Raw genomic sequence first — 288,358 nt, forward strand, 5'->3', positions numbered from 1 at the left:
AAGGGATCCTAAAATCAAAACACCAAGGAATATAGTGGCCAAATGCCAAAACCCTCAGATGAAGGAAAAAATATTGCAAGCGGCTAGAAAAACCCAATTCAAGTACCAAGGAGCCACAATAAGGATCACCCAGGATCTGGCAGCATCCACATTAAAAGATCGAAGGTCCTGGAATATGATATTCCGAAAGGCTAAGGAACTTGGTATGCAACCAAAAATAACTTACCCAGCGAGAATGAGCATCTTTTTCCAGGGAAGAAGATGGACATTCAACGAAGTAAGCGAATTTCATCTATTTCTGAAGAAAAAGCCAGAACTTAACAAAAAGTTTGATCTACAAATATAGAACTCAAGAGAAATCTAAAAAGGTAAAGATTAATCTTGGGAACTATATTTTGACTATATAGATGTATAAAGAATACATGTATACCTTGTTCTAGAAATTGATGTGGAAAGGACATTGTACCAGAAAAAGGGTAAAGTGGGGGTAGTACATCTCATGAAGAGGCATAGGAAACCTATTATATCTGAGAGAAAGAAGGGAGGGAGATGAATATAGTGGGTATCTTACTGCCTTCAGAATTGGCTTTAAGTGAAAAATCTTAAGACATATTCAATCTATGGTGAAACTTCTCCCACCTCATTGAAAAGTGAGAAGGGAAAAGTGAAAAGGGAAAGAATAAGCTAAGCAGAAGGGAATATGGGAACTGGGAGGGAAAAGGGGTAAGATAGGGGGAGGAACTCTAAGGCGGGGGGAGGGATACTAAAAAGGGAAGGCTGTGAGAAGCAAGTGGTGCTCACAAGCTTAATACTGGGAAGGGGGGGAAAGGGGAAAGAAGGGAGAAAAGCATAAACCGGGGTTAACAAGATGGCAAGCAATACAGAATTGGTCATTCTAACCATAAATGTGAACGGGGTAAACTCCCCCATAAAGAGGAAGCAGTTAGCAGAATGGATTAAAAGCCAGAATCCTACAATATGTTGTTTACAGGAAACACACCTGAAGCGGGGAGATACATGCAGGTTAAAGGTAAAAGGTTGGAGCAAAATCTACTATGCTTCAGGTGAAGTCAAAAAAGCAGGGGTAGCCATCCTGATCTCAGATCAAGCTAAAGCAAAAATTGATCTAATTAAAAGAGATAAGGAAGGGCACTATATCTTGCTAAAGGGTAGCATGGATAATGAAGCACTATCTATATTAAACATATATGCACCAAGTGGGGTAGCATCTAAATTCTTAAAAGAGAAACTAAGAGAGCTGCAAGAAGAAATAGACAGTAAAACTATAATAGTGGGAGATCTTAACCTTGCACTCTCAGAATTAGATAAATCAAACCACAAAATCAATAAGAAAGAAGTCAAAGAGGTAAATAGAATACTAGAAAAGTTAGATATGATAGATCTATGGAGAAAATGTAATGGAGACAGAAAGGAATACACTTTCTTTTCAGCAGTTCATGGAACCTATACAAAAATTGACCACATATTAGGACATAAAAACCTCAAACTCAAATGCAGTAAGGCAGAAATAGTAAATGCATCCTTTTCAGACCACGATGCAATGAAAATTACATTCAACAAAAAACCAGGGGGAAGTAGACCAAAAAATAATTGGAAACTAAATAATCTCATACTAAAGAATGATTGGGTGAAACAGCAAATCATAGACATAATTAATAACTTCACACAAGAAAACGATAATAATGAGACATCATACCAAAATGTATGGGATGCAGCCAAAGCGGTAATAAGGGGAAATCTCATATCTCTAGAGGCCTATTTGTATAAAATAGAGAAAGAGAAGATCAATGAATTGGGTTTGCAACTAAAAATGCTAGAAAAGGAACAAATTAAAAACCCCCAGTCAAACACTAAACTTGAAATTCAAAAAATAAAAGGAGAGATCAATAAAATTGAAAGTAAAAAAACTATTGAATTGATTAATAAAACTAAGAGTTGGTTCTATGAAAAAACCAACAAAATAGACAAACCCTTAGTAAATCTGATTTTAAAAAGGAAAGAGGAAAATCAAATTGTTAGTCTTAAAAATGAAAAGGGAGAATTCACCAGTAACGAAGAGGAAATTAGAGCAATAATTAGGAGTTACTTTGCTCAACTTTATGCCAATAAATTCGACAACTTAAATGAAATAGAAAAATACCTCCAAAAATATAGCTTGCCCAAACTAACAGAGGAAGAAGTAAATATCCTAAACAGTCCCATCTCAGAAAAAGAAATAGAACAAACTATCAATCAACTCCCTAAGAAAAAATCCCCAGGACCAGATGGATTTACATGTGAATTCTACCAAACATTTAAAGAACAATTAACTCCAATGCTAAATAAACTATTTGAAAAAATAGGGATTGAAGGAGTCCTACCAAACTCCTTTTATGACACAGACATGGTACTGATACCTAAACCAGGTAGGCTGAAAACAGAGAAAGAAAATTATAGACCAATCTCCCTAATGAATATTGATGCTAAAATCTTAAATAAAATATTAGCAAAAAGATTACAGAAAATCATCCCCAGGATAATACACTATGACCAAGTAGGATTTATACCAGGAATGCAGGGCTGGTTCAATATTAGGAAAACTATTAGCATAATTGACTATATCAATAACCAAACAAACAAAAACCATATGATCATCTCAATAGATGCAGAAAAAAGCATTTGATAAAATCATTTTGCAGATGAGGAATGGAGCAAACAGGGTTAAATGACTTGCTGAGGATCACAGAGCTATTAAGTGTTTGAGGTCAGATTAGTATTCAGGAAAAGGAGTCTTCTTGACTCCAAGTCCAGCACTCTGTGCACTATGGCACCACCTAACTGCCCATATGAGAAATAAATTTCTGCAGCTTGGAGCAATGAACAATATACTAGGGGACAACTCTTTCTCCAGGTTACTTTATATACTAACATTATAGGGTGTATCCATGAGTGGTTGGGCAAATATGTAATTATAATATAGTTATCTGGAATCCTGCCATTTTTACAACTGTTTTCTTTGCTCATTCTATAATTTCTTTTCAAGTTTGTTGATTAGACGTCTGGTTTCCTTAGTGTAGGAATTCCCTCTGCCAGACACAATTTCAATAAATACTCTGTATTCTTGAGGTGTTTATGATTATGTGACTTTGAAAAAGTCACCTAACTTCTGGCTTGTAAAACAAGGGATTTGGACTAATTGATATCTTAGATGTCTTACAGTTCTAAACCAAGTAAGGGCTTTGGCTGTCTGGGAACTGGGATAGAGGTTATCACCATTTGGAGAGAATCAGTCAGGATCTCATTGTTGTGTGCTGCTTTCTAGAGCCCCCAAGTTGGGGTGCCAAAACAGATCGTGTTTTCTAAAGCCCCCACATGAGAGAGATTAAAATATATTGTCCTAGTGAAGAAGTGATGAGGCAGGACTCGAGAATGGTGGGAAATTGGAGTCCGTTTATTCCAAGGACCTTCCCTTTTTATACTCTCATGCCCTTATGTAACAAAAACAACACTGGGCATGCACCAAGTATATACTGTGCACGTAGGACCACATAAACAACTTGCTATTGAATGTAGTTTGCCATCTGGTATCACTTCCACCTAATATCATTGCTTCAATCACAACACAGGTTGTCACTACTCCCTGACTTGTCAGAAAGTCCGAGAGCCCTTAGGGGAGATGAGGAGCTGAACCAAACATTGTTAGAAGGTTTCCTCTAGGCTGAAGGGTCTTATACCTCACTCAGAGTTTCCCCACTGACTGTGATCCTCTACATCTCGCCCTTTCTTTTGTTTTAATTGAAACAGGTATATACCAGTGGTTAAATCCATCACCATGGGAGGAACCACACAGGCAAGTTGTAGCATCATATAAGCAAATAGTAACATAACAAACAATATGAATAAGCAAAATACTATAAAAGATTTCCATGAGTCCCAGAAGGAAGGTGTAGAAAATAATATCAATTCATAACCACACATACACTTCCTTCAGCAACCTAGAGATAGTTCCAAACCAATTTATTGTCCATTACTTCAGGTGTCAAGGAATCCAATGATTCCTGCAGATTCTGAAGTCCTGCATCACTCTTATGTCTCAGGGAATCTAATGATTCCTGCAGATTTTGAAGTGCTGCATCAGTCTCATTGAGAATTATTTTTGATATTCATGAGTCAATTGCCATATACAAAGGGTTAACTGCCAGGCGGTGGGCACAGTCAGCAATGGAACCACTTGATGTTTCTTGGGTCTTCTCTTTTTCCATCTCTCTGGGATGGACAAGATAGATATGGCTCATTGGCACCCATCGGATTCCTTCTCCATCTGTTGAGATACATTTTAACCCTTCTATTCACCACTCTCCAGATCTCTTCACATGACCTGGTGATTATCTAAAGATATTGGAGCTGCTTGCACTTGACATTGCCCTTCCAGAGATTTATAAAACCTGTTTTCCAGAGCCAGTGTATCTCCATCAAAAATCAAATTAAAAAAAAATATATAGTGTTAAGTTTAGAAGTTCTCTAGGGTTACCTGTGGTTCCCCCTCTTTTTTGTTTTTTGGAGGAGAATCTAGATGTCTTTGTTCCTCCTCTCTATTATTGCCTATCCTTGAGGATTATAAAGTTTGTGAAATTTGACACTGTGGCAAATGCAGGGGAATTCCAAGAATTTAGAGAAGATTGTAGATGTCTTTGCTCAAGTTGCTCCTGTACTATATCTAATAAGGCTTGAATTTTTTCACTGGTTAAGGAACACTTTCCACCCACACTGGTGTATCATTTTTCCATTGGAAACAGGGAAGAGTTCTAGCAGGCCTTCAACAGCAGCCTTGCCTAAAAAGATGAAGTATTTAATTGTAATCCTAACTGTTGTAAGATATCTCTTACCCACAGATTGATGGGGATTTTTTTTTTTTTTTTTTACTAAAAAAGGAGTAAAAACTCAAATTTCCATCTCAAAGGGGTAGCACTAAATTCAGCTGCTATTGATCCTCTTATGCCAGACATATGGGTGTTTGCCATAATCTTTGGCTAGTGACTGGGAAATTGGCTACACATTCTCCAGCTTCCTAAATCAGTATATGGATAGACACTGTTTTGTAAATACTCTCAGGAGGTGAAATGGTGAAGCCTACTGTGTGTAGAAGAAAGGGGTGTATAGGCTGGAGAGGGACAGGTTTCAGCTCTCCAGGTGATATTTCAATACTCCCAGCAGCAAACAGCTCTATTCTCCCTAATTGCAATCCCCTTTCACCACCGTTTGCTTAAAACTTTAACAGAAGTTAAGTGACTTGCCCAGTTATACAGCTAAATGTCTGAATCCAGGTTCAAGTTCAGGGCTTCCTAGTTCAGTCTTAGAACTCTACTGCATCATATAGCTATATATCATATTGTATTGTAGTATAGTTATTATTTTAAAGTATTTTATTTATGCCTTTTATTTTTCTATCACCTTTATTTCAAAATACATTGCTTTTTCTACCTACCTAGTAAACCATCTCTTGTCACAAAGAATAAAGAAGAAAGATATTTTTATAAAGAAGTTCAACAAAACCAACTAACACACTCATCCTGACAGTATATTCAATATGCCACATCCATAGTCCCCTACCTCTACAAAGAAAGGAGGAAAGTATGGCTTTTTTTTTTTTTTCAATTTCTCCAAGGCCAATAGTTTTTTCTGTCCTGTTAAGTTTTATTTTTTATTATGAATGCAACAAACATCAGTATTTAGATGAATAAAAATAGAAATGAGTACTGAAATATGCAATTTAAAAATATATATTCATGCATACATACGTATGTATGTATGTATGTATATATGTGTCTCTCTGTCTCTCTCTCTAACATAATAACAAAATAGTTCTGCTTATCTGTGTACCCTTCTAAATCTCCTTCTGTTCTCTTGTGTTTTTAAAACATTTCATTGATATTTATTTCTTTTCTCCCTTTTTTTTTTTGTATCAACATCATTATCATCATTATTATTTTTGCAGAGGCAATTGGGTTTAAGTGACTTGCCCAGGATCACACAGCTAGGAAGTGTTAAGTGTCTGAGGTCAAATTTGAACTCAAGTCCTCCTGATTTCAGGCTGAGGATCTATCCACTGCACCAACTAGCTGTCCCTCAACATCATTTACCAATTTCCATTCACTCTCTAATAGACCTTCTTTTAACATTTTGTTTTAAACCAAGTAAGCCAACTCCTTCACTTATCTGAAAACGTATGCTTAATTTTGCACCTCTAGCCCATCACCAACAACACTTATTTTGTCAGGCAATATGCTAAACAATACACAAATATTTTGATTTTCACAATAAACCAGAAAGAGTAATGCTATTGTTATTCCCATTTTATAATTGAAGAAACTGAGATAATAAAAGGTAAAGTGACTTGCCCAAGATCATAAATAGGAAGTGTCTGAGGTTGGATTTTAATTTTAACTCCAGGTCTAGCATTCTATTTTATTGTATTGATCTTTCCACAGCTCTACCAGCATTGAATATTATCATCTTTTGAAATCTCTGCTAATTTGCAGAGTCCAGTGAAACCTTAGAATTGCTTTCATTTTTTCATTTCTCTTATTATTAGTGATTGGTAGCAATAGTTCATGTGATTGTTAATAGTCTGTAGTACTTTTGTGAACCATCATTTATTCATAATCCTTTGTCCACTTATCTAGTGGAGAATGACTTGTTTTGGATTCCAAATTTTTGTCTGGGAAACTTGATACTCAAATTATATGTAGATGTATGTGTGTGTGTATGTATGTATATTCCATTTTTATCCTGGATACATTGTGTTTGTGTAGAAACTTTTCATTTTTGATTGAAAAGTTTAACTTTAATCCAAGTTATCTTTTGTGATTGCCTCTATCCCTTGTTTGGTTAAGAATACATTTTTTTAAACTGAAAACTTTGAGAGGTATATGATTTGTTTTTTCTTCTAATTTTTTTAATGCTATAATCTATAAGATTAGACATGTATCCATTTTGAATTTGATTTGTAATATGATATAAAATATTGATATGAATCTAATTCGTGTGAAGACTAAGGTCTTAAATTTTTACATTGATATTGCAGTAACTATACTGGTGTATGACTCTTATGTTATAAATATTACAAAATGGTACAATGAAATCAAGTTCCTAATTTGTGAAATGGATATAGGCTAGGAGGTTAGGACATTTGGTGGACACAAGCTCAGTGAGAGTCAACATTATGCTGTGACAACTAATAAAGACAATATGATATTGAGTTGAATTAATCAAAAGATAAGAGTTAACAGCTCTGTTAACTGCCCATTCAGTTCTCTGAGCCACACCTCAGGAAGAATGTTGACCAACTGAAGCATGGTTAAATGAGTGAAGTCAAGAAATATCCTGAATAAGAAAATCTGGAGAGGTTGCATTCTGCACTGGTGGAAGGAACTCCTAAACTGATGAAGTTATGACAACATCAAACTGTTCATATCTCAGCCAGTATCCAGAACTGATTTATTTCTAGGCAGGGTGAAAAGCTTGAGGTCAATGACTCCAGAGAGGTATTGAAGATTCTTATTCTTATTCTTTTTTTACTCTTCAGCATAGAGAGCTAGTAATCTTACTTTTCCTCTGGAAACGTAATGAGTTGGAAAAAAAAATCATGGAATTCTAGAATCAAAAAACCTACATTCTTTGTATATTCCCACACTTTGTATATTCAACACTTGGCATAATGCTTTGCATTTTCTTTGCATACTAAGTGTTTATTGTTGTTGTTGTTAGTCCTTTGTTTTTGAAGATCACCCTGACGTAAGAGAGGTGATGATATGACATGCACATGAATTGAGTTTAAGTTAGGGAAGGCTGTGCAACCTGCCTCACTTTCCCTTTCAGAGCCTTCTGGGTCTAGTGGCAATATATGGATCAAGACGACTAGAGATGACCCTGGATGCAACGGGAGGCTTTGGCCTTTTTAAACTGAAGTCTTTAATAGATCTCAGTTTGACTGAGGCCCCACCCATTTAGTGATTAAGGCTAGGTAGTAATTGAGGGTAAGAATCTCTTCTTTCACTTAGTCCAAAACCTTTCCTCCTTCCCCCCCAACCCCTCCCCCCACACCCTCCCTCGCTCCCCCGCAAAAAATAAAAAACAAAAAAATCAAAACTAACTAAATAAATAAATCATGTTGACTGACTACAGAAATATCTGAGCCTCAATTTCCTTGAAAAAGAAGGAAAGTCATACATATATCACCAACTTTTACAGAGTTGTGAAGGGTATTTTTGAACTTTTTCTTTAAGATTTAATTTCAAACACACAGATTTAGTTTCTTTTTTTTTAATTTTTATTTAATAATTACTTTATATTGACAGAATCCATGCCAGGGTAATTTTTTTTTTTTTTACAACATTATCCCCTGCACTCGTTTCTGTTCCGATTTTTTTCCCCTCCCTCCCTCCACCCCCTCCCCTAGATGGCAAGCAGTCCTTTACATGTTAAATAGGTTACAGTATATCCTAGATACAATATATGTTTGCAGAACCGAACAGTTCTCTTGTTGCATAGGGAGAATTGGATTCAGAAGGTAAAAATAACCCGGGAAGAAAAACAAAAATGCAGATAGTTCACATTCGTTTCCCAGTGTTCTTTTTTTGGGTGTAGCTGCTTTTGTCCGTCATTTATCAATTGAAACTCAGTTAGGTCTCTTTGTCAAAGAAATCCACTTCCATCAAAATATGTCCTCATACAATATCGTTGTCGAAGTGTATAATGATCTCCTGGTTCTGCTCATTTCACTTAGCATCAGTTCATGTAAGTCTCGCCAGTCCTCTCTGTATTCATCCTGCTGGTCATTTCTTACAGAACAATAATATTCCATAACATTCATATACCACAATTAGATTTAGTTTCAAATAAGGGGACCAGAGACGTTGTTTTTGGAGGACCAATCTAGTTGGTCAGCCTGTATTTGTAGCAGGAAGTTGTTCAAATTCATCCTTAGATACTTACTGGCTATATAATATGGAGCAAGACACTTAAACCCATTGCTTCAGTTTTCTCATCTGTAAAATGGGGATAATAAAAGCATTTATCTTGCAGGATGTTTTGAAGCTCAAAGGAGATGATATCGGTAAAGCACCTGGCACATTGTAGAAACTATTTAAATGGGGGCTCCCTTTCCTGTTCTTCTACTGCTCTTTTCCTGAAGCTTGGCTATCATTTGATGAATGCAAACCTTAAAAGGACATATAAATGTGCTTGAATAACAATGACATGACACTTTACAACATTACCTCATTTAAACTTCCCAAGGACCCTGGGAGGTCCGATGGTATCTCCATTTTCTGATTAGGAAATTGACTTCCTCTTATCATTTTATAATACTTATGATAATATGAGAATTTTAATTGCAGTTGCTTCCAATCTTGACTAGCTTAAAGGAATTTAACTTAATATTTCATTTAATTCTCATAATAGCTTTATATGTTGCTTGGAATTGTGGACATAGTTCTGGGTTTAGAGTTAGGAAATCTCAGGTTTAAAGCTGGCATATCTGATACTTGTAGCTCACTTATTCACCCAATAAATATTTCTTAAGTCCTTATTAAATGCCAGGCACTCTGCTAAGCTCTAGGAAATGACAGTTCCTGACCTCAAGGAGGTTAGTCTAATGGGAAAACAACATACAAATATATATACAAGAAAATGGGAATTAATAATTAAGAGGGGTTGAAAAAGGTTTCTTGTAGAAGGTTGGATTTTAGTCGAAACTTACATGAACCTCAGACAATTTTCTAGGATCAATTAGGGTTAGGTTTCAGGACAGCTAGTTGGTACAATAAATAGAACTCTGAGCATGGAGTCCGAATTATCTTCCCGAGTTCAAATCTGGTTTCAGATACTTACTAGCTATGTGACCCTAGGCAAGTCACTTAGAGCTGTTTGCCTCAATTTCCTTATCTGTAAAATGAGCTGGACAAAGAAGTAGCAAAACCAATCTACTACTTATGTCGCCAAATGAAGTAATGAAGAGTTGGACACGACTGAACAGCAGCAACATGGCTTACAATCGGCTTGTGTGGAAGGGATTCAGGTTTGTGGAGTCCTGGTAAATGATCAGATCACACAACCTTTGCGTAATCCTGATTCAATTCACTAAAGTAGGCAGGATTGTGGTCCACATGAAATTAAGTGACATCACTAATAGGGCTTTGCCCTGGAAGGAGACCGAGAGAGCATCTAACCAGTCCACTGATTTTACAGCATCCGTAATTTCCTTCTATGTGAAAGCTGGAGCATTTTCTGGGAGACACGGAATACCAGAGCCTTTCTTTGCCCAGTTCACGTCACTGCCTGGCCGAGGGTAAGCAGCGGGCGTGGGAGAACATGGCGCCTCCGCCTACATCAGGCTCTAGCCCAGCCCCCCAAGTTTCTGGTACAGTTTTCCCAAAGCCGTGCCCGGATTATCTCCTTCTCAGGGGACTGGGAGAGGCTGCGGAGCAGGGAAAGGTAGTACTGGCGTGGCTTCGCGGCCTGGAGCCGTGGCGAATATAGGAGGTGGAGCCACAGCTTGGAGCATTTCTGGGTACCTTAAATCGAAAATAGAAGGAGGAGGAAGAGGAATAACCGGAACAAAGTGCAAAACACCCTGCTCATGAACCCTTGGGCAAAACCGAGGGCCTCTTGAAAGATGCCAGTTTTCCATCTTCCTTTTCCTAATTGCAAGGACCTCACCCTTTAGTTGTTTACGGTGACTGGCACCCGCCTCCTAAAGGGACCTAATTGCTGAGTCACAGTGAGCTAGTGAATCAGGGTTCCCTTGCTATATAGCCCCGAGAGCAGTTCCAGTTCTCTGGCAATAACATTTTCTCAGGTGTGAGGGAAACTCTGAGGAGCACTGACACCAAGCCTCCGGGCACATCTTTGCGGTGACCTCCTCTAGGCCAGCTGTCTCTGAGGGTCCGCGTAAGTACAAGTCCCTGCCTAGTCAGTCTGGGGGAAAAAATCACTGAGTTTTCCAACTGGCTTTTCATGGTTTGAGCTGCTCCTTAGCCAAAAGTGGATAAGCCACTTTTTTCCTAATTCATATGAGAAACCTCAGTAAGAAAGTAGTGAGTGTGTCTACACAAGTTTGTGGGGGAGGATGGGAGTGAGGATTTGCCTTGGGAATGAGGAGGTAATGTTTGCAACTACTTCGTAGTTACTTGCACTGAAGAGAATTTTGAATTGGAATATAGCCCAGATATAATCTAGGTTTATTGTCTGCTCGTACACGTGTCTTAACAGTTATCTTTTTAGCTTCCCAGGAAAAGGCAAGTTTAGCTTTTCTTAGATTTCCTTACCTGACTGAATACTATCTACTCTGCTAGTGTTTTAAGTTTCTTCCTCTTCAGGAATGCAATGAATTGGATAGGACGGTCTAAGTTTTTTCTCATCTCTTAAAGTTCTTTGGTTCAGACATACTCGATTGATTTAAAAGTTAATAGATATGCCCTCTTTAATGACTTTGTTTTCCTTTTTTCTTCTCCCCTTATCTCCAGGGAAAAAAAAGGCTGAAGAATTCTCTCTTCACACTTAACAATGGGAAAATCCAAGAAAGTTACCCTCACTGTTCTCAGCCGGGAGCAGGCGGAAGGTGTGGGAGCTCGAGTTCGGAGAAGCATTGGCAGACCTGAGGTATGGTGGTGATACTTATTGCTCCTTGGGCTCTTGGAGAGGAGCCCTTGGAGAGGGATCAGTGTGAAAATGAAATGTAGGTAGAGACACTATCCCTGTGTGATATGTGATTTGGGGCAAAAACAAACTTAGAGTGGGCCATTACTCATTTGGAAGAAGTTTACAATAATGTAAGTTTAGGATTTGGGAGGAAAGAATTATATCTAGACAGAAAAGCATGGGAGGGAAGGATCTGTGCTAAAAAAATACATGAGTATTTCTTTCATGAGTAAATCACTCAGTAAACATTTATTAAGGGTACCTACTAAGCACTAGGGATTCAAAGAAATGAAAAAAAAAAAAAAAACCAGTTCCTGATATCAAGGAACTCACGGTCTAATAAAGGAGATAACATCCAAATAGACCTGAACAAACATGTCTATAAATAGGCTGAATGGAAGATAATCAGGAAAGGGAAGGCATTAGAATTAAGGGTAGGTGAGACGGGCTTCTTATAATTGGCACTTGAAGTAATCCAGTGAAACCAGGAGTCACAGATAAAGAGAGACAGCTTTCCAGGTATAGGAGACAGTGAGGGAAAATGCTGGAACTGAAGAACTGGATTGTAGAATTTGCAGAATGTTTGATGGAGAATAAAATAGAAGAAGACCATCAAGGTAAGAATGAGCCAGATTGTAGAGTTTTAAACGCCAAACAGAAGATTGATAGATCCAGAAGGTAATGGGGCAATTGGAATTTATTGAGTATTAGTAAGATAGTCAGATCTGTGCTATAGACAAACTGAAGTTGGCCAGCTGAGTGAAATATAAATTGGAGTGGGGAGAGACTTGAGGCTGGGAGAACAATTTGAAAGTTATTTCATATCTTAACCAGTATCAAACAGTTTTGCTAAGTACTGTCTTATAATATAGTTTAAGATCTGGTACTGCTAATCCTCCTCCCTCTGGATAATTTCCCCTTTAGTTCTTCTGATTATTCTTGACTTTTCATTCTCACAAATGAATTTTGTTACTATTTTTTCTAATTCAATAAAAAGAGTTTTTAGGTAATTTAATTGTGATGATTTTGAACATACAAATTAGTTTAGATAAAATTGTCATTTTCATTATATTGGCCTTGCCTATGCTTGAACAATTAATATTTCTCCAATTACTTAATGATTTTATTTGTATAAAAAATTTTGGGGGATAATTTTATTTCTATACTTCCTGGATTTGTTTTGGTAGGTGTACTCTCAGTTATTTTATATTGTTTAGAGTTATTTTAAATATGGTATCTTTTACTGTCTCTTCTTGCAAATAGTAAATAATCCAGATGAGGATGATGACTGTAGAACTGGAGGGAAGAAGGCAATATGTACAAAGATCTGGAGAAAATAGAAACTACAAGATTTGACAACAGATTGGCTATGTGGGAACTTCAAATGAGGGATCAAAGGATGTCCCTGAGTTTTTGAGACTGAATGATTGGAAGGATGGTGCTAATGGGAAAGTTGGGAAGGGAGGAGTATTTGAAGGAAAAATAGTGAATTCTGCTTTGAGCATTTTTGAGTTTGAGATGCCTCCCAGACACCTTGAAATATCCAAAAGATGATATGGGACTGGAGTTAAGGTGAGAGATTAAAGTTTCATTTATAGGTCTGGGAATCATTTATATAGAGATGATAGTTGAGTTCCTGGATGTGAACTATCAACTAAGAGAGTAGAGAAAGCCTTGGGGGACACCATAGTTAGTGGATATACCCTGGATGAAGAGGTAGCAAAGAAGATTGAGAAGTAGGAAAACTGGGAAAGAATAGTCTTGAAACTTTAGACAGGAAAAATTATACATGAGAGAGGGATTGAAAATATCAAAAATTGCAGAGAGGTCAAGAAGTATAAAAATTGAGAAAATACTGTTATATTTAGCAATTAAGAGGTCATTGGTAATTTTGGAGAGAACAAATTAATTTAATGATGAGGTCAGAAACCAAAGAAGTTTAATTGAGGAGTGATAGAAATATAAAAGACATAGATATAGGATATAGGCAGCAGCTTGGTGGGTAGATCATTGGATATGGAATCAAGAAGAGTTCAAATCCAGCCCTAGACACAGCCAGTTTGGTTCAGTTTCCTTATATGTAAAATGGGATGGAGAAGAAAATGGCAAACTGTGTCAGTATCTCTGTCTAGAAAATCCAAAATGGAGTCTTGAAGAGTTAGAGATGACTGAAAAATGACTTAACAGTGTATGACATGCATTATAGGGAGATACAGGACAATTGCTATCAGGAATAATTGGATTAGATAGAGGTTTTTTTTTTTTTTTAAGGATTGGGGAGATAATGGCATGTTTATAGAGTTTGGAGAAATATTTGAATTTTGTTAAATGAGGAGTGAGAGAGAAAAGGAAATGCTCAGAAATGGCCTTCGTTTTGTTTTTTTTTTCCTTTTAGTGAAATATGACATAAGATCCTTAGCTAAGAGTATGGGATGGATGGTACCTTGGAAGGCTTAATGGAGGGTGGAAAAGATTGCATATAACTTTTCATATAACTTTCACGTAAGTTATATGAAAGTGAGAGGGATAGTGTTGTTGATGTTTGTCCTTCATTCTCAAAGAGGACCATGACATCAGGGAAGTGATACCATGACATGTAAGTAAGTGAATTAGATTTGAGAGAGGGAGAATTGTGCTAGGTCATCTGCCTCACTTTCCCCTCCAGAGCCATCTGGGTCCAGTGGTCAAATATAGATCAGGACAACTGGAGATGGCCCTGGATGAAATGGGAAACCCTAGACTTTTTAAAATTAAGGGTTTTAACAGACCTTAGTTTTACTGAGGACATACTGTAGAAGTAACCTCAAAGCTCATCTAATCCATAGCTTTCACTTAACTGCCTTATATTACTTAGTTTATAAACCCAGCCATGACCACTATACCTTCTTTCAATAATAATAGCTGATGTTTACTATGTGCTAAGCACTTTGAGATCATAATCTCATTTGAATCTCACAACAATCCTGGGAGATAGGTGCTTCCAGTTTACAGATGAAGAAACTGAGGCAAATAGATTAAGTGACTTGCCTGGGATCACATCAATGATCAGTAAGTAAAATGTTTGTTAAAAATGAAAAAAAGGTGTGGGCCAGTTAGATAGCACAGAGGATCAAGTGCAAGTCACTTAATCCTAATTGCTTCACTTCCAAAAAAATTTGTTGTTGAGTCTTGACCCCTTTTGGGGTTTTCTTACCAAAGATATTGGAGTAATTTGCCTTTTTCTTCTCCAGTTCATTTTACAGAGGAGGAAACTGAGGTAAATCAGGGTAAAGAACTTGCTCAAGTTCTGTCTGACAGATTTGAATTTAGGTCTTCTTTGCTCCATTCCCAGCATGCTATCCACTGACACATCTGATTAACCAGGGCATATTGACTTTGAAGAAAATTTATATATATTTTTATCATGGTCTATTTTATTAGCACGAAGACAGAGGTATGATACATTTGAATATGCATCCTGTGATTTTCACTTTCTGGTATCGTGTGATACCACTACATTTGATCTGAATGCATCTATATTGGAATTGAAACTCTGTTATATACCACACACTTGGCTCTAGGCAAATCGTTTCAAACTTCTTAAGGCTCTTAAGTTTTCTCTTCTCCATTAGACATTATATTGGCCAATATATTAGACAAATAAACTCTACAATTTCTTCTTCCTTCTTCCTTCATCAATTGGTGATTGAGATACAAATATGTGTGGGGAGAAGAGACTTTAGCTCAAAATGTTCTTTGTTTACAATGGTTTGCTTACTTTCCTTAATTCTAGAATTAAACTGTAGGCACACACTTTTTCTTTGATATGTCTATCTCCAATGAAAGGAGAAATCGAGGAAGAAATGGGAATGAGCCTCTGACTAAGATGGATTTAAATTGCTCTTACCAAAAGACAAGTTTCTTCTTTCCCAAAGAATTGCTTTTGAAGCCTGGTACTTACCACATGTGGGAAGCTAAAGATAGATGCTATTCCAAGATTATGTTAAGCACCTACTATACTTATTTTAACCAACTGCCCAGCTGTCCTTTCTTCACTGTAGTATGTTAATGTCCTGAGGAATAGTAGCTGTTGATCAGATTGTGGGCCTCATCTTCCCCAAAGATCAGTCAATCAATTGATTTATTTATTAAATGGCTGCTATATACCAGGCATTGTGCTAGGCACATCCTTGATCATACTAATCTTTATTTATGTTTAACAGTTAAACAATGATGAGCTGTTCCATAAAAATATAATTTTCACATGACTTTCTTTTTTTTGCTGAGGCAATTGGGGTTAAGTAACTTGTCCAGGGTCATACAGCTAGGAAGTGTTAAATGTCTGAGGTCAGATTTGATCCCAGGTGCTCCTGACTTAAGGACTGGTGCTCTATCCACTGCACCACCTAGTTGCTCCAGTTCATAAGTTTTAAAAGATGAGACATTTAGACAATTATAAAGAAAAATCCCGAGATTGAGGAAGATGCTAGTGACTTAGAATATGTTAAATTCTGAAGTTTAATAGTCAGAGACTTTTTTTTTTGTCATTAAGTGTCCCTTAATATTTGTTAAATGCCTACAATTTATTAAGAAGCCAAAGTTATTTATTCCGCCTCCCTCCCCCAATACATGGAAATGACTTTATAGTGTGGAGAATTCTTGGATAAAGGATAAGGATGGGGAGTCTTCTCGCAGTCATCCATCTCCTTCCTCACGCAGCCAGAGCAGTAACCAGTTGGTTCATCAGCAGTCACAATAGATGTCAAGAATAGTCAGAATAAACGTCAAGTTCTGCTAACATGATTACTTTTTGAGGGATTTGCTTGCTGGCCTTATATATATATATAGATGTGATTGACTTTCACAGACAATAGGAAGGATGTATTGAATTTGTGGTTAATATGGGGATGAATGGATGCATGATTAATAGTTTTTTCCAGAACAGCAAATTTGCTCTGTTTTTTTTTTTTTGGGGGGGGTGCATAGGGGTGAGATAAGAAGTGTTTCTAGCCTTTTCTCTTCCACTTAGTAAAGATGATGATGATGATGATGATAGTAATAATAATAATTCATATGGCACCTACCATATGCTAGGGAATCTGCTAGAAATTTTTGCTTCACAAATATTTTATTGGTCCTCAATAACTAAAAACCCTCTGAGGTGAGTGGTATTATTATTCCCAATCTACAATTGAGAGACAGATAGAAGTTAAGTGATTTGCCTTATGTCACACATCTAGTCTGAGGTCAGCTTTAAATTTTCTTGAATGCAGGGCCAGCACTCTAGTCACTGGTGTAACTAACTGCCTAACTGATCTTTGAAGTGAATGTGATATCTTTGCTCAATTTAAGCTATTTGTAAGCTGAATAAAGACAAGGGACAACAATTCCTTCTCTATTCTTCTTATTTCATCCTTCTAAGCATTTTGGAAATGAAATTTGGAGTGTAAGACTGTGTCATTGATAAGAGGAAGATGACTCATGAGTGTAATGACTTGATGATAATGAGGTACCAAACAAATAGATCTTTTCTCTTTTTCAGTGATATGCCTAACAGGAGTATGAGGCAGTAATGGATAGTTCTTTTTAATTTATCATATTTGTGTATCTGGTCTCTGCTGATCAGGATTAATAAACCTAAAGGTATCTCTAACCACTTAATTTTTCTTTTAGTTGAAAAATCTGGATCCATTTTTGCTATTTGATGAATTTAAAGTGGCCAGACCAGCAGGATTTCCTGATCACCCACATCGAGGTTTTGAAACAGTGAGTACAATGGTTCTATAATATGTTCCTATGTGTAAAAACTCCTGTGTGCAGATCAACTATAATTATCACTTCCATATAACAATACCGTAAAAAAAAAACAAATAATAGGCCAAAAATTAACCAGCAACTTGATAGTTACAGACAGGTATTTGTGTTATTTGGAAATGCCAAGTCCATTTGAAGTAAATAATATTTTGAATGTAGGTATTTACCATGTGTTGGGTATACCTTTAAATTTGTGTAATTGTAAACATTCGTGTTTTCATATTTAAAATGTGAACTGCTTTCTTCAAAACAATAAAAATAACTTTCTAGAATAAAATTAAATGAATACAAATGTGACATTAAAATGTAATTACAATCTATTTATATGGAAACCATTAAATGATTATTTATGTTTATTATTATATTTAAAAGAACATTTTAAAGTAAAAAAAATTACGTATAAACAACTGTTTATTAGAAGGGATGTGTGGGTGATAGACACAGTAAAATAAAGGGACAAAGTAAAACTGTGTAGAACTGTGCTCATACAGATGAATTTTTAATCTAGAAAAAGAATTTAGAAGTTTTGCACATTCATATATCTCTCTAATAATAAGACTTTCTTAGAATATTTGTGCATTGCTATTGTTAATTAGCATTTCAAATGTGGAATCTAAGAGGGAAATGTCAATCATAAGCATATCAATGAAACTTGACTTTGACTCCTCATTTGAAAGAATAATCAAAAGCAACATTACATGTTGTGTAATAGGCCCATGTTGTGGATGAGGCTTGACTTAGGTTTGATATTTTAATAAAATGAAATACTGATATTTAACAAGAGGAAGCTATAGCACAAAAAAGGTGCAGTAATGGTTCAGATAGACACAATCTCCCTCATGTTCATATAGAAATATTTCTGGTTTCTGGTCAATGAGATATGGTGACTTACATCTCACTATGATATCTGCCAAATCTAAATGGCATCTGGGTCCTGAGTTAATTAATCCCCTATATTAAAGAGGTGAGCATTTAGCTGAAATGATGGAAAAGACAACTTTTCAGTTTGCTTTAGTCTACCCTAAGCTTCCTGGTGCCATCTATCTTCTTTATCGCCCATACAGCCTTATTGTAAGAGAATTTGATATAGTGAAATGTTCTTAATTTCATCACTAAAGGGGAAATATTTTTCATCTCTACCATATGACTCGATTTTATTTGGTATTAATTATAGTTAGCTTGGGATTTGACTTTGTCTCTACCCACAATAACCAATCTAAGAAGCCTCAGAAAGGGCCTTTACAGGTCCCCATTTTTAAGAGTTCGTAATATCCTTTCTCACAACATATCCATGTTTATTAGCCACAACTCTGACCCAAGCATGGTGACTTGGACCTAAGACCTACTGTGATGACCCTAAGAGCAACTTCAGCTTTGACCTAAAGGAGATTCCTTCTCAGACTTGGGTGGCTTAGCACTTCCAAACTGATTGCTTAAAGTTTAGTTAGATTTACTGGCACAGTCCATAATGCAAATTTTAACATTCCTATAGGCTGATGATCAAGTATTTCTTTATCAGCATTTTGTTTCAGGAGCCTTACCCAAAACTCCTTCTGGAACAGAAAGTCTTATCCTCCACTCAGTAGCAAGGCTGGCGCCTATTCTTTCCACCATCCCCTCCTATTTTCACTGAGGGCTGTAATTACCTACATGGTTTCTGCTGTTTGAACATCCCTTTGGAATTTCACCAGTTTATCTCTTATACCTGTATGATTTATTGGAAAGGAAGACCCATAGCTAAATCCTTACACCATTCAGAAGCACCCTATAGATTGTTAAACATCTCCTGCAACTCATTCTCTCTCCCCAATTCTTTCTTGGTGAAAGCCTACCTATCCTTCCAACCACACTGTGGAAGAAATCATGCTCCAGTGGAAAGTAATAGAATAAGCCCCAAATCTTTCTTTCCATCAGTGATAACTCCAAATTTTCTTCTTCATATCTACTCCCATTCTGCTCCTTTAAAGACCCATCCTAAATGGGATTTAACACATTTCCAATAAAACCTCTGGATGAAAGACCATACTTTCTATGTATCGTCTGTTAAATCTTTGGCAGTATTGCTCTTTATTTTTGCTTTTCCACTGGTTGCCCCTCTGCCAACATGGCAATGAATCAAAAGCTCTGTGGCTTGTTGAATGTGCTGAAAAAAATTATTTTTGTTTTTTCCTCCCATTGGTAACCTAATTTACCTAGGACCTTTGAAAATTACCAGGGAATGCTCCCCTGGTATTATCTTAATCCTCCTTGTCAATCTCCTTTAGCATGTATTGAATTAATAACATCAGGGTACTGGTGGCCTTCTCTTTGTTTCACTGAGAGGACTTTCAATGTACCATTAGAAGGGGGCCCCACCATAGTATACCATATCTGACCATCCAGCCAACTCATGTCTTGAATGTACATTGTCTGTGTCCCCCACTTCAGCCATAATGTGAACCATATTGCTATGGTGATCCAGTCTTGGTTTTCTGCCAAAATGTTGTAGGCCAGGCCTATCTCAGGCCTGTAAGGTAGATCAGATTCCAGATTAGAACAAAATTAAACCCTTGAAAGTCCATCAAATAGTTAACAAAAAAGTGTTTATTTAGCCATAGTGTGGTAGAGATGCTCCACAAGGATATAGGTATAACACTAAATCAGGTACATACAACTTTCATCTCCATCATATATCTGGTCCCCAGAATGTGCTGGCTGCCATAGCAACAGGATCCTCTCTCAATTATGAGGGGCACTGATTCCTTTGTGCACCAACTTCTTTATGCCTTTTACGAGTAGGAACAACTTCTTTGCCTTTGGGGAATAAAAAAATCCAACTCTACTATATTCAGTGTGTTTACTGCAAGTATTGATTACTCTTTGTTTCTTGTGTTTACATGAAAACTAGTTGAAATTATTTACCCCTTTCTGCCAACTAATATTTTCAATAAAAAGGCCACTAGCATCTAAACAGCTCTGTGGCATCTAGTATCTTAGATAAATGTCTTGATAGCTCTTGATAGCTCTTGCAAGCTAGTAAATCATTTAATATTTCTTTTATATATTCTTAAAACCTACAACTAATTATTGTTCTCAAAATTCATCTTCTTTTCAAATGAGGGATCACATCTAAAATCTGGCAGAAACAATATTTTTTTTCTTTTTTTTATTATAACTTTTTTATTTACAAGTTATATGCATGGGTAATTTTATAGCATTGACAATTGCCAAACCTTTTGTTCCAATTTTTCTCCTTCTTCCCCTCCCCCCCTCCCCTAGATGGTAGGATGACCAGTACGTGTTAAATATATTAAAGTATACATTAAATACAAAATAAGTTTACATTTCCAAACCATTATTTTGCTGTACAACAAGAATCAGACTCTGAAATATTGTACAATTAGCCTGTGAAGGAAATTAAAAAATATGCAGGCAGGCAAAAATATAGGGATTGGAAATTCAATATAATGGTTCTTGGTCATCTCCCAGAGTTCTTTTTCTGGGTGTATCTGGTTCAGTTCATTACTGCTCCCTTGGAACTGATTTGGTTCATCTCATTGCTGAAGATGGCCAGGTCCATCAGAATTAATCATCATATAGTATTGTTGTTGAAGTATATAATGATCTCCTGGTCCTGCTCATTTCACTCAGCATGAGTTTGTGTAAGTCTCTCCAGGCCTTTCTGAAATCATCCTATTGGTCATTTCTTTTCAAACAATAATATTCCATAATATTCATATACCATTATTTATTCAGCCATTCTCCAATTGATGGACATCTACTCAGTTTCCAGTTTCTGGCCACTACAAAGAGGGCTGCCACAAACATTCTTGCACATACAGGTCCCTTTCTCTTCTTTAAGATCTCTTTGGGATATAAGCCCAGTAGTAACACTCCTGGATCAAAGAGTATGCACAGAGAAACAGTACTTTAAAAATATTTATTTATTGTTATATGAATTTATAATCTGCTCTCCTCCTGCTCTATCCTTTTACTGAACAGCGATAACCATCAGTTTTTTAAAAGTCCTCATTATAAATATGTCTAATCCAGAAAAAACTTTGTCCAGTTCCAAAAATATATGTCCCTGTATGTATTTAAGTTTGTCTCTCTGGCAGGAAGGGTTTCATCTATAGTCTCCTGGATTTGTCTGTCATTGCATTAATTAGAATTCTAAACACTCAAAATTGTTTTTCCTCTTTAATGCTGTGTCATATAAATCTTTCTCACTTTTTTCTGAATCAGTTCATGTCTTCCTCTACTCTGAAACTTTCCACATCATTATTTTCTAGAGCATACTAATATTCCATTATATTTAGTTAGCATAATTTGTTAAACGTTCCCTAAGGATGGGAGAATTCTCTAATGTCTGATTTTTAGATACTGTGAAAAGCTGCTATAAATATTTTTGTCAATATGTATCCTCTTCTCTTTCATCAATTTCTTTGGAGTCTAATAGTGACATTGCTGGGTTAAAAATATGCAGAATTTAGTAAATTTGGAGGCATTGCTTCAGATTGCTTTTCTGAATGGCTGGACCAACAGTACAAGTGATGGTATTTTTACTATTAAAAAAATAGAAAACTGGGAAACCATATTTGGGACTACCTTATCATTGCTGTCTGGGAAGCTATCAAATTTTTGTCCTAATTTGGATGCAGATGTGTGTCCATTGTGTATCTCATTCCCATCTCAAATCAACTAGGAAGAATATTTAATGAAGCTCCTCTGAACATAGGATTGTCACATAATAACTCATTTGAAGAGGCGTTTGCTGTCGGTTGAAGGAATTGGAATGAGTTGGAAAAAAAACATCAGAGAGTAGCTGATTGGGCAGTGTAGAGCATTAAATTTAGAATCAGAAAGATCTGAATTTATACCCTATCTCACACTTAACCTTACTAGTTGTGTGAGTCTGGACAAGTGACTTAATTTTTTCCATCCTCAGGACTTGGATTTAATAATCTTTTAAGGTTCTTTCTAACTCTAGATATCTGATCCTATGATATTCCTCATTTTTAAATTCACTGAAAGCGGAGAATGCTCAAACCAAATGTTTTAGGTGGTAGTCTTAATTTAGTAGAGGAGACAGTACAGTGAGAGGAAAATTCATCTCTACGTCAGATACTGTGCATTTAAATCCTTGTTCCTGTATGATCTTTTAGTTAAACTTTAATTTTTATTTTCTAATTAATTTATTTTAAATTCATTTTTATTAAAGTTTTAGTTTTTTTCAATCAAACCCACTTATCTCTCTCCCATTTCTTTCTCTCTCTCCTCCCATGAGAAGAAAAGAAAAAAATTCCTGTTACAAACATGTATAGTCAAACAAAAAAAATTTGGCTACGTAAAAAAAAAAAAAAGTTTCATCTGCATTCTTGAATCCATCACTGCTCTGACAAGATATGGGTAACATGTTTCATCATGAGTCCTTTGTAATCATCATTCTAAAGTTTTTCAAAAGTTACCATGATATGCAAATTGTCTGGTCTGTTTATTTTATTCATATCACCTGACTTTCAAATTTGATTCCTTCTTGTCATATTTAATCTGTCATCAAGGTCTGTCAACTCTTTTTTTACATTGTGCAATATTTCTTGAATACATTCCTTCTGTTCTCACTATCACTAAACTAACTCATTTCCTTATTACTTCAAAACTAAACTATAAGCCTCCTAACTGGTTTCTTTTCTTCAATCTTCATTCTATATGCCAACATCAGATTAATCTTCCTGAAAAGTTACTTTGATCATGCCATTCCTCGCTTAAACAAACAAACAAACAACTTTCATGGTTCCTCATTATTTACTCAAAATTTACTCAGTAAATTCAAAACTCCTTAGCTTGGCATTCAGCTACAATCTGGTCCCAATGTACCTTGTTTCTTAACACTACTCTATACAGATTCTGTGCTATAGATATCCTCACTGGCTCTAGAATATTCTGCATATTAAGCCATATTTTCATTTTTGCTCAACTTTGGCCCACATGGACTTCCCTTTAGAACTTTATCAGCTCAAGAACTTTTAGTAGCATTTTATTACTTCTAGCATAAAATGCAAGCTTCTTAGTTTGGGGTTCAAAATTCTCACAGATATACTGTGGCCAGTCTTTTGAGGATTGTTGCATATTATATTCCCTTTTACATACTTTATAGTCTAGTCATATTGGCCTGTTGGCTGTTCCCTGACTGAGGCATTTGGTTACTCACTTGCATATCTTTCCATAGGCTATTTTCAGTATCTGAAATGTACCTTAATATTCCCTGATCAAATTAGTTTTTGGTGTTCTTGCATTCTTCCTCAAATGATCATATACCTTTATTACACATTATATTCTTCCCAAAGAATGTAAATTCCTTGAAGACAGAGACTGACATTTCTTATATTTGTAACCATATCCTAGTACAATACCTTGAATATAGTAGGCACTAAATGAATTTTGGATTTAACTGCATTCTCTTACCAGTGACTTATGATTTCTTTTCTCTTCTGGCAAGAAAGAGCTAAGTAGTAAAATGACTGTACCACTAGATCTAGAATCAGCCTGCATTCAAATTCAGGCTTGAACATTCACTGTCTTTATGACCCATGATTTCTGTGCCTCAATTATGAAGTGAGGATAATAATAGCACTTACCTTATAGAATTGTAATAAAGATTAAATGAAATAATATTTATAAAGCTTTTAGCTCAGTACTTGGTACTTATTATTGAATGAAGCATTATTGAATGCTTATTTCTGCCTGTCTTTCTTCTGAACTCTAATAGTTTTAATGGAAATTGCAATTAATTATGTACTGTGTCCTGCCAATTTTTTTAACCATGATTAATATTTTTGTTGTTAATTATGAAAGCAAATGAACCTAGTAGCCTAGTGTTCAATAAAAACAAAGATCCTAGCTACTGATTTAAGGATATTTGATATTTGGTAAGAACTAGCAGAAAAATTAGATAGCAATAGGAAAGAAATCAGATTTAGATTACTTTTTTTCATACCTCATATCGAGATAAGTTCTAAATGGATATAAACCTAGGTGTAAAAGATCACATAAACAAACTAGAATAAAAAGCAAGAAATTACCTTTCTTATCCATGGATAAAAGAAAAGTTCAAGACCAAACAAGGGATAAAAAGGATAGAAAGAAGATAAAAGATATCATTTAATTAGATAAAATTAAAACATTTTGTACAAACAAGTCCAATAGAGCTAAGACTAAAAATCATTGTTAGTTTCTGGTACTAATGTCTCATTTCCAAGATAAGGAACTGATTCAAATTTATAAAATTAAGATCCTTTCTACCAGTCATGAGTGGTTTAAGAATATGAACATGCAATTCACAAGGGAAGAAATCCGGCCTATTTATAGCCATATAAAAAAATGCTCCAAATCACTAATTAGAGAAATGCAAATTAAAGCACTTTAAAATTCCATTTCATAGCCATCAGATTGATAATGAACTTTTAAACTTTTTTTTTCTTTTCAAAGTAGAATATAAGTTTCTTGAGGTCTATGACCATATTTCACATTCTTTACATCTTCCCGAAGGCTTACTGCCTTATGGACACTAAAATTTTCTCAATGGAGGTCTTCAGATAGGGTTGATATAGCATCTTGTAAGGACATTGTAGAAGAAGCTCCTGTTCAGAAAGGAATTGGGCCAGATGTCTTCTGACATCTTTTGATTCTTACATTTTATAACTTTGTAAAATGAGCAATGAAAGCATATCATTTTTCTAACACTTTACACTACTTTATAAGTTATATTTCACATTCATCTTTAAACCATTTAGACCCTTAAGGGAACTATAAAAATTAACATATATTGTCCCCTGCTCATCTCCCATGTTCATGGTTAGATAGAAACTAAGATGAGGCTAAATAGCTAGCCTGTGAATAAGAATTTTCATATCCATAAAAAATGTAAAATATAACTATCTTTTCCACTAGTGGAAGTATAGCAATGGGTGATCCAAAGCTGTTTTTATTGAGCTACATTACAAAATCAAATACAATTATATGATTCTTCTTCTGCTTTCCTGATCTGTTTCTTTCATAGGACAAAGTAGAAATGTCTTGGTTTTTCTGTGTGTGGATAATATGTGCATAGATAATAAAAAGGTGACTATCTAAGCCCCAGGTCATCAAATCAAAGTATTTTAAAGTCAAAAGAGCCCTTAGAAATAATCTAGTCTAACTTTTTCATTTTGCAAAATAACTGAAGTCCAAAGACTTATCCTTATATGAGATTAAATATTTGATTTACCCAAGATCATAATCATTCAAAGATAGCCAGGAGAAAGGAAATGCTTCACGAGGTGGGAATATGCCATTGACTGGCAGGCTAATTCCATAGAGAAGTTTAGCATCCTAAAAAGAATTTGTTAGCTATAAGAAGGCAAACCATGGAGCATGGAGGAGAGGAGAGGAAGAAAAATACCACAAGGTAAAACGTGTGGGAGATTAAGCAAAGATGGCATGGGCCACAGACAGATGTATAGGGGAAATTTAACCTCAGGGATTTGGTATAACTTGGCTTTCTGATTGGATACAGTAAGGTGGGGTTATCCAGGACCTCTACAGGGTGTTAGTCTGTCAGATTGAGCTGATCCTTATCAGTGCCCCTTTACTACTTGTTTCAAGGAGCAGTCTTAGCAGTACTTCAGGTTCTCACATAGAGACCCAGACCTCACCACCATACTTTCTTTTAGCCAAAAGGTACGTTTATTTAGGAGAAAAGGTTTCAGAAAAAAATGAAGAGATATAAAATAGCCACTAGGAGTAGTAAATTTGAAATAAGTTCGGGAAAGCAATAGAATTAGCAAGGGAAAAGGTATGGAAGAAGCTATTAAAGAAATGTACCATGATGTGTGAGTTTGCCATTGATTAGCAGGTTAAATCCACAGAGGAATTTGACAGACTAACCAGAGTTAGCTATAGTAAGGAAAAAGATGTCATTAAAGGGAAGATGCTATGAGGCAGGAGAGAGTAACTTTGGGGGTTTCTCAGGTCGGGAGGGGAAATAAAAACAAGGATGTATATTGAGATGTTGAAACTGCCTTGAAAATATTAACAAAGGCCGTCTAGATACATTGTGATTGTTTTAACTATGATAATAAGATAATAATAATAATAAAACTAATAATAGGAATAAAACTTTGTTCCCATAACATTTTTTTTTTTTTTAGCATTTCCTGAAAAGGAAGAAAATAAGAAAAAACTAAAAAAAAAATCTTTCAGATCTGGACTTGAAATTTCAAACCACAATTAATTTTCTCTTAGGTAGAAAAACTTCTTAAGGGCAGTTTTTTTGTAACTGTATGTATGATAAGTATTATTTGGTGATAATATCATGAGGATTAAAATTTAAGAAAAAAACTGAATCATTTTGGCCTCCTACTAAACAAATGATTTATTCTGCTAAACAAATGATTATCATTTGTGTAGTGTATACTTCCTCCTCTTCTCTCCTGTTCTGGAATCATGAGAGCCAAGATCAAATCAATTGGACATAGCTCCTGGATGGGGCCTGTCAATTCATTGCCAAATGCTTTTCCCCTTCCTTGCCAGGTTCCAGAGCAAAAAGTCTCTCCCTCCCTACCTTTCTCCTCTTTATGCAGTCTCCCCCAGTTAAATAGTCTCTGCCAAGGTAGAAGACTTTCTTTTTTGTGTGTGTTGATATGCTCAGCTTTATAACAGGTAAGCATAAACATACAAAGTGCTTAATTAAACTTTTTTCATCTATCCATTCATTCATTCTTAATTAGTACACTAGTTTGGGTTACTTTCTAACAATTAAATATTGTATATCTTAGTGAAACTGGATTTCCTTCTATTTGAAAATCCTGAATCTGAAATATGTTTGTGTATGTTCCCACACAGAAATATATGTATAGATATATGATATAGATTTTGAATTTATTCCCTTGTTAGGAAGAAGCCCATCTGGCTATAATCAGGCATAACCAAGTCTCAGACTATCCTATTTGTATAGAATGATTTGTAAGAATCGAACTCTTTATCAACCTCCATTTTCTATCCTTCAGATCTCTGGGCATCTTTAAACTGTAGCTGATCAGATCAGTGTCAGCTTGGAATGTTCTGCCATATGCCAGACACAAATAGTCCCTATGAACTTTTGGGTAGACTCCCTAACTTTGCACATTACTCATTTCTTCTGAGCTAACTCAATTTTGCTTTGTTCATAGAGCCCAGCATCTTCTCAAATGAGGGCATGCCATAATGGGTGGTCCTGTACCAGTGTCTTCCATGCCATACAATTAATTCTTAATTCTTAAGTTCTTAAGAGAGACCATGAGAGTGTCCTTGTATCGTTTTTTCTGACTACTTTGTGAGCACTTGCCCTGTGTGAGTTTTCCATAAAATAATCTTTTTGACAAACATATACTTGGCATTTCAGCAATATGGCCAGTTGAATGGAGTTGTGCTCTCTGCTCTTTGGTTAGTCTGCTTATATATAGTCTGGATTTAAGCTGCCAGTCAATAGCATACTTAGGCATATTCCTTTAATGGATTCTTCCAAATGCTTTTTCTTGGTAACTCATTGCTCTCCCAAATCTATTTTATATTTACCATTCCTGGTGCCTATTTTACCTTTTCATTTTGTCTATAACTTCTTCTCCTAAATAAACCTACTTTTTGGAAGAGTCATTATGAATTTGTCATATGTTAATTTTGAATTAGGGATTGCTACCTTGACCTCTTCATATATCTGTTTTTAAATTCATAATTCTTTAAAGATTTGTTTATGATGAATAATACTTAGCTCAACACATACAGTTTGCCCTGTAACATTTTGTGATTATGAAATCTATTAGTCAGAAAGCATTTTTTAAGCACTAACTATGCAGTAAGTCTATGTATTTGTCGTATTTGAAATTTGAAAAGGAATGGGAGTGAGGATAGGGAGGCATTTGAATTGAAAATATAGATATAGAAAAGATTATATTTAAGCTTGTTTTTCTAATAATATTATTTTGTTTTCTAAATATGTATACACCTCTATTTGTAATACTCAGATTATGTAGAAGCTTTGACATTTGCATCTAGCTAAAAGTCTAAAACTTGAAAGAGTGGTATTGCGTGTATTCCTCCTCTGAGTCAACATTGCATGCAAAGTTTGCTGGGATTAAATAAATAAATATGATTGTAATTTTCCTACTGGGCACCCTTGGGGAACAGACTAACTTTGTAGTGAACAAAACATGTTTAAGCTTGTACTAAGAAGCTGAAAAAAAAAAAACCTGTTTTAGCTTAAACAATGGGTAAAGAATAAGGTCAGTAGTAAAATGCACTTAAGATATATACATAGTTGTTTGGCTATAATCCTATTTTGACTTGAATAACCCAAACATTTTTAATTTAAAGGATAATTTCCAGATGCAAGCTTCTCCACTTCCCCTCCCATGTGAGAAACAGTATTAATTAATTTCTGGCTCTTGAAGTGCAGCTACTTAAGGAACTATTCCCTTCCTAAGCTTCCCTCTCACACAAAATGTGCAGGTCCATTGGTAGTATTTGGAAGGGTGTTGTCAGATTTTCAAATCTTTCTTTGTTCCTAAAACTTTGTTACATTGATAAAGAAATCCAGATATCTTATATGAACAGAAATAGGTAACTAGGTATTTATTGCGCTCTTTACCACTTCTGCCTCTTGGAAACAATCCTACTGAGATGGAATGCTCAACCAATTATCAGAATGCTTAATGCACATCCTGATGTTCAGCTGTGCCTGCTAGGTTACGAATTAGCTAACTCCTTAGGGAACTAGGCTTTGGGATACTCCCTATGTATTCTCAGCCAAATTTTTGAAATAATTAATATGAATAGACACTCTTTTTAAAATCCAACATTTGAACAATACAAGTTACTAGCTCATAGTTAATAGCCAAGTAATAAAGGTACTTAAAATTGCTTATCTTTTGCAGCTTTGTCCTTTAAATTGTAACATGGCCAATGGGGGGGGGGAGGATTACTTTCACCCTACCCCCAAAAAAGCCCCTCAACAAACTTTGTGACTCTTCTTGATCTATCCTTTGCATTTTTGATTAAAGGTATCAGAATCTATTAACCCAGCCATCTATAACTAGCAATTTGGGTGCTCTGGTAAACAGCAGGAAACATGTTCTTAAGGCTACATCTGAAGACAAATTTAGTTGAGTAAAAAGATGAGAGACCCCAATAGGCCATGTTCCCTTTCCCCTTCTCCCACAGAAAAATGGCTTCCTTTTTAATTAGCTAGGAATCAAATTATTTAACGAATTATTTTTGTTAACTTGTCATGAAACTGGTTTTTCTGTTGAGCTAAAGGAAGTCAGTGTTGTATGTCAAAGTCTGTTTATCTGTCCCTAGACCATTATTAGGAAATAGACATGTTTTGACCTAGGAAACTACATTTTTTATTCCTTTCACCTGAACTACCAGCCCTTTAAATTACATTGCCCACCCCCCCACACCCCTCATTAAATGCTATCTATAGGGCATTTTTTTTGGGCCATATTGTTTTTCAGTCATTTCAATGGTACTCAACTCTTTGTGATCCCATTTGAGATTTTCTTGGAAAAAATACTGAACTGCTTTACCATTTCCTTCTTCAGCTTATTTTACAGATGAAGAAACTGAGGCAAGCAGGATCAATGACTTACCCAGGATCACAAGCTAGTGTTTCAGACCAGATTTGAATTTAGGAAATTGTGTCCTTTCTGCCTCCAGCCCGAGAATTCTATTCTCTGTGCCATCTAGCTGTCCCATTTATTGGGCTATATTTCCTATCCATTGATCTAGACTAGGGGGTTTTAAACGCAGGTTCACTAACTAGCAAATCATTGGACAGATTTCAGGAGAGTCCATGAGCTTGAATGAAAAAAGACAAAACAAATGACATCTTAATTTTTAATAGTCTTTAATTGAAATTTAGCATTTCCTTCAATTATGAATCAAAATAAACACATTTTAAGAAGGGGTACATAGGTTTCACCCTGTCAAAGGGATCCATTATACAAACAACCTCTGCCCCCCAAAAAAACTCATTGAAAAGCCCTTGGCCTGGTAATTGTCTATTAGTCCATATTAACATAGATTAGGTGGTAATACAATAAGAATAGTTTTCTAAAATTTTAATTTTAAATAAAAGAAATTCTGTGAAGAAGAGGGGGAATAGTCCCATAGAACAGAGAAGAAAGCATGATTTTATGGAAAACATCCTTGATTTGAGTCAAGAGGAACTGGGGTCAAGTCCAAAATCTGCTATTTATGACTTTGTGACTTTGAATACCTCATTTCACTATTTCTGAATCTTAGTGGCCTTAACCATAAAATGAGGGGACCTTTACTAGATTACAGGGGTTGTTAATCTATTTTTGGGTCATGTTAGGCAGCAAGATGGTACAATATATCATATTGGGTTTAGAGTCAAGAAGATTTGAGTCCAAATATGGCTTTAGACACTACTTCTACAACCCTGGACAAGTCATTTAACTTCTGTCTGTCTTAGTTTCCCCATAAAATAAAGATAATAATAACTTGAACTTCACAGTATTGTGAGCCTTGATCAGAGCAGGAGTTCCTAACCTAAGGTCCATGGAATTCTTTTTGTTTTTAAAATATCTTGATAACTGTATTTCAAGATAGCTGGTTTCTTTTGTAAATCTATGTATTTTATTTCATATGTTTTATTTCTTGTTTTTAAAAACATCCTGAGAAGGGGTTCATAAGTTTACATATACATATACACACACATACATACACACATACAGAAAAAAGTTAAAAATTTCTGAACTTCACCTTTTTGTTGTTGTTTATTTGTTTGTTTTCTTTCCTTTTTCATGTTTTTTTTCCCCTTCTGATTTTTCTTGTTTGTTATGATGAATATGGAAACATGTTTAGAAGAGTCATATATGTTTATACTATATCAGACTGCCTGCTGTCTTGGGGGTGGAGTGGAGAGGAGAAGGAGAAAAATTTGGAGCACAAAAGTTTTTCAAAGGTGAATGTTGAAAACTATAAAATACTATTAAAAATATTTAAAACTCTGAACTAGAAGATAGCTGAAATTCCTTGAAGCTCTAAATATATGAAATGACCCACTCTACATCTTTGCATCTTGCTAATGTAATGAAAATATTAGCTGGTTTGTTGAGTAAATTAGTTACTGCTTGAAAAAATCAAAGAGACTCATTCTGACTCCTCAGGCTACTGCAAATTGATTTAAGGGTTGCATTAGCAAATTATTAATGGTGGTCTATTGACATACACTAGTATTTCTTTTAAATTTCAGCTTCTAGAATCATATTTTTGCTTCTGACCACAAATACAAATTAACACAAGGATGAAAACACACAATGACTTCATAAACTAAGATTTTAATATGCAAATACTCAAAACATGGACTTCCCATGGAATACCTGATCTCTCAAAGAGAAAGCCAACTAAGAGATACCTCTGAAGTTTCTCAACTTTGCTCTTATGTGTAGCAACTATTATTTCACAATTTTGGGTTGTGCCATATGTCTCTGACTTATCTATCTTGAGCTAAAGAAGATGGTGAATGTATGGTGAGCCCTGTTTTACAACCAATCATTAGGCAATTACCATAGGCCTTATTAAAACAAACTGGTTTCAGAGGACCGCTGGGTTATATTTCATTTGAGTCAGCAGAGGGCACTGTTAAGCAGGAAGAAATTCAAGAGAACAGTCAACTTTTTATTCACTAAAAAAGGATATTTTGCATTCAGAGTTCTATGGAATTAAAAAGTAGAGCCAGCTTTATCTCAAGCTATCCATCATCTCATATCTATCTGACAATATAATGTAATAAAATCCTTTATAATATATTATAATCTTATAATTCTTATAATCGAATAAGAAAGTTAATTCATATAGAAGGTAGAAAGAGGTACAATGGAAATCACATTGACTCTGGAAACAACACTTAAGTTCTTACCTCTTACACTTATTACTAGGTACTATTAGGTGACTATGGTGAAAGCACTAGACTTGGAGTTCAAATACAGCCTCAGACACTTACCAGCTATGTAATCCTGGGCAAATTGTTTAATCTCTCTGTGCCTTAGTTTTTTCATCTATAAAAAGGATAATAATAGTATTTATATCCCAAGGTTTTTGTGAAGCTCAAACAAGATACTATTTATAAAAGAGTTTTGTAAACCATAAAGTGCTGCATAAATGCTATCATCATCATCATCATCATCATCATCATCATCATCATCATCACCACTACCTGCATGATTCAAGGACTTCATGTCATTTTCCTTGTTTCAGTTACTCTTCTGAAAAATAAAGCTACATTAGGTGACCCCTAGGTCCAGTCTAAGTCTGTCTTATAATTCTAGGATTTTAGATGACTTCTCAGCACTGGGTCTGTGAGCCTAAAATTTATAGTTTATATGTCTAAACCCAACTGGCTAAAAGCAATCACTTGTAAAATTTTATATATTTTTTGCATACAAAATACTACAGTAATTTGGGAACTGGAAAAGAAAAAATTCTGGTGGTTATTTGAGAATTTGAATTGAATGATTCAGAAGTTTACGAATTTGGAAAGGCCTGAAATTTGAGAAGGAGAATTTGAAGAAGAAATGAGGACCCCAGGACACGTCTGGTGTAGCTATCAGAAAGTAGCTTACAGTAAAGTTTAATAGGGAGAAATAAGTTGGAAAAAAAGAGCTAAGAGTAATTAGACAAATAAATCATTTAAATTGTACATCCTATAGCTTATGGTCAAGAACTTTAATTTGAAGTGAGAGGAAATTTAACACTTCTTTTATGGGAATAAGGCAATGTGATGAAGCAGCAAAAACTTTTGAGTATTGAATCAGAGGATGTAGATTTGAATTCAGTTCTGTTATTATGTAAATGACTTTGAATAAGTCACTTTTTTTGTGAAATGAAAAGGTTATATTAAATGATCTCCAAGAATTTTTTCCAAGAATCCTGTGATTCTTCTGGTTTGTTTGTCTGAACCTATTTATCTAGATTTCATTGGTGAAAGAAGCTCTGATGAGTTACTCCTGCTACCAAAGCAGGTTGTCATTTTCTCTATAATTTATAGTTTTAAAAAGTTGCCTTGGGTACTAAGAAGTTAGTGTTTTGTTCAGGGTCCCACAGACACTGTGTCAGAGAAAGGGTTTGAACCTGTCTCTTCCTGATATTGGGGTCAACCCTTATCTCACCAGATTGCCTTTATGATCTTTTAAGTGACATAACAATGATGCTTAAGAAAGAAATTTCCAGCTTCTGATTATTCTTCAAGCTTCACAGTGGAGACAAAGGGACTTGGTCATATGCAATGGCTAAAGAACAATTCATTGTTAAGACCAGCTGCAGCAACAGGATAATGGCAGTGCCCATGAAAGGACTTAAATTAAGTTTTGCAGAAATGTTACAATATTCATGCCAAGAAAAGATATTCTCATTTCCCATTTTTGTTCCTTCCTATCAATCATTTCCTTTGTGCTCCTCACCTGTCACACATGAGGCCTATTTAGGCCCTTTCATGAGTGTAACCATTATCCTGTTGTTGCAGCTGGTCTTAACAATAAGAGTAGCTGGTATTTTTAAAATGGTGTTTTAAGGTTTGGAAAATACTTTCCATTCATTATCTCATTTATTCCCTTAGCCAATTGCACTTGACCTATTCTTTTGTTTCCACTGTGGCCTCCTACTTGGTAAATCTGAGTGGCTAATATTCATTTAGCACCTGCAGCTATAACTGCTTCCATCTTGAGATATCTATGTCAACAATTGTTAATGTTTATGAATATTGCCAGCTTGAGAACTGTGACTAGGAGAGAGCAAGGTTGCCAGCCAGTTACAGAAGAATATTTAGTGGGACATAATTAGAGATCACTTTAATATTTCCCTTTTATAAATGTGCATGTTCTATATAAACTATATCGAATTGCTTGCCATTTTAAGGAGGGGTGAGAGTGATGTGGTGTAGGAGAGCATTCATTTGGGGTTTAGCACCAAATGATGAAATTATAGTCACCAAATGTTGAAGTTCAGTCATGTGAAGAATTCACAATAGCCATTCTCTTTGGCAAAAACTAGGTTTATTTAGAAGAAGAGGTTACAGAAAAAATGAAGAGGTACAATAGACACCATAGAGTTGGGACAGCATATAGTTAGCAAGAAAAGAGATTTTAACAATTAATGATGGAAAAAGTTCCTAGTGGAACTCACAATTAACCAGGAGAAAGAGAAAATTAACCATGAGGTTGGAGCATGCCCTTAATTTGCAGGCTAAATCCTAAAAGGAATTTAGCACCCTAAAAATTTTAGTTAGCAAAAAACAAGAAAGATACCATTAGACAGAGTGCCATTGGTGCTGGTAAATGTTTAACAAATGGCTCTCTGGGGAAAATGTATGCAGAGTACACTTTTAAGTTTAACCTTCATTATTAATATTTTCTTTCTTAAGTCTAGACTTAGATGGTGATCAATTTAATCATATAGTTCCACTCTCTATAGAGGTTGACTAACATTAAGTCTAGACAATCAGCAAAGCAAAAATCAAATACTGATTTGTAACTTTGTTAATTTTCCAGGGTATAAATGCTTACACTGAAAATTAACAGTCTGCTCTAGTTCAAGCAGACTCTTGGACACCCTTATTTGCCTTTTTTAGATTCCACATAGCAATCATACTCAAGCATATCCATTGTTAGCTCCCTACTCCCCAATTTTCTAAAGATCAACAGTACTTGTACCCCATCTGTGAACACTTAAGATAGCTTCACTGTACGTATTTTGGGAAATTTTACATTAAGACACTATGAAATATCTAGAAAGAATGAAATGTTGAACAGTCCTGAGTAACAAATGAAGAGACTCTGAGAAGGTTAGGGTTAGTAGATATTTTTTATGCAAAGCATGTGACACAGGATGGGTCACACAGCAAGGATGACAGGCAACAGATAGATTCCCAGATTTGAAGATCGGAATCCACAGCAACATGAATAGTTGACCAGAAGACTGGAAACTCAGCTGAGCTAATGATCTGCTATGCTAGACAGAAATAGAATCATGGCGTATGATGTCAGTTTTGATGTTTGCTAGGTCTGGACTCTCAACCTGTTGAGTGAAGAAGGATATGAGTAGACCAGAATAGAAGGAAAACAGTCACAAATTTTAACATTTCAGATGGTGAGGAGAACTCTGCTTTACTCATTTTAGGGCTCATGAGGGGAACTGGCAGTTCTACTAAATATCCCATTGCTGTAGTGCAAATGAATTCCTAACAACTGACTCCCCCTAGACCTCAGCCAAGGAATTAAGCTTGATTACAATCAGAAATTATTTATATCTGAGAGGCTTTATTGTTGATATTCATAAAAGGAAAATCTAGTGAAATCAACTTGGGTCAAGAATGGAAATCATTCACTAAAGAATTCTTGGGTATTACTCAATATAAGAGAAAAATATATATATATATATATATATTTGAGTCACTCAGGTTAAGTGACATGTCCAGGATTACACAGCTAGTAAATGTATGAGTCTGGATTTGAACTGAGGTCCTCCTGAGTGGATAGATCTCCTGGTCTATCCACTGTGCCACCTAGCAGCCCCAGAGAATATACTTTCAAATTACATCAAATTGATTAAACAAGAGACAATTTGGCATAGCTGGACTCAGGCAAATCCTACTTCTGAAACATGCTAGTTTTGTGACTATGGGCAAGTCATTTAATTCCTCAGTCCTCTGGTACTAATTTACTAAAAAGTTGCAGAGAAGGTATTGGGTTTGTATTGATATAGTAAATTTCTAATATGAATGGAATCATTGGTCCATGCCCTAAACCTCCTTTCCCCCTAAATTTGAATCAAGTCTTAATTAACATGTCATTATATGAAAAGAATATCTTCTTCTAAATCTTTGTTTGCTTGTTTGTTTTTGACTAGATAAAAGAGGTCATTCCAAAGAAAGGCTCAAATCTTCCCTACCCTAATCACTGATTTGCCTCAGTCAATGAGACCTGCTAAAGATCTTAGCTGAAACAGATCAAGGTCTCCCACTGCATCCAGGGCCATCTCCAGTTTTCTTCATCTATTTTTTTTTTTTTTTTTTTGGTTACTGGACCCAGATGTCTCTGGAGTGGAAAGTGACCTTGCACAGCCCTCACTCACTTAAATCCAGTTCACTAACATGTCATGGCAGCACCTCCCTGAGGTCATGGTCCTTCATTCTCTAAGAGGACCAAAATGGCATGAGTATATTAGAGTCCAGTTGCAGTGTATCCTGCTGTGACTGATGAGAACTATATGAGCTCACAATATTCTTCCACAGGTCCGATATCAATAGTCTGTATGAACATTTATTTGGAGTGGATTCTCTCACTTAGTGAATCTTGCATTTCTTTTGGGCTAATCCAATTCTGCTTTGCTAATAAAGCCCAACACCTTTTCTGATGAGAGCATACCATGCTGGGTGGTTCTGTGCCAGTGTCTTTCATGTCATACAATCAATTCTAAAATTTTAAAGAGAGATCTTGAGTATCCTTGTATTGCTTTTTCTGACCACCTTGTGACTACTTGCTGACAGACAACAACAACTTGTGTGACTCTAGGCCACTTACTAAAATTCCCAATTTCCTTATTATGCAAAATTAGAATAGCAATAGCACCTGCATAGCAGAACTCTTTTGAGAATAAAAGTAGATAACTGTATTATAAAGCACTTTGCAAATATTAAAGAGCTATATGCATGTTAACAATTATTGAATTATTTATTATTGCAGAAAATATATAAAGAGAAACAAATACAAAAATATATAAGGTAATTTAGGAGAGAGGGCACATACAATTAGGGAGGCCAGGAAAGGCTTCCTATGGACAGAACTTCTGGCAGAATAGGTGAGAGCAGTACATAGTTTTTGGATAGAATTTTAACTTGTGGTAGTTAATAGGAATCAGCTCAAGATCAGAAACATTCATATAATATTAGAGTGGAAAAGGGTTTTAGAAAATTTTGATAAGATAATTATATGGTTAAGGAAACTGGAAGTCTAGAGAAATAATACTTTCCCAGATCACATAGCCAGCTAAGTGACAGAAAAAAAAATGGTGTGTGAGTTCTTCTGACACCTAATGCAGTTTTCTTTCTATCATAATACCATGCCACACTCAAACAAGATTCCACAACAATCATCCCCATTTCCTTCACCCACCCTCACTTTCCCACAGGCACTAAATAACATAGTGGAATGCTCACTGTAGATTTTGAATGACCATGATTTGTTCCTATTATTGACTCCATTTGGGATTTTCTTGGCAAAGATACTGGAATGGTTCGGCATTTCCTTCTAAAGTATTTTAGATGATTCATCTTTAATATGAAGAAATGGAAACAAATAAGGTTAACTGATTTGTGCAGAATCACATAGTCAGTAGATGTCTGAGGTCATATTTGAACTCAGATAGATGAGCTTTCTTGACTACAGGACCTGCATTCCATCTGCCGTGCTATCTAACTACCTATTTATACAGTATATAATAGTTGTTGAGAACCAGAGAACTTAGCTAGTACTTTCAGAAAGCACCTGTTTCTGGTTTTATAGTTCTTAATTAATCAGATACAGGTAATTCTTGAATTTAAGTATGGCAGTCTACTTTAATTTTCATTCACTCTTCCTTTGAGTGTTCCTCATTATTCTTTAGGATCATCTGGATTTTGTCAGACCTCAGAAGTACTTATAAGAAATTTAAAAAAATAACAGTAATTCATTTCCTTTGATATAGAAGTTAAAAAAGATTTCCTCAGCTTATGCTGGTTCTGAGCATTATAGAATTTTTAAAGTTAGAACAGGTCTTAACCATTATTTAATCCAGCTGCTTCCTTTTATAGGTGAGGAAACCAAGACCTAGAAATGTCAGCTATCTTTCCCAACATCACACAGCTGGACAGAACTAGGATTTGTCATGATTCCCTCAGGGACTTTCTACGGTACCTCAACACAAACACAATTCTCAAGTTACTTTCTCACTTCAAAGTTTTCAATGGCTCTCCTAAGATTATAAAGGAAATCAATATATAGAAGTACAGTTATCACTCAATATATGGTTGAAGAAAATGAAATCCAGAGAGTATAAGAGACTTACTTGTTCAAGTCACATGGGAAATAAATAACAGATTTAGGATTGGAATAAAGAATCCCTGAAATCCAAATCCAGGACCCTTGACATTCTGCCTTTCTGACATCCCACCCCATCTACTTGCTGGAGTTTAACATGAAAATTTTACAAGTTGCTATGTCTTTTCAACTTTGCTCAGTATCACAAAATGCTCTTGAAGGTTTGTGCATTATAGAAAGAAAATGAAAGACCATGAATTAAGATCAGAGAAAAATTTGTGCATGTATGCGAGGTTGGGGAGAGGATGAGGTGGGGATGAATAAAGAGCTTTAAACTGCAACCCAATTTATAATAGGTCACATTTATTTTAATGTTAAACTGTGGGCAGATACTATTATTTGCTGCTGTTAAGTCGCTTTTCAGTCATATCTGACTCTTTGATGCCATTTGGGGTTTTCTTGGAAGAGGTTCTAGAGTGGCTTGCCTTTTCCTTCTCCAGTTCATTTTACATATGAGGAAATTGAGTAAAATAAGGCCAGGTGACTTGCCTAGGATCATATAGGATCACTAGATCACAAATCTGAGGCCAGCTTTGCACTCATAAAAACTCCAGGCTCAGAACTCTTGGCACTATGGCACTACCTAGCTGCCTCAGATACCATTATACTCCTTAATATTTTCAAAACAAAAATGTCTATCCAATAAAATGATAACCTTAACCAATGGAAGATTTATTTTAAGTAATGTTCAGTATGATGGAATTTTGCTTTAACAAAAGAATTTGGATTGTCCCTTAAAATAACAAGATTTGACCTGTATTTTATTAAATGATGCTCTTAGATATCTACTTTCTCCCTAGATTAAAAAAAGAGTTTGAGTACAAAGGATAATAGGAAATGAGAAGAATAATTAATGTTCATAGCCTGTGGTTGCTCTAATAATTTTAAAATTATTTTTCATTAATGTTATATCTGAAATTGCTCTCTTGAAGTTAATTTTTTCTGACTTGATTTATCTTTTCATTTTAAATATTTTTATCAGCAAAATATCAGAATGGGAAGGGATGTTCAGTGCCATCCAGGGCATCTGAATGAGAAATCCTTCTTAAATATGAGCAAGAAATGGTCAGACTCAGCCTTTGGTTATGTTTTCCCTCCAGTGAGAGAAAACTTGCCTCCAGTAGCAGCTCATTCTAGTTTTGAATAACTTTAAATATTTTTTACATGAAATGAAAATAGCTTCTTTTCTACTTCATTACATTTTATAAATAGATTTAATAATTTCTGACAAATGACTGCATTTCAAATGATTATAAGGATAGTAATTGCTAGCATTTATTTTTGTTTTTCATTGTTTCATTATTTCAATCATGTCCAGCTTTCCATGACCCCATTTGTGGTTTTCAGGGCAAAGATACTAGAATGGTTTGCCATTTCCTTCTCTGGCCTATTTACAGATGAGGAAATTAAGGCAGAGTTAAATGACTTATCCAGGGTCACACAGCTAGTATCAGAGGCCAGATTTGATCTCAGGATTTCCCAACTCCAGGGTCAGTGATCTTTCCACTGGGCTACCTCATTGTCCCTAATTTATCTAAAACGTCAGAATTTGCAAAGCAATTTATGTCTAGTATCTCATTTGTTTCTTACAACAACCCTGTGAGATAGGTGCTGTTATTCTGTCCATTTTATAGTTGATGAAACTGAGGCAAACAGGGTTAAGTAACTTGTCCACAGTCACACAAGCTAAGTAAGTGGCTGAGGCAGAATTTGAACTCAGGTCTTCTGACTCCATATCTGGTGTTTCATCCACTTTTCCAGCTAGCTCTTCAAATATTTGAAGAGAGCTTCTACTAAGCCTTCTTTTCTTGAAACTAAATATTTCAAGTTTCTTCAACTGATTCTCATATGGAATGGTGGACTCAAGACCCTTCACTCTCTTGGTCTCTTCTTTTGCCTTTGTTAAATATTCCAGTTATGAACTACCTAGAGGAGAATACAGATACTTTGCCTCAGTGCTTTGCCTCTCTTTAGCATTAGATTCCAATAATATATTTGAATAAAATGACATTTATGATTGCCATACACTAAAATCCCATGATTTTTTTTTTTCAAATGAACTGCACTTTAGCTATATCACTCCCTATCTTGAGCATGTGAAGTTGATTCTGTGGAATGTGAGACTTTACATTTTTAGCTATCACATTTTATTTGACCCTACATTCCAGCCTGTTGATGTCGTTTTGGGTCCTGTCCATCACATCTAGTATGTTTGCTATCCATTTCAACTTATGGAATATTCTAATTTGAGAAACTTGCCATCCAGGACTTTATTCAAATCATTGACACAAAAGTGAAGTGACTTTGGAGGCAGGCAGCTCCTAAACCTGACATAGCAATGTTATACTGTAGTGATGGCACCATTTTTGTTCTCTTTTTTTTCAGTTCAAAGATCATTGTCAGTAGTAGAGAAAGCAGAAGCAAACCAAAGATGGAGAATCTTTACCTTCTCTATTCCCATCAACTTGTCAGTTGATTATTCTTTCTTGATCCTCATCTTTTCCCTAATGCATGGCATCATGGAGACTTTTCCATCACTCCAGTCCTTCTACTTTCCCAAGATTATTTTTAACAATAGTATTTATAAATATTTGAAAAAATCTGCCTCTGATACTTAAGTTCACTTTTTCATCACCCTTCTTTTTCCATGTTTGAAAATGTAAGTTAGTTTTATCACAGATTTCGCAGCTGTTTGTTTTCTATTTCCGAATAGAAATGTGTGTGCGTATATGTGTGTGCATGCACACACGTGTGAATGTAGACACATGAGCTGATATTTTCTTTGTCTTGGAAGCTTTCTGATTTTGTAGCTTTTTGTCCCATTCTATGAACCAAAGCCAACACATACATTATACTTTTTTCTTCCTGAACTAATAATATCATACCAACATCATTGTTGGTGCTATAGACTATTGACTGTTTCTGCCAATGTTGAATAAATAGACTAAGAATTATTCTCTTGTTTAGTATGAGTTTTGGAGATATGTTATAGAACATTTTCATAAGAAGCTCACATTTCCATAGAACTTTACAATTTGGAAAAAAAATTGCTCTTAATGACCTTAAGAGGTCATTGTGAGGGAAATGATTACATGCATTTTTATTTTCATTTGGCAAGCTGAGGATATATGTTGTGTGACTTTCTTATGACTTTCCTTCAGAGTCAAAACAATAAATTCAGTAGTCCTAACTTTAAGTTGAGTGTCTTTATCATTTTGGCCACTCAATAGAACAAAAGAATTACACTGCTTCTTGTCACAAAGAAAGTGGGTCTTGGGAAGGACTTCCTTACATCTACTTCCCAAATCCATAATGCAACACAGGTATTTTCACAACTAGATGAAAATAAAATATTAGCTTCTTGAAAAGATATTTTTATAAATATTTATCATTAGATTGTAAGCAATTGAAAAAAGATCAGGATTTATACAGTTTTACCCCTTTCAGATTTTTATTTTCCAGTGCAAAGGAAAAATAAGAAGTGCTTATACTTCTTTATCCTTCAGGAGGTGTGAAAAAGTTCCCTGTCAATTTGATGAAATGATAGGAGTGACTAACCATTGTCTGCTGAATATCAACCAGTCCCCTGATGGATTTAGGGGAAAAAAACCAAAATTGAGAAGTTTGTCAACTTTGACAGTGAAGAAGAGAGCTAGCTATGGAAGAGCTCAACTCTTGAAAGGAAATTAGTCAGAGCTTTTTCCTTTGTATCTCTTCCAGAATGCAGTAAAATAGGGAGGGATTGCTCTTGCTTCCGCAATAGTATTTTACAATGGCATAATTTTCCTAGACACTATCTTCAACAAAGATTATATCTGTATAGCTTGACTATCGGAGTTGAATTGAGTTTGAGTGACAATAAAGTCAAACATCAGTCAATAAGCATTTATAAAGTATCTACTATGTGATAGGAACTGTGTTGAGCACTGGGAGCTACAGACCAGCAGAACAACCTGCCAATCAGAGACTCTTCATCTGGATGAGCGGGAGGACTATTTTAAAGACACAAAGAGTAGCATAAAGAAATTGGTGCCCACCTGTGTGGAAGATGAATTGCCCTGGCCATCTATATTCCTTCCCTATTTGTGTTCCTCTCTATATCTTGTATATATTCTCTCTCTTCCCACTGAGACTAAATATATTTGTGGGAGAGTGTGCCTCAGATTAAAGAGGTGCCTCTTTTTCACTATGCTTATTTCAGTATATGCCTTTGCTTTGAGCTAATCATTTCACCTGGCTATTAAAAGTTGTGGCAATTAAAAAGGTTTGAAAGACATAGGTTTCGGTAATTTAATAATTTTATTAATATGGCCAACAATTTATTAATAAAAGAATGATCATTTGGCTATCCTTCTTAGACTAAACACAATCATGGGCAGCTAAGGGCTTATATGTTCTTTTGGAAGAGGAATGACAATCAACTCTGGTTAACAATTAATTAAAGAAAGCGTATTACAGTGAGGGTCTGAGAATGAAATTATGTTATCCTTGACATAGGAATTATTTCTATACCCAGACTACCATTAGCCTTGGACAATTAATTTAAAGAATTCATACTCTATCCTAGCCTGAGCAGAACACAATGGTTACCCCATTCATGTGGGGTTTGAACAAGAAAAATTAAAATAATCTCATTATCAGCTATATTATTCAAGAAACTGAACTTTTAAAAATCAGAATTTAGAAAATGGGGAAAACTCTGAATCTCTCCAAATAATTAGTTATTAATAATAATTTCTGTCAAGATAAAGGCAACAATAGGAGATTGCTTTCAGAGTTTTATGAACATTGAACTGTGGAATACCTTGAGCCTAGGGGTAAATGTCTGTTCTGGAGGGAACTAACCTATGAATGTAAATCAGGGAGGTGGGGTTAACTTGATGTTGCTATATTACTCCTCCCCATGCTTCAAGTAGAGCTGACCCTACTCTTGCACATGCGACAATTCAAGTAAAATAAGGGAGGAAATTGTAGAGAAAATGGTGATCCAGATAAACCATTCTGTAAAGCCTTGGACAAAAGCAGCTTTAATTATTGTTACAAATAGGCACTGATAAATTTAGGAAGGTAATGTACCTAACATTCTTTCTGTGTCATTATTTGAAGAACTCCTAATGAGAATTAAAAGGAAATTTCTGAGTCCCTAGATTATGCAATTAAATTTTACTACAAAGCACATGAAGAAAAGTGATGAATTTCAATTTGACACAAACTTCAGTCTTATGTGAATCTTTGACATCATGCCCATGTGGTAAAAGTTTGATTGACTGAGGTGTGCTATAGTATTCTGTTTGAGAGCACTTGCAATACCCAATATTTTTCCTCCGTATTTTTTTCACAGGTGATTTTCCCCCATACTCTTTAAGAAGTATTTTGATTATCATCTGTCCAGAATGCTGTCCGGGGGATTCTTGCTTTGAATAGGAGGTTAGAATAATTAGTTGAAGGCTAAAGGTCTTTCTGACTTGACAGTTTTTTTAGTTCTATGATTTTTTTTTCTGGTCATTTTCCCTAGCATTTTTGTTGATATGACACATTATTTTGGTCCCCTTTCCTCTTTGTAAATTTACCAATTACCAAAGTCCTTTACAAATGTCTAAGGACTTTCTTGGAACAAAATTCTTAGTTCACTATTTAATCCTATTATGAGGTCCTTCCCACTTGGCCACTTGTGTCTTTAAAAATGAAAAGAGAGATAGAAAACTACCTCGGATTCTCCTTTTTTTGTTCCTTTCATTTGTCAGTCTTTAATGTCTTTAAATAAGAGAGCAAGTAAATGACTTTGTAGCATCAAGTCATTTAAAAAATTTGACTAAGATAAAAATGTAAAAACAACTCTTTTGTATAGCAGTTTAAATCTTCTTCTTGTAGATTAAATGTCATCTTTCAGTACTTAAAAAGATTTATGATTTCTTCACTTGAAGATTCTTTCCTCTAATTAGATTACATCCCGCCAATGCATTATTAGATAGTCTTCATGAATTGCTATCATTTCTAATATTCCAGTAACATAATCATCCTATTTAAAATGTGCAGTGATCAAACAATATTTCCAAGACCATGTTCCTCTTTCAGTAAATTAGGAAATTCAGGTTGACTGTTGGTTAAATCTAAAAACCATGAAGAGGCCAGATTAGTTCTACCTCTCCCATTTCCTATAGTACAATTTGCTAAATCTTGGGGGAAAGGGACAACTTTAAAGAGTTTCTGTTTGAAGTAGGAAATCCTCACTAAATTAATATGGGTTTGGGGATGTTTTGTCCCAATAAAGTCTTCCAGAATTGGAGAAATTGAAGGGGAACATCATTTTGAGCATTTGTAATAAACAATTACATTTTTATTAATTGGAATTTAAAGTAAACGAATGGCCTAAGTATTATTTTAAATGACATTTTTGTCTTCATTTCACTAATGACTTTCAATATTACTTTTTTTAAAAATTATTTTTAATTTGAATACAAAAAAGGCATACAAAAAGAATATTTTCATGTATATAGCATACCATAAAGAGAGGATTCAGCATAAAAACATGAATTTACATTTTACAGTTTACTTTTTAAAAAGCAAGTATGTAATAAATAATACTTATCATTTTCAAAATTATCTTGCTTTTTGTGTTTCCTTTAAAGTTTTCTTATATGCAAAGAGATATATATATTTAGGAAATATTTAGTGATTTATTTTTAAATTAATTGTTGTCATAGTTTTGACATCCATTTGATAGAAAAGTTTGTGTGACTAAAGCTCATGTCACTTATCTTCCTCTGCCTCAGTTTCCTCAATTATAAAATAGATATGATAATAGTACCTAACTCACAGGGTTGTTGATCATATCCCCAAAGTTCATACTTCTATTTATCAGTTTGTTTGTTTTTTTTCTGGACTAGAATAGTATGTTTCTTCATAGGTCCTTTATATTTGATTTGAGTATTTATGATACTCAAAGTGAATTAGTTTTTCAAAGTTGTTATTATGACAATGTTTCTGTTACTGGGCAAAATGTTCTCTTGTGATGCTCATTTAACTTTCATTATTTCATGTAAGTCTTTTCATGTGTTTTTCTAAAATCAATCAACTCATCTTTTCTTATAGCACAGTAGTATTACATTGAAATCTATACCAAAACATGTTTTGCTGTTCTCTAATTGAAGGGATTCCCCTCAATTTCCAGTTCTTTGCTACCACAAAATATTTTAAGCATATTAGTTCTTTTCTTTTCCTCCCAATCACCTTGGTAAAAAAAAAAAATCTAGTGGTGATGTATTGCTGGATCAACATGTAAAAAAATTTTATAAATTTTTGGGCATAATCCAGGTTGTTTTCCAAAATAGTTGGTTCAGTTCACAGTTTTACCTACAATGTCCCAGTTTTTCCTTATCCCCTCCAACATTTGTTGTTTCCTCTTTTAGTCAATCTGATAGGAGTAAGATAGATAACTCAAAATTATTTTAATTTGCATTTCTCTAATCAATAGTGATTTCAAACTTTTAAAAAATATAATTATATATAGTCTTGATTTCTTCATAGCAAAACTGCCATAGCTAATACATATATATTTTTTTTCTTTATAAATTTAAGAAATATTTAGTGATTCATTTTTAAATTAATTGTTTTCATAGTTTTGGCATCCATTTGATAGAGAAGTTTGTATGACTAAAGCTCATGTCACTTACCTTCTTCTGCCTTAGTTTCCCTCAAATAAAATAGATATGATTATAGTACCTAACTCACAGGGTTATTGATCATATCCTTAAAGTACTTACCACAGTATCTGCACATAATAAGTACTATATAAATGCTACTATTCATTACCTTCATCACACCTTTCTAATAATTAAGTTATTTTTTATTTAAATGTCAACTAAGATTAGTAATGTGCATTTTGTCACATTCTGTTAAACCTAAAAGATGTATTCTAGAGGATCCCAATATCTTTTTCTTTCCATTCACACAGGCTCTCATTACCTCTCTCTGACTTTTGCATCAGCCTCCTATAATGCCTCCTGGTTTCCAGGTTGTCCCTGCTCTAGTTCATCCTTCACATAACCCATTTTAAATATTTTGTTATTATTCTACCTATTAATGCAGCTTTAAATTATTTTTTTTCTGTATGTGTGGGAAATCTGGGCTGCTTTTAATGACTTATCAGACTATCATATTAACTGGATATGTGATAATTGTAATAACTCTCTTGATACTTATTCCATTGTTCCACATTTGGCAGAAATGGTCTTTGAGGGAAAAATAGGTCTCATTTCAAAACTTCAAGTGATGTTTGCTTGGAGCCTGCAAATTCTACCATGTAGCTGAACTATGAATGAGTAAACAGAATTTTTTTTGTGAAAATTCTGAGAAAAACAAGGCTGAAAACACTGGCTTAAAAATTGTTTTTGGAAAGCCACAGTGAGACATATTGACCCCACATTCTAAACTTCAGAACAAGTTTTCACTATGACTGTGTCTTAGAGCTGCTTGTGGTTTTAAATCAGATGTAGTTTACTGCAATCTTTCAAACCTGTTTAGGCTGATGGATACTTTTTTATGTCCTCACAGATGAATTTTGTAAACTAGCACAAAATGAACAAAGTGTATTTGTCCAACCTAATTATAGACGTACAAAGCAAACTACCATTATTTTCAACTTTAAGGTCAAAGATTTAAGGGGGAGGGGGAGATATTTTACCATAATCCATGAGGTCCGTTGAAAATGAGGAAGGAGAACATAGGAAAGAATATACCCAAAGGAACCTGTTGTTTAATGGATATTAAAGGTCACTACAGCACTGCAGATTGTGACCCATTCTTCCTTGTCCATTCTGAGACAATTTTTCATGTCCTTCCCTCAAAAGGTTCAGTCATAAGTCAAAGCTTTACTCACTTTCTCTTAATATTGTGAGCTTATTAGTGAAGCATGTGGGTGGCCCATATGAAGTTTTTCCATCATACCTTATTCTGATAACATCTATAGAATCACAGAGAAGAAAAGCCATGTGGCAATTTAGTCCAAACCCTACATGAATGGAATCTCTATAAGTAACATCAACCAGTGATTACCTACCTCCAAGAAGGAGAATCCAACACCTCTTAAGTAAGCCCATTCCTCTTATTTTATTGTTGTTCAGTTGTTTCAGTCATGTCCAACTCTCAGACCCTATTTGGCATTTTTTTAACAAAGATACTGGGGTGGTTTGTCATTTCCTTCTCTAGTTCATTTTACGGATAAGGAAACTGAGGCACACAAAATTAAAGTTTTTCTTGCCTAAGGTCACATAGTAGTAAGTATCTGAGGACAGATTTGAATACATGAAGTTATCTCTTCGTTCATTCAGGCTCAGCATTCCAAATCCAATGCTCTATCCCATTCCACTTATGAATGATATTAATTGGACAAAAATTGAACTCTTTTCAACTACCAGCCATGCCTGCTGAGATAAAAAAAACAACAATGCTAATATTTTCTCTACAAGTTCATCAAATTCTTAAAGACAATTGTTCTGTCTCTATAACCCTCCCTTTGTCCAGACTTCTTTTCTCTAGTGCTTTCAAATAATCCACATATGACATGAACTTAATGCCAGTACTATCCTGGTTGATTTCCTCTGTCAACTCTAATAGTGTTCTTTTTAAATTTCTCAATGTTCTTTTAAAACTATAGTGCCCAGAACTGAACAAAATACTTCAGATAAGCTCTAATGATGCCATAGTACAGTGTAATATCATCAAACTATTCCTGAAAGCTATTTCACTTAATGCAAGTCAAAGTCACATTAAGGTTCTTTTGGCTGCCAATTTATTACATTGCTGACTCAAGGAGGTAGCTAGGTCGCACAGTGGATAGAGAGATGGACCCTGGAGTTGTCCTTAGCTTCCTTCACCAGCCTCAGTAGCTTCTGAGCTTTAACACTCCTAGCAGTACTTTTGCAAGACCATGTATGCTTTTGTCTTCATCCTGTTACCTACTTTTGCTTCTGTATTTTGCATATTTTACCAAGACTTCATAATCACTAGCAATGCTTTTTAGTGTCTTTTTGGCAACATCATTTCTGTGCATGTGAGTCACTAGAAGTCACTAGCAATTGCCATCTGTTTCTAAATCTTGGAAAGCTTTTTGTTATGTCTTGAATGAATATTGTGATAAGGTTTGGGGTTCTTGTCGTTGCTGTGGTTTTTGTTGTTGTTCACTAAAAGCAGGGAGTAACTAGTACAACTACTGTTTTCTTCTTCCTTTGACCATTCATTACTGGATGATCTCTTATCTGAAGGCTTCTGTGGCTCTGTTATATTATTCTTTGAAGGATGAAAAGTTTTTTCTTACTTGCCTTGTTATGCCGGCTACCTATTTACCTTTACCTTTTGTTTTGTTTTAGATTCTATCCCCTAATTCTTCTAAGGTTTCCATTGATTTTCCTTAATTCTTTTTTTAAATCCTTCTTAAATATCCTTGATCCTGTTCTTCTTCCCAACTAGAAATTGAATCATAGAATATCTGAGCCTGGTGACTAGACTTAATAATGGTTAGCACACTACTTTAGTAGTTAGCCATAATCTATATTGTTAGCTAACTCAGCTTCTAAAAGTTATTTTTTCCTCTTAAAGGTGACTTATGTACTGGAAGGAGGCAGCACAGCCCATGAGGATTTCTGTGGACACAGTGGTAAAATGGACCCTGGTGACCTGCAGGTATGGCAGAGGGGCAGCAATTATTGTCAGCTTAATGTTGAACTATTAATTTATCTCCAAGTTTAAGTGATACACCCTTAAAATTTTTTTTTGGTGCTGATTAGGAAAATGTTAAATCTAAAAATCTCAATTACTATGATATATTTTCTTCATAGGGTGTTTCAGGAATTATTTTTAATGATTTATTTAAATGACAAATATTTTGATACTTTTTTAATGCATGAAATTTTAAAAAGAAACATTCAAATACAATTGCTTTTCTCTCAACCACCATCCCTGCTCTCATGTCCAACTAGACTCTAGCATTTCTCCTAGCAAGACAGTATTTAATCTGAAATCTGGACAAAAAAACCAAATATCACCCTATGCTATGTAAAGTGTATGTATGTATGTATGTATGTAAGCATGTATCTGTAAATAAAGGGATGTGATACTCTAATTGTTCTACATTAGTCAATACACTCCTAGAATATTTTGTTTGGTTCTGACCACAACATTTTAATGGAGGCAAGTTGGAGGACATACAAAAGAAAATGACTAAGATGGTAAAAAAAAAAAAATCACAGGACCACAGATTCATAGAATCTGGAAGATTCTTAGACACCAGGTAGTTCATTCCTTTCCCCTCATTTTACAGTTGAAGAAACTGAAGTACAAGCAATTAAATGACTTTCCTAAAGTCACACAGTTAGCAAAGGAGTGTTTCTGACCTCTCCTAAATTGAGGTCCAACACTCTTTGCACTAAACTGTGGATGAGGTCATAAAAAATGGTTGAGGAGCTGGAAAAGACTTTAGGAGGATATCATTGTTTTTTACAAATATTTGAAGCACAATCAGGTGAAAGACAGAAAGATCAAATTTATTTTGTTTTGTCACAGAAGGTAGAACCAATGTTCAAGTAGAAGGTGGATGAATATCTATCAAGGATGTATATAGAATCTTGGTGTTATGGGGGAGGCTAGATTAGATGACTTCCTAAAATCCCTTTCAGTCCAAGAATCTATAGGTTAATGATTCTGTCACTTATATAATTCAATTCTTTGTGATTTTTGTCAATGTTATAGATAAGAAGTTTTTCTCACTAAAGCAAAAGAAATGATTTAATATTTTAAAAATGGATTAAAAACCCTTAAAAAATTTTTTTCATTGAATGATCAAGCACTGTTCTTGATGTTTGGGATATTTGGATTTTGGGTTAACATTTCTTCTCTCATTGTTTCTTCTGAAATTTTATTTATAGTGGATGACTGCTGGTCGTGGGATCCTGCATGCAGAAATGCCTTGCTCTGAGGAACCTGTTCATGGTCTACAACTCTGGGTCAATTTGAAGAGCTCAGAAAAGATGATAGAGCCTCAATATCAAGGACTGAAAAGTAAAGACATCCCCAAACCCAGTAAGAATGGTGTGACAATATCTGTTATCTCAGGAGAAGCCCTGGGAGTCAAGGTAATTTTTGTGTGCTTAGAGGGTTTTATAAATTTTAGATTTTCAAGGTTATATCTGCCTATACATTTTAATCATATGAAAATTAGTCTAATTCAGTAATGTCAAACTCAAATAGAAATTGATCTTTAGAGACTGCATGTTGACTTAGAAAACCACAAATTAACATAATCTAGGTTGCATTAATATTTTTATTTTACTAACCATTTCTTAATTACACTTTAATTAGGTTCAGTCACTCTTGGGATTTTGATGCCAATTCTGGTCTAATTCCTATTATTATATTAATACTTTGAATATGAGTGGCTTTATAAACCAGGGTTAATTGGAGTTTTCTAATATGCAGAATTGTTAATGTACCAATATGTACCTTGACCACAAGTTCATAGTTAATATTTAAATTTTTTTAAAAGCCTTAGAATATGACTTGGAATCCATATGGATTTAGTTAATTTTCTAGATTTGTGTTCTTATATAGTGGAAATTATTAATTAATTATAAGCATAGTATGATGATTATCAAAGAAAGATTAAATTATATTCGACTTTGTAAAGAAGGAAAATGAACCTATATATTTGGGGAAGCTGTTTCGCAGAAAGAGAGCATAGATGAGTCAGAAAATCCAATTAACCTGAGTGCTCTGTTGCCAAGCAGTCAGATAGACAGATAGATAAACAGACAACTAAAGCATAAATTGATGTGCCAGAGGTAAGAGCTGAGAATACAAATAAAAGTAAGCAAGACAGTCTCTGATCTCAAGAATGTTACATTCTAATAGGGAAGGGTGAGAAAGAAGAGACCACCCACACAAATTTATAACAAGAAATATTTTGGGAGCATAAGCCAGGGCAAGAAAAGACTGATGTTGGGACCTTCAGGGGTTGAACACAAGTTTCTGGTGATATAGAAAATGTCCAAAAGTAGACAATTTGGATTATTTTTTTTCTAATTTTCTAATGCTTTTTAAAGCATTTTAAAATATATTATCTATAACTTTTTTCTGATAGTATTTCTATCAGTAGCCTGCAACTTTTTTGTGTGTGTGATGAGGGAGGAATCAATGTGCTCAGTTTACAGTCATACTTTGAGAGAGGACAATGGGATGAAAGGAGTATTGATAGGTTATGAGAGCAAAGATTAAGGTTAGGGAGGATTTATGGCAATGAGGGTAGGTCACTGCCTGGCTGTGAGATACTGATCTTGTTATACCACACAACCATGATAATGACACAGATTAAAGAATATTGGCTTCATGGAGCTTTGCCAATATTTAAAGGTATATTTCATTTTTTCTATGATAATGTGCCCTATAAAGGGGCACAGGAGTAGCAAACTGGTAGCCCCAAATTCACTGTTAACTATTTAAGATGTCAAGAGTTAGGTGGTTGGGATGCCCTTATCCCCTATTTGCTTTTCCTCCACATTTTCCCTGAAATATGATTTGCCCATTCTATGATATACAAATCTTTTTTGTATCAATTGCCACATTTAAATGAGATCAAATAAGATGATATTTGTAAAACATTTAGCACAGTGCCTGGAATAGAATAAGTTCTTAATAAATGCTCATTACTTTTCCCTACTCTTGTCCTGGGAAATAAAAACATTCTTTAATTCAATGAAAGATGCTGCAGAAAAATAGCTAGCCTAAACCACTACTATGTATATGGTGCCCTAAACTTTCTAGTTTTTTTTCTTTCTGGGATCTATTGTTTTAATATAGAACAATTGCCTTTTTCAGCAGTGTCCTCTCTGAAAAGAGAAAGGGAAGTCCATTTAAGACCAAGAGTTCCCAACTCTAATACCATCAGGATGAAATTAGTTATTAATTAAAAATGCAAATTCATTCAACTTTATTTGTAAATAGAGCTAGTGATGATGTATCTTTATGACTTCCCATTTACTTTAGTTGGAATGTGTGTGTGTGTGTGTGTGTGTGTGTGTGTGTGTGTATGTGTGTGTACATGCCCCATATATACCTAGACTTGTTCCATTTATAATCAGGATTACAGGTGACATTCTGAAGAATTCCAAGACCAGAAACAAAACAGCTGTATGGTTTTGCAAACCAAACCAAGTATTGTAAGTCAGAAACATATTTTAGCTTTGTGTAGATCACTTACTTCCTTAAAAATGGATTTTCAGGTAATTCCATGAATGAGCAATGGGTCTGGAATCAGGAATGCTTGAGTTCAGTTCTGGCCTTAGTGTCAACCTGTTTCACCCTGAATAAGTTACTCTGTTTGCCTCAATTTACTTCATCTGTAAAATAAAAATAATAATAATACCTAACACCCATAGTTACTGAGAGGCTCAAATGACATAATAATTGAAAATGATTAACATAATGCCAGCACTAGTGAATAGTTAATAACTGATTATTGACTGAATGATTGACCAGTCATTCTGAGTTGAGGATTACTTAGAAAACTGAAGTGAGTTGCCCACAGAATATAGTTAATATGTGTCAGAAGCAGTACTTGAATTCAGGTCTTATTGGTTTCAAGGCCAGATCTCTATCTACTCTATCCATGTCATTTTGCCTCCTGTGCTTTCATATGGCTATGAATAATGAAACCCTATGATCTCAGAATAGTCAAATGGAAAAGGAAATTGGAAAGTTAAAAAGTATTTTGTTATGTGTAGATTGCAACATATTACTAATGATGACTTGAATAAAAAGCATCATAAAAGGCTATCTGACTAGAAAAGAAGATGGCCTAGTAACACAATCAAAATAAAGAATAGGACAGACCAAACATTGCACTGGTATTCACAAAATACTAAAACATTGACAGGAAGACCTAGTTTGTTGGGGAGATCTTTATAAAGAATTTATGAAATGATATGGATAAAAATCACATAGGATGAGAAAGCATAATGAGTTATGATCTCCACAGATAGAGTACCAATCTTGATAGAGTCATGGATCCATAGAAGTATATGTACATATAAATAAATTATAATACTTCATCTATGAACAAAGATAAATCTGATAGATCTTTGTGACAAGTTTTTTCTGTGCTGAAAATTTCATTTGTAAGATTAATAAGAACAAGTACTGTTTCCCAATTTATAAATGCTTAAAGGATATGGATAAGCAGTTTTCAGATCAAAATGATCAATAGCCATATTAAAAATGCTCAAAAACAATTCTGAAGTACTACCTCACTCCCATTTTAGAGTAAAATGACAACTGTTAGAGGAACTCTGGGGGAATAATTGCATTACTGAACAATTGATGGAACTGAGAATTAGTCTAACCATTTTGGAAATGTCATCTCAAAGCTATTAAGCTATGCATTCTTATGATCCAATGATCCTGCTACTAGTCTATACCCCCAAAGTAGTCAAAGAAAGAGGAAGAAATCTATGTGTACAAAAATATATATAGTAGCTCTTTTTGTGGTGGCAAAGACTTGGAAACTGAGGGATGTCCTTCAGTTGTAGAACGATTGAACAAGTTATGGCATATGAATGTGATGGAATAGTGTTGTGCAATAAGAAATGAGGAAGAATGATTCTAGAAAATTTGGGAAGACTTGTATAATTGATACAAAGTGAAATGAATAGAACAAAGAGAACAATTTTAAAAAGAACAATATTTCAAATGTAATCAAGTTTGAAAGACTTCATAACTCTGATCAATACAGTGAACAACCACAAGTCTAAAAGACTCATGATAAAACATGCTATCCACCTAATATAGATAGAAAACTGATGGACCAATGCAGATTAAAGCACCTTTCTTTTTTTCTTAATTTCCTTCCTTCCTTCTTTCCTTCTTTCCTTCCTTCCTTCCTTCCTTCTTCCTTCCTTCCTTCCTTCCTTCCTTCCTTCCTTCCTTTTTTCCTTCCTCCCTCCTTCCCACCATCTCTCCCTTCCTCCCTCTTCTTTTCTTCCTTTATTTCTTTCAACATGACTAATGCAAAAATTTGTTTTTATTCACTTTACATATTTGTTGTGGGCTTTATTTTTCTTGTCTTCTCAATGGAAGAGAGAGATTTTGGAAATGAAAATAAAATAGAATAAAAACTGATGACATTAAAACCTGAAATACTACTGCTATTGAAGAAATAAAGATGAGAATCCCATAGGAAGGGGCATATGATAGGTATCACCAAAATGCAACATATAATGAATAAGGAACTCTGAAGAATAACAGGAGTAAAGGCCATCACCAAAGAATGGCTAAACAGAAAGAGAAGATGGACCAGTTCCCATGGCTAGAATAAGGGATGCCAGGTAGATAGTAACTTTGTTATTTTAGTACTCTTGGCTTATTGGGAGAATAGGAGATAAGTCTAATATTTTTGTTGAGATGACGTCATGTGGTAAATTTTGAGGAGGACATGGATGAGAGTTACACTAGGATGGGATAGATTGATTGGAATCTGTAACCCTGGAGGAAACTCCTGAATTGATGATGAACTCACTATTATTGACTGATTTTACTTGGGGAAATGATTTGATAGCCATAATACTGATGGCCGGAAAACTTCTGCTAAAGCCTTTTTTCAACTTTAAGTGGGTGATCAAATTTTTTAGAGTTAATGCATTTACTACCTCTAGCCAGGAGCATCAGGTGCCTCAGAGGATAGAGCACTAAGCTAGGAACCAGGAAAACTCATATTCCTGAATTCAAATCTGTCTTCAGATACTCACTAGCTATATGACACTGGGCAAATCATTTAATCCTGTTTGCCTCAGTTTCCTAATCTGTAAAATGGGCTGCCAAAGGAAATAGCAAACCACTCCACAGAGTCAGACATGACTGAAATGTTTGAAGAACAACAAAGGCAGAAAAAGTCATGGAATTTATGAAATTCAGAGAGATCATCCCAGTACTGTGAATAGCTTGTTGATTCATTAACATATTGGTAGATTTCTGTGGATTTTTTCCTTTTATTTTCAGAGTGGGGGATGAGAAGGGAAATGTATAGAGTCACATAGCTAGTAAGTGTCTGGGCAGAATTTGAACATGCAGGACCATACTACCTAGTTGCCCCTTCCATGGTTTCTTTTACAGAAGTCATTATTGACATTGTCTCCAAATCTGCATTTATAAATGGCCTTTACTATGGATTCTGAAACTTAATATTGAGAATTATCCTTTATAATTAATAATAATAATAATAATAGTCATGTGCTCTTTCTATTGAAACAAATCCTACCCCTGCTATCCCTAGTAGATTGTCTTCATGATTTGCAACAACTGAAAAAAATCAATCTGATGGCCAACCTTTAACAATAGAGTTTTTCAATCTGTATCCATGAATTTTAAAAAATACATTTTATATCTTCAACATGCTGGTTTTCTTTGTAAGGCCATATATTTTGTTTTAGGCACTTAGAAACATGAGTCTTGGATTTCACCAGATTGCAAGAGGTGTCCATGACAATGGAAAGAGTAAGAATCCCTGCCCTGGTGACAAGCTCCTCTGAACTTAATGAAGTTGATCTTTAGATAACATTTAAAGCTTGTCAACAACCAACAGAGCTTGCACTTTACCAAAATAGTCTTTGAGAACCCAGCTTTACCCTTATGGCACCAGAAGTCCTAGCATTTTCCTTTACTGTTACTGGACTAAACGGCCATGCTTAAATTTTCTAATTTTGGTTGCCATCTAGGAAACTTATGGGGAAATACATTTTGTTAAACACATAAAATAGGATACTAACAATGTCCCTGCTACTTTTAGTCTAACAAATGTTATAAATTTATAACTCTTTTAGGGAAACTACATCTAAAGGTTAAGTGTAATAAAATAATACAGCAATTACAAAGGAGAGCTTTGCACCCTAAGTATGACAAATTTGAGAGATATCATTATCATCTGGAAGGAATTGGAGAAGACCTCATAGATATTGAAGGAATTACAATAGAAAGATAAAGGAGGGGAAGGAGCAAAAGCATGAATGGATATGGAAGAGAACTGGAAGAAAATTAGAGAGTAGTCTAATTTGGCTGTATATAAGAGTACACGAATGGGAATAGTATGAGATAAGACTGGACAAGTAGGTTGGACACAAATTGTGGAAGGCCCTAAATTCCAAAATAAGGAACTTATACCTTGTATAAGCAAAGAAAAACCAGGGACAATTTCTCAGTGGTAATATGAGCAAGATAGTAGTACATTAGGAAGATTACATACAGCTAGAGAACTGTAAAGCAGAATGGAAAAAGGTACAAGAGGCAGAAAAACCAGATAGGAGATTCTTAGGATAATATGTGAGAAGTGAAAAGAATTAATCTGGGGTTGAGAGGAGGGGATCAACTCAATAAGCATTTATTAAGCTCTTACTGTGCTAAGCACTAGGGAAAGAAATACAAGCAAAAAGAAGGACAGTCCCTGTCCTCAAAGAGCTTATATTCCAATGGGAGAAAATAGCACATGAAAGGAAAGGGGAAGGATACTTACATGAATGGACATGATAGAGAATATTCAGAGAATCTAGGGATAGAGCAAAGAGCATTCTGTGGCAAGTTTTCTTTTTTTTGTTTGCTTGTTTTGTTGGGTTGTTTTTGTCCTTCATTCTCAAAGAGGACCATGACATTAGGGATGAAGTGAGGGAGGGTTGTGCAAGGTCACCTGTCTCACTTTTCCCTTCAAAGCCATCTGGGTCCAGTGGCAATGGCATGGAATATAATGAAGTGCATTTTGGAGAGGAATGACTATATGACCAGTCCAGTCTGAGTGTCTTCCTTACAGAAGAGATTCGAGGAGGAATCAGCCAATCAGAGAAAGAGGCCATAGGAGCAAAGGATATTTCCAGTGTGAAAAATCTAGGAATGGTGTGATTTTCTAGAATAAAGAAATTTCTGTGGCAAGGTAAGAAAGACTGGAGAAGAGTCAGGAATAGAATCCAAAGTGGGATCAATGCAAGAAATGTGATAGAAGAGCACTTAGGTAATACAAAAGAGTCAGAAAGACCTGAGTTAAATCTAGCTGTAGATACTTACTGGCTATGTGACCCTGGGCAAGTCACTTAACCCCAATTGCCTCAAAAGAAGAAGAAGAAGAAGAAGAAGAAGAAGAAGAAGAAGAAGAAGAAGAAGAAGAAGAAGAAGAAGAAGAAGAAGAAGAAGAAGAAGAAGAAGAAGAAGAAGAAGGAAAAAGGGAAGAAAGGGTTCTAATAATTTGATGGAATAAGGCAACTTATACAATGGAACTAAATTCTAAAAGAAAAAAAGGAACAAAGAAAAGAAGAAAGAGAAATATGGTAGAGGTAGAATTGATAGGGACTTGGAAACTGTTTTCATATGAGAGAGAAAAAGAGAAAAAAACTATCAAAGATCACTTTAAGATGATGAATCTGGATCCCTGTGCCATGGACAGACTTTGGGGAGGTCAGGGATGAGAGTTGCACAGGATGGAATCTGGCAGTGGGTGGGATCTATCACTGGGAAACTCCTAAATCAAGGAAATCACAGAGCCATTTGATTATCTAAGTATCTTATAGCTAATCAGGGGACCTTAGAATTAGAATTAGAATTCCATCCTAATCTTCGTGACCAGAAACCTTTTTCAAAATTCTTTTTAGAATCACTCAGAGGCTGGTAATATAAACAACAGAAATGTAGACATAAAGGGACAAATTTTAATGATCTCAGATGGGACATATTTAGCTCGAAGAGTCAATAAAACATCTATATGGAAATAGCTACCAAACATTTGGGAAATTAGAACTGGTTATCTGGGGAATGGTTGGGTCTTGATAATTTGATGGGTTATTTGCTTATTAAGACAACTCCTCTTATAACATTTCTCTTTTTGTAAAAAATTCTAAAATTTTATAACATGGAGTTTTACCCACTGGACATTAATCCTCTTCTCTCCTCATTATAGTTATGAATCTGGTTGTTATATGAATATGAAATTCAGGAAGGGTATGAATCTCCACAGGTGATATCATTCCTTTCCAATGAACTTGTTAGGAATAATTTCTTAAATTAAAGGGGAAGGGCAGAAGAGGGGAGTAAGCATTTGTTAAATATCTCTTATGTGCTAAGCACCATGCTAAGGACTTTATAAATCACATTTGAGCTGCTCAATAATTTTGTGAAGTGCTATTATCCCTCCCATTTTACAATTGAGGAAACTGAGGCAAGCAAACCTTATCCATGGTTTCATGACCAATAAATGTCGTAGGCCAGATTTTAATTAAAGTCTTTTTGGATCTAAATATATTAAGAAAAGCACAGATATTAGTGGCACATATGCCCAGTTATTTTCCTCTGTAAGTTCATGGCTTTATCTTGAATAAGAATGGGAAGTATAACTCCTGATAGTAGTGAGTATGAGTGTTGGTAGAGTTCTGACATGAGACTTAGGATGCAGCAGACACCAGCTGTTGTTGCAAACAAGTCAATGTGAAACAATGCTTGCATTACGGAAATGTTTCTTGTCTTTAGAAGCTCTATTTTTGTTATTTCTTAGAGGAAAGCAATGGTTTCTGAAGTGATTGAATGTTCCCATCTGAAATGGGGGATTATCAAGTCTTTGAAGTCTATGATTTTACCCTTCATCTTTCTTCTCAGTAGGCACCTTTGTGGATAGCAGACTATCTCATCTCTGAGGAGCCTAAAATATTTTAATCATTGAGTGCCAATTTTTTGTTTCCTTCTGATAGTATTCTTTCTCTTTTCCATTTTATTAGACAAGTTAACAAACTTATTAGTTAACAAATAAGTTAATGCTTTTTTTTCTTTTACTGCTCCCAAATATGGTATGGATAGTATGGCAAGGTGTTTTTGAAGAAAAGAGGTGAGGCTTGCCATTCTAGCACTTTCACCTAGAAAGTTTACCCTATTTCAAAGGAGTTTCCATTAAATTCCATCTTTGAAGAGAACTTTGAAGAGTTAAGAGTCTGAGAGAATGAATGAAATTAATTCAGGCTTTGAGAGTCTGATACTCTCTTTTACAACATTTTAGTAAAACCTTTTATAGTTTTAAGTCATCTCTCACACTGGTTCATTTTTTTTTTTTTTTTTTTTGTTTAGGTGCACTTAGCACTATGAAACAATTGCATCTGGCATAGGAAATCCTTTATGAAATGAGCATCATACCTCTATCTTCTTGCTGATAAAATACACCATGAGCAAAAAAATATCATATAAATGTTTCTTCAAATTCTTCAAAAATATTGAATTTGGTTAATTGTAATCTGATAGGTCAGAGGATAGCATGCTGGGAATGGAAAAAGGGAGACCTAAGTTTAAATCTGTCCTCAGACACTTGCTATGGAACTCTGAACAAATCACTAACCCTGTTTGTCTCTGTTTCCTCATTTGTAAAATGAGCAGGAGAAGGAAATAGCAAATCATTCCATTATCTTTGCCAAGAAAAACTCAAATGGGGTCACAAAGAGATGGAAATGATTGAACAACAATAATAGATTTGGATGTACATGTCTTTTATAAAGCCCTGTTCTGATTATAAAGAAATTAGGGTGAAGAAATGTGCTAGTCCTCGTGGGATGCTGGATGTTACATAGCAGTGTAATGTGTTCCTTTCCCCAGCCCCTAAATAACTATCTTGATCTGAATTTCACACAAGGCAAGCTGATCCTCTGGACACTGACCAACATGGACACTGAAAGTGAGATGATAATCACTGTCAATTTGCAGACCAGAATTTGTAAAACATTTCTTAATTAGAAGTGTTTTAAAAATGTGCCCATGTGGACATGACTCACTTTTTCAGTCTTATTTATTTTAACTAGGAGCATGAAAGGGAAGCTAATATGATAACTTCAAACAGCCTATTTCAGAACTACACTATTCCTGGAATGCCTAGTTGACACTTCATTTAGAAGTAGGAATTTTCAAATAAACAGTCATGCAAGACCTAAGGAGCCAGGTTGTATAAAAAGTTGATTTTGCCTAAGATCAGATTCACTGATCTCAGGAATGACATTCTCCTTCTACAAAAAAGAGAGTGTGCCAGATGTTTTTATGCCTTCAAGATGTAACCACTGACCTGTTCACCTAGGAAGCATATTCCTGCAACACCAGACAGGGTTCCTTTTCCAGAATTATGTGGAGACTGTATCTTGTAGGTATGCCCATAAGGCAAAAGTCACATCCTGTATCACTGAGGTTCTTGGCCCTGGTCATAAGTAAAAGCATAATCATCATAATATATAAAGCAAATATCACTCTTGGTTAAGACATGATAGATTATTGGAATAGCAGTTGGTTCTCCTACATTATACAAATTGTCTCTTTTTGTATACCTGTGTATATGTGTATGTGTGTGTTTGTTTATAGATAGATCAAACTTATGATTTATTTGGTGTAAGAGAGTTCCTAGTGAAGAACTTCCTCCACCAGAATATTTTAACTACACCTACCATTGTGATTTGTATACATGCACACACACATATACATAGATACATACACATACATACATATACACATATATATATATACACACGACAGGCATTTAAAAGGAGACACATTTTTATATACATATATATGCATAAGTATGTGTAAGTGCTTGTGTGTGTGTATTACTCATCAATTCTTGCTATGGAGGGTAGTAGAGATGAAAAACACTTCCCTTCCCTCCCACACATCCCTCTGGAAGAGTGGATGGAATTGATTTTCCCTCACCTCACTTGTCTCTGTCCACTGGGGTTTCTCAGCATGTATGACCTTCCCTTGAGATTTCTACCTTAACTCCCTTTTCCTTTTCTCTCCTGGGAGTGGAGTGTGAAAAACCCAAAAGTTCCTAGAGTAAATGTCTACTGGGAAATAAAGAAGCTCACTCATCAGACTTTTAGTCAAGGGCAAAATGTATAGTTCAGATGGTTTTCTTCCTCTAAAAATTAAAAATTTTGAAAATACAGATTATAGTAAATATCATAAAGATCTGAGCCCCCAGATTGACTTCCCAGTTAAGAGGATGCTCTCCCCACTATTTGAATCTAATACAGACAATTACTTTTTTCTCCCCTTTGTTACAACAAACATCTTTTCAACAGATAATAATTCTGAACATAAAAATTATCTTAGATTTATGTAGAATCATAATTAAAAGACAACCCAACAGAAAACAAATGTAAAAGATCAAAGAAATACTTAATGGTAACCAGTGCTAACTTCTTATAGTTATAAGAACAATAAAACAACTAAAGGAGATGCAAGAGAGAAGTCAATCATCACTGATCCTGTGCCTTCTCCAAATAGACATGGTTCTATGCTGGATCCTCTAAATAAGACAAGCAACAAATCAGAGAAAAACCTAGACCAAGACTCTAGCAGCTGTGAGACTGAGTCAAACTCCAGGAAAACATTTTCCATCTGTTCCTGCTGCAATGACCAATTTTTTCTCTTCTTCATTTATTGCCTTCAACTATTTCTCTCTCAATCTCTCTGAGAAGTATAAAAGCTGCTACCACAGTAGGAGAATCTCCTTTCAATTCTGACTCTGATAGCTTTTGGGAGCTGGGAGAGGGAGAAGAAATAAAACTTTCAGGGTCATTAACGACTTAGTCCCCCATATGAGGTAGCCACTTTAAGCTTTGACAAAATGGCTATTATGAACATGGACATACATATGTTTGCATGTATGTGTGTATATATATATGTATATATATACATATATATGAAATATACACATTTGTAGATGGATATGTAAATAGAGTTAGATGTTAGATAGATAGATAAATAGATAGATACATAAAATTGATGGATGATGTGCCTCTGGGAGAAGGACCCATTAATAACAGTAATAATAGTGATAATTATAATAACAGCTAATCTTCAAGTAGCTAGAGTTTGCTAAACACTTTTTATAAATAAACTCATTTGAGTCTCAAATCCAGTCTTTGAATTCAGACATTATTACTTTCAGTTCATAGTGAAAAGATTGATACTTAAGAATATAAATGATTTGTCCAAGGTGACACATTTAGATTGGATTAGAGCTTCTTGAAAGCAGGGGCTGTCTTGTGCCTCATTGCTTAGCACAGTGTAAGTAGCACATAGTAGGTACTTAATAAAGATATCTGATTGACTAATATGAACAGTTAATACATTTAAGAGGTTATTTAAACCTAAATTTCTCATGATTCTAAGATTCTTTAGTAATATTCTGAGAACTTGTCATTTTTCCTATTACAGTGTTTTAGCCACTTGCATGGATTTGTGTCTCTTCTGTCAGCTTCATTTGAAGCATTCCACCAGTAACATTTATTTTTATTTTCATATTTTTGGGTCCAGATTTTTATACTCAGCCATTACAGGGCAACAAAATCAGTCTTTTCTTATTTCCTCTCACCTTCTTTGCTTTCCTCTCAGCCTTCCTCTCACTAGGCATTTCTCACTATATCTGCCTGTGGAGAACTATTTGGATTTGGCTTAAGAATTTTCCCAAAGTTAGATACAAATTTGAGGCTGTTGGTTGTAGATGTGTGTGTGTGTGCACATACAAATATGTGACACACACACAATACATGTAGAGTTGTGTGTATATATACACACACACACACACGTGTGTTTATATACATACATATACATGTGCACACGTGTGTGTGTGTGTGTGTGTGTGTGTGTGTGACTAAATAGAAGATTTCAACTAGGATACCCTGTGAATATCATTCAGTGTTTTCCCTGGGTAGCACAGACAAAGCCAAGACTGAGAAATTGAGTGGGGATAGGGAATGAGTAGAAGTCAAATTCAGGATTTTGCTGCCCTTTGATATTAAAGTTGGCTATTGAAGACCAATGAAGTTGGAAATGGATTTTAGAAAAAAAATTCCAGGGAATAAAAATCAGAAAAAATAATTAAGAAAAATCACTCACAGTTTTAAGTTACTTTCATAGCACCATGCAATAGATAACATTTACTGATTAAGGTCTAAAGGGTTGGAATGATAATTAGGTGGTACAAATGGATTAACTGCTTTTATTCTTTTATCCTTGTCATAGTGGTCTGTTGCAGCCAAACTCCTTGATTTATTTATCTTGGTCCCTTTAGCCTTTTTCCTATCACTTTCTATCTTCAATCTCATAGCTTTTCTTTTCCTTGTGTTTTGTTTTGGCTTACATTCCTTTTCTAAGAACAGCATATCATAATGAATAAATGTCTTGCCCCTTTGTTCTTTTCCAAGGTCTAAGACACTAAGGATGCTGATTAAATTGCATGATGTTAATAATTTTAAGTGCCTAAGTATTCCTTATTCATGGGGAACCAAAGAAGAGACAGGCTAAATACTTTTTGGGGAAATCCTAGATAAAATTTTATAAACAATGGATGGTAACTTATCAGGGCTTTATTTGTTTTCTCAAAACTTAAAACAATGACATATCAGGATCATTAAAATAACTGTAATGATTTAGCTTAAAGAGAATATTAAGAGTAATATTATTTTATGGTTCTTCAATTGTTTCAGTCATGTTTAACTCTTCATGACTCCACTTGCGGGGCTTCCTTGGCAAAAATATTTGAGTGCTTTGCCATTTCCTTCTCCAGCTCATTTTAAGGAATTTTGTTGCTACTATTGTTCATCCTTCATTATCAAATAGAACCAGTGACATAATGAGGGTGATATCTTGACTTGTGGAAACTGAAGCAAGGAGGTTTAAGTGACTTGTCCAAGATCACATAGCTAGTAAATTTTGGAAGCCGGATTTGAACTCAAGAAGATGTGTTTTTCTGATTCCAAGACCAATGTTCAATGCACTATGCCATCTAGCTGCTCAAGGGAATGTTATAGTAGTTTTTAATTATTTGAAGTTATATGGAAAATGGATTAAACTTGTTTTATTTGGGCCTAGAGGTCAGAATTTGGATCAATAGGTAGAAATTACAAGGAGGGATTTTACCCCAACATAATGAAACACTTTCCTCTTTCATCTGTTTCCTGATGGCAGAGGAATAGGACATTCCAAATTTATTGGGTTTATTGGGGGTTTTTATTGTTTATTGGGTAGGTTATTGGGTATACAATCTTTCCTGCTGTCTCCTATGTTGAATGGGGATTCTGTAACTGCTAGAAAGGGACAGCAACAAGTAAGATAAACACAGTCTCGCCTTTTAAGACACTCCCTCCAATTTGTTTTTTCTTTCTTTTATAGTGACAAAAGTTTAAATTCTAGAATGAGGAGCATACTTTATTAAAGTGTTCTCCTGCCTGAAAAAAGAATCCTTTATTGTATACCAAATATATAATAACCTCTTCTTTTAAGGACCTCCTACCCCATCAACTGAGAAGTCTGTAAAGTTAGTTTATAGTGAGTGTATTTACATTTGGGTCAAGATAGTTAGTTGCCTATTAAGAGAAACATAGGAGGCATTATATAAATGCTTATTCTCTTCCTCCCTTAGTTTTTGTTTGGGCAGTATCCCTTTCAACCATGTCAGTACCTAGACTAAGATGGGGGTCAGACACTCTTCCTAATTTTCACTCAGGTAGCTAACTACAATTGCCATAATTGCTCCCTGCCAGTTTAACTCATTCAAATTTGATTGATTCCTGAAAAACTAGAGGAAGAAAGAGGATATACAGTCCTTCTGGAACTGTTTTCAGTCTAAGAAGGAAAAATCTGACGTTTCTGCTAAATTATCATTTGCATTTATTTCCTAGCCCTTAAGGACATAAGGTTTTATCTTCTGATATGCTAAAGATATCTTCCTGGAAGGTTAATGGATCTTACTGATTATTTCTACTGAAGAATGAATACCTCTCTCAAATAATTTACTAGAAGGAGGTTTCTGTAGATGGAATTATTTGGGGACTCTCACCTTAGAAGAGGGAGTGGTTCCATATATTGAGAGGGAAAATGAACTGAAGACAACCTTGCATGTCTCCCCCCTGTAAGCTTCTTAAGTAAAGGACGCTATTTGTTTCTTTATGTGAGGAATGGGGAAGATCCTTACCCAAAAAGACTACTCAGAGATCACTCAGTAGAAGGCAGAAAAGTTGTTTATTGAAAACCTCTGGAGGATGAGCCCAGAAAAGTTGTTTATTGAAAACCTCTGGAGGATGAGCCATCCCCTCGCGAGATAAGAAAGAGAAAGCTTGCAGTTGGAGGGCTAAAGAAGTAGTAAAGATACATAGCTTTTATACTAGAAATTACATCACAAGTAAGAGAGCATTGAGAAGGGGAGTGGGAGGCATCTAACTGGTTGTTACTATTTGGGGAGATTGGAATGGAAGGTTTCAGTTTCCCTGAAATCTCCTGATTTCTAGGAAACAGAAAGTCAGGCCTTCAGATTTAATTAAGCAGACAGTGGTCCAGCTAATAGACTAAATATCGATAGATGTCAAATACCAATAAACGTCATCAACTCAGGTTAAGTAAATACGTTTCTAGCTGGCCAAGGCTCAAATAGATATGAGCCTGCACATATTATACAGGTCATAGGGGAAATACAGAAATAATAAAATACAGAAAAAGAATCAATACATTTCTGTAAATTCTTCACCTTATCTCTCTATTCGCCACATTTATATATATATATATATGTGTGTGTGTGTGTGTGTGTATGTATATATATATATATATAAATATAAATATATATGTGTGTATGTATATATATATATATATATATATATATATATATATATCTCCAGATCATAGTATATAGTGTCTGGCACATAGTAAGTACAACAACAATAAATGTTGTTGACTGGTCAAAACAATATTGGACATTAAATTAGAGTGTAGTTTGTAGAGGACAATGTAGAGGATTTCATATATAAGAATAAACTGAGGAGTTTTTATTTTATTGTTAAGGCAGCAGAGAGGTATTGAAAATTTTTGAGTGGGGGAGATGACATTTTCTGTGTTATTTGTGTTTTAGAAATATCAATAAATAGCTTCTGGATGATGCATTAGACAAGGGACTGTCTGGAAACACTGAGATCAATTAGGATACCATGGAATAATCCAAGGGAGAGTTAATAAACTAGAATGGAGAAAAGTAGACTAATGCAAGAAATGTTGTGGAGGTAGAATTAAACAAAGAAGAGTCAAGGATCACTTTATTTATTTAGCAGAGTCAAGGATCATTTTAAAGTTCCAAACATGAATGAGTATGAATGATTATGGTGCCATAAATAAAATAGGGCCATTTGGAGGAGGAATGAGTTTTGGGAGAAATGAGTTCCATTTTGTGTAGCTTATTTAGTTAGATATATGCTTATCAGACATCTACTTATCAGACATCCAGCTGGAGATGTCCAACAGGCAAATTCAGGAAAGATTGCAATGGGATTATATAGTTTCTGGAGATATGATCATTAAACCTGTGGGAGTTGATGAAATCACCAGGGAAGGGAGCATAGAGAATGTTTAGTTGTTTCAACCATACCTGACTCATTATAAGTGGTTTGCCATTTCCATCTCCAACTCATTTTACAGAGGAGGAAACTGAGGCAAGCAAAATTAAATAACTTGTCCAAGATCACATAGCTAGTAAATTTCTAAAGTCAGATTTGAACTCAGTTTTCCTGAGTGTATGGTCCATCTTCAGGCAAGGATATTGATTTAATGAATGAAATAATTAAATTAATTTTACAATTAACTTTTCTTTGATTTCATTTGTGGGCTGTTAATACAGATTCACTTGTTTTATATTCCCTTACAGTTTCTTGATCCCTCTTATAACAATGATGAACATTTCTATAATGCTTAAAGCAATACAAAGTATTTTTTGTAACTGATTCAGTTCCTCTTCCTGCCCTACAGTTTAGTGAGGAATAATGACAGTTGTTAGTTATTGTTCAATCATTTCTTCATGACTTCATTTGAGCTGTTTGTTTTTTGGCAAAGATACTGGAGAGGTTTGCCATTTTCTTCTCCAGCTCATTTTACAAATGAGGAAACTGAGTCAAATAGGTTTAAGTGACTTGACCAAGGTCACAGAGCAAGTTGTTCAGTTACTTTCTTTGGTGTTTGACTCTTCAAGACTCCATTGGGGTTTTTCTTGCTAAAGATACTAGAGTAGTTTGACATTTCTTTCTCCAGCTCCATACTCATACAGAGTAAGTGACTTTCCTAGAATCATACAGCTAGTGTGATCTGAGTCTGAGGTCAGCTTTGAACTCAGGAAAATGGTCTTCCTGACTTCAGGTCAGACTCTTTCCATTGTATCACTCTCTGCTGCTCCATGAAGTGGACAGAAGTATCATTGTTGTATTTTCCAGAATAGGAAACTGAGATGCAAAGAGCTGTGGAAGGAAAGAAATAAGCATTTTTAAGTACTTTCTAGGCACAGTATGAAGTATTTTATAGATATTGTCACATATGATCCCCACAACAATACTTGTGATGTAAAATCTATTCTCAAACTCATTTTACATAGAGGAAACAGGCAAGCAAAGGTTAATAATTTGACAAGATAACCTTATAAGTGTCTGAGGCTGAACTTGAACTCAAATCTTCCGAATGCTAATCTCAGCTCTCTCTCCTCTGTACTTACCACCTACCTTCTTTATAGTCACATAGCTAGGAAGATGTGAATTACAGATGACACTTGAACCCTTTTTTTTTTGTCAATAAAGTTAGCCTTCTTTCCCCTTTGCCATTCTGCCTCTCATGTACTCTCCCCCTTCCTCCAAGTCTTCCTCCACCAAAGAAAGTATAAAAAGGGAAGTAATAGATGATAATTAGTTATTAAAACAGCTATATGTAAAATATATATCACACATATGGGGTGAACACAGCCTAGAGTATCCCAGAGTTTCTGGTTGGCTTGAGAAAGGTTTGATATTTCCAATTTTTTACATATTTTAATAGAAATGTAAGAAGTTTTTTTTCTGTCATTTTCTAGTGTTCCTCACATATTAAATCATCGTCACTTTGTCAAAAAATTGCCTGCCTTCTCTTTTTGTAACATTGCATGTCTATTTGAAATTGAAATAGAAGATGTGTCCTTCCCACACTACCTTTGGCACCACGGATGAAAACTAATCTCTTCTATTTCTTATCATATTTATGATAAGGTGTCAGTGACTTATGGTACATTAGAAAGGGGAAAGAACAATTTCAATCTATGGCAAAGGAATATTTGCCAATTTCACAAATGATGGTTGGGATGACCACTTAGAGAAATATTGAAGTTGCTTTAAAATATCAAGGAAGCATCTAGAGTTGGGATATAATCATTTATGTGAGAAAGGACTACTTTACTTCAGTGCAACAGATAGAGCACCAGCCCTGGAATCAGAGGGACCTGAGTTAAAATCTGGCCTCAGATATTTACTAGCTTTGTGACCCTGGGAACGTTATTTAACTCTGTTTGCCTCATGTCCCTCATCTGTAAAATGAGTTGGAAAAGGAAGTGGCAAACTATTCTGGTGTCTTTGCCAAGAAAATCCAATAATGGGGTTGCAGAGAATTGGACACAACTCAAACAATTCAGCAAAGTTGTTAAATCACTTAAACAACTTGTTGTTAAACTGCTCCATTTCCTCCAAATCTTGTGATCACTAAAATGGGCAGTGTTGTGTGAGGAATACTTCAAGATCTTCCAGTAATGTCTTTGAGCAGAGCAGGAAGATATACTGGACAACTCTTCTTCCCCCTCCTTTCCTTTTAATAAAATGATTCAATCAAACCGTGGCAAGAGTTAAGATGAAGATGGTATTGGGGACTGGCTTAAAGGTCAGAGAGGTAAGATTTTTAAGATTTGCTGATAAGTACAGGTTTATTAACACAGGAACTTTGAGTTAAACTATCAGAAAGAGGATCCCAGCCAATCTGAGGGGTTGGAATGATTTTTAAGTAGTAGTGCCTTCTGACCTTATTCAAATCTTAGGTCATCCTTGGATGCAATCTCTGCCTTTTAGGGCCTTCACTTTCATTTATTGAGGTTTTCAGAAAGGTAACTCCACATAGACTTTGTTGGAGTCATCCAAGAGATAAGTTAGAAAAACATATCCTGTTTATGGATACTGAGGTCAAGGGATAAGATATCTCATATCATTTCATCTCACTTAGTCATACTCTTTTTGTAATTTACCCCTGTTTCTGTTGACTCTAGGTAGATGATATAAAAACAGAATTGTAAGGAGTATGGGCTGGGTCCCCATGGAACCAAAATTTAGAGAGTCCAAAAAATTTAGCACATATACTCCTTTGGCAGTGTAGGAATAACCAAATTAAGATCCTTATGTTAAAACTAGCAAGAATAATGAATTAAGTTGCCAGAATCACTTTAGTAACTATTTTTCCCTTCTCTGAAATTGTACTGGTTTTGTTTATTTCTTATATGGTTTGCATATCATGAATGTGAGAACCATTTTACATTACTTGCCCCAGGCCCCTAAGGACAGATTCATAAGTCTGTGTAAGGATGTGGTAGTAAGGACTATTGCTATTGACTTCTGGTTGGTCTTCTTATCTCAAGTTTCTCTCTACTCCAGTTTACTTTCTACTCAACTTGTGTTTCTAAAGCACAAATTTGATTATATTACCTGACTTTCAGTACATTCCCTGCCTTGGGATGAAATGCCTAGGACAGTAAACTGTCATTCAAATATAAAGTCCTGAGTGGACTTGCAAAGCATTTTATTTCCAGGGACCTTCCTCCCTTACTGGTCTTCATGTAATCTATAGCCTAGTGATGTCAACCTCCTTTCTGTTCTTTTCATAAGATACTAAGTGGTCTGACTCCAGGCATTTTCTTTGGCTTGTCTCCTATGCCTGACATTCTCTTCATCTCCATTTCTTGGCTTTTTTAGCTTCCTTAAAATTCTACCGTCTCCAAGAAAGCTTTTCCAGTCCTCCTCAATGCCTTCCCTCTGTTTATTATCTTCATTTCATTCTGTGTAGATCTTGTCTGTACATAGGTATTTGAATATTGTCTCCCCCATTATACTGTGAGCTCCTTAAAAACAGGAACTGTCTTTCACCTTTCATTCTATCCCAACACTTACCACAATGCCTGGTGCATATTAGGTGTGAAATAAATGCATATCATTGAACAAGAGAGAACTTTGAAGAATGTACTAAAAATAAAAAGACATATCATAATGCAAGTTAGTAGAATTTCTTTTTATTGAGAAGATGCTATGTGAATCAAAAGTTCATGCAATGTAATTTTCTGGTCTTTTTTTGTTGAATTATAGCTTTGTTGACCCACATGGGAATAAAACCCATAATCTCAACATTCTTAGTGAATCAGACAAACTAGCTTCATAGTTGTTGCGTTAGGCACAATGAATACTTTAATTCCTCCCTTCTCCCCCTTCCCCCTCCCTCCCCCCCAAGGAGCTAGGAACTTTTCAAACATTATTTCCAATATCTCATAAGACTTTGAGTTCTGGCATCTGATACCACAGTTACCTACCATAACTCACCAAGTAATGGATCACAACATTTTTTAATGTGATGGTGGGTTATAAAAAGCTTTAAAATCAGAATTGGCCTTGAAAACACTCCTGCAAAGACTTCTAAAAGTCTGTGGATCCTAATGTTGAAAGCAGTTATTATAATTTTGACATGTGAAACTGACTTTAAGTCACTTAATGACCAGGAAGCATAGTTATTATTATAAAATCACAAACATTCAGAAGATTAAGAAGACAGTTCTTATCCATGGAAAAGAGAAGAAACAATGACAAAGGGAAGGAATTTTCCTTTGCAGTTATACCCAAACTCCCTATTCCATTTCTTGGGGTCAACCTCGAGGCCACAGGGTTTTCATGTGGTAGTGATTTCTGTTCTTAATTAGGATCACATTTACAAATAAAACTGGAGGAAGGAAGCAAGCATGTCAGAGGTATCAAATGAAAACCTTGGTGAGTGGCAAATTTTTTGAAGGAAATAAGGTAAAGGTAATTCTCAGTTCTGAACTAAGCTGTTTTACAGCCTGCATTTAATGTGGTCTTCATTTTGTCATAGAACACCATTGGGCCCGAAAGCCATTATAATTTCATTCTTTAAGTGTTTATAGAGCAAGAATGATAGTTTTGGGGAGTTTTCCCCATATGGAGACATCCCTGTTGGCTAAGGGCAGTCAGAATTTCTACTCCAACTCTTTTGTGAAGTCATTTGTTCCTGTGCTAGTAAAGGGCCTGAATTTTTGAAACCTGAATTTTTTGAAACTTGAAATCTTACTTCTAAGAAACTAGAAGTAAAAGGAAGAGGACTGAGATAGGAAGATCAGAAAGGATGACTGCAGTATTAAGGAATCAGAAAAAAGAGTTGGAGAGATAGGGTTGGAATAAAGGTAAAAAGACCATTTCTTTGCTCCTTGTGAAGTGAAAAGGAAAATTTAAAAACTGAAATCTGGGAAAGGACTCTGTCTTTATCTTATTACTATTTTCTCCCCAAGAAAGTAGAAGCCCCTGTTTACATATTAACAGAGTCCTAGAAATGAGATTGCAGAGGCCATTTAATTTAATCCACTCCCTTACACCATCCATATCCCATTTTGCCCATCTTTGGTCGCCAAACATTTTTTTTTTGAAGACTTCTAGTTGGGTTCCACACTGCTGCCAAATGCAACCTAATTCAGTTCTTGAATAAACATAATTGTTAGGAATTTTTCCCTTCATTTTCCTAAACCTATCTCTGAAATTTTTACCTATTACTCATTGTTTTGTTCTTTGCAGACAGACTCCATCTCACCCTTCTTCTCCATAACAATCTTTCAAATATTTGATAATAACCATCATACACTTCTCAAAGTCTGTTCTTCTTCAAGTTTCCAGTTCCTTTAGTTAATTCTTAGATGGCATGATCTTGTGGCCTTTCAACACCCTAGTTGCCTTCCCTTTGACTCTTTTCAGTTAATTAATGCCTACCTTATACCTTCTACCCAGAATGCTTTTCCTCTTCTTCATTATGTAGCCTAGGCATTTAAGTTTCAGCTTCAGTATTTGACTTTCCAAGGGAATAGTCTCAATTAATTTCTTTATATAAAATTACAATAACAATAGCAATAAAACCCTAACATTTACATAGTACATTAGCAAAATGCTTTATAATATGTTATCTCATTTGATCCACATGGCAACCCCATAAGGCAGGTGTTATTATTATAACCATTTTATAAATAAAGAAACTGAGGCTTGAAAGGTTTGCCCAGCATCACACAGTTAGGAAGTATCTAAGACAAGATTCTAACTCAGATCTTCTTAACTCTGTGTCCAGTGTTTTATCTCTTATGTGCCTATTATTTTTACTTGTATGATCTTGTGGTCGTCTGTAGGCTTCAGTTTTCTCATATGTAAATAAAGAAATTAGAAATAAGAATTTAATTGTAATCCTAAGTGTAAGAAGTATGTGCTAGATGCTGGTAGAGTTGCATTGATGAAAAATTAGTTTCTTCTCTTCCTTCCCTTCCCTTCCTTTCTCTTCTCTTTTCCTTTCCCTTTTCTTTCCTTTTTCTTCCTTTCCCTTCTTATCCCTTAGTTTCCCTTTCCTTCCCTTGTCTTGCCTTACTTTCTTTTTTCATTCTTCCCTATTCCTATTCCTGTCCCCTCTTGCATTACCACCAAACCCATCAGTAGAAAAGAAAATTTAAAACAAAGTTCTTGTAGCAAATTACATTATCAAGTAAAACAAATTCCTACATTAGGTGTGTCCACAATTGTATATCCTATTTTGCATCCTGAATCCATCAATTCTCTGTTAGGACAATAGCAGGACAATAGGACAATAGGACAATGTTCAGGAATCATAGTTGATCATTGCATTGATCAGAGATGGTAAATCTTTCAAAGTTGTTAATATTGTATAAATTGCTGTTCTGATTCTGCTCACTTCACTCTGTACCAGCTTGTACAGGCCTCTGGTTTCTTTGAAATTATCCACTTCCTCCTTTCTTCAATGTAATAATTTTCTTCATTAAGCTATTCCCCAATAAATTGGCACCCTTTGTTTTAATTTTTTTAGTTTTGCAAAATTTCAGTATTCTTTCTATTATGCCATACTCTGAGAATTAAGTATCATCATGTTAAAATTAAAACTAAAAACCCCTCTAGGGAAGTGATCAGCATTTGTAATGTAAGCAGCATTAGAATGCCTTTCCCTAAGGATGAATAATAGTTGTTGCTGCCTATCCAGAAAGAATATTATAAAGATAGTTTATTTAAAATACTGTGTTAATATGATGGGTTATCATAATTACTGTCACAATTAGTACCACCATGGAGGCCATAATGTATAAAATCAGAGGTCTTATTTTTTGGCAGGCAGGAAAAGGCCTTCACACAGAGTATGTATCCAATATGTTGTAAATAATAAACTTGATTTTCTGAAGGTAATTTCTATCAGTGTTGTGGATTCCCAGTGGTTAGGGGATCATCAGAAGATTAGGCAGAAATTTAAGTAAAATCACCTCTTGCTTTCCCTGTTTGCTGCCCTGATGGTCATTTGTGATTTGAGTTTTGGAGATTTATTGCTAATTTGAGCCTCCACATGCATTTGCCATCAGCAGGTTTTCTGGTTTCATTTATGCAGTCACAAAGGGATACTTTTCTCTGTTCTTTGAAGGTTGATAGAAGGAGCTTAAATTGATTGTAAACTATGTAAAAACCACCTACCAGGCAATTTTAAAGCCCACTGCTACAACACATACAATATTGAAAGAAAAGAAGAAATTATTTGGCACACAAAATTACTTGTAACCCTCTCTACCAAACCGTTGCCACTCCTGGCATACTTATATACATGCATGTTTTAAAATTTAATTTTTTCAATTTATGATGAATTTTATAAATAATGGTAAGCATATTTATATTTTTAAAAATTGGATTAGAAGATAGCATATGAAGCCATGAATTTCTATGTACATCTATATACAGCTTATTGGGGGTTTTAAATATATATATATATATATATATATATATATATATATATATATATATAATATATATATATATATATAACAAATTTAGACCATTATTTCCAAAGTTGTCCTACTTGGTTGAGCTCCATCTCTTTCCTAAGCAATTTAAAAATGTTTAATTGCTACCCATTATTTGAACATCACTGTGATTAGCCTTCATTTCCATATCTAATTCTACCCATTCCCCAATAAAGCCCTGCCTTTTAACATGTAAGCATAATGCCATTAGTCCCATTTATCATAAAATCTCCTCTCTAGATCTATGCCTTCCTAACTTTAGGGTGCCAATTTAATTCCTTGAATTGTGATTTCTCTTTTCCTGCATAATGAGTATTCTCTTCAAGCACCAAATCCCTGTACATGATATCCATGGTAAAGTCTTTATCTCCATTTAGAAAATATTTCTTTTTCCCCACGAACATGTTCATCAGTTGTTTCATCTCCTACCAATGAAATTATTTCCTGTTTTCTTTTGTTTCCTTACCCTTTTCCTCTTGTTCTTAAAAGACCATGGGAGTTATTTTCCCTTCACTTTAAACCTCTGATTTGATTAAGGAAAGTAATTTATTGCCCTCTATCTTTTTTAGTCTTCCCTTTTTTTCTTTCCTTCCTTTCTTCAATTTAATCCTACTAAAAACAGTGATTGATTTATAGGTCTAGTTTCTAGTTCATGATGTTTCAGGCTTATTTTTCCAATATCACTTCTATTTGGCTTCCTCTTTCACCTTAATATCCTCATGTACTTTCCAGTCTCTTAATGATTTGTCTTATTATTTTATTATCATTGTTGTGCACATCAGAGATGCCTTTCTTTTTTTGGTAACGTATTTTAGGGCTGCCCCTGCCACAATTTATTTTATCTATTGAATTCCTTGCATTTTTTTTGTATACTTGGCTGAATTTTTTTTAACCTTTCCTATATTCCTGACTGAGGTATCTGCAAAGCAAACATTTTGTTTAGGTCTGCTTTTCTTCGAGTTGTGGGGTTTTTTGTCTAATATTCAGTCATGTCTGACTTGTGCTAACTCCATGGGTACGCTGTGCTGTTCTATCTTCTCCCTATCTCTTTACTCTGTCCAAGTTCATGATTTTTGTTTCTATGACACTTTTTATCCATTTAATCCTCTGCTGTCCCCCTTTCCTGTTGCTTTCAGTCTTTCCTAAAATCAGGGTCTTCTTCAGTGAGTCCCATCTACTCATTATATAGCTAAAATATTTAAGCTTCAGCTTCACTATTTGATTTTCTAGTGAATAGCCTGAATTAATTTCTTTAAGTATTGACTGATTTGATCTCCTTGCTGTTCAAGAGACTCACAGGTCTTCTCTATCACTACAATTCAAAAGAAATGATTCTGCATTGCTCAGCTTTACTTATGCTCCAATTCTCACAGCCATACATTGCTACTGGGAAAAAATATTGCTTGGACTATACAGACTTTTGCCAGCAAAATGATGTCTTTGCTTTTTAGTGTGCTGTCCAGATTTGCCATAGACTTATGAGGAATGTGTCATTTAATTCCATGGCTGCAGTCACCATCTATACTGATCTTTGAGCCCTACCCAAAATAAAATCTGATATTGCTTTCTTTTCTTCTTCCTCTATTTACCAGAAAATGATTGGACCAGGGGCCAAGATCTTAGTTTTTTGATGTTAAACTTCAAGCCAATTTTTACACTCTTTTTGCATATCTGAGATTGTTAGTATTTCTCCAAATAACTTTGATTATGGCTTTTAATTCATCTAATCTGGTATACCATCTTGTCATACTCTTTTTTTCAATCTTAAGTCAATCAGTTGTTTCATGTTCTATTCCAACTATTGCTTCTTGACCTGTTCCTCAAGATGATACTCCCATCACTTTGAAGATTTGCCACATTTTATTACCATCCACACAGTCAAAGAATTTAGTGTAGTATATGTAATATAACATAGTAATATAGTAATATAATAATGTAGAAGGAGATATTTTTCTAGAATTCTGTTGCTATCTTCATAATCCAATGAATGTTGGCAATTTGGTCTCTAGTTCCTCAGGCTCTTCAAAAACTAGGCTGTTCTGGTAATTCTTGATTCACATATTGTTGAAGCTTAGCTTGCAGAAACTGAACCTTTCTGATTGTGTGAAATGAGTGCATTTTTTCAGTAATCTGAACATTCTTTGGCATTACTCTTCTTTCTAATTCAGCGACCACTGTTATGTTTTCTATATTTGCTAGTATTTGAAAGGATGCTTCAAATACCTCTTTTTTTAGTTAGTCCATATATTTTCATTAATGGTTAGATTCAGATTTTTAGATTATGCCATTGTTTGGCATGCTGAATTGAAAAATGTTTGGATTATATGATTACACCATTGACTGTTTGGCTAAAGAAGAGAGGCATTCTGGCCCTAAGAGCTTCTTGCTTATATGAGCTCTCTAAAGGTGTGAGCACAAGCATTCTTTCTATCAGTTCTACTTAGTACCTTGTTTCAAGTTCTGGCCCATAACATCTCCTCTTGGATCAGATCAATCATACTGAACCATGCTAAATTAGATAATTATTGTCTCTATCAGCTCTAATGAGTTAACACTTTGTAAGGATTCCAACACACTGTATTGAACTCTGAGGATCTAAAAACAAAAAATGAAACAGCTTTAATGAGATGTGAAGGCAATAAAGTTAAATGATTATTTAGCTTATTTTAAAAATTGGATATTATAGAATTACTGTGGCTACTAAGTTGATGCATTTAAACAATATTCCTAAATGGTAGAGAATGTCTGCTCATAGACTTTGTTGTTGAGTTGTTTCACTCAAGTTCCACTCTTCAGGATTCCACCTGGGGTTTTCTTGGCAAAGAATTGGAGTGATTAAGTGAAATGAACAGAACCAGGAGATCATTATATACCTCGACAACAATACTGTTTTTGAATGTATTCTGATGGAAGTGGATCTCTTCGATAAAGAGAGCTAATTCAGTTTCAATTGATCAAGGATGGACAGAAGCAGCTAAACCCAAAGAAAGAACACTGGGAAATGACTATAAACTGATTGCATTTTTGTTTTTCTTCCCGAGTTATTTCTACCTTCTGAATTCAATTCTCCCTGTGCAACAAGAGAACTGTTCGGTTCTGCACATATATATTGTATCTAGGATATACTGTAACCTATTTAACATGTAAAGGACTGCTTGCCATCTAGGGGAGAGAGTGGAAGGAGGGAGGGGAAAAATCAGAACAGAAGTGAGTGCAAGGGATAATGCTGTAAAAAATTACCCTGGCATGGGTTCTGTCAATAAAAAGTTATTAAAAAAAAAAAAAAAAGAATCAGAGTGATTTGCCATTTCCTTCTCCAGCTCATTTTATAGATGAGGAAACTGAGCCAAACAGGGTTAAGTGACCTGCCCAGGATCATACAGCAAAGTCTAAATGAGCTAAAATATACATCACAAATGTATTCAGTTTTATGTATCCCTTATTTAATTTATTTTTATGAGAACTATACCATAAGAAAAATGCTGACTATTGCTCATTTCTCCAGTCCAAGGTTTTTACTCGCACACCTACCTTATATTTGGAATTCAAGTTGGACCAAGGAGCCAAGCATTCCCAGCCTATTCCTGAAGGTAAGTAGCACTGTCATTGCCATTTCAAAATGAGATCTTGGGACCATAGGTCTAGAGTTGGAAGGAACCTCAATAATTTTTAGTCAAAATCCCCTATTTTACAAATGAGTAACCCTTATTTTACAAAGAGCTTAAGTAAACCCATCTAAGGTTACATATGTATTACATATGTAATGGAAAAATTAGGATTTAAACTCAAATTCATAATTCAGAGCAACATGTTCTACATTGTATCTTTCCTTCAAATTTGGCTGGTTCTGAGCCATCAGAAAGTACATCAAGTATTTTGATGCTCTGTGTATGAACATATCTTAGAAATGAAGGAAAATCATAATAGGGTCAGGAAGCCATCTCCAGAACTAAGTTCTGTCCTACTTTAAAAATGTTTATGTCACTGAAAATCCCATAGATTCTAAAGATCAAATTCTAATTTGATTCAAAAAAGCAAATGAAAAGTCTTTCATCTTCTTTTGCTTCTCTAACACCAAGTAAAACTGTTATTTAAAAGTACTAACAATAGGGACTGTTGACAACTGAAGAAATCAACTTAAGGAAAATTATTTCTTTTTTTTTTTTCCTGTGTGGCTTACATATATTTTAAATATTGTCAATCAGCCAGTCAATATACATTTATTAAATGTCTACTATTTTGCCAGGCTCTGTGATAATAGCTGTTGTTGTTATTGTTTGTCTTTTGTTCTTGAAGAGGACTATGACTTCAGGGAAGTGATGCCATGATATTCAAGTGAACTGAATTTGAGTGAGAGAGGTCTGTGCAAGGTCACCTGCCTCATTTTCCCCTCCAGAGCCATCTGGGTTCAGTATCCAGATATAGATCAGGATGACTGGAGATGGCTCTGGAAGCAGTGGGAGATCTTGGTCTTTTTAAACTAAGGTCTTCAACAGGTCTCACAGTTTGAGTGAGGCCAAACTCATTCAGTAATTAAAGCTAGGTAGCAACTGACAATCCCTGCTATTAAGAAGCTCATAGACAGAGAGGGGAGGCAACATGCAAAAAACTGTATACTATACAGATAAGCTATATATAAGATGAACTGGAAATATTCTACAGAGGAAAGGCATTAGGATGGAGGAAGTTGGGAAAGGTTTCCTGTAGAGAGTGGGATTTTTAGCTAAAACTTGCCAACTTTTGTTTGAAAGCAATGTAACATCAGAGCCTAGAGAAGTCACCAAGACACTTCCACTTCTAAATGACTTAAGACTCTACTTTTGAATGAGAAGTAGCAATCATCTTAAGTGGTACCAAAAATAGGCATGTCCCCCCCTCCCCCCCACATCCCTAAGGTTCAAGGCCAGAAAGGTGTTTGGAATAAAGATTTAATTATTCTTAAGTTTACTCTAGAGCTGGATTTCTTAACTGTGACTCCATGAATTTTTATTTTAGTACTTAACTATATTTTAATGTAAATTAATTTCCTTTACGATCCTATGAATTTTATTTCATCCACTTTAAAGCATTATTGTGATATAGGCTTATCTCTTCACTAGATTGTCAGAAGGATCTGTGACCAAAAAGGTTAAAAGTCCCTGCTCTAAAGTTTTAAGATAAGGACCACTAGGAAGAGAGATCTAGGGAAATTACTATATATGTACACATCAACTTGGAAAACATTATTCTCTCTTTTCTTATTTAATTCTTAATATTCTTATGTACCCACATTTCAAATGTCAGGTACAGTCTACATACTCTCTTCTTTCAGTTACATTTATCTTAGTATCATAATAAATGATAAAACCAAAATTTATGTTTCCTTTTCATTGACACAAAGAGACCTGTGAATTATGCAAGCATCCAGATTTTCTTTAGGTAATTTATATGCATCTTGTTCAAAAAATATTAGTTTGTAGATGTTCAGATGGAATTTTCAAAGATAGAATCAACACTATCACTTTTTTTAAAATTAAGAAACAAAAAAGCAATCAAATCCTATTACATTATGGATAAGGAGAGAATTTATGAGAAAACAAGAGTGAAAATATTGCAGGAAATAAAATGGGATAATTTTGTTTATGTGAAATTAAAAAGATTTTGAACAAACAAATCTCATTACAATATACTCCAAGGACTTTCCAGATTTAGTTCTTCCAGATTTCTCGTTTCAAATGATTCTTAGGACAAGTGGTTCCTAAACCTTGGAAAGTATTTTGTTATAACAAAATTTGTTTATAGTGGTATTTATGTTAGTGTGTCTCTGAGCTGTGTCTATTTTTGTATATCAGCCTTGAGGTTGAGTTTATTTAACATGAGGCAGAGCTATGTAGTTACTTAAATAATGTGACAGAATGCTTCCAATCCATTCCATGCTAGTGATGAAAATATATTCTTTTACAAACCCAAAAGATGAAGCATTCACCCTTGGGAGATTTTCCTATAAATTCTTTACTCTTTTGTGTCAGGAAATGGCCTTCCTGATTCAGCCTAAATTTTATCTAAATTCTTTCCCATAAATAGTATTGGAATCAGTTTTTACCATCTCCCCATTTCCTTTAGGCAAGGCACATTTGTATTCAGTTGTGCTAATCTTGCAAAAAACAGATGTTTTTGTACAGTGATTTTTGGAATGCAGTAGGTTTTAGGCATTGAATCTTATTGTGTATCATTTATGAAGAATACCATTTACACATTTTCTGAAATTACCAGATTCTTTCAAATTTGCCACATGTTTTTCATTTGTTAGCTGTGATCTTAAAGTAGTTGGTGTTTGCTTTGATTCTTCATTACTTGGATAACAATCTAATTTTCCTTACCAAAAACTGATAAATTTGCTAATTACTATTCATTGAGAAGGAAGGAAAAAAAAAACCTGTTTCTAGGAAAGTATCATTTACTAAATTGGGTTTTCCTAGAAAATCATATTCCTTCTGGTCCTAAGACTTCTCCTTAAGTATCACCTCATGCACTGTGTGATCAACTCAAAGTTTATTTACCACTAGCTAGTTCTCACCTTGCCCTCTTTCCTTATCAATGGCTTTTTTGGAGCTGGCAATTTGTATATTCACATGTGTTTGTTTGTGTTTATTTTTGTCTGCATTTTCTTCAAAAATTCTTAGATGGGCATGATTTTTTTTTTCAGACTTTGGAAAAGCTCTTTTAAGATAAGCCAGTCACTAAAGCTGACAGCTTGTTCAGATGATTTCAGCTTTATGTGTTTCTGTGTGCATGCTTAACAAAGAAAAACTTAAGAACTCTGAGATGGGAGAAAGACAATTTTTTTGACCATTTGGAATTCTAGTAAAATAAGGAGACAATTTGAATGAACTTGTCATTGTTCAGTTGTGTCTGGCTCTTTGTGACTGAGGTTTTCTTGGCAGATTTACAGAAGTAATCCTTCTCCAGCTCATTTTATAGGAAGCTGAAGCAAGCAGGGTGAAGTGACTTGCTCAAGGCCACACAGCTAGTAAAGTGTCTGAAGCCAGACTTGAACTCAAGGTCTTCCTGGCTCTAGACCCAGTTCTCTAATCTGCTGTGCTGCCTACCTATATATAATGCACAAACAAGTTTTTCTCAAGGCTCATAGTGCACTTCAATTGTGACTTGTATATCTTTGGGGGTTTTATTTCTGAATCTTGAATTAAAATCCTTAAATACAAGTATTGCAGACTAACAGACTAAACTGTAGAATGGTTTTGAACAGGAGAAAGAGGAGAGAAGTGGAAGAGAAGAGAGAGAGAGAGGCAGAATAGAGATAACAGTCATGTATTTAATTAGTAACTTTTAGGCAAATTCAACTCATTTGACTAAAATTTTTAAAACTTTGAATAATATATATACATACGTGTGTGTGTGTGTGTGTGTGTGTGTGTACCTGTGTGAATGTGTCCTGCATAAGAAAGGACCTGTTAATATTCAATTTTTAAAAAAATTTTAGTCAAAAAAGTTGAATATATATGTGTGTATGTAAATATGTATATATAATTTGTCTCCAGAATGGAGATGTGATATAATCCAGGGAGTACTTGTGAATCATAAATATAAACATTCCTGGTTTTAGTTTGAGGAGTGTGAATGCATGTTAGGACAGTTAAGTCTTTCCTTGGCATGCCAGAACATAATTGTTTTCAAATAGCATATAATCAGAACACAAGAATTTCATCTGTGACTTTAACATTAACCTTAGGAATCCCTACTCACATTCAATTTCTCCTTAGGAAAAGGCAAAATAAAGACTAATTCCCTAATTTCAGTAGAAAAAGCCCATAAGATTACTGAAAATCGTTTAGAGATGCCATGGTTTTAAAAATATTTAAGTAAGCTTTTACTTATTTAGAAAATGAAACCTAAATTAAATAATAATAAACAATTTTTTAAATAAGAAGGATATATTTGTTATGAAAAGTATTTGATAAAAATCTGTCATGAGACCACATTTTTTTTCTGTTAAATGCAACTTAGTGAAACACTAAATAAAGCATTTTGTAAATTTTAAATGGATTAAAGTTTAGCATATACATATATGAATGTATACTTCTTATTTCTACCCTCTCATGCCCAATTAGTTACTAAGTCATGTTGATTATACCTCTGCTACATCTTTCAAAAAAATATCCTTTCATTCTCTTCCTATATCCTGACACTAGTGCTGATTACCAAAACAATTGCCTGGATTATTACTTTAGTGACAATAGATTTTCCTATCTTCACTCTCTTTTCTTCAATTCATCCATCATATCATTACCAAAATTAACTTTATGTTCTTGAGATTCATATTCATATAGTTATATTTCATTTATGGTAGCCTTGGGTCCTGGTTCTTCCCTCTTGGAGACTGCAGGGAGTCAGAAATTTTAAAATCAGTACATGTTGTGCTATCTAAAAATCTGATTGGATTGACACTGGATTGGGCAAAGACTGATAATAAAATGGCAGGTTAGGATTGTGTAGTACTATTCATTAAACATTCAAAAACTTCCTTTAAAATCAAGTTTTATAGAACATAGGTAACAAGTAATAATGTTGCTGCAGAGCAGAGAGTGGAGGGCAGTGGGGTTGTGGGATGGAAGGTTGTTGGGGGGGGGGGTGGTTTACAGGACGAAGACTGTGCTTTGTTTCTCAGGGAGGTTTTCTGGAGGCCAGGCTTAGTTTCAGTTGAAAGTAATAATCACCCAAAATGCAGCCAGCTGGTAAAAATGCAAACGTTTATTTTCTCCTTCCAAAATAGCCCGGTTAGCTTAGAGGCCTATCTCTCTGCTTGGTTCCAAGAGCTCCCTCCGAATGTCTCCAAATCTAAAGGTTTGTCCTTCAGCCACCAGCCAGCCAAGTGGAAAATGGAATGAATCTTTCTTGCCTCTGAGAAAAGGCTTCTGGCTCTCAATCTCCCAGAGTGCTCTGCGTCTGTCCCAGCATGCTCCTCTCCAATCTAATTCAGCTGAACTCTCTCCGAAAGCCTCTGTCTGTTTCTTATATATGAGAGTTGGATTGTGGGATATCTCCCAGTGTGCTCTCTGGCCCTAAGAGCTTCAAGGGAGGTGTGAATTCGGATATCTTATACTAAACCCTGAAATCTCCCAAATGGGTGAACTCCAATGAGTAAAGTTGTGAACACAAGCACTGTATCAATTAGTTCTGCTTAGTACCTTGTTTCAGGTTCTGGCCCAAAACATCTTGTAAGATCAGATCAAAGATACTGACCCATGCTAAATTAGATATTTATTTTCTCTATCAACTCTAATGACTTAACAGTTTGTAAAGATTCCAACAACCCTCCAAATAGAACACTTTTGACTCAGAGATGTGTTGATAAATGTTTAACAGCCAACTCTTTAAGAGACTCATTTAAAATTTAATCTGTATCATTAACATTTTTCCATCAATTGAGTCTGGATAATCAATCAAAAAAATAATAAATCAAGACCTGAGCTGTAATTTCTGAGGTATAAATGCTCATACGAAACCTTAACAATTGTCTCTTGTGAGCCTGTTCAAGCTGATTCTAACCAGCTTGTACAAAAGAAAAATAATTAAACTGAAACATATATTGTATTACATCTTATAAGGTAAAAGTTCTTACCTGTCAGATATGAGGCAGGACAACAATATAATAGTTACAAAAACTGCCCTCTATACATGTAGCCTAGAAGGGAAATAAAATAACAGAAGGTTCAATTCAATCAGCCTTTACTAAGAGTTTGCCATATGAAAGGCATTATGCTAAGTGTTGGGGCTACAAAGACAAAAATGAAAGTTTCTGCTGCCTACAGGGATCTATAGGAAGCAAAACAAAGTAGGCTTTTCTTTTGATATACTTCTAACCTAATCAGTATCTTTGTCAAGAAAACCCCAGACACAACTGAAACAATTAAACATGTTAGAAAAAAAAATTCTTGGTCTTATGTAGCTTAAAAACGTTTACCATTTTTAATAGTAAGCAGCAAGTAGGTGTAGATACAAGCATAAAAGTAGACCTTACATGTACTTAATATTTTCCTCTGCCTGTCTCAATTTTCTGTACTTTATTTTTTCTGACTAAATTGATGATTCCCTTAATGTTGAGAAGTTCAGGAGAGAAATTCCCTTAATCAATGCAGAGAAATAACTCTTCTGCAGCTTAAAGTCCCAGGACCACATAATCTTATTCACTTCTACAAATTAAATTTCTGGTTTCCTTCAGTACTTAGCTCAAATCCTACCTCCTACAGAAAACCTTTCATCACTCCTCTTGCTGCTAGTGCTTTCCTCTTTGAGATTTCTTTCCATCTTCTTTATATATCTCAAGTTATTTACATGTTGCCTTTCCATTTCAGAATTTTAGTTTCTTGAGGGCAGGAGCAATTGCTATCTTTCTTGGTGACATCAATGTAGAGTTCAATTCCTGATTAAGTATTTAGTATTTAGTAAATATTTCTTGACCACTTGACTAGCATGTCATCTTATTATAAGTATGAAATGTACCCATTCAGAGTGTTATTTTTGAATCAGGAAAATTTGAGTTCGAATCTTGTCTCAGATGATGGGCTAACTTGGTAATTCTAAGTTATTTAATATCTATATTTCAGTTTTATTTGTAAAATGAGAAAATTGGATTTGATGACTTCTAAGGTCTTTTCTATCTCTAACTTGATGAAACTACAAATTAATTATTCAAATATTTAAGTGTCTGGGGCAGTTGGAGCCATGAAGAATTGAACATGACTGAAAAATGATAGGCAGTATCTAAGTACCTATTGTGTATTAAGTTCTTAAAGAATAAAGACAATTCCTCCAAAACAACCCAGTTCTTACTCTCTGGATACATAACAACTATTTTTATAAATATCAACAACCTAAATACAAGATCTTGGAGAGAATAGAAGAAGTGAAAGCAGTAGCTTATGACTTTAAGAGTGAATGAAAAGTAATTCATGATTCTTTTATGAAAATTTGAAAACATAGAGTAGTTTAAGACATACAAAAAGCATTTTTTTGGTTTTCATATCACTAACACTTTAAGAGTCTAAGCATTAACTCTTTTAAGAGGCTTAAAAAGGAAGATAAAAGCTGTTATTGTAGAATGTAGTCAGTCCAATGGACTTACTGTATTTTAGAAGAAAAAAGGTCATTATTGTTTATACCCCAGATTTTATATATGTGCCAGGTAACAATTTTATTATGACAGGTTTTTCTCATGTTTTTTAAAAAAAATTATTTTTTGAACTTGGAGCATCTGTCCCTCTTTGAACTGTTTCTCTAATAGCAAATGAAACATCTTATCTGAGTGTTTTTTCTTCATTCTTAGCTTATTTCCTTCAAAATTATTTAACTAACCTTTCAAAACTGTTGATTCCATTTCAGGATGGACAGCCTTCATTTACACAATGTCTGGCAACGTGTATATTGGTGAGTATGTTTTGTTCTCAGGTCTCAATTTCATCTAAACTACTATTTTCAAACAGTGGATTCAATTTCCTGAAATTACTTGTTTGGAAAATCAGACAAGCTGAAACCCATGACTTTAGAGTTTGCTCTGAATGCAATTGGAAATTGCCTTATGGAACAACGTTGTTATTAGATGCCATCAACAAAATCACTTATCTCAGTAATCTTAAAAACAGACAAGTTTGGTAATTTTATTATCATGTACACACACATAACTCTGTGTAAGAGAGGTGAAATGCAGTTTCTTTTTCCAAAGTAATTTTTGATTCCAAGAATAAATAATTCTTAGAGAAGCAAAGAAAATATATTTATGGACTGTTTCCACTGACTCATCACTTTAAGAGAAACAACTAATCAACTCAGATAGAAGGAAATAAGAAAAAACACGTGAATTTTTAATGGTAAGGATACAAACTCTCAAAGAGAATGTGAAAAAAAAATGCAAGTGAGAATATAGTCAATTTAAGATGAATGAGGTGATGGAAGATGAAGGATAAAATCAACAAATGAAATCCAAACTCATTTTACTCAATTGTTTCAACCTTGTTTCCTGCCAATTTTTTTAAAATCAGAGAAGCTAACAACAACAATAATAAAGTGCTATCCAGTAAATAAGAGTAATATATACTTTGAATTATTTTTCCAGGTTATAGAATTTTTCTGAGTCATGCTGTCTCTTTTGTCTTCCCTCCCTTATGATCAAGGGTACATATGTATAAAAACCTTTGACAGTATTTTGGTCATTGTCACTCCTTAAACTAATTTTTTTTACCCCTGGTTTCAGTGTGTTTATTAGAATATGTACAATCTTGTTGGTCATATTGATGAAGTCTAGATTTGGGGTACCCAAATGAAAATGAGGTCTAGTGGCAGGTTTAGGATACAGGGAGTCAAATAGAGCTCCCCTGCAACCCCTTTGGATTCAGCGCAAGGGTTGAGAGTTAAATGAGGTCTAGTAGCAGCTCAAGAATCCCCTTTAAAGGAATTTACGGACCCAAAAACCTAGATTGATAAGGGAGGTTTATTATGGGGATTGGAAGTAAGGTTAAAGTCTAGTTAATAAAAGATGTTAAGTAAAGAGAAGAGGGCACTGGAAATATAATTCCAGTAGGAAGAAAATCCTAGGTGCCAGGCATGGTGCTGGCATGTTTTGACCCTCTGCAAAGAGAGGACTCCAGCTTGGCTCTTTTATAATGAGAGATTTAGCTAAAGGGGCCCGTGGGTGGAGTCCCAAGTTGGCTCCTCACTGGGTTTCAGCAGGGCTAGAATTTGCTTGGTGGGGGTTGGGAAACCTGAGCAGATCATTAGAATGGGGGCTGGGAGAGCCCAAGTTGACTCAGATATGATGGGGGCTGGGAGAGCCCCTATCTCCTGTTGGAATTCAAAGGGATGCTTCTGATCAGTATTTGTGAATCAAAGGTCCTAGCTTCCTGAATTGATAATGCATCAGTGAGGAGGGGTTGGGAATAAGAAAGGAATAAATCAATCTGAAAGGACAAGTTTCTTAAAGGGACCACAACCCATATCAATATCACTTTCTTCTCTGCAAAATCATCTGGACCATGGGGTAATCAAACTCACAACCTCAGCCTCATAGGGACCATATTGTAGCTACTCTAGCTGCCCAGTCACTGGAGAAAGCTAGAATTTCTCTTTTAATTGCCTGTCCTCAGTTGGAGAGCTCCACAAGCAGCAAAACGGTAAATAGGAAACTGGAGAGTAAATGAGAAGTACAAGAAGAATTCTGTAGTGTGAAAAACAGGTAGAGAAAGCAAAGGCTTATTAAAAATCCTTTTTTCTAAACTTTCTAAAATATCTGCTAATAAGAATATTGTATAAGGAATAGAGATAGTGAATCAGTAAACATTAAGAACCTGTTTAACAACAATGTACTATACTAAACAAAGCACTATGCTAAATGCTAGTGTTACAAAGAAAGGAAAAATACAGTAGCTGCCCTCACAGAGCTCACAATCTAATGAGAGACATAAGATGCAAACAACAAGATAAATGTAAGATAAATGAGAGATAAAAATTATAACACCAAAAAGAATGAAAGAATTGCTATTAAGAGAATTATGAAGAAAATTCTAATATTAATTTAGAGGAAGAAGAGATCATTTTAGCAGAGAAGGCTTCACAGAAGATGGTTTCTTGAGGCAGTGTGGTATAATGAATATTCATTTTAGAGTCAAGAGAACTTGGATTAAAATTTCATCTCTGACACATAGCTGCTTTACAACTGTGTGGGGATTTAGTCAGTGCCCTAAAAGCATAAATCATACATTAAGAGCGTAAGTGGACTTGACATCATTTAATCTTATCAAGTCATAGATTGCTGTCAAAATCTGCTTTGGTATTGAAATTATTACACTAAATAAATCCTGAATCTTTGACATATTGACTTAAAACTTTTATTGCCTGCTTTCCAGGGCTATTGAGAAGAATGAAAAAAATTTTTTTGAATTAAGTTAATGAAACAAATGAAATTAAAACTGAGTTATTATTGTACCTTATAGGATAAGTAGAATTTTTTTTAAACAAAATCTGTTAATCTTGTCCAGGCTGGAAATGCAAGTCTGGTCTCATTGACGTAATCCTATTCTGATCAGCAGGGTTTTTTGTTTGTTTTTTGTTTTTTATTTTTTAAATGTGCTCTATTTCTTACCTGGCCTGGTTCAGCTTATCTGGGTTAATAAAGGGGTTCATGAAGGAGAGTAGTGATGAAAATGGAAATTGGGGAAGGGCCTTAAGCAATTCTTAAAGATTCTGTGGAGGTGAAGCATCCTGACTCCAGAACAGAGGATGCCATAAAGATGAGCCATGTGTTCAGGAACCTGACTAAAGTAAGGCACATTATTTCCTACAGCTTGTCCTCACTAGAACAGAGAGACTTCCCAACTACTTCATGAAGGGGATCCCGAATATGTTCCACAGCATGCAGGAGTCCACTTTGTGGGTCACCCTCCATTGCCTGCCTTTTATACTGTTTTATATCATTTATACCAGGAGAACTGAGGAGTTTGGGAAATCAAAGAAGAAGAAGCCAATTGACAAATACAACAGTCTTGGTTCCTTGGTAGTCATCTCTATGACTTGGTAGAAGAAGAGTGTATAAAGATAGTTTGAAGATATAATAAACTTCATACTTCACAGGGAAAAATGATATTTGGTAGTTTATAATTCAACCCAGCAGAAGAATTTTTTAATGTTTTTAATAACATCAAGTTTATTGTTTGGTTCCTAGAAAACATTAAAACATTTATAATATAAATTGAAAGATTTAAAAATCTCAACTAGCTTTCAATGGTTGTGTAACAAAAAACTATTTGTATTACCCATGTAGTATCAAAAATGTATTTGATCAATTTAAATATATAGTGAGCACCTGTGTATTCATTGCTATTTTTCATAGAACAAAGCAAAAGAAGCCTCTACCTTCTAGAAATTTACAATCCAGTTTGGGAGACAAATAGAAAATTGATAGCATCTGACAATACTAAATGAAAAAAGGAGGGGGGAATAGGAAGAGGAACAAGAGAGAGAGAAGAAATTGGAAATTAAACATTGAGAAAGAGATTTACAATAGTGAGTTACACCCTTCAAATACAATATTCAATTAGAAACAGGATTTGAGATTGCTTTGCCCTTTTACAAATGCTTGGACAGCCAAATCCAAAAATATTTGCAATTAAATTGTTTTCACTCAGATTTTTTTTTTTTATTAACTGTACAGTAAGATTTAACATTCTTGGCAAAGTTTAGCAATGGAAACTATTTAGTATCTGATCTGGCTCTGTTTGTAATTGAAAGTTGTCAGAAAAAATAAAATATTCTTTTTTTCTGACTTATTTTAGACTTAGGAGATTACTAGATTGACGAAAAATTAAGTGACCTGTGAACAAAGATTCTTAATCAATCTTACTGTTAAGACTATGACTTTGCTTTAAACATTTCATTTTACAATATGGAAGTTAAAAGATTCTTTCTAAAAAAATAAGGTAGGGACCAGGATGACATGGATTCTCATAATTTCTATGTAAAGATCTACATTAGTATGTTATTTCATATGAACTTTCTAGTAACAATTAGAGTGAATTCTTTCAGATGGGAAAAAAGAGGGGAAATGGAAAAAATTACTCCATATAAACTCAAAGTTAGAGTTTTCTGACCAATTTGAATGCCTCAAAAAGCAATTAAAACAAACCATGTAGCCTGATAGCACTGCCCTCTCACTAGTCACTTCATCCTAAAAATAATCAAAACTTTTTACAAATTGCTTTGGTCTCTATAGGCTACTAAATTTCATAGTCAATAATTGTTCCTGCCTTAGAATCAGGAAGACCTGAATTAAAATTCTGCTTCAGACACTAACTAGCTGTGTAACCACTGACAAATCCCTTAACATCTCTTACCTTTAATTTTCTCATTTGTAAATAGAGATAACAATAGTACTTATCTTCAGTGAGATGATAATTGTAAAGCACTTAGCAGTACCTGGCACATTTTAAGTACTTTATAAATGTTAGCTATAGTTATTATTATTACCCCAGAGTGTTGATGTGAGGATCAAGTAAAATAACATAAAGTCCTTTGCAAACCTTAAACCTACATAAATGCTAGTTACTATTGTTATGTAGAGAATACACATTAAGGTTGTTTTTATGTAGAATAAAAAGATTTATTCTATATAGAAATATTTTAAAACTTATTATATATAATGTGTGCACATATGAAAATATTTAAGAGATATTATGTTTAATATATACACATGTGTATGCATGTACATGTACATATGAGTATATACATGCATATGTCTGTATGTATATGCATAAATATACACAGGCATATAATATAGAAACAATTCAGGGATCATAAGCCATTCCACAGTTTATCAGTAATACTTTACATATAATAGAGCACTGTTGTGTCCTGTTTTCTAGAGCCCCCAAATTGGGGTGACAAATTGTACCGTTGCTTTCTAGAATCCCCACACTGGGGTGATTAAGATATATATATATATATATCCTAGTAAGAAGTGATAAGGCAGGACTCCTAGGAATGGTGAAAAAACAGAGTCGGTTTATTTCAAGAGTTTTCTCCTTTTTATAATGTAAGAAAAACAACACTGCATGTAGGATCACATAAACAACTTGCTATTGTGTGTAGATGGCTCTTTCCCACCTGGTATCACTCTGCTTCAATCTCAACAAGGCTGTCACTGCCCCCTGACTTCTCAGGAAGTCTGAGAGTCCTTAGGGGAAATGGGGAGCCGAACCAGACATTGTCAGCAGGTTCCTCTGGGCTGAAGGTTCTTATACCTTACCCAGAATTTCCCCACTGACTGTGACCCACTACAGAGGATCATACTATAGTCATAGAATTTAGCATGGGAAAGAAAAATTTAATCTATACCTTAATTTCATGTGACTATTTTATCTCAGCCAATCAAATATCTTTACTTTCCTCCAAAACTCCACAGATCTTTTCTTAGTGTATTTAGTTTTAAAAATTTTTCTTTTAACCCTTCCCAGGATTTTTTTTCTTTTTCTTTTTTCTTTTTCTTTTACATCTATTAAGTTTCTATCCAGGCTTTTAGATTCAACCTAAATCAACTTCAGGCTAAAATGGCAATCAGAAATATTCCAACAAATCCCAGTTTTGCCTTAAACTCTAGTAGACTTCTAAAAATACACCAGAGGAAATAATGACAGAGAAAATTAAAGGAAAATAGCAATAAATTTTATAGTTTATCAGATAAAGGTTTCACATCTAAAATATATAAAGAACTTTCTCAAATATATGTGAAAATGAGTCTTTCTCCATTTGATAAAAGATCAAAGGATATGAACAGGTACTTTTTCAATGAAGTAGTCAAAACAGTTAATAGTCATATTTTAAAATGCTCTAAATCATTGTTGATTTGAGAAATGCAGATTAAAGCAAACTTGAGATATCATTTTCCACTTATCAGATTGACTAAAATGACAGAAGGTGAGAAAGTGACAAATGTTGAAATAGTTGTGGAAAAATCGAGACACTAATTCATTGTTGGTGGAATTGTGTAGACTACTACATGATTTATTTAGAAAGATGATTAGGGAAAAACAATAGGATTGTATGTTCTAGAATGTTTATAGCAATTCTCTTTGTGATGGCAAAGAATGAGAAATTGCAGAGATGTTCAACAACTGAGAAATTGGTCAAACAAGTTGTGGTGCATGATTGTGATGGAGTATTATATATTCTGTTATGAAATGCTCGTTTTATTCCATAAGTAAAAAATAAAAGACTATAATGTCCACGCTAGCTCCCTGGAGGGCCTCAGGATCAGTCAGAGTCAGGATCAATCAAAATCCTTGGTCTTTAGGGGAGAAGTGAAGGAGGCAAGCAAGCTGCCATGTGGCTCGCCAAAAATGATTCCTGGACTCTGGAGTCTGGAGCCTTAAGTCTCTCTCCCCCTCGTCCTGGGGCAGAGTAACTCTGACCTCTCTCCCTCAGCCCTACAATCCTTGCCTGCGATTACCTTATCACCACACATTCAGCAAGCACCAGTAGTGAGGAGAGCTATCACATCATCATCTCATCTAAACATGTGTATGTAGAACCATTATCCCACCTCAAATGAATAATTAGCCTTAAGTGCTCTGCTTAAGTACATCTTTTCAGAGTTTCAGCCCTCTACAAAAGAAAGTATAGGTGAATAAATATCATACTTAGTGTGTATAATTAAGATAATATGTAATCATTCAATTAATATAATAGATAATAATCATCAAACTTAATGTCTATTCTTTTTAAAAGGTCCTGATGGTGAACAACAAAAGGTTGAACCTCATCACTCTGCAGTTTTGGGGGAAGGTGATAGTGTCCAGGTGGAAAACAAGGTAACTCTATAATAATCATTTTTATTTTTTGAAATATTTCTTTCAGCTACTTCTTTAGAAATTGGCCAATGTTCTTAATTGAATCTTCTCTGTAATCTTAGTTTTTAAGTTTTTCCCTAGAGAAAAAAAAAAGTCTATTACAATTAAATTTATCAATCCTCATTGATTTTTTGAAATTTTCAGTGGTTCACTTAGATGGCTCTTTTCAATAAGAATAATTCTTAATTCTTTAATTATTTGTATTTTTCTAAAACAAGACAATTATTACTTTTTCTAAGGGAATTTGAAACCTTGGCAGTACTCTAGTCCCATTCTCCATAATGTAAAATTTTATCTTTACCTTAAATGGAACAAAGCTTTCATTTTATTTTTTTGCTATTGCGCTAAGAGCTAAAAGCCAAAAGACTTAGAAGTAGATGAATTCTTAGTTGTTTTGTTGTTTATTACTTTTGATTCTCATGTTGTTGTTGTTGTGGTTTATTAATTCTGTTTTTAATGGGTAGTCCTTTGAAGAGACGGTGAATTCAAAATTCAAATAAGCAATACAATATAAATAACTTGAATCTATTTTTTGGGTAATGAAGGAAAATATCTCATGAGCTGTCTCTTCTTGGGATGAAGTAAGGGAATTCTGTTCTTATAAGTCCTTCCCCAGAGAATGAGATGGTACAATGGATAGAGTGCTGGACCTAGCTTCAGGAAGACTCATCTCCCTGAGTTCAAATCTGGTCTCAGATACTAGCTCTGTGACCCTGAGCAAATCAGTTAGTCCTCTTTTCCTCATCTGTTTCTTTGCCAAGAAAATTGTAAATGGACTTGCCAAGAATCATATGCAACAGAAATTACTCAACAACAAATGCCTTTCCCATGCTTGTTTTAAACATATTCTTCTGTTACACTTTTAAGTCATTACCATTTTAGCCAGCTAAATAATGCTGACTATGACACAGTTATCCACTCAAGTAAATGATTTGTAAAACTAATATTTAAGATTAATTTTAGATGTATTAATTTCAGATTAATATTATACATTAACGTAAAACCCTCCAGCAGCAAAAAAGATTATGACTTGCTGAAGGCTCAGATTAGCATTTTTTAAAAAAATTGTTTTTAAATTTTAAAAAATAATGCTAAGATTATCTTGACTTATGATTTGGGAAAAATTATATTAAAAAAGATTAATGTTATAATGAAAGGATGAAAAGGCTTATAAATCTTCTAATAAGTTAAAACAAGAAAAAGGACAATTAGGAAGTAGACTGACTTAAATAAGTTTCTTAGAACCTTAGAATATAAATTTCAAACTATAGTCATTTTTAATGTCATTTATCTAGCTATGATTAGTTATCTTATTGTAGGCTCTAACTTTAGGCATCCAGAATATTGCTACAAGCCTGGCAGTAAATGAAAATGCCTCTGAACAGTAAAGAAAATTATTTTCTTAAACTCCATACATTTTACAGGCAGGGATAATATTGATTTAAAATTTTATATAAAATTAAGATTACTGGTTGAATGAACTTTAGTTTTTCTGAAAATCTTTCATTAATTAATTAATTTCATTAACTCTAAGTCCAGTATTCTAATACCAAGACAAGAGAGTAGAAGATACTATGGATCACAGTTTTTAGATTGCTTATTAAAATTAAATTAACTGTTAATATTCTTAATATGTGATTCTTGGCCAGTGACCACAACATGTACCCATATATATGTATAAACATATGCACATATGAATACAGGCCACATATATGTGAATCTATTTACACATTATATTCATGTTAATGATTTGTATAAATATATGTATACATATTTCATTTTTGAAATTCTCACTGTAAATGAAACTAGAAAGAAAAAAAGAAATTACAGCTAAATGGAAGGGTGGCTCTTGTGTGTGTGTGTGTGTGTGTGTGTGTGTGTGTGTGTGTGTGTGTGTTTCTTAAAGAAACATATATTGTAATGATTTAGAAGAGGTAGATTTATAATGTATCCAAAGTGGCAAGAAGCATTTCACAGAATTCTAAATCATCTCATAATGTTCTTATATCAAATATTTGCAGCAAGACTATGAACATAATTTTATTTATTTCTCACCATTGATTATTAAAGCTAAAGGAATTCTATGAATAAATCAATAAGGTGCCAAATTCAACCAAAGAATACTTTAACAATGACTTCAGTGCAAATATAGACATGGGCATGAGAAAGGACAGAGATATTTGTTGAAAATATAATCAAGAATAAAAAATGAAAGACCAGTACTTATAGAATATACAGAAGTTTCATGTCTTTTTTTTTTTTAAATAGGGACTTAAGATGATGTTAGATACAGGAAGCATCAAATAAAACAGAAAATGAAACTGATTATTTTATACCTGGAAATGACTGGTTATTACTGTGGGAGATCATTTCCAAATCAGCTCATCTATATAATGTTAGGCCATTTACTGTTAGAAAAATTAAAAATCAATATCAAATTAAAAGAAAGAATAGAATAAGAAAACATATGTAGTTAAGGCAACATCAAAATCACCTTCTTTAAAAAATTATTAACATTAAAAAATGAGAACTGGATAAAAGAATGATCATTGATTCATCACTTCACCATTCCCTAAAGAAATTTAACTTATTTAAATTACTGATATAAATTAACTAATAAAATTTTTCAAGGAGACTAAAAGAGCCTAAAGTCTTTTTTCCAGAATCATTACCTTTGCAAGTTGAGAAATACTGTGTTATAGCAATATAGTATTGTTCAGTCATGTCCAGCTCTTTATGATTCATTTTGCAGTATTCTTGGCAAAGGTACTAGAGTAGTTTGACATTTCTTTCTTCAGCTCATTTTATTGATGAAGAAACTGAGGCAAACAGGGTTAAATGGCTAAATCCCTTTGATTGGTACCTTCCATAATAAAAGATTTAACTTAAAAATGAATGTTATCTAAATGTCATGTGTGAGCATAATAAGAATTATAAGTCTGAGAAACAAAACCCTATTAAAGCCCATTATGAATGCTTTATCATCATTTAATATTGTCTTTATATGTACAAGACAATAAACCATTAATTTCCCTCATACTTTTGTGATTTCATTGTTTTACCTCTTATTGAACTAAGAATTAAAAACTTTAAAAGTCAATAAGAGCAAATTATACATCATTCATAGCTTCAGTTTGTTTCCATTTGAAATTTTAAAAAATTAATTTATTATCATAATAGGTATTCTGGAAACAAAATCCGTAGCTTAGAGTCATAAAGACTCACTGACAAAAACAAAGAACAGATAGACGGCTCAGTAGACAATAGCGCCAGTCTTAGAATCATAAAGATCTAAGTTCAAGTCTGGCCTCAGACTTGAGTTGGAGAAAGAAATGGCAAACCACTCCAGTATCTTTGCCAAGAAAACTTCAAATGGGGCCATGGAGAGTTTAACCAACAACTATAGGAGATACTTGGCAATGTGTCTGGGTATATTAGGAGATGAAAAAATCTGTTTTTGTTAAAGAATGATCCTACCTCCAGAAAACCCATGATGCATGTTGGGAAGGAGGATTGAAGCATGCCCTATAAATATGTGGTACAATAAATAAAAAGCTTGATTTCTTGCTTCCTTTATAGCTTTTTCCTCAAATACAAAATATGTGTTTGTTTAGTTCTGGATAAATACGTATGACTTAAACCAATTTTCCACCATCTGTCTACTCATTCTCACTGTTGGATTAAGTAGTCTCAGTTCCCAGATGGTGAAATTATAACTTTACCCCTGCTTGATCACAAAGCTAAGATCTCATTTTAAATTTTTAAGAAAGATGACTGGTCATATTGAGAATGATGGGTTTAAAGAGAAAGGAAAAAAACAAACCAGAAGCCAGTCTAATAAAATATAAATGCCCTTTCATAGCCACTGTTATGTTTTTGTCTTCACAAGCCCAACACCTAGAACCTAGCTCAGAGCCTTGCTACTTCTTGAATTTAAGGAAATCTAGTTTTGTTACATTAAGAGATAGATAGTTTTTTGTTTAATTAAAGCCTTTTATTTTCAAAACAAATGCATAGATAATTTTCAACATTCCATCAAAACCTTGTGTTCCAATTTTTTTTCTTCTCTTCTTCCCATCCTCTTCCTTAGATAGCAAGTTATCCAATATATGTTAAACATGTGTAATTCTCTACATATTTCCACAATCATCGTGCTGCACAAGAAAAATTAGATCAAAAAGGAAAAATAATGAGAAAGAAAATATAATGCAACAAACAACAACAAAAAGAGTGAAAATACTATTTTGTAATCTATATTCAGTTCCCTCTCTCTAGGTGCAGATGGCTCTCTTCATTACAAGACCATTGGAACTGGCCTAAATCAAGAGATAGTTTAAAGCCAAGATTGTTAAGACTTGAAACTTAGTCAATTTGCCAAATTTTCAAGAGTATGGAAAACCAAACAGAAATCTCTAGACAGTTCATTCATTTCTCAATTTAAAAAAAATTAGGGAGGGGAGTTATATCCTCCTGTTTGAAATGACAATGAAAAAAAAGAAATCATGTAAATTGAAAAAATATCAAAAAGTGCTAAAGATTATATTTGTAAGCTTTTTACCAATTACTTCAAAATATATGGGTTAGAACTTTTGATTATGATTCCTATAAGCATAAACAAAAGAATATATACTCAATATATGGGGACATTTACTTATTAATAAATTATATACATGGTTTACTGTCCTACTGATTATATATATTATAATATTCACACATAAGTATGAGTTAAAAAGGATTATCTTATTCCATAAAAATGAAATAACATTTGATCTGAGAGTCAACAACTAGAGTTCATTAAATAATAGATAATGCCATAGTTAGATCTGCATTAAAGAAAATTCAGTTTGGCAGCAATATGGAGGATGTAGACTATATGGGAAAAGTATACATTATATATTTGTTTTTATGGATTTTACTCATGAAAACTCTGGAATTATTTTATTCAAACCTAATTATAGAAATCAGAGAGAAAACATAAAATAAACATATGAATAAAGAATAACCAAAAAGATTTTTTAAAATTTATTTTGTTGCCTGACTATTTGCAATTTGTTTTCTTCATTACTTTGAGCTATGAATCCAAGCATTCACTAAATGGAAATGGAACAGTTGCTCAGTAAAATATTTGTATGTTATTAGCTAAATTAATATAAAAGCTATTGCTAAATTATAAAGAATAATCATGTCCCTTAAAGTAAAGATGTGAGAAGAGATCTCTACCCAGTCCTTTAGAGAAAGGATAGGTCCACAGGTATACAACATTTCATAAGCTTTCATTCCTTTTCAGTGTATTGATCAGTTTGCTAATTTTTTATTTTCTTTTATTATTTTTTTAAGAAATACTTTTTGTTATATGGGATAACTCTTATGAATGATGAGGGAGAGGGCTAGATAGAAAAATTTAGGCAATATTAAAATTACAAGTTATCAATAACATTTTATTTTTTTTTAATATACAATTTATAAACTTATTTGTCTAGTTCCAGATAAATAGTACTACTGCCATATTTCCAATAAGGAAAATATTTTGATAAATAGTTTTCAGATAATTAAATAGGGATCTGATGATTAATGAATAAGAAATACCATTTCCAAATAATAAATTCCATACTTGTAAACTATGCAGTGATTTTTGAGGCATATGAGAAATAGAGCTTATTTTGAATTATAGCATAAAAAATGAAAGGCAGTTTGTCCGAGTCCCTGCTATGCAAGGTAACATATTTTCATTACATTTCAATCAATTCCCCTCCCTTGGGATCACTGTAACAAGCAGTGATTAATACCAAATCTGCAAAAATTATTAGCCTTTATAATGTTTTCAAATGTTTTTATGCAGGGTTCCTGACCAAGATTAAATGAATTTCCATTTTATTTGTTTTTGAATAATTTGTAAAATGCTAAGACTTTGTTCTGACTCAGTCTTAAAATTTGCTTCCCACTATATCATCTAAAGAGTTGGCTTTTTACACACTCTGCATTGCATAGAAAATATTTCAGAATAGTTTAAATTCTTAACTTGGAATATATTTTTATCAAAGCATTACACATGTTATTCACTTCCTATTTGATAGCCAAAAAATTCTGAACATAAGCTTAATTATAATTTAATCCTTCTGTTATTGAATTAGGATCCTGAAAGAAGCCACTTCATCTTAATAGCTGGGGAACCAATTAAGGAACCAATTGTCCAACATGGTAAGACAGCAGTGATGATGCTTTTCTTGATTAGTTTTCTTTTTTTTTTCCTTCTCCTAGTAATGAGTGTATGTTATTACTGCAGAGAATGACAGGATTACACCCTATCCTTCCTAGAGTTCTGAGGACCTTGTTCTACTTTTTAACATAGAAAGGAAAGATTACAGTGTTGGCTTCTGCTGTTTATTCATTATTCACTCAGCAAGTATTTATTGATTATCTACTATATTCAGGATATCATACTATACCATAAAGAAGATATATTTCCTATGAGAAGCTTACAGGCTAGTATGTAAATTTTAAAAAGTGATTTTAGTAGTATTTAGCAGTATCCTTATAGAGTATTACACTTCCCAGTAAAAATAATAGTTGTTATGAGGGATTGTTTCCTAAAACGTTTCTAAATTAAAGTCATTTTCTTTTCCTCTAAGTCTGTAACTAACTTGAGGGAGAGCAATTATTCTAGAACATTTTGTGCATTTGCTCTGTAGAGAGAGGTAAGGACTATTTGGTTTTTTATACAAACACTGACTCACTTTCATCTTTGGGATGAAGTTTTATTGTGATTGCTAAAATAGAAATCGATATACAAACATTAAATTAATTTTTCACCTTTCCATTTTTCTTTTTTTTTAAGCTTTTTATCATATATTTTCTCAATCAGTAGTACAACTGTTGTTATATGGTATGGATTGTAAGATTGCAGAATTATTATTAGCAAGAAATAGGATAATATCAGAAAGAACTAAAGGGGAGTGAGGGAGACAATTGGGAATAAATTTCTCAAATAGGTAAATAACATCTGCTCTAATTATGAAAAAAATGACTATATTAAGTGACAAGTAGCCCCAAACAGTCAGAAACTCACTCCTGTGTTACTTTCTTTTGGTCAAGAGAAGACTGTATTTTTCCCTTTTCCTTTAGCAGTCTTATAAAGCCATTCGCAAAATAATGTGTTTTAAATATATAAAATATAATACATAGGATCACAAAGGAAACCAATTGCAATGAAATACAAATATATATTTTTAAAATTTGAATGAAGTTTACAGACCTCGGAATAAAAAATCTTTGCTGTAAAATAAGAACTCTTGGTATGCAGCACACATAAAATTAAGAATATTGAGACAAGCAGATGTATTAGACATTTTGTTATCTGCTTCCAGATAAACAAAGCAAAGGATTGTTCTCTTTTACCAGACATTAATATCCTAATGTCCTATTCTTTCATTTAACATGATTGAAGACAGTCACAAACTTAGTCACCTTCTATTCTTTGTGACCTCATTTGGGTTTTCTTAGGAAAGTTACTGGAGTGGTCCTTCTCCGGCTCATTTTACAAATGAGGCAACTGAGGCAAACAAGATTAAGTGACTTTCTCAGGTCACTTAGTGTCTGAGATAAGATTTGAACTCCGCAAAATGCATTGATCTGATTCTATACCTAAAGCTTGATCTACAGTGCCACTTAGCTGCCTCTTTCATAATAGCATTTCATTACCAAATGGATTGTGATGAAGGAGAGAAGGCAAATATCCCATTTCCTGAGAAGAGTTAGGGGAGAATTCTTTCTGCAGGTTCAGATAGAAAACTAGTAAAAACTTTTTTTTAGGATTAGCCCAGAACTATTTATTATCAATGAAGCACTACTAGTTTGCACAAGTTAATTAGAACTTCTTGAAATATGTATTGAGGTATTGCTGTTCTAAGAAAGAAAACTTGTCACTGAGAAGGAGTGAGTCTTTACTTAACAGGTGCTAAAGCTATGGTTTGAAAACCAATTTGACATAGCAAATTATCTATCAATATTTAATTTGAGCCTCATAACAACCCTGGGAAAGAAAACTCAGGCATTATTGTCCCCATTTTGTAGATGAGAAACCTAAGACTGTTGGTTATTTTCATAATATTGATCAATTATCAAAAATATTCCTTTATACAACTAAAACTAAGAAATGTTACATTTTTTAAAAATTAAAAAAAGAAATATTCCAACAACTATATTGGATTATTAGCTCTCCTAATAAGCTGACATTGACTTGTTTGGCATTATGGATAATGAATGGATGGACTGCTGGACTTGGAGTTGGGAAAGTCTAAAATTTAAATAGCTGTGCAATCATGGACAAGTCATTTAATGTCTCTGAGTCTCTGTTTCCTCAGTTGTAAAATGAGGACAATATTTGTAAATCATTAAGTAAATAATAGGTGTTTAATAAATGCTAATTCCTTTCTATTCTACTTATTCATTCTTATAGGATTGTTGTAAGGCTCAAATAAAAGTGGACATGGAGTCAGAAAAACTTTTAAATCTAGGCTCAAATAATATAACAATAGCACCTATGTCATAGGATTATTGTCAGGATTAGATGAAATAACATGAAAAGTGATTTACAAACCATAAATATCTTTAAAATTTATAAATTTTAAACATACAAATATTATTATGGGTAAATTATTATTAATCTATTCTTTCAGTCAATTCAATTATTCTATTAATCTATTTCATGATTAATCTATAATGAATAAATCATTAATTTAAGCACTAATTAATTTATTAATAAATTGATTTATGATTGCTAAATTAATAAATTATAACCTATGATTAACAAATTACTAACACAATGTACTATATAAATATCAGTTTTTATTATTATTGTGCCTATTTCTTGCCTCAAAGAGCTCTTATGCATTTGGCTGAGGACCAAACTAAGCTTCCCTCCCCCCCAAGTTTTCTGTCATAAAAAAATTACAGAAGCTCCACTCACAGTTCACAGAAACCAGTGAAAAATACTGTTTTCTCTCATCCTCATATGACTGTCTGACATCTTTTTATTATAGGTCCATTTGTGATGAATACAGAAGCAGAGATTTCTCAAGCTATTATTGATTTCACAAGTGGCAAAAATGGATTTGAAAATGCTAGAAATTGGAAATCCAAGATAGGAAACCAGTGAAAAAGTAACACAGTAGGTCTAACTGCTTACCAGATTGTTTCCATTTGTTACATGCTCAATGTGTGTTTAAAAAAAAACAAACCTAAATATGTGTCAGTACTTTTTCAAGATTACATAGTTAAACATGATAAATGTACTTAAGTTTTTTTATAGAAACATGTAGAAAGAAATTTCTGATATATACAAATAAATATTGCTTCTGTTAATAAAATAGGAGTGTCTTATTTTGATCTAAGAACTCTAGACTTTTGTTGGAGGGAGGGCAAGAAGGAAGGGTAGGACTAAGGGATAAATGACTGGGAACAAGCAGATTCAATTTCTCTTATGAAGATCTATTAAGTAAATCCTGTGTCCCAGGCAATAAACGGGTGACCTTTGAAGCAATGTTAGCTATTCCACTACGGAACTCATCCAAGCCTAGACTGAAGTTTCATGTTACAGGTTATCTGCTTTAAAATAAGAGTCAACCAGAGTGTTTCAGTGAGTTTTAAAACTGCCATGCTATTGGTAGGAATATAATAGTATTAGAGCCAAGACTTTGCTGCATTTTCTGCCAAAATCTGTATCAGACTGAAGACACATGCTTCTTCTGCAGGCTTCCATGAAGGCTGTGAAAAAAGTTTTATTACCAAGTTGGATTGCTGCACCGGGCAAGTTACAATATTGTCTGTTAGAATACATTTTTTAAAAGAAACGTGGACATGCCTGATTTTTAAATCTTCTGGACATGAAATGGATTGGGGAGGGCTTTGCATTTTCAGGTGGGAAGATTTTTTAACTTCAGAAATTTCACAGTTAATTTTGAGAGTGTAAGAACTTTAATTTTTTTCTCTTCCAATTCCCTCTCTTCAAGATCACTTCATCCAGATGCTTTAAGTAGTTAAGGCAATTATATTGGATTTGTTTACCACTGAGTGTGTGCTTTTTGAATTGGAAAATTTGAGGATTTAGAGAAAATGTTTTGAAAACTTTATTTTTGCAAGAAATATGCATTTTGAAACAGTTACCCCTGGCTGTGAGATACCAACTGTTTAATAATCTGTGGACATTTAAAAAAAAATCAGAATGAACACACAGTGGGCAATTGTGAATATTTTCATAGTCTCCTATCTGCATCTCCTTCAGGGATCTAATTATCAGCATGGACCTATGAAGGTAGGTAAGCTATATTTGTGAATTGGACAAGTGGAAAAATAATTTTCAAGGGAAAAAAATGTGCTTTCTGACTCATGTTAATGGTATTGTGTCCTATAATTCTCCTCTCTCCACTATGCACTTACCTTGTGTACATTTAGAGCAATTCTAGCATGTGTTTATTAAAATTTTTATTCTTTTGTTTAAAAAAAAACTCTTTTGAAGTAATTTCCTTAAGAATAAACTATCACTCTAAAATAAAAAAGAGGAAAAAATTTATAAAAATATTTGTTAAGGGGTATTTTTACCAAATATCAGTTTTTAAAAATTTTCTCCAGGAAATTCACTTCCATTCATTTATGAAGTATTCTTCTGGAAATGGCACAGCATTCTCCATGAAATACTTATTTATTTTTATTCTACAAATAATTTTTCTGTCTTGATATTCTGGCACATGCTAATTAGGAAAAACTGCTTCTTTGCTCCTTGCAATTATTATTGTTTGTTTTTTCAAGAAAATCAAGAGTATGTTGTTTGAGACAAAAGCATGTGGTAAATGGTGGTAAAGAAAATGTTTATTTTTATATTGCATCAGGAAGCATCATATTCTCAGACAATTTTGCAGATGATACTTTTTCAAATTAGAAATAAAGGGCAAAAAAAAATCAAGACCAGTCACTTGACTTGGAACATTGAAAAAGTCTGAAAACATTTTTAATGAATGACACTTATGGACCTCCTGCCTCTACAAAAGGATGGGTGGTGGGAGTGTCTGTTCATATTTCTGCTTTTAAGCAATGCTTGTTCTTTGTAATTTTGCAAATTCACTTTTGGTTTTTTATAACTATTCTTTCTGTTCACATATATTACATTCACAGTATATATTGTTTTCTTGGTTCTGCTTACTTCATTCTGCAGCAGTCCATGAAGATCTTTCCATGCTTCTCTATATTCATCTCATTTATCATTCCTTACAGTATGTTTAATATTCCATGATGTTCATTTGCCACAATTTGCCATTCCCTAATTGATAGACATTTACTTTTTTTTTTTTTACAATTCTTTGATATCATAAAAAATGCTGTTATAAATATTTTGGTATATATGAAAAGTTTCTTCTTAAGACTCTCATTTGGGTATAAAACTGTGAGTTGTCATCCTGCTAAGTGTCTTAATTCTGTGTACTACATCTGTTGTCATGTATATTTGTAATTCCTAGAAGATATTTCTGGTTCCCCTAATTATTATTTCCTTTCTGAATGACATTATTTTCCATCTACTCTATATATTTGTTATATGTATCTAGTTATTTATGTTGTCTCCCCCCATTTGAATGCCATTCAACCAGATTGTGATAGTTTGAGACTGACTTTTAATTCACTATGGCGGAGATCCACATTAGGACCTGAGGGCCAGAGCAGCTAGCCAAGGTATATCTCAGGAGCTAAGAATTTTTTTTGTTGTTGTTTTTTTTAAATACAACAAAACTTTATTTAAGAATGTAAAAACTATTGTTACTTCGTGAACCTGGAGACTGTCATCTGCTAACTCTTCACTATACTATGTTGCCTTTCACCATTTAATCAATTGCCTGATATATTTTTAACAATGATTTAAAATATTTTATATACTGTATTAGAATCATACTTAAATTCCTTTTCATAGCATAAAGATGACTCTAGATTCTTGAAATTGAGAACAGTAAAGCTCAACTTATCCTAGCAAGTCAGAAAGTCTTAGAATGCAATCCTCACAATAGGTTGTTTCGAATAAGGACCAACCTAATTAGATAGAAGGAAGTTTATCCCCAAAGGACTGACCAGTGATTGCAGGTCCTACTAATGTAAGAAAGTGTTGAATAAAAAATTTAGTAAAGATAGTAGCCATGCAGATGGAATCACAGGTCCTTAAGCATAAATATATTACCCTTACTAAAAAAAAAAAAATTCAAATAGTTATAAAGATTTGGGGTAATATAAGCAAAATACATGTAGGAATCTGTCTAGATTGTTGCTTGTGGTTTTCAGCTATATTTCCATGATTAATTACCAATTTTTCTTTCAACTCATAGTGAAGATATATTATTACAGATGAGGAGAACAGACCAAGTCTACTAATTCCCCACCTTGGCTACCTAGTGCTATATGTTCATTAAACTAAATGTATATACCATATTGGGGCATTCATGGGTATTCATTAGGGTATTCTTAAGATCCTGTTTTACCATCTGGGATTTGCTATGCAATATAACCAGCTGAGATGTGGAAGACTTATACTCTACAAGTTATTTGTCATTGAGATATATGGGAAGCAGAGAAAAACACATCTGGCTCAGAGATTTGTTTTAAAGCTGAAGCATGATTGATGAGACTTTCCCTCTAACAATGCATACAGAACAAGACCTGTGAAATATTATGCAAGAAAAATCACATTCTAGGTGACTGTGAGAGAGCTTAGTGTAAATTCAGGAAATGGCTCTGAAAGAATTATAGACCTGATTACTGCTTTTTTTCTATTCACAAGTGACGTTGACAATGGTGTAACCAGTTGGTTGAAGGAAGGACTTCAGATTCAAGGGTTTTTAATCAGGAGCTCATAAATGTGTTGCTGTTGTTTTAAGAAATACATTGATTAAACATTTCGATATATTTTGTGTCCATAATTCTATTTATTTTATTTTATACATTTAAAAAAATCAGTCAAATAAGAGGTCTATAGGCTTTACCAGATGGCCAGAGGGGTCCATGAAAAGAAATAAAGTTGGGCTTCATAAAGGAAAATCTTCCTAATAATTCAATAGCCAAAATGGGAGTGGGCTGCCTTGAGAGGCAGTAATTTTACCTTCAGTGGAGCTCTTTTCATTGAATGACTACTTGCAGATAATGGTTGAAGTAAACTGAAGTCCCATGCAACTTTGGGATTCCATGAATAAATCTTATACTCTTGGAGAACAGAGTGCTCCCAGGCACTTGTCCCAATAAGTTTTCTGCATTGAGCATCTCCTTTCTTTATCTTGATTTTATCAGTATCCTTGCCCCTACTTAAAAGCTAAAACTATATCTACTTAATTATCCTGGACTGAAAAATAAACAGAGGTTAAAAACTATTGAGTTAGGTGATCTTTTTAATCACCTCTAGACTTAGAACTGTGCATCTATGGTTTATGATCTTATAATAGTAGAAGGAGTTGGGAGATGGAAATTTCTATTTGAAACAACCATCTTGCTCTACCAAGGAAATTATATTTTGCCTAAGGTCATCCACGTAAGGAAGCATTAGAGGAAGGGTTAATCTTGATCTTTAACTTACATAAATTAAAATATAAAAAATTTAAATAAAATTTAAAATTAAAAAAATAACATATAAATTAAAATTTATGCTAATTTTAAGAAATGAAGAAATTCTTATTTTACCACTCTAAGTTTTGGGATCCTCATTTTCAAAATTGCTTCCCATTCTAAATTCTATGATCCTACCTAAGCAAGGATCCAGGTTGGGATCACTGAGGGAGGAAGGGAACAGAGTACAAGAAGTCTCTAATTAAACTGCTCAAGATATTTTCTTCCCTAGGGCTCTAACCAAAACAAATCAATCAATCAATCAATAAACATTTATTAAGAACCTACCATGCAGTAGGTTCTTAGATAGGTGTAGATAGGCTACACATTAGGGACCTACAAAGAAACAAAATGTAGCTCATGCCTTCAAGGAGCTTTCTTTCTAATAGGAGCTCTATTCTTCATTTTTGAAGTCTGATTTGAAAGAAGAAGTATTCTCTCCTATCAAGAAGGAGCATGTTATGGTGCAGAAAATGGTAGATTTGGTACCAAAGGAATTATGTCTAAATCCCACTTCCTATCTATGTAATCTTAAACAAGTCAAGTTCTGTGACTTCAGTTTCCTTGTTTAAAATGAAGTGCTAGAGTCTGGGATCTTGAAACATCCACCAATTCTGAGGTTCATACAAGGATATTAGGGAGAGAGATGAAGCAAATTCCTGTGAAAACTAGCAGTATCTTAGGCCCTTAAATGCAGATTTTTAAAGATGCATAGGCTTTCTCTGTCTTCATTGATCTGGGAGGAAATGGAAAGAAGAAAAATGAATACTGTACTAAAGCAAAAACCCTAGTTAAATACCATTGGTCTCTTCAAAATAGATTGGGAATTTCCCATTTATAGGAACAGAAATTAGTGTCCTTGGATTGAGGAGGGGAATTAGGAGATTTAAAGAATAAAAAAAGACAGAAGGGGATCTGATCCTTTTCTTTCCCATCTCCATGGCTATCCATATAACAAGATATTAGGAAATAATCTCCCCATCTAGAACAGCTATGTGATGGAAATTGCTATCATTAATGTATTATTAGTAGTATTATTAAATAGCATTATATAGGGACTGGGCCTATGGTTTCATTCATACCAAGAACTTCAGACGAGGAAATTACTATTCCCAATGCAGTTTTAGCTTCTTCAGAACAATTTTAGAGAATAAATTTCTTGCTTGGGTTCACAAAACCACTACCTGCCCAAGACAGGCCTTCAACCAGGTCTTCCTAGTTTTGAGACTATCTCTGCAGTGTACTGTTACCCCAAAATATGGGCAATATGCTTCAGTTATGTACTTGTTAGAGTCAACTCATATAGGCTAAATAGATTATTACATTTTCAGTGGACATTTGACACTTATACTTTGGAAATGTGCAAACACTACAAATCAGGACTTGATTTATTGTTTTGTTGATTTTCTTGACTTGGGAGAAGGATAGAGAAACTATTATTAGTGTAGAGTAAACTTAAAAGCGTGCCCTGTTTTTTGGCAAGCTTGCTATAAAACAATTATCAACTACCAATAACACAAATATAAAGAAAGGATAATAAAGTGGCAATTTGTCTCCAAAACATTTTCCAGCACTCTTTCTATCTGAATTCCATCAAAAAAAGAGAAGACTAAGATAATAATGACAATAATAACAGCTCATGTTTATATGGGGTTTTAAGGTAATATAAAGCAATTTATTGATCACCTGTTAGACAATAATCTTATTTGCCAGAAGAAGAAATTTGAGCTCAGCGATATTAAATGATTTGCCCAGCATCACACAGCTAAATAACTGTTCCTCCATGTTGACCATCTCAGAAAACTGGAAGAGTAGGCCTTAAGAGAACAAAAAATCAAATTTATTTGTTCAGCATGTGGATCCTCAGACTCCTTTTCATCAGTGAATAGTAAAAGAGAAACATTTCATTAAAATGTCACATTATTGAAAATGTTATTTTTATAAGGAAAAGGAAATTGACTTTTGGGGCATTCATGTTATTCTGACATTATCCAAACAGTTTGATTAGGCTTATAAGAATAATTTTTATCTTAATGGCTAATACTTTAGGCAGTCATTTGAGCTGTTAGAAAGGATTCTCTTTTCTGCACTGGCTGACTGGGGCCTTAATCACTGCTGTACTTATCAGAGAAAAATACTTATCATATTGAAAACCTGTGTCAGAAATGGCTTAACTCTAATCGTCCATTGAGGAGGCAGTGAAGGCCTTTATATACTTTTGTAGACTTTGTGGTTGCCCTTACTTTATCCTGTAGTGAGCTGGGGCAATGGTGAATTTGACTGTAAGAAGAGAATAAGAAGAGAATTGACTTTAAGAATGAGGAACTTTCCCAGATCTCCCTCTTTAATCTCTAAAAAGGATTATAAGATGAAAGACCTAGACCTGTGAGGAACTTCAGAAGTCATTAAGATGAACCCTCTTATTTTTGAGAAGTGGAATTGAGGCCCATGGAAAGTAAATGTTTCACCCAAGTTCACCTAAGCAATAAATATCAGAAGTGAATTTGAACTCAGATCCTTTGATTTAATTCCCTGGCCTGTACTCTTCTTCCTGCAACACACCAAGAAAAAAACGAGAACCCCAGAAGAGCTCCTTACTTTTCATTTCTTTTGTTTCCTTATTTAGACTAATCCTAGAAGGTATTTGGGGTGGAGTTCATTATTACAGATGTATAGACCAATGCCAGTGGGGAAACAAGTATAAAAATCAGTGAAAATGAGAAATGTAATTGTGATTGCTAGTTTTGCAAATACCAAAGAGAGGGATCTGCCTGTAAGTGGGGGATCTGCAGTTGGTTTGTGGAATTTGTACTTTAGCTGCTTCTAGCCACAAGTAAACTGGTATCTGCTCTGCCCAAAGGAATATAAATTTTGAATGTTGAGACCTAGCAAAATATCATGAGTTTACAGGCTAGATTTTCTTTTTTTTTTTTTCCTCTTCCATATTTATTTATTGCACCATTTTTAAAAAAACTGAGACAACTCTTTTGCCTCATGTAGTAGGATTTCTTGAAATATGGCATTGGAAAGCCAGATTTGATGAAGCCTATTTGGCTTTAAAAGGAGCTACTTGACTATATCTTAAACCCAAATCTCACTCAGCCCAAGCCTCATTTGGTCTTTGGATTTTGATGGCTCCCAGAAAGTATAAAGAGCAATCAATTGTTTCTGTTTTGGCCATATCCCTGAGGATTTTCTCCTCCCAGACTGATATATATAAAGATAGATAGATAGATAGATAGATAGATAGATAGATAGATAGATAGATAGATAGATGGATATGGATACATATTGATATGGAGGTCTAGATATATAAATATCTAGATGTACATAGCTTTTTGTCTAGGTAAAAGAGGCCATCCTTTGCCTCATTTCTTACTTAACCTTATTCACTGAATAAGCAGTGCCTCAGACAAACCAAGAACTGGAAAGAACCTTAGCTTAAAAAGACCTAGGTTTCCCACTGCCAGCTGTCCTGATCTAAATCTTGCCACTGAACTGAGCTAACTATGGCTTGATAGAGTTCAGAACTCTCTCTACTATCTCTGTGACCTCATTTGATTTCCCTGGAACTCAGTTTCCTCATCTGGAAAATGAGGAACCTTTAATGTCCTTATGATTGAGAGATACTGTGTTATATTTAAAAGAAGCAGGAGATAATTTGCGATATAACTAGAGGAAAGAAAATAAACATCCAAAAATCAACAATGAAGAGTACAATATGGCATTTAGTCATGTCAAATTAAGGGAATTTTAAAAATTCAGAGAACTGGATAGAAGTGACAGATAAGGATTCAGAGAGGAAATAAAAGTTAATTGGGCTTTAAAGGATGGGTAGGTTAGAGAAGTGGCTGGAAGAGGGGAGGATATACAAGTCACAAGATAGAACATTTTTTGTGCTTGGGAGGCTTGACTTAAACACAAAGATTAATTAGAGAACAAAAGAAGGCATGATGTAATCAAGGAAGACAAAATACTTAAAAGACTTTTGCTATTATAGAATTGTCTGCTTTAATTGTCTAGCTTGGTTTAGCAAGGAACCCAGATTTCCCAAGCCAATGCTGTCAATATAATAAATAGGACAAATCTGCTTTTCTTGAAGTAAATTTTCAGAACTCTAAAATACCCCAATGTGCTTGGACATAAGGTTGATGTATATTTAATCTTATCTACAATTCAGGCCTGTTACTCAAAACAGGAAAACTGGTAGTTTCCACCAGTATGAAACACTGAGAAAAGTGAAATGTAAGATATTATGACGATGATGAACACTATAGAGATGTTTATATTGAAACATTCTATTTCCCCAAGCCAAATGCAAAAGGAGATGGCATTTATGGGATGAACATATGCTTTGTTGATTTAGAAAATTCAGCTGAGCACAAGCACATACCAAGAATGCTCTGAATCTCTATCCTTTCTCCTCATCTTTAAATGTTTACTCACCTCTCTTTTCTTGTGAAGAATATTAGCATTTTGCCTGAGGTTCTTAGATTTCTTCAAATTCTCTAGTATTGTTCACTGAACATTCATGTGTTCTCAAAGATGTTGGAGAGTGGTGTGTCTTGAACATAGTGGCTATTGAATAAGATGAATTGATTTTTAATATAGACCATGTTAATGAATTATAGTCCATTGATTTATACAGTGATATTTCCTCTTTAAATGGGAAAGTATTAGTTCTGAAAAAGGGGCAGGGGAAAGTAACAAAACTAATTCCAATCATCAGCATTTCTTAGCTAAGCTTACCTGTTACAAGGCAATCACCACAATATGGAGACAGAACCAAGGAAGTACATCATTAGCCACCAGAGAGACATTCAAGAAAGAACAACACTGATTTAGAGGGTTATTTTTATCTCTGGCCAGCATCACAGAAAGCATCATGGAAGCTGACAAGTAGAATCACATCACAAAATAGCAATACTCAGTTCAATAGAAAACAAGCCTGAAGAAATGTTGGTAGGTGATTAAACTAAGCTAGATCACTGTGAGGTAATTTGTAGATGAAACCAGAAGAACCACAGAAATCAATCAATCAGTAACAAACAACAATATATAGCAATTGATTATTTGTGATCTACAATAATATATAGATATATGTTGATATATATTATGTAGGTATACACACATATACATATATATGTGTGTATATATATATATATACATATATATGTATATATATATATATATATATATAAAATCAACATTATCATCATCATCACCTGTGACAAGAACAGAACCACCATACTAGGACTCAAATATCTTATGTGCTCCACCTAGATAAGGTAGTGGATAAAGCTCTGGATCTAGATTCAGGAAGACTCATTTTTGTGAATTCAAATTTGGCCTCAGACACTAATTGTGTGACTCTGGGAAAGTCACTTAATCCTGTTTAACTTAAGTTTTCTCATCTGAAAAGTAGCTGGAGTAGGAAGTGTTAAACCACTTTGGTATTTTTGCTAAGAAAACTCCAAAAGGGCTCACAAAGAATAGGGCACAATTGAAAATGATTGTGCAGAAGTAGTAAGGACATATATTTAAATGAACTTGTGTTATATGACTTGATCTCTTTAAATATATACATACCAAATCTATAGATAGCATATTTTTAAAGGCACTCAGAGAGCAGTTTTCAAGAGATCTTAAAGAAGGAAGATCCTAAAAGAATAGAAAAGATAGCAGCTGACAAGACATTAGCAACTACTGACCTATATGACTATTTTTCCATAGCAATAAAAATGTTATGAGAGTGACCTATTTATACACTTGAAACATGAGGAGGGAATAAATAGGTTTTTGCAAGTTATTTTTTTTAAATAGTATTTTATTTTCCCAAATACATGCAAACTTTCAACATTCATCTTTGCAAAACCTTGTTTTACAAAATTTTCTTCTCTACCCCTCTCCTCCCTTTCTAAGACAGCAAGCAATCTGATAAAGATTAAAAGTGTGAATTTCTTCTTTTTAAAATTTTTTATATTTATTTTTTATTATAGCTTTTTATTTATTTATTTATTTTTAATAATAGCTTTTTATTTACAAGTTATATGCATGGATAATTTTACAGCATTGACAATTGCCAAACCTTTTGTTCCAATTTTTCCCCTCCTTCCCCCCACTCCCTCCCCTAGATGGCAATATGACCAGTAGATGTTAAATATATTAAAGTATAAATTAAATACAAAATAAGTATACATGACCAAACCATTATTTTGCTGTACAAAAAGAACTGGACTCTGAAATATTGTACAATTAGCCTGTCAAGGAAATCCAAAATGCGGGCAGGCAAAAATATAGGGATTGGGAATTCAATGTAATGGTTCTTAGTCATCTCCCAGTTCTTTCACTGGATAAAACTGGTTCAGTTCATTACTGAACCGTTGGAATTGATTTGTTCACCTCATTGCTGAAGATGGCCAGGTCCATCAGAATTTGTGATGACCACGTATTTAAAATCAGCCAGTGTCAGGAATTCAGGTGAAGGGGAAAATCTTCAATGTTTATTCTTTTTGAGGTGAAGGGGGATTGTGATAGCAATATGGGCAGCTGCGACAGGAAGCCAGCCAGCAGAGGTGAAGGGGAGGGGAGGGGGGTTGCGATAGCAATGTGAGCAGCTGTGTCAAGACACCAGCCCGCAGCCTCTCCTTCAGCTTCCTTTTCCACTCCCCTGCCTCCACCCAACAAAATCGCCATTTCCTATACAACACATCAGGACTTGCACAAAGAGTGGGCGGGGGCCATTCTTTCTCCAAGTATATATATTAATAGAGTATGGTCCAATTACTATTTAGCCTCATGTGCTTGGGACCTCAGTGCATCAACTCAAGCCTCAGCCCATTACAAGAATTGACCATCATATAGTATTGTTGTTGAGGTGTATAATGATTTCCTGGTCCTGCTCATCTGACTCAGCATCAGTTCATGTGAGTCTCTCCAGGACTTTCTGAAATCATCCTGTTGGTCATTTCTTACCGAACAATAATATTCCATAATATTCATATACCACAATTTATTCAGCCGTTCTCCAATTGATGGGCATCTACTCAGTTTCCAGTTTCTGGCCACTACAAAGAGGGCTGCCACAAATATTCTTACACCTACAGGTCCCTGTCTCTTCTTTAAGATCTCTTTGAGATATAAGTCCAGTAGAAACACTGCTGCATCAAAGGGTATCCGTAGTTTGATAACTTGTTGAGCATAGTTCCAAATTGCTCTCCAGAATGGTTGGATGTGTTCACAATTCCACCAACAATGTATCAGTGTCCCAGTTTTCCCACATCCCTTCCAACATTCCTCATTGTCTTTCACTGTCATTCTAGCCAATCTGACAGGTGTGTAGTGGTATCTCAGCGTTGTCTTAATTTGCATTTCTCTAATTAATAATGACTTGGAGCATCTTTTCATATGGCTAGAAATAGTTTCAATTTATTCATCTGAGAATTGTCTGTTCATATCTTTTGACCATTTATCAAATGGAGAATGGCTTGATTTCTTATAGAGTCAATTCTCTATATATTTTGGAAATGAGTCCTTTATCAGAACCTTTGACTATAAAAATGTTTCCCCAGTTTATTGTATAGCTTTTTATTTACAAGATATATGCATAGGTAATTTTTCAGCATTGACAATTGCAAAACCTTTTGTTCCAACTTTTCCCCTTCTTCTCCTCACTCCTTCCCCCAATGGCAGGTTGACCCAGACATGTTAAATATGTTAAAGAATAAGTTAAATACAATATATGTATACATGTCCAAAAAGTTATTTTGCTGTACAAAAAGAATTGGACTTTGAAATAGTGTACAATTAGCCTGTGAAGGAAATCAAAAATGCAGGTGGACAAAAATAGAGGGATTGTGAGTTTTATGTAATGGCTCATAGTCATCTCCCAGAGTTCTTTCGCTGGGCATAGCTGGTTCAGTTCATTACTGCTCTATTGGAACTGATTTGGTTCATCTCATTGTTGAAAAGGGCCACGTCCATTGATCATCATATAGTATTGTTGTTGAAGCATATAATGCTCTCCTGGTCCTGCTTATTTCACTCAGCATCAGTTCATGTAAGTCTCTCCAGACCTCTCTAAAATCATCCTGCTGGTCATTTCTTACCAAACAATAATATTCCATAATATTCATATATCACAATTTATTCAGCCATTCTCCAATTGATGGGCATCCACTCAGTTTCCAGTTTCTGGCCACTACAAAGAGGGCTGCCACAACCATTCTTGGTGTGCATTTCTTCTAAACATATTTCTATATTTGTCGTGTTGCACAAAAAAAATCAGATCAAAAGGGAAAAAACATGAGAAAGATACAAGCAAACAACAACAAAAATGTGAAAATACTATGCTTTAATCGACATTCAGTCTCCTTAGTTCCCTCTCTGGATGCAGATGGCACTTTCTATCACAAGTCTATTGGAATTGCCATGAATCACCTCATTGTTGAAAAGAGCCAAGCCCATCACAATTGATCATCACTTTACCTTGTTACTGTGTACAAAGTTCTGCTCACTTCACTTAGCATCACTTTGATGCGGTTCTAGTGATAGAGAATTGAGGTGTGAGAATTGATGTGAGAATCCCCTCTGGTCTTGGTGAAGGTCTAACTGAAAGAATTCATGAACCCGACATCTATTTGCGGCAAAAGGAAGTTTTATTGTTCACCCAGAGGGAATTCCCTTAGCCGGCAAATTCTTAATGAAGAGATTAGCAAAGAGTGTGTGAACAGCAACCTATTTTATGAGCAAATCTTGGCTGGTGGCTAGGGGCAGTTTGAACTGATTGTCAGACCAAAATCTTTTCAGAATCTGGAATTTCCTGAAGAGGGTCGGAGCTATTCCAAAAAGATAAATGGAGGGTGCTTTGATCAAGATTTCCCAATTGAATGGCACTGCTTAACTAACTTGTCTGGGAAGATATGCTTTCCCAGAGAAGGTCCTGAGACTCTGAATCTCCCTTCTTTTACAGATTAAAGGGTACACAGTTTTAGAGTTCACCCCCATCAAGTTCAACTAAGTCTTTCCAGGTTTTTCTGAAATTAGACATAATTTTTTTAATAGAACAATAATATTCCATTACATTCATATACCATAACTTATTCAGCTATTCCCTAACTGATGGGCATCCACTCAATTTCCAGTTTCTTACCATTACAAAAAGAGTTGATACAAATAATTTTGCACATGTGGGTTCTTTTCCCTCTTTTACGATCTCTTTGGGATACAGACTCAGTAGAGACACTGCTGGATCAAAGACCATGCACTTTGAGCATAGTTCCAAATTGCTTTCCAGAATAGTTGGATCATTTTCACAACTCCACTAACAATGCATTACTGACCCAGTTTCACAAGTTATTTTCTATATTATATCATATCTTCAAATGATGTATTGCTTGTCTTTTCAATGGAGAAAGAGTTGTGAAAAAAGGAGCAGCTAGAAGGAGGGGGAGAATTTAGAATTCAATTTTATTAATGAATATTTAAATGTTTACATGTAATTAGGAAATATTTGTCAAAATAAATAAAAATGTATTTAAAAAGAGTATATCACATCTTCACATTCACCCAATAGAGTATGAGTTATTTAAAACATTGAGTTTATTGTTCGTTTATTTTCCCTAAAAGGTTCTTCTCAAAACATGTAATAAAATATATCAAAATCACATTCTTTTGACCCAGAGAAAAATACCTTCTACCCCACTCCCTCTACCCTACCCCTTAGGGTACTGCCCCTTTTGTACCTGAATATTTCAGTTGCTGACAAGGGAAGAGGAAGGATATTTTTCTAAGAAAAGTAGCTTGAGACTGTTTTGAAAACCTCAAATAAATCTGAAAAGAAGACCTATTGAAATCAATTAAAAGGTACAAGCGCTTGATGCAGCCAAGTGGTTCAGTGGATAGAGTGCTGGGTTTGGAATTAGTAAGATTAAGTTCAAATGTGACTTTAGACATTCATTAACTGTATGACCCTAGGCAAATGACTTAACTCTGTTTGCCTTAATCCACTGGAGAAGGAAATTGCAAACCACTCCAGTATCTTTGCCAAGAAAATCCCATACATCCTTTTAGACAGAATTGAACAACAGTAACAACTGATTGAACATAGAACTAGATGCAAGGCACTGTGGTCCATGATTTCATTTACATATGACCATTTTCAGAGTTCTAAAAGATATTGCTGAGAAATGATTAATGAGAGAGCTATTTAGAGTCTGCAGGAAAATCCTCTATTGTTTGTATTATACATGATAGAATGGAAAATTCAAATTTTTCCACCTGAGTTAGATATGGGGCATTTACTCAAGAGGGGCCCGGATGTATCGCTAAAGATCAAGGACCTAGAAGTTATTTGGATAGAAAGGATATGAAGACAGTCCTTGTTATTTGAAAGAAAAACAATAAAACAGCTACTTTTAGCGTTAAATCACTAAGAGAATTGTATGGAACCCATCAGGCTCTGTAGCTACTGAGAAACTACTGAAGGAAACTGAACCTTCCTACTGAGTTGAGTTGATTTGGCTGATTGCCCTTTATCATCTTCTACAGTCAGAGAGAAGGGAAACCCCTCAGAGTTTTTGACTGTTGCACTCTATCACACTCTGGGAGAAGAGGGAAAAGCTCAGCTTCCAGGAGCAGATTTGAAGAGAAATGTTTGTCACTGAAAAATCATGTTGCTTCTATATCTTGCCAGTGGAGAAGAGCAGGAAAGCCACAGATCCCAAGTGTAAGGCTACAATTTTCTTGAAAGGGGATAATGCTTCTGCTTTATGAAAAGAGCTTAATACTGCTTTAGCAGCCTAGAAGAGAAGCAGTTTTGGAGAAATAAGGCGAATACAAAAGCTCAACAAAGGAAGAAATAGTTTTTGTTTTTGTTCAGTATTTTTTCAATTATGTCTACCTCTAATTTGGAGTTTTCTTGGAAAAGATACTGAAATGGTTTGCCATTTCCTTCTCTAGCTTATTTTATAGATGAGGAACTGAGACAAACAGTTAGGTGATTTGCCCAGGATCACAGTTAGTGGGTGTCTGGGACCAGATTTGAACTCACAAAAATGAGTCTTGCTCACGCTAGACCAGATGCTCTATTCTGTGCCACATACTTCCCCGTCACTTATAGTATGGATCATTCCTGTAGGGATCATTATTGATATCCTAATCTACAATCCAGAATCATGGGTTTTTCTACTTGTGTGCCTCACTGCTAGTATTTTGCACATGCTGACTCTCCCCCATGATCAAAATCCTTATTTTTTTTTTGAGAATACTACAAACACATAATATACAATTTGTTTATTGGTAGAAGAATGTGACTTAAAATTATAGGGCCATAACAGCAAATTGAAGTCACATAGTCCCCTATAGGGAACAATTCCAACTTTAAAAAGTGGATTCATTCCAAGGCATTCCCAATAAACTTTAGATAGAAAACACCATAGGCATTCAGAAAAAGAACTGTGGAGATTGAATATGAATCAACACATGCTATGTTCACTTCTTTTTTGTGTTTTATTTTTTCCCTCTCCTGTGGTTTTCTCTTTTGTTCTGGTTTTTCTCTCCCAACATGACTCATAAAGCAATGTGTATTAAAAAATAAAATGAAAATGGGAAAAAAAGAGTGGATTTATGTGAGCTGAATAAATTAGCCATTCCCCAGACATAGGAGAACCTGGAGGGAGTTGAAGGTGATGCCATGCCCAGGCATCATTAAAACTCAGAATTTTAAGCACATCTATTCATAAATAATAAATCTTTGTGATGTCTAAACTATTGAAAGTCAGTTCCCAAGTTATGTTATAAAGTAGGATTTAAAATTGCTTCAAAATTATTTCAGTTTCTACAGCAATTAAAAAAACATACTATAATGGATTGTCATTAATCAGGATTTAATTCGATGTAGAGTTTTGAAAATACTTCCCAAATTAAAAAGAAAGAAAAAAGAAGGAAGGAGGGAGGGGGAATAAAAAAGGAAGGAAGGAAGAAAAGAAAGAAGTATGGAGAGAAGGAAGAGAAAAAGGAGAAAGGGAAAAAGAGGGAGAAGGGAAGGAAGGAAGGAAAGAGACAAGGAAGAATGAAGGAGAAAAAGAAAGGAAGTAGGAAGAGAGGGAAGGAAGAAGGAAAGAAGAGAAAGGAGAGAGTGAAGAAATAAAGGGAAAAGGTAGGAGAAAAGGAAGGAAGGAAAAAAGGAAGGATGAAAGAATTGAATGAGGGAAAAAGGAAGAAAAAGGGAGGGAAGGAGGAAAGAAAGAGGAAATTGAAAGAGGAAGGGAAAGAGGAAAAAAGAAAGTAACACAGGTTGTGGTCCCTTTAAGAAACTGTATTTCCTATTGATCTGTGATCCCTTTCAGATTCTCAGTCCCTCTTGGGGAGCATATCTCTGTAGACAAGTTATCTTTTCAGGATGCCAGGTCCTTTGATTCAATTAGAAATCCTGGTCAAAAAGCACCCCTTTGAAGTGTTAATTCTAATAGGAGATCTGGGCTGATAAGAATCTAAGCCTGGGAACCTGGGCTGTCCCAGACCCTACCAAGACACCAATATAACAGCTTTCCTCCACTAAGGTCTTTTGCAGATGGACCAGACAGCTTATTCAGCTGTCAGGACCTTTCTGTCCACTGAGAAAGCATTCTTAGTGCAAAATTCCATTTTCCAATAGATCTGCCATTACAGTCTCTTGGTAAACTGATTTCCATTCAACTATAAACTTTCATTTTGCAACTAATAATTCGGGAATGAGTGAATTCTTTCATTCCTAAAACCTGTGGCTGATTTAAAGGGCATTCTTAACAACTCTCTTATAGCCACTAACCTTGACCATCATCACTCAAACCACATCAAAAGGGAGGGAGAAAAAGAAAGAGTGAAGAAGGGAGGGAAGGAAAGGATAAAGGAGGAAAGAGAAAAGGGGAGAAAGAGGAAGGGAAGGAAGGAAGGAAGGCAGGTAGAAAGGAAGGAAGAAAAGAAGGGAGGGAAGGAAGGAAAAGCAAGCAGAAAGGAAGACAGAAAAGAAAGAAGGAAAGAAATAAGGAAGGATGAAAAGATTGAAGTAAGAAAGGAAATAAGAAAATAAGGATGGAAGGAGGGATCAAGGAAGGAAGGAGGGAGAGAAGGAAGAAAGGAAAGAAGTAACGAAGGAGAAAGAAGGAAGAAGAGAGATAGGGAAGAAAGAAAAAAGAGGGAGGGAGAGAAGGACGGAAGGAAAGTAGGAAGAAAAGAAGAAAACATGAAAGGAAGAAAGGATGGGGAGGGAGGAAGAAAGGAAGGAAAAAGAAAGAAGAAAAATGAAAGGATGGAAGGAAGGAGAGAAGGAAAGAAGCAGGGAGGGAGACAGGAAAGAAGACAGAAAAGAGAAGTTGTTCCTAATAGCTTATATTGCATTCTCATTGTTTTACAAGAATTCTAGGATTCATTTACAACCCTTAAGGACTATTAAGTTCTGTATTGTCACCTACTTACATATGAGATTAGATGAGAAGTAGTAGCAGTTAAAGTCCTGGGTTCAAGTCTTGCCTCTGACACATCCTGGCTCTGTCAACGGTCACTGAACATCTCCAGTCCCTCCAGTCATCCTCTTAAAATCATAAATTGAAAAGTAGTTGCCGATCTGAGATGTAAGAGAGATTCTCAGTAAGAATCTCGTGTACCAACAAAATAACAGGTAAAGTCCAAAATCAGATATAAGGCTCATTAAATCACAGATTTAAAGTCGGAAGAAATCATCTCTCTCAATTCTTCATTTTACAGATTAAGAAACAGAAGAAGAGAGATTAAGTAATTTCCCCCATGAAGTCTCCTAGCTAGTTAAGTGGCTAATCTAGGATGTGCCCAAGTCTCTCTCAGATGCAGGTCCAATACATTCCTCTCCATTTTACTGCCTCTTATTTTTATAAATGAGATGACTGATGCCTATGGTATTGAAGTAATATTATTAGTTAGTGACAGAAATAGAGTAAATGCCCAGATTTCTCTACCTCTGTATAATGCTGTTTTCATTCTTCCTCTTCTAATCATTCCAAATGAAATGAAGAAATTTGATTATGTTCTTTTCTCTTTTCTCAGCTGCCCTATTGATTAAAGAGGAAGTTAGAACTTAATAGATGCAATTATCAATATAATTTTGTTCAATGACTCTTTTACAGTTATCTCTTCCACATTGCAGGGGTTAGAGGTGCAATGCTGATTTGGAAAATCTATAGAAAATTTTTTGGCCTTCTCTTCATTCCATAGAAGAATTATTATAATACTGAAAGATAAAATTTGATGATATTATACAATACTATGCATATATTTTATGCATTTCTGGAGTTCTAAACTTTTTCTGTGTCATGGCTGGCCTTCTGATGTTGTCTGTGGCTTATCAAAAACTCCCCTTCCAAATTTCCATTTAATTTCTTATTCTCTCCTTCAAGATATCAAAACTGTGATGGAGAAACTTGTGACGTTAAAGAGATAACTATTATCAGTATCAAGTTGGGAGCAAAACAGGGGAAGATAACCCAAAGTTCAAATGTAAATCGCATTGTCGTTCATTTGTTTCAGACTCTTACAGGGGTGGTTTGCCATTTCCTTCTCCAGTTCATTTTACAAATCAGGAAACTGAGGCAAACAGGATTAAGTGACTTGTCTAGAGTCACACAGCTTCTAAGATTGGATGTCAACTCATGAAGATGAGTCTTCCTGACTCCACGCTTGATACATTGTGCCACTTAGCTGCCCAAATGGAAGTAGGATAGCAAAATGTCAGCTTTTCTTAGTTAATACTCTTCTTTGTGGATGGCATGCCATTGAAAATGAATCCTGGAACAGAACAGGATTTTTCTTAATACGTTTCATGGATATTCAAAAGAGATAACCCTAACTATCTCTAGTTTTATGGGGGTGGCGTGGGATGGGGAAAGGAGTTTAAAAGTGAAAGGATGAAGAACACATACTTGAGAATAGATCTACAGTGTGAATATCTTCAACAAGCTTTGAAAAATGGACCAAAAATTGAATAGGGGGAGGAAAGGAGAAGACTTGGGATAACATATGAGAAATTAGATCGTGGTTTCAATGATCATAAGCTTCTGCTCCCTGCCATGCAATTCTGTGTTATTAACAATAATATTCTATTGCGGATGCCAATTGACTATAAATCATGGAACTCCAGGATTGATAACTCTATTCACTGCACCAACTAACTGTTCCATCTATTCCATATATAGCTTATTTGTACATAGTTGTTTGTATGTTATATCCCTCATTATATTGTGAACTCCTGAAAGGCAGAGACTGAATTTTGCCTTCATATCTCCAGTGCTTAACACAGCTCCTGGAATATAGTAAGTGTTTAATAAATGTTTGTTGACTGATTGACTATTGACTGTCTCACCCTCCACAACTCTGTATATTAACCTGATCTGTCTGGATAGTAACCTATCCTCTGAATATTTTTCTCCCTACCTTCTAGGCAATGAACTTTTTCATGCCCTAGCCTCTCTCTACTTTCTAAGATGTTCTCTAGAAAGCCTGACAAATCTGCATGAATGTTAATGATGTAATGAAGGGATGGGGACCATCTAGCCCATGGGCCATATAATAAAACCCATGAAATCATTTGCCAAGGCAACCATAAGCTGAAAACCAGGTACACCAACCTCCCATTATTTGAGTTCTATAAGTTGATAATTTTGTATGGCCCGTGAATGATGCTGTAAATGTCCAAATGGCTGCCTATAGAAAAAAAAAATTCCCTCTCTACTCACCCTGCTAAAATGGGTTAATGGGTGTCAGCAGGACTTCCCTTACTAGTCAGTAACATGTGCATCTTAACAGTAGTCTTCTGACTATCTAAAAAGTTAGAATTTCTTCTTTTAATCATGTTTTCAAAGAAAATGTATTGTGGAAACCAAATTACTCAGTGTAAACTGAGATAGAGATCTAGACACAGATGGATGGGGAGATTTTGGCATAAGCTGTGAATTTAATTGTTGGATTTATTTTCAATTTCATCACCTTTCCATCTTAAAAGCTTTCTCTGGTTTTTTTTAGGCTCTCAAAGAATGAACAGTCACACCAAAAATGAAAACACTGTTTGGGACTCTGGAAAGTCTGAGAAATTTATTTTATATTAGAGCATGCTTGGAAAGCACAGGATAATGAAGCTGTTTTGGGAAGAAAGTTTTCAAAATTAAACATATCAGTTCTTTTGGTTTTCATTAACATAGCTTGTAGTATCTCTCTGAGAAACTTTGCCCAACTTCTTAGGTAGTCTAAACTGTTGCATTATGCAAGGTTACATGAAAATTCCTTTCTATTCATCTTTTTTTAAATTCTGGCCTGTTGTTTCTGTCTCAATATAGTGATCTTGGCGAATTCTTGGTTTCTTGAGACTTTTCATATTCACATACTTTTTCTTGTCTATAAAGAATGCATTTCTAATTTCTTCACATTGTTTCTCTGCTCAATTGGTCACTTTTAGTGATCAGTTAGATACCATGCATTTACAGGCACTTAGAAAATATTGGAAGATGAAAATGATGAGGATATTATTCAACATTTACAATGAGAATCCAGATCTAATGTTTTTGAAATGTCATTTATTCAACAAAAATGTATTTAGCACCTGCAATAAAGGAAAATAGATAAGTAGGAGTTGTCAGAATGACCTAGGTTCAAGTTCTACCTCTAACTAATGTTGTTCAGTCTTGTTTGACCACATTACTTTGGCAAAGATTCTGAAGAGCTATTTCCTTCTTCAAATCATTTTACAGATGAAGAAACTGAGACAAAGAGGATTAAGTGATTTGTCCAGGGTGACATAGCTAGTAAGTGTCTCAGGCTGAATTTGAACTCAGATTTTCCTAATTCCAGGTCTGGCACTCTATCCATTATACCACTTAGATGCCCCCTTAGACTAACATATATTAATTAGATGAAAGTGATAGATTTAAGAAGTCACATAATAATAAAATTTTCACAATTTCTCAGACAATCCTCTGTCAAATTCTCTGTCTTTATGTTCCCAAGCTTTTCTTTCCTCATTTGCAAAAGGAATAGATTAGATTAAGTGATCTTCAGAAATCTTTCTCTCCTCAAATATATTATTATTTAATCCTGTCTTCTGCAGGTCAGCCATACTAATGGAAGAGGAATCAGACTTGAAAATTTTAATAATAATTCAGGTCAGAAATAAGAAGGGTCTTAACTTTTCTCTAATTACCCAATGATTTAGTCTGTAAAGTACAGATAAAACATATCACACTGTTAGAGAAAGGGATCTGAACTTATGTCTTAACTTTAGAATTTTTCTTTTGGAATGAGGTAAAGGATCTTCCATCAGTTTTCAGTGTACCTGAAATTATTTAGAAGTTTCATTATATTCATGTCCTGTGTGAGGAATGTCTTCATTTAAGAAGATAAGCAGCATTTTTTACACCAAGGATAAAACATCCAATTCTGACTAGAACAGAGAAAAGATGAGATGAGTAGACTGATAGTGATTCTTTTTGGAATATGAAAGAATTGATTCCTTATACTCAATCTAAATGATAATTTCCTAAAAGTTCAGAGTTTTATCCTAAACAATGTGGCATAGTGAAAAAAAGCAATAAACTTTAAAAAGCCTGAAAACTTTGGATTGAAGGCTCAGTTCTACCATTTACTTTGTGACTGAAAACAATCCACTTAACCCAACGAATTCCATATTCCTCTTCAGTAAAATGGATTGCTAATAATACTTTCACTTTGAACTTATCTTGATAAATGGTGCAAGATATTGGTCTATGCCCAATTTCTGCCATACTGCTTTCCAACTTTCTCAACAATTTTTTTAAACCAAATAATGAATTCTTATCCCCAAATCTTGTTTATATATTTGTCAAATACAAGGCTACTATGTTTATTTGTGCTGCAAAATTGTATGTCTATTCTGTTCCATTGACCTAATTTTCTGTTTCTTGGCCAGTATCAGATAGTTTTTAAAAATAATTACTATCTTAAAGTTTAAGATCTGGTATTGCTAAACCTTCTTCCTTTACCTCTTTTTTCATTAGTTCTTTTGATATTCTTGACTTTTTCTTCTTCATTAATTATCACTTAGAGTTGTATGGAAAGGACTTTTGTAAAAATCTCACTTTGTTAAAAAACAACAACAACAACAACAGCCCTCACCCTGTGAGTTTTTACTTATATCTTTAATTTGTTTGGGGTCTCTATTCTTATTAAACAAATCTAATAAGTAAGTTTGACCTAAATTGTTTATGGCTGGTAATAGACTACACCTCTCACAGAACAGTTGCTTTCAATGCTTTCATCCAAAAGAATGATTATAGGAATTTTATAAATCATGATAGAATTCAATGGTATAAATTTTTAGAATGGGAGATTTTTCATTACTTATTAGATCACAACCAGTTGCCTGACCTTTTTCCTTCATAAAGAATTAAGAACTGGTCTTAAAAATGTATAGATATGCTCCTCGTGGATGTTTATTTGAATTTCTTTTCATTGCAGTTTTTTGCACAAGCTCTTTTAGGATGCCGGTAACCTAGTAAATAGTAACCTAATTATCTTAGGAATTAGAGAAGATGACTTCACAACTCTTCCTTTATGAGATACCTTTGTGTTTCTCTCTAGGAAAAGGAAAGTATCTTTTAATGTTTAACCAAAAGCCTCCCGTGGCTCATTCTCTTTTGCCTTGAGAAGAAATAGCTGCTTACTGTGCATTAATTTCTGAATCTGTAAGCACAATCCCATAGATATCAGAAGAAAATGCCACAAAGAAAGCAAACAGTAAGGAGGTCAGATCAATTTAGATGACTAGAAAGTTGGCTCTCTCCCCAAATGTTGGCAAATCACTAAGAAAATATTTTAGTGAATGAGTAATAAAATGTTATGTGGTGCTTTTAAACTATATTTACAGTGAAAGAAACAACAAAAGGTGTCACTAAAAGAAGTGTGTTTGCTTAAATGCACCTTAGTTATGACTTGCTTTCACCTGAATTACCTAAAATACTATATGAGCTCCTCAGCTTTCAACTCATAGATTAAAAAGTGTAGGGTAAGACTTTTTAGTGCTCTCAAACGGAGGAAAAAATATAGTTTAAATCAGCTATTTAGAGTGCTATGACATTCTAATGAGGTTTCATTTACTCAAGAAAAATATTTGAAGGATTATCCCCATAAGGCATATTGTTGTTTTTCATAGTTGCTGCTTATTGCAGATTTTTAAGGAGACAGAACTATTTTGTCCCCTGTAATCCTATTTTTAAAGTCTTTTGGAAACCTCTTTGGAAAAGCTAAAAGTAAATGCTGTAATAAACATCACCTCAAAGATTAGCATTGATTCCCACCATGGTTACCAGAAGGTAAAAGAAACTGTACGTTAAGCAGCCTCACAGACAGCTTTTCATTGCCAAACAAGAGATAGCGAGCATTATGAAATGTAAAACAGATAATTTTAATTATATTAAAATAAAAGGCTTTTGCCCAAACAAAACCAATGCAATCAAGATCAGAAGGAAAGCAGAGAGTTGGATATAATCCTTACAGCAAGTGTCTCTGATAAAAGCCTTATTTTTCAGCTTTAAAGAGAACTGAGCTAAATTTATAGGAATACAAGCCATCCTCCAGTGAACAGGCAGTTTTCAGATGAAGAAATCCTAGGTATTTATAGGCATATAAAGAAATGTTCTAAATTTCTTTTAATGAAAAAGAGATTTAGAATACTTCTTAAATTAAAACAATCTGAGGTATGACCTCACACCTATCACATTGCCTAATATGACCACAAAGAAAAATGATAAATGTTGAAGAGGATGGGGTAAAATTATCATTCTTAGGCACTCTTGGTAAAGTTGTGAACTAATCCACCATTCTGGAGAGCCATTTGGAACTATGGGCATATATATTATATACATAATATATATCAAACTGTGCATGCCCTTTGATCCAGAAATATCACAATTAGTATATCTGCTCTTCTCTTTATAAAAATTTGAAATACTTCTATAGTCATTTTTCCCTTGAAATATTATGCTAAATTTCACCTGATATGTAATTTTTGGTTGTATTCCTCATTCCTTTACCTTCCAGAATGTCATGTTTCATTACCTCTGATCCATTTAATGTTGCAACTGCTGAGTCTTCATTGGTTCCTCAGTATTTGAATTGTTTTTTTCTGGCTATTTAAAGAATTTTTTTCTTTAACCTGATAATTCTGGAATTTGGCTGTAATGTTCCTTGAAGTTTTTATTTTGGGATCTCTTTCCTGAGGTGATTGATGTATTCTTTCAATGTCTGTTTTGCTTTATGGTTCCAGAATATCAGGGCAGTTTTCTCTTCAATATAATTTCTTGAAAGATGCTATACAGGTCCTCCTTTTGATTATGGTTTCCAGGTAATCCAGTGACTCTGACATTGTCTCTCCTGGATATATTTTTTCCAATGAGTTGTTTTATATTTTCTTATTTTTTTCATTCTTTTGAATTTTTTGATTGATTTTTGATATCTTATGGAGCCACTAGCTGTCATTTGCCCTGTTCTAACTTTAAAATTAGAGTTTGTTTTCCTCAGTTAGCTTCTGAACTTCCTTTTCCATTTGGTTAATTGTACTTTTTAAATAATTGTTTTCTTTTTTTCAAGCTTGAGGCTTTTTTTCATAATTCTCTTGCATGACTTTCATTTTTTTCCCTAATTTTCTTCCACCTCTCTTATGTGATTTTTAAAGCTCCTTTGTGAGCTCTTCCATGAGCTCTTTCTGGGTTTCAGAAAACTTCCTGCTTCTGTAGGGATCTTTGCACATAGGTGTTTTGACATTGTTGTCCTCCCTTTCCCATTCTAACCTCTCATTCATCTCCATTCCATACACTTACTTCATTGGAACTTGTGTTATAATTATTTATGTCTTTATCACACCCTTCTATTACCTTGAAAGTTAATAGCAGGGAATAGATTGGGATTCATCTTTGCATTTTAGTGACTTCCACATAGTAAATGCTTAGATAGTTTAAAACTTCTAATTGAGTTTTTTCCTCCCAGAGTGTATGTGTGTGTGGGGGGGGAAATCATTAAATTTAAATGAACAAACTTATTTATAGGATAGTCATGCAATCATACATTTGTGTGAGAAGATTCTGATGAACTTATGAATTTATATTACATAACACTTATGTAATAATTGCTTTCCTTTCCAATGATAGGGGGAAGTGGGGAAGGGAGAGAATTTGAAAGTCAAAATAAAAAATGGCAACAAAATCTTAAATTTTTACATGTCATTGGAAAAAATATATTAATAAAAAGAAAAAATGACATGATACCTGCTCTGGAGTCTCACCTTTACATTAATAATAACTAACATTTTTAGGATCCTGTAAGGTTTGTGAAACACTTTACTTTTTGTGTAAACTCTCTCCGTTGAAACTCACAATAATTTTGTATAGTTATTTTTATTACCATCATACAGATTAAGAACCTGAGGCTGCAGTAGTCAAATGATTTTCCATAGTCATATAGTGACTTTGAACCCAGTAAGATTCAAAAGGAGCATTTTTCAAAAAAGAGACAAAAGGAGTCAAATGTAGCTTTTGCTACTATTCTAAGCTACCTTAAAAAGAGTTTTCATGAGTCTATTTCCCCATGTACACTGAAGACAAATTTCAAACAGGAAGGAAAGAAGTATTTCTTAAGTACCTACTATGTGCCAGGCACTATGATAAGAACTTTGCAAATATTATTTCATTTGATCCTTATAACAATCCTGGAAAGTAGGTACTATTTTTATTATCATTTTACAGATAAGGAAACAGAAGTTTAAGGTAAGTAAAACATTAACAGCGACTACATTACTGAAGCTGGATTTGAACTCAATTCTTCCTAACTCTAGGCCTAATGCTCTATCTACTGAGTCCTAGCCAGTGTGATGTATATCAATAAAATCCATGAAAACTGACTTTAAGAGAACAAGATAATGTTTTCAAAAAAGCTAAAAAGGGCCAACGGTAGTTAGGAGATGTAGTGGATAGACTACTGGGCTAGGAGTCAGGAAGATTCATCTTTTTGAGTTCAAATCAGACCTCAGAAATTTTCTAGCTGGGTGATCCTGGGCAAATCACTTACCCTATTTGCCTCAGTTTCCTCATCTGTAAAAAATGAGCTGAAAAAAGAAATGGCAGACCACTCCAGTATTTTTGCCAGTAGAACCTCAAAAGGGTTCATAAAAAGTCAGACATGACTGAAACAACTCTATTACAACAAATATGTCAATCCGATGTATGCACAGACCCTATCAGCTTGCTCAGCTGATGCAACTTACCATTGTAGAAAATATGAAAGCGAGTTTCTGGGAGACAAGTGATAACATATAATGGAGGTTGCAACAGCCAAATAACCTGATGGGATCTGCACAAAGGGAAAACATATTTAAATGCTTTAAGTAGTTCAGAAGAAAGGTTAAGCAAATATATCTAAAGTCAGAATCAGCAAAAACAAAACTTCACTGGTTTCTGATACTCATTTGTTCTTTCCTGGAAACTGTTATATTTTCTTTAATTTCTAAAGTGGCAGTAATTATTTGAAGTTATCAAGGATAACTGAAAACTGAGTGATACTTTCAAAAATTCCACTTTTCTTATAGCAGGCTGCAATATTAGAGCGGACAGAACAGCAAATCCGAGCTGCATCTAGCTTGGAGGAACTCCTCAAAATCACGCATTCTGAAGACTGGAAGCTGTGGAAATGTCGACTGAAGATCAAAAGCTTAGCTAATATGGATTCCCGCTCAGCATCACATCGTTCCACTAGATTCGCGGCAGCATTTTATGACATTGAAACACTTAAAGGTAGGCATGTGGTTGTGTTCTTAACTCTTGTGTCAAATTTTTGGCATTGATAATTTTCTATACAATCTGTTTCATTATGTTAAAGTATAACAGGCAGCTATGTATAAGAATAATTTTAAAAATAAGGGTAGTAATATAGTTATCATTTAATGAGAAACATGGAACAATGAATAGAGAATAAAATTATTGTAAAAGTAATTTTTTCACAAAAATACTATCCCAATTTAAGTATTCATTACGTAAAAAACGTTATGATTAATAAAGTACAATCAAATTATTACCTCATTAATGATTTCTTGTATTGAATATGCATACTTTTAAAGAACTGAAGAAGAATGTTTAAATATTTAAATGCTTCCCTGACAGAATAACTGAAAATATAATGCAACAAATTAAAGTATATTCTATTGCATATCTGATATTTAACAGTTTACCAAATATTTGGTAGTTTAAATTTTAGGGGATTGAGAAAGCACAAAATGGGAGAAATTAGGTCATAGTGAAAAAGAAAAAAGGAGCTTTTAAAAAAGGAGGTTTAGAAATAGCCATTTTAGTGTCAGTTCTATTTCAGAGATGTCTACCAAAGCTACTTATTTTAATCAGAACTCTTAGGGTTTTTTGAATTATTGGGAATTAATCTCTGATCAAAAATCCTAAGGAAAGAGATTATTTGTCTCTCCAGATAAAGTTTGTTGAATGAGAAATATTTTCATGTAAGATAATAATAATAATAATGATACTCCCTCATTTGATGTTTAGAACAACAGTGAAAGATAGATGCTATTATTATCTCTGTATTATAGTTGAAGAAACAAAAGTTAAGGACTTGCTTAAAATTGTAGTAACTGGGGCTGTATTTGTACTCAGATCTTATTGACTCAAGGCCCAGAATCCTATCCACAATATTCTAGTAATAGAGGAATGTAAATTGACAAAGATATAAAAATAAAAATAAAAGAATAGGTTCAAAAAACTACAACCTGAAACTAAACTGACCATAAAAATAAAATATTTTCCAAGAAGATCTACAAATCAAAAGAAAAATTCATACAATATTTGAATATCTAAGTATCAAAATCTAACAAAGGCTGGCAAAGTGACTACTGTTTACAGGAAAGTAAATTTCTTTTTATTGCCAGTGGTTGTTTTTTCCTTCTTTCTATTCTGTTTCATTCTGGTTAGTATTGTTAGAGCATTGTTTTTACTTGTAGGTCTTGATTTCATCATCATTTAGAACCATGATTCAAGGACATTTCATTATGAGGCAACTTATACAAGATTTATGAAGACATCAGTTTGACAAATTTTCTCTGTCATTGTCCAAAATATGATTCTTTTGTGAAATATTAACTTTAGAAATGTACTACATGGGTCTATGAACACATGCTATTGTTATGATTCTTACAAGGTACTAAGACAGTAGAATTGATCTGATCCTACAAAGAGATGTTATGGGCCAGAATTTGAAACAAGGTACTAAATGGAATTGAGGAAATAATGGTTAAATCTAATTTAGCATTGATTGACTCCTACAACAAAAAATGGTTTCCTAGTGATGTAATGATTGGAGTATACTCAGTGTGCAGCATATAAGCAAGAAGCTCTCAGGGCCAAAGAGCACTCTGGGAGATTGAGAAGCCAGGATTCAGCTAAGGCAGAACAAAGGAAGATAGAGAAGAGGTGGCAGGCTGTCCTGTGGAGAACACTGAAAACAAGATCCAGAAGGCCTCCAGAAAGCTAGCTGAGCTCCAAGTGAAGGAAAGAGAAAATAAAGGATTGATCTTAACAACTCGCTGCATTTGAGGTTATTATTACATTGAACTGAAACTAAGGCTGCCTCCAGAAGCTCCCCAAGAAACTTGCTCTTGGAGAACAATATATTTTAGAGCAGAGAACATTACACTTTGAAACCCAAATGTAGGACAGACACAATCCTGATTTCAGTGAAAAAGTCTCTTCGCCCCAGAAATTAGGGTGAGTACAACAAGGAAACTTTGTTAAAGGGCTAAAGTAGAATTTCAGGTGAAATGGGATAGATGTTTAGAAAACAGCCTTCTGTTCAAGGAAAATATTTAGAGACCATTGCCAGACTTTAAAAAAATCAAGGTTTAATTATAACTTGGGAGCATTATCATTGATCTTTTAAAAACTGTACAGTATACATCTCCTTGGTTCTCTATGGAAAAAGAATTGGATTCAAATGAATGGAAATGAGTAAGAGAGCAATTAGGTGAATGCTACAATTCTAATCCAAACTCAATTTCCAAAAATATACTTTATACATACAATTTACTACAACTGACTTTAAGAAATTATTTAAGCGTTAAAGTGAGGAAAAAGAAGAAAGAGCAGGAAGGGGAGGTGCCAACCAAATTAGGTGAAAAGGATGAAGAATTAGATAAGAATTCACAGCAGGAGAAATTAGATCATTCCCAATCCCCTGACCTACTTCCCTCAATTAACCCTTCATGGGTGGAGGGAGAAGGAGGAGAGGGAGAGGCAGTGACACAAACAGAATCACCTATTAAGCAGCCTATGACAAGATTAGAAAAGACATTAGTTAAGGCAAAAAATGAAGGACATGATGTATCTGATTTTATAAATGCATATCCTGTGATTGAAGAACTTGATTCTTCAGGTCAGAAAAGGAAAAGATACACTCCTTTTCATTTGGAAAAATTAAGGATTTGAAAAAAGGTCACACTCTTTATGGGGCTACATCATCTTATGTTAAGATGTTACTAGATATTTTTGGCTTATGAAATCCTAATCCCCCAGTGATTGGCAATCCATAGCAAGGACTGTTTAGAACCTGGACAAAATTTGTGGCTTTTGGAGTATCATGAATTATGTAGGATTCAAGCCAGACACAATAGACAAACAGGAGTTAACTCAAATCACTTGTGACCAACTAGCTGGTGAAGGTCAGTATGTAGAGAATTCAGAACAGATTAATTACCCCACAATAGCTTATGAGCAGATCACAACTGCAGCTATAAAAGCTTGGGGTTCCCTTCCAGGAAAAGATCAAGGGGAAGCCTTCACAAAAATAGAGTAAGGTCCCAATGAACCCTTTGCAGATTTTGTGGGACATCTGCAAATAGCTGTCACAAGAACCATTAGAGAAAATGCAGCTACAGAAATAATGACCAGACATCTGGCTAAGGAAAATGCCAATGAGGTTTGCAAAAGAATTATATGGGGGCTAGACAAAGATGCTCCTTTAAAGAAGATCATAAGACACTGTGCCACAGTGAGCACAATTGCTTATTATGCCCAGACTATGATCAACATGGGAAGACAGGGTCCCTCTTGGCAAGGGACTTCTAGAGAAAATCGTCGATGTTTTCAGTGTGGAAAAATAGGATATCTTAGAGCTCAGTGCAAATATGGAGATAGAGTGAGAAGACAGGGTGAGAGAATAAAACCCAAAACCCTATGTCCAAAATGTAACCGAGGCTTCCACTGGGCCTCAGAATGCAGATTGACCCAGGGAAATGAGGCGGGGCCCACCAAAAGATAGGTGGGGCATGATGACAGTTGAGTTTACACCTAGAGAGCCTTTAGAAGTCAGGACTCTGATGTGATCAACTAGCAAAAAAGCAATCAGATAGCAGAAAGGGATTACAACTGGGAAGAATGCAGGCTTTTTAAACCAACAGGTCAGTGTCCAGTGCAAACAGCTCCAATGTAATTTGCTAGATGATGAGGAGAAATCCCGGAAGTGGTAAATAGAAGGGAATTAGATAGGTTAACTGCTTGGGAAGAGAGTGTTTGCTTGAATTCCTACAGATAGAGAAGGAAACAGATGGGTGGCAAGGAGCATCTGGAGACAGACAGAAAAGGAGAAAAACCTCAAAACAAAGGGGAAGATCTAAGAAACACCTGACACTGAAAGAGCATGGCTGATAATGAAACTGTTGCAGGACTTGAAAACCAACAGAAATCACTGGATTCCTTGAGATGAAAAATTATTAATGAGACTATTGCAGGACTTCAATTATTGGATTCCTGGCACATGAACAAATGAAAATAGATTTCTTTTGGACTATTTCTAGGCACGAACATGTACAAATTCTCATGTTGATTCATGTTATTTGTTACATCACTTCTAGCCTGTGTTATGTTACTATGTGCTTATGTAATTTATGTAATTATGTGTTATACCTCCCATATTGATGTATTTATGTATACCTGTTTTAAGAGTGAGCCCCTTTAGAAACCCACTAATCTGATTTGATTTCCCATTGCCTTTGGTGTTTTCATCTCCCTTCCTGAGAAGTCAGGGAGGGTGTGACCATCTTCTTTTTATGGTATTTTCACTCCTTTTTTGAGCAGTCAGGGAAGGCGTGATTACCTTCTTTTTGGGGGTTCTCACCTCCTTGAAAAAGTCAGGGAGGTCATGACCACCTATGTTCTAAAATCAAAAGAAAACATAAGATGTTATGATCTTACAAGGTACTATGTATGACAGTAGGATTGATTTGATCCTACTAGGAGATGTTATGGGCCAGAACTTGAAACAAGGTACTAATGGAATTGAGGAGACAATGGCTAAATCTAATTTAGCATTGATTTAATACTACAACAAATTGTGGTTTCCTAGTGATGTAATGATTGGAGTATACTCAGTGTGCAGCATATAAGCAAGAAGCTCTCAGAGCCAAAGAGCATTCTGGGAGATTGAGAAGCCAGGATTCCGTTGGGCAGAATGAAGGAAGACAGAGAAAAAGTGGCAGGCTGTCCTGTGGAGAATTCTGAAACCAAGATCCAGAAGGCCTCCAGAAAGCTAGCTGAGCTCCAAGTGAAGGAAAGAGAAAATAAAGGATTGGACTTTAACAGCTGGCTGCATTTGAGGTGATTATTACACTGAACTGAAACTAAGGCTGCCTCCAGAAGCCTCCCTCCCCCCCAAGAGAAATCTGCTCCCAGAGAACGATCATATTTTAGAGAAGAGAATATTACATGCTATGACTGGCTTCAAATGGAAACAGTTGTTTCTGGCTAGATTTCTATAAAATTCTTAATAAATGCCATTTAACTCAATCTGCTTTTATTTATTTTTCATTAATCATTTTTTTTCCAGATAGACACTGGATAGTTATAAAGTGGACTGGGTGATTTTCACCAAAGAAAATAAAATAATTATCAGTGTCTATACCAATTCCCACTTTCTTTTTTATTTTTTTAATAACTTTTTATTGACAGAACCCATGCCAGGGTAATTTTTTACAGCATTATCCCTTGCACTCACTTCTGTTCCAATTTTTCCCCCTTCCTCTCTTCACCCCCTCCCCCAGATGGCAAACAGTCCTTTACATGTTAAATAGATTACAGTATATCCTAGATACAATATATGTATGCAGAACTGGACAGTTCTCTTGTTGCACAGGGAGAATTAGATTCAAAAGGTATAAATAACCTGGGAAGAAAAACAAAAATGCAAGCATTTTATATTCATTTCCCAGTGTTCTTTCTTTGGGTGTAGCTGCTTCTGTCCATCCTTGATCAATTGAAATTGAATTAGCTCTCTTTATCGAAGAAATCCACTTCCATCAGTATACATCCTCAAACAGTATCGTTGTTGAGGTATGTAATGATCTCCTGGTTCTGCTCATTTCACTTAGCATCAGTTCATGTAAGTCTCGCCAGTCCTCTCTGTAGTCATCCTGCTGGTCATTCCTTACAGAACAATAATATTCCATAACGTTCATATACCACATTTACTCAACCATTCTCCAATTGATGGGCATCCATTCATTTTCTAGCTTCTAGCCACTACAAACAGGGCTGCCACAAACATTTTGGCACATACAGGTCCCTTTCCCTTCTTTAATATCTCTTTGGGGTATAAGCCCAGTAGAAACACTGCTGGATCAAAGGGTATGCACAGTTTAATAACTTTTTGAGCATAGTTCCAAATTGCTCTCCAGAATGGCTGGATGTGTGCACACTTCCACCAACAATGTATCAGTGTCTCTGTTTTCCCATATCCCCTCCAACATTCCTCATTATCTTTCCCTGTCATTCTAGCCAATCTGACAGGTGTGTAGTGGTATCTCAGAGTTGTCGATTTGTATTTCTCTGATTAATAATGATTTGGAGCATATTTTCATATGGCTATAAATAGTTTTAATTTCTTCGTCTGAGAATTGTCTTTTCATATCCTTTGACCGAATGGTCAATTGGAGAATGGCTTGATTTCTTATAAATTAGAGTCAGTTCTCTATATATTTTGGAAATGAGGCCTTTATTAGCAATTCCCACTTTCTTACCATGGATGAAAATAGGGAAGAATATCTTCCCTTTTCCCCCTCAAAATAATATTTGATCCCAATAACAGTAAATAAAAAAAATAAACATTGGAAACATAAAAATTATATCATTAATGTAGTTACTGCTCACACACTGTACTACTAAAAATGTTTCTTAATTTGCTGTTTTCATTAATTTTCTATCTTCAGTCATAGATGAAGAATGGCAGAGAACTCAATGTACTCCAAGAGAGACCTGTGTGGAAGTGGCCAAAGAGCTGGGGAAAAGCACAAACACTTTCTTTAAGCCCCCCTGTGTGAATGTATTCCGGTGTGGAGGTTGCTGCAATGAAGAGAGTCTCCTTTGTATAAACACAAGTACATCGTATGTTTCAAAACAGGTAATGCAAATTTTCCTGATCCCTATAAAGAAAGGCAAGTGTTAAAGCCTCAATAAAAGAATGATGCTAATGATGCAAAAATGTGATGCTTAAAGGCATAAATAAAATTAAAATTTAATATAAATAATATAATAAAATTTAAAATAAAATTAGAATCTTTAATATTGTTATATTTGTTGTATACTTATATAATAATTTTTCTTGATGCTTTCTTAACTTTTTTGTGAAAGAAGAGTTATCTTCTTTCATTTGTTCATCCGAGCACTTGTACCAAAATAGAATAGTGGAACACTGATTTTATATAATACTAATGGGTCAAATTACTCATAATTTTTTTCAGTTGAAATAGGGGAATTTCTCTAACAAAATGACAATGGAACAATTCAATATAGTATGATATTTGTGAAAATTCTGACCTCTACTGTTCAAGAGTTAGAAGAATACCCTCTGTATTCTAAGCAGCAATGATTAAAAACAAAGCTTGCATAAGATGACAATAATTAACTCATGTGACTTAAAATACATATTTTTGTAGCATCCATGAAAATTTGCATAAGATGGCTAGCGTTAAAAAAAGAATGGAAGAAGTAAAGTTTATTTAATAGGCAATTACAAATATATCCTAGCCATTGAAACAAGACTGGTTTTCCTTTGTAAATGTTTTTGTTGTTCAGTTGTTTTCAGTCATGCCCAACTTGTCGTGATACTATTTGGGATTTTCTTGGCAAAGACACTGGAGGTGTTTGCCATTTCCTTCTCCAGCTTGTTTTGCAGATGAGGAAACTGATGCAAACAAGAATAAATGAATCGGCTTAGGGTCACACAGCTAATAATCTGAGACCAGATTAAAAATTATACATAGTCTTATAGAAGATGAATCTTCCTGACTTTTTTTCACCTGCACCACCTAGCTGCCCCACTCCTTAGTAAATGGCTGGATAATTAATAAAATCATATTCAAAATATTTTAAAGAGTATAATTATACAAAGTCCTACTTTTGCTTTGTGAGTGTACATAATTGAAAATAAAAACTTCACCCCAAAATTATAGAATATTTGATGAATTAATAAATTAGAGAAGTAACATTAATAAAATATGTAAACCAGTATTCTTTCCTTACAATCACCCTGTGAGGTATCTAGTACAAATATTTTTACTTCATTATAGAAAAAAGGAAACTGAGGTTCTCTGAGAGCAATAGTTTTCCAACTGGCAAATCATGTGATAAGTAACATTGCAACACAAGGAATATAAAATGTATGAGGGATGAGGAAGACCTTTGCCCAAAATGATTAGTCAGAGATCACTCAGTAAAAGGCAGAAAAGTTGTTTATTGAAAACCTCTGGAGGATGAGCTGTCCCATCATGAGATAAGAAAGAGAAAGCTTGCGGTAGGAGGGCTAAAGAAGTAGTAGAGTTACATAGCTTTTATACAAGAAATCATATCACAAGTCAGAGAGCATTGAGAAGGGGAGGGGGAAGCATCTAATTGGTTGTTGCTATTTGGGGAGATTGGAATGGAAGATTTGTTTCCCTGAAATCTCCTGATTTCTAGGAAACAGAAAGTCAGGCCTTCAGATTTACTCAAGCAGACAGTGGTCCAGCTAATAGACTAAATATTGATAAATGTCAAATACTAATAAATGTCATCAGCTCAGGTTAAGTAAATATGTTTCTAGCTGGCCAAGGCTCAAGTACATATGAGCCTGTACATATTATACATACATCTAGACACATACAACAGATGTGTAGACCTGGAAACACATATATGTTATTAAGATGAAGTAGCATTATAAGAAAAACATAAAAACCTAACTGTTCACATGTGAAGCCATAATGAAATAGGAAACAATAATTTGCAATTAAATACAAAATTTGCTATCTCAAATTTAAGATGCTTATTTCATTACCTTTGTATCAAAAAGTCAAACAATTGCAATTTATTTACATGACATGACTGGGAAGACAATTTTGAGGAAAAATGCTAGAGATTACAAATGTTTTTGCAAGTATCGTCAACACAATGTGAAGAGTAAATAATAAGTAAGAAAAACCAAGGGAAAATCAGAAACTTTATGAGCAAAACTATAAAACACTTTCCACACAAATTAAGTCTGATCTAACCAACTAGAAAAATATTAAATGCTCTTGGATTGGGTGAGCAAATATAATAAAGATGACCATACTACCTAAACTAATCTATTTATTTAGCGCTATACCAATCAGACTCCCAAAAAACTACTTTGATGACCTAGAAAAAATAACAACAAAGTTCATATGGAAAAACAAAAGGTCAAGAATTTCAAGGAAATTAATGAAAATAAATCAAATGAAGGTGGCCTAGCTGTACCAGATCTAAAATTATATTATAAAGCAGCGGTTACTAAAACCATCTGGTATTGGCTAAGAAATAGACTAGTTGACCAATGGAATAGGTTAGGTTCAAAGGATAAAACAGCCAATAACTTTAATAATATAGTGTTTGACAAACCCAAAGATCCCAGTTTTTGGGATAAGAATGCGTTATTTGACAAAAATTGCTGGGAAAACCAATTTAGTTTGGCAGAAACTAGGCATTGACCCACACTTAATACCGTACACCAAGATAAGATCAAAATGGGTTCATGACTTAGGCATAAAGAATGAATTTATAAATAAATTGGAAGAGCATAGGATAGTTTACCTCTCAGACCTGTGGAAGAGGGAGGAATTTATGACCAAAGAACTAGAGATCACTATTGACCACAAAATAAAAAATTTTGATTATATCAAATTGAAAAGTTTTTGTGCAAACAAAACAAATGCAGACAAGATTAGAAGGGAAACAATAAACTGGGAAAACATTTTTATAGTCAAAGGTTCTGATAAAGTCCTCATTTCCAAAATATATAGAGAATTGACTCTAATTTATAAGAAATCAAGCCATTCTCCAATTGATAAATGGTCAAAGGACATGAACAGACAATTCTCAGACAAAGAAATTGAAACTATTTATAGTCATATGAAAATATGCTCCAAATCATTATTAATCAGAGAAATACAAATTAAGACAACTCTGAGGTACCACTACATACCTGTCAGATTGGCTAGAATGATAGGGAAAGATAATGAGGAATGTTGGAGGGGATGTGGGAAAACAGGGACACTGATACATTGTTGGTGGAATTGTGAACACATCCACCATTCTGAAGAGCAATTTGGAATTATGTTCAAAAAGTTATCAAACTGTGCATACCCTTTGATCCAGCAGTGTTTCTACTGGGCTTATACCCCAAAGAGATATTAAAGAAGGGAAAGGGACCTGTATGTGCCAAAATGTTTGTGGCAGCCCTGTTTGTAGTGGCTAGAAGCTAGAAAATGAATGGATGCCCATCAATTGGAAAATGGTTGAGTAAATGTGGTATATGAATGTTATGGAATATTATTGTTCTGTAAGGAATGACCAGCAGGATGACTACAGAGAGGACTGGCGAGACTTACATGAACTGATGCTAAGTGAAATGAGCAGAACCAGGAGATCATTATATACCTCAACAACGATACTGTTTGAGGATGTATACTGATGGAAGTGGATCTCTTCGATAAAGAAAACTAATTCAATTTCAATTGATCAAGGATGGACAGAAGCAGCTACACCCAAAGAAAGAACACTGGGAAATGAATATAAAATGCTTGCATTTTTGTTTTTCTTCCCAGGTTATTTTTACCTTCTGAATCCAATTCTCCCTGTGCAACAAGAAAACTGTTCGGTTCTGCACACATATATTGTATCTAGGATATACTGTAACCTATTTAACACGTAAAGGACTGCTTGCCATCTGGGGGAAGGGGTGGAGGGAGGGAGGGGAAAAATCGGAACAAAAGTGAGTGCAAGGGATAATGCTGTAAAAAATTACCTGGCATGGGTTTTGTCAATAAAAAGTTATTAAAAAAGAAAGACAGAAAGAAAGAAAATATCTATTGAACTAGATTATTCAACCAAAAAAAAAAAAAAGAAAAGAAAAGAAAAGAAAAGAAAGAAAGTAAGCTCCATGGGGACAGGGATTGACTTTTTTCTTTCTACTTGAATTTGTATTCCCAATATTTCTCACAGTGTCTGGCATAAGGTAGAGGCTTAATAAAAGTCTTGTTGAAAGCTTAAAAAAAATAAGAAAAATAGGTTTCTGGCTAGAGGGAATATGTGGGTTGACTGAAAATTTTTCAAGAAATATGCACTGAATACCAGATAAAAACATTAATAAAAACACCTTGGGAAAAAAAAAACAGAAAAACTGGTCTCTTTGAATTGATAAACTGCAACTAGATGAGAAAGGAAATGAAAAATTACTCACCTCACATTGCTTTCATCATTAAACTCGTGGGCCACCTTTTTCTTGACTGTGCACTCGTAGAACTATCCAAACAATAATAAGGGGGGAAACACAGAAATAATGAAAATAAAAAACAGAAAAAGAATTCATACATTCCTGTAAGTTCTTCATCTTATCTCTCTCTATTTCATACAAATGGAAACTAAAAAAACATAAAATGGAAGTTCAAACTTCTCTGTGCATTTTCTAGAGAAGTAGTCTGGCCCATTTTTTGATGGACCCATTTGTCAAAATTCTGAGCCTTTTCTTCTTAGCCACGTTAAGAAGACAACAAAATTATATTTCAACTTTCTTCCTTGATGGACTTAAACACAATATCTAGTATGTCATTTTATCCTTTATAAGCCCTCTTGAAGTAGCATCAGGTACCCTCATTCCAGTTTATTCAGGGAAAATGGGCATTAAGCATTTAAGCAACTTTACAAAGCTCATACCATGACAGCACTGGGAAAAGAACCCTTTGTTTCATGCACTAGCAATCTATTCTTATATCAACATTACCTCCACTGTAGTTTTGTATTCAGCTGGCAATTTTCCTATAGTAATTACTATTAAGAATAAAACAATGCAAGGATAAATACAAAATGTAGTAGTCATTAAAAAGAATTTATGTAATTAATCATGCATAATAATTATCTTTCTTCTCAAATAGCTTTTTGAGATAACAGTGCCTTTAACAACAGTACCCGAATTAGTGCCAGTCAAGGTTGCTAACCATACTGGATGTAAGTGCTTATCAACCACTGAACACCATCCATATTCCATCATAAGAAGATCCATCCAAATCCCTGAGAAGGTTCGGTAAGATAGTTGCTTTATTTAACTTTTCTTGTTTTATTTTCCCCAAAGCCTTATTTGTAGAACATAATTCTGTCAATGCTCAACAAATATGTATTGATACTAGTCTTTTTTCTTCAAGCTCCATCATAGTTTTTTTCATCACATACCTTCATTTCTATTTGCATTGGCTACTCTTTAAAGTCACTCTGTTGCTTTTCATTAATTCCTTTCTTTATTAAGTGTTAGGTGCAAACTGCAGCCAGTCTCAATAACTTTATTAGAAAGAGACTATACTTATATAACACTTGGCATGCCTTTTTAAAAAACAGCATGGTCTTATGGAATTGTAAAACATTACTCACATTCCTTGCATCCCAGAATTTAGAAATCCAAAAGTCCCACAAAAAGAATGCCTATTGTTACAGCAATGTATGTCAAAATTTAAAATATAATGATGTTGATCTTATTATTTCTTATCTCACACTGGGCTGAATACTTCACAAGGTAATTATAAGGAAAGCACTCTGATTTACCTATTGCATTAATATTACTTCTCTGAATTTATTAATTTGTCAAGTAGTCTACAACTTTGGGGCAAAAATTATTGTTTTAACTAAATTTTTCTTATTAATGTCTCCTATTTCGTACATTGGTTAGGCAGGGGTCCTCAAACTTTTAAAATAGGGGGCCACTTCACTGTCCTGCAGACTGTTGGAGGGCCAGACAATAGTAAAAACAAAAATTTTATTTTGTGGGCCTTTAAATAAAGAAACTTCATAGCCCTGGGTGAGGGGGATAAACATATTTGAGGACCCCTGGAACTTAGGGTAATTCATGGCCTCTTTTCATTAAGTCCCTCATTTGTCATTGCAAGTTTGACTACAAATTCATAAATCAATGCACCTAGCAACTTTGAATATGTTCTTCCTTTCTCCCTTTTTACCTCAATAATATAAAATTGAATGGGGCCCAAGAGGTGGATATGTGAACAACACATGTGCTTGTCTATTTTCTGATTATTTTAGTTAAGAGAAACAAAAGATATAGCTTAGCCAGAATACCTTTATTTTTCAATTTGCATTGCTTTTCGTGTATAACTTCTTTTTAAAAATATATTTTGTCAATATCTTTCCTTGTTACATTTCCTTAATTTCCCCCATATCTTTCCTAATACCTCCTCTAAAATCCTTACCACAATTTTTTTAAATGGGGGGACAAAAGGAGGAAGAGGAAGCCAACAAAACTGAAGAATACATTTTTAAAAATCTGACATTCTCTGCAATGTTCCTCATCTGCAGATACTTCCCCCTCCATCTATGACTGAGTAGTGAGAGGAAATGTTTTCTCATAGCTCTTTTTTGTTCTTAATGTTTGCAACATTCCTTTTCAATTGTTGTGTGGTAGTTGTTCTTTCAATTTATATCACATAGCCTTTATATATACATTATTTTATTGAAGCTACTTTCTTCCTTTTTCATCAATTCATGTAAGTCTTTTAATACTCTTCTGTATCAGAATGTTCATTTCTTGAAACATGGTAATATTCCATTACATTCATGTGCCACAATTTGTTACCTATTTCTTAATTGGTGGACAGCTACTTAATTTTTAAAATATTTGTTATCACTTAAAAGTTCTGCTCAAAATATTTTGGAGCATGAAGAGGCTACATGTAGTTTCCTGAATTAAAAGAACACTTTAGATAACATCTTCTGCTCTACTATTCAGATTCTTATCACAAAATATAGTTTAAGAATAGCTCACTTGGCCAGGGTTTTGTTTTGTTCTGTTCTGTTCTGTTGCTGAGCAGGGATACAAAGTGATTAGTTAACTGCCATTTTTCTAGAAAAATTTTAAAATACGCATATTTCTTCCTACTTACCCATATATACTCCTAATGCTGTTATAGGTTAGATTAGCTTTGCTTTTCTTACCAACATTTTAGGAACAGTAGATTCATTCTTGAATCAAAATGTTGTACTTTTTTCTCCATCCCTGATTTGGATTTTATGCTTACAGTATACTCCAAATTGATTTCAAATGATCCACATAAGCTCATATTTCTAAAACAAATGAGAAGTCAGAGAATGACCTAATTTTGGGCTTTAGATATTGTTTTAATCAGCTAATTTATCTTACAAACAAGAAAGCTAAGACATAGAGAAGTTAAGAAGAACTCACATTTATTTAGCATTATAAAGTTTACAGAGCATTTTGCCAAAATAACAATCATAGATGTAATATAAATATTAATATCTTCATTTAAAGATTGGGAAACTGAGACTCGGAGACATTAAATATTCTGCTCATGGCCACAAAACTAGCAAGCCTGGGAGCTAGGATTTGAATTCACTAGTTAACTGATTCCAAGCCACTGTGCTATGCTATGCAACCCTACCTTTCTGATTTTGATTTGGGAGGAGTGAGTGAGGCTGATGAATCTGAACAGCTCTGTCTTACTTAAATTCAATTCACTTACAAGTCAATACATCACCTTCTTGATGTAATTGGTCCTTTTCAAGAACCTTGGATAAATATGTTTAGCAAAAAGTCAAGGATGGAAACCAAATCTCTTGAGTCCTACTCTTTCTTATGTAATACAATGCTTCCTTAAAAGACACAGTCTTGATATACAGTCATTCCTATGAAACACAGCTAAACACCAATGATGTGTTCTAATTGAACCACACAGAGTGAAAAAAGTATTGGGTTCCAGATATAAAAGAAAATAAGGATCCAGTGAGTTAATGCACAAATAAAGACATTCTTTATGAATGATAAACCTATAAAGCAATGTACAGCCTGCTACATATGTGAATTTTAAGAGGAATAACTGACACACTAGACAATAGAATCAGGATCCCCAAAAACCTTGACAAACTGGATCAGAGCCACCAGTGGTTACATGTCTGCCAGCAACACCGTAGTAGAGTCAAAACAAATTTAAAATGTAATTGGTAAATGCTTAAAATTTTGTTGTTTAATATCATTAAAAATGTTAAGTATTGAGATTTAAATTCACATTGGCTTAGAAAAATGCAATAGATAATAATAGGTGGTTTTCTAAGTAAATGTATGGCTGATTAGAATCATTATTTTGATTTAGTGGGCTCATTTCTATTTGAGCTTGACATCAGACTAGAGCACTTACTGTGTCTACTAAGACAAAATTCAATAGGAATAAATGTAAAATCTTAAATTTAGTGTCAAAAAATGAAATTCACAACTACAACAGGGAGAGGTATTATTAGGCCTCTTCCTCTTTACTTGTGAAGTTCATTTGACTGCAATAAAAACCTCGGGGCAGCTAGGTAGTGCAGTGGATAGAGCACCAGCCCTAAAGTCAAAAGAACCTGAATTCAAATCTGACCTCAGACACTTAACAGGTCCTAGCTGTGTGACCCTGAGCAAGTCATTTAACCACAATTGCCTCAGCAAAAAAGAAACAACAGCCTGGTGGTTTTAGTGGATTGAAGGAAGGAAATAAGCATTTATTAAGTACTTCCTATACACCAGATATTATGCTAAGTATTTTGCAATAATTATTTCATTTGTTCTTTATAACAGCTCTGAGAGATGAGTGCTTTGTGATAGCCAAACAAATTAATATAATGTTACCACCTTAAGAAATATGTTGTTGTTTCAGTCATGTCTGACTCTTCATGACTCCATTTTTGGGGATTTCATGGCAGAGGTACTGGAGTGGTTTGCTTTTTCCTTTTCAGGGCTAAGTTATTTGCTCAGGGTTGCACAGCTAGCAAGTATCTGGGACTGGATTTGAACTCATAAAGATGAATCTTTTTGATTAGAAGGCAGTGCTCTATCCACTATATCACCTAACAATAGAGAAGTGATAGCTCACTGTTTTGTCCCTCCAGACCTTTTTGGAATTTGAGTTAAATTCAGGATGCCATGGCTTAAGAAGAACAGTGATAAGTTGGGAAGTGTTCAGAGAAGAGCAATTGTGAAAAGCCTAGAGTCAATATCCCAGGAAAACTGATCGAAGGAACTGAGCATGCTTAATCTGGAGAATTTACAAGGAGAACATAAATCTGTTTTCAAAAACTTGAAGGGAACTAGAACTTGAACTTGTAGAGAAGGTATTATGTTTGGATTCTGAGTGGAAAAAACAGAAAAATGGGTAGAAGTCTCGAAGAGGCAAATTTAAGCACTTTTGTCAAGAAAAACTTACTAAAGAACTGAATTGAATTTATTTTTAAAAAATTTTTAAATTTTATTTTTAAAAAATTTAAAAAATAATAAAAACAGTTTCCCAATTGATAAATGATCAACAGTGTCCAAAGGACTACAAAATCATGCATATTCTTTGACCTAACAATACCACTACTGGGTATGAATCCCAAAAGAAATTTTTTTAAAAAGGAAAAGGACTTATCTGTACAAAACTATTTATAGCAGCTCTCTTCTCAGGGCAAAGAATTGGAAATTGAGGGGATGCCCATCAACTGGAGAATGACTGAATAAACTGTGGTATGTGATTATGATGGAATATTATTATTATATAGGAAATGAGCAGGATACTCTCAGAACTCTGCAAAGCAGAATGAAATGTACTATGTACAAAGTAATAGCAATACTATGGGATGATCAGTTATCAATGACAATTTTATATATATATAGAATGACTTTGCTATTCTCAGCAATACAATTATTCAAGACAACTGAAGGCCTTATGAAGAAAAATCCTATCCATAGTCAGAGAAAGAATTGATTGTGTCTGACTATAGATGGAAACATACTCTTTTTTTTTCCTTAAACTTTATTTTTTGAGGGTTTTTTGGGGGAGATCTATGTTTTCTTTCACAAAATGATTTTTATGGAAATATTTTGTATAACTTCACATGTGGCTTCTTAATGGGACTTAAGGATGGGGAGGAAGGGCGAGAATCTGGAATTCAAAGTTTTAAAAACAAAACTAAAAGACTGTTTTACATGTAACTGGGGAAAATAAAATATTAAAAAATTTTTTTAAAGTTCCTAAAAATGTAAGTTGACCCAAATGGAATGGACTGCCTATAAACCTTGAAGTTCTCTCCCCTTGAAGGTCTTCAAGAAGAAGTTGCATGATTTGTCAGGCATGTCAAGACTCCTCTTGTGTATTAATTGGACCAGAGAGCTACAGAAGGATCTTCTAGTTCTTGAATTCTGTGATTCTATAGGCCATTTATGTTCCCAGAAGGAATTCATTTGCTACTAAAAAATTCCAAGGAACACACATCTACATACATATAAGAAGAAGAATCATAAAGATGAAAAGGCATGAAATATAGCAATTATAGTTTAACAGGCTCCATAATATCAGACTAAGAATTTTGTATTTTATCCTAGAGGCAATAAGTAACAATTTGAAAATTGTGAACAAAGTATTTCTATGATCATATCTAGTTCTTAAAAATAACAGTTTAGCAGCTTTTTTTGGAGTATGAATTGAAAGGAACAAGAAGAAGCAGAGACTCATTTGTAGGCTTTTAAAATAGTTCTGTAAAGAAGTGATGACGGTCTGAACTAGGATAGAAGCTTTGTGAGGGGAAAGAATGGACCAGATGCAACAAATGATGTGAAGGTCAAAATGACTAAACTATAGAATATGTGGAGGAGAAAAAAGGGACTGCATGAATCATATGTTTATAGAAAACTGAAAGGGATTGTAGAGATCATTAACTCATTTGAGGAAACTGGAACCTCAAGAACTAAACTATCTTACCCAAACTCACACAGGTGGCAAAGATAGAAAAGGTGATCTTAATAGAAATAAGGGAAGTTGAGAGGAAGAATAAATCGGGGAGGAAGGAAAGGAGCATATGGGGCCTATTGTAGACATATAGAGTTTGACATCACTATGGACATCATGGACATGGCATCTGGGACTTGAATTCAGCAAATAACTGTCTCCAGGCGAGGATTTTTTGGGGAAAAAAAAGTTTATTTTCACATTGAGAAGTAACCCAGTGGGAGCCAATTCCAAATGGGAATTAGCAAAAGTTTGGGTACAGAATCTTGTCTTTTATTAGCTTTCTATGGTTTGGGGTTAGGGAGAGATTAAAGGCTAATTTTCAAATCAATAAAGAGTGGTGATTGTTTCCCAGACCAAAGTGATTTCCAGATCAACTGGGAAGTGGGAGTTTCCCATGGGAAATCAAGTAATTTTTCCAAGGGAGATTAAGGTGGATGGGGATCATTTTTAGGAATTAAAATTCCTAGGACAGGTTGCCCATCCTCCACAAATATCGGGGGACACAGTTCTATTACATCAATACCAGTCTAAGAATTTTGTATTTAATTTTAGAGGTAATAAGTAACAACTTGAAAATTGTGAGCAAAATATTTCTATGATTATATCTAGGAAGGATAGAAGTAAGATGGATGGAAGGAGGGAGAAAAGGAAGAAAGGAAAGAGGGAGGGAGAAAAATAGGGAGTGAAAGAGTGGAGAAAAGCACTTTTTTATGATTACTAGCTTGAATTTCTTCCATTGAGAATTACCTGTTCATATATTTTTACCAGTTATACATTGGGATTAATTCTTGTATATTACTATCAATTCCATAAAAATTTTGTTTATCAGATAATAATCTGATCAAAGAAATTTGAAGAATTTTTTGTCAATTAAATGCTTCTTTTCATCAAAACTTTCAATTTTATTCTTTCTCATCTTCATCTTTAATTTGGTCAAAAATGCTTTTATCTGTAGTTGCCATAAGTATCTTCTTCCATTCTCCTCTAATTTGTTTATGATGTGACTTTTTTTAGGCCAAACATCTATTTGGATCTTATTTTGGAATATACTAAGATATGTTGGTCTATATTTAATTTCTACTTGACTTTATTTTTGTTTAATAATGAGCCCTTTACCCTAGTACTTGCCATCCTTGGATTTATTGAGCAGCATGCTACCACAGTCATAGGATTAAGTAATCATAGATTTAGAATTGGAAGGGATCTTAGAGGATATTGAATCCAATCTGCTGATTTTATAGGTGAAGAAATTGACCAACATTTGGATTTGTACCTTTGGGAATTTATTCTATTTATCAACTACTTTATTTCTTAATTGTTTTGATATTACTATTGTGTAGTATATATTCTGAAATATGTTACTCTTAGATCCTCTTCTTTGTCTCTCTCTCTCTCTTTTTTTTATGATTTCCCTTTGAGGTTCCTGACCTTTTGCTCTACAAATGCTAGTCTCATAAAGTAATGTTGAGGGGTGAGACACCTTAATAGCATTTGGGGTGTCCCAGGCCCGTGTCGCAAATTTTGACAAAGAATTCACAGTGCCAGTTTCCAAGCTGAGGTTGGCAAAAAGGAGTTTATCTGACCAGTTCTCAGTGGGCTAGAATCCTGATTAGGCAAGTATCAAAGATTTGAGAGACAGAGATCAATTTTATTTTGCCTTCTGTGGCCCGGGACTAAGGATCCAGTTCCAGATGAATTGAGGGAGTAATCTCCATAGAATCTCTATGGGTTGTGATTATTTTAGGAGTTTCTCTGAGGCCAGATTAAAGGGTGGGGGGTTATTTTAGGAGTTTCTCAAGGTCAGGTGAAAGGGAAAGAGGGATGTGGTGAGCCAGAATTAGTAAATTTAGAGTTTTCTTACCCAAGCCCCCCACAAAGATCAGGGAACCAAAGAGTCCTATTACATCAGTAACATTTTTATAGTTTAATTGATAATGGTACTACCTCCCTAAATTAAAGTGACATTGTCATTATTTTATTAACATAGTACCCAAATGAGCAATTAACTTCTCTAAAATTACTTAATCTTTTTTTTTTATTTCTACAAAGAGTATTTTGTAGTTATATTTATAATCTTTGTGTGAGTTGGTAAGTGGACCCCCTACCCAGATATTTTAATATTCTGTAGGAATTTTTAATGGAATTTCTTTTTCTGTCTCTGTTAGATTTTGTGGTAATACCCAGAAATGCTAATGACTTGGTGGGTTTATTTTATAAACTACCACTTTATTGAAATCACTTTCTATTAATTTTGGTAAAATTTCTAAGATTTTCTAAATAAATCTTAATATTATCTGAAAAAAATGATAATTTTATTTTTTTTGTTTATATTTCTTTCCTCAGCTGCTTTTTCCTATCTTCTGGCTATATCTAGTATTTCTAGAAGCATAGTAAATAATGGGAGTTTTGACAATGGACTAGCTTTATCCTTAATCTTACTGGAAAGAATTCTGGCATTTCTCTATTACAGATAATGTTTGCTCAACTTCATATCCAAGAAATGTACATTTATTCTTATACTTTATAGAATCTTAAAAACATAAAAAGGTATTGTATTGTGTTAAAAAAAAAAAAAAACTTTGTGGTCTCTGAATGTAAAACAAAAGATGTTGGTTTCTGAATGCAAAACAAAAGATTTAAGAAAATTGATCTTCTAACAGTGTGGTTCAGGGCCTATATATTATCTTTTGTGATATCTCTTTGTAACATTTTAATTCTTGTGCCTCTTTTTCTATATATTTGATAAACATTTCTCTTCTTTATCATCTTCCCAATAGCAGTGATAATGCAAATATGTAAAAATTTCCAAACATATTCCACTGTTTAAAATGGATCTCATAATATCTAAAACCTTGATTACATGACCCAACATTTTTACATACAACCCAGATCAAAATAAGTTCATGATCATGAATTCAAAACAGAAGACCAGCTGCAGTAGGAGTACCTTTTTGTCCAGAATTAAAACCCCAAATCTCCATTTTACTTATTTTTGCATATTTGGAATTTTTTAAAATTTTAGAAAATGTTTGATATTTTCCTTAAAAGCACCTAATTGTGTTTGTGTCATCATTTGTTTTCTTAAAAAATACATTATTTTTATTCCTCTTCATGTTCATTATGGAGAAAACTCAATTACTTAAAAAAATTTATGCAATATCAAAGATCACAAATATTTTCTAGTTGATAGGGATTCCCTGTAGCAATTTTTGACCTTATTAAAAAATCCAATTCTTTTATTTCCAGACTATTCTCCATATGAATCACTTCTAAATACAAAGTTTTTCCTTAGTACAACATGATGGTACATATCTATAATCCCTTCTAATAAGCAGGTTGAGGCTGGTAAACAGTTTAAGCTCAGAAGTTTAGAGCTTCAGTAGGACTAAAGCCCAGTGAGTATTTACTTCAGTCTGGCACCATAATAAGCCTCTGCAAGTGGGAAGCCACAAATCTGACCAAGGAGGGCAAACCAGTACTGACTAAAAATAGAGCAGTTCAAAGCTTCTTCACTGATAATCAATGGAATTTGGCGTGTAAATAACCTCTGTCCTTCTATTCTAGGTGTGCTAAAGAGCCCCAATATAAAATATTAACTGTATGCAGTTCATTCGTTCAAAAAACATTTATGAAGCACCCATGAAATTCCAGAAATTATACCAGATATTGGAATACAAAGGGAGATGCAAAGGTATACATAGACATACAGACACACACATACACACACACACACACACATACCCCATATACACAATCCCCATATACCAGTTCCTGTGCTCAAGTAGTTTATTTTTATAGTTCCTACAACAGAAATTTTTTTATAATGATGAAATATTGTCTAAAGACAAATTGTTTAATGTATAAAATATTTCTATTTGAATGAAAATTGCTCTAAACATTGAAAACTAACTGATAGTTTTGTTTGTTTGTTTTTTTCATAGTTGTCCCAACACCAAGAAAGTCTGTCTGGGAGAATTGACATGGGATAGCAATAAATGTAAGTGTGTCAAACAGGAAGAGAGTCCTCTCAATGGAATGAAAGGTAATGATGAGATCAGTAACCATACAAACTTTCTTTTCTTTGTTTCTTCAGCTTGCAGATAGTTTAAATGATCCTTTAAAAATAGTCCATGATATTGGAAAGTATTGTCTCATCAAGAACATTTCAAAATCAAGCATTATAGACCACATGTCACTGAGACAGATTTGCTCATCTCAAGAAGCATATAGAACATTCTTGCCTTCCTGATTTGTCTCAACTCTGTCATGCTAAAACTTGCCAATAACTTGTAAAAACAGAAAAAAAAATTAGAAAACAGCAATAATTATGTAGAAAGTTAAATTAAATGTAAAACATTGATACTAGGAATTAGGAATAACATGATGTGGGCCATCTTCATGGGACAAAAACTATAATGATTCTCGGATTTTTGGCCTAAAACATCTGACTATAAAATTCACATCTTTCAGGTTTGGCATAATACTCTATACATAGTTGTTTCTTCATAAATATTTGTTGATTAATTAATACCAAATGTATATGTTTGGGATTTGTATTCCCAAAGAAAATGTACCATAGAAGAAAGAAAAAATATGCAATATGTCCTTAAGACAGTATTTTATCAATGATTTCCATAAGAATAGCAAGGATTCAACTTAAAGATGTCTTGCCTTGGAAATCCAAAATGATCAGCAACCTGTCAACTTATTTGTGCCTTGATAATCATGATGATAACAATATTATTATTTGTGTTGTTGTCCCCTCAAAAGGATGAGCTCCTAGAAAGCAGGGGGTAGTGTGTTAAGTAAGTTTTCTAATTCTTCCAAACTTGGTATAGTGCTCTGCACACAGCTGGTGCTTCATACATATTTATTATTGAATTAATACCAAATTGATGGTACAAGTATCCTCTAACATTCTAAATATATATATATATATATATATATATATATATATATATATATATATATATATATATATATAAAAGAAAAATGAACTGAAAAGACTTGAAATGAATAGGTCCACTTGGTACTCTCCCCTCTCCTTTCCTTTATGGATTTTGTCATGCCTGGATTATTCCCTTTGCCTCTTAGAAAATCAAGATTAACTTCATATGCCATTTACATAGAATCTTCCTTGATTCCCTTATCTGTTAATGCTTACTATGTTCCTCTCAAATCATCTTGTACATATTTATCCATAGGGGTAGCTAGGTTGGTGCCATAGTGCATAAAGTACCAGGCCTGAATTTAAGAAAACTCATCTCCCTGAGTTCAAGTCTGACCTCAGACACTTACTGTGTGACCCTAAGCAAGTCACTTAACCCTGTTTGCTTCTGTTTTCTTACCTATAAAATGAGCTGGAGAAGGAAATGGCCAACCACTCTAGTATCTTTGTCAAGAAAACTCCAGATGTGGTTGTGAAGAGTCAGATGAGACTGAAAAATTTCTAAACAACAAAAATTTATATAAATTTCATATATTTATCTACTACATGTTGTAGACTTCAGTACATGTAAGCAACTTGGGAGTAACAACTGCTTTTTGATTGTCATTGCATCCTCAGTACTTACCTACAGTATTTTGCACCAAATTAATGCTTTATAACTGCTTATTGGATAAATCTGCTCCCATTTTCGCTGTTTTACAAGTGATCCTTAAAATGACTGAAGAATCTACTAGCTTAAACCCCCCAAACCCAAACCCAAACACTATGGTTCTTGTATTCCCCATATCTTCCAATCAATTATGTAATTGTAAAGATATGGACATATAGAATGTGCTGCACAAAAGCTCTCTTGTTCTCATATGTTCAAGAAGAATACCAAAAAAGTGTGTATTCAGATTTTTCTTAATATTATTATATAAGATAATATTATAATAATATTACAAGAATGGGAAAGCAGGAAAATGGTTAAGTGATTTTTATATCATCCCAGTCACTTTAAAAAAAAAAAGATAACAATAATATCTGAGATTTCACCTCTTCCCTTCTTTCCACTCTCTGGAGAAAAAATTCTTCAATGCCCTCACAATTAGGTCACTTTTAATATAGACTCACTGTCTCTACAATTCATCTAATCAATCAACATGAACTTATTAAATACCATATACCAGGTGAGATTTTTGAGATGCTAGAGATACAAAATAAAAATTTTAAGTTTCTGTTTTTTATAGGGGGAAGCAAATAATCTAACTGATCTTTAAATCTTTGGTGAATTTGTTTTTTTCAGGGCTATTTCCCCTCCCCCCAGACCTAATTTTAAATTGTGATGATAGAGTCCAAATGTAAATGTGATGGCTCACCTACTCTGAAGAGGAAAAGATCTTTATCTTTTCCAATTTTTTCATTTATTTGTTGTTCATATAACTAATAAGCACATGACAAGAATTTTATTAAATATTTATGTGTCCACAACTACAAAGAAAGATAAAAACAGTTCTTGTCCTTAAGAAATTTGCATTCTAATGGGAGAGAAAACATAAATATAAGAGGTATATATAAGATATATAGAGAACAGATGGAAGTAATCTTAGAAAAACACTAGTAGTTGGAGGTGTTGGGGGGAGGAATCAATTAGAAAAGATATCCTGAAGAAAGTTAACACAAATTAAATCTTAAAGAAGGAGGGAAAGCATTGTAAGAATGGGGAAACTAACAGTGCAAAAGCACAGTGGTAAGAAATGGTGTATCATACCTGCAAAGAACAGCAAGTATGTGAGTGTTGCTGGCTCCTAGAGTGCTCAGAAGGGAATCGAGGATTAAAAAAAAAAAACTGGAAAGGTAGTAAAGGACCAGGCTTTGAAGAGTTTTGAATGCCAACGAGAGTTTATTTGCTTATTGAGTATTGGGATGACATGGTCAGATGTCATCTTTTCGAAAATCACTTTCACAGCTGAGTGAAAGATAGATTGGAGTGGAAGGTAAATGCCAATAAGTAATAAGGATCTGTGCAGGAATTTGAATTCAGGTCTTTCCATTTCAAAACCGAAACCATTTCCATTAGTTAATCTAAGATCACAATGTTTATTTTATAAGGGGGTTTATTTCATGGGGGTAGAGGGGAGAAAACCAAGGAACTCACACTATAATATTTTATGTACATCTTTCTCTTCCTGTTTAGAGCACTCCCATCTTCAGGAACTGGCTATTTGTGGGCCTCATAGAAAGTTTGATGAGGACCACTGTGAATGTGTCTGTAAAATGCCTTGTCCTGATGATCTCATTCAGAACCCAGAGAACTGCAGTTGCTTTGAATGCCGAGAAAGTTTAGAGAGTTGTTGTCAAAAGCAAAAAATATTCCATCCAGACACCTGCAGGTGAGTACATTTCGTGGTTGCTATGTTTTTGCTAAGTTTTGATTAGTACTTTTTGAATTGTTTTTTTCTCACTAACTGAGAGGTAGCCATTGAATAGTGGGTAGAAGCAATTAGGATGACATGAGTTCAAACCCTTTATACACTGATTGCATATCCTGGCAACCCTGGGCAAATCATTTAACCTCACAGTGTATTAGGAAGTTCTCTAAGACTACTAGTTTCAGAGAAAGTATATTATATAATATAATGTGTTATTAGTTTTTAAAGTAATAGCTCTTTAGATTGAGTCATATGAAATGAGTCAAATTTTTCTCAATATTTCTATCATTAAAAAAGATTTGTATACATTATTAGAGCATCACTGATGGCAAACAGTAATGAGGATCTAAGCCCTTGATGAGAATGAATTCTCAGACCCCTATGGTATTGTATTTAATTGAGAAACCAAGAAAGCTTTATCCAGTGTATTTTTAATTCTGAATCTGCAGCATAGACTAGGTTTGATGAAATAGATAATTGATAATTAAGAAACTTGAAAAGCCACTGCTTCTTTCCAGGTATATAAATGCCTTGGTTCTTCCAGACTTTTTTTGAGGGAAAAAGAACTAATTGATTTATATCATGAAATAACAAATGATAAAAACGAATAGATCAGACAGCTAGAATATATTGCTTCTAAATTATACCTCTGACTATTCAGAATTTATATATTAATATTTTAGACAAGTACTGAGCAAATACATAATGAAAAATGAAAGTTAGAAAAAGCCAGTCAAAGATATTGTTTAAAATTATGCAGCAAGAAGCTTCAACTAGTTGGGATATGATTCTTTTGAATGTAGACTTCTGTCCTGAGTAATCATGGCTCCTATTTTCTTTTTCATTAACAGCTGTGAAGACAGATGCCCTTTTCACACTAGGACATGTGCAAATGGAAAACCAATGTGCACAAAGAACTGTCGCTTTTTTTTGAGGGACAAAAAAGGCCCCCATGGGCTCCTTGGCAAAGAAAATCCTTGATACAATGTTTATCCTTCTCCAAACTCCTACCTTTTGGGTTTTTTTTGTAAACAGCATGCTGCTTTCAAGTTGCTGTCACTTTCCAAGCATTAGTAAAAATGTGTCAACATCTCCTTTACTTAGCAAGAGTGAAACAAGCCCACATTTATTTATACCATTAAATAAGCTGCCAGGAATGGTTTCATTGGGACATTAATACTTGTCCACTGCCACAGGATGCTTATGAGGCGAAGGACTGGAGAAGGAGCCTACTTGGAGCTTTTCTAATTAGAAACAAAATGGATAATTTGCAATGAAGTGTTGGTTACTATGCAACTGTTAAGGAAAATGGACTAAACCTTTGCTAACTGCAACTCTTGTGAAGTATTACAATTTTTAGAATTTGATTTGAAATATGTTTAACACTGACTTTTTGATCTATTGTCTAGCTTTTGATTATTAATTAGTAAAACTACTACTGCCTTAAATATTTAAATATATTTAAATAATTAAAATTATCAGTTATTCAATCCACACATTCTCATTTATTATAGCAGTTTTCCCAGTTCTAAAATAAGTCAACAAAACTGGATTTGCTGTTCTTAATCTTTCCCATGTCATGGACCCCTTTTGGCAACCTGGTGAAGCCTATAGACTCCTTTTCAGAATGGTTTTTATATGCATAAAATAGGATACATAAAATCACAAAGGAAATCAATTATACTGAAATAGAGTTTTAAGGGTTTTTTTTTTTCTTAAGTTCAAAGACCCTAGGTTAAAAACCCCTGGACTATATCCCTGATCTGTCACTGATTTCTGTAATGTAATACCATTCTCCTCCAAAAGTCACCACAAGCTAATGTGATTGATATAGTCATAAAGGTTAATGTTTGAATTTCTCGAAATCATATCAGCTGACTGGACATGATGGTACATATCTGTAATGTTCTCTGGTTCAGTTTTCTTGGAGGTCTCTGGAAGCAGCCTTCATTTCAGTTCAGTAATCATCACATGAATAGCCAGGGGTTAAAGTCCAAATCCTTTATTATCTCTTTCAAAGTCTTGTCTCCTTTCCTGGAGCCTAGTTAGCTTTCTTAGAGGCCCAGTTCTGGTTCTGAGAGCTTGAGCTCTTGCCTGTCTTCTCATCCCTCTGTGAGCTTCTCCGAATGAATCCTGGCTAAGGCTCCTAGCTTATATGCTCCATACTGAGTGTAAACCAATCATTATATCACCAGGGAACCATTATTTGTTGTAAGATTAAATCAATCATACTGAACCATGCTAAACTAGATAACCATTGTCTCTATCAATTCCACTGACTTAGTACCTTGTTTCAAGTTCAGATTTCTGGACCATAGTACATATCTGTTATCCCAGTATTAAAAGTGGCAGATTACTTGAATTTAGGAGTTCTGAATTGTTGTGAGACAAAACCTGAATTAAATCTGGTGCCAGTACTGTGAGCCCCTGGGAACGAAGGTATTTTTGGAGGTTACCTAAGCACAAAGCTGCAAACCAGCATAGGGGGGAAAAAAGAGCAGATTAAAACCTGTTATGTCAAACAATATTGGGATCAGATTCTTGAATAGTCAATGAACTTCCATCTTAAGAAAGATAGAAAAATCCAATCTGAAAAAATTAAATAAAACACACATACACTCTCTTTCTCTCTTTCTTTTTTTTTTTTGTATATGTATGGACATATTCTACTCTTTTGCAGAGTACAGTCTTGAAGAACTTCACTATAAATGTAATCTGGAAATTCCCAAACTTTCTTAGTTTGTATTAGCCTTAGTATCTTGGTAGTTTTATCATAGTGCCCATAGGCCAAAAGAACTACCTAGCAGTTACATGTATTAGTTAGGTCTGAACAACTTAATAAGTATTCATGTATTAATATCTTAGTAGCTATTTGGAAAAAAATCCATAAATTAGAAAAAATAATACTTTATTTCATTTTTTTGATAAACAAAATTACTAATGGCATGTAATATTTGGGCTAGCATTTTGGAGATCCTCCAGAAGGGCCTTGGTCTCAGCAGTATAAACGAAAATGAATGGACAAGAGAGAGAACGGACAAGAATAGAGTCCAAAGTCTTTATTGTCTCTTACACAGTCTGTGTCTGTCATAGTCTGACCCAGTCTCCTCTGCCAGTCTGTCAGTCTTCCATTCTCACTTCTTAGTCTGACTTTTACCTATTACCCTATTACAATTACATCAATTGTAGAATTATTATATCATCATTCTAAGTATAAGTATATGTAAACTAGATAACTGTTGTCTCATCAATTCCACTGAATTAACACCTTGTTTCAAGTATGCTTCTCCTTTAGAACACAGGTGGGTCATGCCCTCCCTGACTTTTCTGGAAGGAAGATGAAAACACCAAAAAGAAGATGATCAAGCGCTCCCTGACTTCTCAGGGAGGTGAGAACCCCAAACCAGATTTTGTTAGCAGGTTTCCTCTGAACTGAAGGGTCTTAATTGAAATACATACACATAAATCCATCAGCATGGAGGTATTACATAAGCACATAGTAATATAACACAGGCTAGTAGTGATGTAACAAACAACATGAATCAACACGAGGAATTATTCATGTCCATAAGTCTTAGAGATAGTCCAAAACCAATGTATTGTCCATTACTTCATCTGTCAGGGAATCCAATGATTCCTGCAGGTTTTGAAATCCTGCAACAGTCTCATCATGTGTCAGGGAATCCAATGATTCCTGCAGATTTTGAAGTGCTGCAGCAGTCTCCTTATTTTTGATGTTCATGGTCATGTTTTTTCAGTGGCATATGTAGTCAGAGATGGAACCATCTGATGTTTCTTGGGTCTTTTCCTTTGTTTCAAGGGTATTCTCCATCTCTCTTCAATGGACAAGGCGAATACAGCTTGTTGACATCCATCTGATTCCTTCTTCATCTGTAGAGATACAAGCAAACCCTCTCGCCCAAGCAGTTAACCTATCTGGTCCCTTCCATTCTCTACTTTCTGGATCTCGCCACATCATCTGGTGATTATCTAAAGATAGTGGAGCTGCTCACACTGGACACTGCCCTTATAAAACCTGTATTCTCCCCAATTGTAATCCCTTTCTCCCATCAGATTGCTTCTTAGCTGATTGATCATGTCTGAATACTGAACTTCTAAAGACTCTCTGGGTATAGCACCAGCTACCATCATGCCTCAAATGTTTTTTGCCTTGAGCCCTGGAGCTGGGCCCTGCATCCTGTTTCCCTGAATCAATCTACGTTCTGATACCCAATGGAAGCTTCTATTGTATTTTGTGGGATTTTGTGTCTTGTTCTCCCATCCTATTTTCTCACTCTGTCTTTATGCCAACATTGAGCTTTCAGATGCCCTACTTTACCACATTGAAAGCATTGATGAGTCTCTCTGGAAGTCCCTTGCTAAAAGGGACCCTGTCTTCCCATGTTTGGATCTTTCATAAACTCTCCCACTCTATTTCATATTTACCATTCCTGGCATTGTATCCCCTCATTTTGTCTGTAACCTATTTTGTCTATAACTTTTTGTCAATGAGAATGGTCATTGTGAATTCTCCACATGACCAAACCCTAACTTTTGGTGCCTGCCATCATTTGGTGACAGATCCCATACCAGAGATCACATCATTTGCATATATGGAAGAGGCCCTACAACCATAAAGTAAAGAGTTCATGAAATTTAATTGAACCAAGTCGAAATCAGTGACTATGAGGAAAAAAATAAATAATTTAAAAGATAGGAGAGAATGCATGTAAAGATCAAAAGATCTGATGTCAAAACTGATCAACTAGAGATACTTTAAGAATCATCAAATTTCTTAAAAGCCATCTATATTCCCAATTCCCTGCCCTAAACTCTCTCCCAAAAGCTTGGATACCAAGAAGTAATGAATGAAAGCAGAACAGATATTTTAGAACCAGAGACTAAAGTGAAAATAGAAAGAACTCACCAAAGATCTTCTGAAAGAAATTCAAAAATGAGAACTCCCAGGAATGTAATAGTCAAAAACAGTCCAAAGTTTCCCTGTCAAAGAAAGACTGCAAGTACAAAAGAATCAGAATTGGAAACATAGAACTACAATAAAAAAAAAGAAAAGCAAGAGATAAACAGGAAAAACAAGAAAACTGCGTTATATTTAAAGGCACTATAGGCAATTCTAGTATTTAACTTATATGCACCAAATGACATTGTATCTCTGTACTGTAAGAAATGTTAATAGTTGGGTTTCCACAAACATTGCAAAGAAGTACAAGAAAGAAGAGTAAAATATCCTATTATCTTCAACCAATCACCTTGTGAGTCAAGAAGTTAACTAATGCACAAAGTTTAAGGTAAGGGGATCCAGGCCTGAAGCAGGCTAAACCTGGCTGGTGTGAATGTCAGATCACTGCTTTTTGCAAGCATGCATGCTTAATGAATTTCATACATTATTAACTACACACCCTGAGGGGGTGTAAGAAACAATATATCTTAACAAGAACTTCACTGAATCTCTGATGAATGCAGAAAAGATTTATTTTACATTCTTCCAAGCGTGAGGTGCTTAGGTTAGTGGACACATTTGAAATTGTAAAGACAGTGTTTTATTTACTAAAGATAAAGGGAGCAAATCTGGAGATCTCCAGTTCAAATCTAAAACCCCCAACCTTGATTATAGTCTTTATGGGTTTCAACTTTCTAATTTAAATTTAGTTTCTCCAGTTTAATTTTTCTAACTATGGAAACTAAATCTCTATCCATTTCTCACAGTGTGGTTAGTCACTATTTTTGAACTTGGGATGTATGTATGACCAGGGAAGGGGATCATATCTAGGAACAATGCATAAAGGGCAGATAAGGAAGACTGTAACCAGAATGGCTCAGGTCAATCAAAACTCTGAAGGGAGGAGTAAGACTAATCTTAGAGAATAAAACCTTGTTCTATTTTTTTGTATCAGTGTATGAACTCATGAATAATTTTCACACCTGCTTCTGCAGCAGCATATTAAAAATTTAACCTTCTTCACTCATCTTAAGTCTGTTCATTCGCTTTTTGGGGGGGTTCAAATTTTGTTTCCAATAAGACTTAAAAGAAAACAATAAATTATGGGGAGAAAATTAAAGTAAATTTATAATATTTGTACTGTATACAAAGTAATAGCAATGTTCTGAGATGACCAGCTGTAAATGATTTTGCTATTCTCAGAGTGACTAGGAAATATCCATGTTATTAGTAAGTTCATTTCAAATATTGTAAGAATGTGACTTTCCCCACGTGAACCTAATCTCCATCGGAACCATGTGTACCCAATCTCCATGTGAACCTAACCGAGGTAGGACATGACTCCCCTGTGAGAACTTGACCGTTCCCTAACCCATAGCAACAGGTGTTTTAGCTCTTACTCCCATGAGAACTTGACCATTTTTTAACCTATAAACTAGGCACGTACCACCTGTGTTTTAGCTCCAAATACGTGATTCCAGGAACTCAGCACTCCTTGTAACCATTGCTGTTGATAAGGACTGGCCCCCTTGTCAATACAACATTTGACTATAGACCATCTGGAGCCCTTGTTGGTATGTCCCTGTCTTACATGAGGTCTTCATTTGGCTCAAAGCCTTCTTTGTCCTGATTCCTATAAAAAGCAGGCAAAGCATTCTCCATTTTGAAACCTCATCTATGGAGATGACGATCTGCCTAGGACTTTCCCGATCGAGACTCACAGGCTGAAATACCGGGGTTTCCCAGCCATAAATTAGAGTTGAAGCTCCCTCGACTGGTGATGTAATCTCTTTTTCTGCTATTCTAATCATAATCCTCATTATTCTTTGTCTTTTGTGTACTATTTGCTGTATGAGTTGTTATTGTAAGCATTCTATCCCGTGCATTGTATGATTAAATTTTACTTTCACTTTAAATGAGTCTGAGAGAATCATTTTGTAGGAGCGAATCTGAACCTTTTCGTAAAATCACAAAACACAGAGTTACAATCATCTACAATTATTCTAAAGGATTTATGATGAAAAATCCTACCCATACTCAGAGAAGGAACTGATTGTGTCTGAATACAGATTGAAACATTTTTTCTTTCTCTTTTAAGCTTAATTTTTTGGGAGAGTTTTTATGTTCATTTATTTTATTTTCATTGGTGTGGGAGATTTATGTTTTTTTTTTTCCCACAACATGACTTTTATGGAAATGTTTTGCATAACTTCACATGTGGTTTCTTAATTGTGGGTAGAGATAAGGAAGAAAACCTAGAATTCAAAAAATTTAAAAACAAATGTTAAAAAAAATTGTTCTGAATATAACTGGGGGAAAATATTAAATAAAAAAAAGTTTAGAATTTGATAGAATTGTATAAGAAAAAAATATAATAGATGTCTAGCAATTACTTAATGAGAGTAAAAAGAAATTTACATCTTTCTCAATTGAGTTTAGCCCTTTTACAAAAGCTTACCATATATTAGGCCACTTTTTGTTGAACTGTTACAGTCTTATCTGACTCTTTGTGATAACATTTGGGTTTACCTGACAAAGATAATGGAGTCATTTACCATCTTCTTCTACAGTTGAAGAACTGAGGCAAACAGGATTGCAAGATTTGTACATGTTCACTCAGCTAATAAGAATCTGAGCTCACATTAGTACTCAGGAGGATAACTAACTCCAGGTCTGGCATTCTATCCACTGTGCCACCTAGCTGCCCATATTAGAGTACAGAAGACTTCACAGGCAACCACAAAATCAGGACATTTTATGTGAAAACCAGATTATAGGAGAAATGAACACACATGTGGAACCCAAAGAGTTCACAATTCTTTTTTTTTATATATAGCTTTTTATTTGCAAGTTATATGCATGGGTAATTTTACAGCATTGACAACTGCCAAACCTTTTGTTCCATTTTTTCCCCTCATTCCTCCCACTCCCTCCTCCAGCTGGCAGGTTGACCAATATATGTTAAATATGTTTAAGTATAAATTAAATACAATATAAGTATACATGTCCAAACAGTTATTTTGCTGTACAAAAAGAATTGGACTTTGAAATAGTGTACAATTTGCCTCGGAAGGAAATAAAAAATGCAGGTGGACAAAAATAGAGAGATTGGGAATTCTATGTAGTAGTTCATAGTCATCTCCCAGAATTCTTTTGCTGGGTGTAGCTGGTTCAGTTCATTACTGTTCTATTGGAACTAGAAGTTCATTTCATTGCTGAAGATGGCCACGTCCATCAGAATTGATCATCATATAGTATTGTTGTTGAAGTATATAATGATTTCCTGGTCCTGCTCATTTCACTCAGCATCAGTTCATGTAAGTCTGTCCAGCCCCTTCTGAAATCATCCTGCTGGTCATTTCTTACAGAACAATAATATTCCATAATATTCATATACCACAATTATTCAGCCATTCTCCAATTGATGGGCATCCACTTAGTTTCCAATTTCTGGCCACTACAAAGAGGGCTGCCACAAACAAAAATAGGGTTTTTTCCCTTCTTTAAAATCTCTTTGGAATATAAGCCCAGTAGAAACACTGCTGGATCAAAGGGTATGCAACTTTGATAAGTTTTTGAGCATAGTTCCGAATTGCTCTCCAGAATGGCTGGATGTATTCACAATTCCACCAAAAATGTATGTATCCCTGTTTTCCCACATCCCTTCCAACATTCCTCATTGTCTTTCGCTGTCATTCTAGCCAATCTAACAGGCGTGTAGTGGTATCTCAGAGTTGTCTTAATTTGCATTTCTCTGATTAATAATGATTTGGAGCATATTTTCATATGGCTATAAATAGTTTCAATTTCTTCTTCTGAGAATTGTCTGTTCATATCCTTTGACCATTTATCAATTGGAGAATGGTTTGATTTCTTATAAATTAGAATCAATTCTCTATATATTTTGGAAATGAGGCCCTTATCAGAACCTTTGACTGCAAAAATGTTTTCCCAGTTTGCTTCCTTTCTAATCTTGTCTGCATTGGTTTTGTTTGTACAAAAACTTTTCAATTTGATATAATCAAAATTTTCTATTTTGTGATCAATAGTGATCTCTAGTTCTTCTTTGGTCATAAATTCCTCCCTTTTCCACAGGTCTTGGAGGTAAACTATCCTATGCTCTTCCAATTTATTTATAATCTCATTCATTATGCCTAGATCATGAACCCATTTTGACCTTATCTTGTTGTACAGGGTTAAGTGTGGGTCAATGCCTAATTTCTGCCATACTAATTTCCAATTTTCCCAGCAATTTTGTCAAACAATGAGTTCTTATCCCAAAAGCTGGGGTCTTTGGGTTTGTCAAACACTAGATTATTAAAGTTATTGGCTGTTTTGTCCTTTGAACCTAACCTATTCCATTGATCAATTAGTCTATTTCTTTGCCAATACCAGATGGTTTTATTAACTGCTGCTTTATAATATAATTTTAGATTTGGTACAGTTAGACCACCTTCATTTGATTTTTTTTTCATTAATTCCCTTGAAATTCTTGACCTTTTGTTTTTCCATATGAACTTTGTTATTTTTTCTAGGTCATCAAAATAGTTTTTTGGGAGTCTGATTGGTGTAGTGCTAAATAAATAGATTGGTTTAGGTAGTATTGTCATTTTTATTATATTTGCTCACCCAATCCAAGAGCACTTAATAGTTTTCCAGTTGGTTAGATCAGACTTAATTTGTGTGGAAAGTGTTTTGTAGTTTTGCTCATAAAGTTTCTGATTTTCCCTTGGCAGATAGATTCCTAAATATTTTATACAATCAGTAGTTACTTTAAATGGAATTTCTCTTTGTAACTCTAACTGTTGGGTTTTGTTAGTGATATATAAGAATACTGATGACTAATGTGGGTTTATTTTGTATCCTGCAGCTTTGCTAAAGGTGTGGATTGTTTCTAATAACTTTTTAGTAGAATCTCTGGGGTTCTCTAAGTATACCATCATATCATCAACAAAGAGTGATAATTTGGTTTCCTCATTGCCTATTCTTATTCCTTTAATCTCTTTCTCAACTCTTATTGCCAAAGCTAGCACTTCTAATACAATATTAAATAGTAATGGTGATAGTGGGCAACCTTGTTCACTCTGATCTTATTGGGAATGGTTGCAGTTTGTCCCCGTTACATATGATGCTTATTGCTGGTTTTAAATAGATGCTACTGATTATTTTAAGGAAAAGTCCATTTATTATTATACTCTCAAGAGTTTTTAATAGGAATGGATGTTGGATTTTATCAAATGCTTTTTCTACATCTATTGAGATGATCATATAGTTGTTGTTAATTTGATTATTAATATGGCCAATTATACTGATAGTTTTCCTAATATTGAACCATTATCCCAAGGATGATTTTCTGTAGTCTTTTTGCTAATATCTCATTTAAGATTTTAGCATCAATATTCATTAGGGAGATTGGTCTATAATTTTCTTTCTCTGTTTTCAACCTACCTGATTTAGGTATCAGTACCATGTCTGTGTCATAAAAGGAATTTGGTAGGACTCCTTCATTCCCTATTTTTTCAAATAGTTTATAAAGCATTGGGGCTAATTGTTCTTTGAATGTTTGGTAGAATTCACATGTAAATCAATCTGGTCCCGGGGATTTTTTTTAGGGAGTTGATAAATAGCTTGTTCTATTTCTTTTTCTGAAATGGGACTATTTAAGCAATTTACTTCCTCCTCTGATAATCTGGGAAGCCTATATTTTTGGAGGTAGTCATCCATTTCACTTAGGTTATCAAATTTATTGGTATAAAGTTGGGCAAAGTAACCCCTTATTTCTTTAATTTCCTCTTCATTGATGTAAAGTTCTCACTTTTCATTTTTAAGACTACTAATTTGATTTCTCTCTCCTTTTTCTAATCAGATTAACCAAAGGTTTATCAATTTTATTGGTTTTTTCATAAAACCAACTCTTAGTTTTATTTATTAGTTCAATAGTTTTTTTTTTACTTTCTATATTATTAATTTCTCCTTTTAATTTTAGAATTTCAAGTTTAGTAATTGATTGGGGATTTTTAATTTGGTCTTTTTCTTGCTTTTTAAGTTGCAGGCCCAATTCATTGATCTTCTCTTTATCTATTTTATTCAAGTAAGCCTCTAAGGATATAAAATTTCCCCTTATTACTGCTTTGGCTGCATCCCATAAATTTTGGTATGATGTCTCACCGTTGTCATTATCTTGAGTGAAATTATTGTGTCTATAATTTGCTGGATTTATAGTTTACTAATATAAGCCTGTATAATTGATCCTTTGTACCAGGATTTAAGTTTAAATATATAAAACATGTTAAACAAAATCTTCTATGGGTTTAAGTCCTGGTAAACAGTGAACATAGTGTATCTAGTCCTAAACTGTGATTGGTAGAATTTGCTATCAGAAATAAAAATCTCTTGGGAGTGTAACTGATATTCTCTTGAGTTCTGAATTTGATTGCCTGATCATTAAGTCAGTAGCCCCCCTTTGAGAGAAATGCCAAAAGTTTCTAGGTGAACATCTTACCTGGGAAAGAATTAGGAGGACAACCTTAGTCTCTGCTTAAGAGGGGAGCCTTCTGACTCAGTTTCCCAGCTATGTTTCTTTTGTTTCCCACTTGATTATTTCTGAGTCTGGCTAATTACTGCTGCATGATTGGGTGTTAAAAAGAGCTAAGGATTTATACTGTCATATATGTGCTCTCAGGCTGAAGCCTAAAGGACCTTTTTTGCTGCTATTATAATCATGTGCCTGCTTTTTCCTCTTATAGCAAATTTCTATAATCAGAACTGGGGATACAGTGGTTTTCTATCTTACATATTAAAGATGCTTTCCTTTACATGCTATTGCATGAAGATTCATAATTTCTTTTTGTCCTTGAAGAGGCAAATCCAGGGGAATGTAACTCTCTCCTCCCCCCACCCCCAATTATCTCTCTCCCTTCCTGAATAGAGAATCTCCATTTTATTAGTAAGTTCATTTCAAATTGTTGTAAGAATGTGACTTTCCCCGTGTGGACCTAATTTCCATGTAAACCATGAGAACCCAATCGAGGTAGGACGTGACTCCCCCTGTGAAGGCTTGACTGCTCTCTCATCCCAAGAACATCCTTGACCCATAAGAACACATATTTCAACTCTTTCCTTTTTAATCTATAAGACAGGCATGTACCACCTGTGTTTTAGCTCCAATTATATGATTCCAGGAACTTACCACTCTTTGGAACTGTTGCTGTTGATAAGGACTGGCCCCCTTATCAATGCAACATTTGATTATAACCACCTGGAACTCTAGTTGGTACGTCTTTGTCTTAGATGAGGTCTTTATTTGGCCCAAAGCCTTCTTTGTTTGGACTCCTATAAAGAGTGGGCAAAGCATTCTCCACTTTGAAGCCTCACCTATGGAGATGATGATCTGCCTAGGACTTTCCTGATCGAGACTCACAGGCTGAAATACCGGGGCCTCCCAGCCGTAAATTAGAGTTGAAGTTCCCTCGACCGGTGATATGATGTAATGTATTCTCTTTTTCTGCTATTCTAATCATAATTCTTATTATTCTTTGTCTTTTGTCTGTTATGTGTTATTTGCTGTATTAGTTGTTATTGCAAGCGATCTATTCCGTGCATTGTATAATTAAATTTTACTTTCACTTTAATTGAGTCCGAGAGCATCATTTTGTAGGAGCAAATCTGAACCTTTCCCTAAAATCACAAAACACTTCCCCAACCAATGAACATGGTTAGTATGGATTAGATCTTATCTTGATCTGCAGCTCCACCCAAGAGGCTTCTCTGGTTGCAGCCATACAAATGCTAATTTCCAGCCCCCTTCCACCACTCAGACCTATGAAACTTCTTTGTCTAAGGCCCACACAGTCTAATCAGTTTGTTAAGACCCAGAAAGCTAAAATAATTTGTTCTGGCCTTATCCCTACCTAAGGTCTTTTACATTGTATATTGATGGAAGACAGACCAGGTCCTAGAGACCTCGACTTGACTAGGCTCTCTTGCTTACTTGCCTTCTATTTGAGGAAGCTCTAAGCTCACCATTCGGGTTCAGAGCATTTTTGAAGCCAAAGGTCACCAGTGGCTTGCTAATGGGAGGCTTACCAGATCTCCTGCTAGACACTGGGACTTAGCTCTCCAAGGGTGCCACACCCTTAACCCTGCTATTTTGCTTCCTGACAATACTCAATAGGGTGACAGTATAATACAGATGGTGAATGATTTACAGATGGGTCCAGTTTCTTTGAACTGAGAAAAGGAATGAGAGTGAACATCTATATAGTATCCAAATATGCTTTTCATATTTTGCACACTCATGGAGCTATATGGAAAGAAAGAGGACTTTTGACAGCAAAAAAATTCTCCTTTAAATATGCAAGGTAAACAGGTTTGCAAATTTGGCTGCCTGTGATGCTGACCATTTGCCCCTGACCATGACACCTTTACTTCCCCAGCTCCCTGACTCTAGCTCCTTCTACCCCTTCATATAGCTCGTTGCAGAAGAAAGGAGATATCATCTTTTTCCTTCTGGGGGGAGGGGGGAAGGAAGAGAGGTGTCTCAAAAAGACTAGCTTCTTTTCTTTCTTATTTTTTGCTTTTTCCAGATACACCTTTTATTATTTTCTCTCCAGCTCTTTCGGGGTCATTCTAGGCCCCTGCCAGTGGGGAGATAACTCTTTAGTCCTTAGTCAGACTAGGGAATTTCATGGACAGTGGAGCTATCCAGGATTGTAGGATATGCTCTTAAGCATCCCCCCAAGGCGACCTGTTATATTATTTGCAAAAGCCCCATTTCCAAATGTCACCATTCTCACCCTGGATGCCACCCCATTTTTACTAGCTACCATTCCAGAGGAATAACTTTGACCTAAAATGGGAAAAAATGGGTTCTTCTTTGGAGACACCTCAAAACACTGGTCTATGACCCCAAACTTCTGGGGTCCCCTTCCCAACCTCAACAATAGTACAATAGAAAGAGAAAACACAAAGGGCATGGCCTAAGAGGGGAAAGGTACAATTAACCACTCCTGAAGAGGAGGTACAAGATAATGGCAAAAGCCAAATTCTTTTCCTTTTGGAACAGACAGATTAAGAAGACAGGAAGGTCCACTGATCTTCAAAGGACTGTAGCAGCATAAACATTTTTCTTAGTTTGACATGGACTAGCAGGTCTTGCCTCCCAAGGATACACAGGGAATCTAGTTTAGGGTATAAATAACTATAAAGAAAATGCTTAACCTTGGGCATTCATTTGCCAATGCCCTAGTACTACTCTGCATTTCTTTACATTTCCAGGCTCTCCTAATTCCCAGGGCTTCAGAGAATCCTCTTTTTTTTTTATACACTTTTTCAGTGTATAAAACAACTTTACCCAGTTTCCGTTGTTCTGAGGTCTTCAGAGGTTTCTGGCTTCAGTTTCATAAACTGTAGTTTTAAACCGGTAGAGTGCTTAAGAACAGCCTTGTGCAAATTTAAAGTCTTTTATTTACTTGCTTACATATTGCCCTCACCTCTTGTTAACTAACTCTCATGTGGACACCAGGTCTTAGAGAGACCCACTTGTTCATTACCTGCCTCCAACCTCTTGGCTATTCCTGGAAAAAGAGACCAACTTCCTCCTACAAAGAGCTTAAGTAAGGTCTGTGAGGTCACATGCACATCCAATCCGAGAGGAAGATGTCTCCCATTATGAAGCTATCTCAATATGATGAGGAAATTACTTCTGGGGCTCTAAGTTCAGTCTCCTGCTTGCACTGGCTCGACCCATTTGTCTTTTGACCTTAACAAATAAATTATTGGGGCAGCTAGGTGGCGCAGTGGATAGAGCACCAGCCCTGAAGTCAGGAGGACCCGAGTTCAAATCTGGTCTCAGACACTGTCTAGCTGTGTGACCCTGGGCAAGTCACTTAACCCCAATTGCCTCAGCAAAAAAAAAAAAAAAAAAATTATTTCATCTGGCCAGGTAGTGGTGGGACATGAGACCCATGAGACCCTCCTGCATTGCTCTGGATCTACTCTTTCTGGAAAAGATAATTACTCAAAAAGACAAATTGAGAGGACCCCTCAATAGCTCTTAACAGAAACTTCATAAATATAAACATAAAATGCAGAAAAGCAGAAATGGTGAACATATGTTTTACTGCCTAAAATGAAATAAAAATTATAACAAATAATTCTTTTAAAAAGAATTAAAACTAACTGGAAGCTAAATTATTTAAATCTAAAAACTGGAGAAATAGGGCTCAAAAAACAAACTGAAGAAACAATTGATAATTTCATCAGTGATAACAATGAGATAATATACCAAAAATTTTGGAATGCAGTCCTTAAAGGAAAATAAGACTATTATCAATAACAAAAAAAAAGCAAACTGTGTATAATAAATATTGTTTTATATACTATCCTCTTTTTTTGGTTCTATTTTGTATACAGAAATGTATATAAAATTTAGTTGGTTTGTCAAGTAAAATATGTCATGTAACAAAAAACATGGGGGTGGGAGGAGGATATTCTCTTTTGAACATTTTGCTATTGGGTACTAGTCACCCACTTCATAAACATTGCAAGTGATTTCATATACTGAGACAACATTTATGGCAATTCAAGTGACTCTAACAGAAGCTGTTCCAACGATGTTGTTGCAGGTTGGTTTCTCATTTCCTCCCATAGTGGTATCAATTCACAACAATCCACTCTAATGAAGGAACGTGATGGCCAACAACAATGGAAAATGTCAATAATCATCCTAGCACTCTTTAAAAAGTCATTTTCTAAGGGCCTGATAAGTTCTCAGACCTAAATTGTTTTCTCGGAATTGAAGAGTTCTTTTTGGGACTGAATTCTATGTTATTCTTGCATAATTTATTTAGGATGTGGACTGATTTTTGTGGTCTCGAAAACACTCCAGGTTTACTCCCCTTCTATATTGACTGACGACCTTTCCCAAGCTCGCTCTAAAAAACAAGGGCTGAAGTTTAAGAAGGAACAACCAAAAAACAAAAAACTGTAACTAGGCAACGCTCCAGGGAAGCTACCTCAGCGCCAGCTGGGTTATGCCCTAAAGGGAGGGAGTTGGAGCGCGGGGCACACTGGGAGTGGTAGTTTTCTACAAACCTAAAATAGTCCCTGCAGAGCCGGGCAAATTCCTAAACTACAGTTACCAGAGGACACAAAGGGTACCTGCATAGCACTCTGGGATTGTAGTCTCGCTCTCTGGAGGAGGAACCCTAGGATAAGTGTTAGGAGAAATCGGGATAATTGTTCAGACACTCTAGAGATTTCCAAGCCACAGATAACACGCACTTGGTTTGAAAAGGAGTTAGTCATCTCTCATGGTTGTAGTAGGTACAACAAAGTGGGAGTCGCCGAGGAGAAAGCACGTCGTGACGTCACCTTCTTGCCCTTTACCCTTTCGGGGAACGCGTAGTACGCTTCGAGGGAATGGAGAAAAGGTTCGCCCGCCTTGGCTCGGGAGGCGCGTGACCTAAAGACCCGTGACGATTGGTTTTTGGCGGGGCGGGGCTCGGGCGCTCAGGCCTCGGAAGCCTCTGTTACCCGCCTTCCAGGGAGGTAGGCGGAGCCATGGCTGTGGCCGTGGGAGGGCCGGACGACTGTCTGCGTTGGGACTGGCGGAGTAAGTGTCTTTCGGCCGCTGTCTTTTTCCTTTTATCCCTCTGCCTTGAGGTACTTGGCAGATTCCGGCCGGGTTTCGCCTTCGCCGCAGAATCGGGGACCGGGGGAAGGGAGGAAGGGCGGCACCGGGGCAGGGTCCATCCAGTCCCGAGCCGAGTGCGGCCCGGAAGTGAGCAACGGGAAGGTCCCGAGCCTCTCCCAAGAGGCGGGAGCCCCTTCCCGAGCAGGCTAGTTAGCGCCAGCATTCGCAATGTGGGAGTACTTTTAAAGGGAAGAGTGATGTCATGGGTCTCTGGGAGGGGATCCCTCAGCCATCTCCATCCTCGCTCACCCTCCAACAACGGGGGCTTGGTTTGACTCTGTAACTCGGTAAAAGTAACTTTTGCCCACGCTCTCAGTGTCTTGCCTATCCCTGTCTAATAAAGCACTTCTGAGTCTTCTTTTGAGAAAGTTGTTAAGGGATTTAAGGTCGTCATAGACATCCTCGACCTGTGCTGAAATTAGTTTAAAATGTTGCTCTTTATAGAGTTGTTCAGCAATTTCTGACAGATTTTTTTGGGGGAGGGGCGCCGGGGGGGAGGGAAAGAGCCAGGGGAGGCTTGGTTTTCTTTGTTTATTTTCGGGAGAATCGAGGAAACAGTACACTGACAGAGGAATAAAAAACAAACAAATAAAAAAACACATCACCCGTGCTACTTGCAGGGGCATTTTTATCGACATAGTGGAGTTAGGGACTTTGAGAGGATTGGTGGGTTTATGAAAACTGGAAACTATAGGAGAACGGAAAAGCATGTCTTTTAAAATTTTAAATCTCTTCTATATTACTTAGCCGAATGGTTAGGTGAACAGGCTGGAACATTTAGAAAGGTGTGTTTGAAAATATAAATGGAATTATTGAAAGAAAAAAAGAAGCATGAGACATTGATTAACTGAAATTCAAGCTGTGGTTGGCTTTGCATACTGGTCCCTGGGTCTCTTTCTTGTTTAATTAGCACACCACTAACGTTATGGTCATGCAAAGGCAAGTTAGTATGCCTGAGTGTTATGTAGAAGCCATTCTAGAAAGGCTTGGATGACATTAAGTTCAATATAGGGAGGTACCACTCACACCTATCAAAAATAATAAAGTGGAGATGAGGGAAAGATAATACTCTAATGAACTACTGGCTGACTAGTGAACTGGGCCAACAATCCTAGAGAACTATATGGAACTGTGCTCAGGGCTATAAAACTGCATATCCTTTGATCCTATTTACTGTTAAGTCTTTGTCCCAAAGGTATCAAAAGAAAAAAGAGTAGTAACTATATATACACAACTATTTATAGCAGCTCTTTTTGTGATGGTGAAGGATTAGAAATCTAGGAGATATCCATCAACTGGGGAATGGCTAAGTAAGTTGTGGCTCATGATTGTAATGGAATACTTTTGTGGTATAGAAGTAGGTAATTGGGGTGGGTTTCAGAAAACAACAAGAACTATATGAAACGATGCAAGGTAAAATGAGAGAATCAGGATATCACTGTACATTGTAAAAGCAATGAAGGTAGTGATAATCAGCTGTGAACAATTTGGCTAGTGTGATCAATACAGTGTTCCAAGAGAATTCTAAAGAAGTCTTGATGAAAAAAATGCCATCTAAGAGAGAACTGATGAACTCTTGAGTGCAAATTGGAGGATAATTTTCTCATTTTATGAAATATGACTCATATGGAAATTTATTTAAATGATTTCCATGTGCATATCATAATGTTTGCTTTCCTCATGGGTAGGAGAAAGAATGAGAGGGAGGGTGAAAATTTGAAACACAGAATTTAAAAAAGAAAAGAACACTAAAATAGATGATAAATTGAAATATTTTTAAAAAGTTAAATATAGATAAAATGCATTTTTAAAATGTTTATACTAATAGATTTTGAGTTGTCAAGGATTGGCTATGTTCAGCCATATTCTTGCCTTGTGACACTATTTAGGGTTTATTTGGCAAAGAATAGTTTGACATTTTTTTCTTCAGTTCATTTTACAGGTGAGGAACTGAGGCAAACAGGATTAGATGACTTAGCCAGACACATCTGGAAAGTGATGGCAGCCAGATTTGAACTCAGGAAGATGAGTTTTCCTGACTCCAGGCTATCTTCTGAACCACTTGGCTACTCTTTTAAAAATTGACTGTATTGTACTATATTGTGGCATTTCATAATTTTTCATGGTTTTTATTTTTAAGTACCTATTTTTATGTCTAATAGCATTATACTGAGCTTTATGAACTACTAGTCATTTTCTGTCATTTAGGCTTGTATAGTATATATTCTTTTTCATTGTCAGAAGGGTAAATAAATAATAAATGTAGTTCTATTTAGGGATATACATAGATCTAGGAGTCATAATTGGAATGCATTTTGCTGAGATTTTTTTTTTTTTTCTTTACCAGGGAACAAATGGCATCTGTCTCAGTGGACTGCTGTGAGGACTGATGACTAAACTTCATCTTAATATGGCATATAGAAGAGTAAATGGACAAGGACAGTCTATCACATCTAAACTTTCTCATAATGACTATGGAATCCATCAGCTGCATAGAACTGGAACACATAATATCTGCATGGTGTCTGATTTTTTTTATCCAAATATGGGAGGAGTGGAAAGTCACATATACCAGCTATCTCAGTGTCTGATTGAAAGAGGACACAAAGTGATAATTGTCACTCATGCTTATGGAAATAGAAAAGGTATTCGATACCTTACTAATGGCCTCAAAGTATATTATTTACCGCTGAAAGTCATGTACAATCAGTCTACAGCAACAACGCTCTTTCACAGTCTGCCTCTGCTCAGGTATATATTTGTTCGGGAAAGAGTCACCATAGTCCATTCACATAGTTCTTTTTCTGCCATGGCCCATGATGCACTCTTCCACGCCAAGACAATGGGCCTACAAACAGTCTTCACAGACCATTCTCTTTTTGGATTTGCTGATGTCAGCTCGGTGCTTACAAACAAACTTCTAACTGTATCACTTTGTGATACAAATCATATCATTTGTGTCTCTTATACTAGCAAGGAAAACACTGTTCTAAGAGCAGCACTGAATCCTGAAATAGTATCCGTCATCCCCAATGCTGTAGATCCTACTGACTTCACTCCAGACCCATTTAGAAGGGATGATAGTATAATAACTATTGTTGTTATCAGCAGGCTTGTTTACAGAAAAGGTAATGAATGACACAGTAAACTGAAACTGCAATTCCTGGAGAAGTTTGTATTTTAGGATGTTTAATGTCAGTGTATTATTTTGCTTTTTAATTGTTTTCATATGTGTATATATTTTCATACTTGGGTATATCCACAATTTCATAAATTGAATATCTCCTTAATTGTGACAGGTGACAAACCTTCTTTGTTTTATTGTGCTTTTCAGTTCTTCATAATCTTCCATAAAGCTTATAGTTGATTAAATAGTAGTGGGAGGACTTAATAATTTACAAATCCAGTAGACAGTCACATATTTATTTGAAATTGAAGGGTGAATGCTTATAGATAAAAAAAATTCTGAAAAGTTTTTTTAAAATACCACTGACATAGTTTAACTCTGGATTTAGTAATTATTAATATGCAAATATTATTTGGATAACATTTAAGACACCACTTGTTATTGCAGTGTTTATTTTGTGAGGTTAAAGTATGAGATATATGAGAACCAACCTTTGCTATTACTGAAAATCATTGATATTATTACTGTATGTGCAAGTTATGTGTGTTGTGAAATTGTAGGATTAGATTCTGAGAGACTCATTACTTGACATGAGTCATCAAAAGATAATCTATGCAGAAAAATGCATCAATATTCTGTAGTCTCAGATTCTTTTTTCTGCCAATGCTTTGAGAATAGGAAAAGGAAGTCAGTTGTTTTTGGTCAGTGTCAGAGGATGGGTCTGTCCAAGGCCTCTTCATGGACATTGGCTTATATGCTAACTAGGTTAAGTTCAGCTGTGTGTAGCATAGAACATTAAAGACAGTTGAGGGATATAGAAATAAGATAATGGGTGAAAATAAAACTGTGAGAGCAACTGTAGAGATCACTGAGAAAGTAATATTTCTGCAAGTTCACTACAAGATTATCTGAAAATCCAAGGAACATTTGGGGTTAGATGATAAAGGCTTTTCTTCAATTGGATGTTTTTTAAGGTTTCTTTCAAACTTGTAATTGTAAGTATAAGATGAAGAATACAAATGAAGATTTCCTACCAGTTGTATAAATGTAAACTTATGAATTGTGTAATTTAAAAAAACTTTTCTCCTACTTATTTAGTAAAGCCCTGAAGAATCTAACCTTTTTCTCAGCTGAAATAAAGCAAAAGGAGATCAGTTCCTCTGTAACCCTAGATGACGAGGATACGTACAATATCCCTTAGAAGCCAAGTTTTGGTGGTAGTGGTAATGACATAAAACAGTTGGGTTTGATTTAAGGCTTTGAAATTTTTATAGCATGGTTAGAAGATCAGGTATAATTCTCTTTACTTGACAGTAACATCTCCACAGTTTTATGCTTTTTCATTCTCTTATTATATTGACATAGCCTAAGTAAGATATGTACTTTTAGTTCTTGGTTTTTCCCCCATAGTAACAATGTATCTTTGTTTTGTTTGAGTTCATTTACACTCTTCTGCCAGTTCTTTTTTTGGAACAATAGGATACTTGTGTGAGATGACTAGATAGAATTAGAAGTGCAGTGGGGCATATGATCATAAAACAGAGAATTACTAACTGGATTACATGTGGCACAGCTAACAGGTCTTGATCAACATTAAGGCATTTTAATCAATTGTGAACTAACTAGCCACATGGGTAAAGTTAATCAATAGTCAGCAAGCATTTATTAAGTGCTTACTCTATGCTGGACATTGTCAAAACTAGGAATGCAAAGAAAGGCAAAAGATAGGTTCCTTTTCTCCAGGAGTTCATGATCTATAGGGCCAATGATATGCAAGCAATTATGTAACATAAACGGAGATTAGATGTGATTTCTTGTAGAAAGAGGGGACAAACAGTGAAAGGGTCCAGATTTGGGAGATGGAGTATCACTTGCCAAAAGCAGCAGGTTTCTAGACTGTAGATTATGTGGAAGGAAAACTAGGAAAGTAGGAAGGGACAGTCTATCAGGACTTTAAATGCCAAACAGAGGATTTGATATCTGATCCTGAAGGCCTTTCTAGACTAAATAGACATATGAAAAAGTTAGAATGCTTTAGGAACATCATCAGATTGATAAACTGAGTGGAGGTGGAGCAACTTGCTGAAAATTAATATTCATATCTCCACTAGAGAAATTGCCTGGAGACTTTTATAAATGACTGACTGAATGAAAATGGATTTATTAAGTCTTAAAGAGATTGTAAAATAGTATCAGTGGGGCTTGGTGACTCCGGAAGAACACTTTGCATCTGAAAAGTTATGGGGATGATGAATGGGACCACTAATTTTTTCCTTATTGACTATTTAGAAAAAAATAAGTTGCCTCAATTGAATGACAAGAACCATCCTGAGAGGTTAGCTTTCTGTTGCATATGAAACTAGATATGCCTGGTCCAAGGCATTATCAGTATTATCTGATTTTCACATCCCTTCAATCTGTTTTTATATTAATTAGATCATGGCACTTCACTGGGTGTGAAGCTACAAATCTTTATTCACATCTATATCTATATAGACTTGTGAATTGGCGGGGAAAACAGAGTCTTGAACTTTAAAATGAATTTGAATCTGAATTTTTTTCATGTCCCATTTTGTGTGAGCATGACCATTGGAAATCTGGCAAACAAAAGAAGACATAATTTTTTTTTTAAATAAAGCTTTTTATTTTCAAAACATATGCACGGATAATTTGACAACATTGATCCTTGCATAGACTTGTGTTTCAGATTTTCTCCTCCTTTCTCTCACATAGGGAAGCCCTAGATGGTAAGCAAAGCAATGTATGTTAAACATGTTAAAATATATGTTAAATCCAGTGACATAATTTTTTAAAAGGTGTATTTGCTCTCTTGTCAGATTGTTGAACGTATTTTTATGAAGTAAGACAAAATCTATTTTCATTTGTAGACAATTTTATTCCCTTCCCTGGTATATCTCAAACCATGTAAATCTTCATATTGTACTGCTCTCATACATATCTTTCCATATACTGTAGAGAAACTTTTTTAATTTGGTGGAGACTTTTATGTTTCTTTTAATATTTTGTGAATATTAGTATAGCTTTTAGGTTATTCATCTTTAGTTTTTCCTTCTTGCTACATTCTTGTTTACAAAGCTGATTTGCTTTCCTCTCTATGCATACTTTTATGTTATGATGGCTTTTTAAATACTATTTCTTTCAGGCAAATCACTATTATTTGTTATTGATAATATGTTATATACTACTTAAGATTACCACATGCCTTTTCTCCTGAATTTTGGGATTTTTGATTTTTTTATTTGTCCTGAAAATTTTTTCTTTTTGATTCTCCTGAAAATTATTTCTAATAGAGTTTAATATATATGTTTAATTTATAATGTCCCATCAAATGAGTAAGCATTTATGAAATGCCTGGTGTGCTATTCACTGTGCTATGGGTGAGGACAACAAAGGCAAAAATGAAATAATCTTGGTCTTTGGGAAACTTGTAACTATTGCTAACTCTACTTTGGCTATGAATTTTTGCTTTTAGATAGGTTCTTATAATATTTATATTGGAAATGGAAATTTTAAAAATGCTACAAAAAATGATAGAAGTTAAAGTTACCTTCTCTCAACTTATGTAGTACTTTAAATAAACTTTGCTATTAAATTTAAAACAAATGGAACTAATATATGCTTTAAACCTAAGTGAAGGACAATGGCTCAGAAGGGGAACCAGGACTGAATTGGGCTGGTTAGCAATTTTCCTGAAGGACATTATGATGATCTTTATTTTAAAGTGGGATTTGGTCATGTTTTAATCTTATAATTAAATGAACTTGATCAGGACTACTTTATAGGATGGTGCTTATATTTATAATCCAAACCATCATATGGCTATTCTTAAATAGTTAGAAACCAGAAGCATTATTTTAAACTTTGTTTCTTTTCATGCCATGTCTATACATTCATTTAATGGAGTAGAACCTTACACTTGAGGAAATGTAAGGGACTAAGGGAGGAGCAAGTTCACTTGTAGCAGAGAATTCATTTGGATTTACAAAGATAAATAAACAGTAGGATAAGGTTAGGATAAGGATTTCTATCCTTTGATTTCATTGGTATAGGTTACTCCTAATGAATCCTTCTACCCGTACAGAAAGTTCTCTACATGTTCTCTACAACTTAGAATCTTAATAGTTACCTAGAGCAATGGTATCAAACTCCAGTAAAAATGTGGGCCACTAACCTATATATAAGAACCCTAGTGGACTACATAGTGACTTAGAAAACTGCATATTAAAATTATTTTTGTTTATTTTGTTAAATATTTCCCAATTACATTTTAATCTGGTTCATTCTACACTGTAATTGATACCTTTCAGGTATGTATCAGAGAGAGAACTGCAACTAAAATCTTTCTGGGTCCACTTCATTATGCCATCTTCTAACAATAAATTAAACATATTAAAGAATCATTATAAATAATTTTCAAAATTAAAAATGATCAAAATAATCATTTGTGAGCCCTTGGTAACTGATGAATGATAAGATCCTTCTGGGAGATGGAAAAGAAGTGTGCTTTCCCCCTGTACCCTCTCTTCTGTCCCCCCACCTTTACTCCTAAAGAACAATACCCTGTGTATGAAGTGTTGAATATTCATTTTGAATAAGATGTATAAAAAAGGCCTTTTTCTCCTAAAATGAACCTTTTATAACTTTCTTTTTCAAATTTCATGTTCTTAGGGATTGATTTGCTTAGTGGGATAATACCTGAACTCTGTCAGAAATATCCAGATTTAAATTTCATAGTTGGAGGAGAGGGGCCAAAAAGAATCATTTTGGAAGAAGTACGGGAGAGATACCAACTACATGACAGGTATTGAGTGGTACTTTATTCTTCCATATAAGAGTACAAGAATTTTATAGAGAGAAGTTTAGCTAGAGCAACATATTCGTTTTACTGCCTTTCCCAGGAGTAGTTAGTTTCAAGGTAGTTTGCATTTATCTTGAATTAAATTCATCTTTAAGAAGAAGAAAAAATGTATAAAGAATCACCACTTGTACCTTTATATAATTACAAATTTGGGAACAGTAGAAGTACAATAATTGGTTAGAAAAGTTGTATTGACAATTTAGGATCCTGTTGCAAATTTGTCTTTAATATTTTAACTAGAAAAAAAAAATTAAAGAAATTAGCAGTTAAAAACATTTGTATTTTCCCTTTAACTTTCCAAAGGTAGAAAATGTATTGCTAACATAATAAAAGGGTAACTTTTGCAAAGATATTTCTTTGGATTTTGGTAATTTTTCATATTTAAAAAAATCAAAATGGGAAAGAAGTTAAGTATAACTTGTGGAAAACTTTGTAAATTATACTCGCTATTACTATATATTATCTCTCCTTCCCTACACTTTTGTTTGTATATTTAGGGTACGACTTCTGGGAGCGCTGGAACATCAGGATGTTAGAGACGTCTTAGTCCAAGGACACATTTTTCTAAATACTTCTCTTACTGAGGCTTTCTGCATGGCAATTGTGGAAGCAGCAAGTTGTGGTTTACGGGTAAAAAAAAATTTGGATTATTTGTTTTGCTTTTATTTTTTCTTTTTTGCATATAGTTATGAATTGTCTATGTTGTTCAGTGCTTAATTTTCTTACAGTGTAAGAATTTGTAGGAAATGTGAATTATATATTAATTCATTCTTGTTTTCTTGCCTTTCAAAGGTTGTGAGTACCAGGGTTGGTGGGATTCCTGAGGTACTGCCAGATAATCTTATCATTTTATGTGAACCATCAGTAAAATCTTTGTGTAATGGCTTAGAAAAAGCTATTTCTCAGCTGAAGTCAGGAACATTGCCAGATCCAGAAAAAATCCATAACAGAGTAAAGACATTCTATACTTGGAGAAATGTTGCTGAGAGAACTGAAAAGGTATGTACATATTCTAAAACGACTAAGAATTGTCTGAGGTATCAGCAAATGCTTAAAATTGAATTATAATAGGTTTTCACCCATTTAGCATAGAAATCAAAACTTTAGCTGTTTATATGATATTTAGCTCTAATTTAGCATAGAAATTAAAACTAGCTGCTTATATGATATCTAGTTGCATATTTCATAAAATGTAATACATGTGAAATAAAGCCCTTTTAAGTTATTGGACTGTTTGTTGAGAAAAACTTGGACTTGAATCATAGAATTTTAGAATTGGAAGAGATCTTAAAGATCCTCTGGCTATCAAGGTCACTATAAAATGCTGTATTTTAAATATAAATTAAAGTTTACAAGATACTCTCATCACAGAAATCTGGTGAGATAGGTAGTACAAATTAATATTGAGGTATAGAAGCTGACTAATAACTTACTTAAGTTGTCCTAGAATACAAACTTGATACTCCTACTGATGTAATGATTATCATTACTTGAAGACCATAGTTTATATGGGCATAATACTATGCTTATATCTATCAACAGAGTCATAATACAATGTAATCTGACAATTATAATTAGCTTTTTCTATGTAGAAGATATCTTGCATTTACAATTTAAATAAAAAACTACATTTCTAAGCTAGGCACTATGGTTATGAAGACAAAAGCAAAAATCTCTTAAAGAGTTTATGTTGTGCTTGGACTGTGCAAAAAATGTACTACAAAGCAATTTAAAGTAGAGGACAGTACTAGGGATCAGGAAAGGCTTCACGGAGGAAGTATGAAGTTTGAGAGAAAATAAGGATTCTGAAAGTCAGGGATAAGAAGGGAGCACATTTCAAGCATGAGAAATGTATGTATTTATGGAGGCAAGAGCTGGAATCTCAGTTTTGATGAGAAATTCTGATTTAATTGGAATATAGAATATGTGTAAAGGAAACATGCAAAATAAGGTTGGAACCATAAGATTATGGAGTATCTTAAAAGCTAGACAAATTATCTTAGAGGAAATAAGGTTCTGTTGATGTATTTTGAGTAAGAGAGTATACATATTTTTATCTGTGCCAGGAGCAAACCCATCAATCCTTAAACAATTATTAAATGCCCACTATGTAGTAGACTGTACTAAATGCTGGGCATAGAAAAAAGAAGCAAAAAAATAACGTCTGCCCTTAAGGAGTTTACAATTTAATGGTAGATAAAACTTGGGAACATATATAGAAAGCAAGTTACATATAGGATTAATAGGAAATAATTAATAGAAAAAAGGCTCTAGAATTAAGAAGCATTAGAGAAGGTTTCTAGAGAATTCAGTAGTCAGAGAGGAAGAGGGAGACCATTCCAGGCATGAGGAACAACCAGAATACTTGCCCAGATCTGTTTTATTGCTGAAATAATCAGATGGTCTGTGTCACTGGATCCAAGAGTATGTGGAGTGGGGAGTAAGATATAAGAAGCCTGGAGAGGTAGGAAGGGCTAGGTTATGAATGTAAACAAAGCATTTTGTATTTGCTTCTGCAGGCACGGGGAGCCACAGGAGCTTGTGAGTAGAGAGTACAGAGGATCCTGGTATAATCACATTTATGCTTTAAGGAGAAAGAAGGCAAACATAACTATTACTACATTATTTCAGTAATTTAGGCAAGAGATGATGAGAGTACCAGAGTGCTGGCAGTGTCAGGAGAGAAGGGGTTATATTCTAAGGTGATTGCTAAGATGAAGTTAAAAACTCACATCCAAGGCATAAAAGCAGAAATAGTAAATGCATCCTTTTCAGACCATAATGCAATAAAAATTAAATTCAATAAAAGGCTGTGGAAATATAGATTAGAAATTAATTGGAAACTAAAGAATGACCGGGTCAAAGAACAAATCAAAGAAATAATAAAAAATTTCATTAAAAGACTGCATTGAGATAGCCTATTAAAACTTATGAGATGCAACCAAGACAGGGGAAATTTTATATTACTAAATGCTTATATTTTGAGAGAAATAGCATCTCAATGAATTGGGCATGCTGTTGAAAAAAGTAAAAAGAGAAAAATGCCCAGTTAACATCAGATTAAAAATCTGAAAAATCAAAGGGAGATTAAGAAAATTTAAAGAAAATGAATTAATAAAATTAGGAGTTGGTTTTATGCCAAAAATAGTAAAATAAATAAACCATTGGTTAATTTTTATTTTTAAAAATTATTTGTTGTTATTTATTTAAAAAGGAAAGAAAATCAAATTACCAGTATCAAAAGTGAAAAGGGTGAATTCATCAGCAAGAGGAAATTAAAAGGCAATTATTAAGAGCTATTCTGTTCAATTACATGCCAATAAATAATCTAAGTGAAATGGATTAATATAGCAGAAGAGGAAACAGAATACTTAAATCATTCTGTCTTAGAAAAAGAAATTAAACAAGCTATAAATGAAATAAGATAAAATCCCCAAGGTTAGATAAATAGGCAAAAGAATATCTATCAATTTTTTTTTTTTAAATAACACAAATATGGTGCTGATATTTAAATCAGGAAGGGTAAAACCAGAAGAAAAAAAATCTGTAGACTAATTTCTCTAATAAACTTAGATGCAAAAATTTAAATAAAATACTAGTAAGGACACAATAATATATCAAAAATCATGCATTATGACCAGGTGGGATTTATATTAGGAATGCAGGACTAGTTCAATGTTAGAAAAACTATCAAAATAATTGACTAAAGCAATAACAAAAAAAAAAAAGCAACAACAAAAATGATGTGATTATTTCAACAGATGCAGTAAAAGCTTTTGACAAAATATAACGCCTGTTCTTGTTAAAACACTGGAAAACATAGGAATAAATGGAGTTCTCCTTAAAAATAATATATAGTATCTCTATAAAATAATCAGCAAGCATTACGATAAGCTAGAAGCTGTTCTAGAAAAATCAGGGGTAAAGAAATGATGCTCATCATCATCAGTATTAATTAGTATTGTACTAGAAATGGTGACTATAGAAATAATAAAAGAAAAAAATTAAGAATAGACAATGAAGAATCAAAACTAATGTTCTTCAGGTGATATGATGGTGTCTTAGAGAATTGACTGAAAAATGAGTTGAAATAATTAACAACTTAAGCAGAATTGTAAGACATAAAACCAATTTACATAAATCATTAGCATTTCTACAAATTACCAAGATGGTCCACGAAGAAGAGATAGAGAAATTTCATTTACAATAACTGCAGATTATGTAAATTGGGATTCTACTTGTCAATTCAAACCCAAGAACTATATGAACATAATTACAAAATATTTTTCACATAAATGATGTAAGATCTAAATACTTGGAGAAATATTAATTACTCAATGGCCTAAACTGAGCACATACAATAATAAAAATGATAATTCTATCTAAATTGCCACATACTAATCAGATTATCAAAAAATTATTTCATAGTCCTAGAAAAAAATAACAGGATTCATCTGGAAGAACAAAAGTTCAAGAGAATCAGTAAAGAAAAAAATATGAAAGAAGATAGCAGTAGCAGATCTCAAATTGTGTTTTAAAGTCATAATTACCAAAAACAATGTGATACTGGCTAAAATATGTAGAGAGTTGTGGATCAATGGAATAGATTAGGTACACAATAATATATAGTAATAAATGATCATAGTAATCTAGTGTTTGATAAACCCAGAGATTCAAACTTTTGGAGCAGCAACTCAACACTTGGCAAAAATTTTTGGGAAAACTGGAAGGTATTTTGGTAAAATAAGGTCAAAATTGGTACACAGTTTAGACATAAAGGGGAATATCATAAACAAATTATGGGAGTATGGAAAATGTAATCATTAGATCTGTGTGGATAAGGGAAGAATTTGTCACCAAAAAGAGATAGAGAGCATTACAGGATGTAAAATGGATAATTTTTATTACATTAAATTAAAAAGGGTTTGCACAGATGAAACCAATTTAATCAAGACTAAAAGGAAAGTGTGAAATTGGGGAAAACAATTTTACAGCAAGTTTCTGTGAAGAAAGGTCTCATTTCTTATATAATATAGAGAATTGAGTGCACAATATAGAGAACTGCGCCACATTCCCCAGTTAATAAACGGTCAAAGCATATGAACAAGCAATTTTCAGAAGAAAAAATGGTATAGCTAGCTATTCTGAGCAATTCAATGATCCAAAATAGTTCTAAAGGACTTAAGATGAAAACCTCCAGAAAGAGAATGAACTAATAGAGTCTGAGAAATTAAAAAAAAAAAAAAAAAGTAAAAAGTAAAATCAGTAGGTCTTGGTAACAAAGAAGATATGGAGGTGAGAGATAATGAGGAATATCGAATCATTTCTAGATTGCAAGCCTAAAGAAATAGGAGCATAGTATTGTCCTCTAAAGCAATAGAAAATGGGGGAAATGGGGGAAATGGGGGACAAAAGGTCTAGAGGAAGGAAAGATAATGAATTGTTTTGGACATAATTAGTCTGAGATTTCTACTGAAAGTACTGTGCAAAGTGTCTAAAATGCTATTGAAGAAGTAAGCTTGAAGTCAGTTGAGAGATTGTCAGAATAGGTAGATTTGGGAATCAACATACTGATAGTAATTAAATCCATGAGAGCTGATGAGATTGCCAAGAGAAGTAGTATAAAGGGAGAAAAGAGTAGAGCCCAGGAATTTACCCTGAGAGACACCTAATTAAAATAATATGAAATAAGACTGGAAGTCTAGATGGGAACCAGATTGTAGGCAATTTAAAATGCCAGGCAGAACATTTTGTATTTTATACTGGAGGCAAAATTGAACTTTGGATTTCAAGGAGAGACACGGTCACATCTCTGTTATAAAAGTATCAATTTTGCAGCAAATTAGAGCATGAATTTGAGAGGGTGGGGAAAGAGTAGGATGATGAGACTAATTAAGAGGCTATTGTAGTGATCTTGGTGAGCAGAAATAAGATCCTGAACAAAATACCACAGGAATAGGATCATTTTAGGACAAAGGACATTTGTACTCTCTGGCACTAAAGTGCTAAAAAATATTTTTTGTTATTTACATTTTCTTCTTGCAAATTTTAATCATTTAATCATCAAAAATCACTACTTTTACCTATTCAGAAAAAAGGAAGGTGCTTTTGCTAAAATAAATTACAATTTTATAAAGCTCAAAGCAATATATATGCATTACTTTATTCCACCTAAAAATAAGAGCTCTTAGTTTTTTGTCTTGTTACAGCTTACTTACGTTTACCATACTGTTTCTGTAGTTAGGATGAGAAATCTTTTCTTAATACCTTTCCCTCAATTTGGTATGGTGATCAACTCAATTGATCTGCCACCTTAGTGCTATCTTGTAGTTGTCAGTGTTTTGTTGCTCTTTTTCTTTTGTGTCCTGCACAACATGGTGTGAATCTTTCCTTCCACCACGGATAGTGCTAGAAAGTAATCTCTTGGTAGAGCCCTTTTATCCAATCAGAGACAACATAATATGGGCAGAAGTAACAATAAAAAAGAATGGTCGCAGGTGCTGGATTAGAAGCCTGGCTCTGCCTGCTTAGGGTACCGCAACCTTCTTTCTGTGTTCTCTGGTGTTAGCAACAAATGACCCAGTCTTCTTCAGGCAGAAGATGGATCCCCTCAAAGCAAGCAAACATTAAGCATCTAAGTGTATCTATATACAGAGAGTTCAAGGGGAAGATAAGTAGCTGCTAACTGAGAGGCTTCTGGACCATGATTTGCTCTTCTTACTCTTTCTAGGTATATGACAGAGTGTCTAGGGAAGCTGTGTTACCAATGGACAAACGGTTGAACAGACTGATCTCTCATTGTGGCCCAGTGACTGGCTGCACCTTTGCTTTGTTGGCTGTGTTGAATTTCCTTTTCCTTGTTTTCCTGAGGTGGTTGACTCCTGATTCCATCATTGATATTGCAGTTGATGCCACAGGACCAAAGGGGGCCTGGACCCAGCAGTATTTTTTTTGTAAAAAGGGGGAAGAGAATAAAGAAATTTCAGAATCAAGGTAGAAAGAAGCCTACTCTTCAAGATTTTAAATATTTTAATAATTCTTCCAAAACAGTTTGAAATTACTTGTTTTAGTTTAGAAATTTACGCTACCTCCAGTTCATATACTATGTTTAATTTTGAGACAAGATCCTGGACATATGCAATTTCTTGGGATGAAAAACTATTTGCACTTGTTTAAAATTCAGAAGGGAAAAATTTGAGCTACTCAGGTATAAAACTTTCAAGACTACTGAATTTACTGTAACAGTGGTGTTTTAAGATTATACTTTGGGGGCTGGTAGGCACTGATGGGCCAAGCTCATTATTATCTGGAGTTTTCTTTGCCAGTGTTTAATATTATTCTTTTTAATATGAATTTGAAGGCATAAAGCATTTATAGAATTTGCTTGATGTATTTTAAGTACAGTTCTTGTAGCATTTTTGGTATATTCATTAAGTATTAACTCTTCATCCATTGAGTAAGATAGGTACTTTGACTAGTAAAGCAATATTTGTTGAGCACCTGTTGTGTGCTGAGCACTGTACTAGATGTTTCCTATAGAGCACTGGGACCACTTACTAGCATAGTAGCAATTTATTACTGGTACTGAAAAATAGCATGCCTCCAAATGTTTTAACATATCCCAAAATAACCATCTTAATCTTAATAAATTGCTAGCAAGGGCTGACTGAATAATCCCTTTGGACTATTGGAGACACTCATCTAGGCATTGCCTGTGTCTTTTTGTTTTTATGTTTTTATTTAAAGTCGGTTATGAAAAAAAAAGCTCATATGGATTTTTGTTTTTCTGGAAATGCTAACTTAAAAATTAAGACTAAGATGTACTTTGCTTTTAAATATTTGTTAAATATTTATTTAATATTTAACAATAAATATTAAATAAATATTTACTAGGGACCGATATCACTGTTTAGCATAGGGCAGAGGCACACTCCACTAGCTTTCATATGTAACTTAATCCTTTTTCTGTAAATGACTCCATTTTAATCTGTCTTCAGCAGAATTTAATAGTTCTAAAAATGCTGATAATTATGACCATCTGCAGTACTATACATTTAATTATAATCATTTAGATTTCCTTTATGATCTTGTTTACATTTGAATAAATACTTTGATTGATAGTAATTCAATAGTTTTTTCCTCTGGAATTTTTGGTTCTCAACAACTACAAACTGAAAATTATCAGGAGATAGTCACTGTGTTGATGAATGTGGCCCATTTTATTTGTTTTTGCCTCAGAGCCATGGGTTTTCTAACCCCAAATTATCCCTATAATCTATATCTTTAATTTAGTGAATATTCCTTTGAAAACTTGAGAAATTTTTCTCGTAAAGCATGGTTTAACATTAGAGAGATGATATCTTATACAGATTTAAACTCCGTTTTCTGGCTGTGTACCAGATATTTTCAGAAATTTTTAATGACAACTCAAAAGTTCAAATAGTTTTTATATAAATATCCTATGCTGTGAATGTTTTAACTTCTTTTCCATTGTGGAATGAAAATAACACTGCTTTTTGTTTTTATTGAAAAGGGTTTGATGAAAAGAACACTATAAGATCTTAAAATTTGTATATTTTTCTTTTGTTGAAGAAAAATATTGATTATTGGTATTAAGAAACCTAAAAGTCTTGACATTGACATTTCCTTTTATTAGACTATGTTGGATGATATGCATATGAAATGTGCATTGTGGAGAAATATTGGGGAGAAAAATTGTTGAGAAAAAGTTGAATATTGGTTTTATTGATGTCATTAATCAATTTTTAAAAAAGCATACTGTTATCTTTCCCTAACTTTTAACGTTCCTTTTGAATCACTCTTTAAAATTGTCAAACTTTTATGCCTTAAATTAATGTAGAAAAGACTTCACTTCACAATTCCTTAACATGCCAAATATTGGAAATTAAAATAATTTTTCTTGGGTTTCTTCTTTAAAGAATCAAGAAAGAAGTGAAACTTGCCTTCTTGTCAGATTCACTTAAGCCTCCCAAATATACTTATTTTTAACTGTGTTACAACTATTGTACTGGTCAGTATCTAAAATCATACAATGTTGTTTTTCTGTTTATTCTGGTATTGTAAAAAATAAGTAAAGGACTGAGAAGAAATCCTATGCTGATTTGCATATTGAAGAAGTAAAATTTACTTAGTGGGAAAAAAAAAAAAACTTCCTTGTTTTGCCAAAAAAAAGTAGATAGTTCAAGATGAGAAATCTTAGCTGATCATTTGGTGGTTGGTTAGGAAAGCCCCTTAAATTAGTTATGCAACACCTTTTTATTTCCAATTATGTGAAATAACAGGTTCTAATTTGTACCTGTATTCTCTGCTTTAAACAAGTGCTCATTTTCCTTTATAACAGAAATTTATTCCACAAAATGGAAGATATTTTCTCTCATATTTTGAACTACATAATTGCTGTACCATATGAGAGATTTTAAGAAAAATTTATATTTAGGCTTAGTTAACCTAAGTTAAGCTTTTTTATACTTTCTCTCTCTCTTTTTTTTTTTTTTCCTGAAGAGGATGCTGTGGATAAGACTGAGTGAGAACCTTACTTGTAACAAATGAATTAATTTAGATTTGTAAAATTTTTCTAAATACAGAAAGGATGCTTTGGAGCAAAGATTAAAATTAAAAAAAAAAAAAAACCAACAGAGCCAGTTTAGTCATTAAAACATCATACTGTACACATGTATGCATTCCTATTTTCCACCAGACATTTGTTTGCCATTGTACAAATCGGTACTTACTTTTATGAAGTATTTTTAAATGCCTCTACAGTATTCATTTATTTCTCTTACCTGTTCTCAAGAAAATTTAAATGGATTAATATTGAACTATATTGTGATTAGGGTTTTCCAAATGAAATTATGAAAATTAAAGTTTTTATAACAAATGTGTGTTGGTATTTATTTTTTTCTTCTCTATGTGTTTTTAGATTTTTATTTATTTTAGCATTCATTCAGTTTATACTCCCATTATCTATTTTCATTATGGTTGTAAATTATTTAATAATTTTTTCTACTAAGATTAGGTACTTTTAAACCTTTCTTATTTTAACATTTCCTCCCATTCAAATGCAGTCTTTTTGCTATGATGAAGAAGGTTCTTTAAAATTATGATTATAGGAGTCAGGGACTTTTTAATCCCAGATATTCCATCATTTCTATCTTAAAAAAAAGATTAAGACCTTGAACTCTTTGCGTTACTTTCCTGGTATGTGAAATGCAGAAACTTATGACTGTGTTAATGCATGTAAAGACCAAAACAAAAAGATAATACTATCATTCATTTTTAACATGAAAGGTTCTTGTTTCCTTCCCCAATTGCTTTGTCATCTTTACAATGATATTTAAAAGAAATTTTTAAAATGGTAAGGAATACATGAAAATTCTGGAGGGTGTTCGGACAGGCTCATCAGAATAATCACCATAAGAATAATCAGAAATAAAGTCCAAAGTCTTCATTATCTCCTTCACAGTCTGTCTCCTTCGCCTGAGGCCAGGCTAGCTTTCTGGAGGTCTTCTGGAATGGGTCTTGGTTTCAGTGGAGGAGTGCAGGAGATGGGAGAGTTGCCATGAGGCTGATCAAAAATGGAATCTTGTGTCCTCAGTTTAAATACCTATTGCAAGTACATCATCATAGGTGTCAATCTTGTAGCATAGATATCAACTTGTAGAACTATACAAGTATCAAATACATGTAAACTAGAGAAGCATTATCTTAATTCTACTGAGTTAACACCTTATTTTAGAATTAAATCAATCATACTGAACTAGAGAACTATTATTCATCATGCTAAACTAGATAAACTAGATTGTCTTATCAATTCCACTGAGTTAATACCTTGTTGTAGGTTTAAATCAATCATACTGAGCCTTAAGTATATTTCTCTAGACTGCCCTTTACATCTCACGCTTCCTTTTGTTTTAGAACATAAGTGGTCACACCCTTCCTTACTTCTCAGGGAGGTGAGAATCCTCAAAAGGAGGCGATCATGCCCTTCCTGACATCTCAGGAAGGGAGATGAAAACACCAAAGGGAAATGGGGATTCAAACCAGATTTTGTTAGCGGGTATCTGAATGATCTCGCTTGAAACAGGTATACATAAATCCATCAACATGGAAGGTACTACAAAAGCACATAGTAATATAACACAGCTAGTAGTGATGGAGCAAACAACATGAAATCAACATGAATTATACATGTCCATAAGTCCTAGAAATGGTCCAAAACCAATCTATTATCCATTACTTCATGTGTCAGGGAATCCAATGATTCCTGCAGATTTTGAAGTACTGTATCAGTCTTATGTCTCTGGGGATCCAAAGATTCCTGCTGCTTTTAAAGTTCTGCAATAGTCTTATCAATAATTTTTCATCTCAGGGAATCTAATGATTCCTGCAGGTTTTGAAGTTTTGTAACAGTCTTATCAACAATTTTTGATGTTTATGAGTCAGTTGCTTTAACAGTTAACAGTCATGCTTTTTCAGTGGCACAGATAGTGAGAGATGCAACCATCTGATGTTTCTTGAGTTTTCTCCTTTGTTTCAAGGTTTTTCTCTTTTTCTGTCTCTCTCCAACAGACAAGGTGAATATGGCTCCTTGGTATCCATCTGAATCCTTCTCCATCTGTAGAGATATAAGCAAACCCTCTCCCCCAAGCAATTAAGCTATCTAGTCCCTTCCATTCACTACCTTTTGGATCTCTCTATATCCCCTGGTGATTATCTAAAGATAGTGGAGCTGCTCACACTGGACACTGCCCTTCTGGTGGGTTATAAAACATAGCCATAGAATTAACAACAATCACCTCGGTCTCTTAATCCCCTCCTAAGTGCAAAGCTCTGGGGGAGATACATAATTAATACAGTGAATGCATTAAAAATCATAGGTTTTAGATTTGGAATGAAAAAGTTTTCACTATACAATGAGCCAGATGAAGCCCTGAAAATTTGTCACTTGTCCACATGTTAGGGGTTAGCGACGGAAGCCGCAAGAGGATTGTGGGGGTTGTAGTTTGATATTCCTTCATCGACTTCTATCCTCCTTTCTTTCTTTCCATCACTCTTTGCTTCTTTCTCTGTTTCATTAAATCCTGTATCGGTGCTTGTGTCTTTGTTTCTTGGTTTCTACATATTTCTCTTGTTTTCTTTCACTGTTTTCTAATTATTCTTTCTGTCTCTGACTCTCTCTCTCTCTCTCTCTCTCTCTCTTCTCTCTCTCTCTCTCTCTCTCTGTGTGTGTGTGTGTGTGTGTGTCTCTCCTTTCTTTCTCTTGTTCTCTCTCTAGATGGATAGATAGAAATCCAATATGTATATAGTGATTAATGTCACCTGTCTCATTAGAATATGGGCTCTTTAAGGACAGCAACAATGTTGGTTTTTTTCTTTTATAATAGGGGTCTGGCTGATGACCCCTGCTCTCCTGAGTCTGAGAAGGCCTCCATATGAAATTCCCCATCTAGAAAAGGTAGAAAATTTATTTCAGGGAGAAGTGTGATGATGTTTAATAGATGTGTCTTGTGGATACGAGCAATCACATATACCCCTTCTGTAACTGGTTCCAGTCTGTTAAGCACATGGCTGTAGTTTGTGGAACTGGAACTGAGGGTATCTTGGAAAGATATTTCTTCCTCTCTCCTGGTGGGACTTCTGCTCTTGATTTGTGTCATTGAAATTGTCAGCAAAAATGGCGAGAGGCAATGCTGCAAAAGTAGAGGTACAGAGCCCTCTCCTTTTGAGGCTGGCCTGTGACCTCCCAACTGCAGGCCTCCCTTCGTTGCCATGCTGTTTGTTCTGTTGCTTTAGGTGGAGTTGGATCTGGAGGGTGCTTGGAAAACAGTCTTTTGAGGAGATTTTTGAGGAGAGTTGTTGGAATCCTTACTAACTGCTAAGTAATTAGAGTTGATCTAATCTTACAAGAAGTTGTTTTGGCCAGAACCTGAAACAAGGTACTAAGTAGAACTAATCAAGACAAGGCTTGTGTTCCCACCTTTACTCAAAGTCCACACCTTAAAGCTCTTTGGGCCAGAGAGCACTATGGGAGAAAACCCATAATCCCATTCTCTCAGAAGGTTCACATATAAGGCGAGACAGCCATTCCAGAATACATTTTTTCCTCTTGGCTGGCTGATCGCGCTAGACTCGAGAGAAACGACTCTGCTGCAGAGAACACTTTTGACGGACTTCAGTGGAGCTACGCCAGAAGCCCTCTCTCCGCGGCAAATTGGTGGCTGGGCCCCCCAGAAGGAGATAAGAGAGATCTTCCATCTCTGTTGGAGGCAGAAGAAGGCAGAGGCAGAGGCTGAAGGACAGAACCTTTGGATTTGGAGACATCCGAAGGGCTCTAAGCCTCTAAACCGGCTATCCTCTGAGAACAAACTCCAACATTTGAACTCTTAACATTTGGCGCCCAAGCGTGGGAACCAAGGACCCTACTTTCACTGAAGAAGTCTCCAGTGACCAGGAACTGAGTGAGTACAACCTTTTTTGGCTGAAATGGGACAGATCCTAGGTAAAGATTCTCCATCCCCCACCCCAACCCCCCCAACCCCAGACCCACCCAGGAGTGGTGCTATAGAAAGCCTGCTTAAGCTGATAGAAGATCAAGGGTTACTTGTAACTTGGGGACAGGCAGCTAGACTTCTGGTTACATTAAAACGCACCTCCCCTTGGCTCTTAGAGGAAGAGAAAATCTCTCTAAAAAACTGGGCATTGGTTGGTCAATAGCTCTCCGCATATTACAATGAAAACGGTCCTCGTTCAGTTTCCATTGAAGTATTCTTTTTATATAATACGATACAGATGGCCTTAAAATACCGTACTTGTTCTAGGAGAAAAGGAAAAAACTCTAGGAATAGCCAAAGGGGGAAGCCTGAGATAAAGGAGGAAGACAAAGAACAGATTAATGGCCATATCCCCACAGGGCAGGGAGACTTAAGTGAGGCTCAAGGGTGGGGTGAATCTGAGGCAGCCTCAGCCCCACCTGAGGAGCAGGTAATTGACTCTCCTTCATCAACTCCACCCTCCTGGATGGAGGGAGGAGGGGTAGTGGGGGGAGCAGTGACAGCAACAGCACCTCCCCCCCAGTATCCAGCACCTCCTCCCCAGCATCCAGCACCTCCTCCTATGAGTAGATTGCAAAAGGGACTAATTAAGGCCAGAGAAGAAGGGAAAAATGTATCAGAATTTCAACACCACATTTTTCCTGTAATTCAACAGTTTAATTCTTCAGGTCAAGAAAGTAGAAGATACTCACCTTTTGATATAGAAATCCTCAAAGACCTGAAAAAAGCTTGCACTCTTTATGGGGCTACATCAGCTTATGTTAAGATGCTATTACAAAATTTGTCTTTTGAAATCTTGACCCCTAATGACTGGAAATCGATAGCAAAAATATGCCTAGAACCTGGACAGAACTACTTGTGGCTTTCTGAATATAGTGAACTCTGTAGGATACAAGCCCAACAAAATATTCAAAGTGGAGTTCATACTGCAATCACCTGTGACCTACTAACAGGTACAGGTCCTTATGCAGATGTCACAGCACAAATTAGTTATTCTGTAGCAGCATATCAGCAAATTGCTGATAATGCTATCAAAGCGTGGGCTTCTCTTCACAATAAATATGACAAGGGGGGGGCCTTCACAAAAATAACACAAGGGCCAAATGAACCCTTCGCTGACTTTGTGGGACGCTTGCAGACAGCTATCATAAGAACAAATGGAGAAAATGCAATAACAGACATCTTGATAAGGCAACTTGCTAAGGAAAATGCTAATGAGGTTTGCAGAAGAATTATACTAGGACTGCGCAAGGATGCTCCTTTAGAGGAACTCATAAGACGCTGTGCCACAGTGGACACAGGTGCCTTTTATAGCCAGGCTATGATGCAGACTTCCCAAAATCCAAACATGAGAAGACAGAATCCCTCTTGGCAAGGGACTTCCAGAGAGACTCGTAGATGCTTTCAGTGTGGAAAAGTAGGACATCTGAAAGCTCAATGTTGGTATAGAGATAGAATGGGAAGACAAGGTGGGAGAACAAGACCCCAAACCCCATGTCCAAAATGCAACAGAGGCTTCCATTGGGCCTCAGAATGCAGACAGATTCAGGGAAACGGGATGAGGGGCCCAGCCCCAGGGCCCAAGGCAAAAAACACTTGGGGCATGATGGCAGCCAATGGTGCACCCAGAGAGTGCCTAGAAGTCCAGTACCCAGACATGACCAATCAACCAGAAAGCCATATGATGGGAGAAGGGGATTACACAGTCAACCAGCCAGGAAGCAACCTGATGGCAGAAGGGAATTACAATTGGGGAGAATAGAGCTGTATGCAGCTGGGACAACTGAGATACCCCCTGGAGAGGTGAAATCTGTTCCTCTCCAGCCTATGGATCCCTTACCTCCAGGCACAGTAGGCTTGACCATTTCACCTTCTTGTATGTACAAAACAGTGTCCATCCACACACTGATGTGGGAAACTGGGGAATGTGTAGATAATATCCCAGTCACTAATACAGGTAGTCAATGTGTGACTTATCACCCAGGAGACGTAGTAGCATCAGGGTTACTCCTACAGAATCCTAATAAGCAGCCTCGTGATAGTCACCCAGGTTCTGACTCCAGACCACAAAAACCAGAAATATACTGGACAGCAGCAGTAACGGCTGACCGACCTATGCTCACTATCTATATAAATGGCCTACCATTGGAAGGATTGGTAGACACAGGTGCGGATCGTACAGTTATTAGAGGTGCCAGTTGGCCCAGTCACTGGCCAAAGATTAAAGCAGATACCTATATGTCTGGAGTAGGAGGATCAATAGCAGCTGAAGTTAGTGCTGCCCCTATGAGATGGACTTTTGAAGGCAAAACAGGAGTTTTTACTCCTTTTATAGTTGAAAAAATCCCCATCAATCTGTGGGGAAGAGACGTTTTACAACAATTGGGGTTAAAAATGAGTACTTCGGTTTTTTAAGCAGGGCTGCTGTTGAAGGCCTGCCAACACTTTCACCTATTCCTATCCAATGGAAAACTGATACACCAGTGTGGATAGAACAGTGGCCCTTAAGTAGCGATAAAATTCAGGCCTTATTAGATATAGTACAGGAGCAGCTTGAACAAGGGCATTTACAACCTTCTCTAAGTCCTTGGAATTCACCAGTGTTCGTTGTAAAAAAGAAATCAGGAAAATGGAGGATGCTCACTGATTTAAGAAAAGTGAACGAACAGATGGAAACTATGGGAACTCTTCAGCCTGGACTTCCATCTCCTACTCAGCTTCCTAGAGAATGGCCTCTTTGGGTTATAGACATCAAGGATTGTTTCTATTCAATTCCTCTGGATAAGGAGGATATGAAGAGATTTGCCTTTTCGGTGCCCAGTGTCAATTTAGCTGAGCCTTATAAAAGATATGAATGGACGGTTTTGCCACAGGGTATGAAGAACAGCCTCACTATGTGTCAAATGTATGTTGCTGCTGCTCTTGCTCCAATAAGAAAAGCATTTCCAAAAGTTATGCTATTACATTATATGGATGATATATTGGGTTGTGCACCTGAGGAACAAATTCTAGAAGCATGTCTACAAAAAACCATAGAAACACTAAGATACTACAAACTTCATATCGCTACAGAAAAAATTCAAAGGCATGCTCCTTTTCAATATTTAGGATATGAAATATATCCTAAGGCACTTACACTACAAAAACTATCTTTAAGAACAGAGAGGTTGAACACCTTAAATGATTTCCAAAAATTAATAGGAGATATCCAATGGATGCGTCCAGTATTAGGTTTAACTACCAATCAATTGCAACCCCTATATGACATTTTAAGGGGAGACACTGCTTTAAATTCACCACGCCGGCTTACAAAAGAAGCTCAAGAGACCTTGAGAGAAGTTGAACTGGCTTTATCCAATGTAGTTGAGAGAGTAACTCAAAAACCCTTGGAAATATCAGTTTTTGCTACGAAAGAAGCACCCACAGCAGTCCTTCATCAAGGAGACAGTGTGATAGAGTGGGTGAACCTCCCAGCACAACCAGAACAAAGCCTTACGCCTTACCCAGTGCTTGTGGCTAGAATTCTATTAAAGGCCATTAAGCGAGCAGTACAATTATCTGGGACAAGACCTGACAAGATATATACCTTCTATACAAATGCACAAATTAATGTATGCTGTGAAACCATCCCAGAGTGGCAGATTTTATTGGCCATGGCTCCAAATTTTGCACATGGATCTCCATTAAAGATAACCAGACTACTGCATAATTGGCAATGGATTTTTGAAGAGAAGGTTTCTAAGGTTCCTCTTGAAGGACCAACCATCTTTACAGACGCAGCCAAACAAAATATTTGTGCTGTATACTCTCATGATCTAACCGTAAAAAGAGTAGTCAGAACTCCTTTTCAGTCCACTCAGCAGAACGAATTATATGCGATCATGCTAGCTCTCACTTATTACCCAGGCGACATAAATATAATATCTGATTCAGCCTATTCAGTAGGTGTGGTACAAAGAATTGCCACAGCCCAAATAAAATTTGCAGCTTCTAATATATATCAGCTCTTTAAGGAACTTCAAGAGCAAGTGAGAAAGCATCCAGGAAAGATTTATATCCTGCATGTCCATTCACATAGTGGACTTCCAGGTCCTATTTTTGATGGAAATTCAAAGGCAGATAGCCTTTTAACTATGTTGGCCAATACGCCTTTATTTCAGGAGGCCCAGGAATCCCATTCTAAATACCATCAGGCTGCTCGAGCTTTGCGTTTACAGTTTGGGATTACAAAAGAAGAAGCTAGGAGCATAGTGAAAAGCTGTACAGCTTGCCTTCCCTTCCACGCTCCTACACTGCCTCCAGGGAAGAACCCTCGTGGTTTGAGACCCAATGAAATCTGGCAAATGGATGTGACTCATTATAAATCTTTTGGTCGTCTGTCTTTTATCCACGTTGTGGTAGACACCTTTTCAGGATTCACTTTTGCCATACCAGCAGCAAAAGAGACATCCCGAGTGGTCACTGAATTCCTCATTCAAGCATTCGCAATTATGGGTGTGCCACAAGAAATAAAAACAGATAATGGACCGGCATATACCTCCAAACATTTTGAACACTTTTGTGCACAGTATAAGATTCTACACACTACTGGCATACCCTTCAATCCTCAAGGTCAAGCAATAGTAGAAAGAAGAAACAGAGACATTAAGACACTCCTCCAAAAACAAAAGAAAGGAGGAGCCACGGGTAACCCTAGAGAACTTCTAAATTTAGTTCTCTATACCATTAATTTTTTAATCTTTGATAAAGATGCACTGGCTCCAGCAGACAGGTTTTACAACCCACCAGAAGAGCAGTGTCCAGTGCGAGCAGCTCCACTATCTTTAGATAATCGCCAGGTGATGTGGAGAGACCCAGAAAGTGGTGAATGGAAGGGACCGGATAGGCTAACTGCTTGGGGGAGAGGATTTGCTTGCATCTCTACAGGTGGAGAAGGAATCAGATGGGTGCCTACGAGCCGCATTCGCCTTGTCCATCGCAGAAAGATGGAGCAGACTCTTGAAACAAAGGAGAAGACCCAAGAAATATCGGGTGGTTCTGTTGCTGATTGTGCTCACAAGAATTATTAGATTCCTGGCACATGAACTAATGGACAATGGAATCCTATTGGACTGTTTCTAGGACTTATGGACATGTGTAAATTTTCAGATTGATTCTTGTTATTTGTTACATTACTACTAACCTGTGTTATATTGCTATGTGCTCATGTAAATTATGTATAATGCCTCCCATATTGACGGATTTATGTATACCATGTATATCTGTTACAAAGTTCTGGCCCATATTGATGGATTTTTGTGTACCCCCTCAGAAACCCCCTATGTTTTAAAACAAAAGAAAGGGGGAGATGTTGGAATCCTTACTAACTGCTAAGTAATTAGAGTTGATCTAATCTTACAAGAAGTTGTTTTGGCCAGAACCTGAAACAAGGTACTAAGTAGAACTAATCAAGACAAGGCTTGTGTTCCCACCTTTACTCAAAGTCCACACCTTAAAGCTCTTTGGGCCAGAGAGCACTATGGGAGAAAACCCATAATCCCATTCTCTCAGAAGGTTCACATATAAGGCGAGACAGCCATTCCAGAATACATTTTTTCCTCTTGGCTGGCTGATCGCGCTAGACTCGAGAGAAACGACTCTGCTGCAGAGAACACTTTTGACGGACTTCAGTGGAGCTACGCCAGAAGCCCTCTCTCCGCGGCAAATTGGTGGCTGGGCCCCCCAGAAGGAGATAAGAGAGATCTTCCATCTCTGTTGGAGGCAGAAGAAGGCAGAAGCTGAAGGACAGAACCTTTGGATTTGGAGACATCCGAAGGGCTCTAAGCCTCTAAACCGGCTATCCTCTGAGAACAAACTCCAACATTTGAACTCTTAACAGAGAGTACATCAAGTTACAAGTTATACATTTAGGAAGAAGATAAAAAAGGCCTTGCCTTCCTCTGCTCCTGTTCTCAGCCCCAGTTGCTCCCCCCACTCAGCTCCAGTGGATCTGGCCTAGCCCGGTCTGGCCAGGCCAGAGCCCTCAGACAGCTGACTGACCAAAAGTGACCATTTTAGCAGTTGTAGCTTTGATATGTTCAGATTGCTCAGTTGTGAGTAAATCTTATCTGGATGCTTTCTCACTTGCTCTTGAAATTCCTTAAACAGCTGATAATATTAGAAGCTACAAATTTTATTTGGGCTGGGACAATTTTTTGTGCCACACCCACTGAATAGGCCGAATCAGGTATTGTATTTACATCTTCTAGATAATAAGAGCTAGCATGATTGCATACAATTCATTCTGTTGAGTGGAATTAAAAGTTCAGACTATAGTTAAGTCATGAGAATATACAGCACAAATGTTATGTTTGGATGCATTTGTAAAAATAATTGGTACTTTAAGCGTAACCTTAGAAATCTTTTCTTCAAAAATCCATTGCCAATTATGTATTAGCCGGGTTATCTTTAATGGGGACCCATGTGTAAAATTTGGAGCTGTGGCCAATAAATTTGCCACTCTGGGATGGTTTCACAGCATACGTTAATTTGTGAATTGGTATAGAAGGTATATATCTTGTCAGGTCTTATCCTAGATAATTGTACTACTCACTTAATGGCCTTTAATAAAATTCTAGCCACAAACACTGGGTAAGGAGTAAGGCTTTGTTCTGGTTGTGCTGGGAGGTTCATCCACTCTACCACGTTGTCTCTTTATAGTTAAGTCACAAGAGTATACAGTGCAAATATTATGTTTGGACGTATCTGTAAAAGTAGTTGCTCCTTTAAGAGGAACTTTAGAAACCTTTTCTTCAAGAATCCATCACTAATTATGTAATAGTCTAGTTATCTTTAATGGAGACCCACATGTAAAATTTGGAGTCGTGGCCATTAAAATTTGCAATTTTGGGATGGTTTCACAGCATACATTAATTTGGGTATTAGTATAAAAAGTATATATCTTGTCAGGTCTTATCCCAGATAATTGTACTACTTGCTTAATGGCTTTTAATAAGATTCTAGCCACAAGCACTGGGTCAGGAGTAAGGCTTTGTTCTGGTTGTGCTGGGAGGTTCACCCACTCTATCACACTGTCTCCTTGATGAAGTACTGCTGTGGGTGCCTCTTTTGTAGCAAAAACTGATATTTCCATGGGTGTTTTTTGAGTGACTCTTTGAACCACATTGGATAAAACCAATTCAGCTTCCCTCAAAGCCTCTTGAGCTTCTTTTGTAAGCTGGCGTGGTGAGTTTAAAGCACTGTCTCCCCTTAAAATGTCATATAATGGTTCTAATTGATTGGTAGTTAAGCCTAATACAGGATGCATTCATTGGATATCTCCTATTAAATTTTGAAAGTCATTTAAGGTGTTGAACTTCTTTGTTCTTAAAGCTTTTGTACTGTAAACATTTTAGGATATACCTCATATCCTAAATATTGAAAAGGAGCATGTCTTTGATTTTTTTCTGGAGCTATATTCAATTTGTAATTCCTCAGTGTTTCTATGGTCTTTTGTAGACATGTTAACATTTGCTCCTCAGGTGCACACCCCAAGATGTCATCCATGTAATATAATAACATAACTTTTGGAAATGCTTTTCTTACTGGAGTAAGAGCAGCAGCAACATACATTTGACACACAATAGGGTTATTTTTTCATTCCCTATGGCAAAACTGTCCATTCATATCTTTTATAAGGCTCAACTAAATTAATGCAGGGCACTGAAAAGGCAAATCTTTGCAATATCCTCCTTATCTAGAGGGATAAAATAGAAACAATCCTTAATGTCTATAACCCAAAGAGGTCATTGTCTAAGCAATTGAAGTAGGAGATGGAAATCTAGGCTGAAGAGATCCCATAGTTTCCATCTATTCATTTACTTTTCTTAAATCAGTCAACATCCTCCATTTTCCAGATTTCTTTCTTTTCTTTTCTTTCTTTCTTTCTTTCTTTCTTTCTTTCTTTCTTCTTTCTTTCTTTCTTTCTTTCTTTCTTCTTTCTTTCTTTCTTTCTTTCTTTCTTTCTTTCTTTCTTTCTTTCTTTCTTTCTTTCTTTCTTTCTTTCTTTCTTTTTTTCTTTTTTTTCTTTTTTTTTTTTACAACAAATACAGGGGAATTCCAAGCTCAGAGAAAGTTGTAAATGTCCTAGGTCAAGTTGTTCTTGTACTATATCTAATAAGGCCTGAATTTTATCACTTGTTAAGGACCACTGTTCTACCCACACTGGTGTGGTTTTCCACTGAACAGGAACAGGTGAGAGTGCAGAAGCCCTGCCTAAAAAGCCAAAGTAGTCCATTGTAATTTTAACTGCTGTAAAATGTCTCTTCCCCATAGGTTGAGGAGAATTTTTTCAAACATAAAACGAGTAAAAACTCCTGTTTCACCTTCAAATGTCCATCTCATAGGGGCAGCACTAATTTCAACTGCTATTGATCCTCCTATGCCAGACATATAGATGTCTGCCTTAATCTTTGGTCAATGACTGGGTCAATTGGCACCTCTAATGACTATACAATCTGCACCTGTGTCTACCAACCCTTCCAATGGTATGCCATTTATATAGATAGTGAGTATAAGTCGGACAGCTATAACAGCTGCAGTCTAGAATATTCCTGGATTCTGCTGTTGGGAGTCAGAATTTGGGCAACTATCACCAGATTGCCTATTAGGAGTCTGTATCAGTAAACCTGATGCTACTACTTCTTTTGGGTGATAAGTCATATATTGTCTACCTGTATTAGTGACTGGGATATTAGCCACACTTTCCCCAGTCACATCAGTGTATGGATAAACACTGTTTTGTAAATACTCTCAGGAGGTGAAATGGCCAAGCCTATTGTGCCTGGATGCAAGGGATCCATAGGCTGGACAGGGACAGATTTCACCTCTCCAGGAGATATCTCAGTAGTCCTAGCTGCATCCAACTCTTATTTTCCCTAATTGCAATCCTTTTCCCCATCTGATTGCTTCTTGGCTGATAGATCTTGTAATCCGTTTCTTCCATAGATTGCTTTTTGGCTGATTAATCATGTCTGAATACTTAACTTCTAAAGACTCTCTGGGTATAACCTTGGCTGCCATCATGCCCGGCCTGTTTTTTGCCTGGGGCCCTGGAGCTGGATCTTGCCTCTCTTTTCCCTGAGTCAATCTACATTCTGATGTCCACTGGGGCCCTGAAACTGGGCCTCGCTTTCCATTTCCCTGAGTCTACATTCAGAGGCCCAGTTGCATTTTGTACATTGGGCTTTTGGGTCTTTTCTCCCACCCTGTTCTCTCTATCTCTATGCCAACATTGAGCTTTTAGATGCCCTACTTTATCACACCTTTTGAAAGTATTGACTAGTCTCTCTGGAAGTCTCTTGCCAAAAGGGACTCTGTCTTCCCATGTTCTGCATCATAGCCTGGGTATAAAAGGCATTTGTGCCCACTGTGGCACAGCATCTTATGATCTCCTTTAAAGGCACATTCTTTTGTAGTCCTAGTATAATTCTACAAACCTCATTAGCATTTTCTCTAGCAAGTTGTTTTATCATTATTCCTGTTGCTGCATTTTCACCAGTAGTTTGTATAACAGCTGTCTGCAGACAGCTTACAAAATCAACAAAGGGTTCATTTAGATCTTGCTCTATTTTCGTGAAGCTTTCTCCTCTATCTTGCTTTCCTGGAAGGGTGCCCCATGCTTTGATAGCAGCAGCAGCAATTTGCTCATATGCTATCAAAGAGTAATTAATCTGCACTAAAGTGTCTGCATAAAGACCTATATCTGCTAGTTGATCAATGATAGTTGGTATATTAACTCCAGTTTGCCTATTTTGTTGGTCTTGTATTCTATAGAGTTAAATATCCTCAGAAAGCCACAACAAGTTTTGTCCAGGTTCTAAACATGTCCTTGCTATAGATTTCCAATCACTAGGGGTTAAGACTTCAAAAGCCAAATTCTCTAATACCATTTTAACATAAGAGGATGTAACCCCATAAAGAGTGCAACCCTTTTTCAGATCTTTGATAATTTCCAGATCAAAAGGAGTATATCTTCTCCTTTCTTGATCTGAAGAGTCAAACTCTTGAATAACAGGGTATGCTTCTGTTTTAAAATCAGATATATCCTGTCCTTTTTTAGCTTTAACTAGTGTCTTTTATAATCTTGTCATAGGGAATGGACAAAGTTGCTTCATGGGTGGTGCTGATTGTATCACTGCCCTTCTCCCTCCTCCTTCTCCTTCTACCCATGAAGGGTTAATTGAGGAGGGAGGGTCAAGGGATGGGGAATACCCTAATGGCTCTGCTGTGAAGCACTACTATACTTAATTTCATCAGCACTGTACTTAACTCCTTTCTTATCTAATTCTTCATGCTTTTCAGCTTTTTTTTATCAGTACCCTCCCCATCCTGATCTTTCTTCTTTTTCCTTATTCGAAGGAATTCCCTAAAGCCAATTGTATTGTTATATATATATAATGTTTCTTTAAAAGTTAAATCAGGACCATTATCATTGTAATATTCAATTAGTTGCCCTCCCACTAATTTCCACTTGTCTGGTTCTAATCCTTCTTCCTTTGAGAACCAAGGAGATGTGTACTCTAATGTTTCTAAAAGTCCAATGATCTGCTTCCAAGTTACAATCAAAACTTGTTTTTTTATTAGCTTAATTATACCCTCTACATACTTCCCTTGGAGTGGAGAAGGCTCTTTTCTAAGTATTTGTCCCATTTCAGCTGAAACACTAGTTTAACCCTTACCAATGTTTCCTGCTTGTCTATTTTTGTACTCACCCAAATTTCTGGGTTATGGAGACTTTTCCACTGAACTCAGGATCATGTCAGTCTGGACTGCTGAGTGCAATTCCTTAGCCCCATGTTGGGCGCCAAAATGTAATGTTCCAGCTAGTTTTCGGACCTTTGCATGGATCTAGGTCTCAGCAGAATAATCACCATGAGAAGAATAAGGAATAAAGTCCAAAATCTTTATTATCTCCTTCACAGTCCATTATTATATCCATCCTTCACAGTTTGTCTCTTTTGCTTGAGTCTGGGCTAGCTTTCTGGAGGTCCTCTGGAATGGGTCTTGGTTTCAGTGGAGGAATGCAGGGGGTAGAAGAGCCACCAGGAGGCTGGTCAAGTCTTCTCTCTCAAAGTGCAGGAGGCAGGAAAGGTTGATCAAAGATGGAACCTCTGTGGCTGACTTTGTGATCCAGTTTAAATACCCTATTACAAGTACATCATCATGGGTGTCAACTTGTAGAACTATACTATGTACTAAGAAACTAGAGAATCATTATATTAATTCTACTCAGTTAACACCTTGTTTTAAGATTAAATCAATCACATTAAACTAGTGAACTATTAATCACCGCTAAATTAGATAACCATTGTATTATCAACTCCACTGAGTTAACACCTTGGTGTAGGATTAAACCAATCATTCTGAGCTTTAAGTATATTTCTTCAGAGTTCCTGCCCTTTACAGTTAAGTTTCACAAATTTATTTTAGTTTTAATTGACAATCATTGGTATGATTGGATTCCATTGTTTTTTCCAGATTTCATCAATGAAACTGGATAATATGGAAAACCTCATAGTATTATGAGGAAAGTTATTTGTGAACTAGGAATATGGCGAATTGCTATTGTTAGCAGATAATTGAACATGTATTAGTAAAATCAATTTAAAAATATTTAATATGTTGAGCTGCCTGAAACAAAGACTACTGAGGCAATGATGAAGAGTGGGAGTTGTCTAGAGAGAAGAACCTGGGTAGTAATTACTATCTGGGGCTGTAATATTATAAAGTAAAATGCAACAAGGATTGTAGGAATTAGGAGAAAACAGCAATATGGCAGGATTCCATGACAGATCCTCCCTTTTGTTCTAAGTGAATGCCGTTTGTTTTCTTACTCCTTAGGTTTATGAAAAACAATTTTTTTTTTTTAAATACAAGGTACCGGATTATTCTGTGAAAGTCCAGGGACTCTTCCAAGAAATCTGTAATCTCTGATTTTGAGGCCTTTTAATTCCTTCTCAAACTGTAGGCCTTAAAGTCTTAACTGTCCTCTGGACAGTTTTATTAATTCATTATGTTAAATATTCACAGATACCAACTTTTCTACCACAAATGAAATCTATTTTGATCCTATGTTTAGACTATATCTAATAAAACTTCCCAATAGAAAATGAAAGATGTGGACTGGATAGCCTTTGAGTTCCCTTGACTCAATTCTATGATTTGGAGAAACTTCTTTAATGACTTCCTTATCTGTAAAATGGGGCCTGACTACATGCTAATAGCTACTTCCAACTCTAAATCTATGATCCAAGGAACTATCCTTGTGTTAAAGAGATTTAAAGGTTAGAGCACACTAAACTCCAGACATGGTACTTTTAGGGAAGCAATCCACCACCATTACCACTCCAAACACCCAAGTGTAGTTTTCCAGAGGACAGTTAAGACTTTAAGGCCTACAGTTTGAGAAGGAATTAAAAGGCCTCAAAATCAGAGATTACAGATTTCTTGGAAGAGTCCCTGGACTTTCACAGAATAATCCGGTACCTTGTATTTAAAAAAAAAAAAATTGTTTTTCATAAACCTAAGGAGTAAGAAAACAAACGGCATTCACTTAGAACAAAAGGGAGGATCTGTCATGGAATCCTGCCATATTGCTGTTTTCTCCTAATTCCTACAATCCTTGTTGCATTTTACTTTATAATATTACAGCCCCAGATAGTAATTACTACCCAGGTTCTTCTCTCTAGACAACTCCCACTCTTCATCATTGCCTCAGTAGTCTTTATTTTTCTTTTCCTTCACTTACTTTGCTCTACTAAGTGACACTGATCAAATGGCATACAATTAACAAAGGGTTGGATTGTTGTATTTTCAATTTGTATCTTCAAATTCTTTAGAGTCCTTTCTGCTGCAATCTAGAAGGGAAAGAATAAGATTCAATTCCTGCTATACTTTTTTCCCCAATCAGGAGTTGAGTTCCTCTTTTTTTTTTTTCTTTCTCATATTAATTTGGAGAAGTTTCCTATGCTAATAGTATATCATAACCAGAAAGCAGTAGTTTTCCTTTTCCAAATGACTACATGGACATTACTGTTAAAATTGATCTCTAGAGAGTTCTTTGCATGTAATTGTGGTGATGTTGGTAAATTTTCATAGGCTCTTAGGTTTAGAGCCAGAATTAGGCAGGAAATTGGTGTTGTAGGTGAAGCACCAAACCTGGAATTACATCCTTTCTTGGACACCTGTTTTTTGTGACTGCTAACGTCATTTATTAAAGTCAATATCCACATCTACAAATGGAGATAAGGTTAAATGAGGTAATATTTGTAAAGTGTTTTGTAAACTTTAAAGTTCTATATAAATGTTGCTAATATTTAGTCCAGCTCCTTATTTTACAAATCAATAGTTATATAAGTAGAAAAGTAAAACTGGAAATTGAAATGTGGCCCTCTTCACTCAAAAGTCTAGCATATTTTCTACTGTACCATATATTTACTTTGCAATGATATAAATAAAATATTGAGTGTAAATAACATATTTAATATTGTTCTAAAAAGTCTGTGCTCCAAAGGATACATATTAATACATTTGACTTAGATGTAGGATCATTTGTTCCTATTTGACATTTCTATCATGTTACTTAAAGATTTTTTTTTCACTGCATTAATATGGAGGCTCCAAACTTTTCTGATTGAGCAAAATTCCCATAGAGGTGACAACTATATGAATGTTAATGGAGATAGGGGCTGGCTAATGGAGTCCTGCCTTTGAAGCATTAGCATGCTTCTTATCTACATGGAAGCTTGGGGTGACTGCTTGATTCAAATCATATGACGATATTTAGGGATTTGTTTTCTCTCACCTTACTAAGTGGTGGCATCAAGCCTTTTTTAATAGACTGCTAGGCCTGAACTGAGTGTCCATACAAAAAGCACATGGTCTATTATTCCCTGGAGGCTTTTGAGTAAGGAAAATTTTCTTTCAGCCTCTGGATCAGGGCAAGAATGCATTTGGCTGCCTTTTCTCCCACTTGAGTTACTATGTGGTTACCAACACCCAGTACTGCTGTTTATTTTCTTTGTATTCTTTTTTGATCTTAGGTGAATAAGTTTTGGAGATAGAAAACTCCAGGTAATGGCCTTATGAGCTTCAAAAGATCAGCAGAACCATCAGATGTTTGGCACCTAGAATCTATGGCAAAGTCTGTTGTATCAGCCATCCCTGAAGAATGACCTGGCTCAGCAATCAGCCAACACAGTGGCCAAGTAGCCATGTCCTACAAACAGTAACCAGTCCATCAGCTGTGCTGCTGGGGAGAGTGTTTATTGTAAGCATTTTATAAATGTGAGCCACATTCCCAAGAAATGGCAGGGCAGTTTCAAAAGTTCATGTACTTTAAATATTTCTTTGTTTTACAAACAAAACAAAACTTAAATAATGTTAAAAATTATCAGTGATATTAATGAACTAATAATAATAACTAGCATTTTTATAGCACTTCAAGGTTTGCAAAGCAGTTTATAAATATTAGAATCATTTTGATTCCCTCAGCAACCTTGGAATGGAGGTATTATTATCTCTATTTTATAGGTGAGGAAATGTACAAGACAGAAGTGAAGTGTTTGATTTGCTAGCTTCCACAACTAGTAAGTATTTGAGGCCAGATTCCAACTCAGATCTTCCTGACTCCAGACCAGCTCTATCCTCTGTGTCACTTACCTGCCTCTATCAACAATATGATATGGTTATCAACTTTTGATTACTTGTGTTTGCACACACACACACACACACACACACACACACACACACACACCATTCCAGTCTCTGACTAGGAGAAGGGAATTATAGTTTACCTCAATTCCCATAGAGCACACTCCCAGTTCCAAGTATGAAGCTAGCTTGGGCTTGAGCCCAGCCCAAGGCACCCTGGCTTCTCAGCGTTTCCACACTAAGCTGGCTGGCTGCACCACCTGACTCATAATCCTATCTTGGACTTCTTGTTCCCCAAAGATCACATCTGGTACCTGAAACTGAGGAGGACAAACAGCACAAAATAGAAACAAGCATCCACAGACCCCACTTCTCAGAACTGAGGTAAAAGAAAGGGAGCAGAAGGTAGGTAAGTCTTTCCTCTCTCATCAGTTCAATTCATGTTGTATATGCTATGAATGAACTGTGTGATCTTCACTCTCTGGACATAGTAGTGCATAAGAGAAAGAGACCTCACCTGTTTTAAAGGTGTTGACAGCCAATCAAAGGGCAATACCCATATGGTGAGGGACATAGAGCCTCTTTCTTAGGTGATCTAGACATGCTCTAAAGGCCTTCATAGGTCATGTTCTTTAGAACTTGGCTTGCCAGACAAGCCCAGGTTATAATACTTTCTATTAAAAGGTAGGGGATATGTGTACTCAGACACCTTAACACTTTTTGACATGAATTTGAGGGATTTGCTTTGATTTTATGTGAATATGGGCCTAAGTTGAAGTTCTAGTCAAACCTGCCTTTTTGGATACTTATTTTTGAAAGCCTTCAGACTAATAGCTGGACAACTACTTTTGTAGAATGATACATACCTAAGTATTAAATGTTAATTTCATCATCAGAGTAAAATAGATATCTAGATTCTGAATCACTTTTCTGTATAAACAGCTTTTATTAGATACTGAGTGCTTCTGAATTGATGATTTCTTTGGTTTAGGGCACTCCCAATTTCAAAATTTCAGTACAACTCAGCTTTACGTTGGAGAGTTACTCAAGGCACTGAGAGATTTAGCCAGTTTGTGTCAGGTATGGAACCTGACTTCCATAACTACCTTATTATTCTACCTCTCATATAATCCACTCTTGATTTTGACTAGAACTATTATTTCACAGAGGAAGTTTCCAGTGAGGAAACTCCTACCCAACATCAATCTGCAACTCTTCTACTTATGGGCCTGCTTGGGTTGTACAGAGAACTTGAGTCAAAGATAAAACTTTAATCTAGGCTTCCCTGATTCCACACGTGCTTCTTTATCTCTATCCCAGGAAACTAGAAAGCCACACAATATTTGTAAATGTGTATTTAGTATATTATGCATCCATTTAGAAAATACTGTTCTAGACTATGAAATGGCATGTGAATATGATCCTTATGTAGGACTTTGATGGCAAAATTAAAAAAAAAAAGATAATGGTATTTTCTCAGTTGTAGGTTAAGTCTATAATTTCATTGGAAAAATGTCAAACTTTTTCACCATGTGATCAATATAAAAAAAAAAGATGGGGGAGGAGGGAGAAGAGCAAACTATGTTAGATCTCATGAAAAATTTTTCCTTTAGATTCAAATAGTTATCAGTATCTCACCTATTATTAGAAAATTAATTAAAATGGATTTTATGTAGGGATTTCTTATTGGTTTGTTTTTCAACATGCTCTTGGATTGGGATTCTTTGGTGCCTATAACATTGAACACAGAAAGTTTTTAATCACTTTCATTGTCATTTAGTAGCTGCATCAATGTCAGACTGATGAAATGAGTTCTTGGTAATTAGAGCACCAAACAGCTAAAAGGTTTAAAATAGATGTCATACAATACCAATAATAATCCAGTGAAATGTTACAGACCTAGGAAGTTGTACCAAGTGTAAACCAAAATGGAGGAGAGTTCAATGTTCTATGGTTTTAAAAACATTTATGTTACTATTTTTGCTCTCTTTTTTTTCTTTAAGCTCTTAATTAAAATTTTTTTGGCTCTCTTAACTCATTTCTATATCGTCAAAGGGAACAGAAAAGAAGCTGCCAGGATATCAGAAGAGATCTATGGAGGAATTTCAGGTAAAATATATCCATCTAATAGCATTTAAAATAAACATTTAGATCTTCTTTATGAGTTTCAGTTTCTCTAGAATTTGAATTTTTGTTTATAATTTGGCCTTGGAATTCGGTGGCATTTAAAACACACTAATAATTTAGCAAAATGATATTGATGGTCAAATGGATTCAATGTGTGAAGCCTTCTCAACCACTCTTACTCTATGTGAATGGGGAGACCCATTAGACATTAGGCAGAACAGCTTTAGGAAACCCTGTTTTTTACAGACTCAAAGAACTATTTCTGTGAAGATTTTCCATTGTGATAGATCTTGGTAATATGTGATTCAAAAAAGAGATTTGGCATCAAAATTTGATTAAAGTTCATCTTTCTTGAGTTTTTTATTTTTTTCCCACCAAAATAATTACAACCACTTAAGTGTTACTGATTTATATTTAAAATAGATTAGTTATCATGTCATCAGTATCAGCAAAAGCTGTCATGAAGGTCATCCCATAGTCTATAATACTGAGCTAGAAAGTGTGCAAAATTATCATAATATGTATAGATTGGAAGACTGAAACTTGAACAAAATATTTTAAAATTGAAAAGTATCTTTAATTTCTTTTGATTAGTTATTTATTTCAGTTGCTTATTTGTAGAAGGCTACAAAATAAGTTACTAATTTAACATTCTTCATTGGCTTTAACTTGCAAAAAAAATTTGGCAATTAAAGAGTTCAACATTCCAATAATGATCCTCCAACCACTTTTCTTTTAATTCTTGCAGAGGTTCCAATATTACATCATATTTTATCTGCCAGTATCCATTTTCAAATTTGCAAACAGGATACTCTTTCAAAACAAGCATGTGATCCACAGTTGGCAATGTACTAGACAAACAGTAGAGACGATATTGGTCCCAAACAAAGATACAAAACATCTAAGGATGTAGATGTAGAAATGCTTAAATTAACTAAAGAACTTAAATAGAAACACGGAGTTCCAGAAGCAGTACCTAGAATGTGGAAAGTGATTTCTTTTGGGGATTATATATGCCATACCTTTCAGGGAGGTATGTTTGTTTGGCCAGTTTAGCTATTTGTGCTTTATTGTTTTTCAAGTCAAGCTTGTCAAGTTTATTGTTCACTTTAGATCTGCTGAGTAGGCACTATATCTAATTCTTGTTTTCTTTATAATACTATTATTATTCAAATTATGTGTAGACAACAGCTATATAAAAAATTGCTAAATAGGTAGGGCATACTCATACTTAGTTTAACAAAAATTCATAACTAGAAATATTTTTATATATATTCACTACTATTAATCTGATTTCCAAATGAAGTTAACTTATTTTTAATAGATATTTATAATGGATATGAATTATTTAAGCATTAATATTTTAGAGCTTATATTTCTAATCTTAATACAAATATATACGTGTGCATATATATATATATACACATATATGAAGCTTATTTCTTTGAATTTAAAACAGTTCATATGTACATGTTTATATTATAGGCTCCTAAGAATATGTGTACTTAGCTTTCTAACACTTAATTAGCTACATGATCTTGAGCATGTCAGTTAATATATCTGAATCTTACTTCTCTCCACTACAAAATGAAACTGTTGGATTGCATGACTTTTAAAAGGAGCCATGCCAGGTTTTTGAGAAATGGCATGGTCATTTGATTAGAGAGATTAATTTGTAGAAATGTGTAGGATGGATGTAGCTACTTCAGTAAATTTTATCAGTCTCCACTCAAAGTTATACTTTTTAGCAGCTAAGAGTTAAAATAGGAAAGCTTAGGTTTCACTTGAGGGTTTGATAAGTAGACCAGTTTAGCTAGATTGTAGAGCACATGTACAGCAAGTTTGCAAATAGACCTAATCAGATGAGTGTGAAGGAAACAAAAGGTTTCTGTTGCTCAGCCCAAAGGAGATTTCTTCAGAGTTGAAAAGTACTTTCTTTTTTTTCCCACAGAGAATTAACTTATGATTTCTAACTTTTTCTATCAGGCAGAATTGAGGAGATAATCCAACAGAGGTAACAGTAGTCCCATTATAATAGTTTCTTTTGACCATATGTGGTCTATTTCTCTAACTTGTTGAAAATTGGAATACAAAGAAATTCTTATCCTTTACCTGAAAATTTTTTCTCAAATTTACACATATATGTACAAATTTGTATTCCATTCTAAATAGTATGTAAAAAAAATTTGAAATATGTGTTTTTGCGTGCATGTGTATACATATTATATATGTGTTGTTGAGTTGTTTCAGTCCAAATCTTCATCTCCACATTTGGGGTTTTCTTGACTAGGATGTTGAAATGAGAAACTACTTTAATACAATATTGTTAAGTAACTTAAGATATTTTGGTGTTAGCTGTGATTTGTACTCATGGAATAGAAATGTGGTTTTTAGTAATGTATTTTTATAAATTCTATAACAACAAAATAATTTATATAACATGTGAGGTTCTTTATAATGAGCTTTTACCCAATATGCCCAGTTTCAGGTTCTTTGAAAAATGTTTTTCTATGTTCTTCCCTTTCCTTCAATTCCTATTCTTCTCTCTTTCATAAACCCCCAGAAAAAGTTATCTATACTTATTGCTACTATTTTTCTTTTAATCATTTTTTAACCTCTTGCAATCTCATTTCTGACATCATTGCTTATCTGAAAATACCTCTTTAAGACTATCAATGACTTCCTTTTAAAAATAGATTTTTATTTTTTTTTACATTGTCTAGATTTCCCTCTGTATACTTTTTCTTGCTTAAATGTATGTATGTATGTATATATGTATGTCTATATATGTATATGTACATGTGTTTGTAAAATACTTTTAAAAAGCATCAATAAAACATTTAAAATTTAAAAACATATTTCATGGACACTGAAACAACTATTTTGGGTAGCCTTTCAAATTAATAGGCTATAGCTGTTTTACTTTTTAAATATGTGAAACTTTGATCATAAATATTTTCCAACTAAATTAATTGTGTTGTTGAAATAATCTGCTGGTACAGAAGTTGTCATACAATCTTTTTATTTTAGCTGACCAAGCACTAGGGACATAAATTGTACTCTAAGAAAAATGTAGTGTGAATTAAACAAATTATTTTGAGTCCTCTTCTACATACCTCATCAAAAGTAAGCAAACATGTTTGCATAGTAAGCTTTCTCTTATTTTATTTGTAACCCTGTAGCATGTTTGTAACCTGTCAAATATCTAAAAATAATTATCCCCAGAAGAAAATTCATTGTGAGTACTGTTCAAAAATTTATTTCGCAATTTAGAAATATTAGTTAGATTTTGCTGTAAAGGGATGGAAAAAATTGCTGTCAAAATTTCCCTAATGACATACAAATTAATTTTAGTCTTTAAAAACATAATCTTTCAAAAGTGAGAGATAAGATTTCAATAATATGCATAGCAGAATATAAAGGTCACAACAGTCAGAAGGCCTAGGCCAAGAGGTCGGGAGTGGGGTGGTGATGGTGATTTCATTGCTCAGCAGAAGTAAGGAGGGCCTACAATATCTGTGGACCAATGAAATAGCTTCCTGGAGGAGAGGATTATCAGGATGTAATAAGGGCTGCGAGTCCTCAGAGTCAACAGGAGTGGAGATCTTACTGGAAAAAGTAGAGGAAAGATAGATGAATTTTTTTCTTTGGTTCCAAAGCATAATAGATGAGAGGAGCGTCTTCTCTTCTTTTCTCTCCTTTCCCCTCCTATTTAGTTGGAGATTAAAACAAACAAAAAAATCCCAACTTTTAGTGATAGTATTTTGTAAGATTCATTTTCTGATAAACTAGAAAATACTGTCCTAGAATGCTTATTTCCTTGAAAGTGTTTGGGTTATTATTTTACATGAAGATACTGAAACATGTTTTGCCAGTCTGGAAACAAAAGTGAGTTCTATTTTTAAAGAGATTAAAAAAAACAAACAAACTTGCTGTTCTTGTATACAACATTCCACCTCTTAATTTCAGTATTTTTCTTTGCATTGTTAACCCTGCCTTGAATTCATTCGCCCTCTTTTTAGCTGTTTCTTGAAATCCTTACTTTCCTTCAAGCATTTTTAAAGTCCATTTCCTAGAAGTGCTCTTTCTCAATATCCTCTTCTACTGGTATACCCCATTTCTAAATTACTTTGTTTTTATGTTATACCTCACATATTTTATATTCACTTATGTGTATAAGTTTGTTTTCCCTAGAAGAACATAAGCTTCTTTTGAGGACAGGAAGAGAGTTTTATTTTTGTTTTTGCATTCATAGCCAGTAGCATAGCATTTAATAAATATCCATTGGTTGTTTATTTGCCCTTCATGGAGAGAAACTATTAATTTTGGAGTCAAGCAAATTAATATTCTTAATAAATATGGAATGCAAATGTAAGTGGCTCTTATAATCATCTAATTCTACTGGGAATTTTTCTCCATTCCCATTAAAATCAGTTTTCTAGATGGGACACTCTCAGAAGTCCTGACCTGAAATCCTGATGAACCTCTCTCATTTTCCCTGCTTAACATCTCTCATTTTCAGTTTCTTCATTTATAAAACATGGGGTTGGAGTTGATAGTCACTTAAGCCCTTATGTTGTCAATGAATCTGTGTAGGTGTGGTGAGAATTTGCACCACTTATATGTATCTTCCAATGAAAATATGAAATAATTCCATTCTGACTGAAAAAATTCAAGAATAAAGCCATATTCTGTCTTAAACTCATTCTGAAAGAGTGAGAATTTTAGTGTGGCTGAGAAGTTCATTTATATAGATAGATTTGTTTCCTAGAAGTAGTGGGAGTAATCTCAGTTTCCAATTTTTTTCTCACCTAATGCCTGGATTCACATCCGAGTTTTGCCATTTTCTTCTTGTGTGACCTTAGATAAGTTACTTAACCTTTCTTGGTCTAATGGACAGTATATTAGATAGCATAGAATAATGTTAAAGATATTCACACATTGGCAAGTAAAGCCTTAATCTAGACTAATATTTCTAGAGGCATCTGGTTTTGAAATTAAAGAATTCTTAAGACCAACTTGAGAATATCTTTTATTTTTAAAGCCTATAATCTTAAATAGTGATTACAAATTGCTTTTTTCAGAGACCCTTAATACCTGTTGCTTGTTCGATTATTTTAAGTTTATGCCTTGGATTCAGTTGGGTTTTGAACCTTGTTTTTCTCTTGAGTACCTTGCGTTTTGAACATGTTTCCACAAATATGTTTCCATCCCTTTTTATAGAAGAATATGAAGGATCAGCATTCTCTGTTGTTAATTTATAAGGTTATTGCCTTGTTAGACTTCTTGATGTTTTAACTTATGGAATGAGAAAATTGTGGAAACTGAATGAACCAAACAAAATGAATCCATTTTGTAAAACTGACTCCTTTTTGAGGAAATTGAATTCAATTTAGCTCTTAGAAAGTTTTATTTTGTTCTGTCTTCAAGTAGCTATTTGCTTACTGGTGAGATTGCAGAGTCTTTATTTCTTCTTGCTTTTTTTTTCTTATTTAATATTTTACTTTTCCTAATTGCATGTAAAAACAATTTTAACTTTTTTTCAAATTTTGAGTTCTATATTCTTTCTCTTCTTGCCTCTCTCCCCTATCCCCAATGGGAAAGACAAGTAGTTTGACATAGTAATACAAATGTAGTCATATAAATCATATTTCCATGTAAGTCATTCTGTAAAAGAAAACAGATCAAAAAAATAATAAAAGTAAAGAAAAAGTATATCAGTTCTTAATTTGGAAATAGCACTTTTTATCATAAGTCTTAGAGAATTGGCTTAGTATTGTATTGCTGAAAATAGTGCTACTGACCTATATAAATACATTCTTCCAGACAAACTAGTTTGTAAACAAGGGGACCACATCTTACAATGTTCAGGAAAACTACATATTTGTGTTTTTTTGTGTGCTCTTAGTGATTTGCATAGTGATTTCTTTACAGTTAGTGAGTAGTTGTTTAGCATTTGTTGAAAAAATGAAGTGTTATTCTACTACCTTTATCTCCCCATCCTATTAGTGAAAGAACTTTAGTAAGACTAATACACTAATTTAATGATTAATACATTAATACAGATAAATTGATATCAGTGGCTCTATGATTTCATCAATGTATGTATTCTTTCCATCACTACTCAACCCCATCTATGTCTACCTGTCCTTCTCAATGTTTTCTCATAGATATTCCATAAGAGTTCCACTAGGTGAAACAAGTGGTTAGAGTACAGACTCAGGAGTCAGGAGGACCTGAGTTCAAATGTGGACTCAGACACTTAACACTTACTAGCTGTGTGCCCGAGAAGGGTGGAGGAAGGGAAAGGAGAATCACTTCACCCCTATTGCCTCACAAAAGAAGTTTTCTTGATATCACATGCATATTAATGATGCATTGTCTTAACAGGCACATCTTTTATTTTTTCCTTTGGTAACTCATTTATCTGACAAAATGCTTTCTAAATCTTGATCTGTAACATGTATTTAACCTTCTAATCAATCATAAACCTCTCTATTTTTCAAAAGGAAAGAACCAATTTTGATTCTTTGAAGACTGAAGATAGTATTTTATCACTCTTAGCCATATGATATCACAGGAAATTGGTATGAAAATGCTGTCTCTGATTCAGTGTGGTAATTCATTCTACTCTCAAGTTGTTCAGTTCTAGTTTTAACTGATTGTCCATTTGCAATGCCTGTCTCAGATTTGTACTGATAGCAAGTCTTTTTTCTTATCTGTATTAAATTTTTACAGTTTATAATCTTAGAGTAGCCCGCCCTAAATTCTAATGATTAGGAGGGAGGAGTGGTGGTATAACCAGGGGGATTGAGGCAGAACAATTCAGGGAAAGCAAGGCAGAACAACTAGGGAAACTGAGGCAGGACAATAAAAAGGAATTGTGACACAACATTCCACATGCTCTCTTCTGAATATTCAAATCATTGAATTACCTTCCTCTAGATACCTGGAAGGTTTCAGCACCATAATTTTGACCAACCCTATTAGAGGCAAATAAATCAAAATAAAACTAGAATAAGGCAAGGACTTATAGCAAGGACAAGTCTCTCCCTGACAACCTCTGAGTTAACAGCAGTACAAAAGCTCCCTGTTGCAAACATGTCAGGTCCTCTACAATTCTGGAGCACAATCTCAGCCAGAGAATCCAGTGTGAAATGGACAATTCAACGTGAATTAGCTCTGTGGTCATTTGTGCACTTAACAGCCTCTGCTTAGAGGAAGTAGCAGTGTTCTAGACAATCATGCTGCCCATCCTAAGGGGGGCAACCCAAGGCTGACAGGAGACTCCAAAGGGGGAAGGGTGAGACTTGGAGTAGCTCCACTTGACCCTGCTCAGAACAAACAGGTGCTGCTACTAGGATGTAGAAAGGATTCAGATTTCTGAACAGAGTTATCAGAGTATGCACAGTTAGACCATCAAGGCAGGAAAACCCCGAACTTTTAGAGGCCTGATATCAAAACTTCAATGTTCTTTGAGAATGCTGAAATACTAATTAAGGAACTGGGATTACAGGAGTGGAGAAACAGATCAGAGAGATCGCCAGTCCCAAGATGCCAGATGCTTGGAGATTTTCTAAAAATAGGCAATGAGAAAATAGTCCCCAAAAAACTGAGTCTGCCAGGGCAATTGCAATAGAATAAGGAGTTTCAAAGCTAAAGCATAGTAAAAATGAAAAAAAGGACTGCTTAAAGGACTTCCGATTCAATCTGAACTGGTGAGATAGAGGGGGTAGGGCAGAAGTGCCTAAGGCAAAGGTGAACAGAAAAAGAAGGGTTCCCATTCATTCAGGTATTTGAGAAAAATCACCAGTTTCCCTAATTCCCTATCTCTTCCTCCCCTTTTTTCTCACAGAAAAGAATACAAAAAAAAAAAAAAGCAAATAAATTATCAAATAACCATCCCACATATAAATCCCGAGAGTGAATTAAAATTCCTATACATAGCAGACTAGTATAGTCCTAAAGATTCCTCAATATCCTTAACAGCAATAGTTACACAATTTTAATAATTTCCATCCCAAATCTTAAACACACAGTAATAGATGACCCAGTCAGGGTTTAACAATCATTCATCAACCAACCATTCCCAAATCCCCCATATCAGTCCAAAGTATACTAGGAGCAGGGGCGATGGTCTCTCATTCAAGAAGTGCTTTGTTTGGGCAGATGCTCTCAGTCTATGCAGGGGATGGAATGTGGTATGCTGACAACATATCTGGGCTGATCCAGGTCCCAGAAGCAGTTCAATATAGCTGTAATTTGACCAAAATCTAGAACAAAAACCAAATCTAACAAATAAAAGTTAAAACAGTCTGAGATAGAAAGAGTGCAGCAAAATATGAAGAAGCCAATATGGCCAGCAGCTTCCTATGTAAGAAGAAACAAGTTTTCCTCACAGGATAGACAAACTGTAGTCCCAACAAAGAAACAACAGTTAGATTTTACAGACCACTGTGCTAATTGTCCTCTCATTATTTAGAACCCTTTAAAAACTTGCATATCCACAAACACAATATCCAGTAACAGATAGATGACCAAGCTAAATACTCATTTGCCTAAATATTTAGGATATTATGATTACAATCAGATTGGAAAAAGATATGACATAATTGAATTGCATTAATAGTACTTATTGACTATTGTTCTGATCATAGAAATCAGTCATAGGAGAAAAAAAAATGCAGGGACATGACTATAACATAAAAATCAATCAAAACTGATTCTTCAGCACATATAGGATAAAATAACCTTAACTCTGTTTTATTCCAGTTAATTGTCCCACTAACTGCAAAAAGAATATCCTAATTCCACATAAAAGAATCTGAAGGATTCTTTAAATCATCCATTAAACCGTTTTAGAAATAACCCTACCAAATTATAGATCACATTTATCACCATATTCCAAAACAAGGAGACCATTATGTATCTAAAGAAACAAATATTCAGTCAATTAACTTAAAAGTAGGTTGGTCTCTTTAAATATTAGCTTCATGCAGTGAGAACTAAGAAGGTGAAAAGCTGCTGCACAATTAATGGGGGGAAGGGGAATTCCACATGTCTACCCTTCCCCCCCTCCACCTCCAAAGAGGCAGTCAGGGGCAGTGAGATGAGAAAGGTGAGTTGAATCTATACCCCTAAAGATAAAAGATTCCCTCCAGTACCCCACTCAATTTTTCCCCATTCCTCCATTAAAACCTTTCCTCTTTCCTTCTTGCTATATACTTTAAACAATTTCCAACAATCTTTCTAACTAGATCCTCCATTGCTTAAGTAACAGAAAGCAGTTGAGGGAGAGGGGGAGTTGAATGTTTACCTTTGAAGACAAAAGATCCTCTCCCGTTTCTCCCTCCCCACCTCTTCTCTCTCCTCCCAAATACCTTCCCACTACATTCTTTCTCTTCTCATTTCCTAAAATCATTCAACCCCACAATTGCTTCTTCTTAAATCACCTTCATTCTGCTTTCCTTTCTGCTCAAAACTTTTAAGACTCACAATACAGTGAATAGCCAAATAACTCCATAAGTATAACTTATAAAATTTGCAAATTATCCAATGTGTTTCAGAAGGTAAACACATACTTTAACATACTTTAACAAATTAAACTGAACCAAATCAAATACAGCTTTAAAAAAAAGTTTTTCTTTCTTCTGCTTGAGTGTTCTCACAGCAATTAGAATCTCTTTTATCTGTCCAGGCAGAACTTTAATTTTTTATTGCTCTGTCCCTTTAATCCTACTAGCAGGCTTTTCAGAAAAACTTTTCTGCCAGAGTTTTAACCAGTTCTTAATCATTGTTCTTAAAACTTTAACAGAGCTCTTTAACCAACAAAACAGACAAGTCACACAGAACATAAATCACACAGACATAGACTGCACAATTACAACATTAAACAAAACATTTAACATATAGACTAGGGGCTTTTCTCTAGCAATAGCCCCTGAGGGAAGTTTGTTTCTGCTGGAGATTCTTCCCTCCCAGAATCCCAAAGGAGCTTTTCTAAACTTCCAAGCCCCAGTTTGATGCATTTCTCTGCCTTCCCAGAGAATGCCCAGAGATAAAAAATATATATATATATTCAGAACCAGGATAGTGCCAATCCAGAACCAGACCCAGAACACAGAATTGTTCCAGAACACCCAGAGTTGTTCTAGAAGACTACAGTTGTGCCACTGGCATACAGAACTGGATATGTGTCTTAAAAGATACTCAATTGTTGTCTAAAGACATTCAGACCAGATGTCTTAGAAGACACCCAAAACAGATGATCTCATCTAGTATCCTGTTGATGCCATTCTCAGAATTTAATGCCTGTTCAAATTTTATTATTCTGAGAATCCAGAAGCTAGCACAGACAGACAGAACAGGTAAACAGATCAGATTATGTCCTAAAACATCCAGATTTACTCTCCTGTTCCCAAAATGAAGGTATCCACCATTGGGCTGTGCTGTGGCTGAAAAATTGCTCTCTTCCCAGAGAGTCTGGAGAAATCCAGAGGGCTGGCCTCTCAAAGTAGAAAACCCAGATCTCCAGCCACCCCAAGGCCTTGGGGGGAGATTCAAAGGTTTATAATCCCTAATCCTGCTCTCATTTTTGATATCTTGGTGGGACCTCCAAATGTAATACCAGAGAAACTGAGGCAACATAGAGATTAGAGTTTTTAATATTTTATTTGAGAGGGAGGCATGTTGCCCCCAGGGTTGATGTCTCAAAGCATCCAGCAGCAAATGTGAATTTCCCATGAAATATATTTACACATGGCTCTAAGAGACTGGGATAGACTGAGGCAGGGGCAGAGTCTGAGCCCTGAGAGCAGGAACGGATCATCAATCCAGTTCTGACAAGGTGGGGACTAGGACCATAAATTTTTACAAATCGGGAGCAAAGGAGATAGTCAAACTAGAGCTAGGAAGTCTGAAGAGATAGAGGTAGACAATGCCAATTAGGCATCTGAGATAGGACATCTGGGAGTTTTGGCTTTTGGCATGTTGGAGTGGCCACAGTCCTAATTATCTCAGTCCTAATGAGCAAGAGGGGGAGGTGTTGCAACCAAGTGGATTTAGGCAGAACAATAAAAGAAACTGAGGCAGATCAATTCAGGGAAACTGAAGCAGAAAATTTTAGGGAAACTGAGGCAGGACAATAAAAGGGAACTGTGGCACAACAAAAACTTTTTTCAAAGCCAAGATATTAACTTTTTTTTTTGAAATGCTTTTATCACTACCCTAAAAATCTACTTGATTTTGCTTTCCTAATTTCTAGTGAGAAATTTATTCCTTTCAGTTTTAAAATTATCTGTTTTTAATTTTTTTCCTCCAAAGAATGGTCATTCGTTATTGTTAGCTTGGGCCTTGAAGAGTTTTAGTTATTAAGATTAGACCATTAAAATAACACATTTTGACAATAGAAGAGAATTTCTTTAAGTTCAAATATATGATTATCTTCTAATTGAGAAACAAAGTTCATTCACATAAAATTAATCTCTGAATTGCTTTAATTGTCTAGGCTTCTTCTAGTAGGAATGATCTTTATATGATCAAGATCAAAACTGCCTAGAGCATTGTAAAAGAAACAGCTCCTTTAAAAGTTAGATTACATTGAATGTTTTTTTTTTTTTTTTTCCTTAGCTGCACCTCTGATTCCTTTTGTTTTTTCCAAATTAGGATTCCCTCTCCCCTGTTCCCAACTTCTTCTGTAAAGATAGTGCTAAGTCTCTTCATTTAGTTTGGCTTAATTTATTTTAAAGCAACTCTGTTTTTACCAGATTCTTTTCCCTCACTCTAAAACATCACCTTTTTCCCTCTTCCTCTGCCTTTTGTTACATTTTCCCTATGTTTAGAGTTTTGCATATTAGTTCCTTTTTCTTGCTTGCTTTTTTCGAGTTATTTTGTTTTCTCCCTTAAGTAGTCAAGTAAAACCTTTGGTTAATTAGTTTATATTTTTATTTTCGGAGACTTTTTCTAGAAAGAATTTCCTTCCTCATTTTCTTCATTATTTATCTTTCCTTTCTACTTATTTTAGAACTTTATTCTTTGAGTTAGGACCCTTATAGTTATTTAACCTTTCTTTAGTCTGTGTATTCCTTGTGGAACTAAAGCTTCTAAGATACCTATTTTGGATTCCTTCTAAATAGATGCTATATTTTTGTCTTGTATATCTTGCCTCCTGGCTATATTTTTTCAGTTATGTCTCTACACGTCTTAGTTTGTAGTATAAATTTTTTTTCTAGAGGTGACCTCCCTAGTCTTCTTTCAATAGGCTTCTGTGTCCAGAAGTTCTAAGCAGATTTCTTATATTATTTCTTGCACTGTGGTGCACAGATTTTTTATTTTTGTAAGTATTTTCTAAAACTTGTGTTCTTCTGGGAGCTCTAAAATCCTTAAATTGTATCTATGTATTCTATCTTCAATATTATTGCTTATATGGAGATCATGCTCCAATAATTTTAAAATATTATTACTTTTTGTTTCTTTTTTTTTTTTTCAAGATTGTTCTTCACTTCCACTCATTTATGTGAGGCTCATCACCCTGGATTCATGTTTTTCTATTCTATTAAAAGCAGTCAATTCTGTTTTCAAAATCCTTATTTCTTTTTTAAACTATTGAGGAACATTCTATTATGGTTTCATGCTCTGCAAAATTCTCCGGATCCTCTGCTTTATCTTGTATTATTTTATTTTCTTTTTATTTGCAATATTTATAAATAGAAGCCTGTATTCTTGTACCTGATTTGGAGACCACATTTCTTTTTGAAATTAGTATATTCTCTGATTTTTTTTATCTGCTTATGCTTAAGATCTTTAATTCCATTTTCTCCCTACTGAGATCTTTGATAATTTTAGTCTCTCCTTCCCACATCCACCTTGTTTTTACTTTATTGTTCACTTTATGATTTTTTTCCCTTTGATGGCAGTCTCCATCTATTTTGGGGTCATTCACAGTTCACCAGCCTAAATCTCTGCCCAAAGTAACTTCTTGGAGTACAGAATTGGCCCCCCCCAGATATATGCTAGACTCTTTCCCACAGACTTAGAGTATAATTGCCCCACATCACTGTGTGTCTTGCCCTAATTACTTTCTCTGGCTAAACTGATTGCAAAGAGTACTATTACTACTTGTTATTGTTAAACTACTCCTTGTTTTCACAACCTGATCAAATTTATGTCATTTGGATTTCTGCATTACTGAGAAGTTGGGGTTAGTGTATAGAGTTGAATTCTATAAGCTCTGGCAATAAAAAGACAGGCAAAAACCTGCTCCCTTTCTCAAAGAGCTCACTTTCTAATGGAAAAATTCACTTACCCTACACAGATTAGCATTTTGTGCACAATTTATATGATTAGAGCTTTGCTTCTGGCACTGAATTTTAAGTTCTAAGAGTTTTAAAGTGATTTGCTCAAGGTCACACAAGACATGTCTGAATAAAGGTATGAAGTTAGGTCTTGTTGAATGGAGGGCCACTTCTAAGGTTATTTTGTTTACTGTACTGCCTGTGCAAATGCTAACAGTATTTACTTCAAAATCAAGTCCTTGGATAATGGGATTATATGGAAGGGACTTTAGTTTTTATTTTGCCTAATCCCATCATTTTACAGATAAGGAAATTTAGACTCAGAAAAACTTTGCCAACATGACATAATTAGCACGTGTTAGAAATGAGATTCAACCCTAGGCTTACAAATTCAGTAGTCCTTTCACAAACTGAACTACAATTTCCTCTGTGACATTAATTGCTAAGTGAAATAGAGATGTTGGCTTCTCATCTGTCTGTCTAAACAGGCCAGCTTGTTTTCTGAGAGAGACTTAGACAATACTGACATCACTGAATCTGCTTATTAGAGCAATTAGACATGTAAGGCTAGTACACTAGCTCTCCATAGTAACAACAGCATCTGCCTTGTCTCAGTGACATTACTAAAATCTGGTAAGATTAGACTCAAGAGAAAATAGGAAAATAAACATTAAATGATGCAAAGACTGGATGACATTAATGAGAACAGCACTTTCTTAATTACATTCAAGGAATTCTTTACTGGAATAAGATTAAACACAGGATTTAAAAGCTTCTAAAGTGATTTTTGCATGTTCTTGACTTTCAGAAACAGAATAAACTATCATAGGTACACAGATTTGTTCTTTTTAGTGTCTTTTCTGAAGACCAGTAACCATAATTTTGTACATACAATCTCCTTTGAGACTTACAACAACTTTGTGAAGTTAAGTACTTTCTATATATTATATAAAATTTTGTATATTCTATATTCTTCTATATATTCTATATTCTATTCTATATGTATTGCTATATGTAAAGGGCCAGAAATCTGAAGAAAGGTGTTAACTCAGTGGAATTGATAAGACAATGGTTATCTAGTTTAGCATGGTGATTAATAGTTCTCTAGTTCAGTATGATTCATTTAATCTTACAACAAATAATGGTTCCCTAGTGATATAATGATTGGTTTATACTCAGTATACTGTAATGATGTAATTGTAATAGTGTATATAAACTGGGGACAAACTCAGCCCAAGACAGAGAAGACTTGACCTGCCTCCTGGTGGCCCTCTTGCCTCCTTCGATCCATCTGAAGTTCCTCAGAAAGCCAGCCTGGCCCCAGATGAAGAAGACAGACTGTGAAGGAGATAATAAAGACTTTAGACTTTATTCCTGACTATTCTTGTGGTGATTATTCTGCTGAAACCAAGGCTGGTCCCGAGACCTCCAGGAAGCTAACAAGAATGTTACAACTATATATATTCTTTATTACTATCCCCTCTTTATAGATGCGGAAATAGAGGTTCTGAATTTTGCTAAATGTAACGTAGTTGGTAAGTGTCTGAGGAAGTTTTTGAACCCTTAGAATCTGTAGACTCAGAATCTAACACACACTACTTTGTCATGCTTTGGCAAATATCAGCTTATCATCTAACATTTATCAAGTGTTAGATGATAAGTAAGATGATACGTATGTGTATAATAGCTGATATATAACATGTATAACCTTTACAAAGCATTTAATATGATGGTCTCATTTGAACCTCATCCACCCCTATAAATTATATGCCAACTTACCCATTTCACGTATTAAGAAATGAGTCTGAAAGATGTTCAATGACTTATCCAGGGTCGTACAATCAATAAATTTCTGAGGCAGGATTTGGCTTCATGTCTTTCTGACTTTTCACCTGGTATTCTAGTCTCTGTGCTTTTGTGTATGACATGGTATGCACTCATATATTTATTTATTCCTTGATTGAAGCCAGGTTTAGGGTAGCAGTATATTTTTGCAATTTTTCTACTGGGAATTTTGTGCTTAGATAAAGCTGAGCACAGTGAAGTTACATAAACAATTCTATTCGTTTTCCTTTCTAAACACTGTAAAAATAGTGAAGATTTCCCTTCTATATTTGATTATGATTATAAAATCTGCCAAGTTACTGAGCCCATATCTCTCAGCCAAATTTCCTTAGCCCAAGTGAAACAGATGGTTACCCTGAGCAATTGAAATCAAAATAAATTTGCTGATTGAATTTTTTGGTAGGTAGAAGAAAGCATGGAGTGGCAAGAAAGATATGTGTGAAATATAGTGTTAACATGAATTTTTCCCTATGTAAGTCATGTTTGGAATTGTCTTCAAGTACTAGACATCATGTAGTGATGATCCAATCAAAATTTACCCTTTCCTTTAAGTTCCCTCTGTCAAATTGTGATGAAAATGATAAAATGCAATTTTGAAAGGAACTGTGCAGTATCATCCTTGTGTTGAATGAGCTATATTGGTATTTTCTCAGTAGGGTTCTTCTGTTTTTAGAACAAACTGCAGAGTAGACATCTTTGTATTCTGTCTATCCTTTCCTAACAAGTTGTTGGGGGGAATAATTCATAAAAGCATCATTTTATTTGGTTTGAATTTTTTTGTTTCAGAATCCTGGGCTGACCGATCCCTGCTTCATGAAGCTGCATCTCAAGGACGTCTCCTTGCTCTCAAAACTTTAATTGCACAAGTATGTAATTGAAGGATTGTCTCAAAAGCATTTTTAGTGTTTATATTGAAATGGAACCTTGACCTTCATGGTCTTTGGTGATATCATATAGACCACCATTTCCCAAATTACATTCTGAGGTTCCCAGGTGTTCTGAATTATATAAATAGAAAATATGTAATGCCAGTGATTAACTAATACTTTCTTCTTTAAATATTATACATGTAATTATATATTTACAAAGTACATATTACATATGATAATTTAAAAATAGACATAATTCCCTCAGTTTTCTAATATAACTTCCCTGACCTTCCTTTGCTTTATCCCAGAGATAATTTGATGTAATTAGACTAATGAATCAATATTAAAAGTCTACTCTGTGCTAGATACGATATTAGGTGCTGGGGATAAATACAAAAGTAAGGTAATTTTCAATGAACTAATGTTCTAACTGGAAATATTGTAGGCATATATATAAATTTATAAAACACATACACATATCCATGCAGAAGATTAGAGGGTAGCCTTGCCAGTGAGACTGAGGAAGACCTGAAAAAGCTTCTCATGTAGAAGATGATGACTGAGCTGAGTCCTGAGGGAAATCAGGGATAAAAAAAAAAAAAAAGCTGAGATGAGCAGGGAGACCATTCCAAGCATGGAATACATAACTAATGCTAAGGCACAGAACTTGAAGGATGAATTGCATGTAATAAATGAAAAGAAATATATGCATGGAAAGAAGTAATGTATAATAAGACTGGAAAGAGAGAATGGGATTGGGAAAAAAAAAGCTTTAGGTGGCAACAGAGGAACTTTTATTTATTTAGGAGCTTCTATTTAATCCTATAGGTAATAGATAGCTACTAGAGGGTTTATTCATACTAGGGAGGTGATAGTCAAATTTTTAATTAGGGAAAATCACTTCATCAGTTATGATAGCATAAAGCAGAGTGCAAAACAACTTGAAGTAATAAGAAAAGTTAGGTGGTATTGCTACAGCCCAGGTGAGATATCATGAGAGTTTGTATTAGGGTGATAGTCATGTAAAGGGAACTGATATCAGAGATCAGGAGATAGAGATTAACTAGATTTTATCCTTGATTGGCTATGAAGAATACATGAGAATGAGTAATAAAGGATGATATCATGATTGAGAACATGTGTCACTAATGATGGAAGTGCCCTCAACAGAAATAGGGAATTTTGAAAGGAACGAGTAAGTTGGGACTGGAAAGAATGTTACGACTTTTGTTTTGAAAATATTGAATTTGAAGTAGTTGATCATATAAGAAATATTTTGGGAGTCATTGATATAATGATGATGATTAAATCCATGGGAACTGATTAGGTAATCAAATGAGAGTAGGTAGACAAAAATAGAGTTGAAGACCAAGGAAAAACCTTTAGAATACACTTATGAATAAGAGGAATGATACTGATGATGATTAGCAAGGGAGACCTATAAGAAAAAGATAAATGAATAGGAGAAATGACACAACAGTGATGACGCTCAAGAGAGGAGGGTCAGAGAGAGAGAGAGAGTTTCTAGAAAAAAAGGGTGTCAGTGGCAAAGGCTACTGAGAGGTAAAGAATGAAGACTGAGGAAAGACCATTAGGTTTGGCAATTGAGAGATCCTTAGTAATTTAGAAGAGAGAATTATAGTTTAGTTATGAGATTAGAAATCATATTATAGAGCACTTGGAAGTGAGGGAGAGAAAGAATAAAAAAGGAAACAAGTCTAGCTTTTTCAATAAGTTTGGCTGAGAAAGGGAGGAAACACAGAGAAGTATAACTATTGAGGATGATGAGATACAGTAAAGTGGTTTTTTTTTGTTTTTGTTTTTGTTTTTGTTTTTTTCTTTTTAGGAATAAGAGAGACTCTCTTAAGTTTGTACATAGCAAGGAAGGAACTAGTAGAGAGGAGGAGGATATTGAAGATTACAAAGACGGAATGGATTGTAGTAAGAAAAGACCATAGTAATCTTAATCATTATAGCTAAAGATCAAAACCTGTGACTAGATTAGATTGGAAAATACTACTTTAGATAATTTATTCTTTCCTATTAATATTAAAATACTATATCAATCTTCTGCTTTCCCCTCCTTTTCTGCCTCCCTCCTTTCTTCCCTTCCTTTATTCTTTCCTTACTTGCTTATCTATATTGATCATATTCCTTTTTCATGCATTGAACTATGCTAAGTACATATGAACATATATGTGTATGTGCATATGTATATGTATGTACATGCATGTATTAGTGGTAGATCATAAAAATATGGTCCCTTGCCTCCATAAATTTATAATCTAGCTGTGCTGATTAGATATGTACACTTATAAATGTTTTTACTTCAAATTAGGGTATGATCAATGCATAAAAGTTCTCTGCTGAGATTGCCCTATGTTCTTCCAATTTTTTTTCTAATTATTTCTTGGGCTTTCATCCTTTATCATGCAGCTCTTCTCTTTTCCTCCATTGCCATTTTCACATTCCACCCTATCTATGAAATTTTTCTAGCAAACAATGATGAGAGACTTTGGGCATCCATTAATTAATCCTTTTTTCTTGTTGTCCCTCAGCACTTTCCTACCTTGGATGTCTGCCCTTCTATATAGTGGCAATGGAAAAAAAAAAAAGTACTTTAATAAAAGTATTTAAGTTTATTCCCAGTAACCAGACTCAGTATTTAATCAGATTTGCCTACATAACCATTTGTTCACATAACCTAGCAACATTCATTGTAATAGAATGTCCTAGTTTGCTTAAATGGTAGCAAAATAAAAATGGTAAGGAAAAATTAGGTTAATAATGATATAGGACCTTTAGAGAAGTAGGAACTAGATCATTATTACTATTGAATCCTCACTGAGGGTTTACTGTGTGCTAAATATGGTCCAGTTTATACACATTACAGTCTTTGCTCTTTAAGACATATAAGGTGGAATTTTTCAGATCTTTTTATTTCGTCCTACCTTTCCAATATGCTCCACTAAGAAGAAAGAAGTAAATTTATTTCAATAAATATTTTTGAATACCTACTATGTGCAAGGCATTGTGGGTGATAAAAGAAAAATAAATGTATAGAGAATATAGACTTCTTTTTTAAAAATTTATGATAGCTTTTTATTTACAAGTTATATGCATGGGTAATTTTACAGCATTGACAATTGTCAAAACTTTTGTTCAAATTTTTCCCCTCCTTCCCCTCACCCCCTCCCCCAGACGGCAGGTTGACCAATACATGTTAAATATGTTAAAGTATAAATTAAATACAATATTAGTATACATATCCATACAGTTATTTTGCTGTTCAAAAAGAATCGGGTTTTGAAATAGTGTACCATTAGCCTGGGAAGGAAATCAAAAATGCAGGCGGACAAAAATAGAGGGATTGGGAATTCTATGTAATGGTTCATCGTCATTTCCCAGAGTTCTTTTGTTGAGTGTAGCTGGTTCAGTTCATTACTGCTCTATTGGAGCTGATTTGGTTCATCTCATTGTTGAAGAGGGCCAGGTCCATCAGAATTGATCATCATATAGGATTGTTGTTGAAGTGTATAATGATTTCCTGGTCCTGCTCATCTCACTCAGCATCAGTTCATGTAAGTCTCTCCAGGCCATTCTGAAATCATCCTGTTGGTCATTTCTTACAGAATATTAATATTCCATAATATTCATATACTACAATTTATTCAGCCATTCTCCAATTAATGGCCATCCACTCAGTTTCCAGTTTCTGGCCACTACAAAGAGGGCTGCCACAAACGTTCTTGCACATACAGGTCACTTTCCCTACTTTAATATCTCTTTGGGATATAAGCTCAGTAGTAACACTATGGATCAAAGGGTATGCACAGTTTGATAACTTTTTGAGCATAGTTCCAAATTGCTCTCCAGAATGGCTGGATATAGAATATAGACTTCTTAAAGGTAGGTGCTATTGCCTGTAATAGATAAATGCTCATTGAATTGAAATGAATTGAGAACACAAAAAACCTTAGCATAATGTCTGGTATATAGTAGATATTAAAAAGTTCTCATTGACTTGATCAACTACTTGTCTTGCAGAAATAGTGTAATATATAATAAATCTTTCCAGTAGGGTCATGATGAAGGTTGGTTTAATATGAAAAGATGAGCAGAAGGTTAGCTTCTTTGGAGTAAGCTCCAAGTTTCCTCTGAAGTACTCTGGTATTTAAAGTTGAGAAATGCTGTTTATTTGCCTTCTACCCCTGAATGGTTCCAATTTCCATCACATATAGCAGGTTGGAGTACTATATTTTAACAAAACAAACTTTATTTCATTATATCCTCTTTGACATATAGTCCATTAAAGTAAAACATAGAGGTAGGTATGTGTCCTGGAGTCAGGAAGACAAATTTTCCTGAGTTCAGATCTGACCTCAAACGTTTATTCTCTGTGTGACCCTGGGCAAATCACTTTAGCATGTTTGCCTTAGTTTCCTTATTTGTAAAATGAGCTGAAGAAGGAAATAGCAAACCACTGTCTTATCTTTGCTTAAAAAACTCCAAATGGAGTCAGAAATAGTCAGACACAACTGAAAGACTCAGCAACAAAAAATAAATTATGTTACTTTGCCAAAATTAAGATCTTTGGAGAGCCTTCCTTGTCCCTAAAAGGGAATTACTGATAAAGCATATTTTCAGTAAAGCCTTCATTCAATACATTTATTTTAGTAAACAATTTATTCACAACATTTTTTCCTCTGTCCCAAGTATCCCTTCTATCCCTTTTCTGCTTTCAAATGATGAGATTGGTTACATTATCAGCAGCTAGGAAATTGAATAGGTATCCATCAATTGAAGAATGGCTGAATAAGTTATGAATAACTTATTCAGTTATGGCATATGAATGTTATGGAATATTGTTGTTCTATAAGAAATGATCAGCAGGATGATTTTAGAGAGGATGATTTAGAGAGGGAGACTTATGTGAACTGATGTTAAGTGAAGAGAGCAGAATCAGGACATCATTGTATACAGCAACAGCAAGATTATACCATGGTTAATTCTGATGGATGTGACTCTTCTCAACAATGAGATGATTGAGGCCAATTCCAAAGTCTTGTGATGAAGAGAGCCATCTACACCCAGAGGGAGGACAGTGGGAACTGAATAGGGATCACAATATATCATTTTCACTCTTTTTTGTTGTTTGCTTGCATTTTATTTTCTTTCTCATTTTTTCCCTTTTTGATCTGATTTTTTTTTTTGTGCAGCAAGATAATTGTATAATTATGTATACATATATTGGATTTGACATATATTTTTAACATGTTTAACATATATTGTTTTACTTTCCATCTAGGGATGGGGGTGAGGGGAAGGAAGGGAAAATTTGGAACATAAGGATTTACAACAGTCAATGTTGAAAAATTACCCATGCTTTTGAAATTATTCATGTTTTGAAAGTAAAAAGCTTTAATTAAAAAATTAGCAGTTACAAGCATTAATTTTTGGTCTGTTTAATATTTAGGAGCCACAAACATTTGGCACTGAAAGATACTAGTCTCTCTTTTTAATAGATGAACAAACTAAGACCTGTAGAGCCTGTGTTTTGCCTTGTATCACACGATGAATCCTGGGATTTAAGTGTGACATGATGTAAGACACCACCTTTCTGAGTTTTGGTTTCTTTACCTATACAATTAAGATATTTGACTAAGTAGAGACTTAAAAGTTTTTTCCAATTCCAAAATTCTGTGATTCCAAGAACTTTCACCAACTCCAAGATTTTCTATAGCACATTGCTGCCATCTTGTGAGCAGGTTGGTTTTTAAGCATTCAGCTTTTTCACAATGCAAGTCATATCTAAAAAATGGGGAAAAAAACTTTCTAAATTACATAAAATGATTAAGTTGAAACTTTGTTCTAAATTTAGTTGATCTGAAGATTTGATAGACCCATAGAAACAGAGTAGGACAAGAACTAAAGGGCTCAGCAACAAGAAGTAGGAGAAGCTCTAACTATGTGGGGAATTGACATCTAGAAATCCAGCATTAAGCAAGAAGTAGAGGTGCAGGCAGGGTGTTACGGCACAGATATTGAGTATCCACTCATGGGCCTTGAGGTTCAAAGGCAGACTTACTACTCTGCGAAGACTTAAATACATTTGGAATTAAAAACTCATATTTCCCTAGCAGTTTTAACAAAGGTACAGCCCTCTCCAGAATGTTATGAAATACATAGTGGGGGTTTTATTATCCTTCTTTATAGATGAAGAAACTGAGACTTAGGGTGGTGGTGTGACTTCAAGGCTACAAAGTGCCTGAAACAGGATTTGAATCCCAGTCTTTCTTCACACTGTTTTTCCCACTGCCCTCCCACCTCAAACCTATAAAGTTACCAGTGATCTCTTAATGACCAAATCTGATAGTTTTTTCTTAGTCCTGTCCTTCTCAGCCTGTGTGCTGCATTTGGCATTGCTGTCTAACTTCTCTTAGATATCCTTTCTTCTTTGGATTTTCGTTATACTCATCTCTCTTGGTATACTTTTAATCTGTTTGACCACTGTCTCTCAGTTTCTTTTTGCTGTATCTTTATATCACATCTCCTAAGTGGGGCATTCCCTAACTTTCTATCCTGGGTTCTTTCTAATTTTTTCTCCTAGAGATCTAATTTCATTTATAAAGGCATTTTTAGCCTTTTTTTAAAAAAAGCTTTTGCTTCATCTCTTTTTAGGAAATCTATTTGAATTTATGCCCAAACTATCCCAGGAAGGGAGCTAGATAGTAAAGTGCATAGAGCTTTGGGCCCTGGAGTCAAGAAGATTGAGTTAAAATCTAGTCTCATATACTTATTAACTGTATGACTCTGGAAAGTCATTTTACCTCTGTCTATCTCAGTTTCTTCAACTGTAAAATGGATATAATAATAGCATCTACATCCAAGAGTTGTTGTCAGGATCATATGAGATAATTGTAAAACACACACTGTCTTTGGCTCATAGAAAGTGTTTAATTATTTCCTCCTCTCTGCCTTTTTTCATGTTTTGCTGGTAGATGTTTTGATGTAATTCTTCTGAGCTTGTGTCTTATACATCTCTGTTACCATAATCTATTTTTTAAAAAATCATGGATTTTTTTCTTATTTGCTTATTCTTTCAGCATATTATCTGAATTTGGATTTGATATAGACTATGCATACTTCTGAAAGGAAGGTCTGGGCTGGTCCACTTAATGCTTTATTGGGGTATTGAATATTGTGCTATTCCAGTCTCTCAGGGACAGCTCTGGTTGGAAGCCTGCAAGCTTCAGTACTCCCAATGTATTCTGATCCAGGAAAATGTCCAATCACAATATTATGAACTCTGTGAATTCATGACGTGTATTTGGGTCTGAACATCAATTGGACTTAGCAGCTACCAATTACCTGGGAAAGTCTGCTGGATTCTGAAGTATAATATGCAAATTTCCATTTGATCTGGGATTTCTCCCCTGGTTATTCCTATTTCTCCCCTGGTTATTCCTCTGAAAGGTTTAGTTTAGGTTAGAAGCTGAAACTGAGTCTCTGTTCTGCTCCTGAGGGGCTGGGATGAAGGAATGCCTGTCACACTAATATTCCATGCTTCTGAACTTAATTCCTTCTTGGTAGATTATCTGTGACTATTTCTAATTCCATCAAGCTAACAGATTCTGTCTTCAGTCTGCCTTAATTTGTGATCTGGAACTGAATAGTAGATGATAAAGCTGCACAGACAGCATCGATTCAGGTATAGGTCTGAGCCCTCCTCTTGCCTTGCTGCATATAGCCTGTTTTTGCACTTGAGTGCTCTGTAGCTGCTCCTGGCCAGATCCCATTCTCTGTGTTCACAGACCTCCTTGTCCTTACCTTATGTTACTTTGAGAAAAATAGCTTCCTGTGACATTTTCTGGAATTTCCCTACCAAGAATTAGTCTAGTACATTTTTCTAGATCTGTTTGGAGTGTGTGAGTGTGCTTCCTGCTACTGCTCCCATGGATTTAACTACCATCTTGATACAAATGACTCCCATATTTAGCTCCACTTTCTCCCCCAAGCTTCAAGCTCACATAACCAGTTGCCTATTGTACTTATTAAACTGACTATTTTGGAGACATCTTAAATTCAACATGTCAAAAACCAAACTCATTTTCTTTCTCACTAACCCTGCCTCTTCTAAGACTTCTCTATTTCTGTAGAAGGTACCACCGTGCTTCTAGTGTTTCAGGAGTATTATTCTAGATTCCTCATTTTCTTTCGCCACACATTTCCATTTAGTTGACAAATTGGCTATTTTTCTTCAGTTTATACCTTCACAACACCTTTCTCACATATCTCCTTATCTCTGCTTAAATGACTACTACCTAAGACCAATATCTTATCACTTCTCATTAGGTTATTTTGATATTGACCAAGGTTCCTGACCTAAGTCTTTACCATGCTTTGGTGACTATCTTCCATACCTCTGCTAAAGTAATTCATGTTAAGCAAAGATTTGACCATGTGAACCTCTATGATCAACTCCAGTGGCTTCTCACTGTACATTGGGTAAAAATTAATTCCTTTAAAAATTTTTTTTAAATCCCATACAGCTTATTTTTTAGTCTGATTGGACAAAACTCCTCCCCTCCTCGTTCTATCTTTTACCCTTACTCCAAGCAAACTGGTTTTCTTTCTTTTCCTCATTTACTACACTCTTCTATCTACCATCTCTGGCCATGCTTTACACTTGGTATGTATTTTCTTTGTACAGTTTATGGACTCCTTCTCATAATTTAAGATGCAAATAAAGCACTATCTCCTACTGAAATTTTTCATGATCCTCCCAATTGCTAGTACCCCTTTTCTCAAATTATCCTGTAGATGTATATTTTGTATATATTTTTATATGTACTTGCTGTCTCTCTTATTAGGATATAAGCTCCTGGTCAGCAGTTATTATTTTAATTTTTGTACTTGTCTTAGCATAAACTCGTCACAGAATAGATGGTATTTGTTAAATTGATTAATCAAGACAGGACCTTATTACCATATGATTTGGAAGGAAGAGTAGTTCAGTAAACTAATCAACAAATAAAGCAAATGGTTGGGGAACCTAAGGGAGAGACAAATGCATAGGTAGTAAGATAAGGCCCTGAATACTAGGGGAAAAAGAGGTAATTTGAAATAGGGAAATAAGACAAAAACTCAGTGTTAGAGCAGAAGTAGAACTAGGACCGGCCTGAAGTAAAGCTTCTTGCCTAAAATCCCTCATATTTTTCCTTAGTTCCATTCCATTCCTTTCTCTTCAACTAAATAAGAATAGATATAGCAGTCTAGCATTATGCAAAACACTAGCAATACAAAGACACAAATTGTGCCAATTTCCATTTTATTAAAGAGTACACAGAAAAAAATCAAAATATGTACCAATTAATTTCAAAAGGATGAGGAAATAGCACTAAGGAGATCAGGGTCTCCTTTGAGTCTGGGATAGAGTTTAATGTATAGGATGGCATTTTGATACCAGATGGTAATGTTTTGGGGATCTAGTGGCAGCTAATCATGTAGGCCAATATTTATTGTACCATTTCTGTGAAAACTGTAATGACAAAACTTAGAAAAAAATTTCACACTCTAGTTGTGTGGATAACTATTATCGAAGACTTCAGCAATTATACTGTCATTTGAAAACCAGTGATTAAGATTTAATATTGAGGAATTTGTCCATTTCCAAATGGTGATTGTAGTACTTTGGTCACTAATATTTTAAGGTCCTGGGATAATATAATATAGCTTTCTAAGCCTCTATAGGAGTACTATGAAGCTAATGGATTATTTTTTCTCTCTACTTATTGTTTTCTAATCTAAGATGTTTTCATTTATTTCTCCTTTAAAAGTTATTCTTAGGAGCCAGATAGGTTATTTCTTTATTATGTGTGAAATAATTGAAGAATTCAGGAATAAGTCAGATCATATAATGATCCTTTCCCCAGTTGTAGACTGGAATGGAGATCGGAATTTAGGACTCTGGACAATCATTTTCATTCTTTGAATACCTGTTTGTCCCATGAGTTCCACATGTTGTAGCTGTTGCTCTGCTCCCTTCAATCTTACCCCAGTCCAGTTTCTCCTTCCCTAATTAATAGCAATAGATTTTGTTCATTTCTAGAACATCTAAAACTGAGGAGGAAAAATATTGTCATTATTCTCTTGAACAGAGTAGTCAGTCCTCTTTTCTTCCAATTTAGGGAATTAATGTGAACCTTGTGACAATAAATCGCGTCTCCTCTCTTCATGAAGCCTGTCTTGGGGGCCACGTTGCATGTGCAAAAGTATTACTGGAGCATGGTGCCCACGTGAGTATCACAGAACAATTTGCATGAACTTTGGCTCCTGTGCATTTCATTAAGGCCTATGTTCAGTAACTGGCCCTTGAACAAAGGCATGGCATTTCTTCATGACAGGGCACTCAGTGTGACTTGGAACAAGAGGATAAAATGTGATCTGGAGTCATCTTTCTAAGCTCAATTCAGTTGTAGAGAAAGGCAGAAAATCCAAGACAATGAGAAATGATCATCAAGGAGGATGCCACATGGGAAGGAGAAAAGAGAGCAAAACTGGGAAAAGAGAAAGGGAAGCATGTACTTTGTCAGCATCCTATTTTAACAAATGGTTCTTGCTGATGAGATGCTGAGTTCAGTTTTTATAGTGCTGAAGAATTGCAAGTGCTTTTAGTATCCTCAGATTCTCATTCAACTCTAAGCCCAATATTCTATCCATTGTGCCTAACTGTCTCTACTTTTTCTTTAAGATTAGATTTTTTTTAGTTACCAAATGATTTTTAAAATATGTAATTTCCATGCCCTTTACTGAATGAATTTCTTATTGCATTATAATTTGAAAAGGATGCATTTAATATTTGTTTTTTTTTTCATTTATTTGTTAGGTTTTTATTCCCTAATACATGATCAGTTTTTGCAAAGGTATGTACAGTTGAGAAAAAGTACATTCCTTTCTATTTCCCTTAAATTTTCTCTGGAGGTCTATCATATTTAACATTTTTTTTTTCTGAGGCAATTGGGGTTAAGTAACTTGTCCAAGGTTACATAATTAGGAAGTATAAGTATCTGAGACCAGATTTGAACTCAGGTCCTCCTGACTTAAGGGCTGGTGCTCTATATATTTAACTTTTCTTGCATTCTATTTATCTTTATTATTAAGATCTTGTTATCTTCTTAACTTTTTCTAATTTATTTATGATTATATTTATCTAGTTCTGAGGGGGGAAAGTTGAAATCCCCCCACTAGTACAGCTTTATAATTCCCTCTTATAGCTCATTTAATTTTTCCTTTAAGAATTTGGATGCACATTTAGTGCATATATGTGTAGTATTGATATTACTTTATTTACTATGGTAGCTTTAAGCAAAATGTAGGTTTATTTGTTTTAATTGGGACTTTTTTTGCTTTTGCTTTGTTTAATATCATGTTTGTTTACATCAGCTGAATTATATTAGATTTCGATTTCTGAACTCATTCCCCACTCTAGTTGTGACTCTTCCTTTTGATATTTATTCTTGACCCAAATCATTCTGTTATACAAACCTCAGCTATTGACTTCTTCACCAGAACATCCCTGAAATCTTGGTGATCTTCTCTGTCAATCACTGAAATTCTAAAGTTGTTCTTACTCAATGTTGCACTGGAAGAGAGTGAAGATTCCATTATTATAACTCTTTCACTTATTCCATTTTTTTTGATGATGATCCTTTTCAGGGACAAGGCAGGAAGGCTAAAGAATACCTCAAAAAGAGCTTTGGATTTTGAATCAATTTCATATTATCTTTGTGATGTTAGATGAGTCACTTTACCTCTTGAATTAATTGAATCCCTGTTTCCTCAAATATAAAATGGACCAGATGATCTCTTAAGTTTTCTTTTAGCTCTAAATCTTATAAGAAATTCTAATTTTCTTTTTTTTTTTAATAATTTTTTATTGATAGAACGCATGCCAGGGTAATTTTTTACAGCATTATCCCTTGCATTCATTTCTGTTCCGATTTTTCCCCTCCCTCCCTCCACCCCTTCCCCCAGATGGCAAGAGTCCTTTACATGTTGAATGGGTTGCAGTATATCCTAGATACAATATATGTGTGCAGAACTGAACAGTTTTCTTGTTGCACAGGGAGAATTGAATTCAGAAGGTATAAATAACCCGGGAGGAAAAACATAAATGCAAGCAGTTTATATTCATTTCCAGTGTTCTTTCTCTGGATCAATTAAGGCTCTCTTTATCAAAGAGATCCACTTCCATCAGAATACATCCTCAAACAGTATCATTGTTGAGGTATATAATGATCTCCTGGTTCTGCTCATTTCACTCAGCATCAGTTCATGTAAGTCTCGCCAGTCTTCTCTGTATTCATCCCGCTGGTCATTCCTTACAGAACAGTAATATTCCATAACGTTCATATACCACAATTTACTCAACCATTCTCCAATTGATGGACATCCTTTCATTTTCCAGTTTCTAGCCACTACAAACAGGGCTGCCACAAACATTTTGGCACATACAGGTCCCTTTCCTTTCTTTAGTATCTCTTTGGGGTATAAGCCCAGTAGAAGCACTACTGGATCAAAGGGTATGCACAGCTTGATAACTTTTTGAGCATAGTTCCAAATTGCTCTCCAGAATGGCTGGATGTGTTCACAGTTCCACCAACAATGTATCAGTGTCCCTGTTTTCCCACATCCCCTCCAACATTCCCCATTATCTTTCCCTGTCATTCTAGCCAATCTGACAGGTGTGTAGTGGTATCTCAGAGTTGTCTTAATTTGCATTTCTCTGATTAATAATGATTTGGAGCATATTTTCATGTCTATAAATAGTTTCAAAGAAATTCTAATTTTCAATGAATTATTTTCTTCTGTGAGTTTTTGTACCTCTTTTTTTATTTAGATAATTTTGTTTTTTAAGGAATTCTTTTCTTTCTTTTTCTCCCCCCTGAGGTGATTGGGGTTAAGTGACTTGCCCAGGGTCACACAGCTAGGAAATGTTAAGTGTTTGAGGTCAGATTTCAACTCAAATCCTCCTGACTTCAGAGCTGGTGTGTGAATAGAACACTGTGCCACCTAACTGCCCCAGAGTTCTTTTCTTTAGTGTATTTCTTTAGTGTGCTGCTTTTAACATTTTTACTAACTTTGGTTTTTTTAAAGTTATTATTTTCTTCAGTGCCTCTTTTACCAAGTTGTTGACTCTTAATTTTTTTGCATTACTCTCATTTTTCCCTCAATTTCTCCTCTACCCCATCTCCCCATCTATTTGAATTCTTTTTTTTTGCTGAGGCAATTGGGATTAAATGACTTGCTAGTCAGGTAGTGCTGTGTCTGTGGTCATATTTGAACTCAGGCCATCCTGAGTTCAGGGCTGGTGCCCTACCCACTATACATTGGTGTATATTTGATTTTTAAAATCCTTTTCGAATTCTTCTAAGAATTTTTGTTGGACTTGTGTCCAATTTATCTTTTACTTTGAAGCTTTATTGCTCTCTTATTTTATAGTGAGAATATTTTTTGCCTATATTCTTTTACCATAATAAAGAAAAATAACAATAGCAGATCAGCATGACAGATTTGTTATTATGTGATAATTATGAACTACTCAGTAATATGAATGAATGAATGAATGACAAAAATATTTAAGAAAGCTCAGTAGTGATAGGACTTTTGTGGTTTCCTTCCATCACCAATACCCCAGCACCTATCATTTTCTTCATTATAGTCTTTTTTTTTTTCCTACAATGGTTTTATTTTTTTTTTTAATTTTATTTTATTAGAGCATTTGAGTGCATTATAGTCTTTTTATGGTCAGATTCTTTTTCCTGTTATTTGCTTATTTTCTAGCCTGTTTCTTGATTTTTAATTTGATGTTAAGCTTGGGCTTTATTCCTGGGGTGGAGGGGGCACTGTCTCAAGCTTCAGTTTTTTCCAAACTAGTTTTGGGGATTTGCAAGTTTTCAGTGCTTCTGAGGTGGAACAAAGAAGATCCAAGGAGATCCAAGGAGAGATGTGGTCACTGATCTCCTGGCCTGTGCTCTGGTCTTACCCAAGATGGTCTCTTATGTCCCTGAAGCTATAAGTGCTAATGTTTCTCTTGCCTCAGCAACTATGACCAGGTCCTTTGATCTCCAGAAATTTCAAACAGTAGAGCTCCTTTTTGCCTTCGAGCAGATGCTCCCATGTAAGTGACCATAAGCATTCTTTTATTCTGAATTTAATGAGCACCAAAAAAGGGAACACTTCTACATAGAAAGTAGGTTTAAATGTGAAATTTAATAGAAAAATAGAATTAGATGTGAGATTATAAAGTATGGCTTCTTCTTCTTTTTTTTTTTTAAAGTAGATGATAGCATGTTTCTTTCAAAGCTTTCTTTCTTTTCTGAATTTTGTTCTGGACTTCCTTCTTGTCTCTTCTGTGTATTTAAAAATATACTTCAAAAATATTTTTTCTTTCTTTTTTTTGGCAATCCTATCTTCTCTTTCCTTTAAAATCTCCCTAATTTTAAAACAATAGCAAAATTAAAAAAAATCCTATAATCTTTATATAAAATAAGCATAGTTAAGCAAAACAAATCCATACATTTGTTGTGTCCAAAACTGGATGTCCAATTTTGCTCTTATACTAGTCCATCATTCTTCTGTCAGGAAATAGGTTTCTTTAGTCAATAAGTTAGTAAGTAAAATAAAGCCTCTCATCTCAAGGAACTTAAAGTTTAATTGGCAAGACAATTTGCATATAATTATATGAAAGCAAACTCTGCTGGAAAAATTGGAAATAATCAATAGAATGATGGCACTAGAAATAATAGTTATTGGAAAAAGTTTCCTGTGGAAGGTGGAATTTTAGCTTGAACTTGAATAAAGCCAAGAAAGCCAGAAAGAGGAGATGAAGAACATGTTGTACCTGGAAGATAGCCAGTGAGAATGCCAGGAGTTGGGAGAAGACTTTCTCATTCAAGCAATAGCATCCTCCCTCCCAGTCAATAAATTTAATTGGCTCTCTGTAACCTTCAGGATCAAGCACTGAGTATGACAAGAAGGCAAAGTACAAAGTGTAAAAAGACTGGAGGGGGAGGATTTTGGTAGGATTTATGAAGGACTTTGAAAGCCAAACAGAATATTTTATATGTGATCTTGGAAGTTATAGGGAGCACTAGAATTTATTGAGTGGGAGGGAGAGTGATATGATAAAATCTGCATTTTTAGGAGATCATTTTGATAGCTTAATGAGAAATGGAATGGAATGGAAAGAGTTGAAATAGAAGACTAACCAGAAGGTTTTGCAATAGTCCATGTAGAAGGAGATGATGGTTTGCCCTAAGACAAAAACAATGCCAGAAAAGAGAAGGGAGCATATCCAAGAGATGTTTTGAAGAAAAAAACCTACAATTCTGGATATAGGAGTGGGATGTGAGAGTGACAAGTCCTTAATAACAAGCTCAATTGTGAGTTAGGGTATCTGGGAACATGTTAATGTTGACAATAATAGGAAAGTTAGGAAGAAGGGAGGGTTTAGGTGGAAAGATAATGAGTTGAGTTTTACTCTTTATTCGTTCATATGATTCTTCTCCATTGATGGGCACTGCTTTTGTTTCCAGTTCTTTGCAATAACAGACTTTTTGCTGTAAATATTCTTGTACACATGGTCTTTCCCTTCTTTCTCTTTTAAGCAAGAAGAATTATTTCAAAAATAGAGGCTTTAAGCTTTAACCTTTTAGAACCTACTTCTTTGTGGAGAGGCTTTTAGGTTAATGGGATCCTCAGATTATAGACCTGAACCTGAAGGGAATCTCAAGAAACCACTTAATACAGTCCCTTTATTTTAAATATGTGGAAACTGAAGCATAGAGAAGTGAAATAGATTACTCAAAGACACACCAGTTGTCAACATCATAAATAGCACAGTCTGGCATAGTTTGATGTTAAATACACTGAACCCAAAACAATAACATTCAATTCCATTACTATCTTAACAGCTCTTTTTGTAGTGGCAAGGAATTGAAAACCGAATGGATGCTCATCAGTTGGGGAATGGCTAAATAAATTATGGTATATGAAGGCAATGTAATATTATTGTTTTTTAAGAAATGATGTGTTAAGAACCATGCCTAAGTGAAGGGACACATCAATTCTCCTAGAGCTTCCATAGCTGTGAATCATAACACTTGAAGAAGTTGCAAAGCAGCCTTTACTTACGCAAATATTCCTTATAAATTGGGAATGAAATACATTGGAGGCAAGAGGTAGAGGAGAGAGGTCAGACAACGCAACTGCCTCTCAGTCTCCTTATAATCATCATCATCCTCACAAGAAGAGATCCATTCTACAGGTCTGATTTAGACCCTCCAGCAGTCCTGGCAGGTGATTCCCATATTACAATATATGGCGTGCTGAATGTGGGACATAAGAAACACAAGAAATAAAGAAGCAGCAGCACTTGAGAGCTGTTGTAAGTAACCCGTGGAGAAGGAAAGGGAGAAGAGATCCGACTAAAAATGTCAGGGTAATTAAATGAGCCAACACATTAAAAGGCTGAGCCAAGAGACTGATAAGAGACTTATGAAAAATGCCTGTTCTGACTATAGTCCTCTTCTCTGTTTGACAGTTTGCCTCCATGACAGCTCACAAGCTTCAACGCCTGCTACAATGCTGTTTGTACTCCCTAGGATGCAGACTCAGATATCTTAGCATGTGGACTTAGATAACAGCTAATGCGTAAACTTACTGATCATGCTGGGGGGGAAAATAATCGCATTTTCATAAAACAAAAAAACGGGGAATTGTTAAGAACCATGCCTAAGTGAAGGGGCAGGTCAATTCTCCAAGAGCCTCCACAACTGTGAATCATAATACTTGAAGGAGTTTCAAAGCAGCCTTTACTTATACAGATGTTCCTTATGGATTGGGAATGAAATAAATATAACCGCCTCTCAGTCTCCTTGTATCATCATCATCCTCTTACATGAAAAGGTCTCAGACCTCCAACACCCACTGGCAGGTGGCTCCTATATCACAACAAATGAGCAGGTTGATTTCAGAAAAGCCTGGAAGTTCTTACATGAACCAATGCTGAGTGAAGTAAGCAGAACCAGGAGAATATTGTACACAATATAACAGCAAGATAATATGGTTTGTGATAGACTCAGCTCTTCTTAGCAATATAGTCATCTAAGAAATTCCAATAGACTTGGGATGGAAAATGCTATTTATATCCAGAGAGAGAACTATGGAGATTGAATGGACATTAAATCTAGTTGCACTTTTTTTTGGCTTGCTTTTTAAAAAATCTGGTTTTACCCTTTGGTTCAGATTTTTCTTTTACAACGTGGTTAATAGGTAAATATGTTTAAAATGATTGTTTAAAGAATCCTAGTGAGTAAAGAGTTAAGTAAGTCTCAGGCATGTCTTTTATGTAACTTCTTTTTGCTAAGAACATGAGACTGTGCTTGCAGTTAACTGATGGAATACCAAGAAAGCATAAAGAAAGGCTTCCCTTCTTGTGCATCAATTGATGAGTATTCTTTATTGCAGATCCGTGTTTACTCCAGAAACCTGGCCAGCTCCTTGAGTAAACACAGTCTTTCTAAAGGAATGAATAAATATTCTCCTTCATGAGCCTCTTGTGATGGAACATTCTGTACCTGGGAGGCTGCTATGTCTCAAGAATCATGTATCAAATGAAAATACTTAGTGTAGTATCTTCTTTATTCTTGCCCTATAAAAACCCTTTAGTGGAAAGGGACTTTGAGGATTTAGGCTAGGTAATTTTGTACAGCTTGCTTAGCAATAGCTCCCACTCGAGACTCTGAATAGCTGGGAATAGCCAAGAAATTCAGATGTTGGTGCTTCCTTGGAGTGGCTATGATGTATTTGGTATGTTGCTTGCTTGTTTGTTATAGTGGACACTGTGTTTGTTAATTGTATATTACTTTTTATGCTTTGAATTTCTTCTTCCCTTATGTTTTATTTAAATCAAAGTTCTGAGCAGTAATAAACTTGTACCTACCCTCTAAGACTATGCCTATTAAAATGTGAATTCCAAACCTCGATTAACCTTGCAATTGTACATGTTATAATCTATATCATATTGCTTGCTGTCTTGGGGAGGGGAGGAGATAAGGAAAGGAAGAAGGGAGGAAAAAAATTTGGAACTCAAAATCTTACAAAAATGGATGTTGAAGACTATCTCTACATGTAATTAGAAAAACAAAACACTATTAAAATAAAAAAAACCCCACAATATATTCTTCTTTAAAAATGATTTCCTGCTTAGCTCAAGGTTGTTGTTAGTAGGATCAAATACCTAAAAAGACTTTGGAAATTTTTAATTGTGATATAAAAATGAAATCTTATTAATTCTTACCAGGTGAATGGAACCACTGTGCATGGAATCACACCTCTCTTTAATGCCTGCTGTAGTGGCAGCCCAGCCTGTGTCAACCTACTCCTTGCATTTGGAGCCAAGCCACAATTGGATGATCACCTGGCTTCACCCATCCATGAGGCTGTGAAGAGAGGTAAGGTGAAAAAGATTGGCTTCAAACCTGGGCACCCCAAAGCTACAGCAAAGGCTTCAGTATCTCTTGACTATATATTTGAGGGATTTTATGTAATGGATCAATCAACAAGCATTTATTAAATACTTCCTGTGCCTGGAACTATGAAACTAAGAAAACAGTAGAATAGTTCCTGCCTTCAAGAAGGTTACATTCTAATGGGGAAGATAATGACCACGGCACATATGTAAGTGTATACGTAGGGATAGGCATCAGATATGTGATTTTATTAGTATAGAGAACTCCCAGATGGGAGAACTCCCTACACTAATGCAGGTCAGCACCTTCTTTGGAATATATTTAATAGTCTTACTAGAGAGCACTAAGAGGTTAAATAGCTTATTCAAATTTCCTCAACCAGAATGTATCGGAAGTGAGATTTAAAGCTATGTCTTTCTGGCTTCCAACCCTGTTTCCATTTTCCACTACACCATGCTTTTCTTAAGTATATATGAATAATATGCAAGATTAAAATGATGTTGTTTTGTGAGAATGAACAGTTGCACTGGGCAAGTCATGTAGAAGTTAATATGTGAATTTGGGTCTTGAAGGAAAATAAGGATTTCAAGATGCAGAGGGGAGGAGAAAATACCCAGAATGGGGCACATCCAGTACAAAGACCTAGAGACAGGAGAAATAGGACCATGCTTGTGGAACTGTACATTGTACAGAGCTGGTTCATATTTAGAGGAATGTAAGTGTAAGAAGTGTGGAAGCCAAGAAGTGATTGGGTGGTAGAACTTCAAATGCCTTGCAGATAGAAGATTTTTATTTTATCCTAGAGGTTATAGGGAGCTACTGGGAAAAGAGGAATGATGCAGTCAAAGTATAAATTTAGGAAATCACTTTGGCAGCTGAGTGATTGAAGTAATTGAATGGGGAGAAAACTGTACTAGTGAGAAACATTAGAAATCTATAATAAGTTAGGCCTTAACCTTGAAGGAAATATTCTAGCCTCTACTTCATGACTATACCCCCTGTGTTTCTGGAGAATGAGGGGTGGGAGGAGGGGGAAGTAATAGAACATGTGTTAGTTTTAATACTTTTAACTTTGCATTTGCAGAAGTGAAGCAACTCTTTTCACAACCTCTCTGAGTCTGAGGTCCTCTCCTGTCCTTCTGTCTCCGTGGCGGGTTCACAAGAATGATGCTCAGTTCCTGGGCAGGCTTTTTAAAGCTAATTTGCTTGCGAGTCTACAAAAAGCAAAGTTGCAGCTATTTCAAGTGCTGCATTAAGATTACATACTGTACTGATGTTGTAAGATAAATGATAAAATCATCTGAAAACTACTTCAAATACTAGACCTGATTTATGATAAAAACAACTATTCATCTCAAGTATTTCTATGTAGATAAGCCAGTTATGTGAAGAACTCAATTGTGAAATGATTAAAAACAATTTTACAAGTTCACTTGGCTATGAACATGAAACTGTCCATGGAAGCCTACATTCTCAATTCCTTTTGAAATAAGGAAAATAAAGTCAAGTATTTTATTTTCAAAGAATGGGTATGATTCAATAAGATAAGCCAGAAGAGAAAGGACAATTGGTCATAGGTCATATTCAAAGAGTAACGGTTGCTTAAGATATTCAGAATTTTCTGTCCATTTTAAGCACATAAAGACTTTGAATTCAAAAAGTACCTCTTCTTTAAAGAAATATAAAATAATTTTAACACACAATCTTGGGTCATATTAGTTTATTTTAGAGATGAATAAGCTGGGGCAGGGAGTAAATAGTTACTTGCGCTTCCCCCCACCCCACTCCGGATCAAACAGGTCAGTTATTGAGGTTCTTTGTATGATGTTATAAGAAAAGACACAAAGGTTCTAGTTCTCCCTGTTTCCATTTCATGATATATTAGATTCTTGGTAGCATTCATCAAAAACTATTTGATTGCCTGATAATTCAATTGAGTTCAAACACTTTGGAATGGAAATTGAAGTTCCTGTACTTTGGTAGTAGAAATATGAAATTCTTTAGAAAGTTGGGTTTTAAAATTTTTTTATTAGCCAGAAATTTCTTTCTGTCTTAAGGGTAGACAAATGAGAATTGGTTTTTAATGACCTAAATAGTTTTTTTTAAACTTCAGGCAGGGCCTATCGGCTCACACTTGGAGGATAACAAGTTTTACTTAAATTAACAAATTTTCCTTTAGAAAAATATAAGTAGAATACTAATTTCTGATTGTATGCCTATGCAGACATACTTCCATACACACATACACAAATTTATTATATTAATTTTTAAGTTGCAATCATTCTGAAAGGGCTAGAAAGAAATTTATTTTTGTATTATCTGTAAAAAAAAGATGTTATTGAATAAATTAAAGAAATAAACAAGAATTTTAAGGGTAACACTTCTAAAAGCACCAAAATGCTTATGGAAAATTTTAAGAACTTCAGAAACACTCATTGACATAAAATAATCACTGTAATTATCAATTTTTTTCCATTTCATTAAGTATTTTTAAGGACTTTTGCTAGCCAATACTTTGTTGACTTAGTACCACATATTATATATATTTAAAATTTTAAAAAATATAATTTATCCTTAATTATGTTAGAATTTACTCAAAGCCCATTCTTAATAATTTCTAACTAATTTGATGGCTTCTAAGGCCCTTCCAGCTCTAAATTGATGAACCTATATTCTATATATATACTTGGGAACACACTGATATGAGTTATATGACCTACTGTCCTTGCCCTTCAGTGCTTGTCTAATCTCTCTTTGAAAATAAAATATTTGGCTTTATTTTCTTTATTTCAAAAGAAACTGAGAACTTAAATAAAAGTCCATGAATAGTTTCATGATCATAGCCAAGTCAACTTGTGAAATTGTTTTCAATCACTTCATAAATGAGTTCTTAAAGTGACTGTCTTATTTACAAAGAATATTTGAGATGAGATGTTTAATTATAAACAGTTGGGGTTTTTAATCATAAATTAGGTCCAGTATCTAAAATAGTTTTCAAATAGTTTTATGATTCATTTTCATAATATTAGTGCAGTGTATACATATGGGCTTTTTACTTTTATCATTTTGTTTAGATTTCTCAGAAATACACACAAACACATTGCCATCTAGATATGTGAAAAATAAAGACAAATGAGAATTCAGCAGAATGTTACATGGACTGAGAGGCAAAAGTCCTAGACTTCTTCCATGATTGCCACAAATAAGCAGTATAACCTTGGTGAAATTACTTACTTTTTTTATCCCATTGTTCTTACTTTCCCCATCTGCAGAATGGAAATATATAGTAAATGATCACTGACATCCCTTTTAGCTCCAAATTTCTTATTTTTTAAACATTTATGAGCTTTCTTCTTTTGCATGATTGTGTGTGTGTATGTGTGTGTGTGTGTGTGTGTGTGTGTGTGAATTAGGTCACAAGGAGTGTATGGAAATCCTGCTGGCAAATAATGTTAATATTGACCAAGAAGCTCCCCAGCATGGAACTCCACTCTATGTGGCCTGCAGCTATCAGAGGACAGACTGTGTCAAGAAGCTCCTTGAGCTAGGTAACCTTCAGAAATCTTTTTATGTCCATAAAATGAATGCAAGATCAACATTTATCCTTTGTGGTTTTTAAGATGACGCTCTAAAAAAGGAAAAATTCAAAAGGAAAATTTCCTAATGTTGGCCAAGGCAAATATATCTCATCCTAGAGATAACTGAACTTTTAATTCGTGACTATGGCTTTTAGTTAGCCAAATGTCTTGAATTAATCTCTTCATACACTGAACCAGTTTAAATTCTTAAGTATTCTGTCAGAAGTAGGCAGAAAAGCTATTTCACTCAGTAATTGTCATTGAAATTATTCCTGTGTAAAGTTGTACACAGGAAGACCTGCAAAGAAGACAGAAGACTACTTGTATTTGTAGAGGCTAGGCTGATATGAGAGTCTGGTTTGATTTATCAAAACTAAGTGATTAGCTCAGTTTTGGCCTAAAGTTGAACTGTCATAATTTTTGAGTCAATCTTGAAACGACTTGACCTATTTTCTCTGACCTAAGAGCAATTCTGGCTGTGCTAGATTTTCTGTAGTTTTTCTAGTAGAGACTTAATACGCAAACCTTATCAGAGAATAGGAATTGACTTCCTTTCCCTTAAGGTTTAACAAGTTCAAGTGGTAATAATTATGCTCACTCCAGAGCAACATTTAACATATTTGCCTCACATCATTTCTAATCACTATTTTAGTGATTTTTACAGTAATAGAAGAACCCCATATCAAGAGGAATGAGTAAGTAAAATTGTGTGGCCATATTAATTTTGAATTCACAGGGTCTAATCATTGAATAAAGATAGTTTAAGTGAGAAATTACATTTTTAACAAAAATACCGAATTTTAGATTTAATATTTTCTTTTTATTATCTTAATATTTATTTAAAAAATAAAAACAACCTTTTGGTAACTTGTTTACTGTGAGATTTTTGGAATTAAGCTGTAACTTTTTCTAAAGTACTTAATCTGAAAGGTCTTATTTTTGTCATATGCTTCTCATTGGCAAAAAAAAAAGGTTTTTGAGATAACTAATATTCAAGGGGAAAAAATTTTAATTTCTTATATCCTTCTACCAAAATATTTTGAAATAATCTGTAGTCTAGATAGTTTATAGATACTCCAGGTTTTGAATTAGCCTTTGAGAACAATCCAATATAATCTAATGTAGCAAACATTTATTAAATTAAGCAATTACTATACTAAACACTGGGGTTATAAAAACATAATGAAAAATAGATTATGGACTCGAGGAGCTTATTTTCACACACAACAGGCAAGGCATCCTGTTCAAAGCAGCAAGTCACCATTTGGGAGAGAAAAAATTTGTATGAACCAAGCAAGTCATACTGTCATCCTGGGAAGCAAGCCCTGTGCAGATGCAGCTTAACATCTGCATCTGTAGATGCTACAGAATTGGCTGCTGAAGACTTAGAAAAGAGAGTTCTTGGCAACCAAGTCCATCATGCATCAGAAACTGATATGATTTTACAGTAGAAATATTATTAAAGAAAGATCACCATGTGCTTTGCTAGTGTTCTCTAAGGACCAGGGCACCTTTCTATCTGACTTGCAGCAAAACTGTCTGCTTCATTAACTCCTTTAGAGTGTGAACTCCTTTAGAACTGGGACTACCTTTTTAAAAATTTGTTTCTCAGTGATTAGCATGATGCTTTGCACTATTATAAGTATTTAAATGTTTTTTTTGTTCATTCTTTCATTAATTCCACTATGGAAAACTGATCATTTCTGAGAAATGTGTTCAATACTTACTGGGAATTAGGGTATCCCCAAATGCTTATCATGTTTCTTTATCGTATTTTTTGAAATCTTTCCATCTAAGTACTCAATACCTTGCCATATATCTATCTTTTTAAGGAGCCAGTGTTGACCAAGGCAAATGGTTAGATACCCCACTGCATGCAGCAGCCAGGCAATCCAGTGCAGAAGTCATTGATCTATTAGCAGACTATGGTGCAAGCCTGAGACGCTTAAATCATCAAGGCAAGTGTGCTCTTGATCTGGCAGCTCCCCAGAGCAGTGTGGAACAGGCACTCCTCCTTCGGGAAGGTAATAAACTAGTTTAATTCTTCTCCCTCCCCTCTGGTTTTATCCCTGGTCTTTTCTCCAAAGTTGCTAGTGCCTTTTCCTCTTAAGATTACCTCCTATTTATTGTCTGTCTTATATATATCTAATTATTTACATGTTGTCTCCCTATTTAGAATGTATGCTATTTGAGGGCAGGAACTTTTTTTTTCTTTTTTCAAAACAGTGCCTGGTGCCATTAATCACTTAATGAAAACTAACCAATGGACAAATTGTTTCGTTCATTCAACAAACATTTATTAATGACAACTATGTAGTTGGAATTGTGATAGAAGGTAGAAATAAAGGGAACTGGATGCAAGAAGTATTGGTGAAGCACAAAAATCTTATCATTACAGACCTTTCTTAAATTTTTTTTCATTCATTCATTTATATAATTTGGTAGCTCATTATTATTGCATAATAACTGAGGGCTAGATCTGTAATACTATTCTGCTATCATATTATTCCTCTCTAGTATGGCAAAAAAAATATAAGAAAAAAGTTGTCTCACTATAAGAATACTGAAATACTCTACCTTGACCAGGATATAAGCCCACTTTGAACCAAGCATGGCTATGTTATATTTAGAGGAAATCCCAGAGGCAAATTAGAAATAACTAATATAGAAATGGCAAGAACAGAAAGAACTTATCCTGAACCTGACAGAATGATCAAATCATCAATCAGTCAAATTTTTTTTTAATGTGTACAGGGTACCAGTTACTGTGCTGGTCAGTTATCTTTAATCCAGATCAGAAAATAATTGGTGGAATATTATTCCTAATTGCTTCACCCACATTTTCACTATTTGTTTGAAGAGATAAATGCAATTTCCTAGGCAGAAAAAGGAAAGTTTTTAAATCCACTAAATAAACTCTGCCTTATTATGTTCTGATTTGCAGGGTAGGTCACCCTGGGCTACATCCTGAGCTCCATTGCTCTTTGGAACAAATTATTCCAGTCACCCATGATATGGATTCAGAAAAGTCTTGCATTATTCAAATGTTCTTTCCTTTGTACTTGAAGGTCTTTCTCCTGATCACTTAAAGAACTTCTTGTTTCTAAGTTCAATTATTAAATTTATTAAACTTAACTATTGTGTTTACAGCCTTAAGGTTGTTTTTTTCTGAAGGTAAGCTGTGAATTTTTTCTATTAAAATTTCATTTTCTATGATCAGAAGATCTGGCATTTCTCTTCCAATATTTTCTTCATTGTCCTGTCATATTCTTCTGGGAGAGCTATGTTGCTTAGGTTGTTTCTATACAATCTTTTTTTCAATATCAGTATGTTTTGCTTGCATTGTGAGCATATTTTCTTATAATATTATTTTTTGCTTCTATTCTTCCAGATTGTCTTTCATTTCAGTATACTTTCATTCCCAATCTATTATTCTCCCTTTTGTCTCTTGGTGAAGCTTGCCATTACAGATTTCAATTTTTCTATTTGCCATTCTGCCTATTACTTTCGCTTTGTAGGCCATAGATTTCTCTTTTGGACCACTGATGATCATTATGTTTTAGTTCAATATTTTCTTTAAATACCAAAGTTTTTCTGTTTTTTCAAGGTTTAAATCATTTTCCTTTATTTTGCAGTATAATTCACATATACCCAAATACTTTGACTAGATTTGGAGGCCATATTTCCTTGTATTGTTACTGTTTTTCCTGTTCATTTATCTGTTTATGTTCAAGGTCTTTGAATTTTCTTCTTCCTGAAATCCTGATAATTCCCTGCCTCCCTTTATTTTCCTCATCACTCACCTTCTGATTCCGTTCTCTCTAATTGTGGTTTCCATGGGGGCTATATCTCAAAGTTCAACCTTCTCCCACAATGAACAATTCATGGTTTTCCTACTTAGATCTCTGCCTCAACTGACATTTGGGGGATTCAGAACTGCTCTCAGTTCTGTCCCTCAGGCATGGTATAGTGCTTTGAATGCATTCAAAGATTCATTGTCCTGTCCCAATTTCTCTATTCCTTAGTTTTTTGCCCTAGCACTAAAAGTTCAGACCTTTGCATTGCTGAATCTACACTGTTGTGGGTCCCCAGAAGGCTTTTGTTTTTAATGGACTATGCTATGACAGATTTTTATATCTTGAATCTGGGGTTTTGATAGCATTGGAAAGAGAGAAACAGGACTAGGGGGGGAAAGCGTTTTGATTTAAGCTTTATTGGGTCCTTGGGTCTATTTAACTCATTGTCATATGAACATAAGGCTTTTTACCATTCTAATTATCCTCCTATGAGTTTATCCTATGACACCCAGAACTTAACACAATATTCTAGATATGGTCAGAACAAGGCAGAGTATAAAAGTGACTCAACACACTATGCCTCTTTTTTTTTTTAATTAAAGCTTTTTTATATACAAAACATAGGCATGGGTAATTTTTCCAACATTTACCCTTGCAAAATCTTTTGTTCCAAATTTTCTCTTCCTTCCCCCCACTCTCTCCCCTAGTTGGCAGGTAGTCTAATACAAATACATGTTAAATATGTTAAAATACATGCTAAATCCAATATATGTATACATACTTACAAAGTTTTCTTGCTGCACAAGAAAAATTGGAATAAGAAGGAAGAAAAAGAAAAACTGAGAAAGAAAACAAAATGCAAGCAAATAACAGAGTGCTATGTTGTTTTCCACACTCTGTTCCCATGGTTCTCTCTCTGGGTGTAGATGGCTCTCTTCATACTGAACAAGTAGAATTGGTTTGAATCATCTCGTTGTTGAAGAGAGCTACGTCCATCAGAATTGATCATTGAATAGGTTTGTTGCTGTAAAATGTGTACAATGATCTCCTAATTCTGCTCATTTCTCTTAGCAACAGTTCATGTAGGTCTCTCCAAACCTCTCTGAAAATATCCTGCTGGTTGTTTCTTACAGAACAATAGTATTCCATAGCCATTATTCAGCCATTCTCCAATTGATGGGTATCCACTCAGTGTCTAGTTTCTTGCCACTACAAAGAGGGCTGCCACAAACATTTTTGAACATGTGGGTTCCTTTCCCTCCTTTAAGATCTCTTTGGGATATAATCCCAGTAGAAAGGATTAAAGGGTATGCAAAGTTTGATAACTTTTTGAGCATAGTTCCAAATTGCTCTCCAGAATGGTTGGATCCATTCACAGTTGTTGGAATCCTTACAAAGTGCTAATTTAGCATGGTACTTAGCAAATACTCTAGCTCACTAATGTGTTTAAGTACTCATTGGAGTTCACAAGTTTGGGAGATTTCAAGATTTAGTATGAGATATCCAAATTCACATCTCCCTTAATCCCTGCCTCCAGAAGGAGGAGTCAACCTTTGGGAGATCATATATCAAGAGACTCTTAGCTTCCCGTTGGAGTTAAATCAGAACATTGCTAGGAGTTGGAGAGGAGCACTCTGGGAGGAAGCCCACAAGCCCTTTTTTGGAGGTAAGAGCGATTCATTCCTGGCTGGCTGGAGGCTGAAGGACAAACCTTTGGATTTGGAGACATTCAGAGGGAGCTCTTGGAACCAAGCAGAGAGATAGGCCTCTAAGCTAACCGGGCTATTTTGGAGGAAGCAATAAAAAATCTGAACTTTTATCAGCTGGCTGTATTTAGGTGATTATTACTTTTAATTGAAACTAAGGCTGCCTCCAGAAAACCTCCCCAAGAAACCTGCTCCCAGAGAGAACCATTATATTTTAAAGAAAAGAACACCACACACAGTTCCACTCATAATGTATCAATATCCCAGTTTTCCTAGATCCCCTCCAACATTGATCATTATCGTTTTCTGCCATCTTAAGCCAATTTTATAGGTATGTTAATATCTCAGAGTTAATTTGCATTTCTCTGATCAATAGTGATTTGGATCGCCTTTTCATGTGACTAAAAATAGTGTCAGTTTTCATCTGAAAAATTATCTTTTGATATCCTCTGACCATTTATCAATTGGAGAATGGCTTGAACTATTATAATTTTGAGTCATTTCTCTTTATATTTTAGAAATGAGACCTTTATCAGATTCTTTGGATGTAAAAATGTTTTCCCAGTTTGTTGCTTCCTTTCTTATTTTGTGTGCATTAGTTTTGTTTGTACAAAAACTTTTTAACTTAATATAATCAAAATTATCTCTTTTATGATCAATAATCTCTAATTCTTCTTTGTTCACAAATTCCTTTTTCCTCCACAAATCTGAGAGGTAAACTATCCTATGTTCTTCTAATTTGTTTATATCATCCTTTGTTTAGATCATGAACCAGTTTTGACCTTATCTTAGTATACAATGTTAGGTATGAATCTATGCCTACTTTCTGCCATACTAGTTTCCAATTTTCCCAGTAGTTTTTGTCAAATAATGAATTCTTATCTCAAAAGCTGGAGCCTTTGGATTTGTAAAATACTAGATTGTTATAGTCATTGGCTATTTTTTTCTGTGAACCCATCCTATTCCACTGATTAACTTCTCTGTTTCTTAGCTAGTACCAAATGGTTTTGATGACTGCTGTCAAAGTGGAATTCACCAGTTTCATTAAATCACCAGTTTCACTAATTCCACTAAATGAAATTCACCAGTTTCGTTAAATGTCTATCTTCTTCCCTGAAAGAAAATGCTCATTTTAGCAGGGTAATTTATTCTTGGTTGCATTCCAAATTTCTTCACCTTTCTGAATAACAGAATCCAGGCCCTTCAATCTTTTAAAGTGGAAGCTGCTAGATCCTGAGTGGTTCCTTGGTATTTGAATCATTTCTTTCTGGCTGCTTGTAATATTTTTTCCTTGGTCTGATAGTTCTGAAATTTAGCCACAATATTCCTTAGGGTTTTAATTTTGGGGTCTCTTTCAGGAGGTGTTCGGTGAATTCTTTCAGTGGTCATTTTACCTTCTGAGTCTATGACAGCTGGGCAGTTCTCTTTGATGATTTCCTGAAAAATAGTGTCTAGACTCTCTCTTTTTTTTTTTTTTATCATGGATTTCTATTAGAATCATAGTGTTAACTTAATGGAATTGATAGAAACAATATTTGTGTTTATACCTTTGAGAGTTCACACAGGGAGTCCAATAATCTGAGGATTGTCTCTCCTAGATCTATTTTCCAGGTTGATTATTTTCCCAATTAAGTATCTTACATTTTTTTCTATTTTTCCATTTTTTTGGTTTTGCTTGATTGATTCTTGTTTTCTTATTAAGTCATTCATTTCCATTTGTTCAGTTCTGAATTTTAGTGAATTATTTTCCTCATTTTCTTGTTTTACTTCTTTTTGTATTTGTCCAATTGAATTTTTAAATGAGTTGTTTTGTTCTATGAGATTTTTTTCCATTTTACAAATTCTGTTTTTCTGGGAATTGTTTTCTTTTCCTATTTTTATCAAATCCATTTTTTAATGAGTTATATGCCTTTTTCAAACTCTCTTGTAAAGTTTTCATTTCCTTTCCCCATTTTTCTTCTAGCTCACTTAAGATTCTTTTTAATTTCTTATAGGTGAGCCTTGTGTAATGGAGACCAGGTTTTATTACTTTTTGGGTCTTCATTTGGAGACACTCTACCTTTTGTTTCCTCAAGGTTTGAAATCTGTTCTTCTCTTTCACCATAAAAGCTGTCTATCGCCAGAGTTCTCTTTACTTTTTTACTCATTTTGTAAAAAATGTTAAGGTCTGCTTAATAGGGTAGGGGAAGTTTTCCAAGCTTCCTCTACAAGTGGTAGCTTTCTCTGTAAGTGGCCGTGACTACACTGAGTCAGTGCTGACTCACTCCCTGTGCTGGGTGGACGTGGCCAGGTTCCATGAGATTCTGGCGTTTCAGGGTTCACTCTTTACTTTTTGTGTTTGTGCTGGATGTTTTATAACTTCTCTGCTGATCTATTGGCTTACAATTAGGGCAGAGTGGCCAACACTGCTGTAGATTCCTATAGATTCCTCTCGGTAGATTATCTGTCCCATGGAATCTGCATCGCCCCAGAGTCCACACTGTCCCAGGACTCTGCGCTATCTTAGCTGTTGTCTGTGCTCAGCCTGCTTGTGCTTGGCTGCCTCCCTCATGTTTCCAATTGAAACAGACCTTTTTTTTAAGCAGTCTTCAAAATTATCTTCTGGTAATTTGTTGTACTCCCAATATTTATGAATTCTGCTGGTCCAGAGCTAATTTGGAGGCTGGATTTGCTAATTAGTGTGAATCTTGTTGGAGATCAGAAAGAAACATGTGTCCTCTCTGCCATCTTGGCTTCACTTCACGCTATACCTTTTTTAACACTACCTATGATTTCATTAGTTGCCATTTCACATTGACTCATATTGAGTCTATTGAAATTGTGAGCTCTTTTTAAATATTTGTTTTGTACTTTTGAAATGAAAATTTCATACTTAAATTTATCCCTATTACATGTCTTATTTATTAGCTCTGAAGCATCAGCCTGGTCATGATCTTTTGGAAACTTGACATCCTGTGTATTAGCTATTCTTATCAGCTTTGTGTCAACTAAAAGTTTGAGAAAAATGATAGCTATCCTTTATCCAAGTCATTGATTAAAATGTTCAATAAATAGCATAGAGCTAGGCACTAATTCCTGGTGACTCTACCAGTAAGCTGACATTGAACCATTAATGACTGTTCTTTGAGTCCAGAAATTCAGTCAGTTGTGACAGTTAGTCTCATTGTACTATCATTTTTCAAAAGAATAGATTGAGATATTTTCTTACATTTTGAAGTTATAGGCAAACCAAATCCATTCTATTCCCTTGATGTCTAGTTTAGTAACTTTGTCAAAAGAGAACTAAATTTAGTCAGCTATAACCTATACTTGCTGAAGCCATGATGACTTGGTGATTGCCACATCCTTTTTTAGATATTCAATGACCTTCTCTGTATTATTTCCAGGAAATTATTTCTGAGCCATTGACCACCGATTACAGACCCAATTTAATTGCCTTTTTTGAAAATCGGGACAATTTTCTCTAGTCCTTCTCTAGTCTTATAGTACTTCTTTCATTTTTTAAAATATCACAGATGATGATTCAATAATTGTCCAGTTCTTTCAATATTTGAGAATGTTTCCCTGGGCCAAATGACTCAAATTCATCTAGAGCATAGAGATAATCTCATACCTCCTAGGATAGCATAGTCGTTTTCCCTTTATTCTTTGTACTTCCAAGGCCATTCTTCTTGGCAGAGAAAGAAAAAGAAATAAAAGTTGAATAGTTCTTCCAGCATTCATTGATATCCTATCCACCCTTAGCAATAGTCATGGACTTTCTTTGAGCTGCCTCCTTTCTCCTAATAAAACATTAAAATACTTGTGTGGTTTTTGGCTTTCCTCATTAGCCTCAACTTATTATAAACTTTTATATTCTTGATATTATTGTGCCAAAATTGTGACAATTTTGGATAATCATCCTCTGTTACCTCTCCTTATTCCATCTTCTGTACATATATTTTAAAAATCCAAATTGGTTAGTTAGTTAGTTTTCCTTGCATTTATATCACTCCTTTTCCCTCTACTTTAGAATTGTTTCACTTCTATTCCTTTTCATTTTTCCATTTCATGGTGATTTTATATATACTAGACAAACGTATTCTTAACAGCCTTTATTAAGTGTATGCCAAGTCTGGCCAGGAATCTGTCATTCTTGTACTTTAAACAAGTACTGAATTAGATATTCTTTAGTGACATACATAATTATTTTCTGAGTCTCCACATAAAGAATTTTGATCATCTTCACTATATCTTATTCAGAATCATTAAGTATCTTTTAAAGAACTAGAATAATTTATTAGAGATAGAATGAACATTGGAAATCATCTTGACCATTCCCCTCATTGGACAGATATAAAGAAATTGAAGCCCAGAAAATTGAGGAGTCCTAACTACTCCCTGAGATTCTGGTCCTAAATACATTGTGCTTTTCTCATTATACTGTGCTAGCTATTATTATTACTCATGAGGTGACAAATTTCTTGCTTAGTAATACCCAAAATGCTCCTAAATTTAAATTTTTTTCATTTTAGGATTTGGGGATTTTAGAGTCAGAAGAGGCCATCTTTTGAAGAGGAATCTCTTATAAACAAAGTCATCGCTCCTCTTATCTCTTCTTTAAATGTCACAGTTTGCTGCAGAAAGAACACTAGATATATAAGAGTTCACTCTAGTGTCTGAAATTTTCTAGGCAACCTGGAATATCTGTCTGCATTATTATCCTCCAAAGAAGTTTAAGTTTGGCAACTGCTCAAGAAGTCTCCCCTGTCTTGGGTCCCAAAATTTTAAATAAAATCAATAGGTTGGTTCACAAGGTAAGTTTCCAATCACATGGAGTCTTGCTGGCTCCAACAGCCTAAACCTACCTTACTATTTTGATAAGTATTTCAAACATAAGTGATAGTCAAATTAGGAAGTGAAAGGATATAAAATTGTTCTTCTGATATTTCATCTACAACTCATCATCTCTTGATTTGCCTATATTTCTGCATTCACCTAGCTTATTATTCCTTGGAGAAGCAATGTCCTAGTTTATGAAGCCTCAAACAAGATGACCATTCAGAGATATGTGACATTGGGATAGAATATATTGAAAAGGGGAAGAATTTGAAGTTCTTCATAACATTTCCTGCTTAGTCTTCTCAATGACAGCATTAGAAAATTTATACAATATTCTCTCCTTATAGGTCTCCGCCTTTGTGTGGTAAGGATGAAGAAATGTTTCAGAATATGTTCTCCAACACAAAAGTGCCTTTTTCTCTTCTTCATTCCTTTTCGTTTTTTTTTAAAGAAGAGCTCTATATCATAATAACCTTTCCTATTGTAAGTGTTCTCATATTTCTTGTTTAGTTCCATCAAAAATTCTTCCAGATACAGGTTTCCTCTATGGAGCATCTTGATTGTAGCATCCACATGATCCAGGTTCCTTGTTGGGAGACTCAAAGACTCCTCTGGCTATGACTTGAGATCCAGCCAATACCACCTAATGGTCAGTTAAAAAGAATAATTCCCTCATGTTTCTCCTTCAAGCCCAAATTCAACATATCCTGAACACAGGACTATAGATAACCACTTCCATCTCCCAATAGTCTGTGCTGACATGGGTAGTGTTTCTTGCTAGACTCCTATCTGTAACTGTTTTCCAGCTTCACAATTCTGTCTCCAGACCTGTATAGGCCAAATTTCAATTGACAATTTCCTGTTCATAAACTTTTACTTATTTTTTTGTTCATATATGATACAAGAATGTCTTATATGAATAACTCCAATTAGAGGAGGACATCTTAAATTCCTTAGACATTAAGGTGTTTTTACCTGGTGTTAATAGCGTAAATTTGCATTTCTAACTTGCCTCTGGTAAACCTTATCCTGCCAATGTTCTGGTCACATAAAATCCATTAAAACAAATACTTCTTTTCCAAAAGAATTGGCATGGACTGTCTTTCCCATTTATGTTTTTTTTCCCCTATGCTATAACTTTATAATTCCTAATCTGAAAAGAATTTTTTAATCTTTTTTTTTAATCTTTTATTTTTACATTATATTTATACTATTGCCCTCTATAGACTAAACGGTCAAAGAAAGACAATTAAGCAAAGCATCCAATACATCAACTACATGTGATGGTGTTTACAATATTTTGTCCTAGAAGTTCCCCACCTCTCTTTGCTGAGAAAGCAGAAATGCTCTATTATATGTTCTCTAGCACAAAAAGAGAAACTTAACATCACAGTAACTCTTCCTCTTGTTAATGCTCTCTACTTTTCTTCTGCCTTGTATGTATTTCCATCTTCATTTTTTTTCCTTCCTCTTCCTTTAGGTCCTTCTTCACTTGTGCAGCTCTGCCGTCTGTGTATTCGAAAATGCTTGGGTCGATCATGTCATTATGCTATCTACCAACTCTGTCTTCCAGAGCCACTTGAAAAATTCCTCTTATATCAATAGATACAAATTTATAAAACAGAAAGGTACCTTGAAAAAAATAGATTACAGCTTTACTTTAGCTTTTCTACAGTTGTATTTACAAGTTTCTATAAGGATGAAGATAATTCATTGCAGGAAAATTGTGATCCATTCTTTCAATATATAGAAAGGGATATAGGAATCAATTATATCTTCTGGCTAACTGGTGAGGTAAAAAAAAGTCTTTTTTAAAATTTAAATTAAATTCTTATTGATTAAAAGCTTTTTAAAACATCTTTTCTGTCCTCATTACATATAATGTAATGAATATTATAGAAGATTTATTTGATTGAAGTTCTTACTGTAAACTGGGATTATTATTGAGAATACATTATTAAATATAGGTGGAGAAGGTGAAGATGAATGTTTTCTTTAGTATATACTTTCAAAGTTTCTTTTTTTGAATAAATCTCTGATTATCATATGTTTTGGGGTCATCTTTTCTTTTTTTGATAAGAGTCAATATGATAAAAAACAAAACCCATATACTTATAAATTTAGCATTTTCACAAGATCTCAAAGTTGGAAGAAACCTCAGATCTGCATTATGTAAATTCAACCTGCATCTCATCAAGAATTTTCAGCCCTAGTGAATCAATGTACATTTTAAGAGAGAGTGACTTAAAACTTGCATATAGCAGAATAAAATTAATTCCTCTTTCATTTTAAAATAATCAATAGAAACTGTTAGAAATTTTCTAAAATTATCTTACATTTACTCTGTGTATTTAATTATTTATGTGTTGTTCTTTCCACCTTCTCTCTACTCAGCCCACACACATTTCTTTCACCCTACTAAATTCCTTGAAGGCAGAGACTGGTCTTGCCTTTCCTTATGGTCCTTCTAACATAGCTTAACAGATGTATAATGTTTAATCGGTTGATTGATGAAACATTTAGGAAGAGTTTTTTACCCAAATATATAGTCACTCTAGGCAGAGCTATTTGATTCATTTTGGCAGTCAGGACAAGGAGCACATACCATGACCTCAAATTAACTTTGTAATTATTTGTATGAAAACAAATCAAATATCAATTAAGGTAAATTCAGTTGAGCAGGAAGGAAATTCGCTAATACAGTAATTTTGTGTGTGTCATGGACTCCTTCAAAAGTCTGATAAAGATGGTGGACCTTTTTTCTGAATGATATTTTATAATGCATAAAATAAAAAACAAGATTACAGAGAAAATAAATTATATTAAAATGAAGATAATAATTTTTTTCCATCCAAACTTAGATTCTTTGAAGTCTATCCATAAATCCCCTCATGGTACATTAGCCCCAAGTTTAGAACCCCTGCTAGAATGGCTCACACAAAAGATTTTTAATAAAATTCAGGATATGGCAGAATATTACTTTAACCAAGTTATTCTTGCTGACTAGGTCCTGAGTTCAGTTATTTCTCAAGAAATGTAAGTGCTAAATTTTTATGCTTTTTTCCCCTTTTTTGTTTGTTTTTTTTTTTTTAAAGTGAGGCAATTTGGGTTAAGTGACTTGCTCAGGATCACACAGCTAGGAAGTGTTTAGTGTCTGAAATCAAATTTGAACTCTGATCCTCCTGACTTCAGGGCTAATGCTCTAGCCCTGGCTATTCCTTTTATGCCTTTTTAATTTGTAAAGCTATGTTGAGAAAAGGAGGAAATTCCTCAGAAGAATAGAACTATTGTTTAAGGTATGTGGGAAGACAAAAAGATGTTTCAGTTTTGTTTGCCAAAGAAAATGAGAACTGAATTTGAGAGAAGAGAACAAAAATGTGCAATAGGAAGATTTGGAATCCAGGAGAAATAGGAATACAATTTTTAAGAAATATTATATTGCAGTTCAATGTCCATTAAGTTCAGATGAACTATATCTCAGGGTCCTGAGTTTGTGCTAGGGAGACCATGGAGAATAAGAACAGAATAAGAGCTGTGGTGCTGCACTGAAAAAGGGGAAATATTGGCTTAATTTTCATAAAAAATAAAAAGAAGGAAATAAAGGATGCAGTCTACAAACTAGGAGCTAGTAAGATTTTGCTTTAAATTCCTAGCTAAATTCTAATGGAGTCGTAAAGGGGGAAAATTGTACACTTGTCTAAATTTTGATGCCTTGGATCAAAGCCTTAGTTGCTTTACACTAACTAAAAAATATTAGTAATTTAAAAAAAAAACTCATTAAAAACCCAAAGGATTCTTTGAACATTCTTGTTCCTGATATCTACAACCTGATGAATTTTAGAAATAATGATATAGTTAAGCTAGGTATGCCAACTGCCAGGATAGTATTTCTTCTGCAGAGAAACACCCACAATATTAAATAGGTAACACCAAAATAAAAAACAAACCAGCCTTTCTTAGTATTCTCATTGTTGATATCAATTTGGGAAATAATAATTTGACAGATGTCTAACTTGTTAAAGGTCACTTAGGGATGGTGCCATTTTTAACTTCTTAGTCTCTAAACTAATATTAGTTTTCAAAATAAATAAAAACAAAATCATATGTATATACATATATATGTATATATATCTATATACACACATATATAATGAAGTTATGAACTTTTTCCTCATTCAACTTATCCTAAACCTGTTGCCTAATCAACTTTAATGTGGCTACCGGAAACCCATTTCTATGCTTCCTCACCTTTAGAGTGCTCAATCTTGGGGAGATTATTTTCAAGCTTTCCAATTTCTCCTGCCCAGAATCACTTAATCAAGAATTTAATTTATTATTTATATATAATTATATTTTTTGGAGATAGCTGTCATCTAGTAAAGTGCCTTGATATTGTTCATATCTTTCATCAACTAAGTTTTTACAAGAAAATTCTTATTCTAAACCAATATTGACCTTCCCCCACCTCTCTATAACTTTGCTTGGCAAATGATTTCAAGTCTCTTTTGGTATCATTGTAGCGATGAAATTGTTTTTGTTAATTTTTCTCAAGACGTAACAATAATTTGAGTTGATATATGTTCTTTTGTCCATTTTTCATTTTGAAATAGGTCAGGTTGAAAGCACCACAATTGAATGATTCCTGTTTTAATTCTTACTTCTAACTTGTCATTGCTTTTGATTCTCTACTTTAAAACTTAGAATGGTACATAGATAACTTATTAAAAATGAACTTACTAGTCATTTCCTGTTCATAATTCAACTTAAAATTTTTTGCAATGTAATTTAGTGCTTGCCATTAAAATCAGTGCCTTCAAACTCCTTCTCCCAACATAAAGAGGTAGTTGTTCTTCCTTTTACAGTGTGCTTGAGAGCATTAAGAGCTTCAGTGCCTTTTAATTCATTGGTCCAGAGTCACTTAGAGAATATTTATTTATCTGCCAAAAGTGGGATTTGACCCCACGTCATGCTCTCTCCAAGGCTACCTTTATGATCTTTACATGACTCACTTTACATGTGATCTTTACAGACTCTTCTGCCTTGAAAATATTGTTCATGTTTTTTCACTATCTTCTTTTACAAAGACGTTTATGTATTTCTTTACATGTGTCTAATTCCCTGGGCTTTAAGTTCCAGAACTATCCCATGAAATTCAAGTCTGTTAACTATAATTCCAAGAGATTCAGCATCTTCCCTGATTTGGATCTTCCCTGGTACCCAAAGATGGGTGAAGAATTGGCATCCTCTGGTTGAGAGATCAATTTACTCTTTGGCCTTGGGATGGCACTTGTAAGAGAAGTATTGATCATGTCTTGAACACAGACACTATATTCTGGCATATCAGACATACAGCTCTTTCTTTATACTGCATGAAAAAAGTAATCATAAGTCCACTGTTCTTTGAATATCCTACATTCCGAGTCAATTCTTCTTTTTCTTGACATCATTATTTCCTAGGGATTCCAAATTGCTATTAGTAATTGGTTTATATTCTAAACCAATGGGTGACCTTTTTTTCTTTCTATATATAACTTTATTTGGAAAGAGGTTAAAGTATTAAAATGGTTCCTATATCTCTTTTGGTCTCATTGTGGGTGATTAATGTACTCATGATACACAGGTATGAGATTTCTTTATAACTTGCAAGCCTTTGGCCTCTTTCATTTCTTATTCTTAAATGAAAATTTCTTATTTTTATTTTTTCCAATTACATGCAAAGACAACATTTAATATTCATTTTTTGAAAGATTTTGAATTCCAATTTTTTTCTTATTCCCTCTCTCACTTCTTACCTCTCCAAGATAGTAAACAATCTGATATGGGTTAATCATGTATTTCACATTGGTCATGTTGTAAAAGAACAAATAGAACAAAAGAAAAAAATGAAAATAGTATGCTTTGATATGCATTCAGATTTTATATTTCTTTCTCTTGATGCAGATAGCATTTTCTATCATCTTATGAAATTGTCTTGTATTATTGTATTGCTGAGAAGAGCTAAGTCAGTCCTAATTGATTATTACACAGTATTGTTGTTACTGGGTACAATGTTTTCCTGGTTCTTCTCACTTCACTTTGTATCAGTTCATGTATTAAATGAAATCTTCTAAACATTTTTTCCTCTCCATGCCCACCCTTGCATTGAATTTACTAAGCACTGAAATACATGATAAAAAGTTTTTGAATAAATATGTTTTACATACTATCTGCCTACATATTAATTTTTTGTCTTCATATTCTTATTGACTCATATTTCATAATAAATAAATTGACTCATGTGTTTATATATATAGACCACTGTTGTTGGTAAATGTTCAATAATAAATAATATTTATATAATACTTATTATGTGCCAGGCACTGTGCTAAATGTTTTGCAAAATATTATCTCATTTTATCCACACAACAATCCTGGGAGGTACTTGCTATTATCATCCTTATTTTACAGTTGAGGACACTGAGGCAGACAGGTTAAATGGCTTGTCTGAGGTCACACAGCTAATATCTGAGGTTGAATATAATGATAATGATGATGATGATAATGATGATGATAGCTAGCATTTGCATAGTGCATTCTAGGTCCCAGGAATTGTGCTCAGTTTTTATGATTCTTATGTCATTTGATCCTCACAACAACCCTGGGAGAGAGATTATTATCCTCATTTTACAGATAGGGAAACTGAAGCAAACAAAAGTGAAGTGCCCAAGGTCCACACAGCCAATGGAGTCTGAAGTAAGATTCAAACTCAGGTCCTCCTGATAAGCACATTATGAGAAAACTCATATCTTATGAAATGATGTTCCTTGTTGCTTCTGCCTAATAAAATCAACTTTGCCAACTTTTATTTTACTCTCTACTGAAAACTTGTTTATTGTCCTTCAATTTAACTGCAACTTTCTTTTTTTCTCTTGATTTCATTTATAGTGATAATGTAAAAATTGCTATGATTCAGTTTTTCTAGTGGTATATCTACCCATTGATATGGAATAGGATCCCATCTTTAAAGTATTAGGATTTGTACACTACATAAAAACTGTGTGGTGCTGCATGGCTGCTACCTCCCTTGTCGATTACCTTGAATGGGCTAAGTGTAGGATTAAAGGCTATGCAGTAGTTTTCTTTTCTTTTTTTTTTTTTTTTCTGGGTTGCCATGGCCAAAGAATCATCAAGTAGCTAACCTACTTGTCAGTGAGCTTTTCCACAATGAGCGAGGCTGGTCCTTGAATAGCAGACCTAGTCTATTACTCAAAGCCAGGGGTCCTCAAACTTTTTAAATAGGGGGCCAGTTCACTGTCCCTCAAACTGTTGGAGGGCTGGACTATAGTAAAAACAAAAACTATGAACAAATTCCTATGCACGCTGCATATATCTTATTTTGAAGTGAAGAAACAAAATGGGAACTAATACAATATTTAAAATGAAGTAAAGTTAAATCAACAAACTTACCAGTATTTCAATGGTAACTATGGATCTGCTTTTGGCTAATGAGATGGTCAATGTCTGGTTCCATATTTGTCACTGCTCATCATAACAAGTGATGCAAGTGTGCATCCGTTAGTCTTGATCTGGTTGGAGATTTCAAATGTTTCATTCTAGAAAAAGTCTGTTCACAGACAAGAGCTGACAAAGATGGTTGCCACTTTGAGTGCATGGTTCCTGAGATGAGGAATTTCTCAGAGGGGAGAGATGCATAGAAATTATGAAGGCTGCTTGACTTGAATGTGTCTTTCAGAGAGTCACAATTCTGCAGTTCAACCAGTTCCATTTGGTAAATTGTATCCACATTTTCAATGTCAATAGAAATTGAGTTACAAAAAAGCTGTATGTCCTGTGCATGGAGATGAAGCTCTTTAAATCTAAGTTGGAACTCCTTTTGCAATTTTTCCAGTGAATCCACACATGTTTTATTTGGGAATGCAATCAGCGGTTTTTCCGCTAACAGATTTTGAATTGTGGGGAGATGGCAGAAGTTTTCCTCCTTCACTTGTTTGATGAGGAGGCCTAATTTTACTTCAAATACTTTGACATGTGATTGCATATCACAGATGAGCTTCCCCTTTCCTTGAAGTTGAGGAGCTCTATTACATCTGTCAGAAAGGCAAGGTGCCATTTCCATTCTGCATCACTGAGCTCTGTTCTTTGTTTTTTGAAAACAGAAAAGTTTTAATCTGTGGAAGTAAGTCATAGAAATGTTTCAAAACTCTCCCTTGACTCAGCCAATGGACTTTTGTGTGATATAGAACATCTTCATACTCAACATTTAGCTCAGACAGAAATTTCTGAAATTGTCTGTGATTTAGTGCATTGGCTCTAATGAAGTTACACAAGATACCACAATTTTCATAACAGAGTCCCATTTCAGTGATTTACTACACAGCGCTTGTTGCTGGATGAGGCAGTGTATGGTTATTGGATGAGAATGATTATATGTTTGTCCATCTCTTGGTTAATGTGAGCAATTACTCCTTTCTTAGACCCCACTATGCTAGGAGCACCATCCGTTGTCACGCTGGCTAGTTTAGCCCAGTACAGCTCCAAACCATTCATAGTTTGGCAAACCTTTTCATAGATATCCTCTCCTGTAGTTGTTCCTTTGATGCTTTGCAGTGTAGCAAGCTCTTCTATGACTTCAAACTCAACATTCATCCCATGAATAAAAATTAGAAGTTGTGCAGAATCATGAACATCATTGCTTTTGTTGAGTGCCAAGGAAAAATATGAAATATTTTTTATGGAGTTTTGCAAATGCTGATGCAGATTGTCTCCCATTTCTTCAGTCTTCCGTGTAATTGTAGGTCCTGAAAGACTCACTGTACTAAATAAATCGGCCTTCTCTGAACACATCTCTTTGACAACAGAAAGAAGGCATTCTTTAACAAATTCTCCCTCCACAAATGGTCTGCCAATGCATGCTATTAGCTTGGCAACTTGAAAACTTGCTTGCAGTGATGAAATATTTAGCTGCTTCTGCTTCACAAAAGTATTTTGCTGAGTTGTCAATGTATTTTTCAGTTTTAATATTTTATCTTTTCTCACTTCTCCAACCAAACAATCATATTTATCTTTATGTTGAGTTTCATAGTGTCGACACAAATTATATTCTTTGAACACAGACACTATATTCTGGCATATCAGACATACAGCTCTTTCTTTATACTGCATGAAAAAGTAATCATAAGTCCACTGTTCTTTGAATATCCTACATTCCGAGTCAATTCTTCTTTTTCTTGACATCATTATTTCCTAGGGATTCCAAATTGCTATTAGTAAAATACCAATATATATATACAGTGCTACAAAAACAATGTACCAGCAATAACTTTGCCCACACAGAGACATACAGACTGCAATGCCCAGCTTCCTCCAAGCTGCCTCTGCGCTGTGATGCCTCCGTTTCCGGCACTCTCTCTGCCACTCTTCATGCTCCCGCTTCCCAACTTCACTGCTGCAGTGAATTCCCCCTGCAGTGGCTGTGACATGCGCAGCATGCACTGTACGTCCCCCATGCCTGTCTGTTGTGGTGGCTGCTGTTACTGTACGAGGCTGCGGGACATCAGTTCTCCATCTTCTGCATCTCTCTCCCTTCCCCACACCACACACCCCAGCCTAGGAACTCACCTCACCTCAGTATCGCCTCACAGTCTGTCTCTGCCGCCTCAGCCCAGTGCCGGAAGTGTACATTGCTAATGTGAGTTTAAGTCGAATGTCACTTCCAGTCTGATTTTGCCATAACCTCCCTCCCCCCACCTGGGCCACATAAACTTCCTTAGTGGGCCGCATCTGGCCCGCGGGCCATAGTTTGAGGACCCCTGCTCAAAGCCTTTTCAGTAGAACCTGGTAGAAATTGTACTAAACTAGCATGGCCTTCAGAACCCGAAATCACTTCCAGGACGTGATAAGACATTCAATCAGGAGTGAGTAAGAAGTAACAAAGGATAATAAAGAACAGAAATGATTCAAAATTGAACAATTCTTGTATGTATTTCTTTACATGTGTCTAATTCCCTGGGCTTTAAGTTCCAGAACTATCCCATGAAATTCAAGTCTGTTAACTATAATTCCAAGAGATTCAGCATCTTCCCTGATTTGGATCTTCCCTGGTACCCAAAGATGGGTGAAGAATTGGCATCCTCTAGTTGAGAGATCAATTTACTCTTTGGCCTTGGGATGGCACTTGTAAGAGAAATATTGATCATGTAGATCATCTTTTGACCTGGGAGGGAAGGGAATCTTCCAGGATGCAAATTAGGGAAAATGGACAAATGAAAATGTTCATGCAAATTTATCTCCAAGGTGTCCTCCCATTCTAAAATTCAAAGATTGGCCCATGCAGGCTAGTCAATCAATTTAAGTCTATGTTCCTTGTGTGAAGCCCTTAGAAACCAACAAATTAAATAACCTCATTTTACACATAAACAAGCCCAGAAAAATGAAGCCTTGTTGAAGAGTCAAGATTCAGTGTTTTTCCCATTACCTCACACTGCTCTCTCACACCCCTAGTGGACTTAGTGAATGCAATAAATATATTCCTTTAAGGAATATGTCATGTATGAGTAAAATTTCTATAAATGGAATCATTTTGAATTAATCAAAAACATTACTACTATGTAATCTTAAAAGCATTCTATCAATTCTATCATCATTATTTTGTACACTTAGAGAAAGTAGATACTAGGTAGTTTTGGGAGGAGATATACAGGTAGCTTTATCAGGAAAGGTTTTATATAAAAGGTGGTGCTTGAGCTCAGTTCAGTCACTCAATAAATCAATTAAGAAAATTAAGTGCCTATTTTGTTCCAGGTATTGTGCTAAAGTGCTAGGGATACAGGAAGAGAAAAAAGACAGTTTTCTGCCCTCAAGGAATTTGTAATCTAATGGGGAGGGGAAATAAACCAGGGATTTGAAGAGGTAAAGGTGAGAAGGAAGTAACATCAGACATGATAGACTAGTCAGTACAAATGTATGAAGATGAGGGATGATGTGTGGAACAAATAGACCAGGCCGGATAATAGTGAATGGAAGAGAGTAATATATAAAAACATTAGAAATGGCCACATTGGTAAAACCTTTATGTTAAAAAGCGGAGTTTATATTTGATTTTTTTTTTTTTTTGAGGATAGAAACGACATGGTTACATCTATAATACTATAGAGGGAAAAATCATTTTGTTGGTTGTGTTGAGAGTGAATTGAAGTGGGGAGAGACTAGAGATAGGTATATAGGGAATTTTTTTTTCTCCAGAAAGATCCTGTTTTCATTTCCTATTGGGAATGATACTGATATTTTAAACAGAATGGAAACAAACTTCATTCAAAATATTTTAATAGACACTCAAAAGAATTTTTTTAAAAAGTGGGTAATATTAATTTCCAAATATACCAAGAATTAAAGCAGAGTGCCTTTTAAAAGGATAATGATCTGCTCAAGATGATGATCTTTCTTTTTTTTTTTTTAATTTAATTTTTATTTAATAATTACTTTATATTGACACTCATTTCTGTTCCGATTTTTTTTCCCCTCCCTCCCTCCACCCCCTCCCCTAGATGGCAAGCAGTCCTTTATATGTTGGATATGTTGCAGTATATCCTAGATACAATATATGTTTGCAGAACCGAACAGTTCTCTTGTTGCATAGGGAGAATTGGATTCAGAAGGTATAAATAATCCGGGAAGAAAAACAAAAATGCAGATAGTTCACATTCGTTTCCCAGTGTTCTTTCTTTGGGTGTAGCTGCTTTTGTCCGTCATTTATCAATTGAAACTCAGGTCTCTTTGTCAAAGAAATCCACTTCCATCAAAATATGTCCTCATACAATATCGTTGTTGAAGTGTATAATGATCTCCTGGTTCTGCTCATTTCACTTAGCATCAGTTCATGTAAGTCTCGCCAGTCCTCTCTGTATTCATCCTGCTGGTCATTTCTTACAGAACAATAATATTCCATAACATTCATATACCACAATTTACCCAGCCATTCTCCAATTGATGGGCATCCATTCATTTTCCAGTTTCTAGCCACTACAAAGAGGGCTGCTACAAACATTTTGGCACATACAGGTCCCTTTCCCTTCTTTAGTATTTCTTTGGAATATAAGCCCAATAGAAACACTGCTGGATCAAAGGGTATGCACAATTTGATCATTTTTTGGGCATAATTCCAGATTGCTCTCCAGAATGGTTGGATTCGTTCACAACTCCAGCAACAATGCATTAGTGTCCCAGTTTTCCCGCATCCCCTCCAACATTCAGATGATGATCTTTCAATAATGGTCTAGTCAGCATGTATTTAGTTCAGTTTCTGTGTTTATGTATATGTGTATGTGTTGTTTTGTTGCACTTGTATGGCTATTGTAATAATTTGTGAGAGAAGGGATAAATGCCTGAACTAGAATCATGCCTATATAAATAGAAAAGGAGAGGAAGGCAAGAGATGTGGAAATGGCATTAAAAACTCAAATCCTTCAAAGGATATGAACAGACAATTCTCAGACAAAGAAATTGAAACTATTTATAGACATATGAAAATATGCTCCAAATCATTATTAATCAGAGAAATGCAAATTAAGATAACTCTGAGATACCACTACAAACCTGTCAGATTGGCTAGAATGACAAGGAAAGATAATGGGGAATGTTGGAGGGGATGTGGGAAAACAGGGACACTGATACATTGTTGGTGGAATTGTGAACACATCCAGCCATTCTGGAGAACAATTTGGAACTATGCTCAAAAAGTTATCAAACTGTGCATACGCTTTGATCCAGCAGTGTTTCTACTGGGCTTATACCCCAAAGAGATACTAAAGAAAGGAAAGGGACCTGTATGTGCCAAAATGTTTGTGGCAGCCCTGTTTGTAGTGGCTAGAAGCTGGAAAATGAAAGAATGTCCATCAATTGGAGAATGGTTGAGTAAATTATGTTATATGAATGTTATGGAATATTATTGTTCTGTAAGGAATGACCAGCAGGATGAATACAGAGAGAACTGGCGAGACTTACATGAACTGATGCTGAGTGAAATGAGCAGAACCAGGAGATCATTATATACCTCAACAATGATACTGTTTGAGGATGTATTCTGATGGAAGTGGATCTCTTCCACAAAGAGAGCCTTAATTGATCAAAGATGGACAGAAGCAGCTACACCCAGAGAAAGAACACTGGAAAATGAATATAAACTGCTTGCATTTATGTTTTTCCTCCCAGGTTATTTATACCTTCTGAATTCAATTCTCCCTGTGCAACAAGAAAACTGTTCAGTTCTGCACACATATATTGTATCTAGGATATACTGTAACCCATTCAACATGTAAAGGACTCTTGCCATCTGGGGGAAGGGGTGGAGGGAGGGAGGGGAAAAATCGGATCAGAAATGAATGCAAGGGATAATGCTGTAAAAAATTACCCTGGCATGTGTTCTATCAATAAAAAGTTATTTAAAAAAACTTAAATCCTAAACTTGGCAACTTGGATCCATGGGGGAATAAAAGCGAGGCATTGAGGATGATACCAAGGTAATAAGCTAGAAGGATGATGCCCTTGACAGGAAGTTTAGAAGAAGGTAAATTTGATGGGAAAGATGATGAGTTTTGCTTTGTATTGAGTTAGAGAAGTTTGCACAATATCCAGATGGAAACATGCAATAGGCATTTGATGATGGAGAAGCTTAGGAAAAAGTAGATAGGAGAACCTATGTAAAGATTAGATGAAACCCTGGAATATGATAAGATGAGACAAAGAGAGGCCACTGTACAGGCTTTGGGACTAACTCACATATAGCAACAGAACATAGGTGCTGATCTACAAGGTAGATCGATCCATAATGATGAGAACCAGGAAAAAGCACAGGAACTAAACTTGGAATAAAAACTGGGATAAGCCATTGGATTTGGTATTGAAAAGTCATTTATAAGTTTGGACAGATCAAATTCAAATTCAAATGAATTTAAACAATAAAGTCAGAATCTATACTGCAAGGGGATGACAATGAGGAGAATAACAGGAGTTTGGCTGTGATAAGAAGGGCTGTGATAAGATAAGAAGGGGAGATATAAGATATAGGCATGAGAAGTTGGAGAAATTATAAAAGTTTTTTGTTTGTTTTTAAAGGTTAGGGGAGAGTTGGATATGTTATAGGTAAAAAGGAAGGAAAAAAAAGCTATGAAGACATTTAAACATAAGAGAGCTAATGATTTTGAGGGGGGTAGCTGCTAGGGATGGAAGAAGATAGGATCAAGGATTAGCTTTGGTAAGGAGAAAGGTGATTTGTTCATCATAAGGAATGATGACCTTGTTTATATGTAATATATAGATAGATAGATAGATAGATAGATAGATAGATAGATAGATAGATAGATATAGCTAAGGTTCTCTGCTAAGAAGGAGGGGAGAGTGTGATATGGGATGTATAAGGAGAAAATAGATTTTTGAATGCTGTTGTGGGGAATTTATTTCTCAAAGAATAAAGGGATCACTTTGCTGGCTCATTCAGTATGGTGTTAGTATACTGTCTAGGTTTCACAGGCATGTAAGAATAAAGTCAGCACAATAGCTTCATAGACCTTTAGTTTGGTGGGCAGCCTAATATCTTTTTTTTTCTATACTTTCTTTGAAAGCCTCTCAAATACCCAGATAGCTGTGACAATGCATATATCAACCTCATAGTCTATGTAAACATTCCTGGAAAGTAGACTGCCAAGGTAAATGAACTTTTCATTTGCTATAACTAATTGCTTCATGGCATCGTTCTGGCTGGTGAAGAATCTGTGTTTTCTTGATGTTAATAGTCAGGCCAAAATCAGCTCAAGCTAAGGAGATATTTATACTCTTACACACACACACACTTTCTCTCTCTCTCTCTCTCTCTTTCTCTCTCTGTATATATATAATATATATAATATATATATATATTCACACACACATACATGCACAGGTATGCTGTTAAAAAATTTTTTTTACTGTTAAATATTTAACACCTGTTTCTCTGGTTTAATCTTTGTTATTAACATTTTCTCCATCACTTTCTTAAGCCTAGACAATTAACAAAACAACTAAACTGATTTGTTACCATTTGCTGATCTCTGAAGTGTAAATATAATGGGCCGCCAGGTGGCAGAAAGGGATAGACCCAGCCTTGAGTTACCCCAGGCTTATTTTTCCGAGTTCAAATTTGGGACCTCAGACACTTATTAGCTATGTGACCTTGAGCAAGTCACTTAACCCTGTTTTCTCATCTGTAAAATGAGCCTGAGAAGGAAATAGCAAACCACTCCAGTATCTTTGCCAGAAAATCCAAAATAGGGTCACAAAGAATTGGATACAACTGAATAATAACAAAAATACACTGAAAATTTAACAATTGTTTCTCCAGACCTAGTCTGATTTAATTCTGTTATACCACTATTTGGATGTTATCTGTACTCCTTTTCCTCCTTTTACCTCACACCAGAAGTAACATATATTACTGTCCTTAAAAACAGGATTTATATTTTTCTTTTGAGCTGTTTAGTCCTGCCTGGATGCTGGAAATGCTTTGAAGCAAATCATCATCATCTTATTTTTCTGTCATAGACTCCATTGGCACTTTTCTGAAACCTAAGGACCTCTTCTTGGAATAATGTTTTTAAATACATGTCATAAAATGCTTAGGATTATAAGTGACACCAATTATATGAAGTACAGCTATCAAAATTTAAACACAGACACATGTGTAAGGTTAGCTTTCTGGAGGTCTTGGGACCAGCCTTGTTTTTAGCAGAAGAATCACCATGCAAATAGTCGGGGATAAAGTCCAAAAGCTTTATTATCTCCTTTACAGTCTGTCTCCTTCACCTGGGGCCCGGGCTAGCTTTCTGGAAACTTGAATGGGTCTTGGTTTCAGTGCAGAAGGCAGGAGAGCCATCAAGAGCCTGATCAAAGACGGAATCTCTCTCTTCCAGTCCTTGTTGGCTCTTATATATTCTATTACAAGTACATCATCATCGATGTCAATCTTGTAGAATAGATGTCAACTTGTAGAACTATAATAAGTACTAAGTATATGTAGAGAAGCATTATCTTAATTCCATTGAATTAACACCTTGTTATAAGATTGAATCAATCATACTGAACTAGAGAACTATTAATCACAATGCTAAACTAGATAACCATTGTTTTATCAATTCCTCTGAGTTAACACATTGTTTCAAGTATACTTCTCCAAAGTTCTGCCCTTTACACAGATGTCCCCAGATTCATAGAACACAGTTTAAGTCTCCCCGGCCAGATAATCTTAGCTTCTTCCCAGCTTTATATTTCTTTTAAAATTTAGTATTAAAAAAAGTTCTGTCTTGGTTAGGATCTTGCTTTATCAAACCACTAACTTCCCAACTCCCATTACTTATCTCTCCCCTAATGGTTCTTTCTCTTAAATATATTTACATTTCTTGTGGCCTACAAAATTAACCTCCCCTTCACTATCTTATCTAATACCTTATCCTTCTCTCTTTCACCCCTAAGCCTATAAAAAGAGTGCTGGGTTGGGAATCATTAGATCTTATTTTATATATTGGCTAAATTATTTATTCGCTATGTGACCTTGGATAAATCACTTAATTTGGGGATTTTGTGTCCTAACCTGTAAAATGATGATGATAAAAAAAAAAATGATAACAATTAAGAAGACCTGAATTCAAATCTAATCTCAGATGCTTCCTAGTTGTGTGACCATGAGCTAGTTTTTTCCACAGTTGCCTCAATTACCCCATAAGTAGAAGGGGGATTATAATAACACCCAGCCTTCTTAAGAACATCAAATTATAAAATGTAAAGTGTTTTGTAAGTCTTGAAGCTTATATCACTATGTGATATGTGATATTAACCTGTACAATGAAGGGACTAAACCTGAGGCTTTTAAAGATTTCTTCCAGCTCCAAATTCTACCATCCTTTAAGAGTGGCCTACATTTAAGTTGAGTATTGGTGGGGATGGGAGGGGGTTCATAGAAGGGTGTTCTTAGCAGCTTGGGTCCAGGTGGAGGCAGTGAATTCAAGAGTATTGTGTGGGGGAGGGGTCAGAATGAAACTGTTAGAACAGGGAAACAGCCAACATCGGAGAGTCAGACACAAGAGCAGACCAGGAGTAAAGATGGGGGTTGGAGACGGTGAGTCCATCGTTCAGGGGAAGGTATGGTCACCAACAGTTTTCCCCCCCACCACACACACACTTCTGTGCAATAGAAGCTGTTCATCTCAGTCAGTCATGGCTTTGATTACTATATTACCATTACTGTACAATTACTATAGTACTATTGTTATACTTTATTACTAAACATGTATACTTGGATGTCTTATCAGCATTTAAATAAAATATAATATATCCCAAACTGACCTAATCATTCTCTACCCACCCCAGAACTAATCTCAGAATCCCTTTTCCTTCTGTTGGGTTTCAAGGGGGACCCCAAAATATTGGGGTTCCAGACTGGTGTTGTGAAGTGTTTCAAAAGAATTTTAAGGCTCAGCTCCATCTTCAAGTCAAGGGGAGAAGTTTATTGTAATTGCAACACCAATTAAAGCAGCTAAATTCCAAAAGAAGTTAGCAAAGAGCTAGGAGCAGGAAAGTAAATTTATAGGTAAAAGTAAGAAAAACCAGGTGCTTCATGTCACTGATATGCTAATTTTACACTTAGGGTGTAAAGGAGTAGAGTTGAGGAGAGGAGTGATGTGTAAGGAGGGAACCTTAGTTCCCTGGGCAGAGGGGAGATGATCTAGAGGTGTGCTTTTAGGCCTGAAATGTCTCTGGGTCAAGTGGCCAGCACTTTTTTTTTCGGTGCATGTGTTAATTTGTTATTGTTGCTTATTAGTCTCAAAAACCCTGTTATCATTGATCAACAGGCTGTCATCTGAAAGAGAGCCATCTTTTGGGCTTAGCATCCTGGTTTATAAAGTAAACTAAGACAACAAAGACTAAGGGAAGAAATACATCATTCCTACATCATTCCCAAGATCAGGAAGCCTTGGGGTTATTCCTAATGACTGTAATTATATCACTTTTAAATCTTTTTTTTTTTTTTTTCTTGGTGTTCTGGATGCAAGTCACCAGATCATTGAAGAGACATGATACCATATATTGTTTGGCAGGGACATGACTTTTTAAGCAATTTAAAATTATTTTAAAAGTCCTTTTATATATTACTGTTATAGGTATATCTTTTATTCTAATCTTAAAGCCTTAAGACTGAATACATGATTCTTTGAAATTTGGATGCTAAAGGGAAATTGTGACATACTAGATAGTGTGAGCTTAAATTCTTTTAAATTTTTCCTCTTTATGACTCTGCACAAGTCATTTAATCTCTATGTCCATTAGACTATTTTATTGGTAGAGAGTTCCCACACTAACAGTTTCTTATGCTAATGAACTCATATATCCTTGTTGACTCTATAGGAAAACAATGTTTGTATAATAACTTGCCTTTTAAATTTACAAACTGCTTTTTTCATGACGGTTCTCTATGAGATAGATAACACAACTATTAGCCCTATTTTATCGATGAGAAAACAGTAACTTATTCATGATCACACAGTTCTAAAGGGTTGAAGTCTAAAATTCTGACTGGGTCCTCATTTTTTCCCAAATCTAATGTTTTTTTATTATTATACCTTGCTGAGGAATAATTCTCCTTTACTTCAAGGAGGTCAAGAAAGGATGGGCCTCACTGAAAGCAACTTGTACCTATGAAGTGATATGGAAATGAAAGTAAATCCCTTTCAGGGGGTTTATCTATCTAAAAATATGGCCTCTGTGACTCACAGATTAAGAACTGAAGAGGCCATAGAGATCATGATAGCAGGTGAGAAAACTTGAGACTGAGAGAGGTCTTGGTTAAAATCACAAGAGGTACCACTACATGGGACCATAGTACAGAGTGCTAGGCCTAAAGTGAGGAAAACACATCTTCCTGAGTTCAAATCCAACTTCAGGACCCTGAGCAAATCATTTAATCCTGTTTGTCAGTTCCTTCATCTGGAAAATGAGTTAAAGAAGGAAACCACTCCAATATCTTTGGCAAAAACCCCAAAATAATGTCACAAAGAGTAACTGAAGCTACTAAACAAAACCAATGATCACAGAGGTAATAGAGAGTCAGAATTTAAATAATTGTTCTGATTATAAATTCAATGCTGTACCACAATATCTCCTTTTTGGAGTGTGCCTCCTATTAGAACTTTAATATGAACATGGGGATTTCTGATGTTTAGGGAACTTCAATGATCTTAAAGAAATTACATTACAATTCAGTCTTTGCTCACAAACGTGATATTGTTGAGTCAGCAGAGAGCTGGGTTGGAAACCTGAATCTAGGATCTAATTATTGAGTCAAACACACAGCATATGGGTGCCTCAATTTCTTCATTTATAAAATAATAACAATATTTCTGGTGCACGTGCTTAATTTTTATCAAATTGCTCGCTATTTAGAGAGGAGAGATTTGAAAGGTTTGGGGAAGAGGGGAGCAGAAAGATAGAGAAAAAATTGGAACTCATAATATTAAAAATGAATATTTAAAACTATATATGTAATTGGGAAAAAAACCTGTTTACAAAAAAAAAAAAAGATCCATTACTTCACAAGTTTGTGGCAAGCAAAGTAAATCTTAAAGCACTATGTAACACCATTATTATTCAGGATTTGGGAAAATTAGGTAGTCTCTCCATCTTGACCTCTTGTGTTAACAACCCTTGAAAATCTATGATCAACAAATTGCTCAATTTTTGATAGATTTCAGTTTTGCCCTCTTTCAACCTTTCCTAGAACAGGAAAGGTAGTTAACTATTTGGATTTCTATAGCTTCTCTGTAAAAAAACCAAATACAAGGAAGCTGAGATAGCAACAGAGTAAGTAGGTGAACTTGCTTACTGTCAAAATCAATATTTACAAAGAGTTGAATGCTCTTAATAAATTTGAAAGCTTGTTGGGAGCAACCTGTGATTTTGTTGGAACAGGGAAAGCTTTATTAATTACCTACTATGTGCTGAACACTTTAAAAATATGCCATTCGAACCTCACAACAACCCCTGGAGGTAAATATAATTATTACCCACATTGGAATAATACTAATGAGCTAACATTTATATAATGCTTGCTATGTGTCAGGCACTTTGCTAAGTGCTGGCCCAGTGCACTGCCCACTATGGTGCCATCTGGTGGCCTCTATAGGAGATTATTGTTTGAGAAAACCCTCTACCAATGTAGATTCTGACCTTCTTTACAATTTAGGTTGAATTGCCTAGGACACTGAGAGCTTAAGTGATTTCTCTACGTTCATATAGGTCCTGAGTGTTAAGAGCAGAAATTGAACAGTTTTCTCTAGATCTGAGGCAGTTTTTCTGTACATTACATCACAGTACCTCTGAAAGCTAGTACATTTGTTAGTAAAAGTCAAAGGCAGATGATTAGAGGTTAATTTTGAATTGACCTGATTGCAATGTAATTTAAAACAGTTATCTCCTGTTTACATAGATAGACCCTTCATTATAACTGGAATTTTTGCATTGAACTCCAAATTCCCTATCCTAAACCTATTTATATTCTGCATGAATGATAGTCTCATTTTATATGTGGAAACTAACACAAAATTGCTGCAGGTCCATTAGAAAACTCCCCCAGGAAAATTCTAGTAAAGATGAAAATGGTCATTAATGGAATTGAAAGTGTTAACAAGGGCTTATTAATACAAAATTGTAGAATATTAGGAGGAGAAGAGACCTTAGAAATCATCTTGTCCAACCTCCTTGTTTTATAGATGAGGAAAAACAACTAATTAGTGGTAGAGTCAAGGCGAGCAGCTCAGTCTCCGGATTGCTAATATAGGTGCTTCACCTAACCTGGTTTGCTTTATTAAATACATATCATGATTGTAATTCATGACTGAGCCACAAAAAAGTAATTCCATAAGACCAAAAATAGAGAAATGAAAAGTAAGAAAACACATAATGGGAAATCACATTTGAGTATTTAAAAAAATAATCACTATAATATGCATTGAAAAATAAACAACAGCCTGGGAAAGATATAGGCTTTGACTTAGTTCTTTTATAAACTAACAACAACAATAAACAAGTGCAGAGAAAGGGAACCCTGAGCTGTGAGATCCAGTGCAATTATGCTGAATTTAAAATTCCGGGGGTGGGGTTGGAAAAAAAAAAAAAAGCTTTTTTTTTTCATAACATGGCCTCTTGCAGCACATTTACAAGGAGAACTTTTTTTCCATAGGGAAGCTCGGCAAAATGAGGACCACATGTGCTTGAGGGCCAAAGCATGCAGTTAGGGCACAGGAGCCAGCAGCTCCGACAGACTCAAGGCAAAGAAAACCATGCTCTTTCTGTCCTCGGTGGGAGCATGAGTGATGGGAGTCTCCAGAGGCCACTGGGTCGATTTGTGGCAAGAAGTGACCTGGGAAATGTGATATACAAGACTATTGCAGGCGGCCTCCACAGCCCCCAGGCCTCCTGAGCCCAAGCCTCCAAGCTGTTTCTTTCCCTATTACCATCTCCCCCCTCACCCCCCCACCCCCATCCCTCTCACTCTCCAAAGTTACAAACTGTGAGTTTCCTTCCTGATAAACCTCCAAGGCCCTCTCACTGATTGGTCTCAGTTTGGGAAAAGGACGTGACATCAGCAGCTCCTCTAAGAGCTTGGTGTCCTGAGGTCTCTCTGGGCTTGGGCCAGCCCCTAACTAGCCAGGGGAGGTGGATGTAAGCCTGGGACCTAGGTGCTCAGGTTACCGGCAGACTGCTGCTGCTGCTGCTGCTGCTGGCACCGAACCCCAGCCTGCTGCAGAGCCTGTGTGCTCAACAGATGAGTCACACGCCTGAGCTTTGAGTGGCGGGGAGGATGGAATTTGAACTCTCCTGAGCCACTGGAGGGGAACCCTGCCCTGCTCCACAGCCCAGCAGAGCCCATGGCCAGCCAAGGAGGCAACGGGAGCACCAGCAAGCCCCAGGGCTTTGGAGGCCAGCCCCAGCTCCAGGCCTTTGCAAACCCCCTGATGAGTGGTGAGTAACCCTGGATCAGGGCAAGTTTGTGCCTAGCTGGAGCCTGGGGCTGGATGATTGAACTGATTCTGAACTGTAGCATGTTTAGGTGCAGCTTCCAGGAAAGGCTGGCTCCGGAGATCAGTGACTTTACTTTCTCAATTAGACAGTTATGTAGAGCATTTTTCTCATTTGGAAGTTAATTTTATTAATGAAATTGTAAATCCAGGCTCTATATACATATGCATATGTATGTGAATGTATCTTTGTATTTTTAAGTGTGTGTGTGCATAAATATACATAGCTATACACATACATGTATGTGTCTACATGTATATGCACACACTTTTGTGCGTTGATGAACACACATCTGTGATTATGTATGTATGCACACAATACACATTTGTGTAAAAGTATACATGAATAATGTACACACATGCCTATAGACATGTGTGTGTTTAGATTGAATTGTGGAGAGTCGGGAATCTTGGAAAACAGTGAGGAGTCTGGTTTTCCTATCTATATCATCTATCTATTGTATATGTATATGCATATATGTATTAAATATGCATGTTAATGTACAAAGAAACACATGTGCATATATACATGCACCAAACTTCTGATTTTCATATGTTCAAAATTACTTTGTACTTTCAAATTGTTTACCTCAGATAGACTTCAAAGAGACCTCAGTTTTGGTGGGAAAAGTGCATGGATTTCAAAATCCATAAGGTAGTGGCCAGCTGGGAGTGGAGAAGGTTTTATTTTCAATTCATATTCTCTAATAAAGTTCTTAATCCCTTAGTACCCAGTAGGTACTTATTTACTCTGTATATAGCAGGTTCTCGAGTAAAAGTGTTACTTAAAGAGAAAATGATATAATAAATTCATGCTCTCTAAATGAGTGACTTTTGTTTTGTAACTGCACATAGATGTGTAGCTGACCTGCATTGGTAGAGGGATTTTTCTCTTCTGAGAGATATCTTTATCTTTGCAATTGCATGTCTAAGCATGTCTCTATAGAATCATATTTATAGATACATCTATAAATGTGCATATATGCATGTATATATCTTTTGAGTTGCAAGTATAGATAAACACATATATGTGGTATAGAAGCATATGTTGTTCAGTGGTTTTCAGTCAAGTCTGACTCTTTGTGATTCCATTTGGGGCTTTTCTTGGCAAAGATACTGGGGTAGTTTGGCATTTTGTTCTCCAGCTCATTTTACAGATGAAGAAACTGAGCAAACAGGGTTAAGTGACTGGCCTGGGGTCACACAACTAGTGAGTTTCTGAGACCAAATCTGAGCTCAGATGTGTCTTGAGTGTCACATTGATGTGCCACACTTAATTAAGACATGTCTTTCTGGCTCTAGGCCCAGAACTCTACCCACAATTCCACCTAGTTATTTCTCCCTCCCCATATACATGCATACACACATGTACAGTGGATATGTATGCATACTTAAAACACAAACATGTATGTGTATCTATAGAGATACATATATAGACACACATATAAACACATGTATATGTCTATAGACACATATGCAAATGTACACTGTATAGAGACATAAACACCAACTTATAAACTACACTTACATGTGGATGCACATGTATGTGAGTGAATGCAGGGGGAAATTTCTTGTGTGTTTGTAAACACATAAGTTTGCAAACTATACACATACATATTATATATATACACACGTGTGTATTTGCAATCATGTAATCTATATGTAGATGCACATGTAGTATGAGTGGGACTATAGGAGAAATGTCTTGTGTATTTGTATATATGTACATCTATATGTAGATATACATATTTGTGACTAGGACTGTAGGGGCAAATGCCTCATATTTGGAAATATGTACATTTATGTATAGATGCACATGTGTATGAGTGGGACTGAAGGGGAAATCTCTCGTGTATTTGTAAATATATCTATATATAAATGCACATGTTTGTGAGTAGAATTTCAGGGGAAATGTTCTCATGTGTATTTGTAAATATATCTATAAATGCACATGTTTGTGAGTGGGACTGCAGGGGGAATGTTTCATGTATTTGTAAATATAGATGTAAATGTACATGTATGTGAGTGAGACTGCAGGGTTTAATATTTTTGTCTTGGGTATTTGTAAATATATCTATGTAGATGCACATGTAAGTAAGTGGGGCTGCAGGGGAAATGTCTCAAGAGTTGGACACTTGTCTCTTTTGTTTGTGTGATCCTAAGGAACCAGGGCCCCCAGGGCAAGGCAGGCAGGGACTGCCTCATTAGCTCCTGATTGATGACTCTGTAAAAAACAGGGCACTGCATCAAAGAGATTATTTCATTCAGCACTCTGTGTTGGCAGTCTGCATTTGATTTAGGTCAGAACACAAAAGGGAGATTTGGTTTATGGGTTTACTCTCAGGAGAAGCGATTCTAAGAGATAACATTGCAGCTCCACTAACAGTGATCCTCCACCCATCCACTGCTCTGGGGTGGATGGACTGCCCCTTAGGGGATTCAAGTGCACCTGGGGAGTAAGAGAAAAATGTTCGTAGGATCAATATGGATTGGTCAATAAAACCTTCAGAGACCATCTAGTCCAATTTGCTCATCTTAAGAATGAATAAAGGGAGTCCCAGGGAGGTTATGATTTGCCTCAATTTCCCCGGCTGCTGGCATCCTTCCCTCAAAATTTTGCCTTGCATTTATTTTTTATAGACTTAATTTTTCTTGGGAGGGAATAGTTGGGGTTAAGTGACTTGCCTAGGATCACCCAGTAGTTACTGTCTGAGGTCATATTTGAATTCCGGTCCTCAGGACTTAAGAGCTGCTGCTCTATCACATATCCCACGTACCTGCCCCATCCATGTAGAATTATTTATGCTGTCTTTCTAAATTGATAAGAGTGTAAACACCTTGAAGGCAAAGGCTATTTTATTTTGGTCTTTATATTTCCATAGCTTAGTGCAGTGTCTAAGACATAATTAGATGCTTAATATATGCTAAATGTTAAAAGAAGAATTTGAACCCAGATTCTCTGACTCAAGCCATTGTGTTGCTCTACATCCCTCAATATGTTATGCTAGGAATTTGGGATACAAGGATGAGAAACAACACAATAGGGGACAGGTAGAGTGGACTGAAATAGAGAAGTCCCTTCTAAGTAGTCAAGTGTAAGGTGGTGAATGATGATGGTGTGACTAGGGAGAATCAGGGGCAGATGGAAATATTTCAAAAGGGAAAAAAATGTCAAGATGTGGCATCTCTATATGGAGATGAAAGGGGAAGAATGAACAAAATTTTAATCTGAGATTTCAAACTTGCATATATTAACATCTGGGAAAGTAAGAGTACCACTGACAGAAGCAGAGATATTTTAAAGGGGAGCTAGTTTGGGGGAAGAGGGATGCAGAGAGGGAAATAAACAAGTTAATTTGAGGATCTGTTTAAGTTTATATTCAAATGGAAATCTATATAGACAGTTAATCAACCTTTTTCAGTCTCAATCTACCTTTCTGATCTGATTATCCAAAACTTCCCTTCCCCCACACTCTGTGGTCCAGTTAACCTAGCCTTTTCACCTCTCCATTTGCATACTTTCTCCTGCTTGAAATGCATTTCTATCTCATCTTTGCCTTATTTTGCTTCAAAACTGCTCTTGACAACTTGTACATGAAGCCTTTCTCAATTTCCCCAGCTACTGGCATCCTTCCCTCAAAATTTTGCCTTAATTTTATTTTATGTAGATTTGGGGAGGGGAGGGCAGGAATAGGGAAGCAATAGGGTTAAATGACTTGCCTGGAGTATCAGACATTGGATTTGAATTCCAGTATTTTTAAACTGACTTCAGGACTGGTGCTCTATCCACTTATAATATCCATATAAAATTATTTATTATAATATAAAAATAAAGCATATAAAATTATATTCCCAGAGTTTAGCTCAGAGTCTAGCATATAATTAGGTGCTTAATAAAAGCAGGTGAATTGATCCACAGTTTGGAGAGATGGGGCTGGAGCTGAATAGAATTGTAGCAACAGATTGGAGAAAGGTTAGCTGAATCACTAGAGTAGTTAGGATTTCCATGTCCTATAGTACACAAAATCAAATGTTTCCCAAATGCCCACAGATCTCTCTAAGATCTTGAGAACTGAGAAAAGCTTGTTGGATTTGGTGACTTCAGTCAATCTTATTTCAGTCATGTCCAACTTTCTTGGTCCCGTGTGTTTATTTATTTTTAAGTTTTGGCAAAGCTACTGGAGTGCTTTGCCATTTCCTTTTCTTATTTTACAGATGAGGAAACTGAGGCAAGCAAGTTTAAGTGATTTACCCAGAGTCACACAGCTCATTAAGTATCTGAGGCTATATTTGAAATCAGGAAGATGAGGCCTCTTGATTCTGGCACTGGCACTCTACCTGTTAATTAAGAGATGGCTTAGGTATCCTGTAAAGTCTGCTTCAGCTCCAGCTTAGATTTTTGTTCAAATCCTTCCAGATTAGAAAACTAAGGGAGATAAGGATCACACAATTAATTGGCTGTATAATTGGGTGAGTGAGGCAGCTAAGACTAAGAATCAGGAAAAGTCATTTTCATGAGTTCAAATCTGCCCTCAGACACATACTAGCTGTGTAATACTGGATGAATCAATTAACCCTGTTTGCCACAGTTTGCTCATCTGTGAAATGAGCAGGAGAAGGAAATGGCCAAACTCTCCAGTGTCTGTGCCAAGACACTGTGGTCACGACGAGTTGGGAGTGACTGAAACAACAAATAATCAAGTGAGTGAACTCCTACTCCTGGGTTTTTTCCACTTACTAACTATACTGCCTTACTGGTAGATAAAGATGAGTAAGTCTGAATAAGAGATTTAAGATGCTGATTGTAGGAGGTGGGATATGTGTGTGTCTTTGTGTGTGTATGTAATAAAGTTCCAGCATCATAAATAACATATACAAAGATCTACTCCATCTACAAAACAAGCAGTTCTATAAAACAAGCAGTGAAGAAAGAAGGGGGATTGCAGAAAAGTTGTGTTCTGATTTCATAATGGGGAAAATACCCTTCCTAAGCCACAGGAGGGATCAGCTTGTTTGTTGGATTAAAGTAGTAATTACCTTAAAAGGGGGGAAAATCACTGATTTTGAGATCAGTTGACCAAGGTTCAACTTTCAGTTTTCCTACCTACTTGATGCCTTTGTTATAAAATTGCACAAATAAATTTTCTGGCTTTCCAATCTGGAAAATGAATGCATTGACCCAGCTGACCTTTAGGTTTTTTTCATGCTCTAAAGCTATAATTTAGCTTTTCCCTCTTCTCTCTTTACCCTCCATTTACCCCCCTCTCCAAACTTCACCCTTGCTCATTGGAATACAACATTTTCAGTATGATTCCAATGGAATTTTTCCATTGGAATCCTTCCATCAACACACACCGTTGAAACAAATTTCTCTCCGTTTCCAAGAACAAGGAGACTGTTTATCCCCTTCTCTCCCCACCCCCCTACCTCCCTAGCAGACGAATGCATTGTTTTTATATCTCACTTTGCAACAAATTCTCCAGTATTTTGAGAAAGTCATCTGATAGCATGTGTTATGTGATCATCAAATAACATTAAAAATATTATATTGGTCATTTATACTTTCCTGAAACATTCCTCCTCTCTCCCCCTTTCCAAGACAATCCCTTATAATATAGAATATAGAGAGGAGAAAAACACTTCAGAAAAAATAATCAATAAACCTTTTTTAAAGCATCTGCTATGTGCTAAGCAGGGCAGCCAGGTGGCGCCATAGTGCACAGAGTTCTGGACCTAGAGTTCAGGAAGACTCATTTTCTTGAATTCAAATCTGCCTTCACTTACCAGCAGTATGACCCTGGGCAAGGAATTGTTTGCCTCAGTTTTTACATCTGTAAAATAAGTTGGGAAAGGAAATGGCAAAATTACTACAGTATTTTTGCCAGGACAACACCAAATGGGGTCACGATGAGTCAAACATAACTGAAATGATTGAGCAATAATATGTGCCAATCGTTGTGAAAAGCACTGGGTATTATAAAATTGCCAAAGACAGTCTCTGTCCTCAAAGACCTATACTGCAAAATTCTGATATATCCAACCTCTGCAAAGAAATGAGGGTAGGGCTTTCTGACAATATCTTGTTTGGGCTAAGTGTGGTTCTTATAATTTGAGAGAATTTGGGTTTGATTATTTTGTTGTTGTTATTGCTATTTTATTGTTGGAATCTTTTTGTGAAATATTTTCTTGCTAAGTTAAATTCATATCAATTCATATCTTCGCATGCTTCTCTGAATCCATTGTATTCACTATTGTTTTTCACAATATTTCATTTACATTCATATACTGTAGTGAGTTAACTATTAACTAATCAGTAGATAGCTACTTTGTTTCTAAGCTTTGGCTAATCATTTCTCTGATTATTAGTGATTTGGAACATTCTTTCATGACTATAAATATGCTTCTATTGGGGAATAAACTTTTGGTCATATATATTTCCACTAATTGTACCTACATATATATGTATGTTTGTATATGTGTGCATATATAGATATCTATGTATGTCTGTCCATCTATCTGTCTATTCATCCATCTATTTGTCTCCATCTATTATCAAATCTGTCCAATTGATCTGTCTTTTTATTCATCTATCATGTATATATCCTTCCAGCCATTCTTCTATGATCAACTGTCTCTCCATCCATTTATCTATCTATCTATCTATCTACCTTCCTGCCTGTCTATCAATCATTTAAGTAACCTTATCATTGATATTTGATAAAAGTATCTCATCTGTTTTTTTTTCTGTTTTGATGACATAACTTTAAATGATCATTTTGCTTATCAATTTTCAAGCTGCTATGGCATAGAATGCAAAATGTTGGACTAAACCTAATTTCTGTCAGACTGCTTTCTAATTTTCCTAGAATTCTTTTCAAATAGATTATTATTTCCTAGGGACTTTGTTTCTAGGTTCATCATAATGCTGAGTTACTAAGTTCAGTTAATTTTGATTTTGACATATTTATCTTGAATTTTTAAAAAAAATTGTATGTAATATTGTTGTTATTCATTTGTATTAGCCATGTCTGCCTTTTTGTCATCCCATTTGGGGTCTTCTTGGCAAAGAAACTGGAGTGGTTTGCTATTTCATTCTCCATCTCAATTTATAGATGAGGAAACTGAGGCAAATAGGTTTTAAGTGATTAGCCCAGAGATACACATCTGGTATACTTTTGAGGCTAGATTTGAACTCAGGAAGAAAAATTCTGATTACAGACTGAGCTAATCTATCCACTGGACCATCTAGAGGCTACTTTGTAATGATTTCTATTTATAATATATGTTAAGGTCTAGTGATGCAATTTCCTCTCAATTCCTACTTTTTCATTATTTTCCTTGATAGATGAATTTTTTGCCATACCAAATGAATTTTGAAATTTTGTCTTGCTCTGTAAAATGTATAACACTAAACTTATAAATCAATTTTTATCATATAAATATTTACTGCATTTATTAACACATATATGTTTACAGCATTAATAGTGATTATATTTATAGTATTGAAAGCATTTGTGTGTATATTTATAATTTTATTAATATCCCTCCAATTACTTAAGTTGTTCTTTATTTCTTTAATGAATATGTTGTAATTATGATTGCATTGAGTGTGGTCAGCTCCCAGGTACATTTTATAATTACTTCCTTACTTATATTATTACTTTCTGAATGTTTCAGTTGCTACATATAAATGCTGTTTTGGGGAAAGTATATTGTTTTGTTCAAGGGTGACATCAAAAACTTGAAGCATAGCTAGGTGCTGTACTTGGAGTTAGGAAGACCCGAGTTCAAATCTTCCCTTAAACACTTACTAGCTGTGCAACCCCAGGAAAGTCACTTATAGACTCAGTTTTCTCATCTCTAGAATGGTTGAGACAAATGACATCTATCTTACTGGATTGTTGTGATGATCAAATGAGATGATATTTGTAAAGTGCTTGGCAAAACGTAGAACACTATATGAATACTAGCTATTATCACTGTCGTCATCATCACCACCATTATTGAAGTTATTGTTTCTATTTTCTTTGCTGCTTTTCTAGGATTTTCTATGCAAGCCATTATGCCATCAGAAAATAAGGATAGGTTTTTCTTCTCTTAGCCTATCTTTATGTCTTTAATTTCTTTCTTTTTTGCTGTTGTGGAAAAAATACCAAAAAAAGGAGCCTTAGAGAAACTTACTGATTACCAACTAGTATGGCTGTAATCCTATCTTTACAGAATTTTTTATGTGATTTATCTATGTACAAATTCAGGGCATTCTCACTGATGGTATTTATAGAAATCATGTAGGCTTTCAAATATAATAAACATGTGGGATAGATAGATGATGTAGTGTCAGAACACCAACCCTGGAGTCAGGACGGCCTGAATTCAAATTTAGCTTCAGACACTTGACACTTACTAGCTGTGTGACC

The 288,358-nt window shown here is 34.9% G+C and overlaps 5 protein-coding genes across 22 annotated transcripts in view; all 5 read left to right on the forward strand.

The window, feature by feature from the left end:
- Positions 1 to 10,212: 10,212 nt before the first annotated feature.
- Positions 10,213 to 102,835, forward strand: PIR (pirin). 3 transcript variants are annotated; one of them, XM_051984472.1, is made up of 11 exons: positions 10,442 to 10,950; positions 11,526 to 11,661; positions 17,353 to 17,445; positions 49,242 to 49,325; positions 50,567 to 50,773; positions 78,107 to 78,191; positions 85,981 to 86,025; positions 92,869 to 92,951; positions 99,122 to 99,188; positions 102,029 to 102,156; positions 102,740 to 102,835. In XM_051984472.1, the coding sequence occupies exons 2-10, from the start codon at positions 11,566 to 11,568 to the stop codon at positions 102,142 to 102,144; spliced, it is 876 nt and encodes a 291-aa protein (XP_051840432.1). In that variant the 5' UTR covers positions 10,442 to 10,950; positions 11,526 to 11,565; the 3' UTR covers positions 102,145 to 102,156; positions 102,740 to 102,835. The 3 variants fall into 3 exon arrangements, with proteins under 3 accessions (XP_051840433.1, XP_051840432.1, XP_051840431.1); XM_051984473.1 differs by lacking the exons at positions 10,442 to 10,950; positions 102,740 to 102,835 and adding an exon at positions 10,213 to 10,348 and having other exon boundaries at positions 102,029 to 102,355; XM_051984471.1 differs by lacking the exon at positions 102,740 to 102,835 and having other exon boundaries at positions 10,443 to 10,950; positions 102,029 to 102,355.
- Positions 102,836 to 103,197: 362 nt separating this feature from the next.
- VEGFD (vascular endothelial growth factor D) lies at positions 103,198 to 155,847 on the forward strand. 2 transcript variants are annotated; one of them, XM_051984469.1, is made up of 7 exons: positions 103,198 to 103,299; positions 129,229 to 129,433; positions 135,898 to 136,088; positions 141,112 to 141,260; positions 150,936 to 151,036; positions 154,119 to 154,314; positions 155,205 to 155,847. In XM_051984469.1, the coding sequence occupies exons 1-7, from the start codon at positions 103,210 to 103,212 to the stop codon at positions 155,332 to 155,334; spliced, it is 1,062 nt and encodes a 353-aa protein (XP_051840429.1). In that variant the 5' UTR covers positions 103,198 to 103,209; the 3' UTR covers positions 155,335 to 155,847. The 2 variants fall into 2 exon arrangements, with proteins under 2 accessions (XP_051840429.1, XP_051840430.1); XM_051984470.1 differs by having other exon boundaries at positions 129,232 to 129,433.
- Positions 155,848 to 170,858: 15,011 nt separating this feature from the next.
- Positions 170,859 to 188,912, forward strand: PIGA (phosphatidylinositol glycan anchor biosynthesis class A). Of its 2 annotated transcripts, none has more exons than XM_051984474.1 (6): positions 170,859 to 170,927; positions 173,356 to 174,136; positions 178,825 to 178,957; positions 179,512 to 179,644; positions 179,807 to 180,013; positions 185,745 to 188,912. In XM_051984474.1, exons 2-6 carry the CDS (start codon positions 173,398 to 173,400, stop codon positions 186,009 to 186,011), a joined length of 1,479 nt encoding a protein of 492 aa, XP_051840434.1. In that variant the 5' UTR covers positions 170,859 to 170,927; positions 173,356 to 173,397; the 3' UTR covers positions 186,012 to 188,912. The 2 variants fall into 2 exon arrangements, with proteins under 2 accessions (XP_051840434.1, XP_051840435.1); XM_051984475.1 differs by having other exon boundaries at positions 173,356 to 173,653.
- A 20,262-nt stretch (positions 188,913 to 209,174) lies between these two features.
- ASB11 (ankyrin repeat and SOCS box containing 11) lies at positions 209,175 to 279,217 on the forward strand. 9 transcript variants are annotated; one of them, XR_007951786.1, is made up of 9 exons: positions 209,175 to 209,385; positions 225,327 to 225,406; positions 235,600 to 235,707; positions 243,777 to 243,927; positions 247,359 to 247,493; positions 249,356 to 249,547; positions 257,541 to 257,822; positions 258,195 to 258,496; positions 259,328 to 259,426. XR_007951786.1 is itself a non-coding variant. In XM_051984484.1 (7 exons), exons 1-7 carry the CDS (start codon positions 209,205 to 209,207, stop codon positions 279,136 to 279,138), a joined length of 882 nt encoding a protein of 293 aa, XP_051840444.1. In that variant the 5' UTR covers positions 209,175 to 209,204; the 3' UTR covers positions 279,139 to 279,217. The 9 variants fall into 9 exon arrangements, 5 of the variants coding, with proteins under 5 accessions (XP_051840444.1, XP_051840443.1, XP_051840446.1 ...); XR_007951788.1 differs by lacking the exon at positions 259,328 to 259,426 and having other exon boundaries at positions 258,195 to 258,211; positions 258,379 to 259,151; XR_007951785.1 differs by lacking the exon at positions 259,328 to 259,426 and having other exon boundaries at positions 258,195 to 259,151.
- A 267-nt stretch (positions 279,218 to 279,484) lies between these two features.
- Positions 279,485 to 288,358, forward strand: part of ASB9 (ankyrin repeat and SOCS box containing 9) — a 125,052-nt gene continuing 116,178 nt past the window's right edge. For 4 of the 6 annotated variants that reach the window (XM_051984478.1, XM_051984477.1, XM_051984481.1 and 1 more), the window contains exon 1: positions 279,485 to 279,885. In XM_051984478.1, coding sequence (XP_051840438.1) covers positions 279,792 to 279,885 — 94 coding nt within the window. In that variant the 5' untranslated portion in view covers positions 279,485 to 279,791. The remainder of the gene's footprint in view (positions 279,886 to 288,358) is intronic. The other 2 variants (XM_051984480.1, XM_051984482.1) reach the window with 2 other exon arrangements.

Source organism: Antechinus flavipes, chromosome 3 (assembly GCF_016432865.1).
Source record: "Antechinus flavipes isolate AdamAnt ecotype Samford, QLD, Australia chromosome 3, AdamAnt_v2, whole genome shotgun sequence".
NCBI classification, from domain to species: Eukaryota; Metazoa; Chordata; class Mammalia; order Dasyuromorphia; family Dasyuridae; genus Antechinus; species Antechinus flavipes.

Excerpts from the sequence above, each read along its gene's own strand:
- PIR (XM_051984473.1), top strand. The coding sequence starts at position 11,566 with ATGGGAAAATCCAAGAAAGTTACCCTCACTGTTCTCAGCCGGGAGCAG. Across the intron at positions 78,192-85,980 it reads TTCCCAGCCTATTCCTGAAG|GATGGACAGCCTTCATTTAC; the intron begins GTAAGTAGCACT and ends ATTCCATTTCAG. Across the intron at positions 92,952-99,121 it reads GTGTCCAGGTGGAAAACAAG|GATCCTGAAAGAAGCCACTT; the intron begins GTAACTCTATAA and ends TTATTGAATTAG.
- VEGFD (XM_051984469.1), top strand. The coding sequence starts at position 103,210 with ATGAACACACAGTGGGCAATTGTGAATATTTTCATAGTCTCCTATCTG. Across the intron at positions 136,089-141,111 it reads CATCGTATGTTTCAAAACAG|CTTTTTGAGATAACAGTGCC; the intron begins GTAATGCAAATT and ends CTTCTCAAATAG. Across the intron at positions 154,315-155,204 it reads TTCCATCCAGACACCTGCAG|CTGTGAAGACAGATGCCCTT; the intron begins GTGAGTACATTT and ends TTTCATTAACAG.
- PIGA (XM_051984474.1), top strand. The coding sequence starts at position 173,398 with ATGACTAAACTTCATCTTAATATGGCATATAGAAGAGTAAATGGACAA. Across the intron at positions 174,137-178,824 it reads CAGGCTTGTTTACAGAAAAG|GGATTGATTTGCTTAGTGGG; the intron begins GTAATGAATGAC and ends TCATGTTCTTAG. Across the intron at positions 180,014-185,744 it reads TTGCTGAGAGAACTGAAAAG|GTATATGACAGAGTGTCTAG; the intron begins GTATGTACATAT and ends TACTCTTTCTAG.
- ASB11 (XM_051984483.1), top strand. The coding sequence starts at position 209,205 with ATGGAGGAGAGTTCAATGTTCTATGGTTTTAAAAACATTTATGTTACT. Across the intron at positions 209,386-225,326 it reads GATCTATGGAGGAATTTCAG|AATCCTGGGCTGACCGATCC; the intron begins GTAAAATATATC and ends TTTTTGTTTCAG. Across the intron at positions 247,494-249,355 it reads CAAGAAGCTCCTTGAGCTAG|GAGCCAGTGTTGACCAAGGC; the intron begins GTAACCTTCAGA and ends TATCTTTTTAAG.